Source organism: Elgaria multicarinata, chromosome 7 (genome assembly GCF_023053635.1).
Source record: "Elgaria multicarinata webbii isolate HBS135686 ecotype San Diego chromosome 7, rElgMul1.1.pri, whole genome shotgun sequence".
Classification (NCBI taxonomy): Eukaryota; Metazoa; Chordata; class Lepidosauria; order Squamata; family Anguidae; genus Elgaria; species Elgaria multicarinata.
Genome location: NC_086177.1, coordinates 108,479,280 through 108,767,637, shown reverse-complemented (window position 1 = coordinate 108,767,637; position 288,358 = coordinate 108,479,280). Strand labels below are relative to the sequence as shown.

Sequence of the window (288,358 nt, the reverse complement as noted above, 5' to 3'; positions counted from 1 at the left end):
TTTGTAGTTTTGGGGAGAAAATATAGGGAGCATTTCTTACATGTATAGGGTGCGTGGGGGGGAGATGAGGTAAAGTGGTGTCTCATGGTTCTTTGAATGGGGGGTGGGGAATAGTGTGTGTTGTGTGTTTTAATTAATTAATTTATTCATTACATTTTTATACCCCCCCCCCCAATAGTCGAAGCTCTCTGGGCAGTTCACAAAAATTAAAACCATGAAGAGCATAAAAAAACTACGGTTGTTTTAATGTTAGCTTTGTTTTGCTTTAAAACACACACACACACACACACACACACACACACACACACACACACACACACACACAAAAATACACAGAGAAGGGATGCTTTATAATTCAGGGCATCCCAACTCCTTAACTTTGGATTTTTGATCTGGCAACCTCTTGCGGTTTTTTCTTTAAAAGAAGCAATGAAATCAAGTCACTTCCCCCTGCTGTACAAAAGCAGACAGAGAGAGAGAGAGGAAATGAGGCTGACTAAAAATAATAACCCTTCCTTTGGATCACCCCCACGTCCCATTCCTGCCAGAGTGGTGTACAGAAGTGCTGTGGGAAGAGAGGTCAGCAGAGTTAGCAGGGAATTATTGGGTATAAGGCATATTAGGCCTAGGTGTCTCTCCAGGGTTTTTCCTGTTTGGGAGAATAGCTTGTTAAAAAGTAAACAAAAGGGTGGGAGTGGTGTCGTCCTGTAGTTTGTCATGCATCCGTAGGTGAGGTACATATATTGCAATATTGAGTTGTAAATCAGTGTACGCCTGAGAGCACAGGGAGAGTTGGGTGCAAGAGGGGAAGTGGTTGAGGTTTCTTGTGTGTATGTCTTTCTGAAGATACTACAGGAAAAAGGGTAAATCTGGTTTGATACACCGCTCAGTCTCTAGAAAGGGGAAATGTGTATGTTTTGTGATGATAGCGTATTGTCCACTCATTAATAACTTCTTTTGAAAGCTTTTGAGGAGGAAGTATTCTGAATTCAGTGTAAATGGACTGAAATCACCTCCCCACCCCTCAGTACACTGACAAAATAACCTTATCCCATTTCAGGTAAATGCAAAATACAGATTAAAACTTACCCTGAACTCTGTATGTTTTTTATACTCCAGTCCACATTCATCCTGTTTTAGTTACATTTAAATGCTTTATTGGTTTTGCATTGATCTCTGTTCTTGATCATGATCCCTGACATGCAACCATACAGAGTTTCTGAATTAGACAGTTTTATGTTAGTTGAAATACTGTTTCATTGAAGCCATACACATCTCCCACCCCCATGCTATTTAGTCTCTTGTACAGCCAGGCTACAGTTGGATTTCTGGCAATTCTGTAATACTAAAATAAAGATATTTGAAGAGAGTTTAACTGAAAGCAGAAAGTTTGCCTGTTGTGATTTCAGAGTGCATTGTTCATAATGAACACCCGTACTGCAAACTTTATACTCCCCTTCCCTGCCCCCACATCTGGAAGTGGTTAGTTTTGATTCTCTCCTACCCCCCTCTCTTTGAATGACACCCTCTATGTACATGAAATAAATGAGTTTATAAACTGACCACTTAATCCAGCATTCCCCAATTTGATACTAAATGTATTGGATTACATGCTTGCTGAGCATGATGGGAAATGCAGTTCAAATATCTGGAGATCATCTAGTTTGCAAAAACTGATTTAATATCAAGGAATCAAGTAACATTTATTTTTTACTTGCACGTTGACATCATTTTTGTTTTATTGATGGCTGAGAAATGTTCCCCCCTCCCTTGGTTTCGCCTCATCCTCTTTGAGACTGTAGCGGAGCTAGGATGTGAATCCAGGTGCCTTGAATCAATTCTATTCAGTGCGTTACAGTTGCTTTCGCTCCAGCTGCAGGGCTTGATATCACCACTCTTGGCTTCAGTATTAATGGTGCAGAGTCTGCATATGCAACTTAAGTGACAACACTGGTCACCATTGTGCGTAACAGCGTTTTTTTATGGTATCAGTTTGCTGGTTCAGGGTCCTCTGACACAAGCAATGATCTGTGGTGTTACAAAACTGAGTGCCATTGTTTTTATGCAGTAGCTTCTATTCCACCTTTCTTTTAGATTTAAGGCAGCATATAATATTGAAAATCAACAAAATTACCAAATAAAAACTTATTGTAAGAACCTATGCAGTCATTAATAAATATAGAGTGGAATATCAATAAATGCTAAAAGAAGATTCAGTTAGAAGTTTACCTCACCCAAAACAGAAAATGTCTATACTTGCCTTGACGAGATCAAAAAATGCCAGACATCATTGGGTTTTTAATTAAATAGAAAAGAGAATTGTGGCATGTGCCACTTTCTCACTGCTATGATGTGGCCAACAACTGCACCTGCTGAAATTCCCTTTTCTGCACAACTATTAAGTACTTAAGAGCCCCTGTTGATGATTGCATCTGGTTACCCTAGTCCTGTTTCCAGTGGTGATGTAATCATATCCTGTTTTTCAAGTAAATGGCATGGTATTAAGAGCCTATTCTTATGTAAATGATGATATCTAATTTTATGATGACAAATCAGAAGAGACTTCAGCTTTTAAGAAGCCATTCAATTTGTAGAGGTAACAGGAGTATTAGTGACAAAGGATTAAAACTCTGCTAATTTTGTTTTGATAGTGATATGTTCAAACTTTCTAGGAAGTTGGAAAACTTCAAAAAACATTATTTGCTTAACTGTTTCAAGAACCTCAGGAAAGCATCAGTGTCTGTGTTTTGGAGTGATATATTTGGTGTAGAGCTGCCTAAAGATTGGAGATAGCAGGAAGTTGCAGCTCCTTTCATATCCCTTGGGATTTGTGGATATGCCTTCCCCAAATATAGCAAACAATTTGTATTCTGAGAGGTGGTACAGGAACATAGGTGATAGTGGTTTGAGAAGTGTGATGTGATAAGATAATTTCCTGCAAAAGCAGCTTTACTGTGAAAAATTAATAATGAGGATGACAAACAGGGAACAACCGTGTTTTTTTATCATTCCAACTGAGTAGTGAATTTATGCTTGCCATTTTTTTATTGTACAATGATATTTTCTGTTATAGCTGATACAACTTCCTTTCTCAGATATGAAGCGTCTAAGCAAATATTAGAGAAACACTTTGCATTTTGAAATTACCTTAACATTTAGAACACGCTATTCAAGCTGACGTATATTCATGATAAGGGAGATCATAAAACTGGTGTAGTATATTGGTGAACAGATACAAACTTGCAGGGACTATGTTAAATGACTCATAATCTACCTTGTAGGGTAATGTTTGGATTAAGATAGCCTCAGAATATTTTGTCATAAGACCTCTGTGTAACAGGCAACCATGTGCTCCTGCTATGTGAATGAGCTGTGTAGTACCTTGGGCTTGGACTCTTCCCCCTTCCCCTCTCCTATTTGGCATGCTAGAAAAGGAGATGAGAAGCTTCCAATTTTAAACAAACCACAGTTCCCAATTAAATCTGAAATCTGGGAAATGTGGTTTGTTTAAACCAAGACCAAATCTTAGTCTCTGATCCTGGTTTGTTTGCTAACTGCAGTGTAAACAAACCACAGTAATCTGAGTTTGGACATAACAGGGTATCGTAGTTTGTATGAAATTTGAAGCGGGAGCTTCCCATCTCTTCCTGTTACATGAAACAGGCTGTGTCTGTGAGAGAGCCTGATGCTTGCATTGGCTCATTCATGTGGTGGAAAGCTATGGCTTCCTGGTAAGACTGAACTGGGCTGTGCACAGGTTTGTATGTAACACCAAACCATAATTTAGCTGGGAGGAGGAATAAACGAGAATTAAGTTTTAATTTAATACATTCCTGTTATGATGTCATACACAAACCAGGAACTGTGATGTAAAAGAAACTAATCAATTGCTAAATAGACCAGAAAAACAATCCTGGGATTGAGGTTTGTTTGTTTAACATTTGACTAGAGTTTTTTTTAAACTGCAATCTTGGTTCTTCTGTAACGACAAGCCAGGAATCTGCTGAGCTGAAACTAAATCCTGGTTTATTCCTCCTTCTGGCCATGCAGTAGGAGAAGAGGGATATGGGGGAATGCTCAAGCCTGGTATTTCATGCAGATATATTCCTGCTCACGTATATAATGCGTATCCTGACTTAGCATTACATGCAAAGCAAGACAGAGCATTCAAATAACCATGGAATGTCCTGGTTCAGACATTACCTTTTAAGTTAATTGAGCGGATGGAAGAATAAGTATGTGAGGCCATTCCAAAGTTTCATAGAGTACACACACAGAGTATATGTGTGTACTCAAAGAGTGCTGGGAGGTAATGAACCAGGACTAGGTGGTCTTAAGGAAGCCTTTGTTCTTTCAAGTCTTATCTGTAATAGCCATATTATTTTACAGGGTAGTTTTGAGGTTCCCAAGCTATTGAGTGAGGTGTGCTTTGAACATTTGACACATACTCCGTAAGTTCTGATTTTTCTGATATGTGTAGATATAAAAGTACTTCATTCTCAATGCATGTTTTTGCAGAAACATTCTCCATTCTATTGAAATGGCTTAATTCGCCATGTAAGTTTTTAATAATCAATGAAGGAGACAGGAGTTTTAAGTATTGTTCTCACTTCCCTTCCCCCCCCCCCAGCCCGCGCCCAGTCTGATCTCAGTAGGATTTATCAAAGCTGCCACAAATTTGATCTGTAGTTACAACATTGAACAACGTTGAAAGCATGTTTGGGTTGGTTGGTTTTTTTTCTTGTGGGGAATTTCCATCTTGTGAACTTCTTCAGAATTCTGCAGCATACCCTTTTCTCTGCTACCTCTTCTTTCTAGAATGGTTTTTAATTTAGACTTTTACATGAAAAAATATTTTCTTGTGCTCTCTGAGTTGTAGAGTCATGCTTGAAAATTTTACAGCTCTTGCAGGGGGATCTCAGGAAGATCATTCAGTTTATTCTGCATCAGAAGAGCTTTTCATTCTTTCACTAGAACAAGGAACAAACAGATTAGTCAGCCAAAATCCTAAAAACAACTGGGTTTGAAAGACCAGAACTAAAGTTTCAGCCTTGCTTCTCTTTTCTATATAATTTTGTACTTAAAGAATTCTGTGAGTTTTCATCTCCCAGCAATGAAGTATTGCCTTAAAACGTTTGCATCAGCAATAGAAAGAAGATTGGGAAGTGATAGAAACACATCCATCTTTCCTGCCAGGCAATAAGTGCCTTCTCTGTTTCTTTGGTGGAGTGAAGGGGGAGAGAGTTTTCCCAGAATTCAGTCCTGTCACTTCAAGTATTTAGCTGAAAGACCGGATTAAATTGATGAAAGCTAGTGCCTGGCAAGAACTATCCTCCATTCTTCTCTTTCTTTGAAGAAATCTTCTGTTTTATTGCAGTCAAGATAGACTTACTTCAGGCAATACAATAACCAATGGTGGTTTAAATAGTCAAAGGTTGGTTATTTAACCCACTATTGGTTATTGTGTTGTGTGGAGGGAGATTTTTAACCAACGGTTGGTTATTTGACTGAAATAACCATCACAAATAACCAACACTGTGCAGAGTTGGCTATTTGAAACACCATTGGTTATCGTCTTGTGTGGAGGGCTTCGTTAGTTATTTCCTTGCCCATCATTGGTTATTTCGTCAGCCACAGAGTCGCAAGGCAAGAGCAGTCAAAGCTCTTTTTGTATCTGGCCAAGGCAGGGCACCCGCAGCTATAACTGCTGTGATGAAGAGGGAATTTCACCAGGTTCTGCATGCATACAAATGACACCTGCTGAAATTCACTTTACTATACAACTGTTGAAACATACAGGAGCCCTGTCCTCCTTTTCATATGGTCACCCTAGACTGAGGAGAGAGAATTGGCGGGGCATGAGTGAGCCAACTCAGCGTGGACTAATAGTCAGTTCAATGTTGATCCTAATCCACATCAATTCTCCCCACACAACATGATAATAGAGACTAAAACTGCCAGTATCATACTGCTTTTATACAAATCTATGGTGTGACCACACTTTGAATACTATGTACAGTTCTGGTCACCACACCTAAAAAAAGATACTATAGAACTGGGAAAAGTGCAGAAAAGGACAACTAAAACAATTAAGGGTCTGGAGCATCTCCCCGGTGAGGGAAGGTTACAACAGCTGGGATTGTTTAGCTTGAGAAAAAGGAGGCTAAGGGGAGACATGATAGAGGTGTACAAAATTCTGCATGGTGTGGAGAATGTGGATAGGGAGACATTTTTCTCCCTCTCTCAAAATACTAGAACCCGGGGTCATCCCATGAAGCTGATTGGTGGGAGATTCAGGACAAATAAAAGGAAGTACTTCTTCACAAAGTGCATAGTTAAATTATGGAATTCACTACCGCAAGATGTAGTGATGGCCACCAACTTGGATGGCTTTAAAAGTGGGTTGAATAAATTCCCGGAGAAGAAGGGCATCAATGGCTACTAACCATATAGTTATGTGCTACCTCCAGTATCTGAGGCAGTAAGCCTGTGTGCACCAATTGCTGGCCATTGTTTGAACAGAGATGATCCCTCGGTCTGATCCAGCATGGCACTTCTTATGAGTACCCCCTAGATAAACAGCTGTCAAGTCGATTATTTACCCACCGTTGACTGTTTTGTTGTCTGAGCTCAGCCAAGGTAAGAGAAGCTGGAATGCCTTACTTCTTGGTAGGTAAGTACTAGAAATTTCTAGGTTTTTCCAAGTAATGTGACACTGCTTCTTTACTCTGCATTAAGAGAGTGATGCTATTCTTCTTTGGCCTCAGCATATTGAATTGTCTGGATTTTTTGCTTTTGTCATTTTTGTTTGACATGCCCTATTGGTAGAATATTATATTCATAAGTACTACACTTTTCGTCTTCTGGTGTTTCAGAGTTGGAATGGATATGATTTGGAGGCTATGTTCAATTCCTATTCATCTTACGCTAGATGACAAAGTGGAAACTATTAATGCAAAGAAAATGGTAACTACCTGGTACTGTATTTCTTCAATTCTAAGACGCACTTTCCCCCCCATATAAACATCTCTAAAAATGGGGTGCGTCTTCGAATCGCGGGTGTGTTTATTATTTCTTAGAATCAAAGCTTTTTTTCTGTTGGTGGTACTGAAATTAGTGTGCGTCTTACAATAGAAAAAATACGGTCATTCTAATTCCAAGGCCTCTTATGATGGAAGTAGAGTTCTGCTTTTGGGATGGTAAGGTGATTTCTCATCAGGAATTTTGTCTCCTTTTATGGCAGGAAGAACTCGGTATAATTGAATTTTGAATAGAAATTGTGTTGTGTTTCATCTTTACCATTCTTATGAATTAAATTTTATAGGGTCACCTGTTTGTTTCTCATCCATGTTATTTTTCTGAATGCTTACAAATTCAATAGAATCTTTTTTAAAAAAGCAGTTTAGGGGAAGGTTCTGCTTCAAAAAGTACTTCTAAGATTCAGAGACTAAAGTAATGATAGAAAAGCAGGGAGAGGAGTACTTTATATCCTTAATGGAGTCAATTATTTTTATTAACCTGTACTTTCTCAAAATAAAACCCTAATGTATGATGGGGACGTATAAGAGGGCCATTGTGTTAGTGGATATTGTTGATATGGGTTCAAACCTTCATGAAGCACTCAGCTGTAAAACACATAGGCATGCCTGATCTATTTCTCAAACTTTATTTAAAACATTTGTATCTCTTCTTTCTGTCTGATAACAGTCCTCCAAGGCAGCTAACAATAAGTGATAAATAAAATACTATAAACATAAGATTCTTAAAAGCAGTAATGTGGTGAAGGCTCTGGTGGGGTGATAGAAATTGTATACTCTCCCAGTTCTGAGATGGTGCTGCTGTGGTTATTTCAACTGCTGCTATTTAGATTATAAGGGTAAAGAAATATAATTCCTTGTACCCTGTTCTGTGCTCCTGGTAGCAGAGGTGGGGTATAGATGTGATAAACAAAGTGAAAGTCATTTGAATGGTTAGTGACTCATTGTCACCAGTAACCATTGTCTGTCAGGACCTGCATTTCTTTAAGAATAAGGAAGTTGATAAAATGTAAGATCTCTTGGCAAATGAACCTGTTAAACTTATTCAGAACTTGGAGTTGAATTTGCCTATAAGCCTGGTGATGACTAATGCTTTACTTATAATCCCTGAAAGCTTACTTGTGTGCCATACTTATTTTTTACCTTTCTGATGTCAGAAGTATGTGAAGTTAGGAATTGTAATTTTAGCAGACATTTAGCTGAGGTTTGGCATGGAGTATTTCAGCAGCTGTTGGTAACTTTTTTTTAAAGTAGTCTGAACTCATTGGATTGAGTGAGGAATACTTTTAAATATGCATGATTTAATTTAGTAGAAGTAGTGTACTCATTTTGGACTGATCTTGTCAAATATGAAACATCAGTTCAGTTTGGAACATCTATTGAGGCTTCCTAAACAGCGGCTTAGTTATGACCAAGGCTAGGTCTGTTTTTTCTAGGTAGGGTCACACATTTGGTGTATTGGTTGATAGAAGGCATTCCTGGCCACTGCTGCCATCTTTCCCCCCACAAATAGTGTCAAGTCCACGAGAACTTCCATTCCAAACTGTAAACTTCATCCTTCACATGAAGTGCAACCCTGTCCAGAACCAGGTGTACCCCACTATTCAGATGAGCTAGTTTCCTTGCCCATAGCACCTCCATCTTGTAGAACAGTGTGTCATCAGCATAATGGAGACACTGTGGCCCAAGCCTCCAGATGGTTTCCCTCAGCAATTTCATGTAGATATTTAACAGCATGGGGGAAAGATGGAACCTGTAGCACCCCATATGCCAAAGGCAATGCAACAGAGCAGAAATCCACCAGCACCACCTTCTGAGACCACCTCTTCAGGAAGGACTGTAACCACCTTAATGCCATGACTCTTAAGCCCTATTGACCAATACCATGGTTAATGGTATTGAAAGCTGCAGAAAGTTCCCAGAGAACTGATAGGGTATTCACTTTCCCCATCCCTTCTCTAGAGTGTCATCCACCAAGGTGATCAAGGCTATTTCTCTTCAAAACTGGGCTTGAAACTAGATTGTAATGGATCCAAATCTGCATCCTCCAAGACAACTTGGATTTGGGGTCGTCATCGGGTCTAATAACATGCACAAGAATGGAAGGTGAGATACTGGATGATAAATGTCTCAAAGCATAGGATCCAGACTTAGTTTCCTTAAGGATGGCAGGAATTTATCCCCCATCTCAAGAAGCATTAACTATATTGGAGGTCCATAATCCCAACCTAGCTTTAGCATATATCAACAGCCAGGATGAGCAAGGGTCAAGAATGAAAAGGGCAAATTGTGGCCTTCCTGATATTGTTGGGCTACGACTGCCATGAACCTTGTACTTTGACTCTGCTGGCAGGAGCTGACAGGTGCTTGAGTCCAACATCTAGATGGCCACAGGCGTCCACCCCTGGTCTAGGTCTAAAAGAGTTTATGAAACGTCAAATTATTGTTTGAATTGAGCCAGTGTTTTGATGTACCTAAAAACCTTAGGCAGAAAATCATTTGTGTGACTGCCTTCTTGTTTCATTTAAGTCTGGGGGATGGAAAAGAAAAAGACACCTGTGTCGTTACTTTCCCCTGACATTTCATTGTTGTTATGGTCCAGAAAGATCTTTGTTCTCCCTAATGAGAACCAGGGGATATATATTTTTTTTAACTGTGGGTGTTGTCTGTGTTCAGGGTGGAGTGGGTTCTGCAAACTATTGACTTGTCTATTGAACTAAACTAAGGAAACAGTCCCTGTTTCAGATCTTAGCTGTCCCATGAACTCACTAGAAATTGGCTTAGGAGAGCTACCATCTTTCAATCAGAGATCCCCTTATCTGTAATAATGGGGATAATAGTACTGACCTATCATACAGGGAGAATTTATACTGAGAGAATTTGTGACCTACCTTTGAACACTTAAAAAATCTATATAATAACTTCTTATAAAACACTCTTGCCATTCTGATGATACCATAGGAAACGACAGCATTTCTTTTGGAGCTTATTTTGTAATGAAAACTGAATTGCAGGTAATGGATTGTCATGTACTGAAAGCTGCAGTTTTGCTTTGAAATATGTTATGGTTCCATGTAAAAGTAAACTTTATTCAGAAAATAGAGCAACTGATTGAATTATAGATTTGTTCTAAGAACACTTAGACTGCAAGTAATTTGTATTTCCAGTGAGCAATTTCTAACGGATCAGGACAGAACAACTTCATTCCAAACACAGGGGTTTGAGAGACAAAAGCTTTTACTGTGGTATTATAAACTTTAATAATTTCAATCTGTTGGAAAGTGAAAGCTGGATTTATACTATACCGCTGCTGGAAACAAATACTGATACTTTTTTAAAATTATTAAAATATTTGTAAACTGTCTTTCAGGACATAAAAGCCCCCACAAGGTGGCACACAATTTAAAAATACACACACATCATATATAAAAACCTCTATAATTAAAAATACATATGGGGAATGGATTTCATGAATATGGGGGCCACAACCAGAAAAGCTCTGCTCCTGATATCTGTCAGTCTAATACCTTTTAATGATGGGCTGGAGAACAGTACCTTTAATATTTATTTATTTATTTGTTACATTTATATACCGCCCCATAGCCAAAGCTCTCTGGGCAGTTTACAAAAGTTAAAAACAGTAAACATTAAAAGTATACAAAATTTAAAAACATAAAAAACAACAGTATAAAAACAACGGTATCCATTTAAAAACAACAGTTCTGGGGATCCGTTAAAAAACAAACTTAGCGTTGTTAAATGATGTTAAATGCCTGGGAGAAGAGAAAAGTCTTGACCTGGCACCTAAAAGATAACAGTGTTGGTGCCAGGCGAGCCTCATCGGGGAGATCATTCCATAGGTGGGGGGGCCACCACCGAAAAGGCCCTCTCCCTTGTTGCCATCCTCTGAGCTTCCCTCAGAGTAGGCACTTGGAGGAGGACCTTAGATGTTGAACGCAGTATATGGGTAAGTTCATGTCGGGAGAAGCGTTCCATCAGGTATTGTGGTCCCAAGCCATGTAGAGCTTTATAGGTTAAAACCAGCACCTTGAATTGGGCTCGGAAACGTATAGGCAGCCAATGCAAGTGGGCCAGAATTGGTGTTATATGTTCGAACCTCCTTGTTCTAGTTATCAATCTGGCCTCAATACTAATCTCAATGTGCCATTAGGCTTATACAGTTGAAAGAGGGCCTTCAGATGATCAGGTCCCCAAATGTTTACGGCTTTAAGGATTAAAACCACTACTTAAATTTGGTCTGGAAATAGGCAGCTGTGTAATTGGTATGGAATTGGTGTACTGTGTGTAAGATGCTTAGCTCCCACAAGTAACCTTGCTGCTGTATTCTGTACCAATTGGGGGTTCTTTAAACACAGCCCATGTAGAGTTGAGTAATCTAGTCTGGACGTAACCAGAATGAGTCACTGAAGCAAGTTCTACTTTTGTTGGTTGGCAAAGTAGCTGAAGCTGGTGAAAAGCTCCCCTGGCCACCAATGGCATTTGTTTCTCTTTTGAGAGCTGAGAGTAGTGGGTCCAGGAGCACCTGATTCTTCAGGGGTCGTGTATGTCTAAAACAGGCTGGACACTTTCATCTTAATCAGTATAACTTGATGGTGTTTTTAATTGTGTTGCACCCCACCTCGATCCAGAGGGAGAGGCGGGTAACAATTATTATTATTATTATTATTATTATTATTATTATTATTATTATTACACTTGCAGCCTGCTAAATTATATTCCACATCCAAATGGGTTCTTGGCCATTTCCTATTGAATTTTGGTGCCTTGTATCATGTTTTATGGTACAAGTTAAGGGCTGTGTTTCAGCAAAAAATACAGTACTGCAAAGTGCTTGTACATGCTGCATTAGTAATTGAAACAGGTAATAAGCCTGAAGTCTTTTTCTCTCAACTTTGATGTTGAATGAAGATTAGTTTTTACTGTATATTCCCTATGATTTCTATTGTTTTTGATACCCAGCAGAAAGAAATGGATGGGTGGAACTAAAACTGAGGGTCTTGTTAATTAAATGCACATCGTGGTAGTTTTGGAAAATTTCTGGAGAAGCTCTAATACAGATGGCTAGAGGGAGTGGCTAGGCAAGAAGCCAGAAGTAGCTGAGGTCAATGCTAGAAACATAACTGAAAGCAATGAGTCATACAGCACTTTTTTGTGGGAAGTGAAAGTTAGGTACTTGGGTAGTCTATGCACATAGCATAGCTAGTACAGGACTTCCTTAAGTTACATAGCTGTTGACTCAAACATGTAAAACACAGGAAAACTCTGTAGTTAGAGCTTCACAGTTAGCTAGAGGTATCCAGAGTACTATCTGGTCCAGTTGTATTGCATGAGTTCCAGTTGGTGAGGCCCAACGATGCAGACAACGTCCTTGGAGAAGTTTGACCAATCACTTGCATGCTTAGCCCTTGCCTGCCTTAGCTTGTTACATCTAATAAGGAGGGGAAGGCCAGTTGAGTCCAGAAGGTTATATATTCCTTCTTGAGAGAGAGAAAGTTACGAGCTTCTTTAAAAGAGGAAGTAATCCATAAGAAATCTAACTTGGACCCAGAAGCGGAGGACAACTATAGGTTAGTTGTTAACATCCCCTTCTCAGGCAAGGTTCTTGAGCAAGTGAGTGCTGACCAATGCCAGGCATTTTTGGATAAACAGATTTCTTTAGTTTCATTTCAGCCAGGCTTTAGACCTAGATTTTGGACCGAAACTGCCTTGGTTGCCCTTTGGAATGATGTTTGGAGAGAGAGTTTGAGTGCAAACCTATTGGTCTTCTGAGAACTTTCAGTGACTTTAATACTATCAACCACGGTATCATTATGGATTTGCTGTCTGGGTTGGAAGCTGTGCTTTAGTTGTTCTGACCCTTCTTAAATAGCCATTTCCAGAAGGTGGTGCTGGGAGATTGCTGTTCTGTTCTGTGGCAGTGATATCATCTCTAGAGTTAATTAACATCTGCTGGGGGAGATTATATAGGGATGTGGGCTGAGGTGTCATCAATATGCAGATGGTACCCAGCTTTACCACTGCTTTTCAGCTAACCCAGATGAGGCATTGGAAGTCCTGCATCAGTGCCTATGCAAGGTAATGAACTGAATGAGGGTCAGTAAAGTGAAGGTCAATTCAGACAAGATGGACTTACTCTTGGTCGTTGGTTGGTTTATTCAGCTGAGTGATGTTCAAGCTGTTTTGGAGGTGCACAGTTCAGGAGTCATTATCTCTTGAGGGACAGATTATCTTGGTGGCTACGAGAGACTTTTGTCAGTTTAGGCTAATATATGAGCTGCAATCCCAATCTAGTTAGAGATAGCCTGGCGACAGTTATGCATGCTCTGTATTTGAATTACTGCAGATTTCTTGTATGTGGGACTAACTCTGAAAACAGTTTAGAAAGTTCAGTTAGTTCAGTTCAGTTCAGTTACCAGGAGGAGGGCCTTCTCTGCTGTGGCACCCCGGCTGTGGAATGAGCTCCCTAAGGAGGTTCGCTTGGCACCTACATTATATGCTTTTAGATGCCAGGTGAAGACCTTTTTATTCTCCCAACATTTTAACAATCTATAAATTTTAAATAACATGGTTTTAAATTTGTAATTTTGCATTGCTGCTGTTTTTATCTGGTTGAGCTTTTTATTGTATTTTATATTATGGTTTTATACTGTTGTTTTATATTATGAATGTTTTTAATTTTTGTGAACCGCCCAGAGAGCTCCTGCTATTGGGCGGTATAGAAATGTAATAAATAAATAAATAAGTTAGTCCAAAATAGAGCTCCTAGGTTAATAATTGGGTCTGATCGATGCAGTTATGTGGCACCAGCTGCAATTATGTGGCACCAGTCTGTTTCCAAGCCCAATTCAAAGTGTTGGTGTTAAACTTAAAATCCCTGAACAGCTTGGGGTCAGAGCATCTAAAACAGGGAAGGCAGCTTGGGGGGGGGCATTTTGCCCCCCCCTCCTGTGGGCTGCACTCCTTGGGGTGCTGAACACTCTGCTGGATTAAAAAAAAAGGATACCTTGGCACTGAAATGTGGTGACAAACCATATCAGTGCATCGAAAGTGTACAATTCAGCTTGTTCTCAAGCTAAATTTGATGTTTTAATGTTCTGTAGCGCTAACACCTCTGGGTTTCTTCTCACCAACAAATTTAGGGAGTAGCAGGGCCCACAGGCGGCATGTTGTCCATCTAAAAGAACATCTCCCATATTTACCTGCTGGCCTTAGGTCATCTTCAGAGGCTCTCCTCTATGTGCCCCTACCAAATAAAGTTAGAAAGGTAACAAGAGAAAACAACCACCCAGATAGCTTTGGCTATTAAGCAGTCTCAAAATTAAATTAAATAAATAAAGAAGAGGGCCCTCTCAATAGTTGCATCCTACTTATGGAATGCTCTTCTCAAGAAGACTTCCCTGGAACTCACATTATTATCTTTTTGATGCCAGGCAAAGAAATTCTTCTTCTGTCAGCACTTTGTATTTTAGATCCTTGGTTTTATAGTTCAATTTTGAGAGCCAGTGTGGTGTAGTGGCTAAAGTGTTGGACTGGGAGTTGGGAGATCGGGGTTCTAGTCCTCACTCGGCCATGGAAACCCACTGGGTGACTTTGGGCGAGTCACACACTCTCAGCCCAACCTACCTTACAGGGTTGCTGTTGGGAGGGTAAAAATGGAGAGGAGGAGTCCAACCCCCTGCTCAATGCAGGAATCCATCCTAAAGCATCCCTGATAGATGGTTGTCCAGCTGCCTCTTGAAGGCCTCTAGTGTGGGAGAGCCCATGACTTCACTAGGTAATTGGTTGGTTCCATTGTTGTACAGCTCTAACAGTCAGGAAGTTTTTCCTGATATCCAGCCAGAATCTGGCTTCCTGTAACTTGAGCCCATTATCATTATTTATTTATTTATTTATTACATAATCTTCATGTTTTCCTCACAACAACAACCCTGTGAGGTAGGTTGGGCTGAGAGTATGTGACTGGCCCAAAGTCACCCAGTGGGTTTCTATGGCCGAGCGGGGACTAGAACTGGGATCTCCTGACTCCCAGTCCAACATCTTAGCCACTACACCACACTGGCTCTCATTATTCTGTGTTCTGCACTCTGGGATGATTGAGAGTAAATCCTGGCCCTCCTCTGTGTGACAACCTTTCAAGTATTTGAAGAGTGCTCTCATGTCTCCCCTCAGTCTTCTCTTCTCCAGGCTAAACATACCCAATTCTTTCAGTCTCTCCTCATAGGGTATTGTTTTCAGACCCCTGATCATCCTCATTGCTCCCCTCTGAACACGCTCCATCTTTTCAGTGGTGGCCCCCCGACTGTGGAATGATCTCCCCGATGAGGCTCGCCTGGCGCCAACATTGTTATCTTTTCGGCGCCAGGTCAAGACTTTTCTCTTCTCCCAGGCATTTTTAACAGCATTTTAACAGCATTTAACAACGTTAAGTTTGTTTTTAATGGACCCCACAATTGTTGTTTTTAAATGGATACTGTTGTTTTTATACTGTTTTTTATGTGTGTGTGTTGTTTTTTAAATTGTATACTTTTAATGTTTACTATTTTTAAATGTTGTAAACCGAGAGAGCTTCGACTGTGGGGCGGTATATAAATGTAATTAAATAAATAAATAAATAAATAAAATAAATTTTATTCCATTCTTTCTTCAGGGGCTGTAGTTCAACATGTGTACAATTCCTTTTGAGTCCTCTGCAGCATGATTATCTCCTAGAAAGTAAAGAATGTACTTCAAGTGAAATGTTGCTTTGCCTTTGACTCGTCTCCCCTATTTTCCGTACCTATTCATCAGTCATTTGCAAAATTGATGATGCCATATTCTTTTCCCCCTTAAGTTTGTTGCATTTTACTGTGTATACTGTGTCAAGTAAGATACTTGATCAATTCCAATTATTGTTACAGATTTCAAGACTCATCCTATTCCTAGAAAGCACCTACTGCTGAGAGCTGGAAAATATTTTTAAGGTAGTTATTCTATTTTTGTTTGTTTCCCCTTTGGTTTTATGAATATTAGATAAAACAGCCATAGATAGCATACTTCAAAGCATGAGTGTGAATTTAGAGCCCTCAAAATCAATACAGTGTGTATATCTATTTCCAATTGGATTTTTTAAAAATGTAGGTTGTAATGACAAAGAAATGCACAATATAACAGCAACGCAATATAGTTGTACATGATAGCCCACATAGAAAAATTAGTTGAAACCTGTGTAGTGTGGAATAAAGAGCATAGAATTCAGAACATATCTGCACTCGAAATGTAGTGTTATCAAAGATAGTTTTGATGTACTAATTTTGTTGATAAATGGCCTAAGGATATTGCACAGTTTTTCAAATATGTCTGAAGAGATGTTCCGCAAAAACTTGGCCTTGTTATGAACAGAGATCGGTGTTGTCAAAATTTCTACTCTCAGCTGCCTTTTTGGATATCCAGGATCAGGATCAGCACTTGAACTGTAGAAAGTGTATCTGTTCCAAAACCGGCATTATGATAGATTTATTTCCTTTATTTAAAATTACTTTTAGGTCACTTTTCATGGTGGAATTGTATCACGTTGTGAGTGATGAGCAAATTCTAATCATTTTTCTTGGTTCCATATGCACAGGCTGCATTGTTGGGTACTGTGTAGAATTGAAATAATTTGCTAGTAGAATAAAATTGCAATTTTTAGGGATTACTCTCTGAAGTGTCAGACAGTTTAGTTCACTTCCATTCAATCTTAATCATACACTTAAGCAGCCTGCAGGACTACACTTGCTGCAATTACATTATTAAGGATGTAGGCAATACAGTGTGCCTGGAAACCAGTGTGCCCTCAGACACATTTCTTGGTACCTGCTGAAGTGTCGTGTCCCTCCTATTTTTATTTCCAGTCCACTTGTTGGCTGTAGGACAATGCTTTCCTCTGTAGTGCCCCCATTTTGTAGTGATTACTGCTTTGCCTAAGGACAGAAATTGAGTACTATGGATTGCAACCAGTGTCAGTCTAAGTCCCATTCGTTTAATGGGTCTGCTCTATGTAGGACTACAGTTATAGTGCTTTTAAAATAGTTCAGGTTTCTCCCAAGAAGTTATGGTAAATGCAGTTTTGCATGGGTGTTGACAATGTAGAGCCGGCTCTATTACTAGAGAGAGTGAGGCAGATAATTGGCTATAAGAGGGACACAGGAGCAGGCAGAGAACATCAGGGCCTGCTTCAGTTGGACACCCCCCCCCCCCCAGGGCTAATGGTCATCTTGACCCTGTGGGGAAGAAGGAGCTGTTGCTCTGCCCTTCATTGGAAGATGAGAGGGGGGAGTAGGGCCTTCCTATCACTACTGCTAAACAGTCTCCTTAATTTCTTTCCCCCCTCTTCCCTCCCCATCCCCTTTTCCTCCTGTGTCATGTCTTTCTTTTTTTAGAAAGTAAGCCTGAGGGCAGGAACTGTCTTTACTGATTTATTGTAAGCTGCTCCGGGAGCCTTTTTGGCTGAGGTGCAGGATAAAAATACTCTAAATAAATAAATAAATAAATAATATAATATAACCTTTCCTTGGTACTTTTATGCAGCCATCAGTCTCTCAATGTTGTTAGTTTTCAGTTTTCATTTCTTTTAAAATATAGTTCTAGCCTTTTGGCTTCAAATGAAAATAACAGCAGTTCTGTTCAAGAACCAGAAATCTTGTGATAACATCCAATCTATTATGGTTTTAATCTCATGCTCATCTGGTTGCTTTGAACAAGAGGCTTGGGATATATTTCAGTGGGATGGAAGGTTCAGCTGGGGAGAAGAGAATTGCTGGCAAATGTAACCTGCCAGGAATTATTTTCTGAAAACCCAGAATAACACAAGGCGTGAGCCAAAGAGGTATAAGATATCTGGGAGTGAGGAAGAACAGTTGCAAGAACGTCTTAACTGCTTTGAGACTTGCATTACTAACTGCTAAAAATTTCATGAGGAATTTCATGTAGAAAATGATTCTTTTTATATTTAAGAGAGACACCCCGAGATCATTTGTCTTGGTTTGAATTTCCAAAACAAGGCATCTGCATTGGTTTCTGCTTTGCTTGTAGTATATTGTTGAAGGGAAAACATATGAAAATCCTCTTGAGGCATCTCTTGGCTCCTCTGCATCCTTGTTTTTTTCTTTTTCTAAATTGTGGACCTGGGAACATGTCTCCAGTTCTTGTGCTACTTTGTGCCCAGATTCAGTTTATGGAAGCCTGTTGACCCACCCACAAAGCTTTTATGACTCACTGGATTGTCATTTTCTGCCGTTTGAGAACTGCCGAATTACATTTTCAACTTTTAAGAAACTCAGAAAATAATGACCCAGAAACTAATTTCCATTTAAATATTGGTTTTTATCTGTCATTTGTACTGAATACGTTAACATGTAGATACTTTTGTTCTGTTTCATTTGAGATTGCAGTCGGAGAGCACTCAAAACATGTCATGATGTCATTTAGAAATGTGCTTTATTTGGGCTTCTCTGTGAACTGAAGCCTCCTGTCCTCTTAAATATGCCACACGTAACAGATTAAATGAGTCATCACCCAACTGTGTAGTCATTAGTTTGTTGGGTAAATAACTTACAGAATGCAGTGCAACGTCTTCTTGGATTTAACTTTGTAACAAAATTCCCATTGTGGGTTCTATTCATGACCGCACCATTAAAATTTAGAAAAGCAAGTACAAATAAGCCCTCCCCCAAAGCTAAATAGTTTTTTTTAAAAAAAATGTGCATGTCAACAGTTTTCTAACCACACAGGCACACAGCTTTAACATTATTTGGATGACCCATTAAAGGGTGGCCTTGCAGCCTGTTCTTATGTATGCTTGCTTGGAAATTAGGCATACTTTATTCAGTGGGGCTTATTCCAAATATGTGTGGATAGGTTTGTAGCTTTAAACATAGAGGTGCAGATACATTAAGGCTCCCCATCCATTAAACAGAACTGTATTCTTGAGAGGTTCTAATATTCTTGACTTTTGATTTTTATTGATTTAAAGAATTTTAGAGCTGCTTTTTAAGGTTACATCCTCATGAAGGGAAGTACAAAAAGAAGTAAGACAAGATCAGACATTTGCAGCCACATCAGACAAACATGCAGATTACTTTGCAAAAACTGCTCAAACACACAAGCAATTTATGGTCTTGGTTAAAGGTAACATTGAAAAGGAAGGTTTTCACTGCTCAACTAAACACCTGTATGAAGGGGCAAGCTGCAAGTCAGTTGGAGGGGAATGGTTTTGGGGATACCACTGAGAAGGCCTTGCCCCTTCTGCATGCCACCCTGTCCAATCTTAACAGCATGCTCTAAAGAAGGAACCCCAAAGATAATTGTGCAGACAGGATTATACAAGTGAAGGTGGACCTGCAAGAAACCTGGTCCCAAGTTGTTCAGGGGTTCAAACATTGTGACCAGTATTTTAATTGGGCCTGGAAGCTTACTGGCAGCTAATGCAGCAGATGAAAAAACGGAGTTCTGTTAAGCATTTCTGCCCACTTTGCCCCAGCATCTGGGCAGCTGCAGATTCTGTATTGTCTAGACACCATGTAAAGTGCATGGTAGTAGTCCAGTTTGGATATAACTAGTGGAGGTAACTGAGGCCAGGTCCTCCTGCTCCCAGCTAGCATACAAACCAGAGCTTCTAAAAAACACTCATGCTACCTGCTTATCTCCAGGCAGGACAATCAGTGATGCCCTGATCACTTAACTGACTGTTTAAAGTAGAATCCAAGTTGAGCCTGGGAAATATTTCACATTTCAGTTAGTCATTATTGCTTTGCATGGTCTTAAGCCCTAATCCGAAATGTCCTTATATGTCAAATCAATTACTGTGTGGGTGGGACTATCCTGGATGAATGAGAGGAGAGATGAATAGCTTTTTGCACTCTTGCTGCACGTGATAAATGATTGAGCTCAAGTGTTTTACTGTGGAGTAGAACTTGCAAAGATAACTCTGCTTTGTGCTATTTTTAATACATGCAAATCAACACTGGAAAAATATACCACCTTGTTACTTGCAAGGATTGAGGTGTAAATTGAGTGCTGAGAAGAAGAGGATCTTGTGGAAAGGTTGGTAGGACTGGAGAGAGATTCAGATGATACTACATCTTGGAGTACACTGACACAACATGCTTGTGCACTGAGGGCTGAAGGTTTCTAGAAAGCGGACAGAATGATTTGCAGAGGTATTAATTATTAATGTAATCACAAGAGTAGCAAGTCCTTCGGATGTTGACTGCTGGAATGCTTTCAGTTGTGAGCAGTGTAACGGAAGTCAGGGTCCACCTGACAACCCTGCAAGGTAGGCTCCTGGACCAAACATCCTGAACTCCCAGCAACCCACCTCCTGAACCTTGTCCACAACCAGGACGAGCCAGAGAGTCAGGGAATAACACACAAACTCACATTTAGGGACCAAAGCAATTTTATTGCAATCACTAAAACTCACACGTAAAGCCTTGGTCAGTAAAACAGCCTCTTAAAAAGGGAAAGGGAAGAAAGGGAAAAGGGGAGATGAGGAAAAGGGGGAGTGAGGAAAGAAGGTGAGGAAAAGCTCTAGTCTCTAGCCATTACCCCAATAAACAATCATACATCCCCACACCCAGCCGAAACGACGGCTGGCCTTCTCCAGAATACCCACACACGTTAAAACATAAAGAACCTTTCTAACTCTGAGTAACCCCTTCCTGGTTACCTCAGACCTGATCTTCCCATCTGACATAGGCGTACACCTCCAAGGAAGATGGAGGGCTTTATTCATAGAGCTTTTTATCTCTTTTTGGGACCCTCAGTCCCATGACCCTAAAAAACCAACCTGTGCCCTTCCCGGACTTTTGCCCACCCCCTCCCATATGGGCCAGGCCACCTCTTTTTCCCACAGCTAAATCCTGTTAGCTTGTCCACCGCCCTGATAATCTCCAGGTGCTGGTGGGAGTTCAAGACTGGTTCAAGGCAGGGATGACCTTGGCTGGCAGCCACCAACTTTCGCCTTCCCCGCCCAAGCCTGGCACAGCCAATTTGAAACAATAGGCCATAGATCATACATAGGGGCAGATTTTACAACCACATAGCGTTTTGTGAACCGCCCAGAGAGCTTCGGCTATTGGGCGGTATGAAAATGTAATAAATAAATAAAATAAATAAATAAATAGCAACAACAGGTTTAGAGGCACAAGTTTGCACCCCTGTCCTTCACAAGCAGTGCTGAACCTTATGGAGACATTGGCTGAATTTGGACATCCATCTGCAGATTGCAGTTGACTGCTGCTTCACCTGTGACGCCCACCGGGCTACACCTGACAGGACAAGCCACGCCGCTCGTATTCAGGACTTAATTCAATCCCCCCCCCCCAATGAGGGTTTAGGCTTACTGCTGCTGCCCCTGTCTTGCCTTTACTCTTTTAGGCCCCACAGCCCAGCAACCTAGCTCTCAGTTCTCCTTTCTGCTGCCACCATTAACTGTACCCTTTTCAGGCACTCTTCCACAGACCACACCAGTTGTTCAAATTAATTGCAATGTATTAGCAGAAGTAATTGCGTGTAAACAAGCTTAATGGTTTCCTCAGTTGCAGTGCATATGGTTACAAGGTTTCAATGTGCATTGGTTTCTGTAAGTTCTCTCTTAAAAGGTTTTACTATGGATTCCCAACACAATATCCCGCATAAATTTTTCATATCCAGTATCTGCCTATCAATCCCTTCACACCCTATAATCCAACACTCTCTCTCCCTTATCATATACTCTCATATATTCATCTACTACTACTCAGCTCCTGTCAGCCAACACCATATATATACAGACACAATTCTCCAACTCCTCCCATTCTCACACTGCCATCCAATCAGCACCATCCAATTCACTTCCCCTCCTTCTAATCTATACTTACCAGGCCTGTGTAAACATAACCGTAAGTGCATTTAGACATACTTATTTCCTGGAACTTGTATGCATTTTATAACCTTTTATAACCAATTATCTAAACATGCATCCTACACAATAACTTTGGCAAATAATTACATTTAATGCAGCTGAACATCACAACTGCCATGGCCATGCATTCCTTGGCCCTTCCCTTCTCTTGGGTGCTAGTTTGGTGTGGACATCCTGGCTTGTATAAAACTATAGTTACTTTTAGTTCTGAACTGAGGTACTCTGTCTTAAACAAACCAGGAGGAAGGGAGGAATACTTTGCCAGAGCTTCGCAAGCTATGGTGTGAGGTGCTTCTGCGACTCTCTGGCTCAAGCAGGTCCTGTGTGGCTATTGCAAAACTGCACTTGAGCAAATGAGTGTTGCTGCAGTTTTGGGAACAGCTACCGTGCGTTTGTATGAGAGGCTTAAATGGGCTTAAACACTGCAAGGAAAGATGGGATACCAGCGCGCTCAGGTGGGAGGACTACAGGGGGCTGGGGGAGAAATCAAATCATACAGAGTAGCTTAATAAGCTATGCACAGTAACTTATTATCTGGCATCATGTACTATTTTAAAAATAAACTATTGTCTGTAGCTTACTAAGCCATCATGGATGAATGTGATTTACGAACCTGCCGACTGTGTGCTGTGGCCTTCTTAATATGTACCAGCGTAAAGCAGAAAACCCAGCACCACTAGTGTATCTCGTTTGATTTTGCAAGTTTCTAATTGCAGGGGGCTGCACTGAGCGGCATTACCTTGACAAAAATAGGCACTAGAATTCTTCCTGTTGAGGTTTGTGAGGTATAAAGGTAAAGGAAGAAATATAAACCATGAAGTATAGCTGTACATAGTACTTTCTTGTTGTAGCTTTTGCGTCTTTCCCTGGGAGCACCATCTTTCTTTAAAATGGTTGGGCTCAGCTGTATCCAGTGAGGTCCAGTTTGGTAGAGACTGCTAAAACTGTAGTTGGGAATTAACTCTTCAAGTCCTAGGTTTTTGTGTGACAAAAAGCAACTATAAGAGATGGCTTATTTCCAGACTTTTCTTGGCAGCCACAATGAGTGGCTTATTTCAATGCTTATTTGGGGGTGGGTGGGGATGAAATTGAATAGTGTGAATTTGGTGGTGCAAAACTTGGTGCAAGTTATGAAATTCCATGCTTGAAAGCATTTGTGTGAGGCCTGGTGTGAACAGTGAAATCATGGGGCTAATATGTGCATTCTTCACCATCCTATTAATGCACTAGTTGATTGGTCTGTATTCTTGAGTGCTTCAGAGTATTTTAATAACTAAGCCATCCTAGTTGACAATGGAAAATATCACAAGCTTTATAATCACCAATTTGCATGTAAGCCATGTGGTGAAGTTGAATGCACATTCACTGTAGTTGTATGTTTCTACCGAAGTTGTAGAAAAAGGCTCTATCTTGAAAGGTGATGTAGCTTGTAGTGCAAAGGAAGCATTAAGAAAGTACTGTTTTAAGTGTTCTTGTGACTATTTTGTTTGTTAGGGTCCCACTGCAATCTAAAGTAAGTGATACTAGTTTGAGCAACATATAAGGATGTTGAACTAGGATCTGATGTTGTAGTGAAATTTGCATCATAGATTCTATGATTCTATAGAATCATAGAATAGCAGAGTTGGAAGGGGCCTACAAGGCCATTGAGTCCAACCCCCTGCTCAATGCAGGAATCCACCCTAAAGCATCCCTGACAGATGGTTGTCCAGCAGCCTCTTGAATGCCTCTAGTGTGGGAGAGGCCACAACCTCCCTAGGTAACTGATTCCATTGTTGTATTGCTCTAACAGTCAGGAAGTTTTTCCTGCTGTCCAGCTGGAATCTGGCTTCCTTTAACTTGAGCCCGTTATTCTGTGTCCTGCACTCTGGGAGGATCGAGAAGAGATCCTGGCCCTCCTCTGTGTGACAACCTTTTAAGTATTTGAAGAGAGCTATCACGTCTCCCCTCAATCTTCTCTTCTCCAGGCTAAACATGCCCAGTTCTTTCAGTCTCTCTTCATAGGGCTTTGTTTCCAGACCCCTGATTATCCTGGTTGCAAGTTGTCTTGTTTCTATCTGGCACTGTATACTTACTTTATTAGAGTATTTAGCCTCTTTCCATGGCTTGCATATCAGAAGTGCACACTCAAGGTTTAGAACACTGTAGCAACAACTGGGCAGTTTCTAGGGTTCTACATAGTTGCTTTGCTCCATTTTGTTTCTGTTAATGTTCCTAGGTAATTTCCCTGCCAATTTTTTAAACAGTCTTTGTGAAATTGTATTGTAGCTTGTGATTTTAGCTGCTTGAAAATATGTTTTTATTGTCAGTGCTATTTCCTCTTTAGGAGATGTTCAAGATTCTTCTAGTGCATATCTGATGCCACACAATTATGTTTAGGAAAAATAGCAGTAAATGCCTGCTCATTGGAGTGTGCAAAGATGTGGGTTGCAAAGGAGACTAGACAGGTTCTACCCACAATCAATAACTGCAATGTCCAATTTGTAGGATTTGTTTACTTTTGAGAAAAGGCTTTGATAGAAGCAGGAAAACTCTTCCCTCTTTGAATGGGTAGAATGGTCAGGATGGCAATATCAGTCCTGCACAGATTCCCAGATTCCCAGATTATGTGTGTGTGTGTGTGTGTGTTGTTCAGGACTGGCAGCACTGATGTGCGGAAGAAATGTACTTCAGGCCAGGCTTTATTTAATTTTTTAATGAAAATCCTGCACATAATAATGGAAAACTACACCATCTGTAGTAAATGTATATGTATGCCTGTATCCTCAGGCTTATCAGTTTGGACAGATTAGCTATTCAGTCTTGCCTTTGCTCTTGAGAAGAAAATAACCCCAAAGCTTTGTTCTATTGCATACAGTGGTGTTCTGGGATCCCCTAGATATGTCTTGTTGAAATATTCTACCAAGTGTCAAAAGCTCTGACTTGGTAGTTAATAAACTGTTGACAGATTTTCAAGTGTAACATTGTGAATGGGGATAAGTTAAGGATAATGTTTTTAAGAGTCTGGATTTAGCTTTGCAAGTACTATTAATGATAACAGGGATTTAGTTTCCTATCCACCTTAAAAAATAATTTAAAAATAGGACTGTTTCACCAGCCCTGCCAGATGAAAATACATACAGTGCTCCTTCCTTCCTTAACAACTGTCCCCCCCTCCTATTTACTCCAGCTTTCTGGGTAGAAGGGAAACCCAAAAATTATTAGTTCAATCTGGGAAGAGAGACTACTGCCAGGAGAACACCACAGTCTGCACTAATCAACTTTCAGTCTGCTTTCCTCTTAGTTCCCTTAGACCAGCATGTAGCATGTCTGGCTTGCAGAGCTATGGGCTGGGCAAAATATCTAGCCAACTCCTAAGTTTCCAATTAAAAGGTCATTAAAGTGTAATGTAAGGAAGGGGGAGAAACAAGAAAGTAGCATTAGCCATAAGAAAGGAAATAAAGTTCTAAATTTCCTATCATAGGCAGACTTCTATAGATCAGTAGCCTTCTTGTAGGTCTTATTTAGGAGTGATATTGAATAGGAAATAGCCCCATTCTGTCTCCCTAGAGTTGAGGGGGCAAGATTGACAGCTGGAGGGTGAATTTTGCAATCTGCAAGCATAGCATCTTCAGAGGACAGAAGAAGTCTGTGTGTGTGTGTGTGTGTGTGTGTGTGTGTGTGTGTGTGTGTGTGTATGTGTACACCAGACTACCATTTCTGGAATATCTAGTGATTGAGGAGCAATGAGTTGTGGGCAGGCTTTGCCTCTGAGAAATTTGTATACTAGATCTACCCTTCTGTTCCTAGGTAGACCTGGTATCTGAAGGAAGACTATCCACCTGTGAAACCCTCCTTTTACCCCCATCTATTGCTTAATTGTACTGCTGTTCCAATCACTGTTCCTTCCCCCACTACATTTCCTTATCACAATCCCCCCTCCCACACTCACAAATGTCAAGAGACTAGATACCAGCAATGGAGTACACTACTTGGTTGTCATATTACAACTATAAGTCCCTTCATCCCCCAGAAAAGTGGGTATAACAAGACTGAGCTACTCTTAGCCACAGTCCTGCCCCCTGCAATATGGGTATAATAATGATGGACTTTATCTACATTGGCATTGGTAATGTTTACAAAGTCAGGAGCAGGGAAAATACTCCCCTCTATTATTGATAAATAAAATGTCCACTGACTGGCAGTGACTCTGCAAGCTTTTAGGGAGAGGTATTTCCCAGCCCTGCCACCTGAGATCCCTTTAACTAGAAATGTCAGGGATTGGAGCAGAAGCATTGTACTTGCAAGTTACTTGATCTGCCACTAAGGTATCATCATTCTCCTCTTCTCTTAGATATGATGAGCACTTAAAATAAGAACTGCAATAAGACTGAACTGAGCCTTTATGTTTCTACTGCTGTGATCACTTTACAGTCCCTATCCTGCCTAACATTAACCAAGTCCTAAGGTGCTTAGAATAGAAAAACATACAAAACATATTACCATAGGAACTCCTTTAATTCTAATTCCAATATTTCCATTGAATTGGTCACATCCACACATTTATTGAAAAATGACCACACTTCCTTAATTAAAAGCAAGTCTAAACAAAAAGATATGGACTGTTTTCATAGAATCCCTGTAAGGTGAAGTTGTAGTGGATATGCTCTGTGTCCAAGGCAACATCATTTAATGTTGGCTGGACGTACTGAAAACAAGAATAATGAGATTTCAAAGGCTGATCAGACTCATATGAGCAGCTCAGAGAACAATTATATTTCTTTCTGAACAAAAAAGAGGCCACCCAATAATATGTTATCAGGATTAGATGGACCAATAGCATGACTTGGTACAAGACAAGTTCATATGGGAACAATTTTCAGCGTTCTGTTATTAAAGTGGTTGTTGTCTACCCTAAATGTGGGCGACAGATGGAGGGGATGATAGCCTCAGGCTTCTCAACACTGATGCTTGTCCTGCATAACAAAGTGGGAATTTAGCAAACTTTTAAAGATTCAGTTTTATTTTTTCTCAATTGTCTTCAAAAGGTAATCCCCTTTGGTCTAGGCAAAAGGATTTCCGAAGAATAAGCAGTTTTATAATGAAAGGCTAACATGTTTCTCCAGTAATGGTTAAACCTTTTCTGGTTTCACCCTATTCCCTCTTATCATTAAAGGTGCGTAAATTGTTTTTGAAGTAAGGGTGTGTTTTGATTTTTGCCTACTATGAAATTTGAGAGCTCCTGAGTGTTTAGAGAGTTGACAGAAGAGGCACAGAGCAGTAGATTAGCTGCAAACACACTTGCAACAAGGGAATCCAACGTAACTTTCAAGAAAGGACTTCAGACTCCACAAGGGCAAATGCAGGTTCTCGGATTTCTAAATTGTGCAAGTAATGGTATGTATTCATACAATATTTGTGAGAATTTGGTGGATGGTTGGTGGATGGCTGTAGAATGATTTTGGAAAGCCAGCAATTGCTGAACGCAGGGAGGTTTTGGCTGTGTACAGATAGTAGCATGTTCACCTCGTTTCGTGTTACTGACCTCAAACATGCAGTAATGTAAAGTATAGAAAAATACTTAACATTAATGTTCTTATATGTCTTATCTCAACTGGTAACAAAAGCACCCCATAGATTTGGAGGTGGTGAAGAGGGTCATGCCTACAATATCACGTCCATTGTTTTTGGTCCAAATTTAGTCTTCTTCAGCCTTTTTTTGATGGGTTTTGTAGCAATTGAAGTTGTAATGCTGGAAAAGCTGAAACTGCCCCAAAGAGCATGCCCAGAGTTGCTGATATAGAAGTGTGTGTGTGTGTGTGTGTGTGTGTGTGTGTGCATGTGTGTTCTGGTGTTAGTATCATGGGCATCTGGTCGAATCCCTGGAGCACTTTTTGAAGTTGCTTTGTAAATTTATTTTTAACATGTGGTAGGCAAACTCTTTATCTGCTTAAGCAATCCTGTGGTCCTATTTTTAAAAGAAAAAGTACTGTTGTACTGCCTATTCATGCTTCCACTGTTGTGCCTTGCAGAATGAAGAAAGTGATGATGGTATTATTATTATTATTAACTTCTTTTGGCTAGTCTGTTTTTCTTGTTTCCTGAATTATATTTGTGGACCAGAGCAACTAATACAGTAGAAATTAGGTGGAAACAGACTGCACTGTTTCACAGGAATAATCCAGTTGTCTTTGTATAACAACTGAGTATATTCCAAGGCTTACTGTGCCTACCCTTACGTTAGAACTTTTGTTTTTGAAACACAGAGAAAAAAATCCTTTCAGCAATCTTATGTATCTGTATCGCAGATACCGGTTTGTTGCTTAAAATTCAATGGACTCATTTAGGATTTATTACTTGTATAAACATTGTATTTTTTTTATTTATTATAAATAAATATTCCACATTGGATATTTATAGATATCAATAAAATACCAGCCATAAACATGACATTAAAACTATATAATAAATGAAAACAGCATAAAACCAATTTCAAGAGGAGTAAAACTATTAAATGGTGAATGGAAATTAAAAATAGAATTGAAATATTGGAAATTTCTACAGTGCACTTTCAGGCAATGTTAGGAACTGTATCTTAATAATTTCTGAATGTATCTGTTGGATCTGCGATAGTATGCTGAGTCTTTTTGTGTGTGTGTGTGTGGGAGTGCTTAGGGTTCTCTTCTGGGTGGCATTTTGAATGTTTTAAACACGATTCGGAGATGGCACAATGGCTTTCCGACTACACTTGAGAAAGATTATCTTCTTTTAACTCAGAAATGGGAATGAAAGCATCTGAAGGTCTGATTGTCTTATACTTTTTCTCTTACTCCCTTTTCTGTACTTGTGCTGAAAGGTGTAATCTTATTTTGCGTAACTGCATGAGTAGTTTCTTGGACTAGGCACATAGAAGGCTGGCATTTGGAGTTGCTGGTTAGCAGATGCTTAGAATGTGTGTGAGCATGTCTGGTGGTCTAATTGCATTCTGAGCCTTTCTGTGAAGAGTTTTTTTCCCCTTTTGCCAAAAAAGTGATCACAAACAACTTAAAGTGAAAATTACTCCTTTCTTAATTGTACCCTATCTGGGTAGTTCATCTAAACACAATGGAATATTGAGAGATTATAGGCATTTTACCTTCAGGTAAGCAATCTCCTTCTAGTGAAGCGGAGGATCTAATTTATTTCAAGGGCATGGAAAAGTTGCAGTTTAAACTGAATTTACTTACATCTTAATCTGTGGGATGGACATGACTACCTGCATATTCTAATAATATTATCAGCCCAGAAAGCAAAAATATCAATACTTGAATATGGCAGAGCATGTCTTCCGATGAATAAAACGAACTTAGGTGGGTAGATGCTGTCTGTGAAAGCTTGTTCTACCATCTGTATAGTACTTAAATCTGGAGAATCTCTACACCACTTCTCCCCTTTCCTATAAATGTATAAATATTACCAATGGTATAGGTACAGGATGCTATCCACCTGATGCCTTCCTAAAACTCGTTGTACAATTGCACCATTTCCCAGCAAGTTCAAGAAATGTAGAGAACTGTTTGAAGCTTGGTGTGCAGGGATTGTCAGTTACAGACTGTTTATGTTGCCAGACAGAGCAAGTTAGAAGGCTGAGGAACACTTCACATGGCTGAATTTTTTTTTCCAGATCTAAGCTTCTGCATTCTTGATTTATTCACTCTTTTTGATTTGATCATTTTCAACTTTCAGCAGTGTAAAGCATTAAGGAAAAATGCTTGCATTTAACATCTTAAGGAAATCTTATTGTCACCCATGTTTTTTTTCTTATATAACATGGAATTACTTTGCAAATTACATAAACATGGCTTAATATAAAAATCAATAACATGCCATAACTAAAACTGTTTTAAAAAAGCTCCTTTCAATTTTAAGCAAACTTTCTCAAAACTATACAACTTTAATTCATTGTATTAAAATGTTTTGCATAAATAATATTGGATCTGTGGCAACATTCAAATGATTGTAACTGATACTTATGTGTTATACAGGAGTGCTTATGAGCTGTATGACAGCTCTAAGTTGACTTACCTGGAAGTAAGTTTGACTGAACTAAGAGGGACTGACTTTGGGTAAATTTTATCTATAATAACTGTTAAGAACTGTTTTTGCATTGGAGCAGCCATCTTCTATAAAATATGGCCACTGTGGACTGTGACTGCAAGTTACATTTCTATAGGGCTTCTGCCCAAAGACCACAAATGGTCTTTGGGCAGAAGACCGTTTCTGCCCAAAGAAATGGGCAGAAATGTTGTTTTTATACTGTTGTTTTTATACTGTTGTTTTTATATTTTTGATGGTTTTTAAATTTTGTATACTTTTTAATGTTTACCATTTTTGACTGTTGTGAACCGCCCAGAGAGCTTCGGCTGTAAATAAACAAATGTCTTTTGAGTTAGTATTAATTTTCAACATCAGCATTTGGACTCTCAGCTTTGGCTGTTCACCATAAGTCCAGATACATAAATGTGTTAACACTGTCCAGATGGTAATGAGTCTACTGTGAGAGCCATTTTGCAAAATGTGGCTAAGTGAAGTGGAGGCATTTAAAGACAACAAAACCTCGATCAAATAAATTCCCACATCTACTTAAGTGAGAAAATTGCTAAAAGGATTAGTTAGGGTAGATGGATACTTGCAATGAGTATGTTTATCAATGAGAATATTTCTCCAAAGAAAACAAGTGAAACTTGGTTGTTTTAAAAAGAAAGTTTCAGAATCAAGGTAACTCATGTAAATTCATTCCAGTTCACACTTACTAAAATGGCCTTATTAAAAAAAAAGTCCTGTGTGTGTTCAGTATTATATCTATTGTTTTGAAAATGCCAGAGCTTGGATTGACATGCCTCAGATCATTCAATTCTCAGAATAATTCATGAAGAAAAATAAAAATGGAGTTTATTAATTCCTAATTTGGGGGAACTACTGACTTCTGCTAAATTTGGTATCTCTCTTTAAGATGCTTGTTGGATGTACCCTGTCAACCATTGAAAAGTCTTGATCTAATGCGTTTCTCCCCTTACTAGGCTGGCTACCTGGGATGTTATTTGCCATTTTATAGTCACAAAATTAGTGAGAGAATAGTGATATATTGGCAAGTCGAAGGGCCCTCAATCAGTGATTGGTGACTGGGGATAATTCCTACTCGAAATGTCAAATACTCCACATTCTTCAATTTACAAACAACCTCTCCATCACAGCAACACAGTACTCAGCTCCTTGAAAAGATAGTGAGCGCATTCACATATCACACTAAGCCACCTAAGAAGAAGCCATGGTGGGGGGTGATTTGTCCTTTACTCCCAAGGGACGATCACTGCTTGGTGTCTTCATATGGATTGTTTCTCCTTCAGTACCTCTCAGTCCTCCACCCTGCTGCTGGCATGTATCCCAGAGGCCTTTCTGGCATAAATCGTCATTTTCTAAGATGGTGGGGAGAGATTCCCCATGTTGGCACCCTTTCTGCAATTGGTCTGCTGCAGTTGCCAGTTGATGAGTTAATCACCCCACCCACTCCAGGTGTTAGATTGCAGAAGAAAAATTTCCGAGCCCTCCTGAATGCAAGAAAGCTTTCACAAACTTTTAAAAAACCTCTTGCCATGAAATTTGCAGAAATTTCTCCTCCATTCTACTGCTGCGCCATGAATTTGCGTAATTTTTATGCTCCAGCTCATTGCTCTATAGCCCCCGCATATATCTTGACAGCTAGCAATGGAGCTGGTGACTGCAAAAGAGAAGGTACTTTAGGGGTTGATGTGCTTTCTGCAGTGGGAAATGATTGGCTGAACTAGTTTCTGTCATGATGGTAAGAGTGGTGTGCTCCTTAACAAGTTGGAACAGAGTTGTGTCTTTTTGTGTAAAAGCATGGGATGTTCTGTCAAATTCTGGCCCATTCTTTTATTTTCAGATGAAAATCAAATTAGTTGATGCTAAATGTTCTTGCTTTGTTTGTATCTGGGGTTCAACTTGGTTCCAAATGGCTCATTTTGCTTTTCATTTTGCGTATCAGGCATTTGGTGGCTCCATCAGTAAGAATGATTTATAACCCTACCATAAACTTGCTTAGGGAGAGGACTACTGATTCAGACAGATATGGAGAAAACTATTTCTTAGTAGAGGAATTTTTCTTTTCACGTATCAGCTGATCACTTTCTGATCATAGTATGTTAACGTCAAGTTCTTTGCAGGGTGAAATAGCGGCTGCTTTTCAGGTTTTCTTTTTTTAATCAGGATTTCTCTTCTGAGATGTCTGAAAAAAGAGCCAGTTTGAACCAAAGGGTGTCATTCTGGTGCTCTGCTTGCTTCACCATGACTGACAAAGAAACATAGAGTAGGAAAACACATTAAATAGTTCTGTACGGGGCCTTTTTTAAAAAAATGCTATTTTGTTATGAACAAAATATTTTTTCTGGATTCATATTGATAAAAACATCTGACCCTTGTAAAACTCAAATCTAAAAAATTGTAGTAACATATTTCGCTGCACTTGCACTTAATGCATTTTGTTTGTATTATTATCAAAGTATAAATGAATTAATACTTTTATGGGGCTTGTTCTTATGGCACACTTATGCCCCCCCCCTCCCAGTGTGTGTTTTGTATTACTAATTTTAACAGAAGCCTTGGGATTCGTTTCAGTAAAAGGTTTTACCAGATTTGGGGAATGAAACACACATTCACAAAGCTATGCCTGAATGAATTAACCATAGAGAAGATATTGTATATAAAGTCTGTATAATTGTCCTCATCACACCATTTGGGAAATATGGGAAAATGTACTGATGAAAGTCTCAAACTGTGAACTAAAAATCGCAGAACAATTTTCAATTCTCATTCATATATTAAAGACACTATTCCAGCCAAACATCCTCACTTTCTTAACAACTTTTTCAGGATGGGTCAGGAAGTTGGCTTCAGGAGACAACATATTGGCTGTAGCTTTGTGTACTATCCTCAGCAAAACGTATCCATTCCATATTGTGGCATTGTGTAGTTTGAACAGGACTAAAAATGTTGATGCAGCTTCACATGTTGGTACCAATCATCTTCCACGTTGTGCAATGTGATCATATCACAGCAAGGGCTGGGCTAAGCGTTATCTCTCTACAGAAGTAGCATGAATTTAAGTCTTTAAGCCGATTGTTCCTTTCATAGCTGGACATTCCCTGCTGCAAGAAGGAACATGCCTTCTAGGGTTGCAACATGAGGATTGATTAATAAAAACCTGTTAAGACCAAGTAGAATAGTTAATAGTTGTATACCCGAATGATCTATTTCTACAACCAGCACCTAAAATTCAGTAGCATCTAATACTATAATTTTGAAATATGTCATCTCTTGTTCCCCTGCTTGGTAATGTGTGTGTGTCTAGTAAATGAAAGTGTGTTTCGAGAGAGATTTTAAGAGACAATACAAATGAACAGGGAGCATTTTTTTCTGCAGGGGGGCAACAACTTGGTTTCCCTCCCTTTTAAAAATGTGATGCATTTGGAAATTAATCTCTTCTAAATTCTGTATTTTTCCCTTTTACCAATATCACCCTAAATGTGCTTTAAAACAGCTGATTCAGAGGGACTTTTAATTGATAGTATGAATGTGTGCACACACTTGCCTATGCTTTAAAGCTTTACTCAACCCATGGAAACAATTTTCTTTGCCTTTATATCTCAGTATCACCCATAAGAGGGTGCCACTTTAACAGTACCATGTTGGAGGGTGCAACTTTTTTTTATTGAGATGCAATTATATTGGAGCTTATTTTTAAGGGAAAATTTGCCTAGATAGCCATATATTTTTGTTACATTTGCTGGGATTTAGTAGCCAGAATTCAGCAGGTTAGATGGTTGTGGTTTTCTATGTAGTATTATTTATTTATTACATTTTTATACCGCCCAATAGCCGAAGTAGTTGTTGTTGTCATCATCTTATATATTATCTGTGTTAAAATATGTCTGAATTCAGTTTCTGTGTTAGGGCAGGAAATAAGTCAAACTAATTCTTTCAAAAAATATGCTTTTGCTAACAGCATTTCCATTTGGACGTGAATGTGTGATGCAGTGGAGAGAATGAATGAAAGATTTTATTTGGATTGCATGGATAAAAAGCCTGACTATCTCAACATGTGGGGAGTCTTTCAAAAAAGTTTGAGAACCATCTGGTGTTGGTTGTGTTTTTTTTATCTTTCTATTCTTTTATTTTATTATTTATTTTATTTAAAGCATTTTTATAGTGCCGCGTCACCATTTCTGGCATCGAGGCGCTTTACAATAACATATAAAACAATTCCATTAAAACCCTCAACCCACATTAAGACAATTCCATTAAAACCCTCACCCTCAAACCATTAAAAGCCCTCAACCCCAATTTAAACCACCCCTCCCCAAACTCTTGTGAAAATAAAAACTCCTTACAAAGGTGTTTGAAGCAATTGGGAGTGGGAGCCTGTCTAATCTCCAGTGACACATTATTCCATAACTGGGGGCCAGCCACTGAAAAAGCCCTGGCCACCGCACATTCCAATTTGTAGTGGGGGACTTTTCACATGAGCAGAAGAAAAGCAGAACCTTTCTTCTGCTCATTTGACTTTCTGTGTTATATGTTATGGAGTGTATGGTTTAATACATGTAAATGCTTCACAATGTATGACTTAGGGCAGAATCCAGTGCATGTTTCAACAGATTGTGCCCTTAGGAACTTTATGGCAAGGAGGCTCTGTGGGCTGGATTAGGTCCGTGGGCCGGAGGTTCCACATCCATGTTCTAAATACCTCTCATGCTCCCCTTCATCTTTTCTGCAATACACTTGTGAAAAAATGATAATTTATGTTATTGTTTATATGTGTATATTTAAGTGTTTGGTTCAGGTTTGGATTTGCTGTGGCCAATTCTTTTATTTTTAGGGAATGGTAAGTAGGTGGGAGGGGGGAGTTAGAACGGTAAGCAATGTCCAATGCATGTTTCAACAGATTGTGCCCTTAAGAACTTTATAGCAAGGAGGCTCTGTGGGCCTGTGGGACAGAGGTTCCACATCCCTGTTCTAAATATCTCTCATGCTTCCCTTCATCTTTTCTGCAATACACTCTTAGGTTGCATTAAGCAATGGTGTTGCTTTCTTTCTGCTTTTTAAATAGTTCAAACCATTTTACAAGAAATGAAGTGTCATGTGGTCTAGCTCAAGACATTCTCGTGCCGCAGGTGGAAATGTCAAATGAGTCCCCTTTGACTAATTAACATGGGGCGCAATCCACCAGGGGGGTGCCTTGCACAAGCAACTGTGTTTCTGCACCATTCCTGAATTTCAACTGGGCTTGTAGAATCATAGAATAGTAGAGTGGGAAGGGGCCTACAAAGCCATTGAGTCCAACCCTCTGCTCAATGCAAGAGAATACCTTAAAGGCCTTTAGGTGGAAAGTAGGCAATGAATAGAAATAAAAGTTCTAGTGGATCATGACTCCATAGGTCACATTTGTTTTCTTATTCTGTCTTTAATGTTACCCAGAACTAGTGCTTGAGGCAGCTACTTCACTTGTCTCATGATATGGCCATAACTATGGCCATTTCTGCCTAATTATGACCATGGCATTGCAGATTTTTTTCTGCTGTAACATGAGAGTAACTTGAGTGTCACTGTTCAGTGTTCTCAAATTGTAGATCAGGAGTGGGCAGCATGCGGGCCTCCATGGCATATTTTTGTTCCCTGCCTCAGTGGCTGCTGCAGAGCCTGCTGAAGCTGCGGCATTTCCCAGTTTTTCTAATAATTCTACAGTGCTCTTCAGCCGCTGCAGTGGTTGCCTTCTGCAATCGCCACTCCCAAAAGAGCCGCCCATTCTCTCCATCAGCACCATGGCGCCACCTGGCTGATTTCCACCTTGAGATGAGCCTTGAAAATAAGGCCGCCGTCCTACCATTGAGCAGGGGGTTGGACTTGATGGCGTTATAGGCCCCTTCCACCTCTACTATTCTATGATTCTATGATCCTGTATTGGTCCCTCTCCTGTAACTACGCAAGACCTTTGGCAAGGACAGAGAAGGGGGCAGTGAGTTTGTCTCCTCACTTTTAGTAGTAGCAGTAATGTTATTGTTTAGAGCCATAGGCCGCCACGGTGTATATAAAAAGGAAATAAAACAATACAGTCACATATTTATTTATTCATACATTCATACATACATGCATACATCCAACAGAAATATCCCCTCGTACCCTTTTGGAATTTGGCATGTATTTGTCTTGCTGCTAAGGCAGATTTTGCTACCAGAGTATGATATCAAGAAATTTAGGCCTAGGGTGGTCATAGAGGGAACATTTTGCTGGGGAACATGGGTGAGAGGGTGTTGTTGCACAGTGTCCTGTTTGTGGGTTTCTGGTTGATTGTTGCTTGGCCACTGTGTGAATGGAGTGCTGGATTAGATGGACCCTTGGTCGATCCAGCATGGCTCTTTGTATGTTTTCTTTATATTGGCCAGCCCTGTTCCAGAAATGAGCATTTCTGCTCATTTTGAGTTGCGTGTGGATGCACTAAATCTCCATTCCCTAATGAGTGTGTGCTGCTTGTGGAACAGAATAAGACTATCAAAGCAACATGCAATAATAATCAGAAATCAATTAAAGAGGCCACTCCAATATCCCAAAGTGAGGGATATGTGTATTTGGAACTATGATGCTTCAATTTACATTCACGTTTTGAATCATTGCAGCCTCTGGTGTTCAGGTGATATTCAGTTCCAAATTTTGATTGTTTGTAGTTGCATGCAAATATACACTTCAGGCTCTTTGTGACCTTTAGGAAGAGCAAGTTTTACTGAAGAGCGAGGTTTCCATTTTTGTATTGAAAAAATATAGTTTTATCTCACACTGTATGCTTCCGTGTCTAAAAATTTATAGGGAAAACTCTAGGTAGCTTCTAAGATGTACTTGTTTCAGTGCTTTATTGACACCTTTTTAAAAAGTCAGTGTCTGAAAATGAACGTTAGGGTGTGAGATTTTATAATGAATAAAATGGGCTTTCCGGTACACACACACACACACACACACACACACACACACACTCACTCACTCACTCACTCTCTCTCTGTTGGTGTTGAAGAGATTCAAAAGGCTGATTGCTGTGGTTGTTCTCCTTTTAGGATTTATTGCCGCTGCAGCCAGATTTAGCAAAATACGTTTACCCATCTGGCAGCCTGGAATTGTCTCGTCAGCTGAAGCTAATGGACTTAGTGATGGATGCCTTTTGTTTGCGCTGCCTGACTTTTGAGTGAAAGGAGACAAAAGAAGCTCCACTGGCTTCACTGTAATGTGTGATAAGCTCCTGACCAAAGGCTGCTGCATTGTGTTGTGTGTGAAATTGGGATTCGGGGAAAATATTAAATGACAATTTAACTGTTTGGATATAAGAATGCTGAAGCTCTACTGAATATAGTGGATTGTGCAGTAAAGTCTTTGTACAAGAGAACCTACATGGAAAGGCTATATTGTGGTAAGTAGCATGAAAGGCTAATTTAATGTTTGAATTTTGTATAGTGGCTGCTTTGCACTGATCCAGAATGTCTTAAGTCCTTTGGTTATGATTCTTCAGCTGGAAACATATTTGAATCAGGCTAATAGTTGGGACTATTGTGTTTCTTGGTGTCTGTTTTCAATGACCGAATATGTTACCCTCCTCTCCTTCCCCCGCATATTCTTGTTCTTGATCTGAAATGTCTTAAGAACAAAATTAAAGTTCTCTGGTTTGAATGGGGTGTTGTCAGGTCCTTCCTTCTCAGAATGAGGGATGGTGAAACACAGGTGTGTTGAGATGAACACCAATAAAAAGGGCTGGATCCAGACTTAGTTGGATCCAGTGCTTTTTTAAAAAAGTATATCTGATCTAGAACTTGTTGCTAAAGTCTGATCACTAAAGAAATAAATTGCAGATTGCTTTTCCTTATATAGATGCTGTGGTGCTTAATCAATAATTGTTTTTTATTAGTCAATTGTATCTAAGCGGTGTATCACTATAATAAGTTTCAACTTCACTCTGTACTGTTGCAAACAATATAATTTTAACTTATTTTGAAGATCTTGCACATACTCACGTTTGTGTGTACATTAGACGCACGTACACATAGCATGCAGGGTGGGGGGTGTTTAGAGATAGGCTAGTGAACCATGCTTCAGCAATCTGCTTTCAGTATTGGTAGAAATAGTCTGTCTCCAAAAGAAACTAAAATTTGATGGTCATTGGGCTCCTAGTCCATAGTACCCCTGGCTTCCCAGCCTACAGTTTTCATTGTACTTGTTCATATGTAAAAGCTTTGCATTTGGAATAAGTTGCATACTTTTTTTTTTGCATATTTTGTTTGATTAAACAAAGGTTCTTTGCAGGGGCGGGAATCATGGTCAGAGTGATAGTGTGAGCAATAGAGGAAATGTTTTGGGGGGAAAGTGGGGGGAGAGGATTGAAATCTGGCTAGAACTCTGAGTGGTAAGTTTCATTACTGGAAGAGTGTGCACTCAAGGCACTTACTGCATTGATTAAGGATAGAAATTTGCTTATATTTAAAATGAAATTTCAGATGGTGAGGGTTTAGTGTTAACTATCAGCATTACTCTAAAAAATGGTGTATTATTAGTAAAGTGTATTAATCGCCTTACTGTTAAAACATTCAAAGTCATATATTTGATGGAGGCTTGCATTGTCTGTGATCCACTAAGTTGAATACAGCCCACCAACAATGTAATGTATGCTGGCCTGGCAGGTGCTTGACAACCCCCCTGTTCTTGTAGTCCCAGGCAGGCAGTAAAAGTTTCTATTAAGTCAAGAAAATTTATTTTGGTTCCTCCACTCATAACAATGTATTCTGTATTCACTTGTATTTTATACACATTCATCAACTAAGTTTCTTTGACTTCCAAGATGTACCACATTTGTGTTTATTAAAAATTGCCTTATGATGTTGGCAAAATGGCCACTGTCATAATGTTTGTTAATGCATGCAAATTGATTAATCCGCACAGATTATTAAGGGAAATATATACTTTAACATTTTAAATGTTGATCATGCTTCAATAATGCTATGCTAAATATATTCATTTGGCTTTTGCGGGCACACAAAGGACTGTTGTCAGTCCTTTGAAATGAAAACAAAGTTGACCTTTGCAGATGTTGTACTGTTTCCTAAACTTTAGGACTGAAGGTTTAGAAATACCTTTAAGCAGATTTCTAACATAGTGCATAGAAACAGTCATGCTGTCTGAAATCCTCTGCTTGATTGTAATCTTTGGAAGTGGGATCTTTTCCTTTAATGTGAGAAAATTAAACAACACCTCTCTTGAAAGATAACCATTTGGGAAGACTCCTCTAGGATGACAAAGTAATTGCCATATTTCTTCACATTTTAACATATTTTTTCAGCATCCCCTCTCCTTATTTTCTTCTGTCTTGAAATTGCTTTGATTTTCTTCTGCTGTGCAACCCCTTACTCTTTTCCTATTAAGTCTAGCATACTTGTTTTTGCCTTAGTTTTCCTTCGTCGTTGTTTCTTTGCTAGCTAGACCTCTTAGATGGGTGTTTTCCATACTTTTGACACATAGGACACATTGTTTATTTTCTTATTTAGAATTGATGGTATTCATCACCTTTACACTCACAATGGGTAGATATTGTTTTGATCAGTTTATGGAAGCATGCATGCATCCTGGTTGTACCTGGCAGCAGAATAGCCCAGTTAATGTTTACTCCTGACATTCTGCTCTTCTCTTTGCCCTCTTCTTTTTGCCTGGGAGGGGACTGTTCTTCCTTGGCAGTAATTCTGCAAGGATTCCTCCATATCATTCAGCTGCAGCACAGCATACATTAGGAAATCCTGAAGTGTCCTTATTTCCTCCTTTGGAATGATGTTACTGGTCAGATGTTGGCAAGCAGGAAGGGAATTAGTGCTGCATGAAGCCTCATAACTCTGAGGGGCAAATAGTGGTTCTTGTTTTTTTCAGAACATACTATCTCACTTTTGTTGTTGTTTATTCGTTCAATCGCCTCCAACTCTTCGTGACTTCATGGACCAGCCCACGCCAGAGCTTTCTGTAGGCTGTCGCCACCCCTAGCTCCCCCAAGGTCAAGTCTGTCACCTCCAGAATATCATCCATCCATCTTGCCCTTGGTCGGCCCCTCTTCCTTTTGCCTTCCACTTTCCCTAGCATCAGCCTCTTTTCCAGGGTATCCTGTCTTCTCATTATGTGGCCAAAATACTTCAGTTTTGCCTTTAATACCATTCCCTCAAGTGAGCAGTCTGGCTTTATTTCCTGGAGTATGGACTGGTTTGATCTTCTTGCAGTCCAAGGCACTCTCAGGATTTTCCTCCAACACCACAGTTCAAAAGCATCTATCTTCCTTCGCTCAGCTTTCCTTATGGTCCAGCTCTCGCAGCCATAGGTTACTATGGGGAATACCATTGCTTTAACTATGCGGACCTTTGTTGTCAGTGTGGTGTCTCTGCTCTTAACTATTTTATCAAGATTTGTCATTGCTCTCCTCCCAAGAAGTAAACGTCTTCTGATTTCCTGGCTGCAGTCAGCGTCTGCAGTAATCTTTGCGCCCAGAAATACAAAGTCTGTCACTGCCTCCACATTTTCTCCCTCTATTTGCCAGTTATCAATCAAGCTGGTTGCCATAATCTTGGTTTTTTTGAGGTTTAACTGCAACCCAGCTTTTGCACTTTCTTCTTTCACCTTCATCATAAGGCTCCTCAGCTCCTCCTCGCTTTCAGCCATCAATGTGGTGTCATCTGCATGTCTGAGATTGTTAATGTTTCTTCCTGCGATTTTAACTCCAGCCTTGGATTCGTCAAGCCCAGCACATCGCATGATGTGTTCTGCATACAAGTTGAATAGGTAAGGTGAGAGTATACAACCCTGCCGTACTCCTTTCTAATGTGCACAGTTTGGGAATCGCTGCTTTACGCAGCTCACACTACTTGCAAAACTGGAACCTTTTCCTATTTTGAGTGGTCAGATAAAAATAAACTTTTACTTGTACCTTTTCTATTCTGTAGCTAAGTAGAAGCTTCTATGAAGTACTGTTAGGAATTTAATTCTCTCTCAGTTCCACACCTTTAGAAATAGAAGGAAAATGAAGAGGGAACCAAGTTTGCTTCTTTTAGTGTGAATTTGTGAAAATCAGTTGAATTCATTTGCTGACAACTTGCTTAGATGCTTTACCATTCCCTCTCCTGGCCACCGTGGTTTGTAATGGAAAATACAAAGGTATGAAATGCTGAAGTCCCAGTATTATGATGTGGTTTCTCCTGATTAAGGCATTGTTTTATGTGTTGATGGTAGAGGTAGTGCCTTATAAGTTGAAGAGCTGCTTGTGATAGGGAGCTGCCTTATACTGAAACAGTCAGAAATATTGTCAGCACTGACAGGCAGCACCTTTCCAGGGTTTCAGGTAGGATTCTTTTCTAACCTTACTTGGAGGTACTGGGCATTGAACTGGAGACCTTCTGTATGTAAAGCAGGTGCCCTACCACTCAGTTACGGCCCCTCCACATTGCTTGCCAAACAGCTGCTTGTGTATCAACTGAAGCTTTCAAGATCATTATCAATTTGTTTTTTTAAAAAAACAGTTCTCATGGTTTCAGAACCCAGTTCATGACTTTTTTTTTGAGGGACAGATCTCATGTTTTTCACATCTGGTTAATTCCAAAGTAAGCTCATTTCAGCTTCCCCATCACTTCTGGTTTAGCATTTGCCATGCTTGTCCAAATTACATGCACATGTTTAGCACATTTAATTCAAATATGGTAATTAGCTTCATCCTTTGTCCAAAATTGTTGCACAATTCCAGAATGTCCTACTCTGAGTATGTTGTCTAGCTCTTCTCTAAATGCATTTCTTTTTACCCTTCTGTCTCCCAATTGTCTGTCAAGGATAGCTCAAGAAGCAAAGTATTTATGCAGGTAGGTAAATCTTGGTGACACATTAGGAAAAAAGCTCTCATTAATAATGCACAAGATGCCTAATGAGGTTTTGGAATTGCTTCCCTTCAAGGAAAGGCTGGACAGATGCATGTGTTATAGGTCTTCTCTTTACCCTATTCCTGCAGTCCTGATACAGATTGCTCTTTCATTGCTTTTAGCCCTGGCAGGAAAAGTGTGATCTGTATGAGGATCGCTGGGGGAGGGAGTGGGGAAAAAAGCATGGTACAATAGCCAGGGGGAAATTGGTACTGGCGAAAGGGAGTTCTTCCATTTCTAGCACACTTTACATCGATTAGATACATGTTTCTACTCGACCTTTAAAGTATGCATGTTAGTAAAGATGCGGCATTGCTTATCTATGCATCCAGAAAAATTGCATCCAGAATTGCTTTGGGCCCATTAGTGGGATGGTGAGTAGTGAGGGAGCAGTGACTGGAAGGAACTGAGGGCAAAACAGATGGGCAGGCAGAAATACAATTAAAGTTAGTGATTATGAAGGGATGTGAAATGGAAGCTTTAGAGAACAGCCCCCTTACCTTTGCCTAAATATCTCTTGAAATAGCAAGTAAGATAAAGTCATGAGTATTGATATCTGCTGTGAGGCAGAAGTGTGTGTGTGTGTGTTTTGAATTGTACTGACACATTAAAAGGCTACATAAAACTTTAAGACTGGATAGTGAAGGAATGACTTATAAGTGGAAGAATAAAGTATTTATGAGAGTGCATAAGAAGAAATGCAGTGAACTGAAAGATGGCTTTTACCTGGTGGGCAGAATGTTTAGAAAGTGGTGGTCTGTTCTAATCAAATCACCCATCTCACTCTCTGTTGCTTTGCCATGAATTTAATGCTGGTGAAAGGCGCCAGAGAGGCTATTTTGGAGCAGATATCTCTTTGGTCCATAGAATGGATCTATCCACGGCAGTTTTGGCATTAAGGTGTTGCATCTCGCTGTGAATATGGGACTGTTTTTTCTGTGTGAAACTACCTTCAGCTTTAAATGTTTGACTTCCATACATTAGATGATAGCTGCTTTGAGTTCCTGCCAATTTGTACTGTGTGTTATTTATTTACTTACTGAATTTCTATCTTACCTTTCGTTTTTAGTTAAAATTGAATCAGCGTAGTGTACAGAGAGTAAAACAAGAATGTATTAAACTGAAATTATAGGCATAACTTTAAAACGCATTTTAAAACATTGAAGACAAACATTGCATTCACAAGAATGCTGTGATGGCATTTGCGAATTCACGCCTGAAAATAAATAATGATAGTGCATATAAAATAAAAATTCACAATATGCTGTGCACTACAGTAACTTGTACATTTTTTCTCACCACATAGGGTAAGTTCCATTTGCAGTAAAAGGGGAGCTCTGTAAATGAAATAGATCCTAAATCACCCTTAAAGTCTCTTGGGGGAGTCTCAGGTGGGTGGATTGGAAGTGGGGGAACCCCAAGGATAAATCCCACTCTTTAAAATTTAGGGATAACTTTGCTAAGGGGCCAATCTGGTCACTTTTCCCTCCCTGCTGGTCAGCTGTCAAAGGCTGTCAGGCTAGCACATATGCAGCCCCATATTGTCAATTACCTTGTATGTTTCCTATTTATTTATTTATTACATTTTTATACCGCCCAATAGCCGGAGCTCTCTGGGCAGTTCACAAAAATTAAAAACATTCAAAGTATAAAACAACAGTATAAAACCATAATATAAAATACAATATTAAAAGCTCAACCAGATAAAAACTAGTACACTTTTCTCTGTGGGAGTTGAAACATACAGGGCAGTAGACAAGGTAAGGCTATATAATTTTACATTATAATTGTGCAACTCTGCAATTATGAAAAAGAGCAACCAAAAATAAATTTAAAAAATTCAAAGACATTTGTGCATACTTCCAGGGCCATTTTTTAAAAAACAACAACAACAACCCATCCCCCCCATTTTGTGCAAATATTAGGGTGCAAAAATATTTAAAGGTTACCAAATGAGTGATAGCCTCTCCAAAGTGCTGCTTAGACACCAATGGAGGGTTTGTTACCGTGGCATGGACCAGAGTAGCAGGGGTTTCTGCTGCTCTTGCTGAGCCATGCACTCGCTGATGCCTGCAATCTACAATGGGCTTTGCAGGGCTGGGATTGGACAACAGACTAGCCCATCATTGCATAAGCCACCCATCATTTAGACAACAGACCAACCCATTGTTGCATAAGCTCAACCAGAACAGGTTTACATAACAGAACAACCCACCATGGCTTGTCACCCGCAATGGGTTGTTGTGTCATGTGAACCAGTCATTGATATTGCTTAAGTTATATTTTCCAAACCAGTATGGTACAATAAATTTTCATTTCTTATCAAAATATATATTTCCTTTGTGAGTTCTGTCTTTTAGGTACATATTTGGTTTGTTTTATTAATTTAATCCCACATTTGCCACCACTTATTAAACCATTCTTTTTTCTAAGTTCCGTTTACTGTCAATTAAGATTTTAAATTTAGCATATGCCCCATTAATTGTTAGTTCAACTTTTGCACATAATTTTTAATGTTTGTTTAATAATACTATTTCAAGGTTTAACAAGTTCCATTATGTCTTCAATTTCTTTGTAAATACATTTCCAGCATAATTTTAGAGCAGTCACGCTAAAGTGTGAAAGCAGCATTGGTAGTGCAAACTTCAAAACCTCTGCATTTCCTGTTTTACAGGTCAGTTTTAGGTATTAGCCTGAAACCCTGGAGAGCTGCTGCCAGTCAGTGTCAACAATACTGAGCTAGATGGACCCGTGATCATGGCAGCTTCCCATATTCCCATTTTCTTCAGATAATAATCTTACCCACAGTTTTCCTGTCCATTTTTAAGATTGCTGTCCAAATGGTTTTTGAACTCGTATAATATTTTATAAATTCTATATAATAATCCCTTTGTGTTATAAACTTCCTTTATGGAGGAACCACAAGCATTAATGAAACCCATATCAAATAATACATAAAGCTTATATAAAAGAAGGCACCAAATTGGATAAATGACTACTAAAATTACTTTAACTTGCTCTCTGAATGTTAAGAGCAATAGAAAAGGATGGATTTTTATTAGGAGGCATTTCTGTATGGCCAGGCTACCAGCAAAAAAACCCTGTTCCTTCCTGCTGTAGATACCAGTTGGTGTTAGTAATCCAATAAAATTACTGGGTTAACAGCTTATCTGTGCAGTCAGCTTGCGTGAGGTACTTGCATGCAAATTAATTGGAGCACTGATCATCTGCAAGACCACACATTTGAGGAGTGATTACCATTCTGATTGTGACTTGGCTGGATTGACACAGAATATAGAGCAGCTGATGCCCCCAAACAGTGGTCTAGTTACCATGATTGGCAGGCAGTTAACAAGCCAGGGTGGTTTGTCGCAGTGGTAACAAACTACACACAACCCATGGGCTGTTGTTGGGTGGTAGCTGACCTGCTTCATGAGGGTAATTATGCAAATTTCCCTGGCATTTGACTTGTTAATTGCCTGCTGATTGTGCAATCGTGGTCACTGTGTGTAGCTCTAAAACCTCACAACAGCTTTCATGAACTGCTTGTTGCAATTCCTGTTTGCTGGCTGGAACACCGGTGCAAGCTTTCCCACTGCTTGAGGCAGATGAGAACACACAGTGCCACATTGTAGTCATGTGCCGTGTTGGGCTGAAAGAGATTCTCCATCCGTTACATGCAGTGGTGAATTCTGACTGTGGAGGCAGTTGCTAAATCTACAATAGACGGAGAAGTTGTGCTTACTTTACAGTATTCTGTTTCAGATGTTCTTGCCTTCAAATATGAGAATTCCCTACAAAGGCTGTTGTAAGATATACAGTGATAGTTGCTTTTTCAAATGGGGTGCAAATGGGGACACTGTGGCAGAAGCAGTAGGGGGTGATGATGGGGCAGCAGCATTAGGCGGTGTGGGGTCAGGGGAAGGGGAAAAATGCATAGCTATTTGGGGAAGCCCAGATTGGTATTCCAGGACTTAGGATTTGATCACTGTACAAATTAGCTGTGGATCTACTCATTTCTGAACCTTCAGTGTGGGAGTTTATGAATCTGCAGTATATTGATCTCTTCCATCCCAAATATTGGCAAGATGTGAAAATGAATAAAACTACGCTAGATGCAATTTGGGTACGTTGTATTTTAAAGGCTCTTCTCATATTGCTGCAGTTTAATTCTAATATCGCTCCCAAAATTCCTTGCTGCCTGTGGCATATCTCCACTCCGGAGAAATTTGCTTCTTACAGTTAAGAGATGGCTGTCTCCTCAAATTGTCTGCAGTTCAGAATATTAGACTTCATACTTCGTCATAAATGTTGTCCCTCAATGCATGTTAAACCAGTGATCCATTCCAAAGAAAAGCTGAGGATGACATGCAGTGCAAACTAGGCTGTGTTCATGGATGATTAGGTATTGGATATCACTGTATAGCTCTGTATAACTAGCTGGAAACAACTGTAGTTCATTGCTTATTTTTTGGCAGCACATTCTGAATCTCAGCAGGCCATGAAAAGGAAATATTATGAGTCCCTTTCCTATTGGGTAATAGAAATCTTAAATACGCTTAAACTGATACCTTTCAGTGTTTCAGTTGGCCACATAAAGGTGCTTCCAATCTTATTTTGCATTCTCGGATGCAGTTGGTGATTCATTTGCAAGACAGAGTTAAGGTTTGTGTTTTAGACAAGTGATTGCTAACATAAGACATTGGGTTGATGGTTGTGCACTACATAGTTGACCTAGAAATGCAAAATAGGTCAACACGTTGGTTAATGTTTTTTTCCTCTTTTTAAATATATATCATGCTCTATTATTCTGAAAGCATTCTGAGCAACCCACAGTGCTAAAATAAATTCTAAAAATAAAACAATTTATGTGCCATTTCTGTAAAAATTAGTGTGCCAAAATTAGCTTTCATCCCTATTTGGTTTGGTTGTGTTTGGAAAGCACAGTAAGCAATGGTGAGTTAATAGTCAACTGTACAGTTGACTATCAAGCAGAAGCGGGGACAGAATTATAATCAACCATGTTGTGGATTAAGGCCAGCGTCGTGTTGACTGTTAGTCAACGATGTGTTTGTTTGACACATCACCTGCCCTCTTCCCCTTCTCAGTCCTCCGACTGGTATCCCATCAGCCACCGCGAGTTCTACTAGCTGGACTGGAGAGGTAGCTGCTGCTTTGGTCACTCTTGCCAGGGGACTGTGAAGTTGCTGAAAATAACCAACTGTGTGTGACGAAATATTCAATAGTGCCCGACATACAACACAATAACCAACATTTGTTCAAATAATCAACTCTGCACAGTGTTCGTTATTTCCATTTTGCCTTATGAAGAAGGCATTTTGCTCTATGCGAAGGTTGTTTTCTGCCAGATAGCTGAATAGAAGTATCTTTAACTGCAGGCATTATTTCAACTTGTGACTAAATGAATGTTCAAGACCACAGTCACAGTCACTAAAATAGCACAGATTTTCCTGGAGTGTACCACTTCAGATGGTAAATAAAGGGTCACATGGGTGTATGCTCCCTCTTATAAAAAGCTAGCAGGTGGTGGTACTGGGTTTAGCTTAGCTTTCTCTTTAATGTTCTGGTTTCCTACATCCAGAGAATTATTGTTATTATGGGCCATATGCAGTATTCAATCTCCCATAAGTGATATAGGCTAGAAAAGGTACTACTTTGTACTGGTTTTGTACTGTGAATTGGGACAGGCTTCATTTGGAAGCTAAAAATCCTACATAAACAAGTCTTTGGGATAGATTTTTTCATTTTGTAATTTCTGTGGTGATCTTGGAAAAGTTGATTTGTGCGAGCGTGTATTGAAATGGTGCCATCTTGCAGCAGGCCTTCCTAAGACAATGTGGGCAGTTTTGACTAGGAAGGTGCAAACTCTTCTGCTTAGTCAATCCGTTGTGTTTTTCTTGCATCCGGATTCATGATGTTCAATGTACCTACATCCATTTTCAGATATTGAAGTGCCCCCATTCTCTCTCTCTCTGTGTGTGTGTGTGTGTGTGTGTGTGTGTGTGTGTGTGTGTGTGTTGGAGCTGACCTCATATGGATAACTCTTTTTGGGGTAAGCCCTTGGTTGGTGCTTGTCTGACCTCTTCTTCCAGAGCACATCAAGACAGGTACTGTGATCATCCTGGCCCCTTTCAGTATCAGTTCTCAGATTGCTCAAGTATATATACTCTTTAGAGAATTGAGGGGTTAATTCAATAATGAAACGGGATTATCACAACATCCTTATATAATGATTCTTACTCTTTTTTTGTATCAAGTGAGTTTAACAGTTAGTGCTACAAATATACTAAGATTATAATAACCAATATATTTAGTAATTTGATAGATCTGAAATAGTGCGTTACTTAACAAAAATAAATCAAAGGAGACAACTTCATTAGACAAATGTTTGATTTCTGTTGACTTAAGAAGTTTGTATATATCAGTATGCTGTATGTAGGATCTATTGCCAGAGGCAACTTGAAGCTTTTCCTTCCTGAAGTTTGTGTTGCTCCTTCCTGCCTATTCCTTGTTTTCTTATATTTTAAGGCCTCTCTCATTACATCAGTCTGTCTTGCCAGTAAGCAGATAGTTTATTGAACATTTTTTCTTAGTGGAGCTGTTACCCTTAAAGCTTTCCATTTTCTCTCCTGAGAAGTAAAATGTTGACCTGTTCTATAAGACAAAGTCCTACAGCATTCCTAAATCAAAACTAACTTTGTTTAAAAGCTTGTGCTACAATGAACTAGGTTAGCACAAGCATGAATTAGTGAGAGTTGTGTTTATAAATGTATGTAGGTTACTATGAGAGCCAGAAATGTGGAGACTGTTAACATTCCTGAGCAAATATTAAGAATATGCATTAAGATGTCCGTCACTGATGTATTTCCCCCATATTAAAAAGAATGCCAAAAATGTTGGATTTTGAGCTGGTTAGAAATAGAGTAAAGGTTAAAAACAAATTAGTAAATGAATTAGCCTACAGTAGGCTTGCAAATAGCAACTTGCCCAGTTGCCTGCAGCAAGCAAGAATTGTCTTCAGGTAACTTGACAGAGAAACACTCCAGAAGCAATTCTCTTCCCCCACCCATCTTAGGTCACAGATGACTGACATTGGCATGTGTGGACAGGTATGCTCTTAAAAATGTATGAGTTGATAACCTTTTGAAGGCTTATTTACAAGCCTGAAATGAAGGTAACAGAAATTCATAAACCACATCCTGATAGCTATGCTGTGTGACAGGGAAATATACAGTCATTGTATATCCAGGCACATTTATTTATTTATTTATTAAATTTATATATTGCCCCATAGCCGAAGCTCTCTGGGTGGTTTACAAATTGAGTTCGTCAAATCGAGGTCTCACATCGAGTTTGAAATATGCTGTAGGCTGAGCTGAGAAGCTTTGAGTATATGTAACAATCCTGGTCAAATAAACCATGGTGTATCGGGCTTGGAACAAGTCATGTGCAGGTGCTCTTCCTACTCTCCTTGCAGGCCGAGCTTCCCATGATATCAGAATTTGGAAATTGGGCTGTAAATGCTATGTATTCATTAGCTTTTTAAACAAGGATTGGATGTGTCCAGAATGGCATTATATGATGTGAAAGTGAATTGGGTTGAGAAATGTTATTTAAAGTAGATGAACAGAGCTGATGCCTGATTTTGTTGCTGGGCTGTGTTCTTGGTTTGCATCTTGATTGGATGGTGAAAGGGAGCAGTCCATAATCAAAGACAGACCAATTTCTTCTGGCTTATTACCTTCTTTGCTATGCCTGTGTTTACAGTTGATTTTCTCTTGCTACCAGTCTGGCCATATTACATAACTGAATGGAGTTACTAATTCTTTAATAAGCTGCAGGACACTTTGGCCAGGATTGAAAGAACCATGACACTAATGTAAGCCCATGATACTTACGTAAGCTACAGAGTTGAATTTCTCCAGAGGTACTCTTCCTCCATTCCCATTGTGTATGAGAAATGCCTCTTGAAAGTAGCACAGGGGGTCTTAATTTGTTCAAAGAAAGAAACAAATTCAAAAATGTATTGTGAGCCTGGTTGTCTCCCAGCCATTTTTGTGTTTGCTACAACTTAGTAACACCTTGTTTTAGTAAATATTTGGCAACAGCCTTTTGAGAAACGTGTTCTTGGGAAGGGGAAGGGAAGACTGCTTTGCACTTTTCAGCAATAACTATATCTTCACAGAGGCAGGTCTCAAATCGAGTTTGAAATATGCTGTAGGCTGAGCTGAGAAGCTTTGAGTATTTGGTATAATTATTTTTCTTTAGTGTTTTTCATTAAAGTTTTATTAGCTTTTACAACATGAAACATTGATTATAAGCCTAGCTAAACACACAATATTAGCATTTCTTGTTGATGTGAATTTCTCCATGCTTTTTAACCTTTGATAATCCTTGCTAGCTTTTCTTGCTGATCAAATTCTGATCTAATTATGGGTGTATTGGAGATATGGTGGGGATTAGAAGATGCAAATCCTGTTGCTAATGTAATATCCAAATTGGCCTTGAAAGTTGCAGAAAAGCTGTCTCACTTAAGACTGCGCATGAAACTATCATTTTCACTACTGGAGGTTTAAAACACAAACCATGGTTTTGAACTGCTTGTGTGCTTTGTTCTTTCATCTGCTCGGTGTTTCAGTCTCTAAATGTGGTGATGCAGTAACTGAAACTCACCGAATGATGGTTAGCATAAACAGTGGCTTGTAAACATACTTCTGGATATGATTACTCATTGATCGACTCTGTGGGATGGGCATTGGAGGCACTGCGTTCTAGTGGTTCTGGTCCTACCTGCAGGGTCATTTTCAGAGAGTAACATTGGGCGATCATTTCTTGGCCCCTTGGCAATTAAGCTATGGGGTACCGTAGGGCACCATCTTGTCCCCAATGATGTTTAACATCCATATGAAGCCTTTGGGGCGGCAAGTATGGGTTTTGGAGCAAAATGCCATCAGTATGCTGATAACACACAGCTCTCTCCCTGTGACATCTGAACCAGGAGAGGCTGTGCAAGTCCTAGATCAGTGCCTAAGCTCAGTCATGGATAAGGGCCAATAAACTAAAGCTGAATCCTGCCAAGATGGAAGCCCTGTGGGTGAGTGGTTCCCAAGTCTGGGAAATAGGCTCATTGCCTGTTCTGGATGGGTTGCACTCCCTCTGAAAGATCAGGTTCGTAGTTTGGGGGTACTCCTAGAACCATCGTTGTCACTGGAGGACCAAGTGCATAGTGGTATGGGCATTAGTAACCACTATGCTCCATTGTACTACTTTTGACCTGGGGATGTGCAGCTGGGTTGCAAAGCTGCACAGCTTATGCCTTTTACATTTGTGAGCACAATGCAGTAATTACGTTTATTGCATCGTCGCAAGGCAACAGAAGTGTGATCATTTCCAGAATTGTACCATAATATAGAAAAATGGTAAGAAATATTTCATTTAAATTTGGTAACACTAATATGTCTTTATTTTTAATTATTGCAGATATTTCCAGGCTTTCCTTTTCAACAGGTAAGATGTTTGTTTTAATAACATATGACAGCTTTCATAACCTAATTCCATTATATGTCTCTCTACGGCCTAATCTACACGATGCAGGATATTGCACTGTGAAAGCAGTATGAAAGCAGTATATAAAAGGCAGGAGCCACACTACTGCTTTATAGCGGTATTGAAGTGCACTGACAACTGTTGGGGCCCATTGACACATACCATATACCACTTTCATACTGCTATATCCTGCTTGGTGTGGCTTTCAGAGGGAGTGCCTTTTATATACCACTTTCATAGTGTAATATCCTGCTTGGTGTGGATTAGGCCTGAGTAAGAACCGTGTGTGTATGTGTGTGTGTAGTTTTATTTGCTGGGCAATAAGTAATGTTTAGCCAAATGGCACCCTTCCCCATTCATAATGGGGTACTAGAGCTACCAGACTATAAGGGCTTGCAAAAGCCAGGACTACAGCCCATATTAAATGCATGGTTTTAAGGAAGCAGAGCAATGGATGAATCAGGATTTTAGGGGAGGCTTGTAGGTATGAATTGCCTTTTGACCAATGCTTTTGAGCAAGACATTCAGACAGTGAATATAGTGATGATGGCCTCTCATCCAGGCCAGATCCATTACTTTCCTAACTTGCTATTGTTCTTTCTAGAGTGAAACATGGAATTCAGTAGCTACTCTTTTTATGTACAAGTTATGTTTTTAACTTTTCATTTTTATAATTTTAAGGCTTTTGTTTTTGGGCCTAACATGTGTAGAGTTGTTTGCAGTGTCTTCTATTGTAATTCAGGAACATATTATCTGCTGAACATATTATCTGAGGTAGTTAGTGTCATGATGGCATTCTGAAGTTGCTGCCAGTTTAAAGGGTTCTGCTTTTCACAGTCATGGATTTAGAGAACTGAAATGAAAACGTTGAGCTTATGTGGGAAATTTGGTGGACTGCATGAAAGGCAGTGCCTAACCTACTACAAACAGAGCACCCTGTGTTTACATAAAATAAAGACCACTCTGTTTTTATTACTGAAAAATGCACTGTCTAACCTAGTAAAGATGTATAAAGTCCTCATGAAACCATGAATTTTTCATGAAATATGACCCCAACCCTTCCTCAATGCCAATTTCAGTTTAAAATCCAGTTTTCATCCACATTGTTAATATGGTTCTTTTGAGTTTTTTTCAGTGAGTTCACCATGGAGAATACATCACTTTTCCATAGAGAAATGGGGTTGGACCCAGGATCTGGCTTCTGTGGAAAGGAAGGCTTATTTATTTATTTATTTATTTATTACATTTTTATATCGCCCAATAGCCGAAGCTCTCTGGGCAGTTCACAAAAATTAAAACCATAATAAAACAACCAACAGGTTAAAAGCACAAATACAAAAATACAGTATAAAAAGCACAACCAGGATAAAACCATGCAGCAAAATTGATATAAGATTAAAATACAGAGTTAGAACAGTAAAATTTAAATTTAAGTTAAAATTAAGTGTTAAAATACTGAGAGAATAAAAAGGTCTTCAGCTGGCGACGAAAGGAGTACAGTGTAGGCACCAGGCGGACCTCTCTGGGGAGCTCATTCCACAACCGGGGTGCCACAGCGGAGAAAGCCCTCCTCCTAGTAGCCACCTGCCTCACTTCCTTTGGTAGGGGCTCACGGAGAAGGGCCCCTTTGCGCATGGAAAGTGCTTTCAACTGAATTTTGGGGGTTCCTTCCGCCATAAGTCAGTTCTCTCCATTCAGCAGAGTCACCAAGGCAGTTGCATGCCCCTAAATCTGGATGCAACCCATTGAACCATCAAGATTTTAAAGGGAATTGGCTCATTCTACCTGTGTTTGCTGTCTTTCCTCAAGTTTCAGGTCCCATATAGTTGTAGAAAGGTATGTGGACAACAGATGCAGGTGGACCCTGAGAGATAGTAAAATGGAATGACTGTAATAAAGTTGCACAAACCAATGTTCTTGCTCTGTTCTAGCCTGGTTTGTCATTTTTCTTCCTTGGAAATTGCTTTATGATTGTTAGATAATAAAGATGTTAAGGGCCTTGTGCAGCCATGAAAATCAGATGAACATTTCCCCCCATCTCGTTTAAAACTATTTCGCCTATATTATCAGGTGCCATAAGATGTTCTGAGAGCTTTCCCCAACCTGGTGCTTTGCAGTTGTGCTGGACTGCAACTCTCATAATCCCCATAATGCTTGTTGGTGGTTGATTTTTGTAACATTTATTACTACATTCTTGAACTCCTCCCTCACCGCTACTTGGAGGGTACTGAGTTTGGTTTGTAGCAGACATAGGCATCAAACTGAAGGGAAAAACAGTAATCCCACCACCACCATCAGCACTAATTGAAGACCAAGCAGTAACTGCCTGGAATATTCTTCTGGCCCTCTTTAGTATGTCTGCTTTGTCTGTGCCGAACATTTCCATTACAATGCTCTTCTACTCTATGGGTGAAGCAGTGTAGCAATGGGGACATTCCCAGTCCTCTTTAGTCATAGTGTGCAGTTGACAATCGGATTAAATATAGATGCTGTTGTTCTCGTTGTAGTTGCTGGCAGATAAAGGTCATCCTGAACATTTCCTTTCCTCTTTGATTTCATAGTCAAACCTTTTTGTAAGGATGATGGAGTGTGTGCCATTGAATGCATTACTTGATTAGGTAGTTTGTTAAACCATCACATAAGGGAGTTATCCTACATTTCTCTAATCTCTATCATGGCTTTGATGGCTTTGCTACTTACTTTGCTCTTGCTTTTTAATTGAGGCCAAGAATATGAGACTTGGGGATTTGAGAGTGCAAATCACTGGGGGCTTCTGAGAGCAACTTGTTAAAATTTTTTATCACTTTAGTGCTGGATTGAAGGCTGTGCTCCAGCATCTGTATCCACATGTAAAGTTCCCTTACCATGCCTGCCGTCTTGTAGCATGTACAAAAAAAGAGAGAGGGGGGTGGAGGAAAGAATTTTTAATTGGGAATCCAGGTCAGTTCTGTACATGAGCTTCATGTTTGAGATAGGATGGATTAATCAAATTAATCCCATGGCTGATTTTACTTCTAATGTCGTCTCTGTGTAAAGGTGATGGTTTTTCAATTTTTATTTTTTTCTGTTGTCCTAATAGAAGACTTGAAGTTTTGTGATGCTGAGATGCCATTGTTTAATTTTTAAAAATATAGCTGCACTAAATCCAGTCCATGGTATAAATGGAATATAAATAAAGTTAAAAAAAAAGTGCTGTGTGAAAATGTATTGTGATGTTAGCAATAAAAACCCAACAAAATTGGAAAACTCTGGAAAACCCTTCCCCTGTGCAGTTCGGGAGGCAGAAAATGTGGTATCTTCCAAATGCCTTCTAAAAACGCACCTTTTCATCCATGCTTTCCTTGGGCTGTAAGTAAACTCATCAAGCTGCTCCATTTTGCTGCTCCTTAAACAGTTTTTGCTGCTGCTGTTTTAATGTTGTGCTTTTAATGTTGTGTTTTTAATGTTATATCTTAATGTCTCGTTGTGAATGGCTGAGGAATATTAATATATTCAGCAGTACATGAATACCACAAATAAAATAAAATAAAGTCATTCTAATTATGCAGTTGAGTGCAAAGAGCCAAATTCATGGGTGCTCGATGGGAATCCTGAGAAAAACCCGTTTTTTTCAGGTGGAAATTAAGATTGAAAATGTGCACCCAAAGTTTATCTAAAAGTTCAGCAATCAGTATATAGGACTGTGTACACTGCTCTGGTGTGTTTCTCTGATCACCACTTTGACATATGTAGACACACAGGAGAGTTTGTACTTCCCCTTTCACCCCTCTGTAGTTTTCTCTTCATCTACCTCTCCACTGCAACAGCTCCCAATGCATCCTGTGGTTGCTTGGCAACTGTAGTGTGTGCACTTACGGTCATAGACCAAAAAACTTTAGGCTGACACACTATGCCCAGCTTCTGAGTTAGCTTGGAATTTAAACGTGGCTCCTTTGCTTTGGGCAAAAGAGCAGCATGTCTGCATGCAAGATAATGACGGGCATATTAATGCCTTCAATTCAGTCTTCAGTTGAGCACTGGATTGGGGTGCGAAGGGCCCTGAAGAGGCAATTTAAATAGAATGACTTTTGGTGCATCCTGAGATGTGTGTTGTGGAGAGATTTTTTTGCTAGTCGTGATGAAAAGTGGTGAGATATGGGAGGATACGAATGTAATAACTTCTACAGATTTGATAGCACAGTTGAACAACCTTTAAAGCAGAGGCTGTATTTTTTATTTTTTTTAAAAAAGAAAGGAATGTAGCTAGGAAGGGGGCTAAGGAGTTAACTGTAGCAGTGGATGCTGGTGGAGTAAAGGGATTGATTTTTGCAGTCAGCACCACCCCACAGCCAACACTCTGGGGTATTACATTTCTCTTAAATAAACAGCTTCTGGAAAACTGAATAATAACATTGGACTCTATTTCATGGCTCACATACATACGCAAACAAGGTGGTAGGTGGTGATGATGAATGATGATGATGATGATATTTTCCTTTGCATAAGCAAGACATTTTAAAAAATATATTTTATAGTCCAGAGTATGAACAATTAACTACCTTTTGTTTAGGAGGAGGAAGTTTTCTGCAGCTAAATCAGATTCTGGATTTCTCCAGCACTAGTGGACAGGTGGCATGCTCAAAACTGACTGCTTTTCATCTTCTCCAGAGTCCTAGAGGCCAGTTCTACAGGTAGTTCATTGCATTCCAGTATCTGGTTGGTCTCCTCTTCTATATTCACAACCTCACTAACAAATAGAATACATACAGAGAACCTTGAGACTGACAAGTTACAAATACACATGTGTTTGCATAAACACTATTTACATGCTGGATTCTAATAAACTCTCAGTTGGCTCCCTTTTTTTTCTTAATGATTGATATGATATAGTGATGGAATGCTGGGCTAAGACTAGGGAAACACTGATTCAAATCCCTACTTAGATATAACCCTGTATCTTTATCATGACCAGAATTCTAATTTTCTCTGAATGTAATTTCCAGTTTTCTAGTGTCTTAATTTTTTTTTGCAACCATTAACATTTACCATGATTTTCCCTAATACTTTCTCCTTCCTTCCTTTTTTGTAATTGAATCTGTTACTAGATTGTAAACCTCTGATTAGATCCATTTGCGTTATTTTTTATTATGTAGTTGCTTTTGAACTTATATATGTTACTAGGAAAATGTAACCCCATAATCATATTCTTATACCAGAAGTAAAATATAACATCACTGAGCACCTGCGTGATTTAGCGACTAGCTTCAGAGATTACTTCCCTGCACCTAATCCTGAAAACTCATGGATAAGGAATCCATTTGAATGTAGTGATGTACAACTAACAACTCTATCTGCGGAAGAGCAAGATGCACTTATTGACGTGACTTGTGATATTCTTTGAAAACATTTTTCAAAGAATATAGACTGGACCAATTCTGGGTGAAGGTTTTTCCTGATTGTAAGAAGTTAGGTGAAAAAGCTTTGAAACATCTAGTTCCCTTTTGTTCCACATATCTTTGTGAACAAACATTTTCGACATTTTGTTCTATGAAGAACAAGCATAGAAATCAGCTCGATGTTGATCCAGATTTGAGATTAAAAGTAGGAAATATTGAACCAGATGTGGAAGGGATTGTTCGGGACAAAAAGAGGCATGATTTCTCCCATCACATTTAGGTTTAGTAGCTGCTAGGCATGTCATAATTTGTTCAATTGTAAACTAGATGTTAGTAAAATTAAATTCGCCTTTATATTCCTAACTAAATCTTTGTCAGTTTTGTTTGGTAATATCACAAATATCACAAATTTTATGCTCTGTTTTTTAGTATACCTAAAATTCTTTGCTCATTAGGGGCTACCCCTTATTTTCTCCCAAAAATTGCTTTGCACAGGTAGCTACCATAGAGATAACAATTTTTTTCAAATTGTTTGAAAATGCCATGGCTTGGCATTTGAAAAACAAGGGGTCCGCAGTACTTAGCTAATTGGTAACCATTGATCTAAATAAAAGCAACTTCTGAAATTTGGCAGAATTTTATTTTCCATATACCACGAAAGCTTATGAATCTTTATTGCAATTTTCAGCTTGGCTTGAAATGGTATTAAATGGATTTTGATTTTTCTTTTCATTTTGGTGCTTTATTAGGACGAAATACTGAAAAACAAGAACTGACAATCATCTTATTCTGAAAGTGCTTTCTTCTTTCATTAGAAAATCTGTTTTACTCTAAGTTACATTACCAGTAGGGAAAGTCAACTTATAAACAATTGGATGCATTCTCTTAACCATAGTTTGCCATGCCCTTGCACTTGTAGAAAAGCTGCACAAGATCGAATTGCATTACTGAGCACTTTCCTTGCCTTTTTCTATTCAATTGCTTCACTGTACTTTTACTTCATGTGCAGTTCATGTATGTTCTAAGAGGTATCTAACAAATGTTTCTGTAAGCAGAACAAACATGAGAATTCTTAAAAGTAGGTTTGCTTTTAAGCAGCTTTGGTGTTTTCTTAACAGCAGTATTTTCTGCTGGAGATGATGGAAGCAGCTTTAAAACTTGAGTTGACATTTGAGTATTTTTAAAAAAACTTGGGTCACTTTAATGGGTCAGGCATTGTTTGGTATTAGTCAAGTAGTCTTAAGCATAAGTGTATTAGTATAGTAACATAATACATTGATAATTATGCTAATTAAAATCTCCAGAGTGCAATGCATTCTAAAATCATTGCAGAGCATTATGCCAGATCACACGGAAGCCCTTAATTCCCACAGCAAAATCAGTAGGTTGGTGTTAGTCCTAACTCTGGGGCACTTGTGACTTGCATAGGGTGCTGTAAGTTCAGTACTCTGAGTGTGTGTATATGGTTTCTGGGTAAGCTAACAGGCAGTCATTGGACTGAGGGGGAGAAGCTTTTGCTTTGCTCAGGAGTGCTGGCTTGTTTTGCGGAGTATCTGGGAGACAACACACACACACACGCAAATTGTGCCATCTTCTGTGTTTCTATTTTTAAAAATCAGAGCTCTGTTGAATAGCACATCATACATGTATTTGCATCCACATCACATGCGTGAGTGTTATGGTACAAATATCCACCTTAGCCCACATCCTGGACCTATGACACTATGGTTTGTGTGTAGCCCTATTCTGAAATTACTACTTGTGCGTAGATCAACGATCAGGAAGTGAGGATGTGCTGACTAGCTCCACCCCTGATGTTGAGCTCACCAGCCCTGCCCCCTGGTGACAATGACTACTGTGCAAATGTTTGCAGGGATGGAGCCTTCACATGTACAATTGAACATTCAAAGGCTTCTGTTCCAGATTGCATAAAAACTTCCATACATACAGCTGTATGTTCAAAGGCTGCCTTCCTCTAGATTCATACTGTGTGTGTGACCTCAAGGGAGTGGGGCTAGTTGGCTCATGCAATATTGGGGCTGGGGCTGGTTGGCACACCCTGCTTCCTTCTCACAAAGTGGTCTATGCATAAGTAATAGCTTCTGAATAGAGCTTATATGTTTGCTTTATGCTTCCTCCTGAATCCTGTACCTGATTAGAAATGCAACTAGTTCTACAAATAGCCTAAACTTCCCCTATCGGTCATATATTATTATATTTATATAATAATATATCATATATTTATTATTATTATTATTATTATATTATTATATGGCTTAATTAGAAGAGGAGGGAAAAAGCAGAAATTCTCAACAAGGAGCTGTAGGGTACCCCTGGGAAGCAAGTTGGTCTCACTCCAGGAATTGCTATCAGATGATTCCATAATTCACTAAAATAAATAGGATGCCATTTGCATGAGAACACGGTAGACTTCTTGGAATATTGGATAATATTGTGACTGATTATCTGACAGTGTCTGACTGGTCTGGTTACTAGTGTACTTATCACCCATCTATTGACATCCTCCCCACTAAATAGACAATTTACACTTAATAATCTTCAATGACTCCTAAATTATAGCACATGGTGGAAATATGTTACTTCAGATTTCTAAACATCTCAGTCCCCAAGGGCTCAAAAGTGCTGTAATTAAGCTCTCAATTGATATGGAATGCTTATTCAGACATTGAGAACAAAAATAGAAAACATCATATATGCCCAGGTTTAAGTTAACACATTGATGGCGAAGTCCTATGCATGTTTATACAGAAAAATGTCCTACACCTTTGGACAGTAGGACTTTTTTCTGTATAAACATGCATAAGATTGCACACTAATTCAATCAGTTCCTCGAAACAATGGAGTAGGAAGGCTTTTAAGAAGGTACCATGGCAACCTGATTAAAAATGATCTGCGTTTGCTCGAGGGATAAGGTTACATAAAAAATACTTGAGCTGATTATATTAACATTACCTTTGTTGTTTATTCGTTCAGTCGTTTCCGATTCTTCGTGACTTCATGGACCAGCCCACGCCAGAGCTTTATGTCGGCTGTCGCCACCCCCAGCTTCCCCAAGGTCAAGTCTGTCACCTCCAGAATATCATCCATCCATCTTGCCCTTGGTCGGCCCCTCTTCCTTTTGCCTTCCACTTTCCCTAGCATCAGCCTCTTCTCCAGGGTATCCTGTCTTCTCATTATGTGGCCAAAGTACTTCAGTTTTGCCTTTAATACCATTCCCTCAAGTGAGCAGTCTGGCTTTATTTCCTGGAGTATGGACTGGTTTGATCTTCTTGCAATCCACGGCACTCTCAGAATTTTCCTCCAGCACCACAGTTCAAAAGCATCTATCTTCCTTCGCTCAGCCTTCCTTATGGTCCAGCTCTCGCAGCCATAGGTTACTACGGGGAATACCATTGCTTTAACTATGCGGACCTTTGTTGTCAGTGTGGTGTCTCTGCTCTTAACTATTTTATCAAGATTTGTCATTGCTCTCCTCCCAAGAAGTAAACGTCTTCTGATTTCCTGGCTGCAGTCAGCGTCTGCAGTAATCTTTGCGCCCAGAAATACAAAGTTTGTCACTGCCTCCACGTTTTCTCCCTCTATTTGCCAGTTATCAATCAAGCTAGTTGCCATAATCTTGGTTTTTTTGAGGTTTAACTGCAACCCGGCTTTTGCACTTTCTTCTTTCACCTTTGTCATAAGGCTCCTCAGGTCCTCCTCGCTTTCAGCCATCAAAGTGGTGTCATCTGCATATCTGAGGTTGTTAATGTTTCTTCCTGCAATTTTAACTCCAGCCTTGGATTCGTCAAGCCCAACACGTCACATGATGTGTTCTGCATACAAGTTAAATAGATAAGGTGAGAGTATACAACCCTGCTGTACTCCTTTCCCAATCTTAAACCAGTCCGTAGTTCCGTGGTCTGTTCTTACCGTTGCTACTTGTTCGTTATACAGATTCCTCAGGAGGCAGACAAGATGACTTGGTTACCTAGTTATCACTATTATTCAATTTGGGTTTCTTAGCCTTGAAAACCCATGTCTGAAGAACAGTTCTGTGTAACTTGAAATCTATATGGTTGAACCTACTCAATTAAGTCAACTATATTGCAGCAGCAATTCACATATTTTGTTCTGTTCTGTGTAATGCAGGGTGGACAACACCCAGCGCATGGGTCCCATGCAGACCACCAAGACCATTTGTGCAGCCCCCAGTTGCCACTATGCTGCTGAAGATGGTTGATGTGCTCCTGAAACATGCTATCAGCATTGTGGTTGATTCTGCTGGGAAACAAGGCATATGGAGAGTGCAGTGTTAGGTTGTAAATCAGAGCTCTGTTTCAAGGCCGTAGCTTGCAGCTGTGGCTGATAGGGTGTATCATCCTCCTTCGACCTGCAGTGAGATGGGAAGCCAGGCAGAGCCAGTCTCTCAGGACCTGAACTTTATCATTCTTTAAGTCTGAATCAGATTCTGATTCCAAAACTGTAGGGCCACAATGGCACTGGAGCTAGGCCTGACACTAAGGGAAGGCAATGCCACTCACCAACCCTCCAAAGATGTCGACCCCTCACATGTATATTGCAAAGCTCATTAAAAGTACCAGTTAGTCATCATGAAGACAAAAGAAACAATGGCATCTAAAGAGCTGCAAACAGAGTTTATGACTATGCACAGCAGGGAAAAGAAAAGATTATTTTTTTAAATTTAAAGCAGATTTTAATTTTAAAGCAGCTCTTAATTTTTTTTTTTAAAAAAAGGTTTCTGCTATTGCTTTCTCTTTTAAGGATAGTCTAGTTTTAAAATAAAATCTGAAGTTAGTACAGTCACATCTCTTAAAACTGAATTAATTTATTAACTGCATTTGTATGCCAACACATAACATAAATGCTCTCTGTGTGGCTTACAACAAATAAGTATAAAAACAATTTAAATACAAATAAAGCATTAAAAGAAAATCAAAACCAGCATAAATTTTTTTTAAAGAACAAAACTCAGAGCAATACCAGAATATAAGAGAACTTATTTGGGGGGTATCTGGGGAAGTGTCTGAGAAGATATCAGGGTCTGGGTAGGTATGGATGTAATGTGGTGTTCCTTCGGTTAACCTATTTTAGGCTTTGAAGATTAAAATGAACACTTTGAGTTGGACCCAGAAACAGACCAGTGAGGCAGCAAAATGCTGGTGTAATATGATCAAACTGTCCCGTTTATGTCAACACTCTTAAATTTTTGCTTTGGACTAATTAATATTTCTGGGACATTTTCAAAGACAGACCTATGTACAATATGGATTATGAGGTGTTACCAGAGCTTGGATAACTGTACCAAAGCTATCACTGTTCAGATAGGGTTGAAGTTGGCATAGCCACCTAAACCAGGATTGGGGAATCTCCATACTCTGGGCCTCCCCCCCCCCCCATGAGAAGGGGATAGATGTGAAATCCCCCAAGAAAACCAAATCCAGTGTGTCTTCTTCTACATGTATTGGGCTGAGGGAACTGACAGCCTATGGTTGTCACGGTGGCCATGAAATCCTGAGCTGCCCCAAAACTGCTGGCTTAAACATGGAAATTGAGATTCCGCAGACTGTCATCTTGAGGATCCTGATTACCAAGCTGTGACCACCACTGTCAGCTCAGGCAGGGAGATTAATGGACAGCCTGGTGGGCTGTACCCCAGCAAAATCCCCAATCTGTCCCATGAAACCTGCATAAAATACAAACACTGAAGACTGGTACTCAACCTGAGAGGAAGCTTAAAGAAGAAGGTTGAATTCATATAGACTACAGTGGGGCTAGGCAACCTAGTGCATTCCAGATGTTTTGGACTACAACGTCCATAAACACCAGCCAACCGTCTGTCCCTGACCCTTGAGTCTATGTTGATGATGCACTGAGTATCCAGAAGGACACAGCTGGGAGATACCAACTTCTTCCAGTTTAACCCTACATGTCTTGGCTGTATAAGCCTGATCAATCCGCTTATCCATGAATAAATCATGGGTGTTAAGAGGTTTTATTTTGGACCAACCTGGCATTCCGCAACAGCACCAACAGGCATTTTACAGGATGCAGAGGCTGTAGAGGTGAGTAGGGGAGGGAAAAAATCAGTTGCATAAGCAGTTTACCACTTATGCAGCCTTTGGATCCAACCCTGTGTTTCTAATAAAATCAGTTTTGAGGAGAAGAACATTGATTTACTATATGTGACTTTAATCATTTGGAAGAGCATCAAAACGTGTAATTCTCATTTAAATTACTCAGGAGTATTTCTGTCAGCTAGATTAAACTATCCAGTCTGAGCACTTGCATGGGCAGCTATTTACAACCTTGTGCTTGTGAAAAATTCCTTGGGTATTTTCACTGATAACAAGCCATTTCTGGCAGGTTTTTATGTTTCGTTCTGATGATTGTTCTTTGGCACTATACTGGAGGGTGTTAGTTTGATGCTGATGTTTACAGGCAAGAATGCCCTCTGCTGTATAACCCTGTGTAAATGCTGCCAAGATATGACCATGCTAAACTTGAGATATGAGAGCTTGACCCAAGATGCAAAGGTTAAGAAGAACATATTGTTAGGTATCGACCCACAGTTTCTAGTGGGATGCAGTTATCTTTGGATATGAATTCTGTAACCCTAAATGACTGCATCCTAGAGTAGTTGGTCAGGAAACAAACCAAAGGGTTGCACCGATTCCGATGTGAGATGCTTCGAAAACAGTGACAATAGTGCTATCAGATGCAATTAATATGCAAGTGGAGCAATTGCCAAAGACGTTCAACTCAGTCACATTTGATTTCAAACAAGGAAGGACAAAAAGGAACACAAACTTTGGCAAAAGAAATGGGATGCAAAAACAAATTTGAGGAGCATATTGCTAAAAAAATTAAGACCTCTGTAAAAAAACTCCTTTTGTAAACCACCCAGAGAGCTTCGGCTATGGGGTGGTATATAAATGTAATAAATATAAATAAATTTACATCAGAAGTAGGAAACCAGCTAGGAAACAAAACAAAACAAAAAGAATAGGGGATGTGATTAAAGCCAAGTAACACATTCATTGCCTTTTCTGTCACCACTATACAACTCTTGAGTTTATGCTGAAGAATGGTAATTTGACATACTGTGAAAATAGCAATTTAGGAAAAGTTGATTTTGTGATTTCAGTGATGACATAGGTGACTTATTGCAACATATTTGTTATTCAGAGCTTTTATCCTGCTGTTTCCTAAATGACTCCAAGCAGCTTACAAATAAGACATCTATGCCCATAAATAAAAATAAATGAGGCAGTAGTCTATAATATATATGACAAAAGCAGTAAATAAATCACAATCAATCAAGTTGCCAAAAAGTATGTTTTTAAAAAAGAGTTATGCACTTACTTAAAAACAGCCAGGGATGTCTTCTGAGAGGGAATTGCACAATCAGTCTAAGAGTTCTTACCCAGAAGACCTTCTCTTCTGCTGCTCCCAGACTGTGGAATGGCCTGCCGGGACAGATTCGCCAACTTAACAGTCTTTCTGAATTTAAAAAAGCTAAAAAGACATCTCTTCCTGCAGGCCTACCTAGTCAAATTTGAAGATGTCTGGCTGTTATTTTAATAATGTAATAGTTTTATATGCTTTTAATCAGTTTTATGTATTTCATAGTATTTTTAATTTGATGTTGTTCCCCGCCTCAATCCAGAGGGAGAGGCAGGTTGTTGTTATTATTATTATTATTATTATTATTATTATTATTATTATTATTATTATGCCCCTGTGCTGGTGTCTGTCATCAACCATATTCAGCACAGAGATAATTATATTTTTTGTGGTTATGTGGTTATGGCGGATGCCAACCATTTATTTATATACCACTCCATATCTAAAATAGATTTCGGAGTGGTGAACATAGGAATAAAACAGCATATGAAAATTCTTAAATTTAAACAGAATACCAATAAGAATGGTGGCTGGTCAGTTGAAGAATGCTTCCTGGAAAAGAGTTGTTTTTAGGAGGCGCCAGAAGCAGCACTGTGATGGTGCCCACCTCACCTCAAGGAGCAGGGAGTTCCAAAGAAAAGGGGCCACCACACTAAAGGTTCTTTTCCCGGGCCATAGATCCATGTGGAGCCACCAGGAGCATGCTCTGCAATTACCTCAGTGACCTGACAGGTTGGTAAGGGAGAAAGCGCTCTCTCAGGAATCCTAAGATATTTATTAAAGATCCTAAAATTTGGAGGTAACATATTTTCTCTCTTTCAAACATTCTGCTGGGTTGTAGTAGAAATAATAGTATTTATCTGTTTTAATTGTGTCAGCAAAGATACGATTGGAGAGCTTTGACCATAGTATTGGATTATAATGATTGGTTGGTCTCACACAATAACCATGTCTGACCTGAATTTGTGATCTCTAGCAACAAATTCTGTCCTTTCTGTTCCCTTTTTGAAGTTCTCTGTTCCATTTAGCCTGCAGTCTTAACCACTCTTACTGAGGTGTAAGCTTCATTATAGAAGGTGGAACTTGTCAGTAAACATGCATAGAATTCAGCTATAAGTAATCTTGAACCTTTGTTCATCTCCATGGACTGGTTGTGGGGGGCGCTTGTAGCCCTCCAGATGTGAGACAACATGAGGTGCACACTGCAATTGAAAGGGAAAAATTGAAAACGTCAAAACTGATGAAAAGGTATTTCTTCAAGAATTGTATTGTAAAGCTAAACATACAAATGTTCTACTGTAGATAAACAAACGAAAGTGGGTATGTTTCAATAATTTTTAATCAGTTCATAAGCAGCAATGCATCAGTTGACTTGATTTCAAAGATTAAAGGCAGTGGTCTCCCCCTCTATGTTTAGTTCACTGCTGACCTCTCGTTATTCTCAATTGTTAGCTAGCCTCACACAGCAGCTGGGCGGAAAAATTCCTATGGGAGAAACTGAAATTTATGATACCATAAACATAGGTACTGGGATTCTGCCAGGTGCACCTGCTGCAGTTCTTAATTGCACTTAATTAAAAACAAATCAGATTTTGACTATATGCCTTTTTAAATACTTAGTGCTGAAAATATTCAAGGGGTTTCATCTTAATTTTTACTTCTATCCAATTTCCTGTATCCATCACAGTTCTCCATCACAGAATGTTTTGCTGAAATGTTGCTCCTGTAGATGTCATGAGGGAGAGATGGGTGGCTGCTATGCCATCTGTTAATGATTCCGCTTGGTGAACCTTTCTTACCTCAGGGGCTGATTGCTTGACAAGAGGCCAGAACCCAGAATGGCTCAGTAAAATAATCGGGTGTCTACCCCAATTCAGCTGGGCACATTCAGTATCTGTGAGGTGCTGAGATAGCTGTTACCCTTCACTTTTAAGGAGTTTATGTGGTGTACCTATTATACAGTTCTAAAATTGTCCCAAAGTTTTCAATTGAGAAACCGATTTGTTTTTCAAAGGAGAAAATTTAGATTGAGGAAATTTTTAACTGTGTTAACATATGGGTTCTGGCGAGGAAACCTGTGATACTGTTATGGCTCTCTGTTTAAAACTAACACATGTAGTGGTGCATAATATATGGTGATGCTGGTATCATGAGAAAAGAAGCTGTTCGTTGCATCTTTTGTCAGACACCAGCCCATAAACCTGCCATCACACAGCAAAGACTAAATTGAAATGAAGCTTTTACTCTTCAGCAGAAACTGTGCATCAATTTTTATTCCTCACCCAACCCTCATAGCAGAAATCATGCAATGCAGTTCTTGTCAACCTTCCCTCCAAAAATGCAATATTCCTTGATTGCATTCAGTAGGTATGCGTCCACCGGGGTTGATCATCTAATGAATTTTTAACAATGAATTAATAATTCCACTATTTGGTTAAATTCTTCATTTTGATAGCCCAGTACTATCAAAAGCTTTACTTTTGATAGTGTCATGATGCATTTCCTCCTACAGCTTTATTGTTTTATTAATACTTTTTACTTATTTATTAAAAACTACAATATAAACGTGCAAACCAAAACTGAACTTAGCAGCAATGCCGAGATTTAAAATATGGTAAAATATTTAAAACAACAGAGCTGAAAGACTAAAAGGTCTGGGAAAATAAAAAGGTCTTCACCTGGCACTGGAAAGAGCACAATATAGGTTGCAGTTCTGCCTCTTTGAGAAGTTCATTCCACAGTTGGGGTCCCAGAGCAGAAAAGGGCCCTTTTATTTTGTAGCGCCCACCTCAATTCCTTTGATGCACAAATTGAGATGAAAGGATTATTTATGTATTTATTTAAAACATTTGTATCCCGCCCTATATCACTAGGATTTCAGGGCATCATACAGATAGACTTTTTCTGGATTAAGTATCAGAAGCTCTATTGAGCTGTAATCACATTTAGTAGGAAAAATGGAGTTCCCGCTGTGATTTTTTTTTAAAAAAAGGGAGCTCTATGGGGCCTTCCCCAACTTGATGCTATTCAGATACTTTGGATTACAACTTCCACCATTCCTGATAATTGGTGATTATCTGAAAGTCACTACATTGGGGAAAACTGCAGTAATGTATCCTTTTCAGACACATTGGCCTGGTTCACACGTATGTATTGGTTTATTTAATTTATTACATTTCTTTGACACCCAATAGCTGAAGCTCTCTGGGCAGTTCACGACAATTAAAACTACGAAGTAGAGCATAAAAACAGTATAAAACATAAAAGCTTAAAACTACAGTATAAAAATGTAACCAGAATAAAACCTAGCAGCAATGCAGAGATTGAAAGTACAGTAATAGATTTAAAACAGCAAAGCTAAAGGAGCTTCGGCTATGGGGTGGTATATAAATGTAATAAATAAGTAAATATAATGCTAAAATGTAAGAAAATAAAAAAGCTCTTCACCTGGCGCCAAGAGCACAATGTAGATGCCAGGCAAACCTCTCTATTTTTTATTTTAAATTGTGGGTTGTCATGAATAAGACAGTGACCTTGTTTGCACATAATAATGGCGTTTGGTGGCAAATTGTAGATTAACTAACCCATGAATTGTGGGAATGCATGCTGTGTGCCAGCTGCTTCCAGTTTCCAGCAACAATTTATGAATGCAGCATTGATAGGTTGTTACTGTGGCATCCAAATATGAGTTAAACAATCCAAAGTTAACCCAAGAACAAACCATGGGTTAAGTTTGGGTTATTTATAACCCGTTAAAGTTACAATAATAACATAATGGTTTGGATGTCGTGTTAATAATCTGCAAATGTGGGATTAACCTACAAATGTGGCATTCATAGGTTGTTGCTGGAAATTGGAAGCAGCTCATGCACAGCATGCATTGCCATAATTCATGGGTTTCTTAACCCACGATTTGCTGCTGAATGCTGCTGTTACATGCAAACAGCCCCAGTGTGTTGTTGCATGCTGCCTGATCACTCCTGCTGCAAGAGGACGTGTCTAAACAATGCACGGACCCTACATCTGTCGTTTGTTTGGCATTGGCATTGGTTTGTTCTTGATACAAGCCAGATGGCTTCATTTGCTTGTAATGCTAAACAAACCATGGACAGAAGATGTGGTTTGTTTAGACACTCCCACTTGCAGGAACAGGAATTGAGCAGAGTGCATGAGCACGCTGCCCTTTTCATGATAATCTACAATTTCAAAAATTGTGGGTCGTTACATGCAAACTGGCCCGTTTGGGCAGTTTCAGACCATGGGAAACTATTTAAAAGGGGCTGGGAAGGTGACGTTTTGCTCCAAAGGTGAAGCCCATTTAAATCGCCTGTTTAAATCAATCCAACCTTGCCCGCAATTAATTAAGAATAGCAATAGGATCATGATCAGATGGTCATTGGGGGAAACAATGCAACATTGAGTATTTCCCTGCCGGTCATGTGACCGGGACTACCCCAATTACCTGTGCTACGTTGCAAGTTGCCATGTTGTCCCAACCTAGAATAGTGGGTAGTGACTTTTCACCCACCCTAAAACTCTTGGATTGTGATAGAGGTTGTAGTGTGGTGGAAAGTCACCACTGCTGCACCACATGCCAGGTTCAGATGACCTGTGACACAGGTAATTAGGGCAGTCCTGGTCACTCAACAGCAGAAATAATCAACAGTGTGTTTCCCCCACTGATATTAATACCCCCTTTATTTCTGGCAGGTCCTTTATAGTTCCTGAAACCAGGAACATATTTGAATTGTGGGCAGCTTTACTGCCATTAGACCTGTTTTTAGAGCAGGGAATACCCCTGTTTCTGCAGCGAATGAGTGGTTGAAAGTATTCTCTGTTAGAGCTTCGTTGTGCAAGGTAGTGTTTCCAGATGTGCTTTTGTATATGCATTCTGCAGTTCAGCTTGTTCTCTCAGAATTGTTACAGTAGCAATGCTCATGTTTCGTCATACAGAAAAGTTTTGCCTGGTACTTCCTCCAATAGGCCTTGCCCATTCTTTCTTTTTCGCTCTGTCGTGTGTCCATAAATTATATCCTCTCCTCACTCCCATGGCGTTACCCTTATTTGTCTTTATAGGCACCCTTGTCCCAGCTGTGGCAATCCTTTGTGAGCCAACAGATCTTGTGAAACAGAGTTTGACTGGGGTGGCGGTGGCAGGAGTGGGGATTTAGGAAATACTGGAGAGTGCAGCAGTTGTAGATTAGGTATTGGAGGGGAAATAGACAAGAACAGTGTCCAAATGAAGAACTTTTGTGTGGTAGCTAGGATTAGAAAGGATCAGAGCACTTGCGTTCTGATGTCAGCTCATGAAGAGGGTGAGGGCAGGAAGAGGGATGGTTATAGCCTAAGAGGAGTAATCCGTACTATATTTATCTTTTCTGTGTTATTAAATGAAGCATATTGTGATTTAGTTTATTTCTACACCTTTCCTATAAACCAATAAATGAGAAGCTTTAGCTTCATTGCATTAAGGAGAAACTACTCCTTTCGTCGCCAGCTGAAGACCTTTTTATTCACTCAGTATTTTAACACTTAATTTTAACTTAAATTTAAATTATACTGTTTTAACTCTGTATTTTAACCTTATATCAATTTTGCTGCGTGGTTTTATCCTGGTTGTGCTTTTTATATTGTATTTTGTATTTGTATTTTTAACTTGTTGGTTGTTTTATGATGATTTTAATTTTTGTGAACCGCCCAGAGAGCTTCGGCTATTGGGCGGTATAAAAATGTAATAAATAAATAAATAAATAAAATAAACTCATCCTGCAGCTTTGGGATTCTGTATTCTCTCTATCAGTGACAGTACAATTATATGTGAAAGCATATCTCTTAACAAAGTCTCCACCTTTGAAAACAACTCTGAGGTCTTCTTGATCTCACTACACTACCATTTCCCTGAGTTCAGAGCTGGGCAGCTATCTCATTCTTAATGAACTGTACCATTCATGCTGTGGGTGGGACATCTTCGATTTCAGTGCTACACATATTTGTTAGGGAAAGCCTTGCAATGAAATGTTGTTCAAGCTGGTCTGAGTTTTCTCTTCACAGTTTGCATTCCTTTTAGGTATGTGGAGACCCCAACCAGGATTCCACCTCTCTTTCCTTCTGGATATTTGGCCTTTCCTGTAGTGTTTATGGGGTATCAGACTCCACCTATCCTGGAACCTTGGAGTCTCAGGAGGAGGTGGGAGCGCCAAATTTGGAACAGGAGTCTCTGCATCTGGCCAATATCCCCATGATCCCTCCCCCACTGTATGTTGGATGTATGGTTGGATTAAAAAAAAAAGACTTCCGGATATCTGTTTCTAGCAGAAATCTAAGGGAGATAGTTCTTTAAATTGATTCTGGGTCAGTCCATTCAAGACTAAGTCACCACAAAACACTTCACATTATAACAGGGACGGCTCACAACTATATACTGTTGCTGAGAAAATTATCTTCCTCTCTATCCCAGCTACCTTGAGGATTGCAGCTAAGCTCAGAGGGAAGAGTGGATTTTGAAGGGTGAGGGGAGATGATGCCAGTATTCCTGCTAATCAAAAAGTGTTGGCGTTGCATTCCTGGGAGCCATGGTTCTACCACATCACTGCTTCTTAATCTTAGAAGAGCTCTGATTATGGTGCCCAAACATTGATGGGAAATTGGTGGCTAAATTTTGCTATCATTATTTTTTAACTCTAGTGAATGATTTTAGCCTTAGAACATAGAAAAATGGTTTCCTTCCAGAAGGGCTGATGGGTTCATTGTCTTGGATAAATTCAGCTGTTCCTGTTACGAAATTAAGCACTAGTGCACGTCAGGTGTACCACATAATGCAAGTAGTAATGCATGCTTTTCCTGTCTTTGCTGCAGGTCTTAAGTTGCCTTATTGTCTTGAACAATTGCTGGTCATAGTCCTCAGTACACAATCTTTGGAATGACTGAGAAACTATTTGTGTAGCCTGCCATATTGCTATGCACCAATGCTGTTTAATAAGCTATAACTATTACTAAATGACTGGGTTCAGATGACATGATAACCAACAGTGGGTTAAATAGTCAATGGTGGGTTATTGTGTCATCTGTCAGGACTTTTTCACACCACGGTTGGCTATTCGGCTGAAATAACCAATGCAAATAACCAATGCTGTGCAGAGTTGATTATTGTCATACACAATTGGTTATTTTTGGCGACTAAGTGACCAAAGTGGTGGCTTCCATTCTAGGCCAGCCAGCAGAACTCGCAATGGCTGATGGGATACCAGTGGGACAACTGAGGAGGGAGAGAGGGTGGGGTATGTGTCTATCAAACACACCATTGGGTAATTGTCAACTCGACACTGGCCTTAATTTACACCACGGTTGATTATAATCATGTCGTGTGGGGAATACCCCTTGATAATCAACCATGGAGTTGACTGTTAACTCACCATTGACTATTGTGTTGTCTGAATGCAGAAAGAGGTAGTTGGGAGAACTAGCTTTGCTTCTGGAAAATACATGGGTTTGGGCCAGGGAGTACTAACAACTTGGAGCAGCTACCAAGGAAGACTCTATGTTATCAAATACTAAATTACTGCAAGAGTTGTTCTGATGCCTCTTCCCTAAATCTCCCTTCCTGTGATCTTACCATTTTTAGAAGTATTCAGGTAGAAAAATCTCTGACATTTTCCATTTTGCTGGGCACAATCTACAGCAGTTCAGAGCAGGTTCAGCCATATCCAGTATGGTGGCACTGGCAGCCATGTGTGTAGAGCAATATCAATTACCTTGGATATGGCTAACAACAATATTTGTGAATTTGTGATCACAACCAAGATGGCAGCAGCCATAGGATGTTAGCTGTGTGTGTTTAGTGATATTTCGCCCAGGAGCTGCTGCCTGGCTCTGTGCAAAACATCACTCTCCGGGGCTAAATGAGTAATAATGAATAAAAGAGGACAACCTGTTGTGGAAAGCATTTTCACATTTTGGGAACAAGAAACCAGAACTTCATAATACTGCTGTATTGTGGTGAAATGCATTTGGCAACTAAAAACCAAAGCTGTTTAAATCTAGCAGTTGTTTTGATATGTTTAATGTGCAGGTAGAAGAATAAAAATGTATACCACATTCTGTATTATATACTGCAATGTATATATAAATAGACAATTTATCATTGGTATTCAGTGTGCCTGCGTGTGTGCTGAAGGAAATGAAATCTGTCTTCAGTTAACCTTTTGTGTTTGGACCGTAATATGCACAGATAAACCATATGTAGTGACCTTTGCTGCATACTAGCGACAAGAGGTTTTAAACAATGGTCATGCTTCAAGAGGAATATTAAGTTGGGGGTACCTTTTTCATTTTATCTCGTTTATATGATTTCTCCCCCCCCCCCCCCATGCATTCATTTTTCTTATTGCTAGCTCTGTTCTCTTCTCACTTAATTCCAAAATAATTGGAGCTAGGTTAAGCTTCTTTTTTCATGTAACTCTTTCCTCTAAACGAATCTAAGAATATTTTGAATCATCTACAGATTACAGTACTTAGAAAATATGAAGTTTGTAATTGAGTTGTTTTTAAAATGAAACATGACTACACACTTGTCCCCCTTTGTTTAATGGAAACCCCTCCCCCCATTTGTTCTTATTTCATCAGAATAGTTATTGCAAATCAAATGTCAGGGTAGGTAGGTATGATGCCAGAGGCATGGATTTAAAGCTCAAATGGTTGCAGGAACGGATCTACAGCTATGACCTGGGTCAGGCTTGATTTGCAGCTTAGTCAGTTTTAGAATCTGCTGTCAGTTTTGTAAACAGGAGTCTGCAGGCTGAATTGAACAGAAGGGTGAGATTAGCATATTAATAAGGTTGTTGCTAATCGCCTTCCCTCCCTCCTCCCTCCCTCTCTCTCTCTGGTTCCCCCTCCCTCCCTTCTCCCGCCTCTCCTGAATGAATCTAGGAATACAGACGCACAGTCACATCGCTGGCTGGTTGCATTCTGTTCGCTAGCTTGTCCAGGGAAAAGGATGGTCTGCGCTTTAAATTGTTGAGGCATGAGAAGACTCTGAAACTGAAAGGCATTCTTCATGCTGTCGGAATATATTACCAGAGGAGCGCTAAGGAATGGTGTGGTGTGCTGTGTGTTTTGTTTTCCTTCTACCTCTGCAGCCAGACCTGAATGAAAGAGACTAAATGTAAGGAAGGTTAGTAGTTGATTCTTCCTGCTTCTGACTACGTTCAAGCGGCTGGCTTCCCAGCCCCCCTGCGGGAGCAAATACTACTGGAGAACTGAATTGGGACATTGTATGCTGGAGCCTGGCGTGATCTCTGTACAATTGTGTGTATGTTGTTCTTGGAATTGGCCGGGCAACAGGCCCCGAAACAAGCAGGTGTTATCTATATGGAGAAAAGCGGCTGTAGTCCGTTCCCAATATGCTGGGCTAAAGGTACACTGAACTTAAATATTTTGTAAATATTTTCTGACTCTGAATTAATTCCCCCTTCTCTTTTCATGAATGAAGTTGGTGCTATAGAGAGAGCAGTACTGGCATGAAATTGAAAACAAAGTGACTGTATTCTAGTCATGTAATTCTGATGTGGAAGCAATCAGCTGTGTAGGGGTTTTTTGACCTGAAGACCAGAAACATCCCTTCCCCCTTAAATGTGGAGGAACAAATGAATAAGCATTACTTGATTTTAGACGTTACTCCGTAGTTTCATTTCTTCATTTAAATTAAATATATTCACTTACTCTAGTTGGTAGATTATATATATTCGTTATCAAATGTCATTAATTTCATTTCAGGGTAGGTTCTGCAAACTAAGAATCTAATTTCATTGGCCAAAAATGTGTGGAAGTGTGATGAGTGTAGGCAAGACAGAATCATTCTGATGAGAAGCAGTGCATAGTTAGTAAATAGAATAAGCATGTGCTTTATAACTGGCATAATGATAGACTCTGACTTGAATTTCAGTTGTTGCAGTGAATTGGGCACAGGTACAGAACTCCTCCTATATTTTAGGCATATTTTAGGCATTAACAATATTTACACACTTGCCTTTTTGGATACTGTGGGGTTCATTACGGATTGTTAATGTACCATGCGTTTTAAATTAAAATTGTACAGGAAGCATGAAAAGCAAGAAAAGTTGGTTTTGTAGAGGAAAGTAGCACAAGGTGGAGTTTGATGACACCTTTTCTCTGTGGTAGTAAAGAGGTGACAGTCTACTGTCCCCAGCTGTGTGGTTATCCAAATATTATCCTGCCCGCTGCCAAAAGGTAGCAGGAATGTTGCAGCGGTGGTTGTTAAATGGCTGAAGGCTGCTGCTGATCATTATGCTGTGAAGGAAGTTTATAAACTGCTCCACATAATGAGTAAATGTGCCATGTAGTGGTAGAGCATGTAAGTTGCATGAATTTCAGTTTCAATATTTGTATCTCCAGTTCAAGCATCTTGGGTAGCCGATCTGAGAGACACAGCTTCCTGAGATCTTGGCTTATCACTGTCAGTCAGGATGTCTTCATTTTTATCCTGCCATTCCTCCAAAGAACTATGAACATGGTCCTTGCTCACCATTAATGTCCACAACACCCTTGTAAAGTAGGTTAGGTTAGGAGATAAGGACTGGCCCAAGGTCACTTACTCTGTCAGCTTATTGGATGAGTGGGGATTTGAAACCAGGTCTTGCTGCCTTAAGCCACCATATCACACTTTCCCTCAGGGTTGATGATGACTGGGCTAAATAAACCATTGGTTGGATAGTTTAAAGTAGTTATCCTTGTGCCGTGTGTGAAACCATGTTTCCGGTAGGTTGCAAGTCCAGAATTCTTGTGTATTTTTCTCTGGCTTTGTGCGCATCAGCTGCGGTGAGGTGTTAATTCAAAATGAAGCATTACTCCCCCCCCCCATTCCCACTTCTGGACCACAGGTCAGTATTACTGATTATGAACAGTATGCTCATTAAATAAGTAAATGGCAACTTTGACTTTTCAAGGAAAAATGCAGTGAAAGCTGTTGACTTATATAAAATTTATGCTAATTGTACTTTTGATGAGGTTCTTAAAAATAGCTCAACATAAAGAACACACTGGAGCCTTGCATTCATTTAAATTAAGAAGTGGGTCTGTGTGGTTAAAGATTAAAGGGAAGTATGTTTTTTAGATGCCTTTTCACTCCTCATCTATTAAATGAAACTTAAGGGTAAAGGTGTTGCTCTTTATGCTTAGTTTATCTAAATTATTATCAAACCTGAGCTATAGGACAGTTATGGAGTGATGCTACTATCTCATGTCATTCACTTGCAGGTTATAGAAATCAGATTCTTAGGGATTTCCTGGAACTTGAGTTGACCTAAATACAAACTTTCCTCTAATAATCTTGCTCTGTTTAGGCTAAGCAAAACACAAACAAATATTCCTATCATGTCCTGTTAATGTGAGCTGACGTGAGAAATTTATAATTGGAGCAATAAACACTGTTAAATTTTGTGGGTTTAATTGTTGTGAATCGTCCAGAGAGCTTTGGCTATTGGGTGATATAGAAATGTAATAAATAAATTCCATAAACAAAAAACCTACGGTTTACAAAACAACGTTATAGGCTGTACAGTTTTCAACCAAACTCCAAAAAGCAGGGAAATTGAGAGTTAAGGCTCACAGGCCTATAACGCCACATCCTCCCTAAGGAGGCAGAAAGTGCCAGTGAAATTCTCATTCTCCCAAAGCAGATATAAACCATGAGGACAGGATGGAGAATAGGATATGCAGAGGTGACTGTGGGGTTGTGGAAAACTGATGACGAACAACTTAGGGCCACCTACTTCTATTTTTTTTTTAGTGCAGCCCTTCCCCAACCTGGTGCCCTCCAAAGGTGTTAGACTACAACTCCCATCATTGCAAGTCAGTATGTCCCATGGTCAGGAAAGCTGGGACAGCAGGAGAGGGAATGCTGTTCTATATCCTTACCAAATACAGGGGCTGCGCAATATTTTTTTCTCACACACATCTCGCATAGAGCAGCACGACTGATAACAGAAGGGGCACTATTTGTTGGAGATGTAGAACCAGAGCAAGAGCTGGCACTTTCAGCTTTTCGTAAATACCCTGCCCTTCAAAGAACCAATTTTTTTCTTAAAATGTGTTCATACAAAATATACTGTTCACTCCCCACAATCCCTCCACAATACATCATCTCATCAGAGTGACAGAGGAACAGAAAAGGATTAGTTTGGGTGTCTTGAACTCCTTTCAAATGAGATTAGTTTGCAATCCTATACCACTTGGGGGGAAGCCCTAGTAAACTCAGTGGCACTGGCTTCTGAGAAGACATGTATAGGACCCAAGTATAAACCATCCTTCTCCAGCCTGGTGCTGTCCAGATGTGCTGCGCTGCAACTCCCATGTTATGGTGAGGACGAAAATCATTTTCATCAATAGTTTTTAAAATAATCCTTCCTTACACATGAATCTATTAGGTGGTAGCTCTGCCTTTGATCTCACACTGCTGAACACTAAGAAAAATCCTCTGCGGTCACAGCATTCTTCTGCGGTCACAGCATTCTTGATCACTGTCCATGCTGACAGAGACTTTTATGAATTGAATGCTAAAACATCTAGAGAGCTACATTTTGCCTGCCCTTGCTCTAGAACAGTGGTTCTCAACCTGGGGCACTCCAGATGTGTTGGACTGCATCTCCCAGAATGCCCCAGCCAGCTGGCTGGGGCATTCTGGGAGTTGTAGTCCAACACATCTGGAGCGCCCCAGGTTGAGAAAGGCTGCTCTAGAACAACATTCCCCGATCAGTTTTCCAGAATCCCATAGTCACCTCTCCACATGTTTGAGAGTACAAGTCGCAGCATTCCTGTCCATGGGACATACTGACTTGCAATGATGGGAGTTGTAGTCCAACATCTTTGGAGGGCACCAGGTTGGGGAAGGGCTGCTCTAAACTGCCCAGAGAGCTCCGGCTATTGGGCGGTATAGAAATGTAATAAATAAATAAACAAACAAAAAGTAGGTGGCCCTAAGTTGTTCGTCATCAGTTTTCCACAACCCCACAGTCACCTCTGCATATCCTATTCTCCATCCTGTCCTCATGGTTTATATCTGCTTTGGGAGAATGAGAATTTCACTGGCACTTTCTGCCTCCTTAGGGAGGATGTGGCGTTATAGGCCTGTGAGCCTTAACTCTCAATTTCCCTGCTTTTTGGAGTTTGGTTGAAAACTGTACAGCCTATAACGTTGTTTTGTAAACCGTAGGTTTTTTGTTTATGGAATTTCATGGTTTTGTGTAACGGATGACCACACAGGAAAGAAGCCATATAAATGTATGGGCTGTGGGGAAAGTTTCAGCTCTAGTGGGACCTTGAGTAGACATCAAAGAACCCACACAGGGGAGAAACTATAAAAATGTGTAGAGTGTGGGAAAGCTTTAAAATTATGTTCACCCTTACTTTACATCAAAGAGAGCTTCGGCTATTGGGCGGTATAAAAATGTAATAAATAAATAAATAAATAAATAAATTCACCGAGGTGAAAAACCATTTCTGTGTACTGAGTGTGGAAAAAGCTACAATCCCCTACACACTTTCCAGGGAATAAGACCATTACATTCAATGGGACGTACTTCTGAGAAGACACTGACAATATTTGCTAGAGGAGGCAGCCATTTTCTCTCAATGTTCCAATATAGCTGAGGCAGGTGGGGGGGAGGAGGCACTACTGAGCATGCTTACAAATCAAGATGGCCACCCTATATATTATATTCAATAAACAAAAAACCAATGGTTTACATAATAACATTGAGGCTCTAGGGCAAAACAATAATAATTAAAAATCAACCGAAGGGATTTTTTTAAAAAAAGAAAAGTCATTCCACCAACTACAATGAAGGCCGAAGAAGACACCACCACTGGATTAATGAGTAAGGGTCTCATTCCATCAATTGTCATGGTTCACATGACACTCTAAGCCATAATGTTTAGCTCAAAATGCTTAACCACTGTGGTTTAGCATGCCTTTTGAACAGGGTTAGTATGTAATAAACGACACACAGGAATAAAAGCCACACAAAAAGCTAATGCAGTTTTTGGAAGCATTACTTTCTAAATCTTTTAAATATCAGATGTGCATATTACATATGACTTGGGTCTGCTGGAAAGAAGGTGACCATTTTTGATCAATTTCTCAATGTGAGCCAATAGTGTAATGTTGCAGCATAAAAGGCTAATGCAGTTTTTGGAAGCATTACTTTCTAAATCTTTTAAAAATCAAATGTGCATATTACATATGACTTGGGTGTGCTTTCAGATAGCCTGCTGGAAAGAAGGTAACTTTTTTGCTGGCAGTTAGAGTAGAAAACATATAATAGCGGAATAGGTGATGAAATCATCTGACCTGGCGTAAGGCATCTATGGTACTTCTGTTCCTTCCCAGGAGCTCAGGGCAGAAATAACATCTCCCCTTCCTAGCCCCCCCTCCAACAACCCTGTGAGGTAGGCTAAGCCAAAATTGGGTGGGATAGCTAATACCCTGGAACACAGAATCAAAGTTGAAAGTGAACTTGATAGGCTGCAGCGCTGGGCTGGAAACAACAGCATGAAATTTAATAGGAATAAATGCCAAGTTCTACACCGAGGAAAAAGAAACCAAATGAACTGTTGCAAGATGGGGGGGGGGATACTTGGCTCAGCAATACTAAAAATGAGAAGAATCTTGGAATTGTTGTAGATCACAAGCTGAATATGAGCCAACAATACGATATGGCTGCAAAAAAGGCAAATGTTATTTTGAGCTGCATTAATAAAAGTATAGTTTCCAAATCAAGTGAGGTGCTGGTTCCTCTCTATTCGGCCCTAGTTAGGCCTCATCTGGAGTATTGCGTCCAGTTCTGGGCACCACACTTCAAGAAGGACGCAGACAGAGGAGGCAACCAGGATGATCATGGGTCTAGAAACAAAGCCCTATGAAGAGAAACTGAAAGAACTGGGCATATTTAGCGTGGAAAAGAGAAGATTGAGGGGAGAGATGATAGCACTCTTCAAATACTTAAAAGGTTGTCACACAGAGGAGGGCCAGGATCTCTTCTCGATCCTCCCAGAGTGCAGGACACGGAATAACGGGCTCAAGTTAAAGGAAAACAGATTCCAACTGGACATCAGGAAAAATTTCTTGACTGTTAGAGCAGTGCGACAATGGAATCAGTTACCTAGGGAGGTTAAGTGCTCTCCCACACTAAAGGCCTTCAAGAGGCAGCTGGACAAGCATCTGTCAAGTATGCTGTAGAGTGGATTCCTGCATTGAGCAGGGGGTTGGACTCAATGGCCTTTTAGGCCCCTTCCAATTCTACTATTCTATGATTCTAAGTGTGGTAGGCAACAGAGGGTAGAATCCCACATGAGTCCTATGTAGTGCAGACCCATTGACATGAATAAGACTTATGTAAGTTTTGACCAAGTTAAGTTCCATTCATTTCAATGGGTCTACTCTAAGTAGGATTTACCTTGGATTTTACCCTCAATATATATTTTGGACTACAACTCATTGGCTGTGTTGGTGAGGGCTTATGGGAATTGTAGTCCAAAACATGAGAAGCCAGGATCTAATTTGCAGTAGACCTAGAATCCAGTTTTAAAATCAGCAGGAAGCCTAAGCAGTCTCCCCCCCCCCTCCCCATACTTTTAACAGGGCAATCCTGTGCAGGTCTGTATGAGGCTTTTTTCCAGAGAGGCATGCCCAGGATTGCAGCCCCAGGATTGCAGGAGGCGGCAGCAACAACAACAACAAGCAGCAGCAGCAGGTTTGCTCGGCAAGGGGAAAAAGCCCTGCAACTCCCAGGGAGCTGCTAGACCAGTCTAAGGCTTGGAGATGCTGGGAGTTGTAGGACTTTCTTCTTCCAAACACGAGAAGGGCCAGGAGGTGAGCTGGATCCAGGCACTCACCCGAGGAGAACTTTCTTTAAAGTAAGCACCATGGAGACCTCGTGGCGCGCTGATCTCTCTCCCTTGTGCTCCCTCGTGCCGAGGCCCTGCATGGGAGCCTGTTTCCCCGGGAGAGCAGCCGTGAGGAGGCGGGGCAGCCGTTTGTGTTGTTGTCGTTGGGTTGCTGCTGCTGCTGCTGCTGCTGCTCCGTCTGGTCGTTGTTGGGTTGCTGCTGCTCTGGCTCTGCCTCCGGTCCTGCTGCTCCGCTTCCGCCCGGCTCCCCCTTCCACTCCCCAGCCGGCCGGGGCTTCTCAGGTGTTGCTAGGCTGCTGCTGCTGCAAGGCCTGCGCTGCCATCTTGGGGCAATTGCCGGGTCGCGCTGACAGGGAAGGAGGGGCAGCGGCAGCAGCCACATTTTGTGTATGCTGGACTGGGCAGCGAGCCCCCGGGCTGGCTCCTACTCCGGATAGCCCTCAAGACAGGAGGGAGGGGGGGAGAGCGCCGCTACTGCGCATGCGATGTGTTATGAGGCCTCCATTGACTTTAATGGGGCAATTTTTTTATTATTAAAATTCAATGGAAGGGAATTTAAAAAAAAGAAAGGCCATTCCATCAACGAGATGGACTGGGGAACACGATCCCACCAATGGATTGGAGGGTAAGGGTCCCAATTCGGAGCTTTCCCTGCGCAAAAAAAAAGTCGCCAACCCCAGTTTTCAGTTTCACTTTTGAGTCAGAGAGGATTTTTTTACTTTCGTCCTTTCAACTGCCACCACCCCTTCAATATTTCACCAAACTTCTTGAAATTGCCAGGGTATGTAAAACCAGCATTTCTTTCTGGCAGGTCGTATTTTCAGAAAGATTGGTGAAACATTTTCCATTTTATGAACGCTAGAATGACCCACCCCCCAATTTACAGGGTAACATGGTGGAATGCTCTTTTTACTGATCGCCTATAACACAGGGGACACTACAGTGTCCCCTGTAATAAACAAACTTGCTGATTTGGAGGAAAGTTATAAGACTTCTTTATCCTTACAACATGCCTGTCAGGTAGTGGGCAAGTTTGGACATCACAGTGAGGGAAGCAACCATAGTGGCTGCTCCCCACCCCCCACCCCCATGTGTGCTGTGTGTGGCTGCCATTTGCATTATTCCCTATGCTGTAGTGCAGGTTGGTGTGTCATAGAGGTTGTCCAGTGGGTACGACCCTTAAGAACATAAGAGCCATGCTGGATCAGACCAAGGGTCCATCAAGTCCAGCACTCTCTTCACACAGTGACCAACCAGTTGTCAATCGGGGACTAACAGAACAGGACACGGTGCAACAGCACTCTCCCACCCATGTTCCCCAGCAACTAATGTACATAGACTTACTGCCTTAGATACTGGAGGTAGCACATAGCCATCAGGGCTAGTATCCATTGATAGCCTTCTCCAGGAATTTATCCACCCCCTTTAAAGCCTTTGAAATTGGTGGCCATCACTACATCTTGTGGTAGTGAATTCCATAATTTAGCTATTCATTATGTGAAGTACTCCCACCAATCAGCTTCATGGGATCGCCCTTGGTTCTGGTATTATGAGAGAGGGTGGGTCTGGTGCTGTTTGAAGGGGCAATTCCCCCTCTAAAGGTAGTACTGGGTGGAGGTGGCACTGGCAGGACCCCTGTTCAATGCCACAGCCATTACCCTATGGTATGGGTATTTAACTTTTGGGGGTTGATGGGCACATTTCAAATTGTGAGAGTGTCATGTGTGCTCTCACAAAATGTCTGCAATGGTGGGTGTGGCCAGTCACAAAATACCTGTTTTCCATCAGGTAAACAGATGAGGCTAAAATAAATATAACTTTCCCAAAAACCTAAGAACAAAATAGAGGTATGGCCTAAGCTCCAAAATATAAAACGTAAAACCGTTCATTTGAACCCAGTTTCTGCTCCAATTCCTATTTCACAGAAGTCAAACTGATGAGGTTCAGAGATAAGTAACTTGGCCAAGAAACTGAGTGCAAAGCAGAAATAGGGGTCTGAGCCTGAAATGCAAAATCACGTATTTTCCATTTCACGGAAGGCAAACTGGTGATGCTCAGAGACACACACACAAACATCATGCACTGAGTCTCATGTAGGGTGGAAGCATGTTTCAATGGGAGTAGAGAGAGGGCCTTCTCAGTGGCTGTACCTAAAATAGGGAATTCCTTGCCCTGTGGAGTATGCTTGCCCCCGTCTTGCAATGTGTCACCTGTTTCTGAAGACTGTTTTATTGCAGACATGCTTTTTGTTGTTTGTGGCAGATAATGATTTTATGTTTGGGTTTTAACTGCTGACTCTGTCTCCTTGGGTGATTGTGTTATATTGATGTGGTTACAGATTCATAATTTTACAATGTTATAAGCTGTCCTGAGTGATGCCTTTGCACCAGAAGAGTAGGTTATAATTTTAGATAGATATGTTTTAATAAATAAATAGAACCACTGATTCTAAGCACTGATTTTCAATTTCCTATCGAATCAGATGTACAGAGCTATGTGTCTTAACCGTGCTGTACATGTGTCACTTTTAAATTTTAGTAACTTGCAGACGTTACTGATGTAAACAGCTTCTAAATTGCACTTTCATTGTAATGTCTTGTGTATGCACATCTGTATGTGTGATATGAGATGGTATGCTGGGTTGGAGGCATGGAGTAAAATACTGTGCAAATCCATGCTAACAGGCTTATTATGGCATACATTTTCTTAGGCAAGACTGTACTTCATCAAATATTTGGGAAACTTTTGTTGTAATGTATCCTGCCAAGCACATATCACTGTTGAAAATGGACAAATGCAAGTTTTAAAGAAATGTGACTTAAAGAAATCTGGGATGTGCCTATTTCTGGAATAGTCTGCTTTCAGTGTTCCCTTGAGAGAAGGTGCAAGTAGAGTCTTATTTGCAATTGAATAGTGACTAGTCTTTATCTGGTAAATATGCATGGACTGCTTGTCAGTTTAACCCTAGGGGAAGAAAACTGGATCTGGCCAGCTCTGATAATAAAGGTTGTTAAATAGCTGTATACTGAAACAAGGTAATAAAATAATGTAATATTCAGATAATAGCATTCTGAACTATTGTAAAATTCAGTTTAGCATTAACCATCTCCTTTCACTGTTTTGTTATAGACTGATATAATTTATGTTTCTGCTACTGAGGCCTAAGAAACATTGTCTAAACTCTGCTTATGTTACCTTCTTCATGTTGAACTTCCATGTGCCATTGGCAGTTCTCCTTTTTTACCAGAATCACCAGGCAAATTCAGGAACTTTGCTTGCCATAGGAGCAATTCCTTTCACTTCCTTTCTTATTTTGAAAACTGAAAATCTGCTATCTTCTCAGTGACCTAATTGTAATTAGTACTCTGGGTCTTATGTGGTTGCTGCCTTGTTGCTATAATCGGCTAAGCAATGGTTGCTTTTCTGTACAAAGCTACCATGGCCATGTTGCCAAATTCTGCGTTTTCACACCAGTGTGTGCCTGATGCAACTTTACTGGAGCTTATTGAAGTTACTACCAGCCTTTCCATGTTTGAGTTGCTCTGGATTTGACACCTTTCCTGAATTATCTGTGTTCAGGGAAGATTGCATTGTATTAGTTTCTGGTGGTGTAGTGGTAGCAGGCTTGGACCTGTGAGAGATGTGGGTTCAAATCCTTAACCAAAGAAGTATAATCATAGCCTTTGCATGAACCTGTTGGCATGCTATGATTATGCTACTTTAGTCTCAGTTTTTCACTATGTAATTTGGGGAAATATTGGACAATTATTATTATTATTATTATTATTATTATTATTATTATTATTTATTTATTTATTTATATAGCACCATCAATGTACATGGCTCTTCTAGGTGTAAGGGAGAAAACTATTGTAATTCACTTTTGAAAATTAGTATAGAAGTAACCTTGGAAAGATGATTCCACATAAGTGATGACACAAAAATTGTTTGTATCTTAGCTGTGTCTATACTTACATACCTGAAGACCTTAGCCAAGTATATTTCATTCATAATATGAGTACCATTTCCTCAAGCAGGACCAAGGTAGCCTCTTCATGTACAGACCTACTCATACATTGCATAAACTAATTTTTAAAGTTCATTTTGCATGCAAAATATCCTTTGCATGTAAAACGTTTGTGTGAGGTGTAATGACTTTATAATGGGATTCCCCTAGGCAAATCTGAACAGTTCCATAACCAAGGTCTCAGTTCTACAATCCTCCCTAGAACAGAGTGAACACTGCTGCTGAAACGACAAATTCTCTGTAGTTTGAAAGTCAGATCCTTCTCAAGAGCTGTTTTGCATAAGATTTTGCTGGCTGCTGCTGCACCATGTGCCCAGTTTTGAATTTCTTCTACTTCTTAGGCTTATACACCTGTTTAAATATTTGCTTATTTGAATGTTCAGTGGCTAAATGTTCTTCACTGTGTTAGGCTGCATGCCCAGGGCCAATGAGAAGTTACACTGGTGTCATTCTGGCTGGCCTGTTGGCTTCCCTAAACCTTCAAGTGAGAGAACATTGCATAATTGAACATTAAAATATGATGCCCTTATCCAGGATCCACCAGGGCATATTCCCTATCCACTCACCATAGGTATATTGCCGATGTTGAAGCTTAAAACTGAAGATGAAGTCAGGACTCTTGACTTCTTTTTCTAATCTTGGCAAAGTATGCCTGTTAACTAGGGTGACCATATGACTGGATTTGCCCAGATTTGTCCGGGGTTTTAATGACAAATCCGGGAAGGGGAGGGGAAATCCGGATTTTTTCCAAAGAGTAGCTCTAATGGGAATTAACAAAAATGCTTATAACTCCGTCATTTTTTAAGATAAAGACATGAAACTTGGCACGATGGTAGCTCTTAGGAAGGGCTTTAGTCATACCAAATATGAAACAGATCCATTCATCCGTTGATTTTTTAGGGATTTTTAAAAAATTGATGTTTTAAAATTATTTTTAAAATCGTCATTTTTAAAGATAAAGAGATGAAAGTTGGCACCATGATAGCTTTTAGGTAGAGCTTTAGCCATACCAAATTTGAAACAGATCTGTCCATCCATTGAGTTTTAGGAATTTTTTTTAAATGTGAGGATTTTAAAAAAATTAAAAAATGTTATTTTTAAAGATAAAGAGATGAAACTTGGCACCATGATTGCTCTTAACAAGGACTTTAGCTATGCCAAGTTTGAAACAGATCTGTCCATCCATTGAGTTTTAGGATTTTTTTAAAAAGTTTGAGCTTTTAAAATTATTTTTTTTAAATAATTTTAACATGGCGACCATGTTGTCCTCCTTTTTGGTTTCCAAAATATGGTCACCCTATGTTAACAGAAGCTTTGTAGGTGGTCCTCAGTTCTGAACAAGATTCCCCTCACTGGTCTAGGTTTATAACACTCGCAAAGTATTATTTCCCTTATTTATTTATTTTATCTATTTATTTTATTTATTACATTTATATACCACCCCAAGCCGAAGCTCTCTGGCCGATTTACAAACATTTAAAACAGTAGTAGTGGGTGTCCTGTTTGTAGATATGTTAGTCATTTAAATGGACAGAGGGAGTGCACAGGAGTGGATCCTTTCAGTTGGAGGGACCCCCAAAGGGTGGGCAATTTCTGGCAATTTAGGTATTTTCACCTACAACTGCCATCATTTCTCACTATTGGCTGTGCTGGATAAGGGATGATTGGAGTTGTAGACCAAAACATCTGGAGGGCGCTAAGTTGCCCACTACTAGTTTATAGGAAGTCTTGAAATTAGAATCCTGGCTCATCAGAAGAAATAGGAACTCTTGGGGGTTTGCATATGCATTTGAAAGGAGCAATGACAATTGAGGGTAGAACATAGGTACTGAACTAAGAAACATCAGATGTTGGAGATAGAAGCAGGCCAGGGGTGTTTCAATGGCAAACCTCAACAAACTGCTTGTGGAGCAAAGCTATAGGCTGAGCAGAAATTGAGTTGAGATAGCTGGTCAGCCTATGCAAATCACTGGAGAACAATATATAGCCCAGTCCTAATGCCAACAGCCATGCTGGCTGGGAATGATGGGAGTTGTAGTCCAATACATCTAGAAGGGGCCTGAACCAATAAAGGAGCTTAATAACTGAAACAGAAGGCTCTTCCTCCAGCTGTCACCGCTAGTAGCCATTCTGGTAGGCTGTATTCAAGGAGCTAAAAAGGGAAGCAGGGCCATTCTACTAGCCCTGCTGAAAGACTATTTAATTTTCTCATCCCTCATCTCATCCCTTTTCCCGTGTGTGTTGTATGTTTCCAGACAGTCTCTGCCCACAGGCTTACAGTCTTGTTTTACTGATTGCGTGTAAGCTGCTCAGGAAGCCTTTTGGGCTGAGAAGCGGGATATAAATATTTTAAATAAATAATAAATAAAAATGTGGTTTAAGTAAAACCTGCAGAAGTGAAAAGAGTAATGTGTACTCATCTGTCTATGCGTATAAACACACGTTTGTGCATATGTACCCGCCTTCTCTTTGGAGAAGTGGAAAAAAAAGAAATGGTACAAGTATCAATATAGAGGCTTAAAGCTAATATTCTAGAATAGGCTACCATTTGAGCATGATAATAAAAGTTAGGAAAGTAATATTCTGTATATATTTTAACATAAATCAAACAGAGAGGGAAGCTCAGGAAAATGAAGGCAGTTGAGAACTTTTTTTTTTTTTTTGCCATGAGCCAGGATATTTGTTGAGTTTTACAGGAAATATATTGATGATACAATTTTCAATAAGCAGGCAAAATGGGTGATGTGCAATGAGCAGTAAAAGAGGTTAAGGAAGAAGACGAAAAACAAAATACTAATTGTAGACAACATGGAGAGCAATAAAAAAAAATCAAAAATGCTTGCCACGAAACAATAGCAATGCATACTGTCCAGTTTCAATCTGAGTAGTGTTGAATATTTAAAAGACTAGAAGAAATGAACAGTAGTAGAAACAAGATACACAAAGCCATAGAGAGCCCTGTGTGTATAGAAAAAATCCATAATCCACAGGAGGACAATACCTTTATCAGGACTAACCAAAATGTTACAAAATTGTGAGCAGAACCCTAAAACAATCCATGGGTTCTGGCTGGCGTGCTAACCACTAAAACAACCTACCTATGCTGGGTTCAGATGACATGACAACCCGCAGTCATGGCTTGAATATTCAAAAGCTGCCCAATGTGTTCTGGCACACACTGCAACCCACCATGGCTTAAATAAGCCATGGACAGCTGTAGTCATCATGCAAACCCAGGCTACACATTGAGCAATTCAAGAAGGACACAGACAAGCTGGAGCGTGTTCAGAAGAGGGCAACCAGGATGATCAGAGGTCTAGAAACAAAGCCCTTTGAAGAGAGACTGAAAGAACTGGGCATGTTTAGCCTGGAGAAGAGAAGATTGAGGGGAGACATGATAGCACTCTTCAAATACTTAAAAGGTTGTCACACAGAGGAGGGCCAGGATCTCTTCTCGATCCTCCCAGAGTGCAGGACACGGAATAACGGGCTCAAGTTAAAGGAAGCCAGATTCCGGCTGGACATCAGGAAAAACTTCCTGACTGTTAGAGCAGTGCGACGGTGGAATCAGCTACCTAGGGAGGTTGTGGGCTCTCCCACACTAGAGGCATTCAAGAGGCAGCTGGACAACCATCTGTCAGGGATGCTTTAGGGTGGATTCCTGCATTGAGCAGGGGGTTGGACTCGATGGCCTTGTAGGCCCCTTCCAACTCTGCTATTCTATGATTCTATGATTCTATGATTCTAATGAAGATGGGGGAGTGGGTGAACCAATTGTGGACATGATGTAGTAACCACAAAGCCTTGCAGTTTATACCAGTCTTAAGTATAAATTTATAATAACGGCAAAATAGAGGTGGTGTGCAACAAAAATGTAGGATTACAATATCAAATCATTATTTTCCCCACTGCTTTATATTGCTTATAATTTGCTTTAATGCTAGATATATAAGATCACAAAAATTGTTCAGCTTCTTTTGTATTGTATAGTTCTTTTTTCTCTCTGTACTCACTCGAATCAGCCTCTATTCTAGTGTTTAGGCAACTAATGTCTTCAAAAAGCAAAAGTGCATTTTTCCATGTAATCTTTTCTAATGAACAGAATCCATCAAGCCAGCCGGACGGGCCATGCAGCTTGTATTGGTGGGATTAATGTGATCAAAATAAGCGGTTTTAGCTGAGTTATATTTGCCTCAGTCTGTTCATCTAATACCTTCCATTTGTCGAAGTCTCGTTGATAAAATAGAAAATCATTTATCTTAATCTTTGAGTATTTTACCTATCTGAATATAGTCTGTATACCCCGTTTGTCTTCAGCGTCATAAAATAATTGGTTTGAAAGGGACTAAATTCTTATTCTTTATTCATATACCTGAAGGCAATACTAATATAAACAGTTGGTGTACTTCGGCCTTTTTACGCTACACTGTTTTGTGTGCATAGTTTGGATTATTGACTAGTTATATGCCCCCAAATCTGTGAGTTTTCTCTGGCCTGTGTCATCTTGCCTTACTGCACAAAACTTTGTTGATTTGAAATAGATACAAGCTGCCTTTCTGCTGTTCCCCCACAACATCAACTTGTCAGCTTTTAATATCAGGGCTGTTGGTACTGTGTACTTCCTCCCAATTGTTAATTCTGCACCATCACCCCAAGCAATTGTATTCAAAAGTAATTCTTCAAATATTGCTCTAATGTCGATGAATTTTGCACATCCATACACTGTTTGTGTACTTCCCCACTCCTCAAATGTGGAGTTTGACACTTTTCACAATGGATTCAGTGTTGAAGGGGTTTTTCTGCAGCTGACAACAGCCCCCTGCTATTTTTATTTCATTTCATTTATTTGTCATTTAAATCCCACCCAGTGATATGGGTTAGAAAATTTCCCAGTGCTTTATTTTTGAGTGGAAATTTTTGTTTCCTAAGTTCACTAATAAAAATGAATGTATGCCCATTGCAACTACAATATTAGAGAAGGTCATCTAAGGTCATCTTCAGGGGTCCTTTTCTGAAAGTCCCTGCCAAAGGAAGTGAGGCAGGTGGCTACCAGGAGGAGGGGCTTCTCTACTGTGGCACCCCGGCTGTGGAATGAGCTCCCTAAGGAGGTTCACTTGGTACCTACATTATATGCTTTTAGACGCCAGCTGAAGACCTTTTTATTCTCCCAGCATTTTAACAGTCTATAAATAAATTTTAACTTGGTGTTTTAAATTTGTAATTTTTGCATTGCTGCTGTTTTTACCTGGTTGATCTGGTTTTATCTGGTTTTATCTGGTTGTATTTTATATTATGGTTTTATACTGGTTTTTTATACTTTGAATGTTTTTAATTTTTGTGAACCGCCCAGAGATAAATAAATAAATAAATAAGATTGGCAGTTCTTAAGTTGTTAGTCATGTTTTTCAGGTGATTACCCTTACAAGTATGTGAAAGAATACATACATGTCATTGAAATACAGGTCTCAGAGTGAAATGGTAGCATGCTGTGACAAGTTTGCGTGGCAGTGTGTAGATAAAGTTGCTCAGATTTGTCATGAATTGGACACCACACTTAATGCAGTTCCTCTAGTAGAGGTGTTCAGAGCTTAGTACAGGGGTCCTTCTCTGTGAGTCCTGCCAAAGGAAGTGAGGCAGGTGGCTACCAGGAGGAGGGCCTTCTCTGCTGTGGCACCCTGGCTGTGGTATGATCTCCCTAGAGAGATTCGTCTGGCACCTATGTTAGACTCTTTTCAATGCCAGGTGAAGACCTTTTTATTTTCTCAGTATTTTAACGGTTTGTTATTTTAGTTTTTAAACTTTTGTTTAAAATCTGTATTTTAAATCTGCATTAATCTCTGCATTACTGCTCAGTTTTATCCTGGTTGTGCTTTTGTATCATGTTTTTATACTGTTTGTTTTATACTTTGAATTGTTTTAATTTTTGTGAACTGCCCAGAGAGTTTCAGCTATTGGACGGTATAGAAATGCATCAAATAAAGAAAGAAAGAAAGAAAGAAAGACAGCGAAACTGAAGCTGCCCCAACAGCCTCTCTGTTGAACTCTGTAGAAATAGATGAGTGTTTGTAAGGATATCATGAACATTTCTTTGGATTGCTGAAATTAATTCATCTGTCAACGGTTTTCAGTAACTTTGTTGTTGCTTTTCCTTAAATTTGAACAATGTAAGGGAAGTACATGCTGTTGAATTTAAGTTTTTACAAGTATTCCAATAAAAACATCCACATAATATAACATTTAAATGCATAGGATTGTGTCCTAAGTGTGCTTTAATTTTTCCACTCAAATATTTCAGGTGAAATACTTGTGTATTGGGACAAAAAAATTAACCTGGGGTACTCTTTGGAAAGCTTTGTTTATTAAATACAAGTAAAATAAACATGCTAAATTAACATAAGAAGAGCCATGCTGGATCAGACCAAAAGGCCATCTAGTCCAGCATTCTGTTCACACAGTGGCCAACCAGCCCTCCATGGGAAACCCACAAACAGGACAACAGTGCGAAAGTACCCTCCCATCTATATTCCCCAGCAACTGATGTACATAGGCTTACTGCCTCTGCTACTCTCTAGGGCACGGGTAGACAAATTGTGGCCACCCAGATAATTATTTTTTTATATACTGCCCATCAGTTGAAGCTCTCTGGACATATAGTTCCAATAAGCTCTAGACAGCATACTAATGGTGGGAGTTGTAGGCCAAAACATTTGGAGGGCCAGAAGTTGCCCACAACTGCTCTAGACTAGAGCATCAGAACATTTTCTGTTCACACTTATGCTGATTAACACTATTATGGAGATTAACTTTTACTGTGCGTTGAAACATTGTTATTTGCCAAAGCATTGGATGCCCAAGCGGTGTTGATAGCAGGAAATGCTTTTTGCCAGGTTATTTGTGTGTGCCAGTTAAAGTCTGTTCTTAATAGGAGTACCAGGGCACAGATAACTGTAGTCTAGGTGAATGTGATTTTTGTATGTGGGGCTCTCTTTTGAAGACTACTCAAATCTCAGTTGAGCCAGAATATAGTGGCCACACTTTCGATTGGAACTGGATGAAGGAATGCATATCAATGCAATTAACATTTTCACTTGCCTGGTTTGCAAGCAATGCTAAGTTTACGTTTATGAGCAGTTTATGAGCCGATGATACACAACTATATCTGTCATCTCCGGAACTTTCTCCTGATGTTCACGATCGTATCTCAGCATGTCTTTCAGATATCTCAGCTTGGCTGCTTCATCGTCGCTTGAAGCTTAACATGGCAAAGACTGAATTGCTTGTTTTTCCTCCTAAACCTTCTCCTCATCTCTCATTCTCTCTTACTGTCAATGATGTTACGCTTACTCTGGTCAAGGAAGCTCGTAGCCTTGGCTTTATCTTCGACTCCTCGCTCTCCTTTATTCCTCATATTGAGGCAGTAGCTAAATCTTGTCGGTTTTTCCTGTATAATATTGCCAGGATTCGATCATTTTTGTCTGTCTCTTCTGCCAAGACGCTTGTTCATGCACTGGTTATTTCACGGTTGGACTACTGCAACCTTCTTCTCTCTGGCCTTCCTTCTTCTCACATCAGTCCGTTGGTTTCTGTTCACCACTCTGCCGCAAAGATCATCTTCTTAGCTCGCCGCTCCGACCATGTTACTCCGCTTCTGAAATCTCTTCATTGGCTTCCAATTCACTTCAGAATCCAATATAAACTTCTCCTGTTAACCTTCAAAGCTTTTCACGGTCTAGCTCCTTCCTATCTCTCCTCTCTCATCTCACACTATTGCCCCGCTCGTGCTCTTCGCTCCTCTGATGCCATGTTTCTCGCCTGCCCAAGGGCCTCTACTTCCCTTGCTCGGCTTCGTCCATTTTCGTCTGCTGCCCCTTACGCCTGGAACGCTCTTCCAGAACATTTGAGAACTACAAGTTCAACCGCAGCTTTTAAAGCTCAACTAAAAACTTTTCTTTTTCCTAAAGCTTTTAAAACTTGATGTTGTGCAGACTTCTACTGTTACTTTCTACTGTTAGTTTTTCCCTACCCTGTGCCTGCTTACCCTACCCTTACCTGTTTGCATTCTCTTCCCCTCTTTATTGTTTTACTATGATTTTATTAGATTGTAAGCCTATGCGGCAGGGTCTTGCTATTTACTGTTTTACTCTGTACAGCACCATGTACATTGATGGTGCTATATAAATAAATAATAATAATAATAATAGTGTGCTGGTGTATTGCAGCAGCAGCTCAACAAATCATGGACCTTCCATTCGTGGTTTGTTTAATGTGATGTGCAGTCCCAGAACTTTTGCTTGTCTTTCCCCCAACGAGAGCTTCTGATACTTACTTCCTTTTAACAAATCTTAAGGCTTTTATACTAGACAGCTTAGTCACCTTTTATTTGCAGTTTGTACTGGAATACAGTCACTTGAACAAACAAGGAAGAAAACTTTGTACATATACTTAAATATAAACAATTTTAAAACAATCTCTGCTAAAGGATTATATTACTCAAAGCTTTGCCATTCTAATTAATTGAAGTTTTCTATGATCCCAGTGGTATATGCTCTGTTCATTCTGTCTTGCACAATTTACAGTGACCCCATTAAAGGCATTCAGAATCTTATGGGAAAAGCAAATAAAATGCACTTGTACATTTTTTCCAGTAATAGGAAAATGTTTTCGAAGTAGATTGGGGTTGTGCTGGAAGCCATTACCTTGCTATCACTTGCAAGGGCAGTCAGCCTACTATGACCCAATAAAGATTGCTGTAAAATGTGTCCTTTGTGTCTACGCAACTGGCATCTTTACTGCCAAAAGGTTCTAGGAATTATGTACAGCACAAAGTTTCTGCCCTCCTCTACTGATAACACAAGTTCTTGCAGGTACCTATGACTATAAGATAGCTTTAATTTGTTTGTTTGTGTCTTGTATGCATATTATTCCTTCTCCTCTCCTAAAACGGTTGAAAGTTGGGACATGGTACAATGCCAATGTCAGGAATAGAGCCCGCAGCAGCAGGTCTTGAATGGTGGCTCAAACAAATGGCATGTGAGATTTAGCCTGAATTCCACTCTCAGGTTGTGACAAAAGGAAGGAATTGCAGCCACAATAGACAATGTTTCCTTGCAGTAATAACAGAACCTTTATGCTTATATACCAGCCTTCTTCACTGGTATGAGCAATGATGAGACCAGCATTTGCTGTCTGCAAACTCAGCTTCACCTTATTTCCCCCTTAGTCTTTGCTGAGGGTGAATGGGTTCACTGTGGAAAGGCAGTGACTGCCACTTGATTCCTTAGCCTCAGGGTGGCATCCTATTGCACCCTTGGTTTAGTAGTGCAGAAGCACAATAGTGTGTGGGAAAGTGGCACCCCAGTTAGCACTGGAACTATTCAATTGCAGTTAAAGTGTTTTTAGCATGCATATAGGAAAGGATGACATTTGAACTCATCATGTTCTAAGAGCAGGACTAATAAATATAAGCTCCATGCAGATATATCTGCAGAAATGATAAGTGATATATTCAGATTTTTTTTTCCGGCTGAGAAGCAGCAAGGGGTTGGGAGTGCAATATGTGCAAACCAGGTCACTGATTAAACTAAGGTTATTACGGCCCAATTCAGATGTAACTGGTGGCAAAGAGCGGTGCAATTAAGGGTGTAGCACTTTCTTAGCGCCCTGCTTTACCTTCTTACAGTTCATACAGCTGTTCCAGAGCTTGGCCAAGACATGTTTACTTTGGTTGCCGCTGAGGTTCACCTTTCCTCTTTCAGCTATAGTTTGTAGGATTTGGTAACTTTGAATTTCTTTGAAATAACTTTCCTATGTCCTCCCTGATTGTGTGCTTTCTATGCTGTTTGGGAGCTGCATGTGTTTTCAGAATACTCTGCAAGGATTGTGATCTTCTTGGAAACAGATGCAACTTTGCCTCGTGGACTTACACAATCCCCTGGTTCTATCATATAAAATTGGGGTGAGGGGAGCTTTTTTGAGCCCTAGGATAGAATTTTAATCTGGGAAAGGGTGGGCAACTTTTGAGAGTCAGGGGGATGCATTGCCCCCCCCCCCCTTGCTGCTAAAATTCAGTGGTGTGGTGGCAAGAGGAAAAGCTGTGGTCTCAATTATCCATTGTTTCAACAATCCACAGGTATTTGTTACATGTGAACTGGGAGGCTCTCTTATCAGAAAGACTTTTATTTGAACTTTAATTCATGTCATCTTTTCACTGGGGAGAAGACAACGTTGAGAGAAAACTAAGCAATTTACATTCCTTGAAAAGAAAAGGTTTACAGTACCAGCACAACAAGACTACAAATATATGAAGTTCTTCTTCGTGGTCTCTGTGCATCACACTATGGGCTCTGCGCCTGCACTGAGCCTTTGCTCTGGAAAGGTTTAGTAGCTGAAAAAGCGTTATTTTTGACGGGAACCCCTCCCCCACTGTCCAGTGCGCATGGTCCCGCACGTTCCCGCCTTCCCCTCAGTTCCTTTGTGACCGCCTTCGTCAAAAGGTTCTCTCCTCATAATAGGACTTTGTAGCTGAGCGTTTTCTCTCTTAAAGTTTACTTCTAGAGGCAGGATTCTTTCCTAGCCCTACCTGGAAAGGCTGGGGATTGAACCCAGGACCTTCACCATGCACTGTGCATACAACGTTACACTCTTGTGTTCCCAAACATGCAAGTTATAAAATGTTTAGTTAGACCAACATACAGGCAGATTATTGATGAGGGATTAGACACACCTGTCTTAGCCCCCTCATTTAACTCTGAACAAGGCATGCATGAGCCCTGGGCTTTTTTTTTTTAGCCCCCCCCCCATTTCTCCCCCCCCCCCAATGCAGAACATTTTTTTTATCAAAAAAGAAGGCACTTAGGGAAGCGGAGGCAGCGAGCAGTCAGGAGGCAGCACGATCACTTGATTTTAACTGCCCATAGTTTAAATAATCCATAGGTAGTCGTTATATGTGAACAGAGTGTAAGTAGGTTTGCTGTTGCAGGCCCCAGAGATAGAGTTGATGTTTTAAATGTTTGTGTGATAGAAGGAAATTCAAGACATATACCCTATTTCTTCGATGCTAAGACACACTTTTTTCCCCATAGAAACATCTCTAAAAATGGGGTGCGTCTTAGAATCGCGGGTGTGTCTTAGGGTTTTTTTCTTCTGTTGGTGGTACTGAAATTAGTGTGCGTCTTACAGTCGATGGCGTCTTACAATCGAAGAAATACGGTACTACTGTGATATGAAAATCCAGACTGGCTTGATTTGTTATAACATAAAGAATTGAAGTCATATATTTTAGCAAACACATGAGTAATATATAAACTCTCCATAACATGTAAACTCTGGTAGTTTTCTCATACTTGTGATACAACTGTCGCACATCAGAGCAATTCACTCTTATCACTGGGGAGACGACAACACTGAGAGAACACTGAGCAGTAACTATTGTGAGTAGTTATTATTTATAGATCTTCCCTCCCCATCCACAGCTGACTGACTTATCACACATAGATCTATGTGAACTGAGTTCATGACGAGGCTCTGGTCATGAATGTCTGACCAGAGGAACAGGCCTTTTTGGTCCCTACCTTTGGAGCCATGTGCATTGTCTTCCTACTGTGGAAGTACTCTGGGGGATGCTCAGGGAAGCTGGATCTTTGAGAACCAATATAACATGCTTTTAAAAGAGTTTTCCATGACACTGAGACTGGATTCACACATCACAAAAAAACACCATGGTTTATTGTGTCATCTGCAAGCGGTTTTCCCCAACTACAGTGGCTTATTTACCTAAAATAAGTCACCGTGATAAAATACGGTCTGTGGTGAGGATTAGTTAAACCATCATGACTTATTGTGTCGTCTCGTGCTACACAGTGCCTTAAAGATTGCCTACAGAGACCCTTGGCAAGAGCGGTCAAAACTGCTGCAGCCGCTCTGCTCCAGCGAGCTGATCTCTATTTCCAACATCTGCCTAGCAGTACATTGTGCTCGCCACCTGACCCCCCCTACCCTTCCCCCCCCCCCCCCCCCGGCAGAGTGTTCTGCAAACTTCCCAGGTGTCAAAGACCTGTTTAGCCAGGCACTGGTAACCATGCAGGGATGCTATATGTGCAGTTTTGTTCGGCTCCTGCAAACCTCAGAGTCTCTGCAAACTAGAAGAGACAGGAGACAGAAGAGTATGTCCTTAGCACAAGACAGGCCAATCAGAAAGATGCAGGTGATGTGGCAGCGCAGGGAATGCTGGGATTTGGTTTCCATCATAAAGGAAGCTAGGGGTGGCGACAGCCGACAGAAAGCTCTGGCGTGGGCTGGTCCATGAAGTCACGAAGAGTCGGAAGCGACTGAACGAATAAACAACAAATCCTGTCTGAGTGGATGGAGGAGTGAGAGCATGGAAAATAAGTTACACATGGTACCGCTTATCGCTTGAAAGTCGGGTTGTTTTGAAAACATCACACTGGCCAAACTAGAGGTTTTTCTGTTTGTTTTATATGAGACTTGGCACCTTGGTTGGCTGAAAGCAGGCAACTACTGCCCTTAAAAACGATAGTGTATCTTTGGCCATGGTATTCAGCTTTTTGTCTTTTTGTTATGACTATAGACCATGTTTTCTGTATAAATAAGGGTTGCTTGTTGATACCTTGACAGAATTCAGTGTTATTTAAATATTTGAGTGCACACAAAATTATAATAATAATAAATAATAATAGACTGCAATTGTTTTTGTACTATGTACCTTAAGAGCAATTAAGTGAAAGCTTAACGTAGAACAAAGTGTTGATAACCAGAATAGGACCAGTGCTTTCTAGAGAAAATATGCTGGTGGTTGAGAGCAGAGGATGTGAGTGACATTGCAACTGATTTGACCTTATAGAGCAAAGTAGTAGAACTAGGGTTTTTCTTTTATGTTTGTTTGTTGTTATAGATCCAGAGGTTTGAAGGGAAACTCTTTTTAAAACGTTATTGGCTCTAAGTATATCTTTAGGAGAAGGGAGGTAGTCATTGGTGAGAACTGGTAGTCTTAAGGGCCATTTCTGTCTAGATACTGTGGAGTGGTCATTGGGCAAGGTCCATAGTTTAACAGTTGGCATGTGATGAAGGCTCAATTAAGTGAGTCTATGTCAAAATACTAGCATGTCTGGTTATATCCTAAAACCAGAACTTTAAATGTCAGATTTAAGTCATGATACAACATCGTGATGAAGGAGGGGACGGAAATTATTTTTGTTTCATTTCAGTCTTCCTGACTGTTAGAGCAGTACAACAATGGAATTAGTTACCTAGGGAGGTTGTGGGCTCTCCCACACTAGAAGCATTCAAGAGGGAGCTGGACAACCATCTGTCAGGGATGCTTTAGGGTGGATTCCTGCATTGAGCAGGGGGTTGGACTCGATGGCCTTGTAGGCCCCTTCCAACTCTGCTATTCTATGATTCTATGATTCTATGTTCTGTTACGTTTTGGCTTTTATATTTTATTTGTAGGCTGCCTTGAGGGCCAAAACGGTGGAAAGATACCCTATAAGTACTTGAAAGTAATAAAGGAGAAATATGGTCACATTAAAAATGTAAAAACACATTCAGTTTCGGTCACTTAGCATAATGGTAATTTAATATGCTAATGGAAAAAATATAAACTAAGTAAGACTTAGAGGCTGATTTTAGGCAAAGAGAAAGTATAAATTGATGATATTTTGTCAGTGAAAACTGCTGCTCCTCTCCCTTGATTAAAATAGCCTTCTGTTTGAACTGGAATTTTTTTGTTGCCTACTTTCATTCCTCTATAAGGTAGGATGACAGAATTGAGCCTTCCTATATTTTTAAGTGTGAGGTGTTCTGGCATCCAGCTGACTGTAGCTGTTCATTAGTGATATACGTTCTCTCTAGTAGAATAGATCTGTCTTTCACAAAAACTGTTTGTCACTTCCTTTGGCCCCTGCCAAAGGAAGTGAGGCAGGTGGCTACTAGAAGGAGGGCTTTCTCCGCTGTGGCACCCCGGTTGTGGAATGAGCTCCTCAGAGAGGTCAGCCTGGCGCCTACACAGTACTCCTTTCGTCGCCAGCTGAAGACCTTTTTATTCTCTCAGTATTTTAACACTTATTTTTAACTTAAATTTAAATTTTACTGTTTTAACTCTGTATTTTAATTTTATATCAATTTTGCTGTGTGGTTTTTATCCTGGTTGTGCTTTTCATACTGTATTTTGTATTTGTGCTTTTAACCTGTTGGTTGTTTTATTATGGTTTTAATTTTTGTGAACCGCCCAGAGAGCTTCGGCTATTGAGTGGTATAAAAATGTAATAAATAAATAAATAAATAAATAAATAAAATGGTCGTGGAATTATGTTCTTTGGCCTTGGAAGATACCTAATGACAGACAACTCATTGGTAACCGAATGTGTGTTTCTAATGTGCGTTTATCTACCTCTATAGATAAATGTAAAACTGTGTGCTGTATCTACTTAAAGACTAAGACGCTAACCAAATGCTTATGTTATGTTGAACACGTGTTTTACGTGCCTGGTGTAGGTTTTGGGTTGGTGTGTGTTCTCTCCTCCCCTTGATCAATCCAATTCCTTCCCTCTTTTCCTTGTTCATTTGAACCATACATTGCACGGATATCTAAATCAGGCAAACAGCTGGTTGCTGAAAAACAGGAAGTGAGGGGATAATTGGACTGGCCATGGTAAGAAGGGAGCACGTGCACTTGATACACAGTCCCAATGGCCAAATCATAATTACACCATGATGTCTGAACCTGGACATGAAATAGCAAAGCCTGCGATCTTACTTCATAATTGAAGTAAGCAGACTAAGCAATTGTGTGCAAATTTAGAACTCAGAATTTGGATTGTGATAAGTTTTGAAACACCAATTCTGAACAATAGCAATGCTTCCAGCTCAGGACAGTTCTTGCTGTGTTTTTTACTGCTGTTTACTGACCTGGCTTGCCTGCCTGCGTACCATTGAACATCTAAGATTAGAAATAGGTTAAACTGAAGCATAAGTATCTATTTAAAGTGTGTGGTTTGTGTTTGGTTTTAAAACAGCATAATTGCTATGCTACATCAAGTCTGCTGTTCTGTAGAGGATGTCTTTAAAATCCAACATATTATGCGTAGAGCTGATCTTGTCCCCTGCTTTTGTCATTTTTTCTTTCTGCTATCAAAGGTTTAAGATCTTTTCAGGTATTAATTAGAAGCTGTAAAGATTTCCTCGTATTTTCTTAAATTAGAAGGCGGTGAAGCACTTTACCTAGGAAATCTACAATAACGGCTTATAAGGTTCCTATGACCTTTTTCTTTAGTATGCAGGAAAGCACTTCTAAAACAGGCTTGAAATATTTATTCCTGCAGTTCCTAAAATCACTTGGAAATATATTTGATAAATAGGCACAGGTGGTAATGAGTTGTAGCCTTGTTTATGAAGCCATTTCTTTTGTCAATTTGCATGCTGTTTAATTGATGGCCACTTTCTGCCTCTGCAACTGCCTAGATAACGCACAAATGATATTTTTTGTCATTTTGACATGGGGAGCATGAAAATTGTTTGGATGTAGACAGCCAGTGGGAGTAGTTGAGAGATATTCAGTAATGCTGGGCAGGAAACACCGTTTCCAATGTTAAAATGCTGTTGCCTTGTCCTGTGTTGCTTGTTTCTATACCACTGGATGACACTTGTCATCTCCAGCTAACCAAAGTATTGTGCAACATCTAAACTGCATAGGGATTTCAATCCACTTGAGTGCTTGAACCTGTGTGGCTTCAGTTGCACCATCCCATCCCCGCCAGTTTACAATCCCGAGGTATCTATGCTAGTAGACTTTTTTGGGGGAGATTTTATAAATGTTTAAATTATTTTATTGGGTTGGATTCATATTTCTTGTTACTTTGGATAGATCCATTGAAAAGAGTGGGACATAAATTAGTCATTTTGATATATGGATTCCAGCTTTGGATACAGGGAATTATTGAATCTATAGTGAAAACTCAATCTACTTTTCTGAGAAAGATTTTTGGTGCCCCAAGATATATGTTTAACTCAGTAATATGACTTGAAGCTGGAATTTGCTCTTTGGGAATTGTTGAATGCATCTTCCATATATGTTATGACATGTCTTTGAGCATTAGGCAGAGTAAGGCAGCCGTTACAGGCACTAGATATTGGGGGTGGGGAGCAGCAGCCAGGAGTTGGCAGGTCAGAACTGTGTGCCATGTGACCTGCCCTGCAAAACCTGCAACATTGCTGCCCTTCGGTGTACTGGAAGATGTTGCCACATGGCCAGTGTTGAAGCAGTTAGATATTGGCTGTCTCTTTATTTATTTTTTGTCTTCTGCGAATTTTGACTATTTAGCTTTGATCTTAATTGATGTTTATGCCTCTTTATGGTTAAAAGCTATCAATAATAAAGTCAACTTTTGCATTTTGCATTGCTGCTGTTTTTATCTGGTTGAGCTTTTATATTGTATTTTATAGTATGGTTTTATACTGTTGTTTTATACTTTGAATGTTTTTAATTTTTGTGAACTGCCCAGAGAGCTCCGGCTATTGGGCGGTATAGAAATGTAATAAATAAATAAATAAATATAATAAATAAATAAAACTCAAGAGGATACTCATTACATCAATTGCTTCCAATGGGATTGGGGAAAGCAAACAGTTTTATCATACAAAGGACTATTGGACATAAACTTTCAAAACTCTATTGCTTTGGCAAATGGGTTTTATTTGTCAGTGTATCTTAGATTACAATCTAAGGATGATTTGTGGCCTGCAAGGTACTTGGCAACATTAAGTATTCCCAAATACATAAGAACCTTTTCCATGGCTAGACTGAATTCTTTGCCATCGTCTGTCATGGAAAGCTGATTTAAAGAGTTATTCTGGTAATTGAGAGTCTGCCCATGTAGTAATGTGCAATAGAAACACTATTTCATGTCCTTTTATATTGCAATTTCCATAGGGAAGGGAGAGCTCGTTCTGTTTTCCTGTGCTTTCTTTATAGCCAGGAAGTTCTGATGAGTTTTTATATTTCTGTCCTTATGGTAGATACTAACATCATGATCAATGAAAATGCAGCCAAGTTCCTTGCCCCAGCTATCAGAACAAGGTCAAAGATAGTAAGTGAGGTTCAGTTGCAAGTTTGATCTTGTAATATAATGTTGTATTAACAGAATGTATATGTTTTAATTTTGGCTTGGCTTCTTTGGTGCCTGAATTGTTTGTTTTTTATGGACTGTGGACTGGAAATAATGAACTAATTCTACAAGTTAGTCATTAAGTACCATTGATTTCAGTGGGTCTACCCTTAAGTATCATTAACTGTGGATCCAACCCCTGCATGCTATTTTAAGGGGCATGTTGTAGAAAAGCAGCTTATAAATATAACTTTAAATAAAAATGAAGCACACATAAACTGAATTTTCTTGAACATTGTTTTTCAGCAGCACTCCCTCGTGCTGGGGTCCCCAATGTGGTGTCTGTCAGGCCTGATCTACACCAAGCAGGATATGACACTTGGGAAATGGTTTAAAAACTGCATATGGAGTGTGTCCTGGGACCCAACAAATGTCACTACTGCTATAAACCATTTTAAAGCAGTAGTGTAGATCCTGTCCCAGGCTCCTTGCCCTCTTGATTTTGGGATGGGTGAGTCTTTATAATAATTATTTTTTAAAACTTGGGAGGCTAGCATTCTGAAGCACCTCCAGACACCCAGGGAAAAAAAGAGAAAGGTATTTAGGTTGAGGGGTGCGAGAGGATGTTCTGCCTATGTATTTTGACTGCTTTTTCTTGGCTTTGTTTTGTTCTTTGTGTGGTATGTGTTAGCTGGTTTTGGTGTAGTCTGTATTTTGCCTGGTGTCTGTGTTTGAATGCATACATGTTTGTGTGTTTTGCTTTGTTTTGTGTGTGGTATGTGTGTTTTGCCTGTGTATGTTTCTCTGAGCATCACTACTTTGCCTTTTGTGAAATGGTGTTTTGTGTGTGCGCACGCGCGCATGTGTGTGTGTTGTAGAGACAAATATGGTATAAGGTGTTTGGGCCTCAGACGCTATCTCTGTTTCGTACTGAGTTTCTTAGCCAAATTACTTATCTCTGCGCCTCATCGGTTTGTGTTCGATGAAGTGGGTTTTGGAGAAGGAAACTGTGGCTTCAAAGGAGTGGTTTTGTATTTTTGAGCTTACACCACACACCTGCCTTATACTTAGGTTCTTAGGCAAGCTGCTTTTCTTGTAGCCTCAACAGTTTGCCTTCTGGGGGAAGTGTGTTTCGTGACTGGACAATTTTTCTAGCTTTAGGCAAGCAGGTTTCATTTTGGTTTTGGATGTTGCTGAAGAGAAAAGACAAGAAAAGTGTGTGTGTACACATTATCCATCTTTTTGGATCAGAGACATTGCTGATAGATCAAACACAGTTTGGTGCTGTATTGGAACCTTGTCCTTCTGAACAGAAATAGTCAGGTAGAGTGATTTACTTTCAGTGGGGAATGGGATTTATTGGGTCATCTCAACATGAAATGCACTGAGGGCTTCAGGAAGATATACACCAAAAATATCATCTAAATTAGAGATTGAAGAAATGGTTTAAAGGGATGGTATAGAAATGGTTAGAAGTGGTTAATTCTTCATCACAGGAGGAACAATAGAAATGTAAAAGTTGAGCAGGGAAGGTATGGGCAAACACAACCTGAGAATAGAAATTGGTGGCAACTGTTCAGGGAAACAGGTTGAATTGCTCTGAAGAAGAAATGAAATGATGGGGAAACTAGGTTATAAGAATTGTTGGTGCTGAACCTGCACAAGTCGTTTTTTGTAGGTATACCACTTGACTGTCAGTATGCCAGTGAAATGTTAGCTATCTTCTAAGTCATTAGCACATTTAAACATATTGAAATGCTTGTGAAAGATAAATAGTGCGGCCAGTGATATCAACAGCATTTATACAGTATGTTCATTTTCTCAACGCCTTCTTCATCCCAAAATGCAACCAGTGCTCAAGACAGTGAAAATGTTGATCTCCCAGGGACACTTTCCAAGGTGATCCATGTCCCAGTGAGGGAGCCTGCCTTATCAATAACAACAAAATTCTTAAATGAATGTGTGTGAATTAATAAATATTTCTATCTGTTTCAGAATTGAATGGCTTTAATAATTGATTGGAGCTATAGTGGTCCTGTTAAACATGTGTTTGATCTAGGTTTTCGTAATTGCTTCACATTCATAGTGTATCAGGATACTGGTAACTTGCATTAGAACAAACCTAACTGTTATTTTTAAATGGATATTGTTGTTTTTTATGCTTTGGTGATTTTAAATTTTGTAATGTTCACTGTTTTTAACTTTTGTAAACCGCCCAGACAGCAATGGCTATGGGGAGGTTTATAAATGTAATAAATAAATAAATAAATTGATGATATTTTAAAGCAGAAATAATGCAATACCAGTAAGTCTACTACCTAATCTTTAAAATGTTTTTAGCAAGGTTTAAACTACATATGCCTTCATCAGGATAACTGCCAAAGAATTTGGTGATGTGGGAACACTGAAAAAAATCCCTGTGTCTCAAACTTATAAAATACTCCATAGCCTTCAATTTTGATCTGAAGCTTCATTCACATCTAAGGCTAAAATAAAAGTTGAGCAGTCAGGCAGCGAGCATTTTAAAGGTAAAGGCTGTGACTAGAGGGGTGGTTAAACTTTAGCTCATTCCTTCCCCTGCTGTTTTTTCCACTTGATTTGAAAACTTTGATTTGATTCAGTGCCAGTTGGGGAAAATGAGGCTGTAATAGTGTTTATTGGGAGGAAATGCTGAGTGGGAGGGGGGATCCTCCCATCTGACACTGCCACAGTCATTTCACTTTTCATATCAGAGGCAATATAAGAAGAGCCATGCTGGATCAGGTTAAGGGTCCATCTAGTTCAGTATTCTGTCCACACAGTGGCCAACCAACTGCCCACGGACATCCCACAAGCAGAACATGGGTGCAACACAGCCCTCAGGCCCAAGTTCCCCAGCAACTGGTTTACATAGGCGTACTTCTTATACTGGAGATAGTGTATAGTCATCAGGACTAGTAGTCATTGATAGCCTTATCTTCCATGAATTTGTCCAATCCCCTTTTAAAGTCATCCAAATTGGTGACGGTCACTCCATCTTGTGGAAGTGGATTTTATGATTTGGCTATGCGCTCTGTGAAGAAGTCCTGAATCTGCCACCAATTGGCTTCATAGGATACTCCTGGGTTCTAGTATAAGAACACAGGGACAAAATATCTCCCTAGCCACTTTTTCCACACAATTTTGTAAATCTCTATCATATCTCCCATTCCTAGCCTTATTTTTAAGCTAGACAATCCCAGCCATTATAACCCTTCCTCATACAGGAGGTAGTCCAGCCCCTTGATCATTTTAGTTGCCTTTTTCTGCACTTTTTCAAACTCTACAATATCTTATTTTAGGTGCAGTGACCAGAACTGTACACAGTATTCTCGCACCATTGATTTGAATAAGGGGAGTATGTTATTAGTTGTTTTATTTTAATTTCCTTTGCTAATTATGCCAAACATGGAATTTGCCTTTTTTCACAGCACCTGCACATGGCCACCACAACCCCAAGCTCTCTTTCTTGGCCAGTCACTGCTAGCTCAGATCCCATCAGCTTATACTTGAAGTTGGCTTGTACTTGAAGAATGCAAACACAGGACTGGGAATCTGTTTGCTGGCCAATCTCCTTGCTGATGCATGTCTAGTTCCCACCTCAAATGCCTAAACCTTTGTAACAAATTGGGCCACTTTGCACATCATAATAAACCACTTTGGGTTACTTAATCATAGGGGCTCCAAGACGCATGCTAGCTGCTGTTTTGAATATGCAAGCCATGGTGGGGTGACTTGTGTTGTTGTGCAAACCCGGGCATTGTGGGTTGATTCAGTGTTAAGCAACCCTTGAATAACCCTAAAATAACCTGCCACACAGCTTGGTGCACATCTTGGAGCCCCACAGGTTAATTAACCCATGGTGGCTTATTGTGAGGTGCGAACCAAGTCATTGATCATGTTCACACAACTGCCGTGTGTGCCAGTTGCATGTGGCCAGATTTTCCTGATTACCCTTGCTGGCACAGCTTATTGTATTGTCCAAATGTGGGTGGCATGGTTTATTGGAGGGGTTAGCAATCCTCAAATAACCCATGGGCTATTGTAGAGTTATTTGAGGGTTGCTGCCTTCTATTTGCAACAATCTATGCCACCCAGGTTCAGATAACATGGCAAGCTGTGCCAGCAAGAGTAATTAGGGAAATCTGGCCAGCACACAGTCTGCATGAGCAGAGGGGGATATAAATTATCATGTTATATTTTACTTACCTTCTCATTTAATATGAGCAAATTGCTTTTGCCATGTTACTTTGATAAGTTAAGATGGTTTGAAGCAGTGGTTCTCAACCTTCCTAATGCCGCGACCCTTTAATACAGTTCCTCATGTTGTGGTGACCCCTAACCATAAAATTATTTTCGTTCTTCTGTACACGATCCATTGTCATGGGATGGTTTGCTAATGAAAATAATACATAACAATAGCTTTAATAATACAAAAGATGATACATGACATAGTTCAGTCAATACAGTTTCCTAAACCATTGGAAATATGTGTTTTCTGATGGTCTTAGGCGACCCCTGTGAAAGGGTCATTCGACCCTCAAGGGGTCCCGACCCACAGGTTGAGAACCGCTGGTTTGAAGGAATCTTCCCTGAACTCAGGCAACTGAATGTTGGTAAGCAGTGCTAGTTTTCAGCTCTGTGCTGCATTACCCTGTCTACTAGCTGCAATATGAGAATCTGCAAACCGTCTCTTCTAGCTTTAAAGAATGTCGATCAGACACATGAGATGGTTCTGTGAAGTGACAATAATAGTGGGCAAGTGGTTGTTGCGACCAAAAGCGGTATAGTTATTATATGCCCTGGGTAAGCAGGTGAGTGGCAAATCTAATGTTTTGCCTTCTTTAACTTTATGATTTCTCCTAGAAATTATTTTAAAATTATACTGTATATTTGCCAGGACACTTGATTGAGATAAAATATTTCCATATTTGTGATTTCCCCCACTTGTGTTACTTGAAAAACCTAAATGTTAAGTGCTGTTCCTGTGGACTATATTTGATTTCACATTCCTGGTTATGATTGGGGCACTTGTTTGTATCACATACACCTCATGCTATAATGAACATATGAGTGTCATTTCTGGCAGAAAGGAGGGTTATAAATTTCATTGGTAGGAGACCCCTTTCCTCTTTTTGGAGTAACTCAACAAATTTACATTAGTAGAAACTTCATATATTCATGTTCTCTTTCTCTTAGAAGTAATTATTTCTTTGTTGTGTCTGAAGCAGGATTCTCTGTAAATGAAAAGCTTGTATACTTATACAGAAAAACAAGTTGGTTTAATAAAAGGGTCTATCTCACAGCAAGAAAAAACAAGACAGGATGTAAAATATAACAGGAAATACAGTATGGTTGATTCCCTATAGTCACTAGACTCTTAGCCTGTTATGAACCACATTTCGTACTAGCTGACTTGAAATGCCTGAAGGTCCCTATTTTGACCTCCTGCCGGTAAAGAAAGTAGGATATCAGTGCCTGGTCTCCAAGGGTCCCAGTTTGATCACTGTGGCAATGTCTGGCACCAAGCCAAGGAAGAATTTGCCACATTGAAGTTTACAATTCATTGCATTTTAGCAAATGTGTTTAACACCCAACATGATTTGTAAAAGGGTGCAGAGAGGCGAAGCTGTGGTTTGTTGAGATCAGCACATCTTGGCTTAATTATACTTGAAGTGGCACCACTGAGAACAGTTAGATCTGAATTAAGACTTAGTAATGATCATCGCCTTCCACTCCTGAAGTCACTTTGTACTTTACAATTACTGTTCTAACATTTCCTGGAAGGCTGTAAAATGTGATACTAGTGCAATATAGCTCTGGACAGACTATTAATCTACTATATTACATTGGATGTAGCTTTCAGGCAGGATACATGCCTAACCTTTCACTGCAGAAAAGGTGACAGAGGAAACACTACTTTAGCAGAACCCTGATGTTGGAAGGTCAGAGCTCTGTTCTAGATAGGATTTTGTCTAAGGAAGTAGGAAAGAATGCAAATATAAGTTGTTCAGTTTTGCATACAGAGAGTAATCTTCGAACGGCAGTGTCAGGAGGGTCTTGGTCCTCTAAAGTCTCCAAAACTAAACCTTGAGAAATCAAGACATTTAATTCTGACATGCCTTTCAACCTGGGGAGGCAGGCAAAAAATGCTAAATGTATTACCAGAAAACATGAGAAAAGTGCAGAGATGTGTTGCTATTTGTGCTGTATATTTTTGTGCTCTGCAGTTTTTTTTTCTTGAAGTAGTGGGGAACTCTGGACAGGCTTTCCAGGGCTGGTTTCATTTTGGAGAAGAGAGGAGGAGGAGGGTTTTTCTGTAATAATTTGTTGACAAATTATAAGATTGATCAGATGTTATAACAGTGCAGAAGCTGGCATGCAGCAGGTAGAGCTACTCCTGAAGAATCATCTGCATTCTGAAAAACGCAAAGAACTTTTCCCTCCCTAGAGAGTCTTCCTTCGCACCACCTTTGTTGGCTTTCTGGTGCCAGGTGAAGACCTTTTTATTCATCCATGCATTTTAATATTTTTTCTGGGGTTTTTAACCTTTAAAGGGCAGAGCTGCTAAGAGGTCTTATTTTTCCTCTGTTCAAAAAAGAAAAAAAGTCTTACTTGGAATAGACCGACTTAAGTCCTAATTTAATGGGACTTAAATTAGCCCTGACTAATTTAATGGATGTAGTCCAAGTAGGACTAAAATTGGATACAACCCATTGTATTTTATTCTCAGTTTGGTTGGTCATTTATTTATTTTAAAGTTTAAGCTACTTCCATCAGCTTTCCTTGTGCACATTCCTTGTGCACACATCTCCTAACCTAGAATGGGGAAGAGATTCCATTTCCCTTTTCCCTTTCAGGTGGATGAGGCTACTTTTAAAGGCTTTGAGCTTCCTCTGAACAAAGAACTCTATAGTGGCCCATTAGTGTGTCAACAAGGACCAAGTTTAGGGATCCAGCCACTTCATCTAACAAAAGAGCAAGGTTACTCCAGTTTACTTACACTAAAGCCAGCATTAATTCTGGTATGATGACCTTGCAATTACCCCCTCCTCGCTCCCCACATGCCTCACCCTTCTCCAGGGAGTTCTCTTATGTTCTTCACTGCTGCATCCGGAAACTGACTGGGGATGTGTCAGCTAGCAGTAGCCTCAATTGTTATGTAGCGGTATTGTTCTTTTGAAATGCCTTCTAGCTTCCATTTGGTTTCTAGGGAAAATCAAAGATGTATATTGTGAGTTTCACAACTTGGAATGGCTCTTAAATTGAGAAAACTTGCGGCACAAATCTGTGCATGTTTACTCTGAAGTAAATCCCACTGTATTCAGTGAGGCTTACTTCCATGTAAGTCTATATAGGATTGTAACTTATTGCTTTGTATCTAAGCTGCTAGACTCCTTATTTAGAAAGGAAAGAAATGGTGCCAAGATGCATTATTGTAGCAACTTTTAATCTGGAAAATTCACACCACCACCACCATCCTAACTAGACCCAGATTTCCTGACCTTTAAGATGTTGTGAATCCATGCATACCAGGCATGGTAATATTTCACTTTGGACAGGGCATTTGCCTTAACTTGAAAAATAATTCTAATGTACTAGACAAGTGATCTATAAATTTCAGTGTCTTACTAATTAGATGGAATATATTTTATGGCTGAGTCATTTAAAGGTGTTTTTTTTAGAAAAAGAAACTCTTAATTATTTCGAGGTATTGATTCATTGTAGAATTTGTTTGTGTCTCTTGCAAATAAGGTAGATGCAAATGTTTGAAATATTGAGATATTTCTTTTCTTTTCTCCTATTTCAGAATATGACAGATACCTAGCATCTAGCAAAACCATGGCAGCAGCTTACCTAGACCCAAATTTGAATCATACGCCAAGTTCAAGCACAAAGACGCATCTCAGTTCTGGGATGGAACGTTCCCCAGGGGCGATGGAACGAGTCCTAAAGGTTTTCCATTATTTTGAAAGTAGTAGTGAGCCAACAACATGGGCCAGTATTATACGTCATGGGGATGCTACAGATGTTTGGGTGAGTTGATTTAAAATTTTAAAATACTATAGAGATTGCTATTGCTACATGAAGGTCATTTTTAGAGTATGAGACAGATAACTTGAGGCTGAGGAGCACAGATGTTGAGTGTTTATTTGAAGGTCTTGATTCAGCACATGCTGTGAGTCATTCCGGGCAAAGCTTTAATTTCTAGCAATTTTCTCAAGAGAAGAGGAGGGACGAAAATGGTGTGCATACCAACTTTGCTGACCTATTTGATGTCATTACTCATTTTCAGTGCCACCAATCTCACTTCAGAAAGATAGTAGCTGAACCACATTACACCTGTTCAAATAAATTATCACCTGTAATATTTTTGGTTGGAGCTAGAGAGAGGGTGAAATAGTTTTTCCTTATTCTTCTGCAGTGTTTCGGCTCAGCCAAAATTCTGTCAGACACTCTTCCCAGCAAAAATGCAAGAATCTTTTCTTAAGACTGGCATACAGTTCACAAACATGCACACACACACACTTAATAATAATAATAATAATAATAATAATAATAATAATAATAGCAGCAGTATGTTCATGGTGCTGTACAGAACAAAATAAAACAGATTACAAAACACCCTGCCATATGGCTTACATTCTAAAATCACAATAACAAACAAACAGGGAGGAGAAAGGCCAACCAGCATGAAGGACAGTAAAACTAATAATAAAAACTAGTATCATCACACTGCAGATTATAAGCTTTTGAGAAAAGAAACGTTTTCAAGTAAGATTTAAAAACTGAGATCGACATTGCGGTTCGCAGATGCGCTGGAAGAGAAGTCCAGGCATAGGGGGCAGCGAGCGAAAACGGGTGAAGATGAGCGGAATTTGTGGAGCCTGACGTATACAAAAGTGTTGGGGTGTAGGAACATTTGTATACCTCACATCCAGGAATACTGAAGGCATAGTCAGGAAGCATAATTCTGTAAATGCCCTTCTTAGCTCTGAGTCAAGAAATTACGATAATTAGAGAGCAATCACCCTTGTTAAGGTTGTACCACCTGCTAAATCCTGTTTGCTGAATGGTTCCAGCTTTTTATTAGCATCCTGTGAGTATAAACCATCTCTAATTTTAACCTTAGACTCACTTGGCTAAAAGAAGGCAATGAAAGAGAAAAAGGGCTAGTTTTCCAAACAAGAAGTCCAACTACCCCTGTTCTTCTGTGCTGGATGGCACAGTTTAGCCAAATGGTGTTCAGGCATGTTAATCAGTCTTTTCAGAGAAAAGAAAATAGCCTATTCACTCTACAGACATTGATGGTAGCCCCACTTCAGCAAAAAGAAGATCATCCAAGGTGCTAGGAGGGAGGGCTAGAATGAGTTCTGATCTGTTGAGAAAATATCTACTTTTGTTTCCTCCTCCCCCCCCCCCCCCAAACAACAACAGGGGGACTTGCTGCATCTTAAAATCGAAATACTATGGCATAAGTTTTCATGGACTTAAAGCCCACTTCTTCAGATGCATGAAGTGTTGTCCTAGTTACAAGAGTATATACACACACAATTGGTGAGGATGGTGGTGGAATTGTAAACAGTGAGTTCACAGGGAATTGAAATGCAGAAAATACTAGCAGCGGTCATTGTTGGGTGATGAACAGACACCCTTGCATTGGTGAGCTGATTAACATGTAGTGTGATTTTTTTTTTAAAAAAAACCCCAGCATCCATTGTCCCTATTCAAGTCACAGGAGATAGAGTTCAACCTCTTTCTTTAATCACATTGCATGTGAGGGTTTTCTTGTGGTTGATCCAGTTACAGTTGAAAACTAAAGTTCTCCATAACTTTCCCTGACTTTTTAAAAGACATTGTAATCTTTGTCCATTTGCAATTACATGTGCATTTCCAGTTTTTTTAAAAAAGGCACTAATTTTTTCATTGTTAACAAAATTCTATCCTGCTTGGCCAGATTTTTGAAATGAAGTCTACATGTGGACATTCTTAGTGCCAAGTTCAGAAAGCAGAGAGAACTGAATGAATTGCATTCCATGGCTGCATTTGTTCATGTGTAGATTCATGGAGGAAGACTTGGAAGTTTTCAGGGGGGAACCTGCCAGGATATCAGTCTCTCACACTTAACTATGCAAAAATTGTCCTTAGTGCTAAACCTGTGGAATTTGTGCTGAGCAGTTTAGCTCTGGATATGGGTCATTATTCCTTGTAGCATTAGGGGAAGTTGCACTTAACAGCGACAGCTGATACTGTTTTAATGTTTTCAGCTGCTAGCCTAGAAGAAATGCTGTGGTAGAAATGCTGTTGATACATAATTTATCCTATCTCACGTTCTCCTTTTCCCACAATCCTTTTATTGGTGATCGCCAGTAGGGAAAACACAAAAGAATAACAGACAAAAAACATATTGCTTCATAAAGGGTCAGGTAAGTGGTAATCTCTTACAGTATTGCACAGTTTTGAAAAGTTTTATGTTCTGCCATTTAAACTATTTGGGATATTAAAATGAATGAACTTTTGCAGAACTGTGCCATATTGTAAAAGAGCTACCACTACAAGTACCACAGTGCAGGCTCATAGTGCTATGGTACCCTTGTCTTTCTAGTTCTCTCCTGAGTATAGAACCTGACTTTGGCAAGGATTAGGGTTCATCTACACCAAGCAGGATATTCCACTATGAAAGTGGTATGAAAGCAGTATAGAAAAGGCAGGAGCCACACTACTGCTTTATAGTGGTATTGAGATACACTGCAGGATCTACACTCCTTCTTTATAGTGGTACTGAAGTGCACTGACAACTGTTGGGGACCATGACACATCTACACCAAGCAGGATATAACACTATGAAAGCGGTATGAAAGCTGTATATGGTCTGTGTCAATGGGCCCCAACAGTTGTCAGTGCACTTCAATACCACTATAAAGCAGTAGTGTGGCTCCTGCCTTTTATATTCCGCTTTCATACCACTTTCATAGTGGAATATCCTTCCTGGTGTAGATGAGCCCTTAGTCTGAACCCTAAGATGTTCAGCAAAAGGCAAACAAAGGTCATGGTTCTTCTGTATGAAAGTCTAATAGAAGCAGCTGTTACTGTTCAGTAGGGAGTTCTTCTGTCACTGTGGAGATCCATGTTGACCGTCAGGATCAAGTAAAAGAGAACTTGAGCTTAAATGGGATAGTTAACATGGTGTCTTAATCCTCTCTGCTTATTCATAAAAGTAGGTGGGAATGTAGTTGCTCTGCTGGATGAAGATTGAATTTTTAAGCAGTTGTTTTCATCTTCAGTGCGGTACTTGAAAAATGTGCTATCCATTGCAGAGTTTGAATTGGCTCAGCTGGGCAAGACTGTTGTAAAATGGCACTATGGATTCCTTTAAACTCTTATAGCTAACATTTCATTACCCTTAAACAATTTTATTTGGATATAGTCTGGAATAAAGGTGGATATGCTATTCACTATATTACAGAGTTTTATGTAGAAAATAAGATTTTAAAAAATAGCATGCTTGCATTATGGAATGACCTGCTGGGAGAGATTCGTCAACTTAACAGTCTTCTGGATTTTAAGAAAGCTATAAAGACTGATCTCTTCTGGCAGGACTACCCAGTTGAATTTTAAGATGCCTTTTAATAATGTGCTGCTTTTAATGATGTATTAGTTTTGAATGTTTTAATTATATGTATTTTATGGCGTTTGCATTTGTGTTGTACCCTGCCTTGATCCAGAGGGAGAGGCAGGTATTATTATTATTAATGTAAAACCAAATCTTTGCATTTCTTCCCTTTTTAGGGCATAATCCAGAAGATAGTGGATAGTCACAAAGTAAAAAATGTAGCCTGTTACGGTTTACGGCTCAGTCACCTGCAGTCAGAGGACGTTCACTGGCTACATCCAGATATGGGAGTGTCCAATGTGAGGGAGAAATTTGAACTAGCTCATGCACCAGAGGAATGGAAGTAAGATTAAACATTTTCCCACTAACTACTAATTACATGTATGCCATTTTGAAAATTGCATTGTGTGTTACCTGCAGTTTGGGACAGAAGACTGCAGTAAAATTTCTGCAAAGGTTACTTCTTGTTTGTTGTGCAGGGCATGGGCATGTAAATGATAGAGTGAAACCAGGTATTTCAATGCAGAGCAGTTTCAGTTATCAGAAGAGAATGTCTTTTGGGAACAGAGAGAAAAACATGGGAGCATCAAAATGCAAGCAGTGGAAGTCTAGGAGAGGAGCTGGCTGGCTTTAAATATACAGTTGTGATAGAACGCCTGTCCCAGATGGCTTATCTGCTGTCCCGGCAGTCTGAGACAGGGAAAAATGGCGCTTCTTATCTGCTGTGCATAAATCCTGCTGACGAGGCAAGGAGGATTGACTAAAATGCAGTCAGTTTAGGAGAAGGATGGAAGTGTGGTAAGAGAAGTAGAAGGAATAAGAACAAGAAGCTAGGAAGTAGCTTGAAGCAACGAACCTAGGTTGCATCTGAGGTAATAGTGTGGTGTAAGGCTGAAAGGACAGGTTACAAAGGACTCGTAATCAAGTGGAGGGAAATTTCATAAAAGTAAAATTTTAAAAAGCCCTGTAGATCAGTCCAGCATTCTGTTTCCCTCAGTAGCCTGCCAAATGCCTATGGGAAACCCAAAAGCAAGACATGAGGGCTCACTTCACTTTTATCTCACATTACTTTTAGTCTGGAATAGCTTTGAAGGTTTTTAGGTTGTAAAATAGGCTACAATAGCTTGATAGAGCATTATGGAAAAAGTGTAATATTTCTATAGCTGGCAGGCACCTCCCATTCTTGTAGTGTCTTCTACATCTTGGGCCTTTGGGAGAAGTATCTTGTTTGCTGACTGTATGTAGGGTGGCCATATGAAAAGGAGGACAGGGCTGCTGTATCTTTAACAGTTGTATAGAAAAGGGAATTTCATCAGGTGTCATTTGCTTGCATGCAGCACCTGGTGAAATTCCCTCTTCATCACAACAGTTAAAGCTTCAAGAGCTCTGCCCTCTGTTGTATCTGGTGAATCTGGGCAGGGCTCGTGCAGATGTTGTGATGAAGAGGGGATTTTATGAGGTGCTGCATGCATACAAATGTCACCTGCTGAAATTCTCTTTTCTGTACAACTGTTGAAAATACAGGAGCCCTGTCTTTCTTTTCATATGGTCACCTTAACTGTCTGGAAATTTAGTGACTGCCTCAAGGACTGTTGACTCCTATATGTACCTGCCCAATCACCTGGATAGTCTTCAAAGCCTCTTCTCCCTGTGCTGTCACCATCTGAGGCAAAAAGCCTTATTCACGGTAGTTAAAGCCGTGGTTTAGGTTTCTTCTGAACAGGGCCAATGTTTGGTGATGATGAGAGGGTCTTCTCATTATTGGCACTTAGGCTGCAGAACTCTCTTTTGTGGAAGGTCTATCCTCTTTATTGAGGCATTATGTTAGCACCTTTAGATACAGCCTTTGAGGAGCGCAGGTCACTAGAGGATCTTTGCTCTCTATTGCTTTTTTTTAAGCTTATTGTCATTATTTCTGTTATCTTTTTGATTTGATGTGCACCATGTTGTGGATCATTCTACTAGAAAGGCAGCATATAAATAGTTTCAATAAAATCAAAGTGATTTGTTTGGTGAGGAAGGTTCAGAGGGAGTTAAAAACCTACTGCAAACCCTAGGCTGATTCATGATACTGCTGTGTGTCGCTACAATACCCTGGCTTTGCTTGCCTCTGTGTAAATAGTGGCTATAGATTGAGAACAAATGCTCTTTGAATGAGCAGCTCCTGGAATCATTCCCCCAGACTCTATGAACTAGCTCTGAATAAAGAAACCGGGTAAGTTGCAGACTCCCCTATAACTACTTTTAATGTTCTGTAACTATATCCACACATACAACATGCAGCAGTTGCCATTTAGCAAATTAAAGAAGCATCTCTAAAAACTATACATAGATGGCATTCTCCCCCCGCCCCCAATCAGCTGTCTAAAATTAACCCAGGGTTTTCCCTGATGTGCTGGAAGAGATTGCAGGTCCAAAGTACATTAATACATATGTGGCTTCTCTGGTGGTTTTAGACTGTTGGTGGAAAGTGGTTCCTGTTCTTACTGGAATAACAAACCAAACAATGAAGTTTTGTGGTGCTTTACTTTTATTGTCAATACTTACTTACTAGAGTGAATGAGCATCTGTTACACAAAGACCTGTGAAGACTTTTGCTGGCAGCTGCCCAATTAGAACTGGCAGCTCATTGGAAACTGGGTGCCAGCCTCTCAGAATGGAGATGGGTGGGTAGGGGTGAGCCATAGCACTCTCAGGACAATTGACTCATAAAGTGAGGGTGGTAAAAGGCATTGGGGCTCTGGATTCGCTGAGTGGTTCCCTTCTTTGCTTACTGCAGTAGAAACTCGAGGAGGCAGGGCCCACCTAACATACAAAGTTAATTTTGGAGGGACATATTCCAAAATGCTATTAGAATTTATTAATTTTATTTTTTATTTATGACGTTTATATCCCGCCTTTTTTCCTCCAAGAAACCCAAATAAATAATCATCCTCCTCTTCATTTTATCCTCACAACAACAACCCTGTGAGATAGGTTGAGCTGAGAGTCTGTGACTGGCCCAAAGTCGCTGAGTGGGTTTCCATGGCCGACTCAAATCCAGATCTCCAGACTCCCAGCCAACACTTTAGCCGCTACGCCACACTGACTAATAATTGTGTTATCTATACCTTTAAACAGCTGTAGTCTGAACCAAGTTGTGCCTGCTATAAAGTTAAAATGAATTTTATAAAGGGCAAAAAGGAATTGGTAGTTTGGGTTGAATTGCAAGATTGAGATAACCCCCTTTTCCTTTTCTCCATGGCATCTCCTTATTAGTCGGTTGTCTGATATTGGCTATGTATAATTTTAGCCTTGCAAGTTGTCAAGGGCAGTGTCAAGTTATTGCGGGCCCTTGGGTAAGAAGCCTTCCTTAACTGTTGTGTAGAAGTTGCAGGAGAAGGGGAACCCTTGGGTGCATACCGGCTACCTGTGTCAGACAGAGCATGCTGTGCTCTCTGCTTGACCAGGCCCCCAGGAAATAGGTGTCAATAAAGCAGTAATGGTTCTTTCTAGGCTCCATAATGGACCTGGATCTGGATAAGTTTCTGATCATTCTGACTTGCCAGTATATCCACTTTGAGAAATAGCTTGCAGACTTGCTTAGAGTCCTTTTCAAGCATGGTAACAACAACTGGTATGCAACATGGGTAGCCCCTGCCTTGTGAATGGGTCACCCTACAAGCCTGCTTGTCACAAACAAAGACTTGGAAAAATGGTTTCTGAACATTACACTGTAATATGGCTTTCAGTGGCTTAGGTTCAGTTTGACAGGCTAAAAATATTTTTCTAATTATGCTGAATGCATTGCAAAAAATCAATTATAGTATAGGTATAAATTATCTCTGTAGAGGCCTGTTTGTCTTAACCCTTCAAATTAAATGAATAGGTTTAAAATTTGAGTTCACAAAATATAGTCTTTTGTTTTTCCCATGAGCATTTTATATTTCAGAGTTTGGTTATGAAAATCAGTTTTTCTCTCTCTCGTGTCACTGACTAAATTATTATAGAATCCTACACAATTATAGATTAGACAATTATTTTAAAGACATCTTCTCATAGCCAACAATCTACATGCAACATGACAGTAATTTATGCTGCAAAGATTAGTTATGAAATGTAAAAATGCCAGTTTCGTTTACAATATTCATTGGTACTCACATGTCGTTAAGCATACAGAACAAAGGTAATAACCTTTAAAAGGGGAGTTAGATAATTGTTCTGATGTTTGGATGATCAGGTCATATAAAATCCCTTATGAAAGCATCATGAGATGGTATAAATTATTCAGCATCTTTCCAGAGTGTCATTTCATGCTTTATCAAAGTTGTACAGCATGCCTTGCTCTCCTAAGCTATAGAGGTTTGTTGGGAATAATGAAAACACTGCTGTCATATTTTTTTTAATACCATGAAATGCAGCATTTAGGATCAGATGACAGTGCTTGTAAAAATATTTAGATTAGCAGTGTAGAAGAAAAATCCTGGAAGTATGCTTGAATTTAATAGCTTAGTGCACTGTAATAATATATGAACTGGGATTCTTTTTTAAATGGCTTTCACTTAATATATATCTGTAAAAAAAGGGAGGCTTACAACTGTCAACAGGAATGAGAAAATATGAGAACTTAATTCTGACATTTATATTCGTGACCACCTTTTCCATTGCTTTTCCATAGTAATCAGTTCGAAGACAAATGCAGGATTTGTAGAGAGCCAAAACTAGATCCGCACCAGAGCCCAAAATTGCTGAGATAAAATTCACTCCTCCAGCTGCTTTCTACTCACACTTATGTGACCTCTCTTCATGTGTTACACGTTTCTTTTGTGGTGAGAAAAACATGGCTGTTCCTGCGTTTGGTGCCCATACAACTTGTCATAGGCGACATCTGTGATTTTTCCTGTTGATGATTACTGGCATCATGTAAAGCTGTTCTTTGAGAAATCCTACAACCAGGACTTCTGATTCTTAGGATTATAGCGATCTCAGTCACTTCATTTTTACTTTGGGAAGTGCAGTAATATAAAAAAGTATATTGGTTTAAAAGACCTATTTCTCTCCAAGCTGTGAGAGTGGGCATCCAAATGGCAGATATGTTTCAATGTAAGCAAGTGTAAAGTGATGCATGCTGGGACAAAACAAACAAACAAACTTCAGTATAACCTGATGTGATCTGCGCTGGCGGTAACCAACCTAGAAAGAGATCTGGAGTTGTGGACAGCTCGAAAATGTCAACCCAGTGTGCGGCCGCTGTAAAGAAGGCAAACTCCATGTTAGGCATTAGAAAAGGAATTGAGAATAAAACTGCTGGTATTATACTGCCTTTATACAAATCTATGGTGCAACCACACTGCAGCTTAAAAAAAAAAGATATTATGGAAAAATTGCAGAAAAGGGCAACTCAAATGATCACGGGACTGGAGCATCTCCCCTATGAGGGAAAGTTACAATAGCTGTAATTGTTCAGCTTGGAAAAAAGGAGGCTAAGGGAGACATGATAAATATGTCCAAATTATGCACGGTGTGGAGAATGTGGATAGGGAGACATTTTTCTCCCTCTCTCAAAATACTAGAATCATCCCATGAAGCTGATTGATAGGACGGATAAAAGGAAGTACTTCTTCACACAGCACATAATTAAATTATGGAACTCACTACCACAAGTTGTGGTGATGGCCAATAATTTGGATGGCTTTAAAAAGGAGTTGGATAAATTCTTAGAGCAGAAAGCTATCAATGGCTACTAGTCCTGATGGCTAAGTGCAGCCTCTGGTATCAGAGGCAGTAAGCCTGTATAGACTAGTTGCTGGGGAACATGGGCAGAAGGGTGCTGTTGCACTCTTGTCTTGCTTGTGGGTCCCTGGTCAACAGCTGGTTGGCTACTGTGTGAACAGAGTGCGGGACTAGATGGACCCTCGGTCTGATCCAGCAGGGCACTTCTTAAGTTCTTAATGTCCCAAGGAACTCTGGGTTTCCTCTAAATGGAAAGTAGTTTGTCCACAGTTGCTGGTAATGTACCACCATGAGTTTTGTGTGAGTTCTAGAGGGCATATGCAGATCACAACAGGCAACAGCAGTGGCTAACCACAGAAGAATCTGCTTCTTACCAAGTGCTTTCTAGAAATAGCTGGTTGCACTTTTTGAAAAGGGAGCTGCAAACAACATGCAAAGAGATCTTGATTTTAAAAGCTTGCCACTTGCCTGAAAGCTCAGAATTTAAAAGCTCTAGGTTAAGCTGGTGATCATCTTTAGGGTATAATAGATAGTCTTAATATGGTAATAACAATGCTTTCATAGGCTGTGACTTCAGTTAGATTCCTTGATTATCATGGTAACAAATGCATTTGGAATTGAAAGGAGAAGATTTCCTTGTCAGATCAAATAGTAAGAGGTTTACTGTGACATTTTTTTGCTTGTGATGCAGACTGTGTGATTTGTTAGCACTTCTGTACACTCAACGTTGGTGCCAATAAAAATGTACATATAAGAAAAGAATTGACAGAGTTTTGCAAAGAAGGAACCAGGATGAAAGTTTAATACTTTACTCACATTTTGATCAAATTTAATGCTATTGTGGTGGGGGGGATAGTTTTGAAGGTGGGCACCATCTATACAGCATGTTTGATGTGGGCCAAGATAAAACAGAGATGCATATTTTGGGCAGAATTTTGTGCATGGCCAGAGACATCCCCAAGTTATTACAGCTGCTGCTGGTGTTCCTTAAGAGAAAAGGTGGATTTTAAACAGAAGTTTGTTTCGATCTTGACCATAGCTTTCTGAACTGGTCATGAACTAACTCTCTTATAATGGTGAATTACATAAAGCAAGTGATGTAAGTTATGTCTAGGAAGCTGCCTTATACTGAGTCAGGCCATTTGTCTATCTAGCCCACTATTGTCAACATTAATTACATGATTTCAAATCACACTGTGATTTTAAAAAATTAAATACCATGTGCAGCACACACACACCCCACCCCGATTGTTACCAAGATTGCTCCATCCAGGGAGGGAGGTTTAAGCCTTCCTTCCCTCTCTAATGACAATCTCAGTGAAATTTCCCCCCAGCATAGCAATTAACAAGGGGTGGGTGGGAACACTGGTGCCAATGGGAGCTCTTTTCTTATTGCTTATTGCTACGCTAGGGTGGAGTTGGAAAATTTCATGGCTTAAGTGTCCCCTCCCCTGGCTCTGCAATCTTGAAAACAATCCCCTCCACACAACTCCTTGCTAAAATTTAAAGCAAAGTCCAGCCCATCTAACAAAACACAGTATTTAACATACAATTACGTAAGAAACTGACACAATTAATACCCAGTATAGGCCAAAATCAGACCCTTGTATGTACGGGCAGATAGTAATCTCTCATGACACCTGCTGGTTGGGGGATATTGTCATCAGGTTGGAGAAGCCTCCCAACCTTTCAGGAGTGACTTTGCAGCTAAGGGATGGCACAAGGGCCTGTGGTAGAAAGGTCCCGAAAGCCTCAATGGCACATGTGGCCCTTTGAAACACAGCTATATTATTTTGAAATGTTACATCTAGTTGCCGTTTCTGTAATTACCTATGCCATGGTACATCCAATTTCAGCATCTTTACCAGAATAATAATGTATATGCCAATTTTCATAATGGTGTATAAATACCATCATAAGCACCGAATGTGAAAGTCCTCTCAAGCCTTAATTTCAATTGTCTTGTTTTACCGGCAGGATATTTTTATATGGTGGCTTGTACCATGCAGAAAGCAAAGAAAATAAATAAGTAAATCTTCTGTGTTTTCCTTCCTTGTAGATATGAACTGCGAATCCGATATTTACCGAAAGGATTTCTGAACCAGTTTACTGAAGATAAGCCAACGTTAAATTTTTTCTATCAGCAGGTAAAACACACACACATGTATAGCTTTGTTTAAACTTTCTTTTGCAATCCTGAAAGTTTTCTTTGTTTATGTAAAAGGAACATGTTGATGCAGGCATCTCTGCAACTGCAGTGTTACATATTATCTGAAAGCACACACCAGAGTTGGATGAGAACCGGGTGTCTGTTTTGCCAGTTCTAGAGTCTTCAGTCCAACTACAAGTATGTTTGCAGGCAACGATTTTCACAGCTTGGATAAGTTTTGCAAATTTTGCAGATAAGAGTTGTGTGTTGTCTTTCCACTTTATGCAGAGCTTGAGTTGGAGTAAATTTAGATATACTTTTGTGTGAAACGCACTAACATCTTAGTTCCAGGGCAGTGTGAGTACCCTGCTCTGTTTCAATTCTGATTGAATTTCAGAACATAGGTGGTGGAATTCTGCACATACTCTTTGGCTGGGTTTACACAACACATTAATCCACCCAGTATGGGTTGTTGTTTAAGTGTGGGCTATCGTATTGTCTGAATGTAGTGTGTTTTCCATAGGCTGGGTTATCGTGTTGTCTGAACACAGTGCACTTTCCACAGGATTGCTCATTAACCATGCAGTGTGGCTTGTGAACAACCAAACAACTAGCCATGGGCTCTCAAGGTAGCTTATTCGAGAAAGATAAAGCACACTGCATGTTTAAAAAGCCAGCCTGCAGAAAACATGATTTTTTTCTCAGTAGTAGTGCACATAGTTTACATGCAAAGGGTTCCAGGTTCAATCTCAGGGATCTATAGGAAGGACTGGGAAAGACTAGTGGTTTATTATAGTTTTAATTTTTGTGAACCGCCCAGAGAGCTTCAGCTATTGGGCGGTATAAAAATGTAATAAATAAATAAATAATGGTCTGATTTAGTATAAGAAAGTTCCTTATGTTCTAGTACTGCTTTTTAAATGAAAATGGAGTATTTCATTTCTCTATGCTTTGCAGTACCAAGTACACTCTTGGTGCTCAATGAATGTTTCCTAGTCATGCTTGGTGCAAAGGATTGTATTTATCCTACAGTAGTTCTTGTTTTCATGGTCAGCTATTCTGACATAGCCTTTTAAGTGGCCTCAGTCTTCTGTTCTTCATGGGCCCTTCAGACGCTTTGATTTCATGATGAGATGAATGGATGAAAAACACTGTGGTTGATGTGTTGACTGTGAAGATTATGTAACCTAATTAGGCATTAGAGTCTCTTGTGATTTTAAAAACAGATCTAGAATCCCCTCAAGCTAGATGTGGACTCTGGCCTCATTCTGTTTGGATGCTGGCACTGTCCCTAAGCCACACCTCATGCAGCCATCCCAGCAACGTCATTCAGGGAGAGCAGCTCTGAGGAGGCAAAAGAGGGTGTGTTCTCTCTTGTTCAGGGCCCCTACTTCATCCAGACCCAAAGAGTTCTAGCGAGGACAAGAAGAAAGAGGAGGCAGCCAAACACAGTAAATACCATGGAGTTGTTTTATTATGTTTGACATTTGTAATGGAAACTGTTTTTAGCTATTTAAAATATAATATAAATTAATAAAAAATAAAGTCGCTAAGGACAATTTCCATTAAAAATCATAATTCTTGTTAAGTCACCTTGGGACATTTCAAAGAGTAATGCAACTAAGAAAGACGATTGCTAATGCTAATAGTAGAATGCTGTACTAGGAGTGCACACTCCACAGTGATGCCTCCCTGTCAGTGTCTTTTGGGAGAATGAGAGATACAGATACTGACCAGTGGGGAGGTGCATATACGACCACAAAGCTTTCTGGATTCACTTCCCAGCCTCAAGTCTCTCTCCCTCTTGTTGTTCTTGCTTTTGGAAAGGAGAATGAGAGAGGGAGACTGACTGATCAGAGGATACCTTGTGTGTGGATGGGTCTCTCTCTCTCTGTGTATTATGGGTTCTGGCCCTCACGCCTGATGGTATGTGGACCCTGACAGGGTTCTGACCAAGTTAATGGGAATCATGGCATGAAAAAGGTTCCATGTCCCTGCCTGAGACACATGAATTCTGCAATTTAAAATTATTATTATTATTATTATTATTATTATTATTATTATTATTATTATTATTTATATAGCACCATCAGTGTACATGGTGCTGTACAGAGTAAAACAATAAAATAGCAAAACCCTGCCGCATAGGCTTACATTCTAATAGAATCATAATAAAACAATAAGAAGGGGAAGAGAATGCACCAAACAGGCACAGAGTAGAGTAAAACTAACAGTATAAAGTAAGATCAAAATAAAGCTTTAAAAGCTTTAGAAAAAAGAAAAGTTTTTAGCTGAGCTTTAAAAACTGCTATTGAACTTTGATGTATTTATGTGAGGGTCCTAATAATTCTTGTTAGGGATTCTCCTTCACAGAATTACCGTTGCCAGTAGGAAGCATTAATGGTGAGCTGTGATAGTTTTAAACTGGCTTACATGTGTAAATATGTGGTTGTATTGTTGCTATAGTGTAGTGGGAAGCTCCCAGTTGAAAAAGACACTTCAGTGATGGACTTAATAGGTGGCTTTAGCACATATTTGCATTGCAAACCTATATTGGCTTTATGACAGTTCAGCTGTCGTGGCTTCCCTAGCAATTCCTAAGAGTTATATTTTGGAGAGAGTGCGGAGATGCTCTTGAGATCTCTAGCTGCCTCACAGAATGGTGGTTCCCAGGGTTCTTTGAAGAGTGGGGAATGACCATTTAAATCAGTTTAAGTCACAACTATAGATATGCCTTTAGGAGAATCACTATCTCTTGGCCTCAACTTCATCTCTTCAGTATGGGAATAATAATGCTGGTTGCTGAAAGGATTGCAGAGAATGGATGCTGAAGCACTTGGGATGCTCAAAAAACACCATATAAATGCCAAGTATTATTAATGTCCTTACTAGCTTAAGAAAACCTATTTTTCCCAAGATTTCTCTGCTTGATCACGGAGATATTCAGAAGGTGCAGTTACACATAAGCTAAGCCCTAAGGGGACCTGATGATAAATACACAGATTGCAGCTTCTCAGAAAGGAAGGAATAGATGAATCAAGTTAAGTGTCACCTGTCTCAAGCTTACATGATGTAAGGATAAGTTTATGAACTCTCCGTTTTCAGAGAATAAAGTTTCTGAGGCATACAAATAAATCATATTTGGAAAAGAATTGCCACTGTTCTAGATGAACAATGTCAAACGCCTGCAGTTTTCCTTTCTAGCACTGTGCTCCCAGTCTTATCTTTCTCTATCTACATAGATGTGTCTGTATTTTTCCTTTTACATTTTGTAGATTACTTCTTTCATGTTCATGCAGTGTCCCATGAATCAGTCTTTTTTATAAATATCTATTCTGGCAATTTACTAGCCTAAATTGACTTTTGATTTTGAAGGTAATTTTAAACAAAAGTAGGATTTTATCTTATTCCAAATAGCACAGCCTAAGGTGGATTGGTGGTAGGTGTGTGTGTGTGTGTGTATCTAATGAACAGTGACGGTTATGTGGAATAGATTTCCCATTGGAAAGCCTGCCCTTGGGAAAGAACACTAATTTTCGAAATTAGAACTTTCCTAAATTCAGTCATATATAAATATATGTGTCTTTTGACATTATTGCGATGTTGCAAAATAAAAAGAACATCATATAACCACATTGTTCTGAGACTGAGATGTGGACAAAAAAAAGGATTAAATGAAGGAATACAGAAAGGTTATGAGTTTATCTATGAGAAGGCCCTTAGCATTAAGCTGAAAACTGTGGTTTTCTGTGGTTAGCACTAACCACAAGCTGTGCTGTCCCACACAACACTTTAAGCCATGGTTAGAGCCGCTAGCCTTGCTGTGACCAGGCTTTAGCAACACACAAAGACACCTTAAACCCTGCTGCTTAACCAAAAGCCTTAATCAGCAGGGTTTTAGGTGTCTTCTGAACAGGCCCAATGTCTTTCCAAAAGGAGTGATGGATACTTGCTGGATGAGGGAGAGGTTTATGAACATGAATAAAGGAAATAAAAGGGTAGTATGTTATATTTATTTTTTAAAATATTTGATCAAGCCTTTAGTGATATGACTCTAATACGTAGTGATGGTGATTGTTTTCCATCCAGCCAAATATTGATGAAAACTTAGTGACAATAGCAAGACTCATACAGGCAATGAAGATTCTGGCAGTGACTGTTTGAGTTGCTGTAATGTTACATGGGGTTGATGACCAGGCAGAGTCCCTCTCTGTTATTGACAGAGCCACTTTGGTGAAATGAATCAAGCTGGTGACTCTGTAAAGACGGCTAACTAAATTTTTAACAATGTATTTTATTTATCTATTAAAAGTATTTTAATCTTGCCCTTCATCCCTGGATACTAGGACTGTATACTGTGCGTGGAGGGTGGGGGGAGCTGTGGAAGCAGGTTACTCAGTGGGGGCTGCAAAACTCCCCCTGGTGGGACACAAGCACTCTACGTGTTTACCACCCCTGTTCTAGTCAATGGGAGAGGCTCCTGCGATTGCTCATATCTACTGTCTGCGATATTTCTCTAATCCAGAGACCCAAACTAGGCCATTGACAGACAGCTGACCGTGTAGAGGTTAGAAACTGTATAAACGTTACGTAGCGATCCGTCCACAGGAGAAGATATATTCAGAAAAACATATCCCACTTTAAACTCCCCAGTAAAATTAGTTTTAGTTTGTGAGATTGCTTATGCTAAAAGATTCACAGCTATTGAACATGTCCAATAGTGTATGCTTCCCTGGTGTACAGTCTGACTTTGCTAACAGTTTCAGAAGCTGGAGCATACAGAGACAGCTGGGAACTGCCCACCATGACAGAAGGGATAATTTTTGAGTCATTCTGCCTCGCACAATGCCCTGGCAGCAGTTAATTCCCTTCCCCCACTCACTAATGTCTTTATTATTGGGGAGGGAAGGCTGTGTAATTAGTGCAGGATGTCAAAGATCAACTTGCATTAATGTAGCAACTGTGACCTTTTTGATAAGGCAGAGCAGCAGCTGGGGGCAGATGGCAGATGACTGTTACCCTAATGCCAAATTGTGCTTTTAAAAGCCGTAAAGAAAAACAGCAGCTTTTGTTTTCTTTGGAGAAGGCAAGTCTCATTTAATGTTTCATCTGCTGTAAAGTGACCCCAAAAAAAGAGAGAAGGGAGGGAACCTAGATAACTCGTTTGCCTCCTATCTAGCGGGTCGCTCTTTCAGCGTGTTGACTAATGGCAGCTCGTCTTCCTCCTTTCCCCTTTCAGTAGGGGTTCCGCAAGGCTCGGTGCTTGGCCCGTTGTTGTTTTCCTTATACATGTTTTTTTTTTTTTTTTTAATTTTTATTCATTTTCAACACTATATAAACATAGATAAACATTTCCAAAATATAACTGAAACTAACACAATAAGAAAAAAAATACATCAAATATCTGCTGCATACATATTGAATAATTGTTGAGTACAAATATCAAAAACTATTACATATGCCTTATCACTCTACAACATCTTCATTCTTAACATAAATGTGCACCCCCCACCTCGGGATCATTCTTGAGTCCAAAATCTAATCATTTCTTCTGCTGGTGGTTTCCCACTTCCCTTAGTAAACACGAACACTAGGAACTGTTTCCAGATTCCTTCGAACTCATTTATTTTAGTTACGCCTTTTCTCCACTTAATATTACATGTCAGTTTATCATTAATGGCTATGTCCCATACTACTTTATACCATTCCTCAATAGAATATTCCCCTTGGATCTTCCAGTTCCTAGCTATCATCAATCGTGCTGCAACCAACAAACTCGATATCAGCTCTATAGTTCCTTTTCCACACTTTATATCTTCAAATAGTGACAGCAATGCTATTTTTGGTGTTTGTTCTATTTTCATTCCCACTATTTCTTCAATTTCTGAAAACACCATCTTCCATAATCTTTGTACATATTTGCATTGCCACCACATATGTAAATACGTTCCTTTTTCCCCACATCCTCTCCAACAATTTGCTGAATGTTGATCACTTATCTTATTCAATCTAACCGGGGTTAGGTACCACCTCCATAAAATTTTAAAATAATTCTCCTTTATTCTTACTGATAAACTTCTCAACACTCTTTGTTTCCATAGTCCCTCCCAGCTCTGTCGCCCTATTTGTATCTTCAAATCTGATTCCCAAATCATTTTCTCTGTATTCTCTCTAAACTCCTTCTCTAACAATATTTTATATATTTCACTCATTAATCCTTTTGAAACTATACTACTTCCTTTTCCTTTCTCCTTACTTACTACTAATTCTTCAAACCTCGTCATCTTTCTGCACATTCTATTATCTTTAATCCACTTTTTATTCCATTGCTCTAATTGACCATATTCTAGCCAAGATAGCTTCTTCTCCTTTAACAAATTTTCCATATCTTCTCTTGTTTTAATATCTCTTACCCAATCCTTTAATTTTATTTTATTTTTCTCTTTTAATATTTTACATAATCTACCCTTTAGATCCTCTGGGAAATTCTTTAACATTATTATCGGTGCTAAGGGAGAGTTGCTCGGAAGCAGCTTCCCTTTAAATTTACTCCAAATTTCCCATTGAGTCCTCAGGAGTGGATTATCTATACTTCCAACCCACTTTCTTCCTCCATCTTTAAAAAAAACATTCTCCAGATTCATCTCTACCTTACTTATAATTTTTTCTTCCATCCAATATAAATCTCCTACTCCCATAATTGCTTCTACAACATGTCTTAATCTATTTGCTACGTAGTATAATTTTATGTTTGGGAGACCCATTCCCCCCTTTTTTTGGCTTAGGTACCAATTATTTTTATTCACTCTTGCTCTCTTTTCTCCATTACAATATTTATTAATAATATTTTGCCAACTTTTTATCTCGGTTTCTGATATTTTTATAGGTAACATCCTAAATACAAAATTAATTTTAGCTAATATCTTCATTTTTATCAAAGCTATTCTCCCAAACCAAGATAAATTTAATCTTTTATATTTTTCCAATTTCTCTAGTACCTCCTTCTTTAACCTCGTTAAATTTTCCCTTTCTAAATTCTCTAGATTTTTTGTAATTTTAATTCCCAAATATTTAATCTCGTTCTTAACTTTCAATTCCATTCCCTTAACTTCCCAATCCTTTTCTTCCCTCTTAGTATAGTTAAACAACATCATCTCTGATTTAGACCAATTTATTTTTAACCCTGTAATTTCCTCAAATTCCCTCAACTGATATTTAATTCTTTCTAATTTTCTTAATGGATTCTTAATGGTCAATAAAGTATCATCCGCAAACATGTTTAGCTTTATTTCCCTTACCTCTCCAATTCCTTCTAATTCTTTATCCTCCCTTAGTGCCTTCGCCAAAACTTCCATAACCATTACAAAAAGGACCGGCGAGAGCGGACATCCTTGTCTTGTTCCTCTGGCTAGTCGTATCTTTTCAGTAAGTCCGTCATTTACCACCACTACCGCCGTATTTTGGGAATATAGCTGTTCTATTACATTTTTAAATTTATTTCCAAATCCCAATTTATCTATAATACTCTTTAGTGCCTGCCAGCTCACACAATCAAAAGCTTTAAAAATATCTAATGCCATAATACCTGCCTTAATATTTGCTTTTTTTATTACATTTATTATATTTAAAACTCTACCCACTAAATTATGCATATGTCTTCCTACCACAAACCCACATTGATCTGCTCCTATATATTCTGCCAAGAATTTATTTAATCGTTTGGCCATAATAGATGTAAAAATTTTAGCATCCTGATTTATTAAAGAAATAGGTCTATAAGAATCGGGATTAGTCAAATCTTTATCTGGTTTTGGGATCAGAATTATCACTGAATGTTCCCATGATTCAGGTATCTTCTCTCCTGATAATATCCTATTATAAAGTTCCATTAATTTTGGAACTAGACAATCTTTGAAGACCTTATAATATTCTGGACCCAAACCATCTGCTCCTGGTGATTTACCCACTTTTAACTTATCAATAACCTCTTCAACTTCTCTTTGAGTTATTACTGACTCCATTAACTCCTTATATTCTGATTTTATTTCCTTCTTTATAAACCTTCCAATATACTCCTCCACCTTTTCTTGTTGAATTTCTTTACCCTTGTACAATTCCTGATAAAATTCCTGAAAAATTTTTATTTTAGCTTTCATTGCATGACAATAATTCCCTCGGCTATCTTTCAACGTTTCTATCCCATTCCTCCCTTTTTCTTTTTGTGTGAGCTTGGCAAGCAACCTCGAGTTCTTATCACTATTTTCAAAATATTCCCTTTTCATATACATTAAATTCTTTTGAATCTCTTCTATATTTAAATTTTCTAATTGTTTCTTCTTAGCTTGTATTTCCACTAATTTATATTTATCTTTACTTCGCCAATATCTTTCCTCCAAGTTTTTAATTTCTATCTCTAACTTTTCCTGTTCTGCACGTTGTTGTCTTTTTAAACTGCATGTTTCTCTAATACAGATTCCTCTTGCTACAGCCTTCATGGTGTCCCAAATGACTGACCCAGCTGTTCCTCCTTTTTCATTAATTTCCCATGACTCCGACAGTTCCTTCCGAATTTTATCTACTATTTTATTGTATTTCAATATCTTTGTGTTCAACTTCCATCTATATGCCTCTTTATAATCTTTCTTAACTGTAAATTCTAAACTTAACAAGGCATGATCAGTTACTTTTATTACCCCCATTTCCATTTTACAAATCCTCGTTGCAAAGTCTTTTGAAACAAATATATGATCTATCCTGGAGTATGTATGATGAACTGGGGAAAAATATGAGAATCCAGGCCTATTCCCGTTAAGTAAGCGCCACGAATCTAAATAATCATTTTCTTTTATTAATTTATTCAATATAGTCATATTGTTTCTCTTTTCAACATTAGTGGGATTTGACCTGTCTCTTTTATTATCCATAACCATATTAAAATCCCCCGCTAATATAACATACCCCTCCTTAAATTCTTCTATTTCTTTAAACAACTTTATAAAAAACTCTCTATGCCTCTCATTTGGGGCATAAACATTAATCAAAGTATAGACCTTTCCCTCAATTTTACCTTTTAACATAAGATATCTACCCTTATCATCCTTTTTTACCTCTTCTAATGTAAACCCACTTTTTTTTGAAATCAAAGTGGCCACTCCATTTTTTTTTGATGTCCCTAATGACTTTTCATAATAGGCTAGCCACTTTAATTTTATCATATTCGAATTCTCGGAGCCTTGGTGTGTCTCTTGGATCATTATAATATCTGATCCCTCTTTATTAAGCATTTGTTCTATTCTCTTCCTTTTCACGACTGCCCCTAAACCTTTAACATTGAGTGTTGATACCTTTATCTTTTTATCCATAATCACCCTTTTGAAATCTCTTCCGATCCCTTGTGCTCAGCAGTTCAAACTTGCTTACATAAAAACACAAACTCCATACATAAAACCCCCACCCTCCTACCCCAATCCCTCCTCCCCTACCTTCCCCCCCTCCCCACCCCCCCACTCTAATCCCCCCCCATATCCCCGTGAGTCTAGTACTCCAGCCATCTACTTTAAAGGGGGAGGGGGGAGGCAGTGCTGTGCCTGGCCGGCAGATTTCTATATTAGCATTTTTATTTGCAATTATCTCCAAACATAATTAACAATTCTCTTACTCTCCAGATGTCCCAGCCTCATTCCCTCCCCCACCCACTCCAGCCCCATCTGCTTCCCCATCCAGACCCAGCCTCTTCAGCAAATCTTTACCTTGATCCAATGAGGTTACTCTGTGTTCCCTCCTCCCATATGTAAATCTTAAAAAAAACCGGGTAACCCCATGCATAAGGAATTTCATTCTTCATTAATGTTTCCATTATTAGTTTAAGACTACTTCTCCAATTTAATGTACGTTGAGAAAGATCATTGTAAATTTACACTGGTTTGCCTTTATATTATATCTGATTCTTAAATCTCAATTCTTTCATAATTTGCTCTTTTTTATAATAATTACCAAATTTCACCAAAATGTCTCTTGCCCCTTTGTGGTTTTGCCCCCCCACACGATGGACTCGATCCGGATCCAATCCGTCTATTGATATATCGGCATCAGCTCCTTGAACCAGTTCACGATGATTTCTCTAAGATCTTCTCCCTGCGACTCCTTTAGCTGCTTTATTCAAAAAGTAGATCTACTAGATTAATCTTCCGAGGCAATCGATCACAGTACCCATTCTTTAAATTGTATATTAGTTGATTTCTCAAAAGCCTCTTATTCCTTCTGGTCCAAGTCCGCTTTAGCCTCTATCTTTTTGATCTTATCCGAATTTTCCACCTTTTTTATCCGCTAAATACACAATTAATGTCTAAATTCACTCATATGCTGATCCATTTTTTTTAAAATATAACAATGTTATTTTCAGCTATAATGGGCCTGATCTCCATCAACGAGGGAGGGTTACTACCACTTTCTCCTCCTTCAGTCATATTTTTTCTTTATTTGGTATTGTATCCAAAGGGACTGGGTCTTTATCTTCCTCCTCTTGCTCAACTCCAGGGGCTGTCCTTTCCAGGAGGGAGAGGCATGCCGAATTATGATTTGAAAGTTCCTTTTTTTTTTATAATTTGAAGGTTTCTTATTTTTTTTTTCTTCTTTTTTTCTTTTTTCTTTTTTTTTTTCTTTTTCTTTTTTTGTATATTAAGCTTTGCCCAACTTTTGATCTTTCTTTTAATGTTAGGCATGGGACTCTTCTGGGTAGGGCATAAATCTTAGAGTGTAACTCGCTTCCTTAGCAACTTATGCTGGCTTCTCTGTTATATATCAAACACTTTTTCTTTCTTCATGAGGGGGGGGAATATCCAGTTCACAACAGCATTCACTAGAGGGGATCAGTTTAATCATCGCAGCCTCTCAGCTTCCCACATCTCCCTCACCGAATGCCGAATGCAGCTTCTTCCACCTTCTCTCCCCCCCTTCTCACCACGCCAATAAATCCAATCAACAACTTCCACCTTACAAAGCCAGCATTTCAATCTTTCCCATGTGAGATAAGAATGAAAGGTTATAACACAAATCAATGTCCAGCAAGCATAAATTCCTTCTTTTTAAACTGCGTCAGTGTTACTTTCGGTTTCGATCGTGTTGCCGTTTATACAGACATTGTATTAAATATCAATCATCTCACCTCCCTTCTTCAAATCTCTCAGCTTTTCCAGCTCCTGTGACTTTTATAATCATTTTCTGTCGTTTGCTCAAAGATTTATGCCCATTAGAAGAGAGATAATTGCTTTTTCCGGCAAACGCCGCTTAGAGCCTCAGAAGAAACCCGCCATTGCTCAGGCGGCCAGCTCCGCCCCCTTTCCTTATACATGTTGCCCTTGGGCAAGCTTATTCGATCTCATGGCCTCCAATATCATCTGTACGCCGATGATACACAACTATATCTGTCATCTCTGGAACTTTCTCCTGATGTTCACGATCGTATCTCGGCATGTCTTTCAGATATCTCAGCTTGGCTGCTTCATCGTCGCTTGAAACTTAACATGGCAAAGACTGAATTGCTTCTTTTTCCTCCTAAACCTTCTCCTCATCTCTCATTCTCTCTTACTGTCAATAATGTTACGCTTACTCCGGTCAAGGAAGCTCGTAGCCTTGGCTTTATATTCGACTCCTCGCTCTCCTTTATTCCTCATATTGAGGCAGTAGCTAAATCTTGTCGATTTTTCCTGTATAATATTGCCAGGATTCGATCATTTTTGTCTGTCTCTTCTGCCAAAACGCTTGTTCATGCGCTGGTTATTTCACGGTTGGACTACTGCAACCTTCTTCTCTCTGGCCTTCCTTCTTCTCACATCAGTCCGCTGGTTTCTGTTCACCACTCTGCCGCAAAGATCATCTTCTTGGCTCGCCGCTCCGACCATGTTACTCCGCTTCTGAAATCTCTTCATTGGCTTCCAATTCACTACAGAATCCAATATAAACTTCTCCTGTTAACCTTCAAAGCTTTTCACGGTCTAGCTCCTTCCTATCTCTCCTCTCTCATCTCACATTATTGCCCCGCTCGTGCTCTTCGCTCCTCTGATGCCATGTTTCTCGCCTGCCCAAGGGCCTCTACTTCCCTTGCTCGGCTTTGTCCATTCTCTTCTGCTGCCCCTTACGCCTGGAACGCTCTTCCAGAACATTTGAGAACTACAAGTTCAACCGCAGCTTTTAAAGCTCAACTAAAAACTTTTCTTTTTCCTAAAGCTTTTAAAACTTGATGTTGTGCAGACTTCTACTGTTACTTTCTACTGTTAGTTTTACCCTACCCTGTGCCTGCTTACCCTACCCTGTGCCTGTTTGCATTCTCTTCCCCTCCTTATTGTTTTACTATGATTTTATTAGATTGTAAGCCTATGCGGCAGGGTCTTGCTATTTACTGTTTTACTCTGTACAGCACCATGTACACTGATGGTGCTATATAAATAAATAAATAATAATAATAATAATAATAATAATAATAAGTGTAGACAGATAAATTAATCATCTTGGGAGCCATGATGATTTTACAGAAAACTTAGAGCAACTGAGATGATAACATTACTTTGGTCAGCTAGCGTTTTGAATCACAAAAAACACCATACATTTTACACTATTATTGAACCCATCGATGAACTATGACACCTAAGGAAGGAGTTGCTTTTAAACCACTGTCAGGCTTATTGGGATGTGGGGTTTAGCAATGAAATATTTAAAACATAGATTTTATTTACATGTTCCTCTCTGCAGCTGTAGTTGCTATGACTGTAAGCCGTCTTGAGTGCCATTTTCTGGATAAAAAGGTGGGTTACAAACCAAATAAATACATCCATACATTCTGAGAGCTATTCTAAATGTTATGCTAATCATGGAAGGCATCTTCATGGTGATTTCAGCTACACCATGCACATATATATGCAATCTACTTGAGAGTCAAGAAGAAATACCTCTGAATAAAACTCCACACTTAAATCTGCAAGAAACTTTTATACCTGTGTGATCACTTATGTGTTCAGGGCTGTATGGATTGAAAATAATTTCAAGTTATGATCTTGCAGTCAGACCTTGAGGCTCTTCCTGGTGACTCTCAGACCCCTTGTTGTTGTTGTTGTTTACATTTATATACCGCCCCATAGCTGAAGCTCTCTGGGCGGTTTACAGAAGTTAAAAACAGTGAACATTATATATATATATATATATATATATATATATATATATATATACACACACACACACACACACAATTTAAAACCATAAAAAGCATAAAATACAAACAAAAACAGACAATATCCATTTAAAAGCAACTATTCTGGGGTCAGTTAAAAAACTCAGCATATGCTGTTAAATGCCTGGGAGAAGAGAAAAGTCTTGACCTGGCACCGAAAGGATAACAACGTTGGCGCCAGGCACCAACGTTGTTGAATTGCTGGCAGCAGGGCTATGTCTGTGAATGCTACCAAGTGACTAAATGCTGCATGGTTGGATTTATGCTATAAATGCTAATTATTTGGAATCTGTTTAAATAGTTTCCTATTCCCAAAGCAACACCAATGAGCCAGCTATTTCCCTCTGAACCCATGGCCATGCAGTCTTACTCTTCCTGTGTGTTTCCCACTAAGGCCTGCTGGGCTGTATGTTGTTATCACTCACACCTAGGGATGTAAGGATTTTGAAAGATACATTTGGATTGTCAGGCACTTATTATTATTATTATTATTATTATTTATTTATATAGCTTCAGATTTGTTTTAGGGATGTATGAGAATTTCCACTTGCAAAAGTGTGCATCAGTACTTTTATGCATTAGTACAAATATGTACTTATGCATTAGCGCTCAATGCACACTTGCATATCCGCACCCCCAGGAAGTACAAAACCAGACCACAGAATCCATTCAACTTTGAAAAATCCATTCCACTGCGGAATCTGCAGGTCAGATTCATAGAAATCGAAACTCATCTGAATTTGCCAAAGATTTCTCCGACATCCCTGCCCACACTTTGCCCTGAGTTGTGCTTTTGCTGGATTGCTTAATTATACAAAGATAAAATAATCTGTATTATTGCACATCTTGTTTTATAGCAACCTTCTGGTTTGTTGCTCTGTGCAAGGAAAAAAGTCTAGCTAAATAGAGTGCATGCATCCAAAAAGGAGTAGCTGGTACATAAAATGATATTATGGTTTTTTTATAAATAAATTTTAAAAAATGATGTGATGAATTCCTTGTTTGATGAATATCTTCTTAACTTATGCATCAGAGTAAGCCTACACTGTTTGAAGTGTTCATACACAAATTCATGGAATCATAGAATAGCAGAGTTGGAAGGGCCTACAAGACCATCGAGTCCAACCCCCAGCTCAATGCAGGAATCCACCCTAAAGCATCCCTGACAGATAGTTGTCCAACTGCCTCTTGAAGGCCTCTAGTGTGGGAGAGCCCATAACCTCCCTAGGTAACTGATTCCATTGTCGTACTGCTCTAACAGTCAGGAAGTTTTTCCTGATGTCCAGCTGGAATCTGGCTTCATTTAACTTGAGCCCATTATTCTGTGTCATGCGCTCTGGGATGATTGAGAAGAGATCCTGGCCCTCCTCTGTGTGACAACCTTTTAAGTATTTGAAGAGTGCTATCATGTCTCCCTCAATCTTCTCTTCTCCAGGCTAAACATGTCCAGTTCTTTCAGTCTTTCTTCATAGGGCTTTGTTTCTCATTACTTTGTTTCTCATTACTTCCATGTTGCCTGTTTATTGTGCCAGTTACATTTTCCAGAAACCCTGGCTGTTGTCAGGTTTTGCCATTGTTCCCTAATAAATGTTTTGAAGTTTGGGAAGTGACTAGTCAGCAAGTTATTCAAGGAGTACAGGAAAACAGTGTTCTGTCTCAATGAAAATAATCTTACTGAGTGAGCAGGTTTCTTGTATTCCCTACCCTGGTCTAAGTAATACACTTTCTTTAACTTGCTACAAAAAAATGTGGTTTGTTTTTCCAACTTCTTTCCCTCTATTTCTCAGTTGGCAAAAAATAAGAAAGTTGTGCTTAGTTAGCATAGGATGCAGCAATTTGCAGTGTGCTCTCTGTGTATGTCTAATATTGGGTATATTCACAATTTTGCTTATTTTTATTTATTTGCTTATTTGTGGCATTTATATACCTCTGAGTATAATAAAATCTTCCAGCTGTTCACAATAATAAAATACAATATCAATACAAAGCTGGGGGTATGTTCCACTAAGGTAAACATGCATATAATTGTTACATAAACCACATTGGAAGGGTTTTATCCTAAAAGGCTCCCTAAAATCTTTAAATAACATTGGTCTTTAAATTGAATAAATATGCAAAATAGTGCTATTTTATATACTATGTAATTAATGATGCATTTTTTGTTATTAGTTTAGGTCTGATAGGAACTGTTGCATATATTTCAAATTTTCCGCAAATGTCCATTTTTCCGGGGGCAGGGTGGACTAGAGAGAGATTGGTGCTTTTTCCATGCCTTCAAAATTTCTGGAAATCTTTACATTTCTACTCTGTCAGCATCCTAGTGTGCCCTGGTGCATAGTTTGGGAATTGTTACTCTAACATCTCGGACAGACATACCCAGCGAGGCCTTAAACTTACCTATATTATCTGAACATAGACAATGCTCATAGTAAGTTCAGTCAATAGAAGTAAGTTCAGCGTACAGCAGAAAAGTCTTCAGGGAAAAAAGTACACCTATCTTCCCACAAGCGCACTGCTCATTCTTACTAGATTTGCACTATGGTGACTAGTGAATATCTCAGTCGTGGGGACAGTTCCTCTCCTCCCCATCAAAGATTGCTAAGTAACAAAAGGAAATTCCGTCACCACTTTGTTCTCACTCAGTCCCCAATGGACACCTTGCTTTTTTCCATCTCCCTCAAGGAAAAAGGAACATCCTTTCCTGTTCTACTTCTCTAGGTTTCCTAGGCTCCCATACCCAACTTGGAAAACAAAATCAGGCATACACAAACACTGTCAGCTCCAAGATGTGCACACATTGTTGTACATGCTCTCCCTATCACACAGGGCATCTCTTCCCCAGTTCATGGTTTGCACATAGTGTAACAGTCACCCACACTATTCCTTTCCAGGTATTATTTATTTATTTATTTAAAACATTTATAACCCGCCCTATATCAATATGATCTCAGGGCGGCGTACAGATAAAACAGTAAATATACACAGCTAAAACAATTTAAACCATAAACCAAGTTAAAACGATATATAATTTAAAAGCAGTAAAACTATTAAAACAGTTAAAATAATGTGCCTAGTGAATTCAACCATTAAAAGCTTTGTTAAAAAGCCATGTTTTCACTTGACGCTGGAATAAAATAAGCGTTGGCGCCAGTCGGGCCTCCAAGGGGAGAGCATTCCACAGTCGGGGTGCCACCACAGAGAAAGCCCTCTCCCTAGTCCCATCATAGCGTATGCGTTGTGCTGGTGGGATGCGGAGAAGGGCTCCTCCAACAGATCTCACGTCTCGGGCGGGCATATATAAGGAGAGGCGCTCCCTCAAGTATCGAGGTCCAAAGCCGTTTAGGGCTTTAAACATCATTACCAACACCTTGAATTCTGACTGGAAGCGTATAGGCATGCCACATGACTAACCAAGCACTATCCTATCATCCTTCCACCATGATCCCATTTAGCTTAGCTAAATACACACTCTTTGAACTGTCCCCTCTTGCCTGGTAATAATGTGTCTTTGACCTTTCGCCTGTTTATTGACTTGCTCTTGGATTTGCCTCTCAATTGCCTTAACGCTGAGACGGACCCAACCAAAGCAGGACACCCACTAGCTGATATAGGTTCGAACCTATGTTACTCTTGATTCAAGATCAGAATTCTTCCATTCAAAATGAAACAGCGTGGAAAAGAAACCCTTTCTCAAGTGTATTAAAGTGTTTATAAGTATTTTACACTGCAATTCCATACGTCCTTACCTGAGAACAAGCCTCATTGAAATCAATGGGATTTACATCTGAGTAGACATCTATAGGATTGTATTGTTAGTAATTTTAGTGTTTAGGTTTTGTTATTTTAGTCTCTGTGATGCGGTTTTAACTTTTATATCTGAGAGCCATTTTAGTTGTGTTGACATGTTTATTAGTTTTATATTGCTGATTGTTTTAGTAGGATTTTATTTGTATTTGTTACTTTTTGTATAACACCTAGAGAAATTTATTTATAAGGTGTTCAATAAATTAATTGAATAATTATCCAACGAGACGAAGTCAAACAAATGTGGTGGTCATGAGAACACAATAAAGAGGCACCAAATCAGCCTTCATTATTAAACCCATATATTGATATGGCTTGCGGCTATATAGCACATGACATCTTCCCTAAGAGGTCCTCAATGCTGATATAAATTGTGCATTTCTGCCATAGTTTTGACTCTGAACAAACAAGAGTTTATTTCTCAAAGAGATGAGAAATTAATGGTCCAAAAAATGAAGAAAATATAATAGGAAATGATTGGAGCAAGCTTGACTGAAACCAAATATGTGCTCATTCAACCACCAGTGCTTGTTTTTTCACCTAAGAAATTCTTGTGCGGGTGCTGCTTTAATCCTTTTGAAGTTTTTTTTAGTGGGAAGTATTTTTTGCAAGGCCAGTTAAACTTATGCTGATACAGTAGACTGCAGCTAGGTAAACATATAACAAAAGAAGCTATTTAGCGGCATACTAGACCAATTGGTTTTATTCAGATAAGAGGTGGCGTTTTTACAGTTCCTTTCCATATGTGTTAAGAGGCAAATTGCTTTCTGGATGTCTGGTATGAAAAGAAGAATTCAGAGTTGTGATCTAGGAATATTTTCTGCCTTGTTTTTATGCACTTCATTACTTAGACTAGAGCACTTTAGAGCTTTTGAGGTGATTGCACATTTCATCTTCTCCTTGACTGAGCATTTTGTGTTCAGTATGTTTTTAGAAAGGGTACAGTTGTACAGCGTTTTTTCAGATTGGGAATAAAGTTTCTAGGGCTTGTGTCTAACCTTTTTCATGCACTAGTAACTCAAAATCAGCCCAAGAGCATTTCCTAAAAACTACTCTACACATCTTAAAAACCCTTTAGATCCAAGATCAAACTCAACATTAGGCATCGTATGTGGGTGGGAAAGAAAGGAAGAGTACACAGGAGACAGATTGAAACACTGCTGGGTGATTTAGAGCAAGAGCAAATGTGTGGTGTACTGAAAAGCAATGTGGCACCCAGGATTGGGTTCTTGTGGTCCTGGGAAACAACAGTTACATTTGCAAGGACTATTGCGCTAGAAACCTGAGTGTATGGGTTGGCAAAGCTTCAGTAAGTCTGATGTTATCCATAGACTGAACAGGAAAAAGGCATTCGTCTTTCGATGACCATCCTGCAGTATGGTTGGCTTAAGTAAAAAACAGTGGGGATTGTGGCACATTGAGGACAGGAACAGGAGAGCGCATGGTCTTGGCTCTGGCTCTGGCAAACCATTACTTTTGCCTGCCTCTCCTGTGCTGTGCATTTGCCATCTCCCTGACTCAATAGATTAGAAACAAACTGTACAAAGAGTCATGGGGAGCTGCATATTTGTTCTAGGATGCATTAAAGCAAGGATAGCCAACCAGGTGTCCTTTCAGATTTTTTGGACTACAACTCCTATAATCCCTGACCATTAGCTATGCTGGCTAGGATGTATGAGAGTTGTGGTTCAAAATACCTGAAGGGCACCAGGTTGCCTACCACTGCATTAGAATGTCTCTGTCTTATGCCTTGGGCTTTACCTGTGGTTCACTTGCCAAAAACGTTGGCCAATGGGATACCCCGTGTATTTGACAATGAAAGGGAAAGATTTTTAAGAGGTATAGGCAAAGGAAATACAAGCCACACATGAAGCATCCAATAGATTGGGAGAATTGTGCTCCTCTTCCTGAAATCTCAGTAGGTTCAGTCTCTGGCAATTTAGGAAGTAGCTTTCCATGACTGATTGAGAACTTCTGTATTATTTGACGAGGCATAAATTAGCTTTTTCCTTAGCTTAAAACGTTCAGTATAAAAACACAAAGCTGCAGTACATGGAAAATATTTCACTGCTTTGTGGTGCTGCCCAGGGCACTCTTAATTGATATTTTCTTTTGCATGTTGCTTTAATTATGGAAAGATATGCAACACAAGGTGGTGTTTAAATGCTTGGGTGAAGGTTTCATGCACTATGATTCTAACCATAAATAGCATCCTTAAATACCTACAAGAGAAACTCATTAAAAAGAAATAAAAAAGTCATTGTACATGAACAAATATTGCTTATCTACTTTATTAAAGATTTTAAAACTCTTCATTCTCCTACATTTCTGCTGCAAAGTCATACCAGAAACATTAGGTAGAGTGAGATGCAGAGCTGTGGTTAGAAGGAACCATGTGTGGATATTGAAATGGAGGGATAACATTTATCAATTATTTTATCTTTAAAACATTAACTAACATGTAAAATTGAATCCTTTTTCAAGTTTATTGCACTACTTTGGATCGGACTCATAGATTGACTCTTGGTCTGGTGCTGTAGCTGTTCCCTGTTCCCTAGAAGTTCTGGATTGAAATCCCACTTTTGCATTGAATTGCAGGCATATTAATCTCTTCTAAAATCTGGTGCTGAAATGTGCAAGTGATATAGTGTGAAATTGGAAATCTTCAATTGTAGAACCTGCCCGCCTTTTATCACATCTGACATGGCTGTCATTTTTCAGCATCAAATTAATATCTGTAAAATGTGTGATAATTGCAAGCTACCTTCGGAAGTTGACTTCCCATTGTTATGGTGTTAAATATGTTGAAAAATGTAAGTCTTTGATAGTGGTTCCAGAAATTTCTGCTTGTAAGTACTTACGTGAATATAAATGGCATGTTCTTTGATGCAAAATAGGAATGCAGAAATCAGAGCCTTGGGTGGAAAAATGGCCAAAGCGATATATAGGGGGTTTGTGTATGGGAAGGACACATACCGTGCCTCCTGTAAAGGCCTCATAATTATTCATGCACGGTGGGTACAGGGCTCTGCAGAGTTCCAGTGGACTGATGAGGTGTGTGCTCAGACCAGTAGCCTATCATGTTATTTATTAAAATTTTATCTCTTCTTTCCTAAAAAAATTGTCCAAGACTGCTCTCAACATATAATAAAAACAACATCAAATTAACAGTACAAAATCAATGTAAAGTGGCATAAACAAAGAGATAAATATATTCAATGAACTAGCACCTAATGACAATCATGTGTTTAACCCTACCCTCTATAACTTCTAGTACGGGGGCAGGCAGACTTCATATTTGCAGGGTTTACTTTGTGTTTTTTTGCTAGAGCCCTGAGATCCACCAACTGAAGACTGGCGCAAGTGACTTTGACCTGGTTCTCACATAACCTTGAATATGGGTTAAGTGTGATTGTTGTTGAATTATGGGTTGTTCCATGCAAACCCTGCACTATGGTTTAACATGAACAATCCAGAGCTCACAACTCAACAATAAACCATGGGTTCTCTTCCTGGGTTGTTTGTGGTTAACAACCCATTGTTAAATCATAGTGTAGGGTTCACGCGTAATGACAACCCATGACTCAATGACAACTGAAACTCAACCCATACTTTGGGTTGTTACATATGAACCAGGCCATTTAGACCTGGTTCACACATAATGACGACCCATGGTTTAATAAACCATGATGTGTTGAATCATGAGTTATTGTTATGTTTTGTTGTTGGGTTGTGAACTGTGGGTTATTTAAACTATGGGTTATCATTACCTGTGAATCCAGTATTGTAGGTTGTTTTGCCAGACTACAGAAGAGTAAAAATATCCAGGCTCTTTCCATGCCAGTACTGCAGTGCTGCAGAGGCATTTGGGATACAAGGAGGGAGTGGGCAAAGGAGGAGGGAAGCAAACAACCCAGGGATGGAAAAAACAAACCACGTTTTGTTTAATCATCTACCAAACAAACCCTCAGTAGGGTAACAAGCCATGCTTTAAATAAACCATGGGTTAGTGTTATGTGTGAACCAGGCCACACTTAGAGTGTTCTGAGCTCAGTAATTTGTTTTGAATACCAGAACTGAATGGAGTTCACTGTCCTTCTATCCAAAAAATTGGTTCTTGTTATCACCAAGCTTCCTTCATTATAGCAGTGTAGATTTAGAGGGAGGGGTTCTTTGTTGCTGCTATTGCTAAACAGTTAGGAGTCAGAAATCCTTGCTGATTAACTGCAAATCACCCAAAGATCTACCGATGCTCAGCCAAAGGTCTATCTTCTGCCCATCCCTGATCCAGTAGAACTTCATGCATTCTTTGCCCCCATTCCATATAATTGGCTGACACTGGTGCTGCTGCAAGGGAAGCTGGGATCCAGTGACATCCCTGACTACTTCTAGACATTACAGAGGTGGAAAGGGAGCTAAACACTCTGTGACTGTCTTGTTTTTCACATAGTTTCAATGTCATTTATAGGAGACAATTGTCTTGGGTTGGACAAGTGATGTGATTATTTTTTTAATATCAGAATTGCCCTATCACAGTGCTAGTTGCTGAGGGAAGTAGGCATGTTGCTTGTCTGACCTGTGTGATACCTTTCTCAGTGCATTTCCAGAGTAGCATGGGAAGGTACTGCTCCTTTATTGCATGTTCTTCCTATTTAAATTTATTTCTGGTCTTCTTCCTAATTCAAATTGGTTATTTCTTCTCACTCCCATATTTTCCAAGCCTGCTCAGAGGCCATGATCACAGGTTACTTTCACAGGACATGGGGGAATGGGTGGTGATACACACACCTGTTTTAAGACACAGGAAATGTATAACTGATGAGAGAATTTTGTATTAGATTAAAGGATAAGGATTTAAAGGCAAGTGAAACTGAACAGTTATTTCAAGTTCGATGTAGCAGATTAGTAGAAAATGATACCCTGAAAAAAACACCTTGTGTTAATTGATCCATATTACTTTGGAAAGTGTCAAATTATTTTTCTCATTAAAGTGAGAGGAAAAATTATAGTAATTTAATTGTAAGGACAATGCTATTAACAGGCAGTTCTCTTGAATATGGTATTTTGTTAAAGGAAACATACAAGTCAAAGCAAATGTTACATTAATTTAAATCAGCATGTTGATCTGATTAATGTAATATGATTCTCTTCGTAAAGCAGCTTACAAGGATTTTAAATCAATATTCCAGCTTCCTGGGGAAATATATCATTATAAAATTAATATAATTGAACAGCACTTCTAATTAGTATATATTAAGCTCACAATCATTTTCAGGAATCAAGTAAATATCCACAAATAAGTGCAGAAGAACTCCATGCTTTCAATGTAATTCTGTTAAGCTGTGATTAGTTATCTGTAAACTTTTAAGGCTTTTGAAGATGAAAAGCTCTATTAGGCCCAAGTATTATTAACAATTTATTTTTCATGTAGGTTATCTTTGCTCACACAAATATTCATTGGGCTGGTTATTCTTCATTATTAATCATTCTTCAGGCTAACATTGTTGTTGAACTGTCCAGAGGCAGATTTGCTGTATGCTTAAGTATTGATATTACAATACACATCTCAAAGTGAAAGGAGCACTGAGATATATCTTCACATGAATCGTATTTTAGCTTACCTTAATTAGCAGCCCTTTTTAAAAGTTAGAACTGGGTGGACATTCTTTCTCTGTGCTTGGATTTGTTTTTAGAAAGGGGTGCAGAGTCAGCTATAGGGTGGCCTCCTTGATGTATTGTCTGGGTAAACATTTTGTGCTTCATATGGGGCGGGGTGTGTGGGTTGGGATATATTTTATGGCCTCTTTGTTTCCTGTAGTGAAGTTGTGGGGATGGTGGGAGAAAATGTATGAAGTGCATATTTAAGGTCTGCAATAATTTAGTGTAAAGCAAGGTGTGTGTGTGTGTGTGTGTGTGTGTGTGTGTGTGTGTGTGTGAGAGAGAGAGAGAGAGAGAGAGAGAGAGAGAGAGAGAGAGAGAGTCCATTTATGGATCTTGCAGTGGTCATGCATACGTGCAGCCACTTCGTTAGCTGTTATTACAGCCAGATACTATACTACTCTCGTCCCATCCATTAGTCACTCTTTTGTGACTAATCTTTCAATAAATTTTGCAATGTAGACATGGATCCACCTTTTCAGGCATCCAGTAGGATGTATTGGCAGAAGACTCATGAGGAGATAACTACCCTTGTTTGTTTGTTCGTTTTTTAAATCATTTAACATCAGTACAGATGTAAACATAGATAATGACTTTGTTCTCACGTAATGGTGGTATTTGGCGGCAGTTCATGGGTTAATTAACCCACGTTTTCCTGCCAACTGCTGCTGTTACATCCAGATAGCCCAATCTTTTACATTTCTATGAAAAGGTGAGCAGGTAGCGCCATAAAATCTCTTGTTGTGTTTTTTCCCATTGATAAGATTCATGTTCAAACCAACTTGTGTTATACTTATATATTTGGGAAGTGTAACTTAAATTGGTGCTACAAAAATGCAGTCAGTTTTTATTTGGATAAATATAAACCACCCTTTATCAAACAATATCAGGGTGGTGACCAATACATAAGTAATTTAAGAAATATAAAACAATAAAGGCAGTAGGAAGCCATAAAACAGATTGCTCATCTTTAAGACAGCTATAAAGACTGGGCAGGCCTACCCAGGTGAATTTTAAACCTGAAAATTTTAAGATGTCCTGATTGTTGTTTTAATATTGTATCAGTTCCATATGCTCTTTTAGTCAGTTTAATGCATTTGATTTATATTGTATTGTTGTACTTAATGTTTTTCCTAGCCTCAATTCAAAGGGAGAGACAGGTAAAAGATGATGATGATGATGATGATGATGATGATGATGATGATAATGAACATACCTGGGAAACAAAACAAGTTTGACCTGGTGCCGAAATGATACCAAGGTTGGCACCTGTTGTACCTCCTTGGTGCCCCCCCCCTTTTATCAGAGATATAGAAATGAGGCAAAATACAAAGAGATATTTCTCTAAAGCCACAGCTGATTCACAAAAGGGCACATTGTTGAATGCTAATACCTTTTCACTAAGGGCAGCATCTCATGTTGAATACATTTGTTGGGAAAGGTAGTACAAGTTATCTGTGCTTCCTCTTCTTACTTATTTGTGCAACATTTGAAACAAGTGTTCCGACTTGTCATTGGGGACAAGGGTGGGTTCTTGATGCAGGCCTTGCTCAGACATCTCTCCATAAAGGAAATGCACAATATCTCTCTTTGGAATGGATCACAGAAACCTTGAAAAATCCCCCCTTATTTAAATAAACAAATTTACCCTTAATTACTTGCAGAGGGGATTGCTTAGCACTTGAGAATGATTTACCTCTAATATAGACTTATGAAGTCTGCTTGGAAAAATATTGGAACAAGCAATGAATATGGTTTTTGAAATAATCTTTAACATGATTTTTTTCTTCCTTATATATGACACATTCTTGCATGCTTTACTTTAGGTGAAAAATGACTATATGGTTGAAATAGCAGACCAGGTGGACCAGGAAATTGCCTTGAAGCTAGGTTGCCTTGAAATCCGGTAAGACAACAATTCCATGTATTTATTGTTCAAACCTTTATTTGTAAGTTGAACACTTGCTCTGAACAATATATGATCAGATGAAAAAGAACTATGGGACATTATTTTTATATATGATAACGGCAGCGAGATTATTATATACGCAAAAAAATGGAAAGGATTAATAGTACCCACAACGGAGGACTGGATATTGAAGATGGTGGAGCTGGCAGAGATGGAAAAAATTACGTCAATAATTAGAGAAAAGTCAATATCTATGTTTTAATGGAATGGAAACTGCTTATAGACTTTCTCAAGAACAAGAAAAAATGAGTTATTTATCTGTGGATTCAATGACTGGGAAGAAAAAAGTAAGATAAAAGAAAGAAAGAAAAGGGAACGGGGATTTTTTGTAATGGTAGATTAAGAAAAAATAGGGTTATACATTTGGGCTGTGGAGAAAATCGGAAGTCAATTTTATGTTTTCAGTGTTATGTGTTTTTTTAACTTTGTATATGTTTTTTTCTCTCCTCTTTTCTTGTACTGTGTTTGTTTAAGTTGGTTTCGTTTTGAAAATAAAAACTTTAAACTGGATATTCTGAACTATATGAATAATTAGCTTTTTGTTTAAATGACAAATGTTCTAATTTGTAGAACCTTCAGAGTTTATTGTAACACAATGCTAATACGTTAGCGGTCTCTTCATGCCACTACTGCCAACTCTTACATACAACTGAATAACTCAGATGGCTAAGAAATTAACTGCAATCTTGAAAGCAATGCAAGACAAGTGAATTTACTATGAAAGAATGTTGCATCAAGCTACCTTACAAATAGTGAAGAATTGGTTTTAAAAACACTGCCTCCCTCACAGCCTCATAATTTGCTGCCCAAACACATTTTAGTTGTTTAAATAAATATTTACACAGAACAAGAGATAAACTGAGAGAAACAAGTTCAAAAGCATTTTTCACTTAAGTCAGAAAAGACTTGACTATAGCTATGCTAAGATTTCTGATTTGAAACTGATTATAAAGATGTAGGGACTTCAGCACTATAGGTGCCTTTCTGCCACCCTCTTGAACTCGAAGCTCAGTCAAGGGAATATAGCAATGGACTTTGGAAGCTGCTGGGCAGTCAAGTTGCTTCAGTCATTGTCTCCAAAGGGAAATACTCACTGATGAAAATATGGTGGTCTTTTTCTTGGTTGTTTCAATAAAATCCCTGGACTCCATGTCAAGGTTGCGGTTCTTTCTCACACACACATGCATATATTCACACAGTTGCTCTCTCTGAAAATAGCAAACTGCTATAATTTAGATTGTCACGAAAATTATTGATTCTCTCCTGTGTAGCATGGCCCACAAAGGTTTTGCGAAATTACTTTGATAAGAGGGAACAGATGTTGTTTCATCCTGCCATTTCAAAGGCAGCAGCCACAGCTTGGAGGGCCTTCATCTGGAGATCTATAGACAGTCTTTAAATATAGTACCATAGCCTAGATGTCTATCTCCCAAGACATCAGAATATTACTCAGGTTTATCTCCAGCTCCAGTGGGTTGTCTCTGGATCTCAAGCAGACTGGAGTGGGGTTGTCTTATGCACCATGAAAGGAATTTCCTATGTAATACACACCCACACCAGGTCTGATACTGTGTTCTGTATGAGCTTCACAGTTGGATGCTTGGTTAGGCTGGCACATAGCCAAGCTGTATTTTATCTTCTGGTGTCGTGATACAAATTCTCGAATAGCAAATATTTAGAAAAGAGCTGCAGCTTGGCAGGAAAGCATATGCTTTGTTTGCAAAAGATCCTTGGTTTAATTCCTGGCATCTCCAGGTAGAGTTGGAAAAGTCTCCAGTCTAAAGCTCTGGAGACACGTTTTATCCACCACCCATCAAGCTACTCTTAGGCCTTTCCCCTTCAGAAGTCCCATACCATTTAAGGAAGGCTCCAAAAATTTCCAATGAAATGAATCTCAAAGGATTGTATCTAAGCCTACCCCAGCTGTGATACCAACCCTAAACAGTATTTTTTGTAGTCTCTGAAGAAGAGTGTTATTATACTTATGTCCTATTTGTGGTTTTTCCATTGCAGCTGGTTGGCCACTGTGAGAACAGATAGCTGGACTAGATAGACTCTTTGTCAGAACCAGCATACCTCTCTGGTGATGTTAAATGTAATGTTTTAGAGTGTCAATAAAGCTCTTCCAGATGATGAAGCGAGAGATTTTCAAACAATGGCTGATAAAAATTCTGAAAGCATATTTTCACTGTTGTTCTAGGTCTTTTAGTTGAGACAATTGTTTTAGTTCTGCTATTGTCTTGCACAGCAAGGCTAGGAAAGTAACAATCAATAAGAAATTAGTGGTAAATCAAGTGACAAAGTAATAGGGGGAGAAAAGCAAATGTTGAGCTGTAATTTTTAGTATGATTCAGAATGCTGTTGCCTGCCAAGAATAATGATAGTGGTGGGTACATGGCAGTGGAGGATTGCATGTTTGTAAAATGTTTGGTCATGGAAGGAGACTGGGAAGAGAAGGACCATCACAAGCAAGACATTAAATTTGGCCTCTTGGAATCTCAAAAACACAGATTCCAGTAGTGTAACAAAACCTATCAAAAATGGAAAAACTAACAAAAACTTGACTAAGCTTTCCAGTGGTCAAAGGCTGAGTTTCAGCACTTTAAGGAGGCTGTTTCCTGCAGATAGTCTTGGCAGCAAGGTTAGAGGAGTGGTAGGAGTGGTATTTGGTAGAAAAGCCATAAGAGCTGAAAGGAAACGGAACCTCTATCACTTGGCTGTAGCTAGAGATAATTCAGTGAGAGGCAGATGCTACCAGTAAAAGTGACTGTAACATGGCTTTGACATAACCTGGGGTACACAAGTTCAGGAGGATCAGGGTATCATTTTTAGACTTCTTTCCACTATAGCTAGGATTCAGGGCAATGTGCAACAAATATTAAAACACCTTAAAATATTAAAACAAGAAATGTCATACTAGTTAAAATAGCACAATCTAAGCTACATCTCTTATCTAAACACCTAGCTCCCTGGGGAGCGCATACCACTGTTTGGTCATAACAACTAACACAGTATTGTGGCTGCCTAGAAGCCCGACATTTATTTACAATATTTATATTCCTTTTCACATCTGAGACGATGAGGAGCACTGCTTGAGCTTCATTGTGGGCTTAATGCTCCAAAATGTAGCCTGGGACAACTGTGAGATTTCTGCACCTTTGAAAGCTTTCCTCAGAAGATAGGGGAATGAGAGGTGTTTATGATGTGACTTCTTAATTCTATATGAAAGTTTAGGAGCATTATGGCGATTCATTTCCTGCATGTTTAGTCAAATTTACATTGGTGCGATGCTGTGTATCGCTTATTTGGGGGCTTGCCCAGACAAGTAATTACTCAAAGTGTTTTCTTTGTTGATTTCAGGAGATCGTACTGGGAGATGAGAGGCAATGCATTAGATAAGAAGTCAAACTATGAAGTATTAGAGTAAGTATATTGTTTCAGCTCTAGGCCTGAGTTATCTCTTGCTTATGTGAAAGATGTTCATCCAGGAGCTGCAGTTCTGCCAACTCTTCACAGGGAGGTGCTGATATGGTCTGCTGTTACTGCTTTAATTAAGATAAAATAGGAAATTGTAAAACCTAATAAATTTCAGACCCCTCAATCTATCAAGGCAGCAAGAGCTCATCAGTTCCTGCCTGACGAAGGCAAATTGGATTGTTCATAGTTTAAAGCTGCTGATATGCAGTATCGTAGTCCTTTCAGTCATCTGCATTCTGTTAATGCTTGTGGGATCAGCCAGTCTAGCTCTACAGATTTAGCAGCACTTTGTGTAAAATGGATTTTCTGTTTGTGATTAGATTAATCAGATACAGGACTAAATTACACTGAGTTCTTTAATTACTTATCTCCTGGAAATTTATACTATTCTGTGGCTTTGTTTTCCTTTTTCCTTCTGCTTCTACTAAGTTACAACGCAGTTTGCAAAAACACAAATTGCCCAGCATGTACTCCAAAAGTAACTCAACATTAAAAGGCAGAGTATTGATATTAAAAGGCAGAATATTAATTTAGACAAACTATAAGATAAGTGATTGCCAGTCCATAGTGGGTTGTCATTTGAAACAAGCCATGCACAAATGTGCACTTGCGGCTGTCAAAAATATATATAGCTGTGTCTTCCTTGTTGCCTTGTATGTTTCAGTTGTCAAAAGGAACAAACTACAGAATGAAACATAGAAGGTAATTAACAAGATGGTGCAGCATATAGGCAACTTTGACAGCCATTGACAGGTAGGGAAAAGAGGTCAAGATTGCCCCCTTAACAAGGTGATCCCATGGGTTTTAAGTGTTGAGCTGACACTTGGGGGTGCTCTGCTTCCATTCCATCCTTGCCCTAGTCTCCAGCAAGTCCTTTTAAGAGGGTTTTAGAGTCCACCCCCTTCCCACCCCATTCAGAGCAGTTATAGCTGTGACCAAAGTTGTTTCTGTGCCAAAAAACAGCCTGAAACCCAACTGAAATGGATTCAGATTTGGTTTCATTAGTGGCTGGAGCTGGTTGGCAAGGACTTTGCTCAGGAATGGAACATTTGCCATCAGCCTGAAGTTGCTAAGATCTTCTGAGTCTAGGGAGGATTTCTTTAGGAGCAGCCTGGGACCACTTCCTCTTGCAAAGGGGAATTAATCACCTCTCTGGCACAGACTCACATGTTACTCCTATGCTAGTTTGGGGTCTTTGTGTGACCTTGATTTATGTATCATCATTTAATGTCATATGTTCTGTGACAGTGTTGCATTCCAACAACTTTATATTACATGCCTGGATCAATGAAATGCAAACCATATTTCTCCCTTCATATCAGGGATAGGGGGAGCAATTCAGTTTGCATTAATGCGAACTTCCCTAATTCTGTACATTCCAATCCATATGTGAACTGAAACTCAGTTGTTCTTTTTTAAACTTCTTTGAATTTCGCAGTGGAGTTTTCCATTCAAAGAATTCATAGAAACATTTGCATGTTAGGGGAAAGTGCACACAAATATGCGTATGGTTGTGAAAATAATATTCACAAATGCTTTAAATTAGAAAAATTGCTTGCTAAAAAAATCTGTATACCAGGAAAAAATGTGTACAACATGCCTTTATCAGGAGAAATGCGCACAAAAATGCATACAGATTTTCATGCAAACTCCTCGCCCCCCACAATGCTCAAATTCAAGTCTGTCTGAACTTGAGATAGGGAAAATTCTCAGAGTTCGGAACAAACCAAATATAAGATTGGCAAAATGAGAAACTGAGAGATACTGAAACTTACACATTCAGCCATCGGTAATCAATAAATGTGTCTGAAGAAGGCTCTGGAGTATTTTTAGGCTTACATTGTAATGGCTGTAAGAACATTAGAGAGACCTCAGGGAAGTCAAAAACAGGGCATGAGGGCTGTTAACATTGATCTGCATGCAAAAGCTGTAAAATATTGTTCATACCACTACACAGCAATCATGTACTGTAATAGCATTAAGGTGGCAGGAATATAAGATACATTTTTGTAAATATTTCCAGGATGTGTGATGCAGTCCCTGTAGGAGTGCTCTTGCATGTCATGTAGACTGTCAGATTTACCTAATCCTACATAGGAAGATAAGCTTCATGGAGTTTGCATCTGAGAAGAAATACATCAAAGGACTTAATATTCATGAAAGTTTGTTCTTTTCCATTTTAGCTTCACTGCAGGCACTCTAGTGCTTGTTGCTGCAAAAGCGAGTATTCTCTTGCCTTTAATCTTAATATTTTTCCACACACGGGAGAGAGATAGTTTAGCAGAGTCTTTATTTTTTAAAGAGATCTACAATCAAATGCAAATAATTCCACTAAATATTAGCTGGCTGTGTGCATCTGACAGCTTTGTGGATGCATCTTCTTCTATAGAAGTAAGCCTATATTCAGATTTCCATTAGATGGCGATTTTTGATTTAACACTAGTTTGGGATAACTTTGCAGAGTAAAGTTAAGCAAAAGGAGAAGCCCCTTCCCATATGTCAAAGGCAGAGCATATATATATGCTAGAAAATGAACCTTTTCCTCAATCAGTTCGGGATCTAAACTATCACTCAAGTCATTATATAAAGGTGAATGTTTAATGGTAGGACTTGGGGAAGAGAGGAGGCCGAGAATGCACCAGTATATGGAGAATGTTTGAAGAACAACAGCTTTTGGTGAACACATTTGCAGTCAAAAGTTTGTGCTTACACCCAAGATTTCTATTCTGTAAAATAGAATGCCTGTAAAATAGAAAATGTCCTATCCTTGATTTCCATCTTTCTCCTTCTCCCTTCTTTCTAAAGCACCTTGTTCTGCATCCTCAGGGCTGTCGCCACATTAATTTCTTTAGTAGCAGGTAGCAAGATTCACAAGGGAGTTCAGAGAGCATGCTCTTGGATATTCAAGATTAAATTGCAAAATATCAGTTTAAAAGCACTTAAAATGTATTAGAAGTGCTTTTAAACTGATATTTTACAAGTTAATCTTGAATATCAAGAACAGGCCCTCTGAACCTGTGAGAGTTCAGAGAGTTCTCTGTGAACCGCCCAGAGAGCTTCGGCTATTGGGCAGTATAAAAACGTTATAAAAATGTAATAAATAAAATAAATAAATGGTGATCCAAAGAAATAATTGCACATCTCTTTTGAAACACAATGACCTAGTTCGCACGTCATGACAACTCATCTGTTCAACAACCCATGGTTTGTTGTGCGTGAGAGGGGACAATAGAGTGGGTACATTGACTGCAACATGCCTGGCACTTCTGCTTCTACTACACAACCCACAATCAACTCCATCATAGGTTGTGGAGTGTGATGTGCGAATCCAGATGACTAGGTTCTAGGGCTAAACAACCCAGCAGTTAACCCATGATTTGCTGTTGGGTTAACCTCTGTGTTGTTTAGCCCCTAAACAACACAGTGGTCCAGGTTTGGACATCGCGCTCCACAATCTATGAAGAAGCCAATTGTGGTTTGCATTGTAAAAGCAGAAGAGGCAGGCACACTGCAAGCATCGTGCCTACTTTCTTCCACTCATGCACAAGGCTAGTTTAGAGGAACTGGAGGTGTCTAGTTATTTGGTACATTAGCTTTTGCAGTGCAGTCTCTTCTCCTCTCTCTTCCCCCTACCCGCCTCCTTTCCATAGTCTGATTCCCAAGCCTTCACCACAGCAATAGGCTCACTTTCACCATTACTCCCTTTACGAATACCAAATGTCCATACTGGGCTAAGTGATCATTAGTCTATATAAATATAAGATGGCTCGCTGTATGTATATCCAATATGAGGACCACCTAAATAATTGTTCAAAGAACTTGATCATTATTTTTCACATTAAGAGATTAGTGGATTGGGTGGTTGTAGCAAACATAAAATATTGACAAATCAATGTGAGTTCTGTTTGGCTGTTATCACTTGTTACACTTTTGGTGTTTTTGCCTTAAAGATAAAATGGGTAAGAGAATTGTTAAAGTGTTTTGGAATGGAAAGGTTTTGGAGGAGCAGGCTAACAGTTTTGTTTTTTCATGAAATCACTTTATTTGTGTATTGGAGATATGTTTATATTTTTGTATGCAACTGGCTATCATTTTACATTATTTTACATGAATGAGTTGTACAAGATTCCCCATAGAGATAGTTGATTTTGTTTTGTTTATTTCAGGAAAGATGTTGGTTTAAAAAGATTTTTTCCGAAGAGTTTGCTGGATTCGGTAAAGGTAATCTTATATTCTATTCAGTTGCTAGAAATTACCGGATAGTGTGTCTTGGTTATTCTTCCTTCTGCCCTTTCCAATTATATGCATTTATTTAATTTATTTTGCATCAGCCATGTGCATGGCATTTTACAAAGAATGAGAGGACAAGTGCTTGCCCCAAGGTCTTAAAATCTAGGAACTGCACCAAGGCTATATGGAGTTGTAAAATCTGACATAAGCAATATATATACGCACACACGCGCACACACACATACACACATAATGCAGAGTTGGCATATTTCAGTAACCAGATACCAGCTTGAGGCTTTAGGTGCCAGACATAAACAAATTCATAGTTTGAAAAAAAATGGATTAGGTAGGCCCAGAAGGAGCAACCACAAGACAGAACCCTCGTTTTGATATTTCACCACTTCCTTCTTCCAGATGTATAGCTTATTGAACTCAAACCATAATCCACATCTGCTGGTGCATTCAGTTGGTCAGTTGAGGCCAATTCCAAGCTAGCTAGTGGTGACAGTACTAGTAGCTACCAGCACCCAAACTGAGGATGGTCCATAGCTCAACCATAGTGCTCTTGTTTTCCAAATATAAAATCTTAGATACAATCCGTAGTGTGTCCATTCAAAGGAAGTCAGATAGCAGGGCTGGGAAGGCCTCTGCTGAAGGCATTGGAGAGCTGCTACCAATCAAATTAGAAAAATATTGGACTAAATATATCAATGGTGTAACTCAGTATAAGGCAACATCATGTGTTTATATGATTTCCCAGACTTCTGGGAAATCATGCACATAAGCACTTGACATAAATCATTGGCCTTCTTGCGTCTTAGCAGGCAGCCTGGTTCAGGATTAGGCTTTTCTTTGCTGTGTAAGGTTTGCTATTGAGGAAATGTCTCATTTCATATCGCTTATTCATTGCAGTCACGTAGACCATAGCAACATGTGAAGCTGTTTTATATTGAGTCGGACCATTTGTTCATCTAGGCCAGTGCATACAAGTATTGACTGATAAATAGAAACAAAATATGGCAGAGAACAGAACTGGTTGTATTTCCATGGCTGCATTATTAAATTGGTTTCCAATATTGGTTGTTATATGGAAGTTTCAGGAAGTACAGAAAGACTCGCATGATTGCTCAGACTTTGTTCCACAATCTTGTAGGAAACTGTTGCTTGCACTGTGCTTGTCCATAGTGATCCTGCTAATCCTTGGAGTAGGTGGGGCCATCACAGCCCCTGTGTGACTTGGGTGTGCTGCCTGTGTGCCTAAGGTACTTGAGCAATCCCCTGTCTAGACATGTCTAGGTAGTCTCCTTCAGAAACTATGTTGTCAATATGACTACGCAGTATATGGAAATACTTCATTGTTACATAGTTTTATTATAAAGTGAATCATTGGCCTTCTTGCACAGGTTCAGAATTAGGGTTTTTTTTTTTTGGTCTGTGCAAGGTTTGCTATTGAGGTAACGTCTCATTTCATCTCTCTAATTCCTTGCAGTCCATAGACCATAGGGACATATGAAGCTGCCTTATACAGAGTTGGGCCATTCATCCATCTTCGTCAATATCATCTATGCCAGCATTAGGCAACGTGGTTTCCTTCAGATGTTTTGTACTACAATACCCATAGTCCCTGACTATTTACTGTTCTGACTAGGGTTTATGGGCATTGCTATTCAAAACATCTGCAGGTTGAGCGCCCCTGATACTGACTGACAGCAAGATCTTGGGCTGAGTCTCACCCTCCCCCCTCTGCCCCCATCTCTAATCCTTTACGTAAAGGTGCAGTGGGTTGAGCCTGGGCCCTCATATACATGCCAAGCATGTGCTGTGCCACTAACCTACGACCTCGGCATGTATCTTCTGAAATACAAGAAAGTATGTAGATTGTAGATTTCTACAATGCAGCAAAATAATTATTATTTCCGATTCAGTCTTCCCACTGAAATTTGAAGAAAGATTTATACAACTTGCAGCTAGAGTTAAATTGCTAATTTGGACTTTCTTAAGTATCCTTGGAACATCCTTGAAGCAAGGTAAATGCGTGAGAGATGTGTGCAGTGGCATAGTGGTCAGCCAAAGTTAAGTGTGTGTGGTGTCAAATCAGTTCATGAACTGACTTGGTAGTCTTAAGTAAGCTGTTATATTGGGCTAATAATTTTGGCCTACCTTACAGGGTTGTTGCAAGTATTCTTGAGGTAGCCTTTATGAAGCACTAAACACTCAAAAACCACTAGGAAAATGCAAAGTATGTTAAAGCAAATAGCTTGATAATGTCGCTGAAGACGTGTTGATTGTAATTAGCATCCTCGAAGTCACATTTCTTGCATGTGCTTAAACAGCATGCTAGTCATCACAAATAAATAAAATCTCCACTTGCATAAGGATAGCCTTTTGATAATGCCCTCCATATGTCTTGAAACAAATTCTGAAAGCAGATTTTGGTAGGGATAAGCCTCAGGTTATTTAAACTATATTGTTGTTTAAGACCTCAATCCAGGGAGGATTAGTCATGCCTAAATCCCATGGAAATTAGTGGGTTTTAGTTGGGATTTAAGTGCGACTAACTTTCACTGGATTGGAATCTATAGCTTCCTTTTTTAACAACAGCAACAACAAAAAGCTTTAATGGTTGAGCCTAGGACAAAAGTTTCTGTGCCTTTGCTGCTTTGGGATAGAGTCAATATTTTGAATGATGCATGAAATGCAGAGGTAGCTGATTGCAATCTCTCCTTCAACCAGTAGTTTGTTTAGAAAATAAGATCAAGCTGAGAACAAGGTCCATTAGTTCAAGCACATAATCATATTCAGGCTGCTTTAATACTATAGTTTAACTGTGTTAACTTCTCTTCTTCAACAGCACCTTCTAATGCAAGTGAACTGATTTTTCTCTCTCTGAAATATATTATTAATACTTGACAAAGCACCTTTCTGCTTCACAATTGTGAATTTATATGTTTTTCCAATATTTTAAGCAAATGTTACTAACCTTGAGTTGATAGTTGTGATTAATATTTACTCTTGCTGACAGGACCTTATGATGATATCTGAATATTTCATTACCCAGGCCAAAAACCTACGCAAAATGATCCAGCAAACTTTTCGACAATTTGCCAACCTCAATAGAGAAGAAAGTATTTTGAAATTCTTTGAGATCCTCTCACCAGTGTACAGATTTGACAAGGAATGCTTCAAGTGTGCCCTTGGTGTAAGTATTCTGCATTCAGCTGCTAGGGCATATTATGAAATAATCAATTTAATTATTATTGCTTATTACAGCAGTTGGTTGTCAGCTTTTATGGGCAGAAGAAAGGTCAGCTGACACTTTGCCTATGTATACTGCATCCTTTCGATTAAATTCATACACAATCTTTAGCTATGTGTTACACTTATAGAATTATTTTATTTGGGCGCAACTAGAGAGGGAAAACGAGTTGGTAACAGTGTGGTGGTTAGTTATATCAGCAGTTGCAACAATTCTGTTTTTTTATAATAATTTCTATACTCAAGAATTCTGTTCTGCTTAATATAGAGTAAGGACTTCCAGCTCATTATCGAAATCTTACTCAATGAGTTGCATGTTTTAATCTGCAGGAATCTGCATATGAATAAAATACTCCTGAAGAATAAAACACATCCTTGTTTTTAGATGTTGCATGTATGTATGAGCCACCATCATAGAAGAAGCATTCTTTCCAATGTGTGTGAAAGGGGGGATGCCTTTTGCACAGTGGTGTCTGCAACAGGGTTTTATATACTTTTAAAAAATGGGATCAAATCCAATCATCCTGGTCCAGTTTCAAAGTAGCTTGTGATCCTGCAGACACCTCCATTAATAGAAAATCTGTTCCAGAGGTTTTGGGGATCTTCCAGGATAGTGTGGAAGGTAGCCCAGTGGGCTACAGGGGAAGGGGAAATTACTAAAAAAAAACCCACACCCAACAACCCTCATCTTTCTTTAGCAGAAATGTCCACTAAATCACAGCCTGCTCCTTGAGCAAAATAGCACCACTGGATCATACCCTTTGACCAATTTAATTGGGAACACGTTTAAAATTTATAGATACCCCATTTCTAGAAGTCATGTCCAAAGCAGTTCATAGTGCTTTCAATAAAAAAAAAAAAGTATGAATGTATAGTAAAGAAAAGCAGCCCAAAATCATATAAAATAATAGAAATTAGCAGTCAGAGCCGTTGATCAAAGAGTTTTGGGTCAATTAATTTTACTCATTTTGATTAAATGTTGGAATCTCCCATAATTACCTGTGGACTATATAGACAAATAAGTATTGTGGTCATTAAAAGTTCCTGATGTGCACATCTCTACAAATCAATAATTACTTTAGCATTACTCAGGGTAAAATCTTGGTTCTTAATTTCTTGGTTGTTCTCATAACAACCTTCTAAAGTAAGTTAGATTCACCTTTCTGAGAAATGGCTTCCTGCCCACAGCACTGACTAACGTGCTGTGAGTGGGGATTTGACGCCAGTTCTCCCCATTTAGAGACAACCTTCACATGACCAGATGCAAATGCATTGCTTTCCACAACAATTCAGCTTAGTAACCCCTGGTTGACTCACTCTACCTGACATGTGATTCCATTAGTGGTCAATAACTCAGCATAGCATGGCTTGTTGTGGGTTATTTAACTGACAATGTCCATGGCTGTCATGTTTAACCCTCACATATCTTACGCTCCCAGGGTTCACACAACAGTCCCGAAGTGAGGGTTGAATATGCAAATGCTAGCCACACATACCAGTCTCACTGTGGGTTAAATAAATAACCCACAGTAGCTCTGCTGCGCTGTGCGAACTGGCACAGTGACTACTCCACTTGTCTTCATTATGTGGAGATCTCCAACTGCTGGGACATGTCAGTATCAGGCCTGTTCTCCCTGGGGTGGGGGAAGGGATTTCAGGGGCTGAATCGGGCTCTGAATTTGAAGACAAAGAAGTATATCAGCCAAGACATGAAGTGGGGGAGGAATTTCTCCAAGACTCTTCAGGAGTCAAGGATGAAGCTTCTCAGGAGCTTATCACACCGGATGCCGAAAGCTCAGAGACCATTGCCCACCCCAGGAACTCAGCCTCTGTTGGAGGAGGAGATTCTAGAATCCACCGCAGGGCAGGCGGAGCTGAGAAGAGGTGGGAGACAGTACCTTACAGTAGCCACTTACCAGATGCTTCTCCAAAAAGGCTCTCCCTGATATAAAGTGCCTGTTGGACTGCAGGGAAACTGTCCAGTTTTAGTGGAAAGGCAACTGCCTAGCTTTGTTCGGCTAATTAAGCTCAGAGGAGAGTTCTAAGCTTTCACACTCCCATCAGTTGTGAAGAGATGTTTACTTGTGGAATAAAGCAGACCTCTTTATTGTCTCACATTGGGTGGGAGGGCTTGGAATCTCGATACATGTTGAGATAGAGGCCACACTTAGCTTAACTTATTCATGGCTGCTATACTACAGTGTTACTTAAACCTGCATTTCCTCTTAACCAGTCCCCACTGCCGTATAATTGCTTGCCTCCCCCCTCTTTGTGAGAAAGAACACCACTTCAGCTGTTGCTCTAGAACTTCAGAACTCAGTGGAGCACATTCTGGCTCTGTCTGTTGGCCAGGGGATTGCCGGGTTATGTAGTTGTGGGGTTTTGTATGATTAAATCTGTTTTAAGCGACCTTAAACATTTTCAATTGAAAGGCAGAAGATTTATGTAAACCTTTTACACAAAAATAAAATCACAAAATTAAAATGTGCAAGCAAAACTTGGAGATGGAGGAGACCAGTGATATGATAAATGATACGTTCATAATGAATAAGTACTTGGAGACAAAGTTATGATTCTGTGAATCACATTTTTCAGAAGTGGTTCCTCAGTGTTTCTAGACTTCACCAACCTGGTGCCCTCTGAATGTTTTAGACTACAACTCCCAGAATTCCTGACCATTGGCCATGCTGGCTGGTGCTGATGGGAGCTGTAGTCCAAAAGTTCTGGAGTGCACCTGGTTGGGAAAGGCTGGTTTAGATCACAGGGCAAAACAATCAATGGGAGAAATCAGTGATCACATGTCACAACGTGTGTGTGTGTGTGTGTGTGTGTGTGTGTGTGTTATTTTAAAGTAGCCATAATAGGCACAGATGCTATTACTTCAGCTTGGAGTACAGCTGTCTGTATCTTACCGGCTATATTATCTACACAAGTATTAATTGCAGCTTTGGGGAAAGAGCTAGATTTGAAAAATAATAGGAGGAGAAACACCTCCTCCCTCTGCATGGCTGCTGTGATGAAAGTTGGAAACATATATGGCTGTGTCTTCTAAAGTTTTTTTTTTTTTAATGTGATCCATGATTTCCCATGTGCCGTGTAGTCTGCTCAGACGTTGAAGTGTAATTTTTTGTATGTTTGATGAGTAGTTCTTGAAAAAAACTTCTTTAATTTGATGATGTTGAAAGTCAATTACCCTTTAAAAAAAAATATTTCCAAATGTTCACCATCTCCTTTGGACCATTAAATCTAACAGTCAAGCTGGATTATTTCGGTGGAGCTGGCTATTGGTCCAGAAGAAGGAATCAGCTACCTTACGGACAAGGGTTCCAATGTAAGTCTGCTCATCCATAAACTGTCTTAATATGTTTGAGAATAGGGGGTGTAGTATATTGCGAGTTGTTCTTTCCCCATATTTTTCTGTTTAGGCAAAGAAAAATGGAAAACAAGACTTTGACAAATTCTCTCAAGAAAATGGCAGGAAATGTAAATTAACTCTGCCATTAATTCATGTGGAAAGTGGGATGTTAGAGTGGTTAACAGTGTTAAGAACATATGTTTATAGATGGTGACTTTTTAGGGGGAGTTTGAGGCAACTACATTTAGAAACAGAACTGTAACTTGGATTAATGAGTCCATTGCTTTGTCCCAGACTTTACAAGAAAAGCATATCATTAATAGACTGTAATAATAAGAACATAATTTTCAGCTGTATTTCTGATAGAGATTTATCGTATTTAGTGCTTTTGTGATAGATTTAATTCTTATTATCATCAACATCAGTATCAGCCAAAGCTTTCTGGTTGATTCACAACAGTTCACAGAAATTACAAACCACAGCGTTGTATAAACATTGCATGATAATAAAACATAGTCTAAAAATTTTAATGTACAAGATTTAAAACTATTTAAACAGCTAAAACAATTTCAATAAACAATTTCAATAATAGACCTGTTCAAGACAGCTGACATAAAAATGCACCATCATATGTGGTTCTATGCCTGGGAGTAGAGTGCAGCCTTAACCTAGTGCCAGGTGGGCCTCGGTGGGGAGCATGTTTGATAGTCGGGCGGCCACTACTGAGAAGGCTCTCTCCTTTGTTGCCATTCTCTGAGCCTCGGAGGAGGCATCCAGAGGACGGCCCTAGATCTTGATTGTAGTGTCCAGGTCGGGAGAAGGGTTCAGTCAGGTATTGTGATCCCAAATCGCCTTAGGCTTTATAAGTTAAAACCAGTACCTTGAATTGGCCTTGGAAACATACAGGCAGCCAATGCAAGCAGGACAGAACTGGTTTTATATGCTCAGACCTTCTGGTCCCAGTTATTAATCTGGCTGTGGAATTTTGCACAAGCTGCAGTTTCTGAACAGTCTTCAAGGGTAGCCCCATATAGGGTATGTTACAGTAATCCAATTTGGAGGTTACCAGAGCATAGATTACTGAAGCCAGGTTATCCCTGCCCATATTTGAACTTGGTAGAAGGTACTCCCTGCCACTGAGGTCACCTGAACCTCAAGTGACAGACATGGCTCAAGGAGAACCCCCAAACTATGAACCTGCTCCTTCTAGGGGGAATGCAACCCCACCCTAAACATGCTGAGCACCCTCCGGTCAGATGAGCCACCCACTAGCTGCATCTTAGTCTTATCTGGATTGAATTTCAGTTTGTTAGCCCTCATCCAGTCCATTGTTGCAGCCTGGCACTGATTTAGCACATCCACAGCCTCACCTCATGAGGATGAAAAGGAGAAGTTGAGCTGTGTGTCATCAGTGTCAATCGCCCCCTGAGGAACAACTTCTAAGGAGAATCTATGGGGCCAAGAGTTACAATCTATTCAGTTTCTTCCCTTCTGCATCATGTGATATTGTTCTGGTGCTCAGATAAAAATGGAAGGATAGTGGCAGGATATAATAAACTTCAGGATGATATTGATTGGTTTGTCCTGTATTGATAATGCCCAGACGGGATGTTCTACAGTACTTACTAATGCTTTTGCTTTCCCCTATATTTTTCTGTAGCCTACCCACTTAGCAGACTTCCATCAAGTGCAGACCATTCAGTATTCAATAAGTGAAGATAAGGATAGGAAAGGAGTGCTACAAATGAAAATTTCTGGAGCACCAGAGGTAAGTAAAATTACTGTTGACTTTTCTGTTGCATGGTGTGGCAATGACAGCTAATCCCCTCTCCGTACTTTATGAATAGAGGTGGGTGTGGATGCCCCCCCCCCCAGGGTATTGTAAAGATTTGGGAAATACCGCCTCAAACGCTTCTTTCCCTGGAGACTGCTACCCTCCCAGGTGTAAATGAATGCACTACTGTATAGTAGGGTCCCTGTTGTAGTGCTATTCGTTATAAGGCTGACTGCATCAATGATGTTAGAGTTTGTTTGTCATGTCACCTGTTGGTGGAGTACATACTTGTATTATCCAGTGCTAATGTTGCTTTTGCAATAATTCAGTATTGATGGTTGCAGGGAAGAGCCATTACTGCCCTGGGTGGAGGCTCATAATTATAGAATTTTTGATAGAAACTGCTAACTTTGGAAGTGTGTGAGCACTGCATGTTTGTAGTTAGACAGGGCAGAATGGGCAATCATCAATGGAAGTGGAAATTAGTTCTGATCTTGGGAATTAATCCTTCCTCACCCAGACATCATTACCAACAAGTGTTTTGAAAGAACAAGGAAGCAGTAGAGAGGAGCAAAACACACACACACACAGAGAGATGTCTTTTAAAACATGGGTGTATTTCTATGCTTTGGGAGACTGTTTCTACCCAAGAACTCTGCACAATATACATGGCGGAATCTAGAAAAAGGTTGTGTCTGATAGAAGTCCCCTTTTGAAACCAACAGAATTTGGAAGTAAAATCACATCTCTTTGGTTGCTGTCATAAACTGTGGTCCATCAAATTATATGGTAAAATGTGTTATGTCTGTGCTGACTATTTTTTAAAAACTACGTACACAAGTGATAAAGTAGCATTCAGGTGTTATTAGACATTCACATTTTAGTGTAGAACCTGTTAACGATTTTCACTTCTTTGGGTTTTCATTGCTATTATATACCAGGTAACAACAGCCAATCAAATTTATTTATTTATTTTATTTATTTAAGGATTTTTATGCCGCCATTCAGCCAAAAAAGGCTCTCACGGCGGCTTACAAAAGTATTTCTTGACATCTCTTATCATAAAACAAATTATTTCTCAGCTCCCTCCGCTTCGCCTAATGTGTTTTGGGTCCTACCAAAATTAGAATAATATATTACAATGCTAATCTGATACAACCAGAGTTAACAGATGTGTCTTAAAATCTTACATGAGGAATGGCCCTGTGGATGCAGCCACACAGAGGCTGCAAGGTATGAGGTGGTGCCACGTAGAGAACCCCACAAAGAGCCATTGCTTCCCAGCAGAGAGAAGGGCAGGCTTGGCAGCTGAAAAATATGCTGCTGCATTTATGCAGATTGCTATTATGTGACTTGCACATTACACACGCCATGGGGCCATTCTACTTGGAGATTTTTAAGGCATAGGAACTGGCCCATTTTTAATCATCTGCACACTTTCGTCTGTTTACTGTTTTTCAGTTGCACGCTCTGCTCTGACGTACAACTCAGCTGTTCTGCTAAATGTTTGTGTCTGCAAATAATGCCTCTTTGTTTGGTGCCCTATTTCTCTCTCTCTCTCTCTCTCTCTCTCTCTGTCTTTCTGTAGCCTCTGACAGTGACAGCACCATCCTTAACCATTGCAGAGAACATGGCTGACTTGATAGATGGTTATTGCAGACTGGTCAATGGTGCAACGCAATCTTTTATCATCAGGCCTCAGAAAGGTAAGAGAAAAAAAGTTTTATAGACAATGTATGCTCTATCTAGTTAGATTTTGTGTCATATAGCTTGAGAAAAAAGTAGAAATAAGATTCCAGATGCATAACTTCTCTCTGTTCATTAGAGGGAAAACATGTGTATTTACTAAGGAATATACGACTAAAGATAAGATTAAAAGCAACGGAGATAGTTACTGCCATATAACTAATTCTCTCAGTAGTAAAACTTAGCATAATCATATTCCAAAACTGTGTTCTCCCACTCCTACACCTCTAAGTGCCCCACCAAAGATTGTTTGGATTTGAAGTCTTGAAGGAAGTCAGCCTTTCTTTTCAGGCACTGTCCTATTAACTAATCAGTTATGATGTTATTTATTTCTTACATGTTTATCCCACTCTTCCTCTAAAGAGTTCAGGGCACATACATTATTCTCCCCCCATCCTTTTATTTTTTATTTTCACAACAACTCTGGGAGGTAGGTTAGGCTGAGAAACAGTGATTGACCCCAGAGCACTCAGTAAACTATGTAGGTGAGTGGGGATCTTAATTTAATTTCTCCATAAACACTTTCCTAATCTCTGTTATATTTCTGGCATTGTCTTCTCTCGGGGTGTTCCCTTTTCTTTTACTGGCTGTCATTCCTGTGTTTTTGGAGAGCTATAAATGGTAGGATTTAAAGAGTTGCCGTAACACACACTTGCTATATTCAGCTGTACAGCAGTGAAATTTTCTTGTTGGATCCAGTAGAATGGTTACAGTTCAATTCAATTGTTTTTGGGACAACTATCAAAAGAGAACTTTTGCTCTGTCTGTGTGTGGGCATGGATGCTAGAACAGGTTGTTGGGTTGGGAAAATAGATTTCTGTTTCATCTTACATTAAGTACTACAGAGCTGGGGATCCTTTTTTCAATGTGAGATTGCCTCCCAATAACATCTTCCAGGACTATATGATATCGGGCAGTGGGGACAGAGCCCAAAGTTGGTTTGGGACAACTAAAAGACAAGTACTGTTTTAATCAAGAACTATGAAAAAATGAAGTTAAAATAAACATAATGAAAATAGCAACAGCAGTGATTGGTAATATTGTTGAAATTGTGAATTCTGTTTATCGGAAAGAAAGAAACGCTTCAGCCTAAGCAATGCTACAGATTGTTTCAGTTACATGAACAGGAATTTATTTATTTTTTATCCAGTAGCTTCTTTATGCAATTTAGCTTATATGCTTGTTCGGAACTTAAATTCCAAAAAATAGTCTGCATCACAAAGATGTTTCATATCTTAGATGTTTATACTAACCACCGTAGAACGCTGATGAATTTCAGGAGGCTTTCAGTGGAGACGGGTTTTTAATATGTTTATGGTTCACAGTCTCCATTTCCAAAGCATTCTGATGCTCCAGTTTAGATCATATTTGTGTATTTTGAAGAATTATGGACTGGTCACTGATATTTGGAAGCTCCTGTTATCATTTTATGTTGACAAACATGAATCATAGAGCTACAGAAAAATGCATAAAACTAAATTTAAATAGTGATGCCAAGTATGATTATTTGGATATTAGCATCTTATGTAGATGTTCTGGGAATCACATGGGAAAATGAAAGAAGAGCCCCAAGTTCACCTGCTGGGTAAAACTTCAAATTCTCCAGAAAACACTGAAACTTTCCTGCAGTTTTGAGTCTTCTGTCCTCAATGCAGTAACCTGTGCAACCCTTGTTCTTCATAAATGAGGGGCATTTGGAACTTTTGTGTAAGGCTATTGGGGAGTTTATAATAACGTGTAACTTCTTTTTATAACTTGAAAATATAATTAGCATTTGACATTGTGTGTTTTCCTTTCATGCAGAAGGTGAAAGAGCTTTACCATCCATACCAAAGTAAGTCCTAACCTTTTGTGTATAGAAGTTTAATAATGCTTTAAAACAGGGGTAGGCAACATTTTGGGGCTCGTTTGGCAATTTGAGAAAAAGTCTGCACCACCATGAAATGGGCGCACTCTGGATAAGAGCGTCCGCCTTCACCTGCTTTGAAGCAGTCCCAGCATGCCAGTAAGGGACTTAGTTCTTTCTAATAAAAATTAAAAAGCGGGCGGGGGGACAGGATGCCTTTGTGGGTGCCAAGGAAGGCGTCCAAAGGTGTGCTGGTGCCCGCAGGTGACATGTTGCCTACCCCCGCTTCAAATATATAAATTGTATTGGTTTATACAGGTGAAGGCTTTAAATGAAGTTAGCAAACTATTGTGTGGTTGCATTTTTTTTATGCTTCATTAAACACAAATGCATCTAGTTAACTCTGTGGCATCATGAAGAAGGCAGGTGGAAAAACGGGGCCTTTGAGCCTGATTCCCCGTTGTGATCAAGCTGCAGCTGGATTCGAATCAAATGCAGCGATTTTCCACTGGGTTCAAATCAAATAGAGGAAGCTTTATGGCTCAGTGATAGTAGAAATGCTTTGCACGCAGACGGTCCCAGGTTTAGTCCTGGGTATCTGTGGTTAAATGGATCTTGGGTAACAAGGCTGGGGAAAGACTTCTTTGTGCTTCAGACCCTGAATAACTGCTGCCAATCAGCAGGAAACACTATTGGGCTATGTGGACTCCTGACTGCATAAAACATCTTTGCACGTGTATTTTGCAAACAGCAGCACAAGCAGACTTTGGCTTTTATGTTCTGCTCTCAGGCATCTGTGGGAAACAAGATAGTAGATTAGAAGGACCTTGGCATGTTCAAGCAGATCTCTTCCGATGTGGGGTGGAATTTTTACACAGGCGGGAAAAGACCTAAACATGTAGTTTCATACATTGCGTTAGGAATGGATGCAATACTGTACAAATTGGGCAGTTCAAAATGTTTAATCCCCCCCCCCCATTGTGTATGTGCATGTGCTTACACATCCAAAGAATACGTGATCCAAATACGCCAAACGGGATTGCAGTAAGTTTTGGAGTACTGAGGGCCAGCAGTAGCACTTGGGAACCGTGGGCAGCTTGCCAGAGCACCACTGTCCCAGCAAGGGCAATGTGGTCATCTGTAAACCGCCCAGAGAGCCCTGGCTATGGGAGCGGTATATAAGTGTAATAAATAAATAAATAAATTATGCAAGTACTTTTCCAGTGGCACTGGATGACAGTCCAGGTCCAATTCAAAGTGCTGGTATTAATACATAAAAGCCTAAACCGCTTGGGGCCAGTTTATCTGAAGGATCACCTCCTCCCCTACGTACCTGCCCAGACACTTCTCCAGGAGCCCCTGCCAAAGGAAGTGAGTTTGGTGGCTACCACGAGGAGGGCCTTCTCTGCTGTGGCACCAGGGCTGTCATGATTCCAAGCCCTCCCACCGAGATGTGAAACAATAAAGTGGTTTGCTGTGCAATCCACAAAACCTATATTCAGTAAATAGACACCTCTTCACACCTGAAGGGAGTGTGAACGCTAGGAGCTATCCTCTAAGTTTAATTAACCTAACAAAGCAAGGCAGTTGCCTACTAAATGGACAGTTTCCCCATCCACGACAGGTTTTTATTTGACCCCTCCTTCAGGGAGGGTCTTCAGGCTGTGAGCTCTGCTATGTGGCTATTCTGGCCGACTGCCTCCCACCTCCTCTCAATTCTGCCCACTTGACGCTGCAGCAGATTCTAGGATCAGTCACTTCTGATTCTCTCTCCCCCTTTGACAAAGACTGAGTTTCTAGTGGGGGAAGAGGAAGATGATCTCTGAGCCTGTTCAATAAGCTCCTGGGAAGATTCCTTCTTGATTCCTGTAGAGTCTTGGAGAATTTCCTCCCCTGCTGCCAGTATCAGCTAGTATTCTTCTAGAATCCACACCAGGGAGACTGGGCCTCATCCTGACACCAACTATAGAATGAGGTTTGCCTGGTGCCTACGTTGTATTTTTTTCCGGCACTAGGTGAAGACCTTATTTTCCAGGAATTTTAGCATTCTAAACTTTGCTGCTTTAAATTTGTTACTGTATTTTAAATCTCTGTATTGCTACTAGGTTTTATTCTGGTTGTACTTTACACTTTTATATTGTTTTTATTTTGGTGAGAGCTTTGGCTACTGGGTGGAATAAAAATGTAATAAATTAATAAATTCTGCTGATGTCTGCTGTGAGCAACCTCTTTCTTTAAAAAATAAAATAAAATCCAGCCTGGTGCTCTAAGCTGGGACTAGTCACCATAATAATTACCCACAAAATGTCCCCAACATAACATAGTTCCAGGGGATTTGGGAACATTAAAATAGCAGCTAGGCCCAGCTGCCTAGCAGTGCTCAGAGGACTATCTGCTGTTTGCAACTGCCACCACGTAAGCCTGCCAGAGCCCACTAATGGAAGCAGGGCCCCACCAGGGTGTATTTTGCCCAGGGATCCTTCAAACCTGGAACCAGCCCTGAGAGTATCAGAAAAAGTTGTGATTCAAACTCTCCCCCACCAAAAAACCCCACCCCACATCACTACTATGTTTCATTTTCTTCAAGCCTCTTATTTGTGTTATCCTTAGGATCCTTGTTTGTGAAGAGAAGCTTGAAAAAAAGTAAACCAGTATTCTGATCTGCTATGCTTATTTCAGCCAAAATATGTCATTTCCTTTTTTCTGTGGTCTTAATATATAGCATATTTTCATGATCCCACAAGTATAAATTCTTTAGATTATGGCTGTTCAGGAGCTTGGGTGTTCTGCATAATCCAGCTCAGGAATGTCCTAGCTCAGGAAAAGAGAGATTTGCTTTACCTTAAGCCAGAGCTGCTGAAGAATGCAGCATGGGGACAGTGACCCCCCCTCTTCTTCTTTTTTGGCTCCCTACTCTATAAACTGGGTTTTTAATCCTCAGCACATTGTGTGACGATATGTTTTCTTTTGGTTTCAAGATTGAGTAATGGCCAAGTTGTGACTCAGGCAAAAACACAATGGGCTGCCAACTTAACTCTTTCCTGCATTAGCTCTATTTTAAAACAATATATTCCTATCTTTCTATGTATCTAACTCTAGGTGACTATACTCCAATTAAGTGCTTGTATAACATAGCCAAAATATTTTACTACAGGGGCCTCTAACCTTTTTGCGCTAGTGGGCGCCTTTGGAATTATTATTATTATTATTATTATTATTATTATTATTATTATTATTTATTTATATAGCACCATCAATGTACATGGTGCTGTACAGATTACACAGTAAATAGCAAGACCCTGCCGCATAGGCTTACAATCTAATAAAATCATAGTAGAACAATAAGGAGGGAAAGAGAATGCAAACAGGCACAGGGAAGTGTAAACAGGCACTGGGGAGGGTGAAGCTAAACAGTATAGAGTAAGAACAAACTCAATATTTAAAAGCTATAGGGAACAGAAAAGTTTTTAGCTGAGTTTTAAAAGCTGTGATTGAGTTTGTAGTTCTCAAGTGTTCTGGAAGAGCGTTCCAGGCATAAGGGGCAGCAGAAGAAAAAGGACGAAGCCGAGTAAGGGAAGTAGAGGTCCTTGGGCAGGCGAGAAGCATGGCATCAGAGGAGCGGAGAGCACGAGCGGGGCAATAGTGTGAGATGAGAGAGGAGAGATAGGCAGGAGCTAGACCGTGAAAAGCTTTGAAGGTCAACAGGAGAAGTTTATATTGGATTCTGGAGTGAATTGGAAGCCAATGAAGAGATTTCAGAAGTGGAGTGACATGGTCAGAGCGGCGGGCCAAGAAGATGATCTTAGCGGCAGAGTGGTGGACAGAGACCAGCGGACTGATGTGAGACGAAGGAAGGCCAGAGAGAAGAAGGTTGCAGTAGTCCAACCGAGAGATAACCAGTGCGTGAACGAGAGTCTTAGCAGAAGAGACAGACAAAAATGGTAGAATCCTGGCAATATTATACAGGAAGAAACGACAGGATTTAGCTACTGCCTCGATATGAGGAATAAAGGAGAGCGAGGAATCAAATATAAAGCCAAGACTACGAGCTTCCTTGACCGGAGTAAGCATGACATCGTTGACAGTAAGAGAGAATGAGAGGTGAGGAGAAGGTTTAGGAGGAAAAACAAGCAGTTCAGTTTTTGCCATATTGAGTTTCAAACGACGATGAAGCAGCCAGGCTGAGATATCTGAAAGACATGCCGAGATACGATCGTGAACATCAGGAGAAAGTTCCGGAGATGAGAGATATAATTGTGTATCATCGGCATACAGGTGATATTGGAGGCCATGAGATTGAATAAGCTTACTCAAGGGCAGCATGTATAAAGAAAACAACAACGGGCCAAGCACCGAGCCTTGCGGAACCCCTACTGAAAGGGGAAAAGAGGAGGACGAGGTGCCGTTAGCCGAGACGCTGAAAGAGCGACCCTCTAGATAGGAGGCGAACCAGTTATAGACAGAGCCACAGAGACCAAGGTCATGGAGGGAATCTAAGAGAAGATCGTGATCAACCGTGTCAAAGGCTGCAGTTAGATCAAGGAGAATAAGAACGGAATAATGGCCTTTAGACTTGGCATGTCACGGGCACTCTCACAAAATGGCTTTCACTAGAGGGGCTTGTCCATTCACAACATGTTTGCCATAGTGGGCATGATCAGTCACAAAACCACTATTTCCCAAAAGGCGAACAGGGGAGGCTGAAAGAAGAATAACTTTCCAAAGAACCTAAGTACAAGACAAGGCAGACATGGAGGTCTGACAAACCCAGACACAAACCCAGTCTTTAGAATCCATAGTTTCCTGCCCCTAATAGCTGTTTCACAGATATCAAACTGCAGTTACATATTTTATTAGGGGTGTGTGTGTGCATGTATATAGATATAGATATAAAGAGAGTCATTCTGCATCGTAATGGTGTTTGCTTGTAGATTCCTGAAGACCGATGGCTGATGTTATAGCTCAGTCCTGTATGTGTTTACTCAGAGATAGATCTTGTTGAGTTCAAGTAAATGTGCACAAAATTGCAGGCTTAATCTGTTCATACTGTTTAATGTTTAAAACTCTCTGTATGTACAACCACCAACAGAGTTACTTTGGTAGTATGGAAACATTATTCAGAACAAATCTGTTGTAAAGCCTAATAAGATTTCTGCAGGGGTGAAATCATGATTGAGATGGATACGTACCTACGTAGTTAGCTAGAGATTTGAAGATGTCAGATAAAGTTCTTATATTTGAGTCAATGCTTCCCTCTTTCTGGTGTAAGTAGTAGATTTAGTGTTGAAAGTTGCTTAAAAGTAATTCAAACCTAAAATGCGTGTTCATCTGGTTTCTAACAAAGACATCTCATGCTAGTTCTTACTTGGTGAAGCTGAATTTCTCATAGAGTTTAAAATTGGGTCTTCAGAGCATTCCTTCTACTCATACTCCACCAGGTGGATTTAAAATGGTAGCGTCTTTCCCTCCCCATTCCCCTGCAAGATTTATTTGCTTGAGAAATGGATTGCCCCTGCTAGTTGCAGTAGGTGCCCTGTGAGGACAAGTTTTCAGTCTCTTGGACTGTGTATAATGTATGACATTCACAGATTTGAACTTCTGCGTTGCAGGCTGGCCAACAATGAGAAGCAAGGAATTCGATCGCATACAGTCTCTGTATCAGGTAGGATCTACAGGAAGTATTTTTTTTTATGAAGACAGATTTATTTGGGTAGCTTTATATTCATTTTTCTCCTGACAGATATTTTTAAAAAAGGTTCATTTCACAAAATTTACAAAAATGGTGGGGGGAGATTGACTAGGCTTTAAAAAAGCCATTAATTTTGAAAAGTTAGGTAAGTTCATAAAACTTACAACCAAATTTAAACTTCTTTAACTGGACTTTATGCTGATATTAAAAGCCATTACAGTTCAGAGTATTTTAATTGTCTACATTCAGGTTACTCTTCACATCTCGTGTACGTGAGGACTATCATATGGGGCAAAGAGCCGATTGAAAAGTCCAACATTGTCACTTTTTAGGAAAGAAAAAAAAACTATTGTGAGCATATTTTATTCGTTGCCTTTAATACTATGTGTGTAGATGTGGCATGTAGCAATTGGCCACAGAAGTTGATATAATGGATGTGAATTGATGGTAGTTTCTTCAGACAGACTACCGCTGGTATGTTATTGACTCAGAAGGAGGGCATTTATGGCTGTTTGTAGCCCAGCAGACAGTGTGTTGCACTTGGCCCTGGATTAAAATCCTTGTATAGCAATGAATTCATGAGGAGGCCTTGCGCAAATCTCACACTGTCTCTGTTTCACAGCCTCATGTATGTAATGTTCATCACCCATCACACACTGCTGTTATCAGAGGATGTTTGTAAGCAAAAAGGGCTTTCCATTATTGGGTGATGCTTTAACTGGGCTTTATTAGTTCAGTGCCCCTACTTCTATATATAAAAGTTAGATTTGATCCATACATTTAGATGCTATGACCAATGTTGCCATTTCAATTCTCCTCTATTGCAGTTCCATTGTCTCATGAATTTAAATTGTCTGGCAATAAGATGTGGTTGAAATAAAGAGTAATTATCATTAGCCACGGCATATTATTCCAAGTTTCATCTGGAGTGAGTAGTTGTTAGTAATAAGAACTTGTGATAGGTGTGAGCACCATTGTGCTGTCTGGCTCATGCTGGATCCTGACTGATATTGGTGATATGAACATACTTCTCCTTTGTCTTCTTAAACTGGTATTAAAAAGGTGGATGTTTCTCTTCCCCAGACGAAGAGCACTTGATTGCATCACTCCATGTTCTGAGTATTACAGGATCCATCTGGGTGTTGTCTGAAAGGGCAACAGTGTAGAATATTAGTTTTCAATGGATAGGTTGGAACTCAGAATCAAGTTATTCTCTGACCTAAGGTGGATCACTCATAAAGAACTACTGCAATTGTCTTTGTCCTCAGGCTTTTTAAGAGAAGAAAAGAGAGGAACACAGAGACAGGGAGGGACTATTTTACCATTGGTAAACAATTAAAAGTAGCTTGGGATTGCATTTGCATGTTGGGGTTAAAATGTTTGAAAACTATAAATATAGCAGGTGCATGGATAATAGTTCCTTCAGCAAGGGGAGGGGGTAGCATGCACAACAGAGTCCCTTGGTTGGATTATACATCTACCATTTTCTCCAGTGAGGGAGTTGTATGGGTTGGTAGAGAATGGCTGTCTCCTAATATCAGTAGCATAACCAAATAGGCAACACGTCTTCTGTCCTGGCGTTTTGCTTTTAGTCAATCTGTCTTTCACATCAACCTTCTATTGGCTTGTGTTGCTGGACCTAATTGCACTTGATCCCAGAAAAAGTCTGTCTGTACTATAAGGTAGTTTCTTATTTAAACAGAGAACTCTTAATATTACAATGAAGAGCCAACTGGGAAATTCATCACTGCACATCTTAAATGCAGCAGAATTTGAGGACAACAAGCCAAAACGGGGGATGGGGGTGGACAGCCTTTTGGCTATATTAGGTTTAAATCCGTGGCTTCGTGCACATTTCTTAGCATTGTTATGAACCATCAAAGCCCAGTTTGTACAGAAATATTGGCACCACTGTATAATGACTCATAGAGTCCAACTGGTTACTCATGCAGATTTTGTTACTACCATACATTTTCTAACCGTTATTTGCTCTAAATAATTTCCAATCTTAGTATGGTTCCTTCCAAGTTTTGGCATGGGCTACTGTTGTGTTGAATTCATGCCTCAGGCACAGATTGTTAGTGTGAAAATTATATGGTGGTTTGGGCATATTATTTCTTTCCACAGGAGATGTTCTCTTTAGGTTTTTCCTCTAAATGCATCAACTTGCTTTAAAGGAAGTTGTGTTACACAAAATTGCATAGAAGGGCACACTTTGCCAGTGAATGTGTCTGAATGCCACTGAACAATGAAAGCAACAGATGTGCATAATGCACAATTAGTACTGACTTATAGCTCAGCAGAGTTTTGAGAGCTCGTAGCCTAATGTACAAAACCAGCTGCGGTGATGCCATCACAAATTGAAGAATGAGAGCTGTTCTTTGATGGTATTTAAAGTGACTCGTAGCCCAGAGACTTGAAGTAAGGCACAGCTTTATAGATAGCTGACAAGATGCCTCACTTTCCCCTTCATAACAAAGAAACATAAAATCAGAATTATAGTCCTCCATTTTATCAACATCTGTTTGTTGTTTATTCGTTCAGTCGTTTCCGACTCTTCGTGACTTCATGGACCAGCCCACGCCAGAGCTTTCTGTCGGCTGTCGCCACCCCTAGCTCCCCCAAGGTCAAGTCTGTCACCTCCAGAATATCATCCATCCATCTTGCCCTTGGTTGGCCCCTCTTCCTTTTGCCTTCCACTTTCCCTAGCATCAGCCTCTTCTCCAGGGTATCCTGTCTCCTCATTATGTGGCCAAAGTACTTCCGCTTTGCCTTTAATACCATTCCCTCAAGTGAGCAGTCTGGCTTTATTTCCTGGAGTATGGACTGGTTTGATCTTGTTAGTTATATGCAGTAAAGTCATAACTATTCTTTATTATACATGTCTTACAAATTTAGAATTATGGTTGCGAGCTATTGTCTTCATTTTTTCTTTTTACAAGTATTCCAATAAAAACATCTACATAATATAACATTTAAATCACATTTAGTGTGCTTTAATTGCCCTCCCTCAAATATTTCAGGTCAAATACTTCTAATGTATTGGGACAAAAAAGTTAATGTGGGCTACTACAAGTAAAATGAAAATGCCAGCTTTGATAACTCTGTTGGGCATCAGACATTTTTCCAATTCAAATTACCCTAATTTGCCTAAACTTGGTCTACATACTAAGAGTTTAGGAGAGAAAATGAAAGACCATTTATCCACAGACAGCTATATTCTCCAGATGCATAGGTGCATGGAGACTTTACACATGCCTATAGAGTTGTAGTGACTTCCTTCCATCCACTAGCCCCTTTGAGTGAGTAAAGTCTTTTTGGTAGCTTTAGATTGAATGAAACCATTATATGGCTTAGCTTCTCCCTTTTCCTACCTTTTTCCTTGCTCCTCAGGTGTATTCTGTCTCCTCCAACCCCATTGTCTATGTTCAGACGCTTGTGCAGTCCCTATAAATATATCATAAAATCTTAGGGGCTATATTGTTGCAACAAGGGTGGGAAGGAAAGAAATACAAGATCTTACAAGCATCGTCTGATCTGGGTGACTAAATTCATAGAATCAAAAAGCTGAAGGGATTTGAAGTTCCTCTAGTTGGACACCCTCAATGCAGCACTGGACCTTTGACTCGGTTTTCCTTTCAGTTTGTCTTTGCTGAGTAATTTCAGCAAAGAGCAAGCATTGCACAATTTGTTGATTTGGCAAGGCTCAGCAAGATGCAGATCTAAGGGACGTGGGGACCTTGATGAAGTTTTCTTGTTCTTTTGCTCTCTTGTTGTGAGCAAAGAGGAAAGGAGCCAGTATGCAAGGTATGTTCCCCTTTTCGTTGAATAAGGAGTGGGGTAGAGAACTCTCCAGCATGGCAAATAGGTTTGTTTCAGAATTGCCCCACCTTTAAATCTGCCCCTCTCCCTTGAGTTTGCTGGAGGGTAGGGTGAGCAGCCAAGAAACCATGGCTCAGCTAAACTAGTAGTAGAGCGGCTTAACAACAATTTCTGGCCAAATCGTGCACATTGTGATACAAGTGTGAAATTTGGTCGGGTGGTATTTATTACCATCTAGATCAGCCTTTCTCAACCTGGGGCGCTCCAGATGTGTTGGACTACAACTCCCAGAATGCCCCAGCCAGCTGGCTGGGGCATTCTGGGAGTTGTAGTCCAACACATCTGGAGCGCCCCAGGTTGAGAACCAACTGATCTAGATTAAAATTAGACATAGGAGCATCTCAAGAAATAATCGTAATGGCCACCATCTTGGAAAATGTCTCCACAATTAAGTTATCACGCAATAACTCTGTTATTTGTAATCTCACAGAAAAGATGTCTCTACAAAATTAAAGAGCATAAAATTTGCTACAAAAAAGTCATTATCAATCTTTTTATAGGAGGAACCCTTGCCAAGATATTAAGGTTTATTCATACCTATTTGACTGAGAAGTCAACAAGATGCACTGTCTCACCCTCATTTCAATTTTGCACTTTGTGTTGCAAGCCTGAAACTTTCAGAGGTCATATTTTACACCTTTTCCAACAAGAATATGTATTGTGAGGCATCAATTGGTGGTGGGAGTTAGTGAAAATAATACGGAATTTCCATAAGAGGCTGACTTATTCTTTCTGGATCAGGGTTTCAGATCATTATAGAAATCTGTTTACTGCATAGCAACTGTATTAAATTATCTTGTAACACACACACAAAAATCACATTTAACCATTTATTTACTTTTTTTTAAAAAACAAAGCTTAAAAACTTTTAGTTTTGACCACATTCTCCATCTCACTGACCCATCACAGTACATGGTAGTCCAGCACTACAGCATTTGCATCTGTTATTAGTGTCACATTTTGTTTTACAGTTGCAAGAAAACAACTTCAGGCAGGTTTTTGAAGCAGGAGGAAGTGCAGTCCACATAGGTACCCAACCAGATTCAGATTCAAGATTACAATGATTTCCTGAGATGCCCCTATATCTAATTTCAGTCTACATGGTCATGCATACTGCCATGCCAAATTTCACGCTTGTATCACAATGAGCACGATTTTGATGCTAAGCCACTCTGCTATAGAGGGAAATAATTACTTTGCTGCAAGAGTCTGCTTGATTTCACATTAAATGTTTCAGATGTGATGGTGCCTCAGCGAGTTTCAGCTACCCCTACTTCCTTTTAAAATCTGCAGAGTCCCAAACCCAGACTCTCATTTCAATACTAGATCTGAGCCAGATAATATATGAAGTAATATCCTATTTCTTCAATTCTAAGACACACTTTTTTTCCAATATAAACATCTCTAAAAATGGGGTGCGTCTTAGAATCGTGGGTGTGTCTTAGGGTTTTTTTTTCTGTTGGTGGTACTGAAATTAGTGTGCGTCTTACAATCGATGGCGTCTTACAATCGAAGAAATACGGTAGTAAGGAATAGAGTTCCTGAGTGTGTGCTAATAACCTTCACATTTTTGTACGGATCCAGGAGTGAGATACATGGAAAGAAGTTTCATTCAGCCCAAAATGAGGACACAAAACTACACTCAAGGTGGAGGGGAGGAAGGAAGCCTTTCTTTAAAAAATAAAAAAGTCAGGGGGAGTTAGAAAAAGTCAGGGGGAGTAGAATCTATTAAAAAAGGAGGATTTTGTTCCCAGGTTTGCTTTTAGCTTAACCTATCTCTTAATCTTATTTATTTATTTATTTATTTATTACATTTCTATACCACCCAATAGCCGAAGCTCTCTGGGCGGTTCACAAAAGTTAAAACCACAGTAAAACACCCAACAGTTTAAAACATAATTACGAAATACAGTATAAAAAGCGCAACCAGGATAAAACCACACAGCAAAGTTGATATAAGATTAAAATACAGAGTTAAAACAGTAAAATTTAAATTTAAGTTGAAATTAAGTGTTAAAATACTGAGTGAATAAAAAGGTCTTCAGCTGGCGACGAAAGCAGTACAGTGTAGGCGCCAGGCGGACCTCTCTGGGGAGCTCGTTCCACAACCGGGGTGCCACAGCAGAGAAAGCCCTCCTCCTAGTAGCCACCTGCCTCATTTCCTTTGGCAGGGGCTCACGGAGAAGGGCCCCTGTAGATGATCTTAAGGTCCGGGTAGGTACATATGGGAGGAGGCGTTCCTTCAGGTAACCTGGCCCCAAACCGTTTAGGGCTTTAAATGTCAATACCAGCACTTTGAATTGGGCCCGGACCTGGACTGGCAGCCAATGAAGTTGTAAAAGGACTGGCGTAATGTGATCTCGCCGGCCAGTCCCTGTTAATAACCTTGCTGCCCTGTTTTGCACCAGTTGAAGTTTCCGGACCGTTTTCAAAGGCAGCCCCACGTATAATGCATTGCAGTAATCCAAACGAGAGGTTATCAGAGCATGGATAACTGTAGCTAAGCTATCTCTGTCCAGATAAGGGCGCAGCTGGTATTAATCCTCTCTTTCTCCCTCCCTCCCTCCCTCCCTCCCTCCCTCTCTCTCTCACGCACGCCTGCACACCTATCTCCCTCCCTCAAGACTCTCCCTCCCCCTCAACATGGGGGAATGGGAAAGCAAGGAGAGTTTACTGCCCTTCCTCTCTTCATGTCTTAATAGGTGAGCACTTGAAATGTTGCAGAGGTTTTGGTTGGCTGCCCTTACAAATGAAAGAGACCTACAGGGTGAGAGTACAGTAGTCTTTCCCAACCTGATGCCCTCCAAAGGTTCTGTACTACAAACCCCATCACCTCTTACCATTGTCCATGCTGGCTGGAGCCAATGGGAATTAAAGTCCAAAATGTCTGGATTCCACCAAGTAGGGCAAGGTTGAGCTGTGACTTATGACTTTTGGCCCAGAATTCTAGCTTGTAAAGATCCTTTGGGATCCTGATACAATTTATTATGTTAGATAACCCTACCGCTTTTCTGTTATCTGCACATTTGATAAGTACCCCATGTATACCATCTTCCAAATCAGGGAGTCATTTCACACTGGCCTCAATGGAACATCAATTTAAACAAGGGTTTAGTATTATGTGAATTAGTCTGAATAATTCTAGGGCATGTTCACATCCCTCTTTCTCTCCTCTGGTACAGCTGTGAGGAGATCGTAAACCTTTGCATCTGTTATCAGTTAACTGCAGTTTAATGCAGTGTCCAAACTTGGACACACTGTGGTTAATTGTAACTATGGTTTACCAATACCAGCAAGAACAAACCACATTTCTTGAGTTCAGATGTTCCAGGAAAGCATGGATAGTTCTAAAGAAGAGGCTTTCACTTTCCTACATGAGCACATGAAGGAGAAATGGAGAAGAGCACATGGGCCTGGGGCTAGAACAAATGCCTCTAATTTCTCAGGCTCAAGATTCTTAGGTGTATTTATTTATTTATTGCAATTATATACTGTCCCATAGCCGAAGCTCTCTGGGCGGTTTCAAAAGGGAACCGTGCTGTTGCATTTTTTGGGGTGTGCACGTAAGTGGTTTTTTTTTTTAAAAAAAAATACACCTAGAAATGTAATGTACAAATAACATAAACATTTGTTTAGAAATATATAGAAATACAATTGACATGGAGCCGGGATTGGCTGCATCGCCTGAGTCTACACTTGGTGGCAAATCTGGATTTAGCTTGTTCTGACAGAGAATATTGCTTAGTTATTACCTAACCATAGAAAGAATCTCATCATGATAGGGACGACTAACCTTTCTAGTATATATCCCACGTTCAGGGGTTGGGGGAGGCACTGAATTGGCATTTGATATTCCCCATATCCTGAAAAGGACCTACTAGCAATTATTTTCCATGTTGTGATACTTGCATATGGTTGTGGCAAGTTTGTTACCAAGCTAAATATTTCCCATTAGAATGTATAAGGCCTACAATAACCTGTTGCTTCATTTGTTGACAGTTTTGGATTCATCTTCAGCAAAATAGATTTAAGTCTAGCCTGGAGGAAGTTTTTTTGGCCAATGATCAGTTATAGAATAGCAAGGCTTAACTTTCAGAAAGCAAGCTTAAGAGGTATGGTCTTGAAAAATAATAATAATTTACCCCACCAGTTTATATAAATTGTATATAAAGTCCCCTTAATTCAAAAAGTGAAACTTTTTACATACCTTACTCCAACATTAATTCATATCCTTTATGTAAGCATGATTGGGGAATGCTTCATACTGAATGCTTTCTCCACATGAAGATGCTATTCAGCTAGTTGGAATATCCAGTGGTTGATGTTCATAAGACCTGTTGTCTACAATCCATTTTAAGCAAGCTGTTGTATCTCTGCTGTGCTTAACAGTCTCTGGAAGTAGTAATCTATAGCCAGTGTGTTATCCACTCACAGTTTGCACTGTTTAGAGTTCTTTCAGCAAACTACTTAAGACAATATACCTGCTTTTAAGTTAACTTGACTTCAGAGATGTTTAAACTTGTCTGCCATACACATGGCAGAGGATTTGGGCGCATTATCTTGGATGAGTGCTCGGTTTACACAAGGCACTGTTATTTCCCCAGGAATATTTATAGTGTAGATAGATTCTTTGATTTCAAGGTTTGTGAGTATTTAAAGTATTTTCTCCCCCCCCCCCCCCCCAGCCCTTCAGGATATATAGCTTATGCTAGTAAGTCCTTATAGCAATTTCATTTCCTTGCTAGTTGTTCTCCTTCAGTAACTAAGAAAGAAATACAATTTCCATGAGGAGTCTTAACAATTTCTAGTGTGTGCTTAATAGCTTTTTCATTATTTAATTTTCCATAACCTAACATTGTATGGTGATGTCTTTAACATTATAGCGAAATGAAGCAAAACAGTGCACTCAAATATAATGTTTATAATGAAGATTGTACAGCCTTTAAAAGCAGAAACATGTAAGCAAGATGCAGTCACAAGTACACTTAAGCACTCATTCATTTAAGAAGAAACTGATACATAGGTGATACAATGTGCATGATAGAGCACTCCAAAACAAAACAAATGATAGTTTATAGAGTTATAGATTTTAAAAATATATAAAAAGGTTTTAGAAATGTGAAATGTTTTAGCATAAAACGCAAGAGTATGCTACAGTACCGCTTAGAAACTGAGCCAGAACCAACAGGCCAAGACTCAAGCCAAAATGTTTCACAATTTTACATTTTTAATTTAAAAAAAAAAAATCTAAAAACTTTATGCACTATTTATTGTTAGTTATTTGTTTTGTCTTACGAAGAAATGCAATTGTTTCTCTCTTGGGGTGGTAAAACATAGGGCCTGTTCAGACGACACGCTAAGCCATGATTAGGCCGCTAATCCTTTTGCAGCAAATGGTTAGTGAGCATGTTTAATCAGTGGTTATGTAGCCACCATGGTTAGGAATGGTTCACACAACGTTCTAAGTCGGGGTTCACATGACATGTTAAGCCATAATATTTAGCTCAAAATGCTTAACGACCGGGGCTTAGTGTGTCATCAGAAAATGGTCATAGTGAGTGTACACTTTGTTCTGTGAGTGACTCTTTAACATGAATTAATGATTGAGCCATGTTATGTGTGGACTAATCAACTCAAGTGCTCTGACTAACTATAAATCTACTTCATAATCCTCCCTCTTCAAAGCAACAACAACATTTGGTATTGAGCTTTTGAGCTTTTCCTGTCTATGTGACACCAGTTCATTGTGTAAATTAGGCTGCTCCAAAGCCAACTAGATATGTGTTGTTTAGAAAAAGTTACCCCTTCCTCACACCTGAGTAAATTTACTAATAAATTATTAGGATATTCTCCTTTGGTGGCTATCAAACCTAGAATTGCCCTGATCTTGGATTTCCAAGGTGATCTACACTTACTCACGTGGGAGAGAATGCGGAATTCAGCTTGCATGGAAGCAATGTGTACATCAAAGCACCCATACAGCTTTGGGTCACTAGGAGCTTTGGGGGGGGGGCACAAAGCTAGAGAAGGCTGATTTAGTATTCCAAGCACAAGCTTCTGGAAGCCCAAATGAAGTCTCTGGCCTCATCTACACCAAGCAGGATATTGCAGTATGAAAGCGGTATATGAAAGGCAGGAGCCACACCAAGCAGGATATAACACTATGAAAGCGGTATATAAAAGGCAGGAGCCACACCAAGCAGGATATAACACTATGAAAGCGGTATATGGTATGTGTCAATGGGCCCAAACAGTTGTCAGTGCACTTCAATACTGCTTTAAAGGGGTAGTGTGGCTCCTGCCCTTTATATACCACTTTCATACTGCAATATCCTGCTTGGTGTAGATGAGGCCTCTGTCTCCTTCCTCTTCTCCTGCATGGCTTAGAGGGAGAAGGAAGGAAGAATAAACCATGACTGAGTTGCACTTTGCTGATTTTTGGTTGCTTGTACATACAAACCAGGAATCATGCTTTAAAACAAACTCTTAAGTTAGTTGCTAAACAAGCCAGATTCATAAACCTTGGTTTAAAGCTGGATTTTTAAACAATTGATTCAAGCTCATTTTAAACGGCAATTCCTGATACGTACTTAATGACAAATCAGGAAAGGAAGGAAGTGAAAGTAACTTATGGTTTATTCCTCCTGGCAGGAGGAGGGTGTGTCCTATCTAGCTCAGCTCAAGGTTCCCAGGGGAGTCTACAGTGAAGCAAAGTCACATCCAGTGATCATTGCCAAGTAAAGTCATTTCAGGTCTAGATTTGTAGAATAGCAAGGTAAGGTCAGATCCATTAGGGTTTATCAGGACCCTGAATAGGTCTGAACTAGCTGGGACTCAGTCAAGAAGAGCTTCTGTCCCAGCAACAGGCACAGACCTTCTGAAGACTTACAAAACCTGGCAGCTCTAGACCTGTGATTAACCCCGCCCCCTTTGGAGAGCTGTCTGGTTCTTAAAGAGCCACAGCCTGATTTTGAAGCCACTGGTTCTTACAGTGTTGGGAGTGATGCCCTCTGAGTCCAAGGAGTCTAGTAAGACTATGCCCTCTTGTTTGGAAGGCTCTGGAGTAACAAATGATGGTTAATGGATGAAGCCTCCTCTGCCTCCGAATCTTCCTCTGAGAGCCAGAGAACATGATGACAGGGAGCGCTCAATGCCAAGGCTTCAGTTCAGCTCACAAAAACTTGTGCATGTAGCACTAAATCATAGTTATTAGATGTGAATCAGCCTGTCCTACACTTTAGTGTATCTAAGAAACAGACCCAGAATGGGACAATGCAGATAGTTGAGATGGAGGTATAAATACATTTTCTTGCCTGCAGCTGGAGGTGCTGTGAAACAGGTTTCTGTTGGAGCTGAAAACTGAGTTCAAAAGAGTTGTTTATTGTGTTGGGGCTCAGAACCCACCACTGCCTTGTACTCAGTCCTTTGGGCAGGTTACTTGTTCTATGCCATGCCTCCCACAGCAGCCATTTTGCGGTGGTGCCCAGGACAGTTTCTCAAATTGAGAGATCTGCCCATGGCCCCAAAAGATTGCTTCTTCTTGTATCAGGGCCTTTCCTCATATCTTTCCACAAACATTATTTCCAAGGCTTTAGAAGAAGAAATGGATGTGACAGTTCCCTTGATCTGCTGGACTGCTGCTTTCTGCATGTCCCCCCACTCACCCACCATTTCTGATTATCAGTATCCAGGCTTTCAACTTTTTGTAAGGAAAATAATTTGATATCATCCCTCCCCCTGAATTGTTTTCTTCAAGAAGGGGGCAGGGAAAGAGGTTTAAGGGGAATGAATAGCGACATAAAGTCCGCAGTAGCTAAAGTAATCATTTTCTTTTAGTGAGGAGCTGCTTTTAGGCTTGATTTCTCCCCAGAAGACTAAATATTGCCTTTTTAAGGTGAAAGATAATGCTGTTTGTTTTTCACTTAGTGTGTGAAGCATTTTTTATTGTGTCTACATTCTACATACATGTGAAACTGCAGATGTGTCAACGTAATAAACTATTAGTTTAAACTATTAGCAAAATGACATGTTTTGTTTTGCATTGTGAATAAGAGCTAGCAGATATTGAGCTTTTAACAGCTTGTCTTTGCAAAATCCATTTTTTTAAAGCAGATGTAGTTCTCTAATAGTGCCAATAAAAAGAGGGAAATATATATTACACACATTTTAAATATTCTGTAAAAATATTGAACTGTAACATTAAACTTGTGCTTTCTTGTGTTCGTTCCTTGCAGATGTGCTGACAACTTTACCTTCCTTTCCTTCCAAATAATATTTCTCTCTCTTTATTTATTTATTTTATTTTATTTTATTTTCTGCTTCTTGGTAAAGGAGTCAATCACTGTCAACATAAAGTAAAGAAAGCCAGAAGCTTTCTCCCTTTCGTCTTCTGTTCACATGAATCGCCACTTAAGGGTACTGCACTGCTCCTTTTTTAGGCTGCCTGATTAACCCCAAGGCTGAACAATACTAACCCCGTTGAGAGTTTTGTTCACCTGAAGCTGGAGTAAAACTGTAAGCAGAGTTCCAAGAATTAATTTCACTGAAATTTTGGACCTATGCGCTGTTTTCTTTCCCCAAAAAATTCTTCAATAAGTCAGGAAATATTTCCAAGCTCTGTAGATATCAGAGCCTTTGTAGTGGCATGCTATGGAAGCAAAACAATTGAGTATTGCCAGTAGAGACGCTCTCCAAATCCTTCGCTCGGTAGCCTGCTTGGGCCAACACATTCTTGGACCCCTGGTACAGCATGCAGTTGAATGTCATAGAATAGCAGCTGTGAAAGTGTATTGAGGTTACTTACGTCAGTAAGTGATCGTGGCAATGCTGGCTGCTGGGTACAGATCTAAGGGCTTGTGTAGGAATTACTTTTGTTTGTTGTTTAAATGTGAGACAGCAGGCACCTGCTCCATGTTATGAGAGAGAAGAGGCAACAGTACTCTCCCATAAAAGAAAATGGAAGAGAATCGAAGTATAGCTGAGAAGAAGGCTTGCACCAATCTAGAAATAACGTCAGCCTCCAAAGGGGAAATTGTAACATGTGCTCAATCTCTGAGAACTTGGACCTTGACAAATTGGGCTTTGCTGGTGCCTGGGATGTTGTGGGGCAGATGTTGATGATGTCTCTAATGAACAGATATTTGCAGCAGAGCTCCTCCTGAGATGGCTGCTGGGAATTTTGTATGTAAAGTTGGTATAATAAAATCTAGAATATGGATTGCATTGAGTTACTTCAGTTCCCGGCATTAAATAATAAGGGGATGTCTAGAATACAGGAAAAAAGCTCTCATAAGCTTCAGGGCTGTTTGCACGTTGGCTTAACTCATCCATTGGCAGGACGTGGGGTGGGGCTGTAGTGGAAGCCATTAATGTTACCAGTCATAAAGCACACTGGCGTACTTTTCTTCTTTTCAAACTTCATTGAAATTAATATCACCTTGTCCTTGTTTGCTTGCATTTTGTCACATGCTGTGAGAAACTTAAGCGACTGGATTCCAGTGAACACACTTAATTTCCTCTGCTTTATCAGATCTCTCTTGAGTTAGGCATGTAAGATGACTGCAGTTGATTTTGCTATTCTGTTTGGCTTACTTGTGATTTTAATACTATATCTTCCCTTTTCTTTCCTCTTTTTTCTCTGTCCCCCCCCCCCACTACTGTTTTATCTCTCTTTGCATGCCACCCGGATCAACAGATGAAATTAGTGGGGACGGTAATATGTGGTTATATATATATATCTATATATCTCAGTATGTGTGTCACTAACATGCTGTTTGCAGCCCTAATGCTCATCTGCTATTGAAGTCATTTTTAGTGGAGCAAAGTGGGCATAAGGCTGGTTTATGTTACAGATTCCTATTTTGCGGTATCACACTTCCATAACAAAGTGCATTAAAAGAAACACTGCAGCTGAGGGTTATACTAATTATTATACTAAGTGTGTGAACTGCTGAAAATGACAACTGTGCACCTGGTTTCCGTCTTCTTCTCTGCAATATATAATACAAGACTCCTGCCTTGATATCACAACACTTTGCCACCATTTCCTTGCCACTGGCAGCCAACTATATGGGGCGGGATGGTGGAGAAATGGGTAAAGGTATCTTGTACTAGAACGTATGGAGGGCAACAGGGAAGCTAGGTACACAGTTGCCGGTCTAGCTTGGCTCTGAAATACTGAGATATCCTATTTATTGCAAACGTGTAAGTTAAGCCTGAAATATGAGAGCAGTAACAATGTTTAGATTAGATTACATGTATGTCTCCTGGAATGGTGCTGAGTATCTGTTTGGTTTTTCAAGAGCCGCCGTTTGTCTTGCTGCAGCTGAGAATAATTAAACACAAACAAAAAAAGGGACATATTTGTCAGTAGGTAGTTCAGTGAGAAGATCTAGAACTTCTTCTGGTGAACAATGGTATTTCTTTAGACGAGGCTGCTTTTATAAGGCTGGCACCCTCTGCTTATGCTCTACAGCCCAACCTTCTGAGCCACTTCCATGGCTCAGCGATTCATAGGATCAAGCTCCCAAGTTAAAGCCTTGCAAAACGAAGGACTAGAATTGCTTATTTCAGATCATAGAAAGCTAAATGTGTCCTTTCTAGTAGAAGTTATTAGCCTTCCTGGCCTGGGCATATATGAGTTATTCAGTACTTGGAAGGGAAAAGTAAGAAAGTATTGGAGAGGAGGCATTGATCAATCTTCCACCCCTCCTTCGTCTTTGATATTGACTAATTCCGATTCTACAAGCTGCATTATCATTCTTCAAATGTTCAACATTTAACTATTTTTGCAGAGTCTGCAGGGTTGGTGTTTAAGAGGGATATGGCATGTTGGGATACCTTAGACCTAATCCACACCAAACAGGATATAGCACTATGAAAGCGATATATAAAAGGCAGGAGCCACACCAAGCAAAATATAGCACTATGAAAGCAGTATATGATATGTGTCAATGGGCCCCAACAATTGTCAGTGCACATAAAGCAGTAGTGTGGCTCCTGCCTTTTATATACCGCTTTCATAGTGCAATATCCTGCTTCGTCTAGATTCGCCTTACTCTCTGCAAAGAGGGATCAGGATGTAAAGAAGGATCATGATTGTCAACAAAAAACATCTGCGGTTCCACATTTGCTGGGCTGGGATGTGGAGCTCAGCTGCTAAAGCTGGTTATGTCCTTTCCGCGTGTGTCTTTCTGCATAGTGTTCCACAGTGCAGACAGAGGAAAAAGCCCCAAATGGACTTATAAGGCCGCCTTATGGCTGGACCACGGTTATTTGTGAACCACTCAGAGAGGCTTTTGAGGATGGACGGTATGCTGAGCCTGCAGAATAGGAAAGTTGAAAATAAAATCAAAGTGATTCGAAGCTGATAAAACACATGTGATTTCCATTTACTGTGTCTAGGGAAAGTAATCTTGCACAGCTTTTAAAAATGCTTTTATCTGGAAAATGCTACATGCTCAGGATTGTACAAAGTTAAGCTTTAGAGAGCCATAATCCTATTTGACGATTCCATCCTGTTGCCACAATACTGAACATATGAGTGCCACTGAAGCTGCTACTACTGCTATTTACAATTTATTTATTTGCAGCAGCACTAAAAATACGTAAGTGATGGTCTTAATAGGGCAGGTATCATGTTAGTGTGTTGCCCCTCCACCAAGGAATGGTTTTATAATTACAACTATCATAGTGAGATTAGGTTGAGAGAGAGAGAGAGCCCATATGCAATGAGCTTCATGGTTGAGAAGGGGTTTGAACCTGGTCTTCTTGCATCCAGACATAAGGTTTTAGCCACTACACTACATTGGAAGTAGTTTGATAAACAGAACAGGAAACTCTGTTTTAAGATGATCTGGACCGGGGACAAGAGTTTGGAGTGTCTACTGAGAGAGGGGGGCAGTGATGGAAGTGTTAAGAGTTGGCAATAACTCGTATGAGAAAGGATATGTTCTTACCCTTGAGTTGTGAAGGGACGGGGTGGGGGGGATTCTGGTATCTCCAAGTGACAAACAAACTTGTGAGAAAGCAGAACGTGGGTGGGAAAATTTAGCTTTGTCTTCAGCATTTTCAGGTTGTAGCATGAGTAAGATATTCAGGAGGAAATGTCACTGTGACACAGATAAGAGATGGAAAGAAATGTAACAGAGGAAAAATACATGTGTAGAACTGTTGATTTTGAATACACCTCACTAAACACAAGCACAGGAATTGAAACACAGTAGAAATCATAATTCCATGTTTAGTGCAAGAATAGAAGACCACTTAAACTAATGTGCACTATTCGCACTGGATAACACTACTGTTGGTTTTACCATTTGGGAGTATTTTTGTACATTAATTCAAAGAGTATAGTATGAAGAGCTGTTAGGACTAGCCAGGTTGTGGTCATTGGAGGTTGAGAGGAGATCTGGTGAGGTTGAATATTGAGAGATAGTATTTGGAGGGATAGAATTGTTGACTTCTGTTATACCAGTATCAGAAGCTCTGTTCAGGCATTATGCTGGAACAGACTATAGAAGCACATGTAAGGGGTACAGGGCCCACCCCTGTTCCTGATTTTGTTGGGTTGAGCAGCAAGATATGAAAAGGGGGCGTGGATCGGTTTGCATCCACTTAAATAGCAATAAAATTATTTGCACGATTGGAGACCCTGATTAATCAGGGCGCACAATTGCTCAGGGCTTCTGCTAGTGTTCAAGCAAACACAAGTAGAAGCCCCCTTCAAGCCACCTGGCTCTGTGCAGGGAGATTGAGGACTGATGGGGTGGGGCTGCTACACACAGGGCCATTGTGTTGGGGCCAACATGCATGGCCCCATACCATACATGCATTTATTCATAATGCTTGAATAGGGCTAGAGAAGCCAGTATCCTCTGACAGGAAAAAAAAACCTACTGGTACTTCTTCACTAATAAGTATTTTAAAATGTAGCTTTTGGGCACTAGCTAGATGTGATTTTGTTTTTGTTAATCGGTGAAGTTATTGCATAGAACAGATGTTTTGAAATTTGTCAAAGTCTATCAAATGCAAAGAGGAGGCATCATAGCTTAGTAGTGAAAGTACAAACTATGTATATATGTACCCCAGGTTCAGTCCTTCCCAAACCTTGCAAGCCTGCAACTGCATCCTAAAGACTCAGGAGATCAATTCACAAGAATGGGCTACACTTGGCATGGTAACCTAAGGAAAAATCTTTAAAATGTACTTGTTACTTTCGTAATTAGCATTAGTTAACTCCTTATACTATAATACCAAGTGACTTTTCAGTAACTAGTCAAACATAGGGCGTAAAAGTATTATTTATTTGTTTTATTACATTTATATACTGCCCCATAGCTGAAGCTCTCTGGGCGGTAAAACTAAATTAAAACTAGAATTTGCTGAGAGAGGTCTTACGATCCTTTAAGGAACCTGCAAAAAGGAAAAGGAAGCACTCTGTAGTGTGTTAGGCTGTAACAAATCACAGATTTTTGCTGCTTAAGAATCCTGCATCCTCACATCTTTGCAATGCATATAGCCTACAAAATTCATCCTTCCTTGCACCTCTTAGAAAGCCTCTTGATTATTGTCTTCTCCTGCCCCCACATCCATTGGTTTGTAGTGGGTTTTGTGGCAGGAAATTTCTTTTGATGATGCGGACAGGACTTATTCATATTTTGACTAATAGATCTAAATAGGGGAACTGTCTCCTGCTTAATAAAAGATGCATTCAATTTGTGAGTGTAATCCCTGAAAAACAAGTCTGTGTAGTGTAATGTAGCAGGCAATGAGGTCATCTTCATTTCCATGAATAACTTGTGCATTGGGAGGATTTAGTCATGATGGCCTAAGCAGATTTATGTGGAGGTGAAAAGGTTACAGATTTTTTTATTTTGGGGATGAGAAATGGGGGCAATATATTTCCCCCATTTCAAATTGCAATTTGGTCTTCTTGAAACTCTCTTGATTCTTTCCTTTCAGAAACCGATGATTACGCAGAGATTATAGATGAAGAAGATACTTATACCATGCCTTCAAGTAAGTAAATTTGCTCACTCTGGAGGTTTTCCATACCCATGGATGAAATAAACAAGAACAGCAATCAACAAACCTCTTAATCAGGCACATTTGCAATAATACCAGTTATTATTTGGCTCCCTTTGGCTCCAGTGGAGATAGGTAGCTTGTGGGTCACATAGTAAATGCATCTGAAAATCAGAGAATGTTGTGTGGGCAAGTTTGTGCTCTTGGGGATTTACTTTCTATATTTTTCTGAGTTTGATTCATGAAACAAAACCTATAAAATGGTTAGGGAATTAAACTGGCCAGTAGAAATGAGCAAATATACCATCTGCTTAGAAAATGTTCTGAATGAAATATTGCAGACACCAAGTAACCTGAACATTAAAATGGATGATCTCTGTATGATGTCTCTGTTGCTGGCTTGTGCTATTTCTGGTGGCAGTGGGGGATTTAACACTGAATGCTTTCTCTGTATAGAATTTTCCCTAGACGTATATAAAACGCATATCAGAGAAAAGGTTTTCCTGACATGCCATGTTTGTATGTGTAAGAACTGTTTGGGGAGCATTCATTCATTTTGACCCCCCCCACCTAAGTCTGAAATGGTACAGTCCAGTGACAGATAGCATTGGGCTTCTCCTTTAGTTCTTAATTTGGCATGAACACATGGCACCTGCCACTAGAGATGTCAGGGAAATCAGCAATGGATTTAAATGTTCGGATTTCTATGAATTCGACTGGCAGATTCTGCAGCGGATCAAATTTTTCCGAGTCGCTCGGATTCTGCGGAATTGTGGACCCTTTTTTTAACTCTTGGGGAGGATTTGTGCTAATGCACACTTGCACTTTTGCCTGACAAACAGTACAGATTCAACAAAATCGGTCCATCCCTACTTGCAACAAAATGTTACAGTGTTCCCTATTTTTCGAAATAGTTTTTGTATTTCTGCAAACCTTGGGGTTTCCTCAAGCTTGCTTATACTTCCCTCTTGCTGTTTTGGCTTCCCTTTGAGTGAGGGATTGCCTGGGGACCCCTGGCCCGCTTCAGATGCAATGCTATACTATGGATTCTTGTTATGAGAACCAAAGTACAGCAAGGTTTGGGATATGTGTGGTTTATTATAACTGGTTAATCCAGACACACCAGCATCTGAAACAACAGTTAGAAAAAACCACAGTGTTCAGAGTTCAAATGTAATGGGAAAATGCAGTTACTCAAAAAGGAAAGTGAAAGCTTTAATTTTCCACACCTCACATGTGAAGTGGGAGGGGAAGGGAACAGGCTGACTGGTTTAGTATTGAGTGTCATATAATTAATTGAAAACTTCTTTTACTCTTGGCCATAGTCAATGAGAAAGAATAACAGTGCGCATTGCATATGTATAACAGCCCTATCCTAAAGCCTGTTGTACCTTACAAATGAAGGTTGTGATGGTGTTATGGATGGCTTCCTTGCATGCACAGTGCTATGAAGGTGGTGACAGAAAGAAATGCAGATTTTACACTTTGGGGAACTCACACTAACTTAAAGCAAGAAGTGTGGGTGGGTTTTTTTCCTCCCTAAACATTAGAAATATTTTTCCAAATGTATTCTGAATTTCAAGAAGCAATTTCTAAGCAAGTGTTTGATTTTTCTCTTAATTGCACTGCAGAAAGCTATGGAATAGATGAAGGTAACAGGAGATCCTTTAATAATGTCTGTGCTTGCTGGAATGATGTGTTTCGTTTTTTTTATTATTATTATTTATTTATTTATTTTAAAGAACTGTTGACTTCCTATTAATAAAGTGTTTCTTGACTTAATTGTGTACAATTAAGCAATATATTTAGTAGCTTTGGGATTTTAAAGAGGAAAATGCATTATTCAAATAAAAAGCTTGTAGGACACTTCAAGCCCATTTGTGTAAATGTCAGACATTCTAGCTTTTCCTTACAAACGATGAGATAAATGTAGTGTTCCGGCATAAGGCCTATAATAGTCATGAGTGATACTAGAAAGCCACTGCTTTTCTTGGAAATAAGCAGTTTGCTGAAGAAAAGGTCAATAAATAACACATACTTAAGTAGTCTGTTTTGTGTTAAATATCAGCAGAATACATTATTTCAGTGTTGATTTTTGTTTCATAGATACCTTGTTTCTTGCCTCATCCTTCCGCACACCTCTTTAAAAATACTCTTGGCTGATTTGCTGATTAACAGTGCAATCCTATGAACGTTTACTCAGAAGTATGTTCCGCTGTGTTCAGTGGAGTTTACTCCCAGGTATGTGTGCATAGGATTGCAGCTTCAGCCACCTAAATACCATCTAGTGGAGAACTCTTAAACTTACTGCTTGCAGAGGCTAACCCATATAATCTAGGCTACTTGCATTTCTTTCCATGTGATCTTGTAGGTCTTAACCCAATTAAGATGTTTTAATTATATTTATTGCATTAATATAACTAAACACATTGGAACTAATTCAGTATGTCTGGATTTCACAGCATCCTTTTCAGGGTTTTCATTCAAACAGTTGTTTAAGAGGATTCCACTGTCCAGACGGTATTTGTATAGATTGCGTGTGGCAAACTCTAATCTGTTTTTCAAACGCCAATCATTTTGTGGGAATTAGTTTTGAAATTTTTTGGCATCTTGTGGATTATTTCAGTTGAAAGCTTTTCATCAGTGGGTTGGCATTTAAATGGTTTGTATTCCAATAGCCAGGGATTACGAGATTCAGAGAGAGCGGATCGAACTGGGACGCTGCATCGGCGAAGGGCAGTTTGGAGATGTTCATCAAGGAGTTTACGTGACCCCAGTAGGTATCTTTAGTGTTTACATGCTTTTCATAATCCTTTCATGTTTTTTTTTTCATAATCCCATGTTTTATTATCTGTTGAAAACCCTTATGTTTCATATAGATGTATTCATAATGCAAAGAGGACAAACAATGGCAAAAGGGACCCACCATCTTTGTTTGGGGCCTACTTCTCTGTTCCATACTCAGGCCTTAGCTAGACCTACATGTTGTCCCGCGATGAAGGAGGGAAGATCTCGCGTTGTGTTTAACGCGAGATCCCTCCTTTGTCTTCATGACATGCGATGACCTCAGAAGGAGAGGCATCGCGCCCACCATTTCTTTTTTAAAGGGACAGCAGGGCACGAACCCTCAAGCTCAAAAGGTAAGTGGGTTTTTTTTAATTTAAATTATTTTCCCTGCTTCCCCCACCTTACCCCCAATGGGCGCAGCACTCCTGAGGAGCTCTGCGCCCCGTGTGCGGTGCCCGGCTCCTCACAAGGAATCATGCGGAGCTGGGTTAACCCGCGGCACCCGGCCACACGTTCTGCGGTCTCAGGCTCAGCCCAGGACCACGGGCTATATCCCGGGGCAAGGGAGGGATCATCCCTTGCCCCGGGATATAGCCCTCCCCTTTGGCCCCGGTATTTATTTATTTATTTATTTATTACATTTCTATACCGCCCAATAGCTGAAGCTCTCTGGGCGGTTCACAAAAATTAAAAACATTAAAAGTATAAAACAACAGTATAAAACCATAATATAAAATACAATATAAAAGCTCAACCAGATAAAAACAGCAGCAATGCAAAATTACAAATTTAAAACACCAAGTTAAAATTTATTTATAGACTCTTAAAATGCTGGGAGAATAAAAAGGTCTTCACCTGGTGTCTAAAGGCATATAATGTAGGTGCCAAGCGAACCTCCATAGGGAGCTCATTCCACAGCCGGGGTGCCACAGCAGAGAAGGCCCTGCTCCTCCTGGTAGCCACCTGCCTCACTTCCTTTGGCAGGGGTTCACGGAGAAGGACCCCTGAGGATGACCTTAGGGTCCGGGCAGGTACATATGGGAGGAGGCGTTCCTTCAGATAGCCTGGCCCCAAGCCATTTAGGGCTTTAAATGTTAATACCAGCACTTTGAATCGGGCCCGGACCTGGACTGGCAGCCAATGAAGCTGGAAAAGGACTGGCGTGATGTGGTCTCGTTGGCCAGTCCCTGTTAGTAACCGTGCTGCCCTGTTTTGTACCAGCTGAAGCTTCCGGACCGTTTTCAAAGGCAGCCCCACGTATAACGCATTGCAGTAATCCAAACGAGAGGTTATCAGAGCATGGATCACTGTAGCTAGGCTATCTCTGTCCAGATAAGGGCGCAGCTGGTAGATCAGCCTAAGCTCCTGATACATTTCCCTCCCTGATCCCGGGATCCCCTGTGCGTCATGTGGACGCACAGGGACGATCCCGGGGTTTGCCCCAGGATAAAGCCCCGTCTAGTATGGCCTCTGACCTTGGAAGTGAAAACTACTTTCCCTCATATGGTGGCTTCAGTGGGGTGGCGAAGCTATTCTTTTTTTTCAGATTGGGATTTCTGATTGTGAAGCCTTCATGTTGTGGTGATTTGACCCATTCTCCTGTTACTTTCTGCTGCCACCAAAAAAAGGAAAAGTAGAAGCAATGACGGAAGTTTATGTTCTTATGTGGGAAAAATCTGAATTCATAATTGTAAAAAAAAAAATGCTCTGCAAATCTTTCCTATCCTATGAGGGTAGAGATGCTGTCCAAGATTATCACCATCATATTGTAGGTTGTGTGTGAGAGACTCTTAATCTTCTTCTGTCTCTGCAATCTCCAGTGCTCATGGCTGACAGCTTAGTGCCTCAGCTGTAAGTACATTGGTTTGCAAAAGTGCACACAAAAATACAGATGTTTTATTTTTAAAGAAGATTTTATTAGTTTCCCAAAACAAATAATAAATAATAAAAAGAAAGGACTATAGAAATAAATAAAATACATTTAATTTAAATTGAATTATTGACAGAAAGTAGCACACTTAAACTCCATTATATGAAGAAAGGCTTTCCCAAATGCTGCTGCGTATATCCCTGAGCAGTGTATAGAATAAAATCCTGCCATGCTTTATAAAAGTCAGATGTTTTGCCTTTGCCTTTAGCTAGTTTCAGTTTGTATGTCAATTTTTCTGCCAAAGTGATGTTGTTTTTAAAAAATGCCCACAAGAATCCATACAAATACTTCTGCGGGCACAAACAACCTCCCCGGCAAAAGCTAATAAGGAAGTGTACAGTGTGAAACGCACTATGCAAAGTCAAATGGCTTACAAAAATACATATATTAGAAGGAATGTGCACAAAATCTACTAATTTTCATGCCACTTTGTTAAAAAATAAAATCACGAACTGATGCAGAAACAGGATGAAGTAAACTTAAGGCTGGAATAACGAAAAGTTGAGAGAAACCAAAATTGATGGATTTGTCCATGCCTGCTGATGACACCCATGCCCAAACCTTCAGATAAACTCAACCAGCAGTTTCATTTAGGTATTAGACAGCATGGGAAACAAGATGGAAACTTGGGGTTAATCCACAGCCCACAGAGCACAACAGTAGTTCTTTGGCACATGGCACTACGTTTTGGGACCTACCATAAGAACATAAGAAGTGCCCTGATGCTGGATCAGACCAAGGGTCCACCTAGTCCAGCACTCTGTTTGCACAGTGGCCAACCAGCCATCGGCCAGGGACCAACAAAGCAGGACATGGTGCAATAGCAGCTTCCCATCTATGTTCCCCAGCAACTGGTGCCCACAGGCTTATTGCCTCGAATACTGGAAATAGCACCCAACCATCAGGGCTAGTAGACATTGATAGCCTTCGCCTCCAGAAATTTATCCAACCCCCTTTTAAAGCCATCTAGATTGGTGGCCATCACTACATCTTATGGTAGTGAGTTCCATAATTTAACTATGCACTGTGTGAAGAAGCCCTTCCTTTTATTTGTCCTGGATCTCCCACCAATCAGTTTCATGGGATGACCCCAGGTTCTAGTATTCCTGACTGTTGGAGCAGTACGACAATGGAATCAGTTACCTAGGGAGGTTGTGGGCTCTCCTACACTAGAGGCATTCAAGAGGCAGCTGGACAACCACCTGTCAGGGATGCTTTAGGGTGGATTCCTGCATTGAGCAGGGGGTTGGACTCGATGGCCTTGTAGGCCCCTTCCAACTCTGCTATTCTATGATTCTATTTTGAGAGAGGGAGAAAAATGTCTCCCTATCCACATTCTTCATACCATCCATAATTTTGTACACCTCTATCATGTCTCCCCTTAGCCTCCTTTTTTCTAGGCTAAACAATCCCAATTGATGTAACCTTCCCTCATAGAGGAGATGCTCCAGCCCTTTAATCATTTTAGTGGTCTTTTTCTGCACCATCAGAAACCATTACCTCCCAGCTAGGTGGCCCAGAAGAACTAATCAACAACAACAACAAAACCCAGTAAAATGAATGGGTATTGTACAGAAACATAAGCATATTCTGGTACAGTCTCTTTAATATCTGTTCAGGCATAATGTACGAAAGGTTAAATGCTGAGGTGATTCTCAGAATTTTAATTTGTTTCTGAAATTTCACCGAATGTGACTGTCATTTGTGTAACCTTTTCAAAATTACATGTGAATATCTATTTTCTCCGCTTTTATTATTTATTAATAATGCCTGAAAATACTTGCCTGATATCACACACAGCCTACTTTCAATCCTGCACATTTCTGCATCCCCAAATTGTGATGTTGTGCAGACTTTATACTGTTAGTTTTACCCTACCCTGTGCTTGCTTACCCTACCCTGTGCCTGTTTGCATTCTCTTCCCCTCCTTATTGTTTTACTATGATTTTATTAGATTGTAAGCCTATGCGGCAGAGTCTTGCTCTTTACTGTTTTACTCTGTACAGCACCATGTACATTGATGGTGCTATATAAATAAATAAATAATAATAATAATAATAATAATAATAATAATAATAATAATAATAATGTTGTATGTAGATTTCTACGTTAATATGTGCCCCAACCTAAGGTAATTGCCCAGATTCATATCTCAGATTACCTAGAAAATTAGCCTGTGTATAAAGAATGGCTGCGTTTGGACAACACGATAGTGAGTGGTGAGGTAATAATCAACTCGATAGTTGTTTATCTAGGGGGCACTCCCCTCACAACATGATAAAAACAACAACGGTTTGGATTAGGATCATTGTTGAGTTGACTTCCTCATCCCCCACCCTCTCACCTCTCCTCAGTCCTCCCACTAGTATCCCATCAGCCATTGCTCCCAAAAATCTATCCTGCCGGCTGGACAAGAGTGACAGCTGCCACTTTGTCTGTTTTTGCCTTGCGACTAGGTGGCTGATGAAATAACCAATGGTGGTCAAGAAAATAACCGACCGGGCCCACCAAACAACACTATAACCAACGGTAATTCAAATAGCCAGCTCTGCCCAGTGTTGGTTATTTGTATTGGTTATTTCAGCCAAATAACCAACTGTTGGTTAAAAAACTCCCTCTAGACAAGACAATAACCCATGGTGAGTTAAATAACCAACCGTTGACTATTTAAGCTATCTTTGGTTATTGTGTTTTCTGAACCCAGTCAAGCAGTCACACTGGCATATTGGGGTACTTTTCCTGTGTAGCCTCATTGCAGTGGTGTTATCCTACAGCACCATTATGTCCTGGTACAAGTCTTGCAGATTTAAACAGAGCTTAAACAGTAGATATTAGGCAGTGTTTATTTCCCAAATTACATTAACATTAGATATTTTTAAATAATATGGCTTTTTTTGCCTGCATATTTAAACAGGTCCTAAATAGTAAATATTTGACATGGCCTTATTTCTCAAATGATCGTAAAATTAGATATTTTTAGTAAAATATTTCTTTACCTCGCTGGTGGATCCTTCTTAAACTTGTAATAATGCAGCATTTCCCTGATAGATGGGGAAAGGGGAGATTAAGAAACTGGTTCAGAATGTGGTCAAGAATAAAGTTATTAAAATTGTCTTTAAACCCTCATATTAACTTGTCTACATTGCAGCAATTTCAGTCGCATTCCTGTATAAACACAGAAATAAAAGTGGAGCAGAATGCACAGATGTACGTGGGGTTGTGCTAGGGTCAATCTACATCTTTACTTACAGGGCTCATCTACACCAAGGAGGATATTCCACTATGAAAGTGGTATGAAAGCAGTATATAAAAGGCAGGAGCCACACTACTGCTTTATAGTGGTATTGAAGTGCACTGACAACTGTTGGGACCCATGACACATCTACACCAAGCAGGATATAACACTATGAAAGTGGTATGAAAGCAGTATTTGGTATGAGTCAATGGGCCCCAACAGTTGTCGGTGCACTTCAATACCAATATAAAGCAGTAATGTGGCTCTTGCATTTTATATACCACTTTCATACCACTTTCATAGTGGAATATCTGCTTGGTGTAGATGGGCCCACTGATGTATATATTCCACCCCGGCTTTTGCAAATGGGGAAGAGGGGAGGTTTAATCCTTTCTTTCTCCCCTGTGTTTGTATTGATAATTCCTCCCTCCAGCACAGTTACAAGTGACAATATAGGCTTTTTATTAAATTGCTTAGCTGTGAGGATTGGGTAGGAATTTTGTTTGGTTGATTTTTTAATAAGAATGTAGGAAAAAAAATCACATTTTGTTCTATAAATGGTATGGAAAGAAGTTGAGTTGTGTGTTTTTTTAGAAAAGGGAGTGTGAAACTGGCAGATTCGTCCATCCAGGCAGAGGGCTTTGAGTTCTATTTATTATGCAAATAGACTTTTACAATTGCTTTAGGTATAGTATGCTTAGTACCACAGTATAAAAGAAAATGAAAAAGTGGAGATCAAACTCTTCACATTTACCTTCCGTAATAATGAAAAATTAGATTTTTAAGTCCTAACACATGAGTACTTGAAAATGGTTGTAATTACAGGGAACAGAGACTTCGTCTTAAATGCAGTTCCTTCCAAACTTTAGAGATAGTGGATATGAATAGATTTTGGGGTTGTGTGTGTGTGGTAGGGAGGAGTTCTTCATCACTCATTAAAAGGCACTAAGTCTGCTTGGTTTCTCATTTCCTTACACAGATTGAAATCTGGTTAACCAAAGAAATGGTTTTGAAAGACTAAAAGCTGGTCATTAAATTAAATGGTTGACTTGCAGTTCTTAAATCACCTCAAACATGTAGAAGGGTGGAGGGATGTCTTATACCTTATGCTGGGCCTTGGGAGAAGGGTGTGTGGAGACTGTAACAAGTTGGCTTGTGGGTTGACGTGGGGGAGAGACATGCCTCAGTGTGACAGAGCACATGTTTTGCATGCCGAAGGTCCCAGGTTCCACCCCCAGCTACTCCAAGTAGGGCGAAGAAAGAATCCTACCAGAAACCCTTGAGAGCCACTGCCAGTCAGTGTCAACAATACTGGGCTAGATGGACCAGTGGTCTGACTCAGGATAAGGCAGATTTCTATGTTCTAAGAGTTCAATCAATTCCAAATATTTTAACTTGATTAACTAGGGGAGTTAACATTGCAGACCTATATACTAGGCACTGGGGAAACGTAGCATATCAAATTGCAATATTTAATAATAATAATAGTAATATTTCTTACCCACCTCTCCATTCTGATCAAGGTGGGGAACAGCAGCAAATATAAAATACATAAAACTGAATTAAAACATAATATACATTGTTAAAACATCCTAAAAACATTCTAAGAACACCCTAAAAACATCCTAAAATTCCACTGGATAGGCCTGCCGGAGGAGATCAGTCTTTATAGCTTTCTTAAATGCTAAAAGATGGTTAAGTTGACGAATCTCCTCTGGCAGGGCATTTCACAGTCTGGGAGCAGCAGAAGAGAAGGCCCTCTGGGTAATACCTGTCAGCCTAGTTTTGGCTGGATGAAGGAAGTTCTTCCCAGAGGACGTGAATGTGCGGGGCAGATTGTACGGGAGAAGGCGATCCCGCAGGTAGCCTGGACCCAAACCATGTAGGGCTTTAAAGGTGATAACCAACACGTTATACTTTGCTCGGAAATATATAGTAATCTGTATATGCTGTTAAATTTCATAATTATTTAGTATAATTATGAAATTTAACAGCATATAGAGATTACTAATCTAAGCAACGTTTAGAGATGGAGTTACAAGTATCTACATCCTAAAAACATTTAATTCACCTTTAGGTTTTACAGCATTCTTCCACAGAAAAAAGAAAAGTTCTTTATAAAAAACTATGTTTTAGAGAGGAAATGCAGGAACATACCTATAATGTAATTAGGATTGGGAATAACTTTGGATATTCGATCAAACTTTATAACAACATTGACCTGTTTAGTTGTATATCACCCTACGATATGCATCATACCATAATCAAGTTGCTGAAGATGAATGCGACCAGACTTGGAATACTGTATACAGTTCTGGCCCAGGCATTTCAAAAAGGATATTGTCAAGCTGGAAAAAGTACAGTGAAGGGAAACCAAAATTAAGAATCTGGAGCAGCTGCCCTACGAAGAAAGGTTATGTTTGGGGATTTTTAGCTTTGAAAAAAGGTGATTAAGGGGGACATGATAGAGGTATATAAAATAATTCATGATCTGGACTGGAGAAAATGGATAGTGAGAAGTTATTCTCCCTCTCTCATAATACTAGAACTGAATGGGGTCATCCTAGGAAGCTGAATGTTGGGAGATTCAGAACAGATAAAAGGAAGAACTTCACACAGCGCATAGTTAAACTGTGGAATTTGCTACCACAAGATGTAGTGATGGCATTCAACTTAGATGGCTTTAAAGGAAGATTCATGGAGGATAAGGCTATCAATGGCTCCTTGTTGGGATGGCTGTATGTATGCCTCTGGATACAAGTTCCTGGTGATCACAAGTAGGAGGTTGCTATTGTACTTACGTCATACTTGTGGGCTTCCTATAGGCAGCTGGTTGGCCACTGTGTGAACAGAATATTGCATTAGATAGGCCTTTGGTCTCATTCAGCATGGTTCTTCTTATGTTCTTATGATGACACTCAGCCCTTTTACTGAAAACCCCTGGGCTAAACAACTATGCATGTGGAGGAAATCTCTTGAATTCTAAGTATATGGGGAAGGAGGAGAGTGCAGTTGTTCCCGTGGGAGAAAAACATTATTATTATTATTATTTATTTATATAGCACCATCAATGTACATGTGCTTTTCTGCCATATTTTAGGACTCAGCAGTCTTACTGGAAACAAGATCCTGGGGCAAGAAATTAAGGTGTACGGGGGAGAGGGATGGATACTAAATGGAGAGCTTCCCTGCAACATTGGGCAGGGGAATTGTAAAAATAAGCACATTTTTGTGAAAAGTTGCCAGATGGGAAATGCTGTATGGAAGGAACAGACTGTACGTGCGCACTTGTTGTAATTTGCTTCCAGTGTTGGGTCAGTGCTGAATTTCTAAAGAGAAGGGTCCTAGGGCTTGAATATATTTATTTATTTATTTATTTATTTATATACATGGGGATTATGGCATCACTTCACAGGCTCTACTTAATTCTAAATGTGTGGACAGGGGACACCCTGAAATTGGTTCAGTAAGGAGGGGATGTACTGCGTCGCAGGGATTCTACTTTTCCACTTAATTTAGCTGAAGAATTGTCTGCCATTGATTGACTGATATTTAACTAATTGTTTCTTAAGGTTCCTCATCTCTAAAATTGCAATAATCCCCTCTAAATTGGTATAAATGCTATATACGTCTTTCCTTATATACGTGGTAGCTTTCTCACTGGTTTTGTCAAATGTAGTCATCTGTTTGTGTGCACTTGAGCTCCTGTTTTCCCCAGATTGTGTGGCCAGGCCATTTTCCTTAGCTGAACACAAAGGAAGAGAATGGTCTCAGACTGCTATAAATTATTGATGAAAATTTCGGGCATTTCTATTCTCTTGGATGCTCACCTGTCTTGTACCTCACTTTCCTAAGCTGACAGACTCTTCACTTAGCCTCACTATGCATGCACAAGTATATCCCTGTCTCACCTGTGAAAGATTGGAGGATATGCAAGTTTTAGAGTAGCTGCAGACAGAAATCTTGGATTGCAATATTTGCAGCAATATAGATTTGCTGAAGCAATATTATGTTTATTTTAAAATACTATTTTAAAAAGCATTCTATTCATTATTCTGCAAGAAAAGAAATAATCATGGCAAATCTTTTCAGTGTCCACCAGATTTTCTAATTAGTCTATTTTAGGCCTTGGGAAAACGCACTGCGTTCAGATACATGATAACCCACCCTGCTTAAATGCACTGCTTCAAATAACACATTAACTCACCCTGCGGAAAACATGCTGTGTTCACTCAACACGTTGACCCATGGTGGGTTAGCCAACCTAACTAGGGTATACTTTTTTCACCAACTGAATCCTTTTCTTAATTTCCACACCATGTGAGAGATTGCTTACCAATATTTTGCTTTGTTGTCTACTAAGAGATTTTTAACCATGTTTTTTTTAAGGTGGGTTACATGCAGCACTTCTTTAAATGAACATTGTCAGTGTATCTGAATTAAGTGAAGGAATTTATACTATTATAACTTAACATGATCTTTGCTAAAATTCTATATAAGTGAATATGTGATTACCTTCATTTATCCAGTGTGGGTTTTCTATCTTATAGGAAAATCCTGCCATGGCAGTTGCAATCAAAACATGTAAAAACTGCACTTCAGACAGCGTGAGAGAGAAATTCTTACAAGAAGCCTGTAAGTCATAAACTCTCTTCCTCTTCTTTACATTTCAGTAAGTTTAGGATGAGCAAAATTTGGGATGATCTTAGAATCCAGAGTTTCCTGGCTTTTATTCAATTATCCGGTTATGAAACGAAGTTAGGTTTGAAATCAATAAGCTCTCCAGCCTTTTCAATGAGGTTTAGGTGAGAATCGTATACACATTTACCTGGGAGTAAGTATAATTCATTTTAATGGCTTTTACTTCTGAGTAGACACATATAGGATAGCACTGTTAGGGCTCATCTACACCAGGCAGGATGTTCCGCTATGAAATGGAAAAATTGGGTGGGGGGGAATTGAAGAAAAAATGGATTATGGGATGATTTGTTTTAGCATGATGAATAAAATGTTTAAGAGAAGGTGTTCAGATATTTACTTCTCCAAATGATTTCTAAAAACTGTACAGTATCAGATTATTACAATTTCTCTGCACCAAGGACAAGCAAGTCCTAGGTTGCAAACTGAGATTACAACTCTCAAATGCAAAAGGAAGATGCATTTCTGCCTCTAGGGGGCACTGCCATTGAAGCAGAGACTGAAACTAATAGTGATAGCTATAGGTCAGAAAATGAGTCTGATTAAATTTCATGCATATTCATTGAATCTTGCCCCCCCCTTTTTTTTTCTTATTTCTTTTTATGGGAATGGGTGCTTTATGCCTTGACAATGTGGAAGACTAGCGGAGACATAAATAATTTTCTTTGTTACTAATGGTAGCGGTTTCTTCTGTTGTTGTTTTTAATTATTTTTTGCCTGCTCCTCATAAACTGGCAAAACCAAAGAGGTTCCTAACAGTTCAGGTGTTCCTAACAGTTCAGGAGGTTGTATCTCTATTTGTTACCAAAAAAGGTAAAAAAAAAATTAAAAAGTAAATTAAATTTGTAATAATTGTTTCAATACATTGTACTTTTAATATACCAAATGTAATAATTTTATTCCAAACCAACTTGGACATAATTACATTTTATGTTCCGAAAGTAACAAAGTGACTTTCAATCTGTAAAAAGTGCTAATATTTCATTATTTCAATTTTTCGGAAAATTTTTGTTTTTTTACGAACCCCCCCCCCCCCCCCCCGGACAGAGAGAGAGAGAGAGAGTTGGGTGTCACCACCATAATGACGAGACCCAACCCCAAATAGTTGACAATCAATAGGGTATTCTCTCTTATGGCTCACTTTTATCGAATGCATTACCTCTGGTGATTTTCCAGATTCAAGGAGCTGGCCTGTTTTAGATGTGGGATTAGGATTTTTCGTTTCAGTCAGGTTTTTAACCTCTACATGTCAACGTTTATTTTGAGTTTGTATTATTCCCTGTGCTGTGTGAAGACAATGCTGCTAACTAATTTTGCCTTAGATGTTTTAATTGTGGTTTTTTGCTGGTTTGTAATATTGAGCTTTGAGAATTCATTGAGCTGAAATGCTGAATTTCAGTACTCTAATATACAGAATAGTTCAGTAGCTAAAGGTGGATCAGCAAAAGGAATTAACCACTTACATCTGTATCACAGTGCTATTTAGCACGGTTTTAGGAAGTGAGCAGACTGCTACATGCTTAGCATATGGTAACCCGCTCATTTATATGCTCACTGTTACATGTTACAATGTTTTTGCACCAGGCTAGCTCCTATGATTGCAGATGAAGTGTTTGATATTTTTCATGTTAATTACGTTCATTATTTGATTGTCAAGACATTGGAATGTTTGATAAGAATAGCCTCTGACAGGAATAGCATTATTTTCCATGCCTCCAAAACATAAAATGTAGACGTACAGAAGGAGTGTATTGACTCATAAATCTGGAGTTGCAATAAACAGTTTAAATTGAGAAATAGCGCACATCATTTGTAACAGCTACAAAAGCATGAGCAGCCAAGATAAAACTGTTACTTTAATACACGTTTTTGGAATGGCTTCTGTATGTGTCATGAGATAAAAGGCTGATGTTCCAGGTTCAACTAGAGAATTCTATCTCTTTCGCAGCATGAATAAATAGATGCACATTTTATTATGTGCAAGGTATTGCTGTTATGCTGCTGAGACGGATAATCGGGTAATTACGCTCATAACAAATAAGATGTGATACGAACCAAAGCACTAAATGAGGTTTTTGTGTGTGTGTGGACGCCATATGCATGTCAGTGCTGTGTTCTATCACTGCTATAACATCTTCATGCATCTATCTAGCTGGTGAAGCATTTTCCTCTTTCTGCTATAAGGAAATAGCTGAATTATTTATAAATATTATGAATAGATAAGATGTACTAAAGGCTTTAAAAAACTGCTGAGCTGCAAATACAATTCTCTTCCACCACCACCATGCCTCGTATGAATTTTCTACAGGTTTTGTTAAGCTGAAGTACCTGGTTTAGACTTACTGAAAAGCATTCATTAAGTTAACGACCCTTAGGTCTGGGCTGTTCTCACAGATCTAACACTTCTTGGCCTTTTTAGAATAGCTAAGAAATTGGGAATACTCCTTTGGGCTTGTACATTCCTTCCTCCTCCTGTTACTTTTCCGTATTAATCATGGTTATGTTGCATCTGCAATACATCTGCAGAAATTAACACTAACCATAGTTAGTTTCAAATGCTGGTTTATAACTAATCATAAATAGCATTAATCTCCGTGAATAAATAACTCTAACTATGGTTAGTGCTGGAAATGGAGGAGGAGGTAAAGTGTGAAGGTAGGGGAACCGAAGAGGAAAATAAGTGCATGAAGCCAGAGAGTTTTTCTGATTCCTTAACTATGAAATATTAAATCTGCACTGGGCTGATAAGGTGGCAACATGGAGGATGCTTGAAACTTACATCACAGGGCGGCTGCTCCATGTGTTGAGTTGATTCACTAGCTGCCGCATAAATCAGCCCCCACAATGCATTGTTATTTAGATGCTGAGCACAGAATGATCAGGAACATGCAAAATAACTTGCCACATAGAACACATGTCACACAGCAGTACCTTCAAGGGAAGCTGTATTATATGAAGTGCTTCTTACTATTCTGATTACTTAGTCTAGAGTTTGTCACTCCACCCGTTGCTGCAGGAAGGGTCATCCAGTCACCAGCCCATCATATTCCAGAATACCGTGTGCCTGCATTTAATGACGAAGCTTGTTTACTCCATTCTAGTAACAATGCGTCAGTTTGATCACCCCCACATTGTCAAGTTGATCGGCGTTATCACAGAAAACCCTGTCTGGATCATTATGGAGCTCTGTACGCTAGGAGAGGTAGGAAGACCTAATAAGTGCATGTCTGTCTAAGTCTCACAGATGTTTTATAAAGAGGCTTAGGAGGACTACGTGTTTTCCCAACCATGTATGTTGTTTCAGTATTGCACTCCAAGGCAGGGTCATCAAAACTCTGCAGCTGCAGATTCATAGATTGCAATTCGGCCCTGGAGTAATTGGACGCAACTCCATTGGAGGTGAGGGACTCTCATCTGTTTACCTCAGTGCTGGCTTGAGTTATAGTCCTCAAAGGGGTTTTCTGTTAACAACAGCGCCGGAGCTGATAATAAATTAAAACCTTTGTACTCACTGCACATCTTGATGGGTAATATGTTGAGCCATATTGCCTTTGAGAGGGACTATTCCTCATTGACTTGCGTAAACCAGGTTATAAAATAGGATGGAGAACTGGAGAAGAGTAAACATTATGGGTCACTGATTATTCCATTCCATTTTCCTTCTAATGAGAGCAAGACTGGTGTAAGACTGGGAAGAGGTGGGTTCAAACTCCCACTTGGCCCTGAAGCTCTCTGAGTGACCTTGGGGCAATCTCCAACTCTCAGCCTAACCTATCTCACAGGGAGAATAAAATGGGGAATGTTTTGAGAATAAAATGGAGAGGAGGGGGATCGTGGACTCTGCCTTGGGCTCCTCGGAGGAAAAGGTGAGATATAAATGGAACACTAAATAATGTTTCCGCGTCATTGTTTGAAATTCTGTGATTATCCCCTTAATGCTGCTCTCAGTGCTTCCTTCTCTTTCAAAAAATGCTTTGATTCATATTACTCATTTTTAAAAAACACACACACACACAAACAAACCTGAAGAGGATTACCATATGTATAAATACTTTCCAACTGAGGAATTAATATAGTAAGGAAGGGGCAGTTCATTCCCAACGCAGGATGTTACCAGGTATGGCTTTACCTACGGCAGTAGCCTGGGATCCTGCTTTTGCTCATAGGTGTACAAGGCACATTTCATTAAGGTGTGCACCCAGGGATTTATTTTTTTAAAAAACGTGAACATTTATTGAATGCTCAGTCATAAAGGACATTATTCATTTATTTATTAAACACTGTAGAGACTGATGTCCTACTCTGTGTTTGGCTTGCCTGACCCCAGGAGGGCTGTTGCAGTTGGGGAGGGGTGGATGAGGAGATGCTCCTCAATCCCCAGCAGTGGTGGGGCGTTGTGGTGACACTGTCCGGAGGAGGGGCTTACGAGGCAATATTAGCCTTTGGGGCCTTCCTCCTGGCTTCTTTAAAGTGTGGCTCCCAGCAGAGAGATTAATTTTTGCTCCTGTTGACGGGAGCCATGGTGCTCTCTCAGAGGCAGTGCGGTGGCAGCGAAGCTGGAGGGCAGCCAGAGGACCATTCCTGCTGCGTCTGGATCCCGCTTTGGGTCCCTACTCATAGGCCCCCTCATTTCAGCACTTATTGCTTGAGACATTAGGGTGTGCCTGGGCACCCGTGTCACACCCCTTGTGCACCCCTATGCTTTTGCAGCAGACTAGGATGAAAGGGGCTCATGCCTTCACAGTGCCTCTTCGTGTGTTTGCCCATTTGCCACTCAGATGGAGTTGAGCTGGAAAAGAGGATCCAGTGCTTTAAAGTAGGGGTTAGGAACCTGGGGCTTTCTGTATGGTGTTGGCCTACATCTCCCATCATCTCTGACATTGGCCGTGGTGGCTGGGACTGATGGGATTGGGGAGTCCAACAGCATCTGGAGGGTCCCCGGTTCTCCATTCCTGCTTTAATGAGATGAACAAAAGTGAGGCAGTAAGCAAAGGATATGGGTTCCAGTGGGCACAGGTAAGCATTGATGCCATTGCCCAGGTGTGGCATTATGGAAGTGCTGTAGTGGCATTCTTAAGGCCCAGAGGATTTAGAGTGAGCTAGGGACTACTGCAAAGGGCTACTGTTTGTAGTCTATCTTGGAGAATATGTTGAGCAAAGCAAACTCAGGTATAGCTCAACAAACCCTCAAGGATGTTGGGATGCCCTGTGTGTTTATACAGTGCTCAGTGTGAAGAGATGGAGCAAGGCTTGTTATATTACTTTGACAATTGTATCCAAATGCCTCAGAGTCAGGGGTTAGGGGGAAAGTCACCAATGTGTTGACTTCTGTTGAAGGCAATCGAGATGTGTATTGGATTACATTTGTGGGATTGTAAAAGCAGAATTACAAATATTCCCACAAGATTCAGATATTGGAAAAGCAGGCAAACAAGACCTTGCTTGTTACGATCTATTCTGTGAGAAAAGAGCCGAGAGAAGATGTATTTGACACTTTGTGAACTTCATGTAGTATTTAGTATGAAGATGCAAACTCTGAGTTTAAACCACTTTTTAACCTGTATTACTGAATTTGTACTTCATTTAAAAGATAAGGGCAAACGTTTTTTGTTTGGCTTTATAGGATATATCTGTATAAGCAGCCTGTTCCTTATCATTCCCTCTAACAGCAAACTCAGCTGATGAGTTCTACTAGGGCCTTAGCTAGACCTAAGTTTATCCCGGGATCATCCTGGGGTCATCCCTGTTCATGTAAATGACACACAGGATATCCCGGGAGCAGGCAGGGACGATCCTGGGATAAACCTTAGGTCTAGCTAAGGCCTAGGATTGCTGCCAAAATGGTGCTACTGAGAAATAAAAGGGGGCATCAGCATGATCAGGTGAACCCCAAGGTTTGAAGAAGTTCCCAAAAAATCTTTAGGGAAAAAACTAAGAGCGCCCCCCCCCCCCCCAAGCCCCATGAATACTGAGTATGTTCAGTAGCCATATAACTTTTAGTGTCTGTTCGGGGGTGGGGGCAGCTGGAAAACTGGGTAGTGGGGAATGGAAAAGAGAAACCTAGAAGAGGGTGTGACTGACTGGAACTCTGATTAGGAGCACTTGACACTGCACTTGATCTGACCTTTCCCCTCTCTCCTTTATTCATGAAGCTGAGATCATTTTTGCAAGTAAGAAAATACAACTTGGATCTGGCGTCTTTGATACTGTATGCATATCAACTTAGCACAGCACTTGCCTACTTAGAGAGCAAACGATTTGTACATAGGTAAGACTATCTCTGCATGCAAAATGTTAATTTTAGAACTGCAAAGATGTACGTATAATCATCTGGTTTAACAACCATGTTTAATGTTGGATGTAATAGTTATGAGAAATGTTTTGTAATCCAGCACTGTCTTCTCATGTTGCCTAGACCTATTTATTTTAATTTTATGAAAGAATAAAAACGAGTGAATAATACTTCGATATTTCAAAATCCACTTGTTTGCATCTTTGATTCATAGTTCCTTTTATGAGTGCTATTTATTTGTTGAGCATCCAGCTGCACACGAGTGACTTGGCCAAGGCTGACACCTGCTGGGCTGCCTCTTTTAGTGTATGTTTCCTTAATATTTGTACCAAGTGAGTCATAAAGTGGGTCTGCTAAGTCTTCAATGCCATTTATAAACCATCTGCAAACCTCAAAACGTGAGGGTTCGACAGTGATTTTCTTAAATGAAGAGTAAGAAGTACATTAAATTGACTCCTTTTTTTTACTGTAATTAAGCATTCATGAGAATGAAGAAAATGTTGCATGAAATATGGATGATGGCAGCACCTATAAAACTTAGAATTTGCAAATCACAGAGTGTTCAAAGCACTTCACATACATTATATTACAATCATTACATCAACTGTAGAACATAGATCAGTAAGAATATTCTCAGAAATAAGACTGAGAAAGAAAAACATCTCATTCATATTGTTGAGAGAGAGTGTTGAGCAACAGAAAGTTGAAGACTCCCGTGCTTCCTTTTTCTCTTCTCTAAACCTCTGGTGCTACAAGCAGGTTAGTGGGATGGTGAAATCTGTTTAATTTTTTGGGACAAGGCTAGATTAGCAAAGAAACCATAGTTGCTCATGTTGAAGAAATCATGTATGTGGTTGGAGCCAAGAATGACAGGAAGGTTGGAATCTCCCTGAAAGTTTTCTAATCCAGCCTCCTACGCTGACACAAGATCACCATAGCTTGAAGGTATTGCACATGATTTATATGCAAAAGGATCCAGGTTTAATTATTAGACTTTTCAGAAGATTATTAATAACACGGCGAAGAGAACCCTTTGCTTAAGACCCCGGAGAGTCTCTGCCAGTTACGATAGTCAGTATCAAGCTAGAACAGCATAGGTTTGTCCTTATATTCAGCTTTATCTGTATATCCTGACCAGATTTTCACATACCATATTTCTTCGATTCTAAGACGCACTTTTTTCCCATATAAACATCTCTAAAAATGGGGTGTGTCTTAGAATCGTGGGTGTGTCTTAGAGTTTTTTTTCCTGTTGATGGTACTGAAATTAGTGTGCGTCTTACAATCGATGGCGTCTTACAGTCGAAGAAATATGGTAGTATATTGTATGGAATGTAGAGTACAGGTCTTTTTTTGCCTAAAACTGATAACACAGACAAGTAAGGGGAACAGCGACAGATTTCATGCATGAAAACAATGTGATTAAATGTACCCAAGAGTTCTAAAAATCAGACTTATGATATCTTACATCTTTAAAAGAGAATAACTTTTGTATCTTCTGGCAGGGATATTGCTGCTAGAAATGTGCTGGTGTCCTCCACGGACTGTGTGAAATTAGGTGATTTCGGTTTGTCTCGGTATATGGAAGATAGTACATATTATAAAGGTAAGGAGGTGGGATGTTCTCCAAACTAGGGACAGGACTCTTGCTGCAGGTCAGAAAGGGTGACATACGTTGAGAAAAAGCATGCTGAAAGTCGAAAGCTTATTTTATTTGCAATAATGAATGCTTTGCTATATATATTTTTGGCACCTTGCTAGTGTCAACTGACAAATTTTAATCTCCACTGGCTATCAGCCATGATAGTAAATTGAGCCTCCTTGTTCAGGGGGCAGTATATTCTGATTACCACATATTGGGCTAAACCCAGGAAAGATTAGTGTTCTCTGTGCCATAACAAGATGTCTGATGGGATACATGAGTGAGAAGGTCTGTTCTGTGCTTGTGCCATTATTCTGGAAGACTTCCCAGTCATAAGAACATAAGAGCCATACTGGATCAGACCAAGGGTCCATTTAGTCCAGCATTCTGTTCACACAGTGGCCAACCAGATGTCGACCAGGAAACCACGAGCAGTCCATGGGTGCAATATCGCCTCCTGCCCATGTTCTCCCGCAACTGGTGTATATAGGCCTGCTGCCTCTGATACTGGAGGTTGCACATAGCCATCAGGAATTTATCCTGATCCGTCAGGCCCACTGTTTGAGTGTCTTTTGGCAGAAATCAAATACACTCCTGTTCTGGTGTGCTTTTTATGTGTGGTTTTTAAACCGCTTCCTTTTTAAAAAAATGTTAATTGCGTTTCATGTTTTCTGCTTCTGATTATTCTGATTTTATTATTGAGATATATATATATGGGGGGGAGCGTTTAATATAAGCCACGTTAGATACAAAAGTAGAACAGTGGGATAGAAATAAATGAGTAGTGATGATTGTTAATGCTCTTCTTGTAAACTTTCCAGAAATATCCAGTTGGTCACTGTTGGGAATAGATACAGCAGGATCCTTCTTGGGGGTTTTATTGGACAGCAGAATACAAATCAAGCTTTCCAAAAAGTACTTTCCATCATGTATTATTTACTAATTAAGTCCATTTAAGATAATCTTGGTAATTGCATAATTATGCAGAACCACAATTTTAGCAGATGGCAATAAAAGCATACCCAATACCGTTTTTAAAATAAAATGAAGTGGTCTAATTTACATTTTGGAAAAGCTGGGGAAAATATTTGTGCCAATTGCACTGGTTATCTTTATAGCTTTTTGTTTGTCATCAAATTATATTCAAAGACCTGGAGTTCTGCTTATGATTGAAGGTATATCAGCATGAGTTGCAGGTGATAGATGAATGAAGCTTGATTCACTTGTAAGATATGGAAATTGGCCAGACTGTTTGAAAACCCACACTTTTCTTAGAATTGCTCACCTGATTTCTCACAATGAATGGTTAGGGAGCTGAGTTGCATGGATTCTGTTCTCTTGACCTCTGTTTTATACGTGCAACACACTAATTCAGCTCCCGATCCAGCTTGGTGAAAAAATGAGGTTTGTAAACTTGGAACAAGCAGGGATGCATGTGCGTACCAAAGAAATCAGCTGTCAGCAAACCTGGCTACAAGCAAGTAGCAGCAGGGCAGGATGTTGGTCGTGCAGCAGGAGCCCAATAAACTGACAACCAAAGGGGCATTATAAAATCAGCATTGGATATGACTCAGCTCCGCATGACTGTAGTCTTAGGTATTCAACTCTTGCTGTTACTTGTACATCTTGAGACAATAGACACAATCACCTTTGTGTGAAAGCACAGCTGTGAGGCAGCTTCCTCAGCATTTGCCTTAATCATTTTGGCCCCTGAAGATGTTCTACAACACTGCGTTCAATTTCTGTGAAATGTGGCACATCATATTTTTTGCAGAGGGCCAAAAAGACCACCTGTGTGCTTTTGGACTGTACCCTAGCATAGATAATTAGGCGGTTCTTGTGTTCATCTGTACCCTATAGCTTCTAAAGGAAAATTGCCCATCAAGTGGATGGCACCAGAGTCCATCAACTTCCGACGATTTACCTCAGCCAGTGATGTCTGGATGTTTGGTAAGTAATGATCACCTATTCATTAAGAGCTCCATTTGTCATCCGTTTGTTTTTATATTTGTCTTTCACTACCATTTATTTTACACTAACAAATTCTTTGTGAACATGGGAAAGGAGAGCTTGCAATAGTATAAGGCTTTGGGAGTGTGAGTTGCAATGTGCCTTTGTGGACTGTGCACTCAGAAACATAGTGCGCCCTTCTGTAGGATCCCTGGCAGGGAGTCTGGGCCATCTAAAACCAGGGCGGAGGGCAAGTTTTGCTTTCACTGTAGCACAACCATAAGTATTGTGACTTATTTTATAGGAGTGGATCATGATCATTCTCTCGTTTATGGGATGGGGATACCATTGGGGATGGGGGCTAAACCTACTTCATGGTGACCCCAGTAATTAAGGCTCAATGATTCGGTTGGTTGGGATCATGACTATGCACGTAGGGTTGTTCTCTCCTGTAAGGACCATGTTAAAAGTCTAGAGATGCTGATAAACCCATTGTTGCTTCTAGATTATTATTATTATTATTATTATTTATTTATATAGCACCATCAATGTACATGGTGCTGTACAGATAACACAGTAAATAGCAAGACCCTGCCGCATAGGCTTACAATCTAATAAGTTGTAGTAAACAATAAGGAGGGAAGGAGAATGCAAACAGGCACAGGGAAGTGTAAACAGGCACAGGGTAGGGCAAAACCAACAGTGTAAAGTCAGAACAAACTCAATATTTGAAGGCTATAGGGAAAAGAAATGTTTTGAGCTGAGTCTTAAAAGCAGTGATTGAGTTTGTAGTTCTCAAGTGTTCTGGAAGAGCGTTCCAGGCGTAAGGGGCAGCAGAAGAAAAAGGACGAAGCCGAGTAAGGGAAGTGGAGGTCCTTGGGCAGGCGAGAAGCATGGCATCGGAGGAGCGGAGAGCCCGAGCGGGGCGATAGTGTGAGATGAGAGAGGAGAGATAGGCAGGAGCTAGGCCGTGAAGAGCTTTGAAGGTCAGTAGGAGAAGTTTATATTGGATTCTGAAGTGAATTGGAAGCCAATGAAGAGATTTCAGAAGTGGAGTGACATGGTCAGAGCGGCGGGCCAAGACGATGATCTTAGCGGCAGAGTGATGGACAGAGACCAGCGGACTGATGTGAGACGAAGGAAGGCCAGAGAGAAGAAGGTTGCAGTAGTCCAACCGAGAGATAACCAGTGCGTGAACGAGAGTCTTGGCAGAAGAGACAGACAAAAATGGTCGAATCCTGGCAATATTATACAGGAAGAAACGACAGGATTTAGCTACTGCCTCGATGTGAGGAGTAAAGGAGAGCGAGGAGTCAAATATAAAGCCAAGACTACGAGCTTCCTTGACCGGAGTAAGCGTGACATCGTTGACAGTAAGGGAGAATGAGAGGTGAGGAGAAGGTTTAGGAGGAAAAACTAGCAGTTCAGTCTTTGCCATGTTAAGTTTCAAACGACGATGAAGCAGCCAGGCTGAGATATCTGAAAGACATGCCGAGATACGATCGCGAACATCTGGAGAAAGTTCCGGAGATGAAAGATATAATTGTGTATCATCGGCGTACAGGTGATATTGGAGGCCGTGAGATTGAATGAGCTTGCCCAAGGGCAGCATGTATAGAGAGAACAACAACGGGCCAAGCACCGAGCCTTGCGGAACCCCAACTGAAAGGGGAAAAGAGGAGGACGAGCTGCCATTAGCCGACACGCTGAAAGAGCGACCCTCTAGATAGGAGGCGAACCAGTTATAGACAGAGCCACAGAGTCCAAGGTCGTGGAGGGAATCTAAGAGAAGATCGTGATCAACCGTGTCAAAGGCTGCGGTTAGATCAAGGAGAATAAGAACAGAATAATGGCCTTTAGACTTGGCAGTAAGAAGATCATTGGTGATCTTGGTAAGGGCTGTTTCAGTGGAATGCAAAGGACGGAAGCCAGATTGAAAGGGATCCAGAGCAGAGTTATTAGAGAGAAAGTCAAGACAACGAGAGTAGACCAGACGTTCCAGGATCTTTGAGACAAAGGGCAAGAGGGAGACAGGTCGGTAGTTAGACAGGGATAGTCGATCAAGAGTGGGTTTTTTGAGAATGGGAGAGACTGTAGCATGTTTAAAAGCAGAAGGAAATGAACCAGAGGACAGAGAAGAATTAATGATGTGAAGCAAGGACGGGAGGATAGCGGGGATAAGATTAATAAAGACGCGAGAGGGAATCGGATCACGGGAACAAGTGGAAGGCTTCGATGAGCGCAGTATTTTAGACAGTTCATCAGCTGAGACCGAAGGGAACGCCGAGAGAGTTGAAGGAGGAGCTGACAGGTGAGGGACAGGAGCTGGAAGCGGAGCAGAGTTGGCTAGATCGGAGCGTATAGTTTGGATTTTAGCATTGAAGAAAGAGGCAAAGTCGTTGGCAGACAGGGAGGCAGGGAGAGATGGCGGATTAGGCTTCAGAAGAGAATTGAAGGACGCGAAGAGCTGCTGAGGGTGCTTAGCGTTTGACTGGATCAACGTTGAGTAGTGCTGCTGTTTGGCCAGTGAAATGGCAGAAGAGAAAGAGGAGAGAACAAATTTGTAGTGGACAAAGTCCGCCCAGTCCTTGGTCTTACGCCAGAGGCGTTCGGCTGCCCGGGAACAAGAGCGAAGGTAGCGGAGGAAAGAGGTGAGCCACGGTTGGGGTTGAGAGGGGCGAACTATCCGAGTTGTAGATGCTGTGGGCCAAAGTACCTTTTATTTTGTTTACTAAGAGTATTTGCATCCTGCTCCTCCGCTAAAATGGCTTCTCAAGGAGTTTACAAATAATAAAAGACGACACTGAGCTTTGGCTGATGCACTGGCTATGCTTGTTGCTGGAAGTTGGATCTGGCCACTGTTATACAAGGCCTTGATGACTTCCATTTTGGACTACAGTAATCCTCCATGTATGGGGCTGGTTTGAAAACTTTGGCTTTTGCGGAATATGGCAGCCTGCCTGACTGGGTGTACCTTTATTTTTGCCTCTTTTGAAGTAGCAGCACTTGTTGCCAGTTTCCTTCTAGGCGAAATTCAGAGTGCTGGTTTTTCACCTTTAAAGCCCTACGAAGCTTGGATCTTAATTATCTCAGGGAATGCTTCCTCCCGTTGAGCACCCAATGGCACCCAATGGCATTTAAAATCTTCTGAGGGTGTCTTACTCAGGTTCCAGCTAATGTAGAGGCTAGATTAATCTCTACAGTGAGCACGCCTTTCTCCTTGGGAGCCCCAATGCGCTGCCACTCTCCCCAACAGAGATTTGCTGGAGACAGCTGGAGATGGCTTTTTCAAAAGACCTTTGGTTTTCGGTGCCACTTCTCCTGTTTGCTGTGCTGGTTCTCCTGTTTGTTGACTTGCCTGGTGTTTTGTTTTGTTTTTAGATGCTCTTTTTATTTTGCATCAATAGTGTTATAAAATTTTAATACTTGGTAGCATAGCCGCACCCCCCATAGCCCATCCTGGGTTCTATTTTTGGTCATGACCTAGTTGGTTAGTTGTGTGTGTGCATGTATGAACCATACACACATGTGTGCATTCATACACACACACACAGAGCTCCGGCTATTGGCCGGTAAAGAAATGTAATAAATAAATAAATACTTGTTCTATATAACAATTTTTTGTATTTATTTTTCTGTACATGGTGATAGATAGGGGGAGGTTCCTTATTCATCTTAAGGGATTCATCCCTTATTTATTTATTTATTTATTTATTGCATTTCTATACTACCCAATAGCCAAAGCTCTTATAATGATCAAGCTGAGCAAAAACCAACTTGATGGGATGCTTTCAACCTTTCTATGTCTAGATGTACACCATGTACATTGATGGTGCTATATTAATAAATAATAATAATATGTCTAGCAACAGAAGAGTGCAGCATAAACGAACTAGTTTCTTTGTTCTTTAAAGTCCATTATATATTGCAGTTGGAGTATTCATTTTTCAGCAATGTTCTTTTTTTAATTGGGCATAAGAAAAGTCTTATGGATAGAATCATATAATAGTAGAGTTGGAAGGGGCCCATAAGGCCATCGAGTCCAAACCCCTGCTCAGTGCAGGAATCCACCTTAAAGCATCCCTGACAGATGGCTGTCCAGCTGCCTCTTGAATGCCTCTAGTGTGGAAGAGACCCCCACCTCCCTAGGGAATCAGTTCCATTGGTGTGCTGCTCTAACAGTCAGGAAGTTTTTCCTGATGTCCAGCCGGAATCTGGTTTCCTGTAACTTGAGCCCATTATTCTGTGTCCTGCACTCTGGGATGATCAAGAAGAGATCCTGGCCCTCCTCTGTGTGACAACCTTTTAAGTATTTAAGTAGAAAGACCCAGCTGTTTTAACAGCTCCCCAGGCAATTTAGTTGGATTATCCATGTTAGCGAAGTTTCGACTGAAACTGCTTTGTCTCTTGGTATCTTTTTTTTTCTTTGTTGAAACTTAACCTCAAACTGAAATGCTGACAAGAATTGTTCACAAGTAAGAACAAGTCTGTGGAAATTAGAGGAAGCAAGGGCTGTTTACCCTCTATCATTCTGAGTAGAATGGTAGATGTTCAGTTAGTAGATAGATCATCTAAAACTCGAGTTGGTTGATAAATTAGAGCCAATTTTAATCATTGGGCTAAAAATTTAGGGTGGAAGCCTCTACTCTGAAACACACCCTCCAAAAGGGGTGTATGATTATCAGTAGTTTCACATTGGACATAGCTCCTGGCTAACTTCTACTCTTCAAATTGTAGCAACTTGGTCCTACCTATAACCAAAAAGAGATCCTATCCTAGATGTGACTGTCCTGTTTCTCTTGTCATCTCTGATTATGGGAATTTACACATAAGCAAAATTCCCCTTTTTCATGATGTTACAGTTAACCTTGTGAATCTTCCCTTTGTGTGGTTGGAGCATAAATACCGTGGTGAATATTCATGGTTTAGAACAAGTAAGAGTTTGCCCAGACATATTTCTGAACAAATATTGAACTATGTGTAATTTCTAGCTCATTAATGTTACCCATTGTTAAAGAACTCCGTCACCTCACTACCTATATACATGAGTAAACATTTCTTTCGAAAACTTTATGACCTTGGTGTTTGACCTGGCTATATATTCTTTCCCAAATACTGCTTCAGTTAAGCTGCTCACTTTCTAAAATGGGTTCTTTTTCTTCTTTTTGTAAAACTTCCCAGGTGTGTGTATGTGGGAAATTTTAATGCATGGAATAAAGCCCTTTCAAGGAGTGAAGAACAATGATGTGATTGGCCGCATTGAGAATGGCGAGCGGTTACCAATGCCCCCAAACTGCCCTCCCACTCTGTACAGCCTTATGACTAAATGTTGGGCATATGACCCTAGCAGACGACCAAGATTTACAGAACTTAAAGCTCAACTCAAGTAAGAATCCATTTTTTGCCTACTTGCGTCAAATGTTATGCGCTAATCTTTTTCTGTGGAAACATTGGTTTTGGAAGCGTTGTGTTGGGTGGGGTATGCTGGAACAGGAGAGGTGATGGCATTCCATTGCAAATCAATTTTTGTTATGTCAGTTACCACTATTACCTTTTCTAAATGAAAGCCATAAAGAATGAATCATCTTGAAATAATTGAGATATGAATCCAGTAATAGCAGGCATGCATCTATTTGGTTTCCTACCCGTCTATCAATATGCTGTTTCTGAATCAAGGATTCGAATTCACTGAGACCTTAGCTAGAGGATCGTCCTGGGGTCATCCCTGTTCATGTAAATGACACACAGGATATCCCGGGAACAGGTGGGGATGATCCCGGGATAAACCTTAGGTCTAGCTAAGGCCTTACTTATCTCCTTTTTTATACTGACCATCTTACTGTTTTTTATACAGACCATCTTGCTTGACTGACTGATAGCTTGCTGTTTTTATAAATTTACTATTTTTGGTTTTTTGCCGGGAACAGTGTTTTCCATAGTTGAATTTGGCTATGTAGACAGCCGAGACTGTGGTTGTCCTGCAGATAAAACCTTGGAACATATGTATTTGCAGGGTTGGATGTGCACACTTCCCCCCTTTAGAGCCACTGTACTCTAAGTCCTCGCTTTTTGGTAAAATAATTTTTACCCTGCTTTTCTGGCAGAAAGATTTTCAAGCCAGCTAATCATGATAACTCTGTAGCAATTATAGCAATAAAAAGGAACAATACAGCACAATAAAGTGGAAGGCAAAAGGAAGAGGGGCCAACCAAGGGCAAGATGGATGGATGATATTCTGGAGGTGACAGACTTTACCTTGGGGGAGCTAGGGGTGACAGTGGCCGACAGAAAGCTCTGGCGTGGGCTAGTCCATGAAGTCACGAAGAGTCGGAAGCAACTGAACGAATAAACAACAAACACAGCACAACATAAATGTAATATCACCTCACTCTGCCTTGAAAGAGAACGTTTAAATAACAGCAGTGCTACAACTAAAAAGACCCTGCCGTACATGTCTTCCTGCTACACCTAAGGTAGAGGAGAGATATAGGGAGCAGGGCTTCAGATATTGATAGGCGTGCTCAGGTGGGTGTCTATAGGAAAAGTTGGACCATAAAAGATCCTAGAAAGCCAGCTATTCATATTCTAGCTAAAAAATTTTTTTAAAAAAATTGACATTTTCCCTGCAGGTCCAGAACTAAACAACAACATCTCCTGTTTCAGCTGCTCAAGCTTTGAATAGCTTGGCTCTTTTTCTTTCCAACCTTTCTCTGCGCAAGGGTCTCTTGGCTTCGTTTTCACTCCATAAAGGCTATGTCAGCCCTTTTAGTTTGAAGCATTGAGAATTCTTCTCTGGTAATGCAACCCTGGGCAGGCAGAGGAGAGCACGTTCCAAACCTTATATTCCCATGCACTTGCAAAACCAAGCAATCCCCAGTTGTTGGTATTGTTTTCTTTTTGTGTGTTTGCTGCTGTTATTCTTTTTCTTTCTTTCTGGATAGTTTCCAGGAGGAAGGAGTTATCTCTTGCTGGTGTTAATATATTTATCAGGGGAGGAACAGAAAGCATTAGGAACAATATAAACAATGAAGGATCTTAAAATAATAATAAAAAAGCCTCCATAGCAGCTAGGTGAGGATTCTATCTCTCAAGCAAGGAGCTACTTCTGTGAGTCTGACAAACTGGGGGTCCAGATTGTGGGAGGGCAGCAAAAGGTGAGGAGTTTGGCCATCATTTCAAACCTCTCAGCCCCTCCCTCCCTGAAGAGACACTTTTGTGGGAGAAAGGCTTTGATGTTTTGTGCAAACAGCGGTTTTGTCCACTTTCCATTTGAGCAGTGTGACATGTAGCTTTAGATGTCTTATCATTAGATGTATTCGCTGTCCTGTTTGTGACGATTCCAGTTTGTGCCTGGAAACTTAGGAGCTTAAGGGGACGAGTGATCTCAAAGTAAGCAAACCTATTGTCCTCCAGCAGGGTAATAACTAAACCACTGGTATTCAACTTGTGGATCCCAGCCCAATTAATGCTTTGTTGCTTCAAGTGGAACACCACGGATTTCTTTTGGCATTTAATTATTTAATTAATTAAAATATGTATAGTTTGTCGTTCCATCCTGGCCACAAGACGGCTCGCAGCAGTGAAACAATTCACTTAAAACATAATGGTAGTGAATCATGTTGGAGCAGAATTCATAATTTTTAAATTGCCTTCCTCTAGCTTTGCTCTTTAGTGGCCTGTCATGGCTAGTAGCTCTCCTCCTTAATTTATCTTATTACTTAGTGAACTGCAGAGTTTTCATTTATTTTTGCAGTTAGAATGGAATTGTAATTAACTCATTCATCCTTAGGTAAGGAAGTCAATATTAATCTCGTTACAAAGTGGAAGCTGAGGCTTGGGAATAGCTTTGCCAAGTAGTTCACGTCCGAGCAGAAATTTAAACTCAGGATTCCTCCACTCCACGCCCAACTCTGCAGATCCACCCCAGTACACCAGACTGAAGAATACAGAGAAGATTTCAGTTTACTTGGGAATACAATTAATGTGATTCATTTGGGAGCAGGGAGTGCATTGTGAAGAATAAACTAAGGTTAGTTAGGTTAATGGTATTTTGCTTAAAAATGCATTCGGATGGCTACTTCAAATTAATAGCATAAACTTTTTAAAGAAAATATACTAAATGCCTTCAAGCCGATCTGGCAGAGGCAGGCTGCATGTCAAGACGTGCTCCTTTACTTACTTAGCGCACTACAAATAACGTCCAGTTTGGGAAAATATGGCTCAATCTGACTTTCCTGACCTCCTGTGAATTCTAGCCTTCAAATGCTAAGAGTGCATTAAAACAGCTGTATAAAGGACAGTCAAAAATATCTTCAGACGTTGTGCTGTTCCCTTCTATGGACTGACCCTCCCAGTGGCCAAACAAAGGCAGTTTTATGTGTTATTTTTAATTCCTTGCTTTGAGGAGATTAAAGGTTCTCACAGTCATTTCCATTTCACACTCTCTTTTTATAAGTGCAGAAACAAAGGCATCTAAGACTGGGTCCATTTCAGCTGGTCCAAGATTTGGGGGACTTGATTCCCCTCATTTTAAAGGTTTGCCCCAGGCATTGGGATTTGGGGGCTCTGTCCAAGCCAGCACTGACTGAGAGTTAGACCAGGAATTTTTTTGCTATTCCATAGCTCTGCTGAGCATTTGGATTACTAGAATAATAAGAGAGAGCTTTTGGATCTGTGCAAAATTATTTATTTATTTATTACATTTTTATACCGCCCAATAGCCGAAGCTCTCTGGGCGGTTCACAAAAATTAAAACCATAATAAAACAACCAACAGGTTAAAAGCACAAATACAAAATACAGTATAAAAAGCACAATTATTTCCCTTACTACTGGTAACCACAGCTAGCTATCACACATGGGGTTAGAGCATTGGACTGGGTTCACACAACGTGCTAACGCACACTCAGTGACTGAGAGTGGTTTGTTGTTGAATCATGGTTTGTTGTTGAACTATAGGCTATCGCATTGTCTGAAGGCAGCCAGGGTGGTTTTTTAACCATGCAGTGTGGCTTGTTAACTACCCTGAACAACCCAACAACAAACAATGGATTCTCAAGGAGGCCTGTTCAAGAAAAATAAACCACACTGCATGGTTAACAAGTCACCCTGAGGAAAAAGCACTTTGTTCAGACAACTGATAACCCATGGTACAACAACAATCCATGGTTAAACGACAACCCACACTCAGCCATTGATTGTGGGTTAGCGTGTTGTGTGAATCCAGTCTTAGTCTGCAACGTCTTTTGCCAGTTGGGCACTTTTTAGAAGGAGTGGCAAGAATGGTGGTAGCCTGAGTCTCCTTGAGAGTGGCTTGCTGGCAGGGATCCACCACTTTTGCTATCCTTGGAAGTGGAGGGAAGTATGATTTCAAGGCAGGGTTAATCCATACCTTCCTTTTACAAATTAAATATCTTCAGAACCTCACAGCTCCCTGTTTGGGAGGAATTAGAGCACTGTGCATGCTAACACACTATAAAGCCATGTGTGTGTGTTTGTATTATACATATATATGTGGCTTGACTTAAAGGAAAGGGAAAAGCCTAAATCTGAAGGTGAAAAATATCATGAATTCTTGCCACATCTGTTTAGACTTAATATTGCCGATGTGAGTGTTAGAGACATCATGGCGATGAGCATAGGCTATATAAATAAATAATAATAATAATAAAGACAAGTGGCTAAGAATACAGGATTCCCTTTTAGCTGGCAGTAAGCAGGCATTTTTGTGACTGTATGCTTTTTATTGTCTGTCTCATCTACTTGCGACTTTTGAAGAGTTAGTGTGCTGTTGTGACAAGCCCACCCCCCACCCCCTGGGCACCCTTCTTCTACCTTTCCCCAACTATACTGGGGGCAAAAGCTTCCATCCAATCTTTTAAAACAAAACGATGATCTTGGGGAATATATGCTTTGCTGGGCATGCGTGAAAACAAGCTCTTTGGGGTTTGGAGTTGTATGCAGGTGGTCTAAAAGGGCCTGTAATGCAGAGTTACTGCTGGAATTGTGGTGGTTAACAAGGGCATCAGAAAAGGTGGGGCAAATCTCTTTGCTGAAGAAGGGACGGTGAATGAGAATGTCTCACTAAAGTTATTTGTATTAAGATAGATAGATGATAGGTGAGGGTTTTTTTTACTCCAGAGGGTTGGGAGTAGTTCAAGATTGCTCATGGTATATATCAGCTTTTCCCAACATGTTGCCCTCCAGATGTTTTGGACTACACCTACCATCATTCCTGGCCACTGAACATGGTTTCTGCAGATGATGGGAATTGTACCCAAAAATTCTGAAAGGCACCATGCTGGGGAAGCTGGTTTGTATGGTTTCAAAACATTCAAAACCTGTTTGACCATGTTAAGAAATGTGTTTGTCCCATAATTAGTGAAGCTCCTTTCAAACCTCCTTTCATTCATTTAAAAACCCTTGTGTGTCTCCAGTTCTGTTCTACGCGTTGTTTTGTTCCTGGAGCACACAGAAGGAGAAAAGCATGTGCTCCGTGTTGCTCTGTCTCAGTGGCAGTGGAGCCAACTGAGTGATGTACGGAGATTGCAGGGCAGCCTGTTCAAAACCCACATATTTTCAGTAACCAAATGAAATAAATTGCTATCTGGATTTCTGCCTCCTCCACCCGTGTAGAAACTGCAGAGTGGTTTTACATTTGGCAGAGCAAAGAAGCCGAATCTAATAGCCAATCAAGGAGGAATTTATTTTTGAAATGAGCAATGGACTAAGACAACTGATCTCATGCCTTTCGTTACTTATTCCAGGCGGTTAACTGGGGGAGCTAGACAGAAAGGATGTAAATTTTGAACAGCCTTTAGAAACTCCTGACTGGCATCCAAAGCACAGGAGTTGCCCCAGTGCCAAACTGATTAGCTTGCGGCTCTGGAGACCAATGTGGAAATGATCAGGTCGTCTTTGAACGCCTAAGAATACATTTTGCATAAGATTCTGTAACTGCTTAGTAAATCTAGAAAGCTGCATCCCAAGTCTTTTCAAGATGGCTAATATCCAAGCATAGTCATTTGCATGGCAGGAAGGGGAGGGAGTTTCTTAGGAACATCGGAACATCCCGTGGCAAAGAAGTGGTAAGTAGTTGAGGAATAGGGGTTAAAATTCTTTCTTTTTTTCTGTTCTCTGGTAGAAGCCAGGCAACTATCACAGTTCTTGTTTGTTGGATTTGTCCGGTAGTAAAGCGCAAAAGAAAGCAGTGAGAGAATTTTAGATTCATTTTTGAAAGTCTGAGATGACATTTAACTTGCTAGTAGAACTGAAGGTCTGTCTGTCTCTCTTCCATAAAGGCGAAAATCTGAAGCTTGTTTCTGCCTTTTTAGAGATGCGGCAGTCTTATTTTCCATGTCGAGTATGAATGTTTTCAAGCAAGTATGTGCTTGATTAATTACCTCAGTATAATTACACTGGTGCCATTAGATCAAAAGGAATGTGAATATTAACTGTAGGATCACCCGTAACTTTCTAAATTTATCTCCCATTGCCATATGTCTTGGTTTAAGAGTCTTGTGTTTCAATACCCAGTTGCTAATTTTGCAAAGGCATGCTTCCCCCACCCCCACTTCCCCTCCCCATTATTAGTCTTATAAAGCCTAACCGTTTCTATTGCTGTCTAAAAAGAAGACATATTTGTCTAGCAAATTCCTTACTAGTCTGCAGTCTGGAACCATTGGTTTGGGGAATGCGCTTGGAGGAGACTTAAGGACGACATCTATTGCATTCTGAGCCAGAATGTCATTTATCTTCAGTGCAGTATTTATTTTCCCCTTAGTACAATACTGGAGGAAGAGAAGCTGCAGCAGGAGGAACGAATGAGAATGGAATCAAGACGACAAGTTACAGTGTCCTGGGATTCAGGAGGATCGGATGAGGCTCCTCCCAAGGTAGTGAAGATGGGTTTCTCTCATATCCTTTATACTAAAATAGTATAACTGCTTTATTCCGTTAGCCTGTTAACACAGGGGGCAGGGATGAGCCCGTGCACATAGAGATAGTGTCTTTGAATCGCTGTTCTTAAATTCCAGGCAACCATATATATATATATATCATAAGAACACATTTTTATCCCTTGTTGCAGAAGTACTTTTGGAAAACCTAATGAAAATATGCTAAAGGTAGTTGAAATAATAAGAAATATAGAATAGTTGCTACTCAGTTCCCATGACTTTTAGATGCATAGCCTTTAATGGCTAACTCGAGCTTTTCCACAATTGAGAGTAAGAATTTAAAAGTTGAAAAATACTGTATAAGTACGATAAAACATATAAGAACATGAAAACAATATACAAACTGTGTTCATCATATATAGGAACTAATAAACTATTTACTGAAATTTAGGGGGGGAAATGTTCTTCTGCTGATCTCTGCTGATAATACATTTCTGATGGGTTCCGTTGGCTTTCATCGTGTTAGCTACTTCACTGGAACTCGGTACTGTTTTTGCCAGGTCCACCTGAAACACCTATAAAGCCATTAATTAGGTCTGATAGCAATTGCAGTTTGGGTGTTGATAGGTGAAATAGCTAGCTATTGCTCTTTACATTCACATTTTTCTCTTTAGATTCTCTCCACTCAGGGAGCACAGCTTGTCATTAAAATATTTTGCCTGGGGATTAAACATTTGTCTCTTTGTCTTGTCAGGCTTCTCATAAATAACTGACTGGTGAGAGTCCCTGACATCCATAAAGTTACGTTTATGACATAATTGCAAATCATTTAGAAATGAGTTCATTCCATTCTATTTTATGCTGAGGCAGATTCCTTGCTCTGTGGCTAATGAGACCATTTGCTGCTGTTTTGCTTTCATCTGTTTTCATTCCAAGCCTCGGTATCACTGCTGGTTGCTGCTTCTCACCGTGTTTTTGTTTTTTGCCTGACACGTATTTCTCCAGCCACTTTCTACAACGCATTTTAAAACCTGTGAGTCAGGTGCAGTGGTATAGTGGTGCCTTGGCTTGCATGGACATAGATCTGCCTCTGCCCCTTAGAAATCCTCGTTCCCTCTGAGCTTAGCTGCAAGTCTTGTAAGACGTTTGAAAGGCATTGTAACTGAGCTTATTTAAGGCGGACAGCTATAGGAGCCTGCCATCTGTTTTTTGCTTGAATATAAGAGCAGCATAGATAGCATCAGGTAAGGTTTAGGATGAAATAGCTAAGAGAATCAAAGATTAGTCAGCCTAATAAAAGATTGGTTCAGTGTAAGCCACAGTGAATTTTGGGAAGTGCTTGTTTAGATTGCAAAGACATCTTTGGACTTTAAAAAAAGAGAGAGATTTATGGGGAAAGCTTGTGGTGGATGCACCTTTTTTTAGAAATATTGCCAACCATAGGATACAGGGAATGATTAAGAAGAAGTTGAGGACGTTCCAAGTTTCTCTGGAATTGTTGAAGGCAACAACAATGACATTAGTACATGGGAGGTACATAGATTTAGAGTAAGGGGCTTAGTAGGAGCCAGACCAGCTTATGATAACCAGTCAGTCCGCTAAAAGCACAAAAGCTGCCAAGTATATTATTAGGTATAATAATAGGCATAGAACTAAGGATATAAAATGAGGTTCACCTTATGAGCTGGGTTCCTGCCTTCTATCCCAACTCCAAGAGAACTTCCTGGAGAAGAAAGCTATCAATGGCTACTAGTCCTGATGGTTATGTGCTACCACCAGTATCAGAGGCAGTAAGCCTATATATACCAATTGCTAGGGAACATGGATGGGAGGGTGCTGCTGCACTCATGTCCTGCTTGTGGGTTCCCTGTTGACAGCTGGTTGGCCACTGTGTGATGCTGGACTAGATGGACCCTTGGCTTCTCTTATGTTTCCCTTTTTTGTCAGGGCAGTAGATCTAATGTAAGTCTAACTTTCTATTTTCTGTATGAAAGGTATGTGTGATTTTTGCTTGTGTGTTCGTTTAATTTATCACTACAGATAAATTATTGCTTGGAAATGGGATAACCTTTTTGAGAGAGATTTTATTCCTTTTCAGTTCAGTGCAGTAATAATGCACCATCCATACATATGTACATATTAATCACTATATGTTTTTAGTTTAGATAACTCAGGTAAGATGTATGCCAAAGGGAACTTCACATCGGCACATGAATGCACTATGGTGAAGAGCAAAAGCAGAGTTCTGCCAGCATGCAAGTGTTACTAATCCTTAACTAGTTTCCTGATCCTGAAGCCCAACAGACTTTGACTAGGTCCGGTTGACAAGGAGCATGGATGATAAAGAATGTACTTTGGTTGAGTGTTACTCTAAAGCTGCTGAGCACAAGATGTTAAACATATGGTCCTGGCAAGTGTTCATGGGGCTACTCCTGAATGATGGTATTTGTTCTTGGCAGAAATGTCCCATAGCATCATGTTGAGTCATTGTTATCCTGCTGGTAGGACCTTTCCTGCAAGGGTCTTTCTTTGCCCTGGCACCTCTTCAGTTTTTATGAAGCTATATAGAAACCTGGAGTTCAGTCCCATGGATTTGCTGGTGATACCTAGTGCTGTCTGTTCTAGTGCTGTCTGTTTGGTGTTCACTCAGGGCAAATTCATATGTTAGGCAACATTGTGTATATAGCTTCCTGGTGCACGAATACCCCATGCTTAGAAACATACGATTTCTCTTCACATGTTAAGCAATTTACTGTGCAAGCTCTGATGCACATGCAACAAATGTCTATTCTACATAAAATTTTGAATGGGCTGCCAGCATCTGGCGATTGGATGCAAATGGGCTGTGCCTTTTTGGCTAAGTGGTAGAGCACATGCTTTGCATGCCATAAGGTCCTAAATTCAACCCCTGGCACCTCCAGTCAAGAAATGCTTAGATATCCCTAGGGAAGACCCCTTCCTGAGATTGCTGCTTGTCAGAGTAGGAAGTCATGGACCAGATGGATCAATGGTCTCATCGTATAAGGGGTTCACATATGAGTAAGATCATAAGCCAAACCTGAACTAATGGTGAGGACTCCCTGGAGAAGTCTGGAACATACAGTATTTGAAATTATTTCAGGAGTCTTGTAAGACTTGGGCGGGCTATGGCTAAGCTCCGAAAGTGTTCAGTAATGTTTTAGCTGTTCTAATTGAATTTTAATAGATTATTGTACATTCTGTTCTTAACCTATAGTTACACCTGCTTGACCCTTCAGGGTAGAGTAGACTATGAATTCGAATGAATGAAATGTCAGTCCTGGGCTATAACTGAGTCATCTGATGTACTACCAGTACTGATTTACTGATTGGGTGTTTTGAATAAATTGCCTTGAATAATAAATTTGCATTTGCAAAAGTAAATAAATGGCATAAGTTGTAATAGCAAGCTGCCATTAATATCTAACAACATCGTTTGAGGGCATTAAATGTTAAATTCTTAGAACTAATCTGAGTGGATTTAATAGTTTTCTTTAATGTAATGAATGAAGAATTACAGCTTCATTAAGAAAAGCACATCGCTAAATCCTTTGAAGCCTGTGATTAATGAGCAATGGGAGATGATTAGCACATAATAGTGTATCTTTGCTTTTCTTTGGGATCAAGATGGGCTCTGGCATGTCTTAAGTCTTCTAATTATCTTTTCTGCCTTTTATTTTGAACCTGAATGTACCGAGTGAGGGTCTCAACTTCCATTAACTTTACAACAGACAACATAAGCAGTGCTGTTCTTTACTTAGTCACAATATGTAGGGCTCACCGCAGTATCAAATTCAAGTCACTTTTTGGCATTCAGTTGTCATTGATACTTTGACCGGATTATAAAAATGCAGTGAAGGTATCAACTTCCCCTTTTTTTCTTGTCAACGTTGTGCCTACAGAGCGGGTCAGTTTGGATATACAAACAATTATTGCTTGGTTTGAATTAAGAAAATGGCAAGGCGATACTACACATGCTTCATGATGAGGTCGCAAAAGCGGCCTTGGAAGATCTTGAAGTGGTATGGAAGGAGTGTTGTGGTGGGCAGGGAGGGGAGAAGAGAGAGGAGGCCAGATTATGAAGAATCGTATGGCCTCTTGATCCCCATCCCAGCTCCTGTCAGCACGCCTCTGGTAGTCAGGCTCAGTGGTCCATCTAGAAGTAAAACAGAGGAGGACAGAGAGGCGAAAATTGCCTCCGTCACCTTCCTGCCCCGTTGGCAGTAGCCCAGCAGGGCCTTGGATACTCGGACATCTCTGAGATCGGAGACTTCCATCCAGCGAGGGCGCGACACGTATGAATGTACCCTTCATCAAAGAAAAGTTTCATTCTTAATAAGTTATGGTATGTCATAGGAGAAGATTTTTTCCCCTCTTTTATAGGCTGACATTATATTTATTTTTATTTATTTATTTATTACATTTATATACCGCCCCCATAGCCAAAGCTCTCTGGGCGGTTTACAAAAGTTAAAAACAGTGAACATTAAAAAGTATACAACATTTAAAACCATCAAAAACATAAACAGTATAAGAACAACGGTATCCATTTAAAAACAATAGTTCTGGGGTCCGTTAGAAAACAAACTAACTTAGCATTGTTAAATGCTGTTAAACGCCTGGGAGAAGAGAAAAGTCTTGACCTGGCGCCGAAAAGATAACAATGTTGGCGCCAGGCGAGCCCCATCGGGGAGATCATTCCATAATTGGGGGGCCACCACAGAGAAGGCCCTCTCTCTTGTTGCCACCCTCCGAGCTTCCTTCGGAGTAGGCACTCACAGGAGGACCTTAGATGTTGAGCGCAGTGTACGGGTAGGTTCATGTCGGGAGAGGCGTTCCATCAGGTATTGCAGTTCCAAGCCATGTAGGGCTTTATAGGTTAAAACCAGCACCTTGAATTGGGCTTGGAAGCGTATAGGCAGCCAATGCAAGTGGGCCAGAATCGGTGTTATATGTTCAAAAATCCTTGTTCCAATTATCAATCAATTTGTAGCAAAGTCATTGGCTGTGTAAAGAAAGCACATTTTGACACGTTAAAATGCTCTAATTTTTTTTTAAAAAAAATGTTCTGAAGTGAAAGGCTGTTCAATCAACATGTTCTAGCGGTTCCCATATTTCAGGCTTGGCAATGCTCATGGTAGTCCAAGAACATTTGCAAATGAATAAGGCCCACTTCCAGTGGAATATTATATTGATGTATATTTGTCAATGTACTTACATGGATATTGGTGACTGGTTGTGGCATCCTATCAACACATTCACCTGGAGATTAATCATCAGAATGCATTGCATGAACCCTTGAGCAGGTACTCGTTCATTTCAGCGTTAGAAAACATAGCAAAGAGACAAGGCTCATTTTCCCTGCAACAGTTAACTTGTATGGACAGAATGCCTTCTTAGAGTATTAGGAGCAGTTTGAACACTACATTATGGATCCAGAGGGGCCTGGGAAAATGGAGAGGCAGTTCAGTTTGTGCAAGGTGGGTGCTCAAATTCCACCAGTTCTTCCCCCCCCCCCCCACTGCAGCCCCTCGTGCTCCATTCCGTGCCGTTCTAGAAGGTCCCTTGACCCTCAACCCAATTTGGGAGGAAGTGCAGTGGGGAGAAAGGTTATAGGAGAGTTCTGTTGCTTCAGCGAAACTCTGCTCACACTTCACTTTTTCCAGCCTCTTGTTGTTATACCTTGCATGGAAATGGCACTTGACAAAATAACATAAGCAAAAAGAAGGAAGTCCTTGCCCCGAGGGATTTAAGCCCTATCCTGAGCTATAGTAACAGGGGAGAAGAAAGCGGTGGGAAAGGCAACGCTAACAAATAGAGGTAGTAGAGGAATGGGAGAAGCAAGGCTAACATTTTAAATATACTGATAACTAGTGACTCCTTGACATTACCATAAATTATGTCACAAGCACAGTAGCCCAGCCAGCCACCATTTTTTATGTCCTATCAGTGTCAGCACATTAAAAGCAGGTACCCATGCCAGATCAATTGTACACAGGGTAATAAAAAGGTGTGGGTGGATACTACCGTAAAGAAATGACATTGACGGCCATTTTCAAAGTCACACAATACTGCACAACATAGGTTAGGCTACTTTCAGGAAAACTGTCACAGCTCTGAAAGTAACAAATCAACTTAGACATACTATACCCCTAAATGATGGGAAAGATGTGTGCTATCAAAGATATACTTGTAGTAGAAATCCACCTTTATTAGTTGAAGTACTGCAAGGGCTTGAGCAGAAAATGCACACATGCACACGCGCGCATACACACACAATTATTATGGCCAAAACATGGCTTTGGAATGACCAATCCACATAGCTTTTTAAGCCTATTGCAGATTTGTTAACCAGCTCTTTCTCTATAATATGATACGAGGGATTTCCAAATTGGATTGATATTTACATAGTTATGACCCATATGTAGGAGGAACAGTCATACCCCGTAAAGACAGAACACACTGTCAATATCAACTAGATACAAATGGACAAATAGGGATTTGGGTTGTGCACAAGCTCTCAATTATGTAAAGGTGCAATAAATCTGCATCTGGCTCATTAACTCTAAGGTGATTGAGAGGAGGGGAGAAGAGAATGCAGGAGCAATCAGCCAATTAGCTGAGGCGTGGAGGACTGAACATGCAAATGCCAGCGTGATTGGCTAGGTGGACAGGCTTTGGAATTAGACAGGAAATCGTGTGTGTGTGTGTGTGTGTGTGTGTGTGTGTGTGTGTGTGTGAGAGAGAGAGAGAGAGAGAGAGAGAGAGTAGTGTATGACTGGAGTCGTATATGGCTGACGAACTGGAACGCTGAATAGAAGCATTCCACTCTGCAAAATTTTGTTGCAGGTCCTCCTTGACTTTATTCCTTGTTTTGTAATAAAGATTGTGTGCCTGTCCACTGTGCGTTTTTTGGTTGCTGTAAATGGTGGTTGCTCTGGGCAGATTAGAATGAGACATGTAACTAAATACATCAATGAAAAGAACTTCTTCCTTAGTTATTCTTTTTTTAATGTTATTATTTTTAGTGGACATTGTGAGTTGCGTTATTTGGTTTTGTACTGAAAGTGTTTCCTTTCTATTTCTAGCCCAGCAGACCTGGTTATCCCAGTCCAAGATCTAGTGAAGGATTTTATCCCAGTCCACAGCATATGGTACAGCCCAATCATTACCAGGTAAAATCTGCCACACTTAATTTCACTGCTTTACTATCTCACCATCTTAGATGTTTGCAAGAGGAAGTAAAATATGGTTCATATAATTAAGGAGGTACCTGTGGAACATAGGCAGTCCTGACAAATTAACCTGGTTTGCACGATCATTTTGATCCATGGTGACTTAAATAAACAGCACTCACGGTCACCCATTCTGTAATCCAACCCCTCTCAAGGGTTGTTGTGTTGTCTGAACCTGGCAAGGGTGGGTGTTGACATGGCTAACAAACCACCCACAAGTCTAAAACAGCCCATGGGTTCTGAATGGTTTGTTAACTCAGCCAGCAACCCACCCTTGCTGGGTTTGGATGACACAACATACTATGAATAGGGGTTGGGCTACAGAAAGGCACCCAGCACATGGAGCGTATCATAGTGGCTTATCTAAGCCACAGTGTCTCAAAATGATCAGGCGAACCCAGCCATTGCTTTGAGTGTGTTGAGCATCTCAGCTTTTTGTACTACTGTTATTGCCATTAAATGTTTGTTATTGACAATTGCATGTCAGACATTGGACAGAATTGACCATGTTCCAGTTATAGGACTTCTCTTTGTCAGAGGTATAATTTGATGAAATTCAAAAAAAATGTGCAAGTATTTCCTTATTTTGCATCTAACCATGGGCCATCTACCCAACACCAAACTCTGTGATATTGCTAGGCAGTGCCTAAACCTCCCTTTTTAAAACGAAAGTTGAGTTCAGGATGGTGAATTCTGATCCTAGTACAAATGTCTATGATTGCAATTAGTGATCATGGAATTTCAGAATATAGACAAACTTGGAATGGACTTTCTAAGGAATAGTGTGTTTTTGTTGGCTTGCCAAAAACAAATTCTGTGCCCAAGTAACAAAAAAAAATTGACAACAGCAGAAGTTACACGTGCATATTATTATAATCATATGATATTTCCTTATCTTATCAATTTATGGATCTGTCTAGCCCTGGACTGTATACTCTGATAGGATTTTCCCAGTCCTGCCACTTGAGACCCTTTAGGTGGACTGCAACTCCCATCAGGCCTAGCCAGCCTAGCCAATCGTGAGAGATGATGGGAGTTGCAGCTCACTAACATCAGAGGGCCTCAAGTTGCCCACCAGCTTCTTTAATTGAAGATGTTGGGAACTGAACCTCGGACTGTCTTCATGGAAACCATCTGTTTGCTACTGAGTTACAGGCCCTTCCCTTGTTAAAGGAGTAATACATGCAGAGACTGAAATGGCTCTCAAAAGATTGGGACATTTCAAGCTTGTGATGGAATTGATCTATGAACGCTTGAAGGAAAAAGTCTAGACAAATATATCTGGAGTTTCTGCACATGGAGCTTCTGTGTCTGCAATAGGATGAGGGTGAACGGCTATGAGCCTAAAGGAGGTCCAGATGCAGAGGGGACCAGAGATAGAGATGGTGCAGAAAACTTTTATTATGGGTGTGTGTGTGACTTGATCATAGTGGTACACCCATGGAAATTTAAATACTTATGAAAAAGGGATGAGTTTAGCAGGGCATTCCAAACTTCAGTCAAGAGGCGAAAGGCAGCAGGAATGCCAGCAAAGAGCCGATTGTGGTAGCTTAGATAAAAACCAAGGAGAGCATGAGTGAGGGTTTCAGCAGATACAGAGAGAAAATGGTGGATGTTGATCATGTTGAAAAGGAGCAAGTGGCAGGCCTTTGCAATGGTTTGGATGTGGGCAGATAAGGACCATGTCAGAGTTCTCTGAAAGGTGAGAATCTGGGGATGAAGGAAGTAGCGACATCTTACCTTAGAGAGGAGTGCAGAGATTGTGCAGATTTGAATGGAAAGTATAGACACTTCATCTTTTCCATTTTTAATTTTGACACCTTACTGAGTCCACCAGCAGGAAATTTTGGTGAGAATGAGACAAAGCTAGGGAATTAGACCGAAAGTGAGATGTCAGAGCTGAAAGAATAATTGCGGGCACTGTTGTCTTAAAGGTATGGCAGGAACATTTCTCATTTATACAGGGCTTCAGCAAATACACCTCTTTGATCAAGCTCTAAACTGCAAATGTCACACAGATGTGAAAGAAGAATTAAATGTTCTGATAAGGCTCTGTTCCCCAGTGATCTCTTTGAAGGCTGTCAGGTTTTGTTTTGTTTTTAGAGAAACGAACATCCCCTTTCCACCTCTTTGGTTTTTATCCCCCTTGCATTGCTTTAACTTTGATCTCGTACCACCCAGAATTTCTGGCAGAATTATTACAAGAACACACAGGTGCATGCAAAGCTTGCAGTATGTCTGTATAGAGGCATTGCTGTACATTTTAAAGCAGCTTTGAATCATAATGGAGAAATTGTTGGGACATCCGCGAGTTTCTTTTGCTGTCACCCCAGACATGTAAGCTTGTAGGATATACTCTGGGCCAAATTTAGCAGGATGTGTAGGGAAATGCAAGTATAATGATTATTAGTGTGTAAATGAGCACTGTACATGTATATATCACTCATGTGTCAAGTGGTCTGATTAGTGCTTAATCAGTAAAAGCATATTGAAGTTTACTTTTTCAGGGAATAAATCATATCTTACTACAGACCTAAATAATAACTGCATATTTAGACACCTTCTAAGAGTACGTCATTTTATTTATTTATTTTTAATTTATTTATTATTGCATTTATATCCCCCCCTTTTTTCCCTCCAATGAACCCAAGGCAGCATACATCCTCCTCCTCCTCTCCATTTTATCCTCACAACAACCCTGTGAGGTAGGCTGGGCTGAGAGTCTGTGACTGGCCCAGAGTCACCCAGTGGGTCTCCATGGTCAAGTGGGGACTAGAACCCAAATCTCCCGACTCCCAGTCCAACACCTTATCCACTACACCACACTGGCTCTCATTTTGTGAGTGAAAGCATCAATGTCACTTATTTTCTATTTTTTTCTTGCTTGAATTACTATTTATAAACCCACCCCCCACCCATTTATGAAGACAAACTCCTAAAATGTCTAACGGGAGACGAAACAGTGTGTTCAAACATTTCTCAATATTTTTTTGGTAGGTCTCAGGCTATTCCAGTTCCCATGGGATTCCAGCTATGGCGGGTAGCATCTATCCAGGCCAGGCCTCTCTCTTGGATCAAACAGATTCCTGGAACCATCGGCCTCAAGAAATATCCATGTGGCAACCCAACATGGAGGTAATGCCTACCCAGAGACTTAGCAAGTTGAGGGCAATGAAGAAAATTATCTTGCTTTCTAGTGGATGTGTGCACACTTGTTCTTTTCCTTTTTTGCTCCTCGTTCAGTGAGACTTCATTACTTCTTTATAGCTAGTTAACCTCAGCTTCTGGCCTAATACTTACAAGCACCCACTACAGAATTTACGTAATGATAAATGGTATTAGGATTGCTGCCTTATTCCAGTGTAGTGATTTGAAATGATTATCATGGAAAAATACATGTGGAAAATGTTGAGAATCCACAGAGCAGTGAAAACTTGCTCCAAAAGCAGGGTGGATTTAAATTTGTTTTAAAAATCCACTATCACGATTTAAATCACTACTCACTCGATTTAATCATGTGACACACACCCACCCAAAAAAGTGCACTCTTCCTCGCTATATTTTACACAACTCAAAAGTTACCAAAGACTCATTCTTGCTGGTATAATCTTAATATTTACGACCAGATGAAGGTTTCGTTTTTAAAATTGCAACTTTTCAGATTAGTTTTACAGTTATATATATATAAAAATACTGATTTGGTTATACTATTAGAAACACATAGATAATTATGAAATTATTACGAGGTGAACTATCTCCAGTTTAATAGGTTAATCATTCATATTTGGACAATTTTTTTTGCTGTACTTTATTAGGAGGAGAAAAATAATCTTACAGAAACCTCTGGAAGAGCATGACATTGTGAATGGATTAATGGAATTCATTTACCAAAAAATTTAAATGAATTTTTAAATTTTGTGCTATATAATTAAAAACAAATCCCTTTGGACTATAATGTATCTTAAATAGAAAACTATCTTTAGATAGGTTTTTTCCTCAAAAAGCATGTTTATTAAAAAAATCCAATTTAAATAAAAAAAATCCGATTTAAATAAAAAAAATCTGATTTAAATAAAATCCAATTTTTTTATTTTTTAAAAAAAATCATTGATTTTTATCCACCCTGTCGTGTAGCATAGCAGTGGTGACAGTGACACCCAGGTACACGGCACAGCTGCCGTTTGCTGGGGGGTGGGGGAAGGGAACCCAGTGTCGGTGTCATATTTTTCTTCTTCAGGGAGTTACAAGTATTTGCCAGCTCCCCTCCCATTTCTTTCCTTCTGCAGACAAGCTAGTGGCTTTGCTTTTTCTCTAAGCTCTGCTCCTGCAGCAGTTCTTACTTGTCTACCAGTTAATAAACTATGCTTAGCTAAACTTTGAGCTAAAAACATTCTACCAATAAATGGTATTTTCTTGGATTTGTAAATGGTGGTCCCAATAAAAATAGGGGAAGTGATTCTTTCCTCAGCAAAGTTAGCAATGCAAGGATTACACACTGACATATAAAACTCCTGATGAAAATTCAGAGTGAAAAACAGTTACTGTTCCCCCCCACCCTCCTCCTCCTCTTCCAACTGATTTGCTGATTTTCCCAGACCCCCACCCCACCCCTTTTTTATTTTTAAACCAGCTCCTATTGGTGTGCCCAGGGCTATCTTGCTTCATAAGTATATAAAGCTTGGACAAAGCCAACAGTACTCCTAAACATGGGATCTGTTGTAGAACTAGTTAAATAGTTGAAGTTTTGTCCACTTTTAACAACAATTAACCTCCTTACATTCTGTTAATGCACAGCCTAAAAAGAGCATCCAAGTGGGAAAAACTTCTTACTGTTGGGTCAGACAAGGCTCTACAGTCAACCAGAGAGCCCTGCTATGGCCCTGTCTCCACATTACTGTCCATCTGCCTGCATCCTTTCTTGTTTACTCTTTGGCAGTATGGGGTTGCATAGCAGGGTTGAGCAAAGACATTTGAGCAGAACAGCAAATTTCCTGGGTGGGTTGTAGTGTTGGAACGGGGCATCCCGGATAATTATAGCAACTGTTTGAACCAATTGATGCTACATATTTCTGACTACGTAGAGGCTTTTTAGGCCTCTTATGTAAACTAGTCTTCTGTTATGTAAAGTGTCTAAACATGCATTGCTTTAAATCTCTCTTCTGCTTTTTAATATCTGCTGTCTTTATGACAAGTTTCTTATTATTTGTCCGTGGAATTTCCATGGAATTAGGTTAGGCTGCACCATTTTTAACAAGTTAACTGCTAACTCTGATTTTTATCTAGCCCCCAAAGGCTGCTTGCTGCTTCAAGAAGAAAGGCAGAGTAGATGGTTATGTTAATAAATATAAAAATACAACAAAATATTTAAATGGTAGAGTTTCTCTTTCTCTCTGCCCTGCCCTGCCCCCCACCCGGTAGGATTCTGGCAGCTTGGATCTGCGAGGAATGGGGCAAGTTCTACCAGCACACCTAATGGAGGAGAGGTTGATACGACAGCAACAAGAAATGGAAGAAGACCAGCGATGGTTGGAAAAGGAAGAAAGATTCCTGGTAATACATTCTGCTGTGCTGTTTATCCTTGTCACTAATTAGTATAGTCTTCTCCTCTCAGGCAAGTTTGGTGCAGGCTTGGAAGTCAGAAGCGTTGTTTGCATAATCAACATGCTTCCAAATTTTTTATTTCTGATCATTGTGAAGTCAGGAACGACAGATCGCCCTCATGTGTGAAACACACTTAATGTCTGGTGCTCGCAAATCTTCCCACAAATGCGTGATCCATGAATCTTTATTTCAATTTTGTTAAATTTTATATTATCTATTTGGAGTCCTTAAGAAGAAAGATAGGATGCATCTTTTTTTTTAAAAAAAAAAGTGCAGTTGCACTAGGGCTTCTGGTGTTTTAGTACCACTTTCTTATACTACATCACAAATGTCCCTTTTGACACTCCTCTGGGTTTCCAAAGTTAAATGCTTCGTGGGACTGCTTTGGAGGGGAAAGGAAAAAAGAGCTTAGAACGCCTGCTGTGAGGTTTGCCTTATTTAGTTTCGGATCATGAAATCGTGGTGGCTCAATCCTTGAGTGGAGAACAGGTAGTTTGGGGATCTGGGGCCGGAAGGCCGTTTCTGGATCTTGTTTCCAAATAAGAAACTCAACCCTCCACTGAACCTCTGGGCCAGAAGACTCAGTGCTCCATTCTTTTTGAGAGGCCAGCAACAGACAAATAACACACAGCCCTTGGGAAGAGGAGCACCATTAGCAGTGGCAGAATTGGTTGGTTCCTGGAGGCAACCTGAGCCAAGAAAGGATCCCTCGCCAGGACATCTCTCACCCTGGCAGAGAGCTGAAAGACCAGAAGGGAGGAGGGATTATTCCCTCAAGATGCCAAATTTCCCTACCAAACAAGCTGCATTTATGCATGCTGTGGGTTACTGCCGCCACTGGGTGGTGTATTAATTGAGAGGAATTTTATCTGGAAGCGGTTTGGGAAAATTAATGGACTTCAGTGAAATGCAACTTCTGTTGGAGCAGAGAAGTGTGGATTCAGAGGTGTGGCGTGAGGCTCATATTCCACCTCTGCCTTGTACTCAGGTTCTTGGGAAAGGAAAAGCTGTCCTTGGGCATTGAGGCAAGGCCTCTTATGGTGTCATTTCAGGGCAAACCTCTGAGAACCACGTAATTTCTGTGATCTTTTTGGTAGGCTACGGTCCCCTGAGCCTTGGGGTAAAGGTTCTCCAGAAAATGTGTGCATGTATGTATTTATGGATGGATAGATATAGATGGTGGTTGGGTGTGGGGGTAGGACACATTAAAAGGAACAGACCTAAAATTGAATTGTGTACCCTAATTTTGCCAGAGTACCAAAATGCGCGCTAAAACGTTCAACCTTTTTTGCCTAATTTGGGCCCCAAATTTGCCTAATTTGGGCCCAAAAAATGATGAAGAGATCTGCAATGCATAGAAATAATTTATGGGTGCATCATGGAAAAGATGCAGAACAGATGATGGAAAACGTGTATAATATATGAGGAATAAATCTCTGCCCCCCACGTCCACGTTATGGAGAAATGACAGGGGGTTGGACTTGATGGCCTTATAGGCCCCTTCCATGATTCTATGACCTCCTAGAGCTACAAGGCCTGGTATTTCAATTGTATATTATACACCAACATTTCCTTCTTTTTGCCTGTTACCAGAAATTATACAATGATCAGCCAATGCCCTATTGGGCTATAATTGCTGGGCAAAATATCACCACCACCATCCTTTTCTAACAGTGGTAGCATCCACAGTACCTTATTGTAGTATGTGTGTGCCATTCTCACTCCATGTCTTAAGCAGTTGGAGAGTCAATGCATGGACATTTCGGTATAATTTCTTTAAGAATGACATTTTTTCCCCATGAGAGAATCATCATATTTCTCTTCAGCAGCATTAAGTAACCTACTGAAAGCGAAATTAACATGTTCAGCCATCTAGATATAAATGCTTTTTCAGTGAAGATGAATTATCCAGGGAAACGCTATCCTTGCAATGTATTTCACAGTTTATGATTTACATCTTAACTTGCATTTTAGTCGATACCTTCTTTTAAAAATCCGTTTTTAACGTTTCTATTTCAACATCACAACGTCTTAGTCAAAGCTGTTCTCATCAGATATATCTTCAGTCTCAGTTGCAAGATGGTAGTACTTTTCCTCATTGATACGTGTGTTAGAATTGTGTGAACAATCAGTGCAAGGCAGCCCAGAGGCATGACAGGATTTTGCCACTTCAGGACACTGCTTTCAGTATATTATCAGTTTTTCCTCAAGACTGGGGTTATCGCATTGTAGGAGTAAAAAAGACTTCAACCATCCCTATAATAGAAACTTTTATTACATACCTTTAGAACAGATATATGTAAAGCCAGGGCCTCATGCATTTTGGTGGCTCTGAAGCAGTCTTTCAGCCAGTATCAAAATGAGCTTAGGCATCTTTGAGCATTGTGATGGTCTGGAACTTCCCAAAGGGACACAGGTAACCATGATCTCCGCCTCTTCTTTGTTTACAAAGCCTCAAAAATGATATTTAACACTTACATAGCACTTCAGAAAACTTCACGTATATTATTTATAAAGCACTTTAAATGTATAGGCACTGTACTAATTAAAATGCACACACACACACAGGGCCTACTCATTAGATTACAATCTAATAGAAAGGATTCAGAAGTAAAAAAAAAGAGGGGAAGGAAAATTCAAACGTTATGCCGTTTTGACGTTGTATCAATAATCTGTTTTGATAATCCTGTAAAGTCGATCAGTTAGAGTTATCTTCATATGGCAAATATGGTAGGGAGAACCGCTGGGTTAGTGCAGCCTTGCCCAACCTGGTACCCTCCAGATGTGGTGGACTGCAATTCCTGTCACATCTGGATGGCACCAGGTTGTGGAAAGCTGTATTAGTGGCTTTTCTAAAATCACCTGGAACTTTCGTGGCTGAGGCAAGATTTAACGGGGGCCTTCACAGTTCACTGTCTTAGAACATAAGAAGAGCCCTGCTGGACAGAACCAAGGGTCCATCTAGTCCAGCACTCTGTTCACGCCGTGGCCCACCAGCTGTCGACCCAGGAACCCACAGGCAGGACATGAGTGCGACAGCACCTCCCCTCCCACTATGCTAGACTCGGTGTCCTCTCCCAAAATTAGGCACAGCTGAGAAGTATGCTTCCTGTTGTTCAAGAAATAAGATCTCTCTAGCTAATATCATTCCAGAAATCCTTGCTTGCTTGTGTCTTTAAGTGGGGGCTGGAGTGGGAATGGCCCGTGTGCATGGCTCAGAAGTACCACTTACTGCTTTGGCTCAGTATGTTTTACTTTTCTTTTATGAAACACAATAGTACCATATTCCCCCTACTGTAAGAGAAAGCAATTGATGCAGTGTTTTGGTAACAAGGGAAGTTTCACTTGAGGCATTAAGTTAGAACAACTCCAAATGGTTAATTAATGCTTGTTGGTTAGTTACTTTTCCATAGATTGTGTGCAGCTGACAAAAGCTGGGAAGAAGATTGCAGTTCTGTTCATGATGCTACGGACTGTAATCTGAAATTCCTACTGTTTTGTTAATATAAGAATAATACAAGACTACTGGGAACCCTTCAGCTAAAACAAATCTCACCTATACAGAAATGGGGATAATGACTGGAAGGTAAAGGACTGATTAATAGCAGATTCCCCTGCTGGGAGCGTGAGTCAGTCTGTGAGACTGGCACGGTATTTTTTTTCCAGCCACTTCTTTTACCAGCAGGACATTATTTTCTGTAGGGCTGCAGGCTATGTCTAATTATAAACAGTCTCAGAAAGATGAACAGAAGACCCATTTACCCTTTTACTTGTTATATGGGAAGTTGGCATATGGCACGTTGAATAGAATCAGTGGTCACCAAGGCACATGTTGGGCCTCATCAGTAGCACTGGATTCCCCAAAAGGCTAGCTAAAACTGGGGCTGCAACATTTAATGTACAGATTGGCTAGATGAATTGTGTTTTTTTTAATGGGCTACAAAGATACCTCTGATTAGTTTAAGTTTTAATTCAAATGCTCAGAGATTTGTACATTGTTTCACCCAATGTACTCCACCATGTGCTCCACCAAGTTCGCCCCTTTCTGTCAGAGGCTGATCTTACCACCACAGTCCAGGCCCTGGTTCTTTCCAGACTGGACTGTTGCAACCTGTTGTATGCAGGGCTTCCCTTGAAGCAAATCCAACGCCTACAGGCTGTACAAAATGTAGCAGCCAGGTTGGTCAAGGGGCTCCCGAAGTGGTCTTCTATCACTTTGGTGCTTCAAGAGCTCCATTGGCTGCCGGTGGCTGCTAGGGTGCGCTACAAGGTCTTGTTAGTTTCCGGGCAAAGTACAAAGTGTTGGTCATTACCTTTAAAGCCCTAAATGGTTTGGGTCCAGGTTACCTGCGGGATCGCGTTCTCCCATATAGTCCGCCCCGCATACTCAGGTCCCCTGGGGTGAACTTACTTCAGTCAGCTAAAACTAGGCTGACATCAATTTCCCAGAGGACCTTTTCTTCTGTTGCCCCCAGATTGTGGAATGGCCTGCCAGAGGAGATTCGTAAAATTAACTCTCTGTGTGATTTTAAGGCAGCTTTAAAGACTAGCCTTTTCCGGCAGGCCTATCCAGATCAATGTTAAATCATGAATTTTTAAGATGTATTGATTCCTGTTCTAATGTTGTTCCCCGCCTCAATCCAAAGGGAGAGGCGGGTAAGAAATAAATTTTATTACTATATTATTATTATTATTATTATTATTATTATTATTATTATTATTATTATTATTATTATTATTGACCATGTATAAAGCCCTGCATTGCTCGGGTCCTGGATACCTGAGCACTCGCCTTTCTCCTGTGTCTCACCATTGGCAGACTCGCTCTCAGGAGCAGGGTGCCCTGATGGTCCCCCGCTACAAATTGGAATGTGCGGTGGCCAGGGCTTTTTCAGTGGCTGGCCCCCAGTTATGGAACAATGTGCCACTGGAGATTCGACAGGCTCCCACTTTCAATTGCTTCAAATGCCTTTGTAAGACGTTTTTATTTTCACAAGAGTCTGGGGAGGGGGTGGTTTAAATTGGGGTTGAGGGCTTTTAATGGTTTGAGGGTGAGGGTTTTAATGGAATTGTCTTAATGTGGGTTGATGGTTTTAATGGAATTGTTTTATGTGTTATTGTAAAGCGCCTCGATGCCAGAAATGGTGAGGCGGCGCTATAAAAATGTTTTAAATAAATAAATAAATAAATAAATAAAATTCACACAGGAGGAATCCCTCTTCTAAAATGACAATTGTCACAACACATCATCTAAAAGAGGAAAAAATGGTTCCTGCTTCAAAAGTATTTTTAGTCACATACAAATCTAATTGATTGACTACTTGACTAATACTCATATGATTAATAGATTATAATGTCTTTACAGGATGGAGCCTTAGATAAAACCATGGAGGCTATTGCTGACTGTTTAACAAAGTCATGTGTAATTTTTAACTTTGGATTTTGCAAAGCTGGCAGTGAACAAATAACTGGGACTTGATTAATGGCCTGTGATGTTGTATCTGTGGCCCAGTTCGTACATAAGTGCAGCAGTGCGGGCTCTGCTTTCCCACAAACGATTCCCAGGCCCCTCTGGTAATGTCCATCGGTGGGCGGAATTGAATGGGAGAAGCAAATGGCATGGTTCTCCTTCTTTTCCAAGTCAGCTTTGCCCTCTGTGCGGGTCAAGTTCTGACTGTGTGGGAAGGAGCTGTGTGTGTTGCTTGCTCCATCTAGAGCAGAATGGGTCTGGATCACTACCACACTACTGCAATAAAAACATTTTCAGTTACACTGAAAACATCAGAAGCGGAATACTGATGTCTTCTCTGTATGCGCTTGCTTGAGATTCATGTAACTTAGGGGTTTTTGGCACTGTAAATATCTGCAAATATCTCCCAAGTATGAAAACTACTGAGGAACAGCAGTAACCTTCAATTCAATCTTCACCTGCTTTGTTGTGTTTTCAAAATTAATTGCTATATTCTGGCCACCCTCCTCTGGATGAAATTATGCTATGTTGCAGAAATGAGCAGAAAGCGAAGTCTTTAAGAGACTTTGTCCTAGCAGTGTTTAAGGAACATAAGAACTGCCATGTTGGATCAGACCAAGGGTCCATCTATGCAGCACTCTGTTCACGCAGTGGCCAACCAGCCATCGGCCTGGGACCAACAAACAGGACATGGTGCAACAGCACCCTCCCACCCATCTTCCCCAGCAACTGGTGCACACAGGCTTACTGCCTCAAATACTGGAGATAGCACACAACAATCAGGGCTAGTAGCCATGGATAGCCTTCGCCTCCAGGAATTTATCCAACATGTTTTATTTCGAATTCTGTTACTCTGTAAACTGCCTTCTTGAGAGTTCTATTGTGAATTATGTTAGTATGTAAACCAGCTTGAAAGAACTGTAGAAGCCTTTAAAGGTCGTATATAAATAACTACAACAATAGTAATAATAATTTTGCAGCCTGCAAACCATATTTGTGCAGGGTAGATGCAGATACAACTGCTGCATTCCAGTCAATTCAATGTAACTGGTGCCACGTTATGTTCCAAAATTATCCACCAAAAGAAGAATTTGTTTTCTTCATTAGCATACGTATCCATCTAGACCAGCATGCTGTTTTCAGCAGTGCTCAGCCAGTTGCTTGTGGGAATTGCACAACAGGGCCAGCCACTGGTATTCAGAGGAATAATGCCTCGGAACCTGGAAGTTTCATTCAGCTGTCACGACTAAAATACCATTGGTCTAATTCTATTTTAAAGTCATCTAGGAGCCAAACTAGACATTATATGGGGATTCTGTAATTGGAACTACCCACTTCTCCATCTCTGAAAAAGCAACCACAGAACAGTCCTGATGTGTCCCCATAAATTGTGGCCCTGTGTTTTCCGATCCACACCTCATGGCAGCTTAGGAAAGAGGGATTTGAATAAGAACTACAGAGGCAAAAAGTGCCCCCCGGCTGCCTTGAAAGAAAGAAAGAAAGAAAGAAAGAAAGAAAGAAAACAACATGTGGGGATTTTCAGTCACAGAAATCCCACATAAAATCTGGTGTGGCAATCACTACGTTCTGCATCAGTGAGTTGCAAAAATTAATTCTTTGCTGTGTCAAGACTTCTGCTTAAATTGTCCCCAGACATTTAGGCTTTCCTTGTAGGGAAGGTGCTGTAACCCTTTGATAATTTTGGTTGTTCTTTTGGGCATACTTTTTCATCTCTGTGATTCCTTTTTGAGATGGGAAGGCCACATACAGTATTCCAGTAATGGCCATATGATGGCATTATTATATAACCATTCCCAGCACAGCGTAACTAACAACCTCCTCCATCCGCAAATCCTTCTCCAGAACCAAGTTCTGCTTTTGGTTTACATTATACTTCCTTTCAGCTGTACAGAAACTTCTCCTTAAACCGGATTTAATGGAGTATGCAGATTGCAGTCAGTACAGTTTTAACTTTCGGTCCATAGTCGGAGCTATTTCAAGTCATACCTACAGGAGCCACTCACTCCTCCTCAAAAGCTCTTAGAATTAGCAAGGCAGGCTTCAGATTGGTGCCCCATTCAGAACCAGAGGTACTTGGAGAGCCAAGATTGGCTTATATCTTAGGTGGTAGAGCCAGGGACTGTGCCTGATCCCTGGCGTTTGTGTTCCAGGTCGAACTACTCCCAGACCCTCCTCACAGAGGTCTTCTAGGAAGGGAAGTGGGGGGAGTTGGCTGGCTGGATTGTGCGGGCTGGAGCAGAGAGCAGCAATAGCCAGAATCCAGCCCAGTTGGGGACAGTGAAAGTGGAAAAAGCAAAGGTACAAAGAGGAAAACCCCCCCCCAACTTCATGTTGTAATCAGATTTCTTTGGAATATAGATTCTGGGTAGACGAATGCTTATTTTCTCAGAGCAATGTTTTATTTATTTATTATTTAGTTACATTATTTATATACCACTCCCCATTCAAAATTTCAGAGCGGTGTACAAGATAAAATAAAAGAATCAAAACACACTGAAAGAAGCAAAATGCAAAGTGAACCATGGCTGGTCATCAAGGGAAGGCTTCCTGAAACAGTGACGTTTTCAGGAGGTGCCGAAAGGAATACAAATTTGGCACCTGCCTGACCTCTAGAGGCAGGGAATTCCATAGGAGGGGGGCCACCACACTGAAGGCTCTTCCCCTGGTGGACTCCAATCGGAGGATGGGTCTATGTGGAACCACCAGGAGCATGACCTCAGTGACTGGGCAGGTTGATAAGGGGAGATGGCGTTCTTTCAGGTATCCTGGTCCCAAGTTGTTTAGTTGTTTAAACTAGTACAAGAACCTTAAATCTGGCCCAGTAGTGAATAGGCAGCCAGTGAAGTTCCCTCAGCAAAGGAGTTACATGCTGGAAAGGGGCTCTGCTTCTTTTCTTCCCTTTTTCAAATCCTGCTACCCATTCGGACCCTTCTCTGTTGTGGTTTTCTGTCCATGGCCTATGGCTGACTCTGTGCATGAATATATCTTGCCTTTGAGCCCTGTTCAGCCAAGTGTCAGCATTTCTTACAGCAGCAAGAGCCAGTGTTGTGCTCAGGACTGCAACCCTTCCCTGGCCCCTCGGTATTAAGGGATGGAATAACTGACATAGTGTTCTTATCTTCTTGGTTTTGTATTATTATTTTATTTACAAAAATTCCCACAGATATGCAGCTCAGTATTTGTCCTAGATTGACTAAGAAAACAGGAACAGCAGCAAGGAAATTGATGGACGTTTGTGCTAAAGTTGGGTTTTTATTTTAGGATTAAAAAAAGAAAGAGGCCATAGTTTTTCCTTCGTTGAGAATGAGTTGTTCATTTTTTCCCATTGAATTAATAAAAGAACAACATGGAATGTAGCAGAGTTCTCCAGTTTCTCTTTGTGGAGAGGGACAAATTGGTGCTAAGGTTTTCCTCGACGGCCCCCAAAAGATTTCACTTTTGTAGCTTTTAGCTTAAAGTGGTTATATTAGTTGCTGCGTTTGTGGTAGGCTGCTACCACCTTCTGTTAGGTAGAGTTACCCTAACTTCAAGTGGATTAACTGTGGTCACTGCCTAGAAAAACTGCTTGAGGATACCTTGAGAGTGCTGAATGGAGAAATAATTGTGCACAGGGTGCTTTGTGCACACATGAGCTGCTACACACCCTAGAGAACCCTTGCAAAAGAGGAAGTGTTGATATGGGTTCTGTAGCTGGATCGGCGGTTACTTTAGGGGCAAACTTGACTGGGCAAAATTCAAGGAGAGTCAAAGGATAGCAGGACAAACAGAAGACTGGCTGTAGATGCAGCTTTTAGCAAGAACTGTACACCAGGCCCCTTATCCAATTCCTTTTCTATCGGCTGCTGAGAAACTAGTGGCCACATGTCATTCCCAGGCAGGGCTGAGGAGCTGTTTCTGGTGGGCTCAAAGGCAAGATATATTCATTCAAAGAAACGAGCTGCTGGATTGGCATTTATCACATTAAGAAAGTCCACCAGACTTTACTAAAACGGCTAGAAAAATGCTTCCTTTCATTGAACTTCCCATGTGGGAATTCCCCCTCTGCCTCAGGAAGGTCCGGAGTGCAAAATGGCCAGTTATTATGACGCTCACTCGTGCTAAGCCAGGCAAAAATCAGTGACTAAAGGAATCAGGAACTTTGAGCATTTGGTGGGGTAATGCTCCTTGCTGTACTGCAGGCATTCTTATTAGTAAATCTCATAGTAGTTCCTTTGACATTCCTTTACTGTTTCTAATAAAAACCCCTCCCACACTAAACAGATGCTTTTGCCTGAAAAGACCTCGTAATGCTACCATCCATGTGCCTTCTCACACGTCCACTGCTGCAGTGCTCATCCTGGCTTTTAATCATAGAATCATAGAATAGCAGAGTTGGAAGGGGCCTACAAGGCCATCGAGTCCAACCCCCTGCTCAATGCAGGAATCCACCCTAAAGCCTCCCTGACAGATGGTTGTCCAGCTGCCTCTTGAATGCCTCTTTAAAACCTGGTTGTGGCTAACAGCCCCATGATTTACATGGGGTTATTTCTCTCCACCCCCTAACAAACTCTTTGTAAGGTAGGTTAAAGTAAAAGAGAATGACTTCCCAAGGCCGCTCATTGAGCAGAGATTTGAACTCAGGTCTTGCTCTAGGGTGGATAAAGACATTTTATGCTAGAAATAATGTGTACACGTTGAACCTTTTATTCCTTGTGTCTGTAGTTTTGAACGTATAGCTTCAGATATTCTTCTTTACCCAATCTCTGGTATAGTATTTTCTTTAGCAGTCTTTTAGTATTACATATCCAGGATGGCAGTCTTGCTTATTTTAATCACTTAACATTGATAAATGATCCAGTTATTTAAAGACTCGTGAATACATTTGAAAATGATGTTTTCATTGCCAAAGGTTGTATAGATTACTTCTGTTCCTAACTTGTTCAAAACATATTTCATATTGTTCTTCCACGGACTAATTCTTTCCCAGGCTTTTGTTGTGTAATTCCGTATCATACTGTGGGCACGATCCTTAGGAATTCAGGGAACACATAACTACACACAGATGATCTTTTATTTTCTAAACCAAATCAACTCTCTATTACTCTGCCTTTTCCAAAGAAATGGATCAAAAGTGAATTTTGCTCGCTGCTATTCCTGCAAGCGGAGGAGTATTGAGTCCAGGCTGCCTTCCTAACTTTCTGCATCTCTGTGCTTTTAAAGAGCTTTGGTAATTGGCCCCATTTGGGAAGTTTGGAGATGGAGCCAAGTACATTTAAGCCTTCCTCAAGCAGGAAACAGGAATTAATGTGCAGCGTTTCTCATCCTGTGGTTTAAATTTTCGCTGTTAGGAAGAAAAGCGCAATAAACGACGACTCTGGTGTTGCTGCTTGCTGCCGCTCCTCCTCCTGAGAGAATTAAAATGCAGGTTTTCCAATGTTGTCTTGGGGAAATGGTACTATCAATATTTATCTCAAAGCCATTTATATACAAGCAGAAAGCGGGTAGCTAGAAAGAGCTAAAAAATATAAACTTTAGAAGGCGGTTGGAAGGTTTAGTCATTGTATTTTGCAAGAGCATGTTGTGGGGACAGAGCAGGCGCGTGAGGAGAAGGAATGTAATAGCATCTGTATTAGTCAAAGCATATTCTTTTTTGTCGTCGTTCCCCCCCCACTCCTTCCAGGACTGCTTTCTTTGCCTTGAGAAAGAATTCTTATTCCTAGACTATTTGACTTCTAAGGCTCTTTAAACCCCCAATACAAAACCACATCTCTTTTCATTTCCTTAGAAACCTGATGTGAGGCTCTCCAGAGGGAGCATTGATCGAGAAGATGGGTGTCTCCAGGGTCCGGTAAGCACATATATACCATCTTTTCATCTATGGAGAGCAATGTTTGTTTAATTTTCTCGGTGGAAAATACTGTTAACGTTCCAGCGATCACAGGAGAGGAGTTCTGATTTGCTCGGGGTTTCCATGATTATTATGTTTCTGTGAGAGACTTCAGGAGGCTTCTCTGGGAACGGCGGCGGCAGGAAAATATGGTTCACGCAGCACTTTTGGTGGCTGCTCCTTTTCATGCTGCTGCTTCTGAAACAGATGCTTTCTCCCCTTCCCAACAAAGCTCTCATTATTTTTAAAGCAGCTGTGTGGGACACAGCCAGGTCAGGGTCTGCGTGTGTTTTTAAGTTAGCTTTGCATCGGTATTGCTGTCAACAGGAAGCCAAATTTTAAAACGCCGCCTGCAGATGTTTCAGTAACTAGTGAGTATTCTCCAAAGTAATGTGAACATTCAGTAGCGTTGTGAGGATGGTAGTAAGTAAACTATCAAGAGCTGGATCTGTTTTACTTGCTAAACAAATTTGCAACAAGGGCATAGCCTCACCCAGTAAGCGTAAGAATAGGGATGTAATTGGGTTGCTGGAAAAAGTCATTTGCACCTGGAGGTGACCTGCTGTAGCCGCCCCACCCTGGTTAATTATTGTGCTTGGGGTATTTTAATTCACCTTTCTCATTACTTTGAGATGCTGTTGCAGTATTCTTATGAACTCATTCATCACCTTTGATTTATAGGGGCAACGACTTTACTGCTTTCACAGCAGAAATCAGAATATTGTAACTGGATTATTTGCTAAATAGGGCCAACAGATTTGTTTATGTACCGTTTTAGCCCCTCAGGAGTATAAATTTGATGTCAGTTTTAAGCTTGCTGGGTCACAAGGAAAACTTTTACTGCTATTGTACCATGGGCGCATGCTACTCAGAAAGCAAGAAATACTTTTTTTCAGATTTTTGAGGACCTAAGTGGTGGGACTTGGTTGACCTGCATCTGGAGGGAAGGGCAAAGCTCTCTTAGTGGCTTGATACGGGAAGTTGACACAGCTGTATCCAGGGATGGCTTCTTTTGAGGGAGAGTCAATATTCAGGCGGCAGGTGGTACTCTGAGATTAGTGAGTAGCCTCCCAGGTCCTCAGTAGAAACAGTCACATACATAGCTAATTTGGTTGTAAATCACACTTCACTGAGATTACACCTCTGTGTTATTCAAAAATCTGCACAAATGCACCAGAATTTTCAGGTGTGGTAATTGATGGGCTAATTAAAAAAAAAAGCTGTGTGTTTGACCGAAAACAAGACCCTGAGTGCCTGAAGACAGATGGCCCTGGCAGTAGCAGTCAAAAGACATTGTACAGCTATTCCGTCAATCGCTCCTTAATGGATTTTTTTGTGGGAACAAAAAAGATAGAGTGTGTGTGTGGGGGGGGGGGGGCGGGGGAACAGGAGTTTTCCCAGTGGAAGACTATGTCATCTGGACCCCCTGTAGAATTCTATGAATGAGGCAGGAGTGGCTGTATGATAAAAGCCTGGTTTGAAAACACCCCCCTGTCTCGTTTCCTTAACGATGCTACATTTTCATCTTTTTAAAAGAGGAACCTGTCTAAAGATAACATGCAGCTATTCTAGTCAAGCATGTATGTACTAACCGATAGAACTATGGGAGCAGGTTAAACTGGTGATTGCTGGAGCCTGGCCAAACTATTGGGGCATTATTGCTAGCCCTTGAACAGCCCCGCAGTATTTATCAGAATGCGTTCCTTCTTGCATCTATGCACCTTTCGGGGCAGCGGTGTTCTGCGTTCCAGGGCACCAAGAACTGTAACTGCTCTTGGAGCAGGAAGCTGGTAATGGTGTCTTGAGAAAACAGGGCGCAGACAGTCAAGGCAAGGAGGGAGGTTGGTGCTCCCCTTTCTCTGCAGAGGAGACTGCCTCTTGTTATGATGTAAAGCACATATAGCTAAGGCTGTGATTGTTTTCCTTTGTGAAGCCCCAGTTCAGTTCCCCAAAAATGTATTGTACGAAGCATGTCTTGCACTGTTTCACGTATAAGTGTGTCCAAGCTTTATGCTTTGTCAGTATAAGGGCCAAAGTAGACATAATGGTGGCAGCCATATCTATATGCCTGCCCAATTGTGTATAATGCAGAAGATGAGTCTAATTTTATCTTCAAAGGGGGCATGTGGGTGAGGGAAGCTGAATCCTCCCCACTCTCCTGCTTCACCTTCTAATACCTCAGGCACTCTTCTCTCAACTTCCTGTGTTGGAGCCAAGCTGGAGGGTAGAGAGGTGTATGGGGTAACTGACCGTAGGGTGAGGGTGGGGGTCTGCTCCACTCACCTTCATAGCGCTTTTGATGTTAACATTGACTACTACCACCCACACATACACACAAACTTGTATGTCAGTGGGGCAGACATATGAACAAGCATGGCTCTTGGTGTCTTGTCTCCCTTGGCCTCCAGTTTCATGTCTCCTAGAATAAACTTATTTTGGATATCTCCTTCTTTCCTTCAAGGTTGCACTAGAACAGCTCACTAGAACATGTTGAATGAACCTAGTGCAATTCATTAGTCTTCTATTATCCATGGGGACATCTTGTAGACACTTAGACTGTTTGCATGACACGGCAGCCACCTGTGCATTATTTAACCCACAGTGAGACTCGGTGTGCGTGGCCATCATTTTGAATATGGAACCCACTAAGGGGTTGTTGTGTCGTGCGAGCCCAATGAGCGTGGGTTGTAACCCATGCTCACCATTGTGCATGACATGCCAACACCGAAGCGCGGAGTGTGTTTGCAATCTGGCGCCACGGATGCCATAGCCCATCATGGATTAAATAACCCACAAGAACATGTTGTCCAAACCCAGTCACTTTTTGACTTGGCCTTATTTTGCCAACTGACCTCAAAATGTAGATATAATTTTTAAGGTTCAAGCAACCTCTGACAGATTTAAAATTCTACAGATGTGGGAAATCTGTCTTCTCTATCCCAGGTTGCTCTATCTGCAATAAAAATTCTTCTGATTTCTGTATAGCCTTGCCTGTATCAGCACTTTTAATTTTCAAAAGACAACTTTCTCTCAGCAGATGCACTTTTCATAAAAGCGCACAAGGCTTTTCTAAACCAATGTTTTCTCAAGAACTCAACAGCCAAACAGCAAGCATAGATGTCACATTTGTTCCGCAGTGACTGAACAGACTTTTATCTGAGTTGGCAAAGGATTGTAGAAATATGATTAGATTTGAGTCCAGCAATAAAGCCCTTCAAAATTAATAATCAAGGATTTTTGTTTCCATTTTATTGTGAAACAGAGCAGTAATTACTATGAAAAATATGTTAAGCAGTATGTGGAGAACAGAGGCGTGAGTTTTTTCAAACTGCAGCTCAGTAGCCATGATTTATTTTAAAAAGGTATTTTTGGATTGAAGACAGAACTTGTTATAAACATGCCGTTTTGTCTGAGTAATGGTAGCAGTGACCTGACATATCACACAGATACAGAGCAAAATAGCGTGAGATGAAAGGACTTGTCTTGTTCTTTATGAGCATGATTTACATTGGTAGTTGTTTTTCCTTGAAATTTGAGAGGATGGGAGAAATATGTTGGAAATTCTTGTGGTTGGATAAGCCTGATGGTTAAAGTTTGCGGGGGGGGGGGGGGGAGTAGATGGAAGGTTTCCTTTATTCGTAAACATTGTGAGCAGATGAATTACATTTTTTCCCTTTTTCAGGCTTCTAACCAGCATATTTATCAGCCTGTGGGTAAACCAGGTAAGTCATAAATAGACAGCTTTATTGTCACAACGTAAACTTTCAATCTCTCCCCCTTTCTGTCTCATCCATTTTCAGAAAATGCAATAAACACAGGGGTGGCAAAGAAGACGTGGCCCCATTTTTCAAAGCTCAGTAGCCAAGAGGCAGTCGGTCAATTAACTACTCAGAAGTAAAGTCCTGTGTTTAAGGGTTCCTCTGCAACGACAGCTGGTTTGAATCCTGTGGCCTAAATCCGTAAAGAAGTGTTTAGCTCTTCACCTTGAGATACCAAGCTCTGTACTTGGCTTTAGATTTGTGTGTGTTGCACAATCCGGGGTGGGCTGTGGGGTGGGGACACCTGTGCTCGATTTCAAAGCCAAGAGTTCAACGAAAGGGTTCTTGACTCCTAACATTTGGGCTTGCATGGCTTGGTTTTTTTTTTATTGTGGGAGCGGGCACTAATGAAGCTTGGTCCTCATGAAGCTTGGTCTAGATCCGCCTTCCCCAACCGGATTGGGGAAGGCTGGACCAGGTGGTTTTCTGCTGCATCCCAGCTCTGTGTTTGAATGAATTGCCATGTCTCTCGCTAGTCTCTTTATCATTACATGCAACGTATTTTGTCACTAGACCACTCGGCCCCACCGAAGAAACCACCTCGCCCAGGAGCTCCCAGCCATTTGGACAGCCTCGCCAGCCTGAACAGTCCTGTGGACAGCTACAATGAAGGGGTTAAGGTATACCCTTAGTGCCACGTTGAGTGCCAGTCGCTCATTGCTCATCAAAGTGCTGGTTGAATTGAAGCATTGCTGTGACTAATATAAAAGCAGATGGAAGCCAACCAAGTTCTAGGGATGGATGAATCAGTCCCTTTCGGTTCCATGTCAGCTTCGCATGTGTTCATCCATGCCTCTGTTCTGTCCCATTTCCACATTAATTGGTGGACTTAAAACACACACAGACACATATTATTTCTGCACTCTTTTTTAACCTAAAACATGTATTTTAACTTGAAATAATGCCTATTTTAAGTTTGAACGGAGAGCTGTATTGCAGAATTCAGAGAAGTGTACAAACCAATGGATAAATGCATTCCAGTCCGCCTATTAATCCAGGAAGCGTGAATCAAGTTGGTTTGTTTAAAAATACAGGCCAAATGAACCCCCTGAATATCCCTAACCAACCCCCCTCTTGACCAATCTGGGTGTGTGGGTTCCCCACCCCGTTCCGGAGTTCATGACACCCAAAGGAAGGAAATGCCCTCTCTTCACGATATCCAATCACCCTGGATTTCTTCTCTAAGGTGTCAGATTCCCAGTCCCAACAAGATGTAAAAGAGATAGCTTCTTACAACTGATATGAAATAAGAGAATGTGTGTGTATTATGGTGGGACGTTAATGTTGCCTCTCAATTCGGTCCTGCCCCCTTTTGCCTTTGGCCCTGCTCACCACTGGAATGCGACTCTGGGAACTTCTCCGAAATTTAAATCAACCCTCTGGCTGAATGGGTTTTTGCACCCTTTGCTGCAGTTGAACCTTGCTGTGTCCTGTTTGGTAGTCTCATAGGGACTTAAGGTTGGAAACAAATGTTTGCCGTTATAAGACTTCTCCCCTGGCACTTCTAATTATGTAAAGACTTGTTTGTATGTAAATTCTGTCCCATGTGGTGAGCTGAGCATTGCTCTCTGTTAGCAGCTCATGTATCCCAGGAAGCAAGTCGTGCAAAACTTACTTCGTGGCCAGAATCTGTACTCTCTGTGAGGTTAGAGTTTGCCATGGAAGAAGTTGTGGGAGGTTGTGGGCTCTCCCACACTAGAGGCCTTCAAGAGGCAGCTGGACAGCCATCTGCCAGGGATGCTTTAAGGTAGATTCCTGCATTGAGCAGTGGGTTGGACTCGATGGCCTTGTAGGCCCCTTCCAACTCTGCTATTCTATGAAGTTTGGGATCCATGTAGTAATGGATCATCTGCTTCCAATGTAAATGCCATTGCTAGGGAATGACTTAGCTCTTACACATTACAAAGGAAGTTATCCCTCGCGTTGTCCTCCAATCTTCTCAGAGATACGTTTTTGGGTGGAATGTGGACAGTTCAATTTCCATTAGCAATGGTTTGGTTGATTATAGAGTAGCCAGTATGTGCTCTGCGTCAGATTTTTCAAGGAGTTTGGTGCCAATAAAATGCCTCGTTAACTGAGAGGTGAGTCATTCAGTTTGATGCTGCCAAGTAGGGGCTAGAATCCTGTGGTCCATGTGCCACACACAGCCTGCTTAAGTCACCACTGGAAAAACTAAGAACACACGCCCCCCCCCCCATAGTATCCATGCATTGCCTCAGTGCCCCAAGTTGGCTTCTCCTGTAGTTCTAATCCTTACAGCATGTGATTTAGTGTTGCTGAATGGCGCGGATCTGCCATGAATCAGGATGCCATCTGCCATTGATGAGTGGTGTTATAGGCCATAAAGCTTCTAAAATGCGCTTGGTTTCTCAGGGGTAGAAGCAAACATGTTGCTTGGGTCTCCTGCTCTTCACCCCCGACTTCGCTTGAGCGTGGAATTTTCCACCACCATATAAAACAATTATATTTAGGTCCTTTGCATTACATGCTATTTCTTGCATTAGCTCTTTAATGCAGGGGATTCGTTCCCTTCTTCCCAAAATTTCCCTTTTGTGAGATTTTCAGCATGGCTGCAGAGTCTTGCTGTCCCGGCTATTGGCTTTTCTGTGATATCTTGGGACTGAAAATGAACAGTGCCAGTTGTGCTGCCTGACTTTTTATCTTAACTGCACTTAAGAAAACTCTTGAGTTTTTAATTTCTTGGCCTTTGGAAGTGCCATTCTAATAGTATGAACTCCTGCGTTAAAGGAGGAACACCCCTCCCCACAAATTCCTTACTTCGAATGGGATTGCTGAGCTAGTGTGCTAAACTGGACCTCACATGTGCAAAAGGCCTATAGCCAAGATCCCAGGAGCCGCTTTGAGCATTTATACGAGGGCTTGACATGCCCAGGGGGGTTTGGCTTTTTTTTTTTCTTGACAGCAAGCCCCTGTGCCATACCACAAGTGATTTTGGGAAGTCTTCTCAGCTTCAAAAGTGGTTTGCTCTGCACTGTGGAAAGCTACTGTTTGAGAAACACAACCCCCATGTCCCCTTGGGTGGTGCGGGAGTAGCTGTGTGGCTCTTTGGATCCTGGCCTTTGGAGCAAAGGCTGAAAGTATGTGGAATCCACTTTTAAAATCTCCAGGCTCTACTGGCTTGCTTTTGTTTTCAAGTGCCTGACAGCTAAGGCACAAATTGGATGTGAACTTGCTCTAATGTTGAAGACTCTGGGTCTGTTCCCAGCAGGGATAGTTTTCACTGGGAGTGGCCAAAGGGGGTCACATTTCCACTTCTCCATGGACTGTTCCTGATGCTCTTCTCTTTCCACTACTGCAGAACAGTTTTGTGACATGAAGGCTTTATTTCACCACTGCCCCAACTGAGGGTTGCTATGTACCTCCATAGGGTGATTTGCTGCGATCGTTTTATCACAAAAGCGGAGGATAGATACAAGTCGTCTTCTTCTTCTTCTTCTTCTTCTTCTTCTTCTTCTTCTTCTTCTTCTTCTTCTTCTTCTTCTTCTTCTTCTTCTTCTTCTTCTTCTTCTTCTTCTTCTTCTTCTTCTTCCTGAAACAGCTTAAAATGCAATTCCACTAGATTGTCAGTTTTGGCTTAAACATGACCTTTTAAATCCAGATCAAATGAACTGTGGTTCTGAAAAATGTACTTTATCCTTGGCGAATGCTCCTAGCACAGGGTACAGCCACAGAAAATGTGCCCTTTTTTCTCGATTTATGGCAGATATTAGCATGGACTGGTTGACTTTTACATTGGGTTCTATTAAATGTGCATAGTTAAGATACATAAGATATAGTTAAGCGCCTCTTAGCTGCCCACCACCGCCCAAATAGTGTAGTCAGTGTACATCTGTGTAGTTGCTTGAGACAACTTGCTAAGTGGAAAAAGGAGGGAGATGGGCCATAAATAAACCATGCATAGACTACAACAAAGCTATGGACAATATAATTGATTCTTTAAGGGCGCAATCCTATGCATGGTTAGACACAAAAAAGTCCTACAACTCCTAGCATGCCCCAGCCATCATGCTGGGAATTGTAGAACTTTTTTTTCTGTCAAAATATGAATTTAGGTTACAACCTAACCTAAATATGATTTAGGTTGTAACCTAAATCTCTCTTTAAAATGGATTAGACGGCTTCTTGGAGGCCGGGTCTGTTATCCTCCAGGTGTGTTGGACTGCAGCGTCCATTCTTCCAAGCCTGCTGCCTGGAGGATACTGGGAGTTGTTGTGCAACACATCTGGAGGGCACCAGGTTGGGGAAAGCTCATCCAGGAGAACTAAATGTGGCCTCTGTATCCAGAGGCATTGTACCTCTGCTGCTTACCAGCTGCCGGAGGCGAGCGGCGTAAGGTCGCTGCTTGTGAACTTCCCGCGGGCATCAGGCCAGCCGCTACGATTGACTAACGGTCAGCTCCAGCAAGAGGCGCACTAATATATTTCAAGGTCAGTCAGATTGATTTTTCCAAGTTTATTTTCTCAGGAAAAGAAGTTTCTGAATAGAATACCCTCCCCTTTCCCAAGAGTTCTGTTCTGATTTGATGATGAAAACGGAGATTCTCATTAAGCAAAATCTATTTTGGAGCTCCGGGGGGAGGACTTGGAGGCCCAGTTTATTCCCATCTGTGGAATTCACAATCAAGCCCTCCATGGCAAGAGGTCAGGCAAAAATGGATGCACTGCCCGTCTCTCCCCTGCCCCTCTCTAAATGTCATGAGGTTGTCTTGGTGCTTAGAAGCTAGCGTAAGTGGACGCAATGGGTGGGTTACAGGAAGGGTGTTTTGTTATGAACAGTGCCAGAATCTTTCAAGCTGCCAAGCCTCAGAAATGTTTGTTTTGTTTTTCAGGATGGTTTGCTAATCTCTGGGTTTTGATCCACAATTCCTGTATAAGCATTTCAAGGGATGGGTGGGCATGGATGAGGGGAAAGAGGACATTCCCCTCCTGAAGTCGGAATAGGGGAAAGGGTGCAACGCGATTCCCAGGTTCTGCTTTCTCAGCTCTGCTGGCTCCTTTGGGAGGAGGTGGAATCGTGTGTCGTTGTCCCTCGCTGTGGATTTTCCTGGCCCTCCCTCAGGAAGCCGCAGAACCTTGTGTTTTAATATAACGTGGCTGTGTTGGAACCTGCCAAGCTGAACAGAAGCTTTTCCTGAGATATTTAGGTCATTCGAAAGCAATCAGTACTAGTCCGAATGCAGAACCTTTTCTGCAAACACAAATAGAAATTACAAGGCTTGAGCTTCTTAATCTGGAAGAATATGGAGCTGGAGGCATTTTTTTTTTCAATTTTATTTTTAACTACACAAGTTATTTGCCAAGGGGAAATCGGCCAAGCATTGCACAGATAACCCTGGCTCTTTAGTTTGTGGTGGAGTAGTGTTGGTATTGGCTTCAGAAATGGCAGAGAAACATAAAAAATTGAGCATCCCAGCGAGGCAGATGAGGTCTCGTATGCCAGGGCTCTGGAATTTCAGCACAGGAATCGAGTGGGTTGTTCGTAATTGGGCTCCAAACCATCCTTCAGGACAACGTTTGGTTAAGGACTTGACCAAAGATCTTTATAAACAGGAGCAGGTCCATTAGATGACTAAATAATTCCTTCTACTGCACATCCCCACCACCACCCAGTAAACATAAGTTCAAGAAAGACTGAAACATTCCTCTGCTTCAGCTCTTGCGCGGAGAATTTGGCGCCTGAGGCTCTTCTGCTATTTCCACGTTCCAGAGAGCCCTTTTAATGCTGTTAATTCCTTTGCTTCTTGCTGGGCTGGTTTGCCCCTGCTGCTGTCTGCATGCTCTCTTCTCAGGGGTGCATGGAAGATACCCTTTCCTTCCAGGGACCGAGTACGGATTGCCCATTTCTGCAAAAGGCGGGGGGTGGGGGAACAGCTAAGAGGTCTGAGCCAAAGTGGGCCTGGTTGCGCTTTCAAGGGAGGGGCTTTTTAACAGGTCTCTCTTGCTCATATTTTGGATTTTTTCCCTCCCTGCCTTGCTGCGTTGTATTAACATTGTGTTTTTGTTTTCTCTTTTTCCTTTCCTTCTGGTAAATTTCTTTAACCACCCTTCAAACTCTGCTCGACACTAGCCATGGCGGGTAAGCACTCTGGACGTGCGTGTGTGGCTGCGTGAGTGACAGACCGTACGAGTGCCGTCTCGCTTTTCACAAATGCTTTTGCATGTGCTCCTGTTGCAGCTGAAATCAATCCTGGCCTCAAACGATCAGGAACAAGCTCCAGCTCTGGGCCCTTAGAAACCAATGTGCTTCTCTTCATAGCAGGGCAGGGAGGAGGAACGGAGGGTTGTCGTGTGATTCATGCCACAGCAGCTGACTCCCCGGGGTAGGGACTTGCGAGTCCTTGGAGCAGCTGTGGACATTTTAACAGAGGCACAGTAAGGGCCAAGACGTCTGCGCATCCAAGGGAGGCTCAAAGGAGGGCTGTGAATGGACTTTGCATGCTCTCTTTAGTGTTTGTATGCAGCTCATCCAGTCCTGGTATGGAGCTCACCCAATTCCTGGTATGTCCCAGGCATCCAGCTGGCTGCTCTGTGGCTGCCGTTTCATCCACCTGCTGAGAAGCGTAGCACCACACAGTTCCTAGAGAATGGGAGGAGGTTGCAGCAGCAGCAGCAGCTCTGAGGCACTTCCTTTCCCAACAGCAAGAGCGGGGAGCTGGTCGTCTTCTTGCCGGAAGACGCAAAGGGGCAAGCGAGCCGGCCCCTTCCTCACCCGCTCTCTCCCTCCGTCCCGTGCAGGTGTCATCAGCCCTCTTGCGACAGCTACGTCCACCTCCTGCTGTCGCATCTGGGGAAGGGTGCCCAAGAGCTGTGTGGCACAACATCCCCCCATCACAGGGAACCGTCCGCAAGTTGCCTTGTTCCCTGCAAGTGCGAGATGCCACGACAGAGCGGCGATCCAGTGACTGTAGCATAACAGCCTTCGGTTTTGCTGCTGTGCTACAAACACATGGACCTCATAACGTGAGCTCAAACACTGCTCATAGCGCTTCGGGCCTCTCTTGGGTGCCTTAACAAGGCTTGCGCCTGCTCCTCCCGCAGTAAATATCTGAAGCCATTCTTCAGCTCCCTGAAGGTGCACATCTTTTCATTTCTGCAACTGACCAAACCCTCACTTAAGGCATGAACAATGTATGAAGCTGCCTTGCGCATTAAAACCACCAGGCTGTTTGCCCATCTAGTCCACATGTTGCACGCATGTGGCTTGCAAGTGCTCATGGCCTGCACTACTCCCGAAATGGGGGAGTGGGAGATAGTAGGGGGGGTTGGGGGGGGGAATGGCATCCATAAAAGCTATGGAGTGCCCAAAGGGTCAAAATTAGCCTGTTTCAAGTAAAATTTGACCTTTGGGGCACTCTGTAGCACTTCCAAATGCCATTTCTTAAATGGCCTCGGACCACCTGACATTGCCCACCTCCATCTTGCCTAAGACTTTCTGGTTGCCTGGCAGCGGCTCTCGAAGCCTTGCTGCTGAGGGGTTTGAAGAGGGAAATGCTGAAAGGGATTCACCACCAGCCTTCAGATAATATGCTCTTCCTAGACTGAACTAGGAGTCTTAGGAAAGCGTTGGTCCTCAGTGGGGGTGACCCTTTCCTCCCAAAGCGACTGACTGGCACACCACAGGGCATGGTCTGCCCTTGGATGGGGGGGGGGGGGAAACGCTGTATGATTGTAAGCTGCTTTGGGAGGGCTTTTGCCCTGGAAGGAGGCTAAGAAATGTTTTAAATCAATCAATTAATTAAATGTTACTTCAAAGGTTGGTTTCAGTGGGAGAGCACCCGCATTCTATGCACCTCACACACTCTCAGTCCATTTGTCATGTTGCCTTCACCGCCTCTCAGCTGTCTTCTTCCGTCCTACGCAGCGTAGGATGGCCCTGGGTGTTACAAAAGCGAAGGCAAATTCCCTTTATGAATGCTATGATGCTATGAATTTTATCACATTTCGGTAAGGAAACTGGCTCAAGTTAAAGGTAGATCTGGTATAGTCCATTTGAATTAACTATGGATAAAGTAATGTAAAATAATTTTTAAATTAACCTCTTTGTTGTATTAACAAAGAATCCTCAAGTATTTCAGAACAGCCAACAGTGGTTGATTTGTTGTATCTGTAACAGTTGCACAGACAAAGGGGTGACGCTAAACGTAAGCATCCAGTTTTTCAGAAAACGCTGTTATCCTTACAAGTGTAGGGCCACCATGTCTCTTTGCATTTCAGAGTTAGTGCCAGGAGTTTGGGATTAGCAGTATGGAATCCCATGTACTCAGTACATACAGGAAAGTCAGAATGATGTTGAAAGGTACTTAAGTCTGGTCATATTGTTCAAGAGTTGAGAATATTAGCCTGTACACTGGCATCTTGCATGCCACCAGTCCATTTTGTGAACCGCCCAAAGAGCTTCAGCTATTGGGTGCTATAAAAATGTAAAAAATAAAATAAATAATAAATGAAATAAAATAGATTTTCACAGATGCATTGGGTTGGATCCAGACTACTTAAGTTGAACTTGTTTCCTGTTGAAATCAATGGGGATCAGACCAAGGGTCCATCTAGTCCAGCACTATGTTCACACACTGGCCAACCAATTGTCGACCAGGGACCCACAAGCAGGACATGGTGCAACAGCATTCTATGTTCCCCAGCAACTGGTGTATATAGTCTTATTGCCTCTGGTACTGGAAGGGGAGCACATAACCATCAGGACAAGTGGCCATTGACAGCCTTCTCCTCCAGGACTTTATCCAACCCCCTTTTAGCGCCATCCAAATATTTAAGGCTATTCTGTAGAATTTCAGAGAAAGAGATTCTAAGGTGGGGTAAGTTTTCTAACTTAGTCTCCTCTCCAATTTTAATTTTTGGTTCCGCTTTGTTAATCCATTGTCTTTGCCACTGAATCCTGTAAGTCCTTCTGAGGCTCCTATCAGACGGGCCATGTGTGTGCCCTTTGTGCTCCGAAGGCAGGAGGCCTCTCGAAGCTAAAACCTCTTACAGAGTAGATGAGTGCCATCTGGTGGGGAAGAATGGGGGAATAAGCCATTCATTTCTTCCAGATTCAGCCGCAAGAGATCAGCCCTCCCCCGACAGCCAACTTAGATCGTTCCAACGACAAGGTGTATGAGAATGTCACGGGCCTTGTGAAAGCGGTCATAGAGATGTCCAGCAAAATCCAGCCGGCACCACCAGAAGAGTACGTCCCCATGGTGAAGGTAGGAGGGGAACCTTTTCCACAGCTGGGCCTTAACGCTGATTGTGACCAGCACCTATAATAGTTCCAGGAGAAAAATGTCAAACTGTGCAGATCTGCTACATGTGAAGGGATGTGTGTGAGTGTGCACGTGCACAAGCCCGTGTGCATCATGCTCAAGCTGCATAGCATTTGCAATTCCTTTGTGTTAGTTTGTTCTGTGTGTGTGTGTGTGTGTGTGTATGTATATTGCTCTTAAATCTTCAAAGGAAGCAGTTTGTGTATACTGTGTTTCTGTAACCTTTACAACAACCCTTTAAGGTAGGTTAGTATTGTAAGTTCACTTTGTGGATGGAGACAGTGAGACTGGATATCTAGAAGGGTTGGTTCTTCCTGATTTGTAGCTTGGTCTCTTCTCTCACAATTTGCCTGGGAGTAAATACCATTGTACAGAGGAACTTGCTTCCAAGTAAACATGTGTAAGATTATGCTGATCATCATTAGCTTGCATCAGCCAAAGCCCAGTTCACCCATCTCCTCAGCAGTGTGGGAGTTGCTTTCCTTTGACTGTAACAGTAGTGTGGGATATGTCAGAGGCAGATGGCTCCTTCCCATTTAAACATTTCTTAAAGTGAGTTGGGCCATAGTTACTGCAGAAAGTTCCAACACTGATTTTGAGAATTCCAGGTGAACCAGTATAGGGCCACTGTGTGTAGTTCCAAGTTTTTGAATACTCTTTCCATAAAGGAATGCACACAGGACTGCATGACTTCTCCTATTTTGTTTAAACCCTGGGTTGTCGTGGACAAGCGGGAGCGACCCAGCATACTGGGTCCGTCCCAGCAGTCTGATCACTTCCAATGCAGCTAAGCGACACAGGAACACTTCGTCAGTGGAATGTCTATTGTGGCATCCAAACCTGGTACTCTGGATTGTGGGCAAAGGGTGGGCGGGAGCAGGGGTAAGCAGCACAGGTTGTCCCTGCCCCAAACCAGAGTTCTGGGTTCAGATGTGATTTTAAACCACGCAGGGACAAAGTGTCTCTGGTTGTTTAGGCTGTTTGCAGTGGGAGAGATCAAGCTACCTGCCAGAAAGGAACCAGCTCACTCCTGTTCGTTCATGCCAACCCAGAGGTTTAAAAAAACACCTGGGATGTAATGTCATGTGACTGCAGCCAGCGTGTCACACATCTGTTGGGGTAAGTGGCACTACTTACAGCTTCTCTGTAAACCTAAAAGGAATCCAGACATTGAAGGATGATATTTCAAAATCCTCAAATATTGAACTTGACTTTGCTTTCTTTCAGCTCAGCAGTAAAATTGATTTTGGGGACTGGAGGCTAAGGGTTGGTAACAGAGCATTCAGAACAGGCAGGAAGGTTTTTAAAAAAACTTAATCCAAAATATTCTCCAAGCTCATGCTTCTGTGGTGCTCAGTCTAATACAAATTAATCCTGCTTTGATTGTCTTTCACTAGGAGGTTGGTTTGGCACTACGGACATTACTAGCGACAGTAGATGAGACCATCCCAATACTCCCAACAAGCACTCATAGAGAGGTAGGAGTTGATTTTTTTAACACCATAATTCCTGCTGACTAGTGAACTGATTCTCAACTCTTGGGGTAACAATTCTAAAGCCAACAAGGTTTTAGTTTCTTCTCATGTACTATCCACAGTTAACTCAACATGGGGTGTGTTGCCATGGCCATGCAGTGGAGCCTGACACCAGAGGTGCACAAAAACCTGGATTTTTGTGGAATTCATATTATTATTATTATTGTTATTATTATTATATTTATATAGCACCAACAATGTACACATATATGACCTTAAGAACATAAAATAAGAAGCGTCATGCTGGATCAGACCAAGAGTCCCAGCAGTGGTTTACACAAGCACAGGAAATAGAATATGTGCCCCCCTGTATTGGTGAACTCCAAAGGCATGGCCTGCATTTATACAAATCACTGCAAGGAAACTGTGGAGTATTTTAGCAGCTCCATCACTTTTTCTAAACATCTGCACCACAAGACCCCTCCTCATTAGGTATTGATCGTGTATGATTGTTTATAAGTAGTTATATTTACACAATACATCCAACATGTGGACATGGGGTGGGCGGGAGGGTGGGCACAGTCCTGTTCTCCCAGTGTGTAGATTCTACATTGTCTTAGAGTTGGATGTTAGTAGAGCCAGTTGGTCTGGCCCTAGAAACAAATGTACATCCTGGTATAGGCCATGTTTTTGATAGTTGGTAGTGGTATACATCCTACTTTCTGGAAAGTTATTCTTGGGATTAAGCAGGTTGTCCAAATTCTAAACTCATTGATTTGACTAAGTTTGAGTAAAAGTACAAAGGCAACCTTCTCATAAAATGCCCAGCAGTTCTTCACAAAATGTAAGCAACATAGAATTAATGACAGAGGGGAGTTTATAATAGATACTACTGACTTTTGTTGGCTGAACATAATCTTCTAGGACACATTGGCAGAGTTTGCATGATCAGAGGGGAAATAAGCTTATTTCTGCCGCCATGCATGCCGAGGAGGGGATTTTCAAATTACCCTCAGCAACACAGCGTGTTGTGTCATGTGACCCTGGCCAGGGTGGCTCACTGCTGTGGGTAACAAGCCACTGAGAATCCTACAACAGCCCAAGGGTTCAGAGTGACTCATTGCCCACAGCAACACAGCACCTCTGTAAAAAGAATTGCACTGGCTGCCTATTCGCTATCAAGCCATGTACAAGGTTATGTTATTGCATATAAAGCTCTGAACAACTTTGGACCAGGATACCTAGCAGACTGCCTTCCTTTTTATATAAAGCCAGTGACTTTTAAGATAATTTTAATATTTATTGTGGGCCGCTGAGGGATGTTATTATATTCAGCAGTATACAGATGTCACCAATAAATAACAAGCCACCCCGACTAGGTTCACATGACACAAGCCATGCTGTTGAGGGTAATTATGTGAATCCCACCAGCATGCAGTGGGGGGGAGGAGGGAAATAAGTCACTGTTGCTTATCTCTCACCCACCCCGCCGCTGTGATCTTGCGAATCTGGTCATTGTCAAGATCCCTTTAATGTGGGACGGTTAACCCCCCGACATGCTCGAGTCACCCTCATCACAAAAGGTAGATCCCTATCCATCCATATTTATCCTGTTACTCAATGTCTTTTGGAGTGAAGTAGCCCATGTGGTGATTAGAATCACCACTTTAATCTTTAGAGCAGCAAAAGGATCCTTACTCTATCAATAAAAGGTTGGTTTAAAGTTCTTAGGAAATAATCTGTGATCTAGGGGAGAGCGAGCATATACTAGCATGCAAGTACCTTGCGCTGTTTCATCATTTTGAAATGCATGCGTTCCAGATGTAAAGCATAACAGGCTCAAGTTAAAGGAAGCCAGATTCCAGCCGTACATCAGGAAAAACTTACTGTTAGAGCAGTACGGCAATAGAATCAGTTGCCTGGGGAGGTTGTGGGCTCTCCCACACTAGAGGCCTTCAAGAGGCAGCTGGACAACCATCTGACAGGGATGCTTTAGGGTGGATTCCTGCATTGAGCCTTGCAGGCCCCTTCCAACTCTGCTATTCTATGATTCTATGACAGCAGGCCTCTTTGTTGAAGCATTCTTTCTTGCAGCTCAAGGTTGTCTGTACATCATCTTGTTTCCCTGTGTGCTTAACTAGCTACACAGCGATGGTAATAACACTGGAACAAAATCACTGGTTGTTTCTGTTGTAAAACTTCCCTTACTGGGGGGCGGGGTGTGTGGCTTTCCCATCACCACCTTGACCAATTGAATGTGCTGTTTGATTGCCTTTCTTGTGGCTGGCTGCTTTGTGCCATCTGACTCTTTTCTCTCTTGCAGATTGAAATGGCTCAGAAACTCTTGAACTCTGACCTCGCCGAACTGATTAACAAGATGAAGCTGGCTCAGCAATATGTTATGACTAGCCTGCAGCAAGAATACAAAAAGCAGATGCTCACAGCAGCTCACGCTCTGGCCGTGGATGCCAAAAACCTGTTGGATGTCATTGACCAGGCCAGGCTAAAATCTATTGGGCAGTCCAGGCCCCACTAGATGCAGATTGGATGGAGTTTGCATTGTACAGTTCGGAGAGTATCGCTCACTTGATAAGGCAACTGTTCGCCTTCCAGCAGAAATGAGAATTGACCACATTTGGTCCTGCAATTCGCATCCTGCTTAACAAAACGACAGCTGTTGATTCTTTTCTATCTTCAAGCATTTTTTTTTAAAAAAAAAAATAGTCAACAATGCCAAGAAAGGTCTGAGATTGAAAACACAAGTGATTTTCATGGAACTCTATCTGTACAGAATCCTTCCCAGTGGAACCCTATTTGAAATGTTTCACATCACGTGGAATGTGGATCTCTTCAAGGTGGAGAGACTCCTGGCAAACGAACTATCCCAACTGCAGGACTGAGATGTTGTGAAGAATTCTGGGAAACCTCTCAGGGCTGAGAATTCTTGTTCACAATATGGGAACTGTCCAGACTGGAATACTTTTTTTTATTAGGACACTTAATGCCGCAAAATGCTAATCACAATTTACAGAGAAAAGATTAAAAAGCTATATTTTCAAAAATGTCTCATTTCAAAACAAACTAAAGTCCTCTTCATGTTTCCCTCCCCCTTTCTGTAGACGTGTGTGAACCATTGGAGCAGAAAGTAGTTGTAGACCACAACAGAACTTGTCTTTTTCACCAGAATAACGCGCTGGATTTTTGTAGCAGTCGTTTTCCTCGGAAGTGAAAAACAAAGCTGCTTTGTACCAGAGCACCTCAAAAGCTGCATTTAGAAGAAAGTTCTGTAACCATACATGTTCCCCGTTTTTATATAATTTATAAAGATTAAAGCCATGATGAATATTTTAAACCTGCTTGAGTTGTTAACTCACCTATTAGAAGAATGCAACTTTCCAAAGAATACTGTGTATGCACACACACACCCTTTTCTGGGGGAGAATTCAACCTCTAGCCATTTAAACTTGGCTGTTGTGTTTTGTTTTTAAAAAAATGGTGTGTCTGGTCTGTACAAAGGTGGTGTAGGTTTGAAACCTAGCCCAGGCTCTCTCCAGTGCTGAAGTTAATAATAGTAAAAGCACAGGCATCTTTTATTATGTAGCTTCCAGATCTGATAGTTTGGGGGATTTTGCATAAGTATTCATGGCTATGTGCTACCTCCAGTATCAGAAGCAGTATGCCTATGTACACCAGTTGTTGGGGAACATGGGTGGGAGGGTGCTTGTGGTTCCCTGGTTGGCCAGTATGAACAGCATGCTAATTAGATGGACCCTTGGTCTGATCAAGCAGGGCTCTTATCTTCTTACTGATCTCTCTATATGATGATCAGCTTTAGGTCAGCCTCCCACAACCTGCTACCCTCATCTTTTGGGTTTCAGCCAGCATGGCCAGGAATCCTACCAGTTGCAGTTCAAAGACATTCAGATAGCACCAGATTGAAGACTGCTTTAGATTGATAAACACTGATAGCAGGATGTTGACTTGAACATCCTTCCTAAAAGAGGAAGGATACACCTTCCTTTATATATTGTAGGTGTACGGTTACAATCCTACGCCTCTGTAAGGTTTAACAAGTATAGATTTTCAGGAACACTACTAGAAGTATGTAATGAAATGAGGGAAAGCAAAGCCAGCTTGATGGGGGAAGACACTATTTGACAAGCTTCAGCTTTGTAACTATCAGCTAGTTTTCAGGCACAGTAAGTTGCACCTTGTCTCTCCCTACAGGAAGGGTTTGCGTTTGTATTTCTCCACTAGGAAGAATGTATTTGAATGATTAGGTAACACCCCTGGAGACACTAGGCCCTACTTAAGTGCCACTTATTAATGAAAATATCCTGCAATACGTGAAAAACGTAGTGGGTTTTGTTGTTGCCAAGGTTTACTTGCCCCAAACTGGCCTTTCTCACACACAAGGAACAGCTTTGCCTACTGTCACACTGTTTGAAAGGTCCCTCTAAAACTGAGCGTAACTGCAGGAATGAGCATCCAGCACAGAATTCATGAGTTCCTGGTGCCCTAGACAGATTTTAGGTCCGTCATGGATATATTCCTAATCTTAGTAGTGACAGATTAAAGAATGGTTTATGGTTTTAAGTGTATGTGGCCAAATTTTTAGAACAGTTTCAAAGGCAATCCAGATTTAATTTACATAAGCTTGTATCTTTATTACAAAGAGTACAAAAAATTAACTTAGTCAAAGAGACCAAAGCCCATGTCGTCATCAGATTCTTCCGACTCTTCTTTCTTTTCTTCCTCTTTCTTCTCCTCAGCTGCAAAATAATTAATATTGATTAGCGATTATGGCAAACTCAATCTCACACTAAAACGTTAAAAGCCTTTTAAGATGCTTAAATATACAATTACACAACTATGATAGGTGCCTTTACAATCACAGCTAATTTCAGAAACTAAATATAACGGAATAAACTATTAGGTAAAATAGACCAACAGCAACAGACACCCCACAGCACAGCTGGACAAAAGGTTTAACATTTGCTTTCTGGGAAGAAAATTCCATGCATCCAGGGCCACCCCATAATAGTAATAAAAAGGTTCACTCACCAGGAGCAGCACCACCAGCCGTTGCCCCTCCACCAGCAGGGGCTGAAGCAGCTGGAGCGCCACCACCAACTCCTACGTTACAGATGAGACTTCCGATATCAATGTTGGCTAAAGCCTAGTCACATGGAACAAGAGTAGAAAGGTTTTAGCATAAGTATTTGAGAACTACACATTGTTGTACAATAAAAAATCTTAAGACACCACGAAACATTCCTACAATACTTAGTTCTAGAAGAAGAATTAGCAATGCTATCTACAGAACGTTCCCATGCTTGCTAGACACGCACACTCAAGTTCTGTTTGAAGGCTTTTAAATTGTATAGTATAAATTGTGGTCCATCCTTACAAATGTTTACTTAAACCAGGGAGGATGACTTGTGGCCCCCAGATGTTTTAGTCTATAACTCCTATGAACCCTCGCCGTTGGCTGTGCTGGTTAGCATGTTGGCTGTGCCATAAGTTGCCCACCTCCAACAGAAACTAATATTTTCATTTAAAAACAAAACAAAAACACCCTAAACCTCTAGAGTACTCACCAGCTGCCTGATATTTAACCCTCATGACCTAGTAGCAATCCATCCATCTCGCTGCTATAAGAAGTCTGCCAACCCCCTTTCACAAGGCATCCTCAAAACTCTGGAATATTGTAATGTAGATCTTTACATTAATGTCTTGCACTAGATTTCCACTGGATGGCATTAAACTCATCGATCTTACCTTTGCAAACAGACCAGGCCAGAAAGGTTCGACGTTAACTCCAGCTGCTTTGATAAGAGCATTGATTTTGTCCTCCTAAACAAAAATAAATGAATGCTATTAAATTAATCCTGCATCATATCTCACCTCTCCCCGCAAAGTGCATGTAAATTCACTTCAGGCATTAAATCAGGCATCACTCAGTACAACTTACTCAATGTACTTTCCTGAACGAGCAGGTGCAGAACATCTATGCAGGCAAGTGTGTGGGCTGATGTGAAAAGAAGGGCACTGTCTTTCCTTCTTCGCTTTCTCCCTACTGCACAAACAAGCCAGGTCAACCTAGAAATGGGCTGCTTTAAACGTACTGAGTGACCAACAGGAGAGGGATGGGCAACCATCTTGAGGTGGTGCACTTTGAGTAAGCTATGTTGCCACTATCAGCCCACTTGGTTTGTACGTTGGGCCGTGCAAAGGTCCTTTCTTCTAGGAATGTACTCCAGGAGAACAGGAATCCACAGTAAGTAACATCCAGCATAGAAATTGGCCAGGCTGACAGAGATCACTTATTTCTAGCTTGCAAACATTTTACTTGCCTGATTTTTACTATAAGAAAAGCAGGTGGACCCAGTGCTCTGCCCATCTTCCACCAATCCATCACAGGAGTTTAAAAAGCAAGGGCATTTTGCAGGTAAAAACTTTTTAGAACTAATTTTAAAAGCTATTGTGGTGTTGAAAGGCGTAAGAGTCAATTCACATGCCAAAAATGAGAGCAAGTTCGCTGCCATATGGAAATGCAGAGCAGGCCTCTTAAACAGCCTCCTTACCATGTGCTGCAAGCAGCCATAGAAGGAATTTCCCAAGGCTAATTCTCCAAGTTCTGGGACAGCACAAGAAAAACGCCTCAGCATCAAATTTAAATGTCTCCAAGGGCAGAGTGGCAAACCTATCCTCAAGAATAGTTAATATTGCAGAAACAGATGTTATGAAGGTTGAAAACACTTCACAACACCCCAAAGCATTAGTTCTTAGTAATATTAGTGTTTTTTCACCCCAGGATGCATCGTAGTAGTGAAACACCTCACAAACAAGTCTCTGTATATTCTTTTCTTTACAAACACCGCATGAGAATTAAGGCATTATTTGTTGGTTTATGCGCTGGGTGAGTAAAATCACTGCAAGAACCAACATTACCTGAAGTGTCACACAGCAATTTGCTGAGAGGAGTGTCCCCACCAGCTTGGAATGAGGACCCAACGCTTCTTCCAGCAGAAGGCTGGGACTGGACTTGGCTTTTGCCTAGGCTCATGTAGGCACTTTGCCAACAAGTGGAGAGAGAAGGAAGTTTTCACCTTTCTAATATGGAGTCCAGTTGTGCCTAAACTGATGCACTCAAGGTGCTTTCAGCCCCAGTCAGCATGTATCCCATCCTTGGGAAAGGCTGATTTAGACACAACCAGGGCTGCAACAGAACCCAAGACAAGAGCCACACAGCTCGAGAGCAGCCTTGACCCTCGATATCGAGGGCCACCAACCCAGTGATGCCTTTGCGTCTCCCGTTCTTTATGTTCTTCTTCTCAAATGAACAGCTCCTCTTTGCCTCTAAGGCCTCCACTTGGCAGACAACGTGGAAGATGGGCAAAGCTTCCTCTCTGGCCTGGATAAGGCCGACCATAATACAGGCAGCATGTTCTTAATTACTGAGGGCATAATCCTATACGTGTAGGATTTATTTTTTTTCCTGGCTAAACGACTCTCAGCACTCCCCAGCCAGCACGAGAAAAAACCAAGCCAGTGTGGTGTAGTTGGATAAAGCCTTGGACTGGGAGTCAGGAGATCCGGGTTCTAGTCCCCACTCAGCCATGGAAACCCACTGGGTGACTCTGGGCCAGTCACAGAGTCTCAGCCCAGCCTACCTCACAGGGTGGCTGTTGTGAGGATAGAAATGAAGAGGACTATGTACGCCGCCTTGGGTTCATTGGAGGAAAAAAGGCGGGATATAAATGCAATAATAAATAAAATGAACAAGTCCTACCATCCCCAGCACTCCCCAGGCAGCATGGGTGGCTGGGGGATACTGGGACTTGTAGGCCTTCCTCCACCCCCACCCCCCAAAGCGTCGTAAACAGGCTGATGACGGCGCCCTGGGTTCGAGGATGCCTTCGTGCGCGGCGCTGCAGAGTACGCGGAGGGAAGGCGACGGGCCTCCCTCGGTGTGGTCGCAAGCGGCTTTTGGGGGTGGGGGGCGCGCTTGAGAACACGGCGACTCCCTTGCTCCGCGCTGCAGAAGCCGGCAGGGCCATTCCTCTCCGCCCAGGTCCCTGCCCCGCTACCCTGCCTCCATTTTGAATGCGGCCCAGACGGAGCCACGAGGCCTTTCCGGCCCGGCGCATGCGCTGTGTCTGTTCTCCCCCCCCCACACACACACACCGCGGAGCCGCCTCGCGCTCTGACCCACCGTGACGGTGACCTCGTCGTCGTGGAGGATGAGGGCGGAGTAGATGCAGGCGAGCTCGGAGACGGAGGCCATGTCGGGGCGGTGCGCGGTGCTAGTCGCCGGCTGGGAATCGGCCTTAGCTTCGGATGAAGGACACAGCACCTTACGCGCCACTGAAGGAGAATGGAAAAGAAGGGCCTGGCTCGCACGACGGGAATTTATAACCCCACTCTCAGCCAATCACGAGTCGCCTCAGTCGGATCCTCGCCAATGGCGGAGAACGTGGGCGTCCGAGGGCCAATCGTCATGGGGTGGAGGCGGGCCTCAGCCGGTATCCGCAATCCCGCGAGAACCGAGAGAACCAATCGTGGTGAGGAACACTCCCGGGTGACGCGAGGGACGCATGGAGCCGAGGAGCTCTGCACCAATCCGTGACGGCGATGTTGCTCAGTGGCGCTGAAGCCCAGTGACGGTGATACCAGAGAGAGAGAGAGAGAGAAAGAGCGCCTTTCTAGTTCTAAGGCCAACATAGAGATAGGAAGTTAGAGTTCACACTATCCGCACGTACGGCCGAAAATTGATTTTTACGCTCCGCCACCCTATGCAAAGAGCTGATGGTGGTCAATGCTCAGAGATAAGAATTTTTAAAGAAACCCAGCTTCCGGGTACACTTTAGAACTCAGGACCTAATTCAATGTGTAGGGGGGAAACACCTGGGCGTGTTGTGTGTGTGTATGTGTTTAGGGTTGTAAACACGTGTCTTACACATTTCAACCCCAGTCCTGTCCGTTTCCCCCAATGAATTGCGGAAACTGGAGCGAGAGAGTCAGTCTAGTACTGCAGCCCTGAATTGCTGAGAAAAACAAACCCAGAAACGCGTTTATAAAATTCTGCTTCGTTTCCCTCAAAGGTCAAAATAGCTAAATTGCCTCCTGACAGTCGCAGCCCTGACCCAGCCTTCAAGCGCGTGCAAAAGCCTCGCCTTCCGTCGACTTTGAAAAAACAAACACACGAGGATTTTTCGCCCAAAACAATACCTGGGTTTGCAGGAGCCTGAATCCTTCGTTTTTATTCTGTTCTGTCTTTGAGAAGGGATTGGGGAGAACACAGCTAGGGTGGAATGGTAGAGGTTTCTCCACTCTTTTCCATGGCCAAGTCTACTGAAACCGGAAGTTTAGACGAGTTGTCATTCTAAACTTTCCTCTCTCTCTCTCTTTTCTAGGGACAGAGGCGCTTTTTAATTTCTTTCGGAAGTTTAGTTTGCGTACCACTCACTTTTGCTCTAAGTCCATAGAGGCGGGGACGTCGGAGGCCAATGAAAGGCCGCTGGAAGAGCCCCGCCTTCTTGGAGAAAGACTGATTGACATTTAGGGAAGTATCCGAGCGGCCGAACCATATTAGGGGCGACTCTTCTTAGGCTTCCCCAACCTGGCGCCCTCCAGTTGTGTTGAACTAGGCTGACCATATGAAAAGGAGGACCGGGCTCCTGTATCTTTAACAGTTGTATTGAAAAGATAATTTCTGCAGGTGTCATTTGTATATATGGGGAACCTGGTGAAATTCCCTCTTCATCACAACAGTTAAAGTTGCAGGTGCCCTGCCCTCTTTTAAATCTGGTCACTCTAGTATAGCTGCTGCACCTTTAACTGTTGTGATGAAGAGGGAATTTCACCAGGTTCTCCAAATATACAAATGACACCTGCTGAAATTCCCTTTTCTATGCAACTATTAAAGATACAGGAGCCCTGTCCTCCTTTTCATATGGTCACCTTAGTTGAACGGTATCTCCCGGAATCCCCCCCAACCAACATAATTGAACTCACTTCTAACATAGCATTGGGAAATGGACAAACAACTGCCACCCAGGGCTTGATCCTGGATTTGAGTCTGGATCTAGCCTACCTGTGTCACAGAGACCTAGGCGGATGAGACTGGGGGGAGTAAATCCCACCCCGTCCAGCTTTGCCGGCTTCAGCGCTCCCTGTTGCTACATTTTAAATTAGGCTCAGAAACAAACTGGAAGCAAGAAAGGACTGGCGCAACATGGCCATAACATGCGTTCCCACTGTTATCTCCAATCTGAAATGGGAGATAACCACGGGGAAGCCTTTTGTTTTGTGGCGGGTAGAGGGCAGCCAGGCTGACGCTACCATGGTGCTGGGTGAAGCAGTTGCCGCAAGCACTCGATTTGGGGTATCGTGAAATGGCAGCAAATGGTTATTTAATTTATTAATGTTCTATTTTACTGCCTAGGTAGGGCAGGGGCAATTGTAGGATTTTCAGCCTCAGGTGCCAAAATAAATTGGCTGGCCTTGGACACTGTGTACCTGGCCTTGGAGGGAGAACCATTTGCCGCTCCACACAGGCAGCAAATGTCTTGCACAGCCCTGTCAGGGACTACACCATTTAATACAAACTAGGGTATAGGGCAAGTTGAAGAAAAGAGAGCATAAGGAAAAGTCTTTGAGGAGGAGTTTTATTCCTGCAGAATGCTGGAAAGGCAAAAGTGAGCAATCAGAGTGCAGCGGCCCAAATATGTTGCTATTCTCATCTGTATATCATCTGATAGGTTTGCTGACCAATGTTGCAGAGGATGGTTGGAAGGAACATATGTGGCAGGGTGGTGGTGGAGGAATCTAGTAATTGTGTGGTATTTTGTCAGTGCCATAAAAATCTGTTCTTGCTCCAAGGAACCCTTTGTGTCACTGAAGCTGACAAGCTACTCCTAGCAATGTTGTTCAAGGGACAAAGATTCCTGAGGTGGTGAGTAAAAAGCAAAGCGGCTCTATGATTGGGGGTGGGGGGAGGTAGCAGATGGAAATGGAAAGCAGATGAAAAAAGAAAGTAGAGAACAAACTGGAAACGGAGGGAAAGTGATTAAGGTAGTTAAGGGGGAAACGAAGGAACATGAAGGAAGGAAAAGAAAGAAAATAAGGAAAGGAGTTGGAGTGGAGAAGTGGGGTGAAGAGGAAAGGTAGGCTAGACAGAATGCAGAAAAAGCAAAACGGAAGTGGACAATTTCAGAAGGACAGGGGAGAATGGAAAATAATATAGCAATGGACAGAGCTAAGTTGGTGGAAAAGACAGGTTAAGAACAAGAAGGAACACCTAAAGCTGAAGTGTTCACAGACGGAAAGGTAAGGTAGCAAACAGCAGGAAGCATATTGTATACGAGCTTTTTGAAATTGCTGCTGGTCAAAACTGCTTTGTGCATCCCAGATCGAAACTTCTTAGACAGGCAGGTTGTAGTTGTAGTTCTTGCAGAGGTCATCCTATGGGCTCTGTGCTTGCATGGAGCTCATTTCGGTTAATTTCTATAGTTGAAGACTGTACTGACCAGAGGGAAAACATCAAACTCTGTTTTTACGTATCCACGTCGAATTATAGCTATCACCCATGAATCCGATGTTATCGCAACAACCGAGAGAGATGTTTGCCAAAAACGGGAGTGTAAGTTGGAAGACGAACAAGGTGAGTAGGTAAGTCAAAGACAGTGTTTACATGAGTGGTCTGACTTCCTCTAAGCTTGGCGGAACCTTGCAGAAGACACAGGCTTTTTCTGTTGCTGATGGGCTTAGTAGCAAGGTGTGTGGCCCATGGATTGACAAGGTAAGTACAGCTTCTGTTACTTGCCGGGTTGCTGGTATTGCTGCTGTCCACAGCCCATCTTTTTTGCAGTCAACTTCATCTTTTGGACAGAGTCCATTTGCTCATCAGTCTTAGCATTAAATAGGCCTTCCCCATCAAATGGAAGGTCCTCGATTCTTGAGCATGCCTCAGGAGTTAGACCAGCCAATCTCAGCCAGGCTTGGTGTTCCAGTCTGTCTAGTGTCAAGCTGTATTAATTGGTTGCTTCGACAACTTAACAGCCTCTGCCTGGGACAACCTAGCAACTTCCCTCTGGTCCTCGGGCATATAATCGCACAGGGAGCTCATCTTTTCCCACAAAAATAACTGATACTGGGACATGGTTGCCTAGTATTTGGCAATGCAAAATCCCAAGGCAGACCTGCATCCCAACAAATCAAGTCTATGGCCTTCTTTATCAACGGGGGAGCATGGACCTTCTGTGAGCACCCTTGGGCAGACTCCACTATGATAGAGTTTAGTTGGGAGTGAGAGGAAAAAAGGAAACTAGCATCCTTTTCCTGAACCTGGTACACTGACTCAAGTCTCATGGAGGTTGGTGCTATGGACAAAAGCATGCCCCAAGTCTGCTTCACGGTTTGCAATAGAGTGGGGAGAAATGGTATCGTGACTGGCATAGACCCCTCGGTGTGGAAGGTGGCACTGAAGAACAAGATGAGGAACCTGAGTGATAGTCCTCAGCAGAAGTTGGAGACAATTCTGGTGTTGGCACAGATTCCTTGACTGTTTCTGTAATAGGAACAGGAGGTGGTGGTAAAGCCTTTTCCTTATCCAGATGCCGATCAAGTCCAAGGAAAGTTGAATGAAGTGGCAGCAGGAAGACATCCACCACTGGAGAGCAAGATAACGACGCTGAAGGATATGATCGATATCAAGGTGACGTAGCACCCATATACCTGGTACAGTCACAATGAAGATCGTAACTTTGCCAATGCCTCCATTCATCAAGCTCATAGCTTCTCAGGGTGGGAGTGACCAACTCGAGTTCTAGTCCCAGTCCCGTCTGGGTAAACAAGATTCTAAGAACATCTAAGAACATAAGAAGTGCCCTGATGCTGGATCAGACCGAGGGTCCATCTAGTCCAGCACTCTGTTCACACAGTGGCCAACTGACTGTTGACCAGGGACCAACAAAGCAGGACGCAGTGCAACAGCACCCTCCCACCCATGTTCCCCAGCAACTGGTGCACACAGGCTTACTGCCTCAAATATTGGAGGCAGCACACAACCATTAGGACTAGTAGCCATGGATAGCCTCCTCCTCCAGGAATTTATCCAACTCCCTTTTATAGCTATCCAAATTGATTGCCATCACTACATCTTGTGGTAGTGAATTCCATAATTTAACTATGTGCTGTGTGGAGAAGTACTTCCTTTTATTTGTCCTGATTCTCCTACCCATCAGCTTCATTGGATGACCCCATTAGATTCTAGTATATTGAGAGAGGGAGAAAAAAGTCTCCCTATCTACATTCTCCATACACCTCTATCATGTCTACCCTTAGCCTCCTTTTTTCCAAGCTCTGTAGCCTCAATCATAGCATCTGTCCGCATCGATCTAACTGACTCCAGCAATCGATACCAAGATGTCGTCCCTCTAACGATTGCCAGTGGCTGCAAACATCGGTGTGGAGAGGATTGCTGAACCCCAGGGCTGGCAATAGGGCAGCTCACCCTATGCTGTAGAGGGCTGAGGCTGATGAATCTGATCTCTCCCTCCAATGCTGTAGATACCGGTTCTGGAGTTGATGCTCCAGGTGGAATTTCTATAAGAATGGGCATATCCAGCAGCAGAGGGGGAAGTGGAATACTCATCCCTGATGTCTGAGAAGAGAGCCTAATCTACACCAAGCAGGATATTGCACTATGAAAGCGGTATACGGTAGGTGTCAATGGGCCCCAACACTTGTCACTGCACAAAGCAATAGTGTGGCTCCTGCCTTTTATATACCACTTTCAGAGTGCAATATCCTGCTTGGTGTAGATTAAGCCAAGGTCCTAGTAAGAATGAGCAGCTTTGCTTTGACTGATTTGTAATGCCTTTGAAAAATGCACATTGCTACTCTCAGATTCAACATCTCACATTTCTTTTCCATTTTACCTTCCCTTGTTTGTTTTTTTATCTCCTGTTTCCCACAAGTTTAGGGTCAAGTCCTGGGTTTTTAATGTATTTTCATTGCAGCTCCCAGTATGGTCTACAAAACCTCATCAGTATTCCTCAGTCAATGTGGCAGCTGGAGAACTAAGGCTCAGAAAAAATGGCTGGCCAAGAAAAGCGAGCTGGTGATCTCTTGCTAAGGCAGTATTTCCGAAGCCTCGTCCAGCAAATGCACCAGAACGGTGCCCAACTTAGGCTCAAAGGACACATTACGCTTGAAGCATGAAAACTCTCAGGATAAACACTCATGGTATAAACAGTACTCAATATAGCAAATGAGCCCCCTGCCTTTCCCTCCTATGGGTGCTTCCAGAGGAAATGCGTAACACAACACTCAACATTTCCTAGAGTATGATCAAGGCTGAGGACTCCAGTAGACAGAGGAGTAATAAAGTATGGGTGCACATTCAAAACCACACACTCTTTACATAAGTATGTAGGTTTTCAGTCATGTTTGGCCACTGGAGGAAGAATTCCTTGGTCCCTCCTCAACCATCTTCCTCTAATTTCCAAGATGTGTAACACTTGTACATGCTGCTGCTACACGATATCTGGCCAAGGTGGATGGTGGCAAGAGGAATTCAGATCCAATATCAGAGCAGGTTTGGATTTTGTGATTTTCAGAAACCGTTTGAAACTCTATTTTCTCTCTCTCTCTCTCTCTTTCTTCAGGTACTCTAAACATGAGATAATTTCTTGTTAATGGATTAATCATCGTAGAGTTACAGATTCTTACAGGTGAATGAGGATAAGTCATCCTGCAAGTCCATGGATGCATACATGTATTTATTTATTTATTGCGTTTCTATACTGCCCAATAGCTGAAGCTCTCTGGGCGGTTTACAAAATGAGAGTATAAAAGTAAATGAGAGTATAAAGATGCTTCAAAGGAACCATCACTGGTTCCTTTGAAGATCTGCAAGAAGTTGCTCTGAGAGCATGAAACATTCCAAATCTGCCAATACATCTAAGACAAAGGGGGCACCCTTATGGAACTACCACTGGTAGAAGGTAAGGAAAATCATTGCCTTTTCACTATTTTAGTGGTGAAAATACAACAACAAGATGACTCAACAGTAGTAAAAGACAGAGGAAAGAAATGGTGGTTCAACTGCTTAATGAGGATGGCAAATTGATAACAGATGACAAAGAAAAGGCTGAAGTGCTCAATTCCTACTTTGCCTCGGTCTTCTCCCAAAAGCAGGTCTATGACCCCCCAGGAAAAAGTGAAGCAGAAGTTGAGGGGGCAGGATTGCAGTTTGAGATTGATAAACAAATGGTCAAAGAACACCTAATTTCCTTGAATGAGTTTAAATCTCCAGGGCCCAATGAACTGCATCCTAGAGTAATGAAGGAGCTAGCGGAAGAACTCTCAGAACCTTTGTCTATTATCTTTGCAAAATCATGGAAGACGGGTGAGGTGCCGGACGACTGGAGGAGGGCTAACGTTGTCCCTATCTTCAAAAAGGGCAAAAAGGAGGAACCTGGGAACTACAGACCAGTCAGTCTGACATCCATCCCTGGGAAAATTCTGGAGCAGATTATAAAGAAGTCAATCTGTAAACACCTTGAAATCAATGCAGTGATTACTAGAAGCCAACATGGATTTGTCAGGAACAAATCCTGTCAGACTAATTTGATCTCATTTTTTGATAGGATAACCTCCCTTGTGGACTGTGGGAATGCTGTGGATGTCATATATCTTGACTTCAGCAAAGCTTTTGACAAAGTACCACATGACATTCTGATTAACAAACTAGCTAAAAGTGGGCTAGATGGAACAACTATTAGGTGGATTCACAGTTGGCTATAGAATCGTACTCAAAGAGTACTTATCAATGGAACCTTCTCAAACTGGGGAGAGGCAACGAGTGGGGTGCCGCAGGGCTCAGTCCTCAGCCCAGTGCTCTTCAACATTTTTATTAATGGTTTGGACGAGGAGGTGCAGGGAACACTGATCAAATTTGCAGATGACACAAAATTGGGTGGGATAGCTAATACCCTGGAAGACAGAAACAAACTTCAAAGTGATCTTGATAGGCTGGAGTGCTGGGCTGAAAACAACAGAACGAAATTTAATAGAGATAAATGCCAAGTTCTACATTTAGGGAATAGAAACCAAATGCTCAGTTACAAGATGGGGGACACTTGGCTCAACAATACTACAAACGAGAAAGATCTTGGAATTGTTGTAGATCGCAAGCTGAATATGAGCCAACAGTGCAATATGGCTGCAAGAAAGGCAAATGTTATTTTGGGCTGCATTAATTGAAGTATAGCTTCCAAATCACGTGAGGTACTGGTTCCTCTCTATTCGGCCCTGGTTAGGCCTCATCTAGAGTATTGCGTCCAGTTCTGGGCTCCACAATTCAAGAAGGATGCAGACAAGCTGGAGCGTGTTCAGAAGAGGGCAACCAGGATGATCAGGGGTCTAGAAACAAAGCCCTATGAAAAGAGACTGAAAGAACTGGGCATGTTTAGCCTGGAGAAGAGAAGATTGAGAGGAGACATGATAGCACTCTTCAAATACTTAAAAGGTTGTCACACAGAGGAGGGCCAGGATCTCTTCTCGATCCTCCCAGAGTGCAGGACAAGGAATAACAGGCTCAAGTTAAAGGAAGCCAGATTCTGGCTGGACATCAGGAAAAACTTCCTGACTGTTAGAGCAGTGCGACGGTGGAATCAGTTACCTAGGGAGGTTGTGGGCTCTCCCACACTAGAGGCCTTCAAGAGGCAGCTGGACAGGCATCTGTCAGGGATGCTTTAGGGTGGATTCCTGCATTGAACAGGGGGTTGGACTCGATGGCCTTGTAGGACCCTTCCAACTCTGCTATTCTATGATTCTAAGGATGACCAACCTGTCCTCAATTGGATCAAAATGCCTGTAAAAACTCATGTAAGCATTTTCAAACTAATTTTGCTTGTTCCCTCCCACCGTGTTTCTGTTCTCCCTTTACTGTAAGCCTGAGGTTACATCCCGAATCTTTAATTTGATTTATTTGCAATGTCCCTTGTGGTCTACAAATAATAAACACCAAAAGGACGTCCCAAAGCTGATCTCATGAAGATGGCCAGGAGAACCAAAACTGCATCCATAGCAGAAGCAGGATTTGAAATCAAGACCGAACTCAGAAAATTAAAATGCAATCCAATTGGGAAATTAATAAAGGCCATAAAAACAGAAATGGACTTTGCCACTCTTTTGTTTGTTTCATTATTATGCTAAGTACATGGTTGATACTCCTGTGGGTTGTGCGCTGAAGTGGAAGAGGTAGGCACACTGCAGGCACTGCACTCGCAAGTTCCCCAAGGACCCATAGGTTTTTACTGCTTTCTGGTTTTGCAGTGGGGGAGCAGCTACATCGTTCTGTGCTGAAAAAACACGCGGAAGCAAGGAGAGATTTATATACCTCCGGAAAGAGTGCTGTGAAATTGGTGGCACATTAAACACCTTATCTAAGTTTCGTAGAAGCTCTTCAAAAATGTCCATCATGTTGACTGTCACTGCTTTGCAGGAAAACTTACAAAGCTTTGCTGGACATCTCTGTATATGCATCCCCCCCCCCCCAAGCTGTTTTTGGTGGTCTGTCTTTTCGTGCCATCTAGTGGTTACCTTTTATACATTGCCGCCATCCAGTTCACTGTTAGGCCGGGATGCTGATATTCTCTGTTAACCAACTGACTAGTCCCGTTTCTTTTGCATTAAGGCCATGATAACAATGTGGGTGGCCCAATTGGTGGCTGGGAGAGAAACACTCCTTGCCTGGAATGAGATGCACCCTGCGTCTGCTGAAGAAAAACAGGTTTGAAGCATGAGAGCAAAGCTACACTCTGTGATTATTATTATTATATTTATTTGTATCCCGCCTTTTGCCCAATGCTGGGCCTCAAGGTGGCCTTACAAAATTTAAAACATATACATTTTAAAACCTATTAAAACATTAAACATTTAAAATACATGCCAATTTTACAAGCCCTTAACATAGGCGGAGGCCCAGATTATTCGCCAAAGTCCTGCCAGAAATAGATACATAGCCTTCAGCAGATCGTTACCATTGTTTTAAATTATTATTGTTGTATTTATATCCCGCCTTTTTTCCCTCCAATGAACCCAAGGCGGTGTATATCCTCCTCCTCCTCTATACTGTTGTTTTTATATTTTTTATAGTTTTAAATTTTGTATACTTTTTAATGTTCGCTGTTTTTAACTTTTGTAAACCGCCCAGAGAGCTTCGGCTATGAGGCGATGTATAAATTTAATAAATTAATACATTTTATTCTCACAACAACAACCCTGTGTGGTAGGTTGGACTGAGAGTTTGTGATTGGCCCAAAGTCGCCCAATGGGTTTCCATGGCCGAGTGGGGACTAGAACCTCGATCTCCGGATCTCCCAGTCTATCACCTTAGCCACTACACTTCACTGGCTTTAGTGTAAGCGCAGGGCCCTGATCTAGAATGAGACTTCCACATTCAGGTGGGGGAGGATTAAACCCCCACCCAGCCACACTTTCCCTAAAATTCAACCCCCACCACTGCAGAGACTAAAAAAGAAAAATCTCCATTAACACCAATGGATTTTTCTTCTTCTCTTGTTCTGAAGAAAAACAACCACCCAGTTTTTTTGGGGGGAAAGCTCATTCTCCGTTTAAGGTAGCAAAAGTTCTTGAGGGTCTCACTGTCTCTCTACCAGCCAGGAATAGAAGTTATTAACTGGGATGCCAGGAACCCTTCCTAGAATTACAGGAGGACCAGAGAAGGCACACTGTCTATGACCTTTTTCATGCCCACCCTTGCTGCTGTTTTTCCAAAAGCCTTAGGGAGCATATAACTAACATTGAGACGAGGGGATCTCATTCAGGGGTCCCCTACATTTCCCACTATAATTCAAGCACTGTCAGGGATTGAATCTGGGACTTTCTGAATGCAAAACATCTGTTTTTTATCACACAGCTTTCTGATGTTGCATTTACGTTGTCCCTTAAAGACACAAGTATAGCACTGGGTAAGTAAAACTACCTGAGATGCAAGTCTTTCTCCCATCGGATACGTGAGCTACAAGTGATAAGTACATCTTGTGTAGCATATCAGGAGGGGGTCCATATACTGTCATCAACAGCATATCCATAAACACTGTTGGTGAAAACAATGATATCTTTGGGATCACCCCTACTCTCACTCAAGGGATTGCTGGTTGAGTGCCCACCCTCCCCGCACACATCCCATTTCACATTGCTGTACATACATACAAGGCCTTTGTAGACCATGCAATACCCTGCCCTTCTGTCGGCTATGGAACATTTCCTTAGCTGTACCACTAGCTAGAAAAGTGAGTAAAACACTTTCCTTTTTTAAAATGTTATGAGTGTTTAATAAGCGATTTAATCTCCCAAAGGGCCTGGTCCTTCTTGTGGAATAGCTGCAACTAAAAATTAGCCATCTTAGGCCTGGGGCCAAATCAAGCCTTCCTGGGGCTCAATACGGATCTCTGGGGTTCCCCAGATAGCTATGTCTCTTTCTTTGACCGCTTTGTTTTCAACTTTTGCACGTAGCTCCCAAGGACGTCTTGAAACTGAAGTTGGCCTTCAGCATGAAAGAGGTACCTGCCATAAAAACTGGACGTTGTGTCCCAACCAAAGATGGCACGTGCAAAGAGTTTGGATATTTCTTCACTAAGCTGCTGAACACTTTTAAAGTTCCAATCCTTTGGTATCCCTCCTGTCTTTGGCTCTGGAGAGAAATACAATGTCTTGCTTGCTGTGGTGGCATAAAAACAAAACAGGACGAACAGATCGGTGTCGAGAACAGTGTCAATGGACCAGGCTAGCTTGACAGCTGTTTGAACGATCAAAACATCAGTATTTGCATAGCTTGGAAGTACTATAAATCCCTTGCCCTTCAGATGTGTTGTAAGTGCACTGATGAATTGTTGGTTATTTGATTTGCGTGAAAGGATTTTTTGTTTGTAGATCTTGTTTCATTTTATTAGTGAAGATCCTTTCTGGACCAGCTCTTTTAGATCTGCTGGTGTGTGCTATGTACTTCATTGACAGTCCATTTGTATATCCATCAAACACTATTGTAGCTGCCAGGTAATATTTGTGTGCATCTGGGGTCTACAACATGGTGGCCATGGGCACCAGTGTGCCCACAGACATCTCAATGGATGCTCACCAGGCTCCTTGCTCCTGCTGATTTAAAAAAGCAATATTTTTAGGGGTCCGACTAATTAAAAAAAAATAACTGGGAGGTTGGCATGCTGCAAAGTGCTGGACTCCTGTGCCATATTTATTTCCAACAACACTGCTGGGCTTCAGAGGGTACCTGCAGCCAGTCACCCAGAAAAAATGGAAAAGGTACATTTGGAGGGGTAGGAAGCAAGGGAGGTATTTTGCCCATGATGTGCTATATGTGTTTTGCATGTGTACATGTGTGTGTTACCTGGTTGGTTGGTTTGTCTTGTGTTATTTGTGTTTTGCTGGGGAGCGGGGATTTTGTGTGTGTGTGTGTGTGTGTGTGTGTGTGTGTGGGCATTTCTCTGAGCCTCACCAGTTTGCCTCATGTGAAATAGATATTACCTTGTACTTTGTGGAGGGAAATCTGTGATTCGACATTTGGGACTCAGATACCTTTGCCCTGTACTCAGTTTCTTGGCCAAATTACTTCTGGGACTCATCTGTTTGCCCTCTGTGAAATGGGTGTTGAAGCAGGAAACTATGGGTGCAAAAAAAGGGGTTCTGTCACTCTGTTGGAATTCAGACCCCAACCTCTTTGCCTTGTATATAGGTGCTGAGGCATGTTATTATTATTTTAGTCTTGCCAGTTTGCCTTCTGGGAAGTGGGTGTTTTGTGACCAGCTTTGTCCATCATGGCAACAGCAATTTCTTTTAAAAGTCTGCTTGGAAAAACTTATGTAACACTCCCCATCTCCTATCTCACTTTGGAGTATCTCACACCCTCATGTTGACCCACATCCTGGCCAGAACTAAGGAGTTTGTGTGTAGATTTTTCATCCTACAAGGGAGGCACATTTAAAGCTCCATCTGACGAGCATTTTATTGCACGCTTGTTAATGGGCACTCACAGTTTGCTCAGGTCCCTCGCATGACGTCATCTGCCTCCTGCGTGCCTTCCGCCCCTTCTGGCCTTCCTTGCGAGACAAAAAAAACCCCGATTAATCATTAAGTCCGATTTTTTTTAAACTCGGAATTGCTGCTCTCTCCTGCTGTGTGCAGGAGAAGCAGCGCCATTAGAACAGCGGACTCAATGGGCCTTATGCTCGTTTGGTACTTCTTCTTTTGAAAGAGGAAGTAACTGAGGAACGAAAACATGGAAGGAGAACGAAGGTAGGGAGCGTGTTAACCCCCGGTGTGATGGAGCTATCAGTTCACACTCTGCATTGTGCTCAATTCAGAAAAGGAAAGAAGCGCAAACTTGAAAATCAACTACTAATGCAACATGTACTAAAAATGGCATGTTGGCCAAGATATGCTGTTTTCTCCCAAAGATGACAGCTCGGTGTTTGGACGTCATACTCTATAGATGTATAACAAGCAAACAATGTAGAGCATTGCTTGTGCAACAGATTCAAACGGAGGTGCACAGCAGCTTGCAAATGTGTGGATTGGTACCAAAACCCACACAATAATGACCATGACACTGGAATTATATGTGCATTGAAAGTATCAAATTGTATGATTTAATATTGTAACGTTTACTTGAGAATTCAGTTCAAAAAATTATGTCAACCAAAATACACTGTCTGCAAACACCATTTAAAGGTCTTTTCCCCCAGATTTGCCTAGACTAACTTGTGAGAAGCAAGGACCACACATGATTTTCAGCAGGTGACAGCTAGATGACAAAAAGGATAATGAATTTCAAATGGAATAAGCCGATTTTTATCCCTGCAGGATCAGAGGAAGCTTGTTAGGCTCCCCCCCCCCCGCCTTTTTAACTTGGGACATGGCATGTCAAAACATACACAGAGTGAGGTGGGCCATTAAACACTTTTCAACACCCCCAGAAGACAGAAGTAATAAGTGTGAACTAGTACAGATTCCTATTAACTCCTGATTAAGTAGAAAATTCCAGTCTGTGTACCTTATGTGAGATGTTTCTTTTTAAAACTGCAACTGTCTACAATTACAGCAAGTCAATATACCTTTATCTCCAGAACATGAAAAAAAGAAGAAAAAGAAATCACCAATTAGAAATCATTCACGTTTTCTCAAAATGTATGCCATTAGAAAGTTTGACAGATTTGGGACAGGTCTGTCACCAGATTTCATCATTGGGAAGGAACTGTGTTGCCTGAAGACTGCTGAGGAAACAGTGTTCTAACTATGTACAGCAAGCAACATGTTTGGGTTGCTAGGCACATTTGGCACCACAAAATGGCTGCCATGGAAGGCATGGCTAGTTACAAACAAAAAGTAACCTGCCTGAAAGACTAAGTATAAAGCAAAGATGGTGTGAGAAGGTCCTCAATTTATGATATTACACAACGTCATTACTGAACACGGGGCACATCTGTTACGGAATAAGCCTTAGCTTCTGATTTCCTGGCTTTGTGGAGCTTCAGCCAAAATGGGGTAGCCTTAACTCTGCCTTAAACTCACAGTTTTTTGATAATTGAATTTCCCTGTTATTTTTAAAAAGGAGTGTTCTGGGGAAGAAGAAAAAAAGACTACAAAACACAAACAAGTCATTAACTGAGTAGATGCATACAAAATGAATAATCCTGTCCCTGGTATGTGCAAAAAGGTTTTCTTCTGAGAAAGCCTGCACATGTTTCCAGAAGAGCATTTACCTTTTCCTCCCTGTCTTCATCAGTGATCTCTCAAGCCGAATGACTCCTTGAGATCTCAAAATCACTTCACTCCTTGCCTTAGTTGACAATTTCCCCTCTAAGGAAAACTGTAAGAAGGCTGACAGGAACCATGGAATTCAAAACACTGGAGTGCTGGCAGCGTTCTAGCTTCAGTGTGAAACTGAGCACGCTCAGCATACCTTTGCCAGCACTTGCAGCCACAGGTGTTCCTGTTATTATTATTATTTATTTATATAGCACCATCAATGTACATGGTGCTGTACAGAGTAAAACAGTAAATAGCAAGACCCTGCCGCATAGGGTTTTGCTCCTGGGATGGAGAAATCTCGACTTTAAAAAAAGAAATTTTTTTTTTTTGCAGCTCACCTTAACTAAAGGGACTCTCCTGTGCCCCTTTAATATCCCCAAAGAACTGTGTATATTGGTGGGAGTGAACCAGAAGTCCTTCACCATAACGTGAGGCCCAGCATTGGGCAAAAGGTGGGATACTAATAATAATAATAATAATAATAATAATAATAATAATGTGCCAAAATTATGAATACATGTTTGACTATGTAATTACCTTGCACCACCTAGTAAATGGACTCAGCACACTTCAACTTCTTTTTCACCATCCCAAATATGCGTCCAAAATTCAGGGAGATCCGTTAATAAATGGCTGAGAAACAAACAAAATTTTTGCGGGGATTTTCTCATTTTTAGACAGGAATAACGTATTTGTGTGTGTGTGTGTGTGTTCAAGTGTGGGTGGGCTGCTCATTTAATTGCATTTTTTAAAAAACCCGTTTTTTGGTGTGTGTGTTTTTTAAATAACTCATCGTGTATTCATCAAGTTACGTTTTGGAACCCCAAAGCAAACAAGCCAATGCATTTTCCAGCACTGGCAGCCACTTCAAGAGTCCCTTAGCGCCTCCTTTGACTCTCTTCCCTCAACTAAGATGGCCACAGGAAGACTGAAGGGAGAAGGAGAAGGAGGAAGCGGAAGCTGCTGCTAGACCGGCTTGGAACCCTCCACTTCCGGAGCGCCACCATCCTCGCGAGACTTTGTACGCAGGTCTCGCGAGCCTGGGAAGCCTTTCAGCCTCTGTTATTACTCCGTTGCTAGGCGGCGTGGGAGGCAGCCAATAGCGCGGAGGGGGGAGGCGGGTGGTAGCCTTCAAGCTGAGACAGGCAGCCCGGAAGGGCGCGCTGCGGAAAGGAGTCGGTGGTCCCGGGCAGGGTGTGTTTTGAGTTAAGCAGGGAAGGGGAGAGCAAAATAGAAAAAGAAGGGAGAAAGGCCAACCATTCATGTTTTTTTGTGGGATTGTAAGCTTCATACGAGGGCAGGGCTTCAAGATCTCAATAATAATAATAATAATAATAATAATAATAATAATAATAATGCTAATAGCAGCAGCAACGTTTGGCTTTTAGGGAAAGAGTGGTTTGAAAAACGAACTGGGGCGTGGGAGTTTGACATTTTGCGGATGGGGTTGCGCTGGAGTTCCCAGGTTTGCCTTGGAAGGGGTCGATCCAAACCCACGTGTAGACTAGTTATACCCTCTGCTCGTAGAGGGAGCAAGCGTTTTACCTAGGCGCAATCCTGCTGGGTGCTAAGCCCCATTGAAATAAACGGGAATTGTGCCCCCAAGGGTCCTTCCCCCCCCCAATCACTCTTCCCTAACCTGGTGCCTTCTGGATGTTTTGGATTGCAAACTCCATCATCCCCAGCCACCACCGCCACTGGCTGTGCAGGCTTGGGACGATGGGAGTTACACTCTAATGCATCCAGAAGTCACCAGGTTGGAGAAGGCTACACTAGATTGTGCTCCTTCATCACTTCCCTCTGTCAGCTGTAAAGCTTTTCCTTTCCTTCAGCTGGACAGCAGCTGCAGCTAGTGCCCATAAAGGCAATTCCTCATTCTGCCCTGTAGCAAAATGTGATGACTGACAATTGGGAGGTGATGTTGCGTAGATGGGCCATCACGTCTCCCTCTGTCAGTCTCCCTACGCCACCACAGGAAGGAAGCCCTGGGAGTTCCTTTCTTCTCCTGCTTACCTAATTGAGGAGCCCAGGTCTAGATGGCTCCCTTCTTCTTGATGGTCAGGGCTTGGGGACTTTTTCCTTCCCCCTCTGCAGAGGGCTGCTAGCTTGAGTGAGCTCCAGGCAGTCACTGCTATGGTCCCTCCCATGCAAGCATCCCAATATCTCAGCCTGGCAGAAAAACACAAGCATGAGTTGAGAATGAGTCTTAACTATTGCAAATCTTGCAGCTCTTTTGCCTTATAGTCCTCAGTAGTAGGGCAAGTGAGGGGCCTTTGCATCAAATGAGAATAAGGAGAGAGGCCTTTCACTAACCAGCTTTGCATCAGTCACATGAGGTGATCATTCAGCCCACTAGAACCAGAACAAGGCTGTAGTCCCTAGCTCAGAGGGGTGTAGCCATGGCTAAGCATGGTCAAAATTATATTCTTCCTTCTGCATTCAATTTTCTGAGGTTTCTTCCGCCACCTTCAACAAATACAGCTGTGGCTCTGGAACTTGGTTAAAAAAAATATTTATGTAGTTTTCTCAAATATTGAAAGTAAAAGCAACCTTAATATTTAGGCTTTCAGTAGCAAAATATTTTGTTTATTAGGACCAACTGAAAGCCACATAGTAGGAAGAAAGCTTTTTAATTTCCTAAGAGAAAGCAAGCTTTTGAGTTTCACAGAGCATTTCTTCAGACTGGATACTGAAAAAAAAGGGGGGGCAGAGAAGAGTCCCTGGTAAATGGCACAGTGGATAGCACTATCTATTGAAATATAGGGTCATATCCTCTAATATCCACAGATGAAATTAATATAGAGACATGTTGGTGATGCCCTTATTCTCATACTAAGGATCACTGCCTGTCATCCCAACCCCCACCCCAGCTCCCAAATTCCCAGCCTCATTAACATTTTGCTGAAGGCTCTACACCTCTATATGCTCTACGCTGTGTTTATTTACCTTGCAATAGCCTCTCTCACTCTGTTTCAGAAGACAAGAACTCTGTGCAGGCATCCAGTATCCCAGCGTACTGAGCGTGTGAAGTGACTTCCGAGAACGTGCTTGTCTATCTTCACTTCTAGATACTGACACACATGCTGGCCACACACCCTAGTCAATGTGCGATGGGGATTAGTGTGAAGGGGGACATATACATGTATGACTATGCATGGGGACTCCCTCAATCAGATGTAAATCATAATCGAGGGAGCCCTAAGCATGTATATCCATTTGACTGACATCCATTGCACATAGGGACAGGGCTAGATGACATAGAATCATAGAATAGCAGAGTTGGAAGGGGCCTAAAAGGCCATCGAGTCCAACCCCCTGCTCACTGCAGGAATCCACCCTAAAGCATTCCTGACAGATGGTTGTTCAGCTGCCTCTTGAAGGCCTCTTGTGTGGGAGAGCCCACAACTTCCCTAGGTAACTGATTCCATTGTCGTACTGCTCTAACA

At 40.7% G+C, this 288,358-nt stretch overlaps 2 protein-coding genes across 7 annotated transcripts; one reads left to right on the top strand and one right to left on the bottom strand.

Annotated features, from left to right (window-relative positions):
• Window positions 1-73,257: 73,257 nt before the first annotated feature.
• Window positions 73,258-265,401, top strand: PTK2 (protein tyrosine kinase 2). Of its 6 annotated transcripts, XM_063131177.1 has the most exons (34): window positions 73,258-73,757; window positions 109,239-109,465; window positions 113,219-113,385; window positions 120,814-120,901; window positions 145,414-145,493; window positions 148,917-148,979; window positions 153,200-153,254; window positions 156,322-156,462; window positions 159,772-159,849; window positions 161,534-161,641; window positions 163,236-163,353; window positions 165,197-165,227; window positions 170,849-170,901; window positions 183,142-183,225; window positions 184,505-184,522; window positions 188,773-188,829; window positions 190,467-190,487; window positions 191,514-191,611; window positions 201,338-201,422; window positions 204,587-204,687; window positions 207,638-207,753; window positions 209,283-209,383; window positions 211,280-211,369; window positions 216,551-216,755; window positions 223,151-223,262; window positions 230,372-230,458; window positions 233,516-233,653; window positions 235,937-236,068; window positions 247,375-247,437; window positions 251,159-251,198; window positions 251,808-251,914; window positions 260,362-260,517; window positions 261,972-262,052; window positions 264,373-265,401. In XM_063131177.1, exons 1-34 carry the CDS (start codon window positions 73,655-73,657, stop codon window positions 264,583-264,585), a joined length of 3,417 nt encoding a protein of 1,138 aa, XP_062987247.1. In that variant the 5' UTR covers window positions 73,258-73,654; the 3' UTR covers window positions 264,586-265,401. The 6 variants fall into 6 exon arrangements, with proteins under 6 accessions (XP_062987247.1, XP_062987248.1, XP_062987249.1 ...); XM_063131178.1 differs by lacking the exon at window positions 183,142-183,225 and having other exon boundaries at window positions 73,271-73,757; XM_063131179.1 differs by lacking the exons at window positions 183,142-183,225; window positions 184,505-184,522 and having other exon boundaries at window positions 73,271-73,757.
• A 1,289-nt stretch (window positions 265,402-266,690) lies between these two features.
• Window positions 266,691-270,449, bottom strand: RPLP1 (ribosomal protein lateral stalk subunit P1). The gene is made up of 4 exons (XM_063131190.1): window positions 270,268-270,449; window positions 267,831-267,905; window positions 267,114-267,228; window positions 266,691-266,821 (listed from the first exon to the last, which is right to left on the bottom strand). Exons 1-4 carry the CDS (start codon window positions 270,337-270,339, stop codon window positions 266,742-266,744), a joined length of 342 nt encoding a protein of 113 aa, XP_062987260.1. The 5' UTR covers window positions 270,340-270,449; the 3' UTR covers window positions 266,691-266,741.
• Between the last annotated feature and the right edge of the window lie 17,909 nt (window positions 270,450-288,358).

Coding starts and splice junctions, on each gene's coding strand:
- PTK2 (XM_063131177.1), top strand. CDS start 73,655: ATGTTGTTCTTGGAATTGGCCGGGCAACAGGCCCCGAAACAAGCAGGT. Junction 148,980..153,199: donor TCAAACTATGAAGTATTAGA/GTAAGTATATTG, acceptor TGTTTATTTCAG/GAAAGATGTTGGTTTAAAAA. Junction 201,423..204,586: donor GAAATTCTTACAAGAAGCCT/GTAAGTCATAAA, acceptor ACTCCATTCTAG/TAACAATGCGTCAGTTTGAT.
- RPLP1 (XM_063131190.1), bottom strand. CDS start 270,339: ATGGCCTCCGTCTCCGAGCTCGCCTGCATCTACTCCGCCCTCATCCTC. Junction 267,906..270,267: donor ACGACGAGGTCACCGTCACG/GTGGGTCAGAGC, acceptor ATTTTTGTTTAG/GAGGACAAAATCAATGCTCT. Junction 266,822..267,113: donor GGCTGGTGGTGCTGCTCCTG/GTGAGTGAACCT, acceptor ATTATTTTGCAG/CTGAGGAGAAGAAAGAGGAA.